This window comes from Leptodactylus fuscus, chromosome 11, assembly GCF_031893055.1.
Source record: "Leptodactylus fuscus isolate aLepFus1 chromosome 11, aLepFus1.hap2, whole genome shotgun sequence".
Lineage (NCBI taxonomy): Eukaryota > Metazoa > Chordata > Amphibia > Anura > Leptodactylidae > Leptodactylus > Leptodactylus fuscus.
The window spans coordinates 73,558,020-73,801,812 of NC_134275.1; the positions used below are offsets into that span (position 1 = coordinate 73,558,020).

Below are 243,793 nucleotides of genomic sequence, written 5' to 3' on the forward strand. Positions count from 1 at the left end.
TGTGAAGACTTTCCACCAATTAAAATACTGTATTGTCAAGCGGTGCGCCAATATTAGTCCACGGTAAAAGGACTTTTACACAAAGAGCATTGTTGTAGGATGAATAACTCATAAATTACTCCCCCTTTTCAACGGTTCCTTGGATATCTGCAGACTCACCCTAAGGTGCCCATACACATAAGAGAAAAGTTGGCCAAATCTTCCGGTTCTGGCAAGACCAACCAAATTTGTTTGTATATGTGTTGGTGTTTGCCAATTGTCTACCCAAAGAAAGAGAAGGATTGGACATGATGCATTTCAGAATGCCAAATTCTTTATTTTAATGAGAGATAAGTAGATGGATTATGAATACCATGGGCCCTGGGTGTATGAAGATCGTGGCCCCACACCAGGCTTAAGGTTTCAAGACATTTTGAATTGGATGATTCTCAGCTGAATGATTCTTCATAGGAATATTCATTATAAATCAATTCTCAGTGTTGGGTTTACACACTGCACATGCAAAGCGTATAACATGCACCAAAGTGTGCAACTGCCAAACCCAAGGATCAGATGAGATTAGCTGAAGGAAATTGTATTTTTAATGGTCACACGTACAGGAGGGTGGACTACACTGCAAAAGTGGAACAGACTCCCTGACTATGGGAGCAGCAATTGTTCATTGGATCATTCACCTCTCATTTTTATGGGCAAATGAACCGATCATCAGTGGTATGTTCGTCAGCTATTTGAGGACATGGACATCAGATCAATGATCACAGGGTGTAGACTCACACCACCGACGCTTTGATACAGCTCCCTCACTTACAAGTGCACATAAAATTACAAGTGGCAAACAGGCCCTGTATGGCTTCTCCAAAAAAGCCTTAGGGGTATCTGGGAATGGTCAATTCCTTTGTCTCCACTGAGAACACATGCAGGCTTCACATTGGAGAATGTGCTTGTCTATTGCAGATGCAAAAGAATTGCTGTTGGCCAAGTGTTCGGAAGTAGGGTTGAGCTGATCTTGAGATTTCAGGATTGATTTTAAAATCCGACTTCCTATCATTTTCCAGCCAATCCCGATTGTGAAATTTGCTCGTTTGCCGATCGGGATCTGATCTTTCCCTATCCCGATCGCTCAACCTTAGTCAATGCTTCTCTATAGGAAAATGTGTAAAATAAAAAAGAAAGGGATAGCACCGCGCTGTATATAGTGTAGTAAGTGAGTGAAGTGAGAATAAAATCCAGTTTAATGGTTATTCTCACCTGGCCGGGTTGTGAAGGATCACAACCACCATATAGGTTTTGGAACCGTTTACTAGGGGGTTCCTCCCTGGGGGTAGTGTGAGCTGCAACGTCCAATCACCAAGGTGTGAGGATATGAAGTCAAGGACCATCAACAAGGACTGCGCTTTACCCGTAGGATTTTTGGAGAACTGTATTTTTATTGAGATTCACACACGATGCGTTTCGGGTCACACGACCCTTTTTCAAGTGTATAGGAAATGCCCCGTAGTCTTGAAATGGTGAACGTCACCCAGGAGTCGCTGATGCAGGGGATGTTAGTCCCGTAGATAACTTGTCCTCAATAGAAAATTGCAAATGGTGTCTCCCAGCACGAGTACAGACTCTGAAGTTGTTCTTAATAAAACTTAGCTTTTATTATTTTTTAGCATACAGCTGGTTAAAATTACATTAGTGGCAGTGGGGTCGGTAGACCAAAGCCTACGCGTTTCAGAGCATTGGCTCCTTATTCATAGCAAATCCGAAACGCATAGGCTTTAGTCTACCGACCCCACCGCCACTAATGTAATTTTAACCAGCTGTATGCTAAAAAATAATAAAAGCTAAGTTTTATTAAGAACAACTTCAGAGTCTGTACTCGTGCTGGGAGACACCATTTGCAATTTTCTATTGAGTACAAGTTATCTACGGGAATAACATCACCTGCATCAGCAACTCCTGGGTGACGTTCACCATTTCAAGACTACGGGGCATTTCCTATACACTTGAAAATGGGTCGTGTGACCCGAAACGCGTCGTGTGTGAATCTCAATAAAAATACAGTTCTCCAAAAATCCTACTGGTAAAGCGCAGTCCTTGTTGATGGTCTTTGACTTCATATCTCTATAGGAAAAGTCACTTTTGGGGTTGAGACGATCTTGAGATTTCAAAATCCAATTTCTGATCATTTTCCAGCTGATCGTGAAATTTGCTCGATTGGGATCTGATCTTTCCCGATCCCGATCGCTCAACCCTATTCGGAACTGTATGGTCACCTCTAATCCTGGAACTAGCCAACACTAAACTTTATAGGAAACTTTATTCCAGAGTTCCCATAGGTTTCCACTGTATCTATTGATTTCGAAAACTTTTCTGACTTTTAGACTTTATCTAGTTTAGGTGGGTGACAAGTGGTGGACGTCTACTTTTTGGCAAATATGTCCTAAAAACAGCAACCCTATAAATGAAGACCACTTCAATAGTGCTTAATGCTCTGTTACATACGGGGACATATAATAAATCTATAGGATAATGACTATTATGTTTATATTCCCTTCCAATTTTAGCTAGATGAATGGTTTTAGGAGTTCCACGGTTAATTTCATTAATAAAGAAGTATATATTTCGCGTCTCGGTTGAAGTGTTAACTGCGGCAGTGACACATCCTCTATCTTGTTTGTGTTCTAATCATACATTCATTTTAATATCAGAGGAGTCATTTTGCTCCGTGCTCATTTTTCACCGAACCCCTGCTATTTTTCTTCTCTGGTAATAGATATCATTTCAACAGCTTGACTAACCGGCCTGATATAGAATAGCCCGTAATATATACTGATGTAATGACCATGATAAAATCATTGTGTGCTGATTTTATAAATTAGGGTGAAAATGCGAATGAGCCTGAAAAATGAAGTGCTACTGCATGAATTCCAGGGTTGCTAATGCTTCATACCTTTCTGCTTCATTAAACCAATTTCACGGGGAGATGACTTAGAGGAGGAAGCTGCACTGCTTAAGAGACCCAACAATGGTTTATTGAAAGAAATGGGGCTAAGATTAAATTAAGTGCTACTTGAGAAATATGGAAATGCTTCAAAATCTGCCTCCTAAATGGCGAATTTATACATTTGATAAGTTCGTTCTTTCACATTCGAAGATTTGTCTCATAATTTTTACATGACTGCTAATTAAGGTCAGAATACTTTCTAATCTCCTATTATAAATTGCAGGAAGAAATCTTAAGTTGTTTCCAAAGACGTATTATGCGATAAGGACTTTGGTTAGGAGGAGTGGAAACACATAGGTTTAATGTAGATTTATAATGAAATGTTCTAGTGACAAAAGTTACTTAGTAATGATACAGCAATATTAGAAGCCGATGATAAGAATAGGTATTGTCACATATCGGAGAAAGTTTAGGAGATACTTTTTTGTAGGCTGCCTTGAACAGATGTCATTTGTATAACATGGATTACAGAATATAGACTAGGAACATTTCCAACAAGGTGAGGGGGGCACGTGCACCCTAAATCTGTGCCCCAGTGAAGGAAAGCCAAAAGGTGGCCCATATAAATCAGATTAATATTGAACAAACCTGATTATTTTTGTGGAACCCCCAAACTACAGGTATATCATGTGTATTTTTTGAGAAAAGTAGATTGGGCTGTGGGATTTCAACAAGCCCAATCATTTTGTTTTTTGGGGTTCACACCTGCCCTCAGGTTTCCATTTTTTTGTGTCCCAAAAAACGGAAACTCAATACACTTAAAAAGAGGTTACCCACAGAAACCTACGAACTCCATAGACTATAATGAGGTCCACCATGTTTCCACCCAAAAATGCGAAGAAAAATGTCCTGCTTGCAGGACTTTTTTTTCCGCTTTTTTCAAGCAGAATGGAATCCCAAAATGGTCACAGAGCACAAGTGTAAAACCAGCCTGACAGAGATGTTCCCTCTTCCCATTAATAGCAGTGAGTAGATTCAATACTAAAATGCACCAGAATCATAAAGCAAATTGCAGAAAAAAAAATGTCCTTGCGACACTTTAGAGACACTTTCTATGACATCTGAAAAGGAGTGTGGCTTATACCGAAAGACCTATGATGCAACTCCATATGCTAAAAAATGCACCAAAATTTTGACAAATTTTTGGATGAAAAGTAAGCCAACAAATAGGTGAGAAACTGAATCTAGACAGTCTAAAAATATTCTAAGATCATTCAGTATTAGACACTTTCCTAAATATGATTTTGACTTTCTAAGACCCTATTCACATGGCAGATTTCTTCTGATTCTGCCTCTCATTACTTCCAATGGGAGGCAGAGATCAAATCAAGACTCTGAAGAAATAAGCATCCTCCACGATCTTGCTGTGGAGTCCATGGCTTGAGACTCCACCACTGATTTGGTGCATTTGGTGCCTAATCAGTGGTTGAAAGCCACAATTAGATGCTGATGTAGAGCATCATGTAGTATCAGAAGGACAAACATTGCTATAGGACCTTCTCAGATAAGACCTGCAACAGTGAATTCAACTATGGGAAAACTGATAAAAACAGTAATTAAATCCTAAAACTGATCATAAACTTGTCATAACAGTCATTTGAAAGATTGTGTGATCAATAGCGATTCCTCTTAACCGTACAATGCAGTCGCATTCTCAGCCAACGTAGTGTGCATGAGTTTTCAATAAGGAGAGGGGGGTAACCTGCTGCCCAACTCCTCTGGACGTGGCTGATCATGAAGGACATGCTTAGTCCTTCTTTACTCTGACATCTGCTCTCGGAGGACTTGGGAGGCTAGCTATACATATTAGGCGGCCTGCTGATCCCTACAAAATTGACAAGTTTGGTCACCAATACACTGGGGTCACTTTAGGTCCTAGAGTGTAGTAATGGGTCTGGTCCTGGGCATCGTATGTGTGTTCCACTTCACTGCCTGATATCATTGGTCACAGGTCACTGCTGAGATCTGTGATTGGGCTTCAGTGGTCATGTGGAGGGCATTCATGTCTCAAAGATTTGGCACTATATTGGTCACGAGCCCATTTTATGGCAAACCATAAATATGATGGTCAACATAGTTGGTAATTCTGTGATACCAAGCCGCGTAGCTATAGGAGGTGCAGAGTCACTACCAGACCCTGGAGCCTCAAGGGCCTCAAGTCCTCTCTAAAACATAAGAAAACAACTGTATTATATAAAGAACATGATAAATATCCTGTTTAATATTTGGCATTGGGGCCCAGAAGATTGAAGTTACACCTGTGGTTACACCTTCGTATACTTGCATCGGTTTCTGCATTGTGTTGATATGCTAAAATTATAGATTTTGTTTCCATTTGTCATCCTGAAGATTACAAAGATATCACTGAAATTTGCCCACCGAGGCCATTTTTAAATTGACTGACAAATGGAACGTGTTAAAAATGTTTGCAATAACGGAGCCCTTGTTGTCTATGGATGGCGGAGTGTGCTAGCACAAAGGGATTCATTCATTAAAAGGAAGCTTATGCGTGCACAAGTTTTTAAATACATTATTTGAAAGAACGATAGAAACAGCGAGGGGGAAACTGCCATTTTTGACTCCTCCGTCACAATGAAGACTCTGTGTTCAAGTGTCTGAGGCACTGGGACTCGATCCAACATGAGCTGATTAGTTCAGGATACATGTATGGACCTAAATTGTCTCAGCAATGTGATAAATGGACTATGTTCACCAGACATCTGTAGGATTACACCTCAGCCATACCTCTAGTAATCAATGTGTACAGTCACTAATGGTCTATTCTCCTCACATGAAGCATTAACAACAAATTACTCTAAAAATGGAGTCTTTAAAAGAATTAGCTTTCTATGAAAAGTTAACAGTACCAACTGTGTTTGAATCGACTGAAGATGGAACCCACCAGGTATTTACCAAATAGGAGAACTCTATGGATCTGATCTCAAATTTTTTAAAAAATTCCAATTTTGGTTCTCAGATTTCGTCTGGACCAACTTTTAAACAAATCTTTCTGGAATTGGTTTCACGACAGTAGCAATAGCTGTGGTCAGGTCCAGTTGATCTTTATCTTTAATAGGGAGAGGCCCGTTTTTGCAACTTTTTTTATTTTGTTCAACCAGTACGAATGAAAGGAACGGACATTGTAAATATGTTCAATGGAAACAAAGCAATGGCAGATTCTTGCTCTTATAAAGTCACTGAAATGGTTAAAAGATAACTACTAGTTTGGTCAGCTGGACAGCAGGGTATCTCCGTAGTGTCAGCAGGTAGATGAGATTTTAGGTTACTAAGCAATGGATTCTCTCATGGAAAAAAATGCAAAAATATATAATGTCTTGAAGAATTGGTGTGTTTCTGTTTTTTTTGAAGGCACTTGGTAGATCCCTTTAAACTGAATCACGTGTTATGGCAGAAATCTTGTACATATTGGAGAGTAATCTATAGGAATTCCAAAAAGGGGCACCCCCACTAAATAGGATAAAACATAACCTTTATTTATAATGTTTTTTAAAAAATTAAAATACCCCAACACAGTATTCGGCCCCTACAATTCTTGCAAAGGGCATTGAATAAGAGTGAATTAAATTCACTCTTATTCAATCTGTAGAGTGGATAGACACACTTACACATATGCCCTTTGCAAGAATTGTAGGGGCCGAATACTGTGTTGGGGTATTTTAATTTTTAAAAAAACTTTATAAATAAAGGTTACGTTTTATCCTATTTAGTGGGGGTGCCCCCTTTTTGGAATTATTGTAAAATTGGTAACCCTTGATGCAGTGTGTTCTAGAGTAATCTATAGGCCCAGAATGAAGAAAGATGACAGTATCTCAAGAAAACTTGACTTCATATTGATAAAAGTTGCGTCAAAAGTTTAACATCCCCCGGCCATAGTTCCCCCAAACGTTTATCTACTTGAAAGACTCAGGGTAACTTTATTTAGGCACCAATGGAAATGAATATTAGCTAGATTTTTTTTTTATTAATCTATATTCTGTTCAAATATAGATCCTTTTTTTAATTTTTTAATTTATACCTGGTATATCAAAGCTGGATAGATCGAAAAGCATCAATAAAAGGGATGTGTAATGGCGGGGGTCTTTAATTGCAATTGTACCACTTCTCCCAGAAAGCATCCTCCTAACTTACACAAAAGAGGGACATAATTTATCTCATTCCCATCCATTTTTCTTTCTATTCCCACACAATATAATGGCGCTACAGTCACCTTATCATGATAAGACCCCACATTATAATATTTCCCTCCAATTTCCCCCACAGTTTGAATTCCCTCTTCTGGTGCACCCCCAATTTACTGTCCCTTCCAGTTGCCCCCAGTTTAATTTCCCCTGAAGTTGCCACCAGTTTAATGTCCCCCTCCAGCTTCCCCCAGTTTAATGTCCCCCTCCAGCTACGCCCACAGGGGGAGACATCATGGAGCTGCATGCATGGTGTGAATGACATCATCACATCGCATCTATAGCTCCTGTAGCACACAGGCGTGGAACGATGAAGCAGGGAGCAGATGGCCCCTGCTTCACCATTGTATCCAACTTGAATACATGCCAGGACATACCTCCCACTAACTGGGAACTGGGACAGGACCCAAAATCTGGGCCTGTCCCGCTGAATCTCGCGGGATGATTGGGAGTTATACCAGCAAACACCATCCTCTGGTTACCTTGAATTCTCACTGAGCAGTCCATGCTTCTCCATCTAGTTGTCCTCCAGGCAGTCCATAGGCTGAGCTTGCCCTCTTTTTCAGAGACTCAAGAGTTTTTAGGTGTATACCTGTGAGCCCTGCCAAGCCAAATTTCAAGTAGCTCATACCTATATAATCCTGAGACACAGAGGACATTTTTTTAATAAGAACAGAATGCTGCTAAATAAAAAATTAAATAAAAGCAATACTACCCTGTCCAATCCTTCACTCTACAACTGACTGGTCTGTGTTCACATCCCTGCAGTAATGGCGTCCTGTATATACATGTGCCCACTGCATCCAATGGCAGCCCTCAGTGGTGATGACAACACGTACGGCACAAAACTACTAAGGCAGCACTTTTCTCTACGCATTTTCCATGTGTAAATTGAGTGTAAATCACACGGACCCTATTATAGTCTATGGAGTCTGGGGGTTTCCTAAGGTAACCACTTTTATATGCGGATTAGGTTTCTATTCGGGGGTCCCCGAGCGGACTCCCTGAACGAAAACCTATGTGTAGATGTGAACTGGGCCTAAGACCAGATGTCACAAGCATGTACTGCATGCCAGTATTGTCGGAAATTTCAATAAAGATTGGATTGGACCATTGGATCAGAAGAGCTGGGGCAGAATAGGACTGTTCAGGTAAGTATTGCTTTTTTATTTCAACAACTTTCCTACTTTTGGCAAACATTTTGTTAATTTCCAAAAACCCCTTTAAGACAATACCCCCCCACTTTGCATTTATGTAAATTAATATCAAACTGCTGCAAAAATGTCCTTGATTTATGTATTAGAGCAAAAAAAAAAAAAAATCATCAAAATAATTCCTAGAGATTTAAAATTGAGTTCTCCTTAAGACAGACACACAATATAAACACATTACGTCACCTAATGTCATCTGACTCGGCTTCACCCCTCTAAGGCTTCTCTGCTGGATAACTGGCCCTGTGCTTGGCGCTAAAAACTGAAAATTGATTATTTTAATACAAAATTCCTGAATGAAAGAGGTTCCTGGCCTTTCCTGCGCTGTTGAATAATGCATGTGGGAGAAAGCAAATAGCAGCAGAGGGTCTCAGCTGCTAGAACAATAGGGAGCGCACAGAGCTGAGGGGGCACATTAGTTTATCATTGCCTTGTCAATCCTCATAGCTTGGGAATCGTGGGATAGCCTGGGCAGCAGCAGCTGTTCAACGTGCGGTACACCGACTGCAGAGCTTTGGAGTTTCAAATAGATTTATACCAGAAAAACAAGTTATTGGGTCGTTCCTGAAGCTTCAGAGAATGAGGTTCTCAACTTTTAATCACAAGGGAAATCTGGATGATACTGACTTGGTAGAGTGGAATTTGTCATCTAACTAGAGCCACATTAGTATTTATGTCCTGAGTCCTATGTAACACCACAGATAGCACATTCATGACATCATGGTGAGTTGGGCCAGTAGACACTTTGCAGCTGGGACACATCTGCAATTACCATATCAATAACGTATCATACATTTTAGGATGGGGTGTTTCTTTTCTATAATGTAGATTAGATAACCATTTCTACATGCATATGGCAAGAAGCTTTGTAGCCCAGGATTTTTGACAATTAGAAAAAGCTAAGGGTTAAAGGGATTCTATCATTAGAATTCCATTTTTAACTAAGTATACGCAGGAATAGCCTTAAAAGAGGCTATTATTCTCTTACCTGTATTATTCTGATCCACGTCACCGTTCCTGAGAAATATCTTCCTTATTCCTTATGGAAATGAGTTTTCAGACAGCACTGGGGGCGTCCCCTGTGCTGTTTCAAAACTCTCCAGCAATGCCTTCATCTTCTTCTCCAGACCGCCTCTTCTCTTCCTCTGTGGTTGAATGGGAGAGGCCACAGGAAAATGCCCGATGGACATGCACGGTTGGTGTTTTTGGATGAAGCTGACATGTGGAGTAGAGGTGATCTGCAGAAGAAGATGGAGGTGTCGCTGGGGAGTTTATGAACAGCACAGAGAACGCCCCCAGTGCTGTGAGAAAACTCATTTACACAAGAAAAAAAGACGATATTTCTAAGGAACGGTAGCACGGATCAGAATATTAAAGGTAAGAGAAGAATAGCCTTTCTTAAAGGGATTCTACTACTAAAACACATTTTTTTCTAGTTAACACATCGGAATAGCCTTTAGAAAGGCTATTCGTCTCCTACCTTTGGAAGTGCTCTCCACCGTGCCATTCGTTCAAAATACCGGTTTGTACCGGTATGCTAATGAGTTCTCTCGCAGCGATGGGGGCGTCCCCCATCGCAGGAGCAGCGATGGGAGTGTCCCCATTGCAGCTCGAAAACCGACGGCAGCGCCGCCTCTATGGTCTTCTGTATCCTCCCCTTCCTTCTTCAGCGTCCTGTCGGAGGCAGTACGCTCTGTTCGGCGAAGATTGCCGAACGTACTGCGCATGCGCGAAATTGCAGTGCCCGCACTATGGCTGGGACCGCAATTTCGTGCATGCGCAGTACGTTCGGCAATCTTCGCCGAACAGAGCGTACTGCGCAGGCCTCCGACAGGATGCTGAAGAAGAAAGGGGAGGATACCAAACACCATAGAGGTGGCGCTGCGGTCGGTTTTCGAGCTGCAATGGGGACGCCCCCATCGCTGCGAGAGAACTCATTAGCATACCGGTACAAACCGGTATTTTGAACGAACGGCGCGGCGGAGAGCACTTCTAAAGGTAGGAGACGAATAGCCTTTCTAAAGGCTATTCCGACGTGTTAACTAGAAAAAAATGTGTTTTAGTGCTAGAATCCCTTTAAGACTATTCATACATGTACTTAGTTAAAAAAGGGTATTCTAATGATAGAATCCCTTTAAAGCTAAGACCCCATGTTGTGGAAATGCAGTGTTTCGGCCTCTACAGCAACACAACATGAAAATGCTATGATTTGTGACATCGCCCACATTACAGATACATTTTAGATCCTGGAAGATGGAGTGTTTCCAAAAACACATCATGCTAATTTTACTTGCAAAAACAACGTATTTTCCCATAGACTGGTTTTTTTGTACAACAATTGTTTTTCCTGTGATTCCCTATGTGGGGCCTTAGTCTACAGCAGTTCTTAGACATTTGTTTTTTTTTTTAACAGACTGTACCTTGTAGTAAATGAGTTCAATTATCAAATCCCAAAAATCTACATAAATCAATAAAATCCACCACATCTAATCAATATATGAGCAACTAAAATGCATTATTGTGACAGCACAAGAATCAGAGAAACCCCCGGGTAGGCTACAGGAAGTGTAACAAAAAAAAATCATAGTGACCCGTCCCCAGAGCTCCACTGTCCGCTGTCAGTGTCTATCCGGTTGCGTGCCTCTTGTCACTGGAAATCCTGCGCTCCATTAAGCCAATCAGTGATCCCATTGGTTAGGACTTCCGACGCTGCAAAGTGCGGAACATTGCAGAACAAAAACTGCAGCTGAAAATCTGCAAATTCGAAAATGCTTGCGTTTTTGAAAATCGCAGTATGTCAATTATACCAAGAGAAATGCTTTTTGGTTGTGGCTCACTACGTGGGGTCTTAGCCTAAGTAGTGACTGGATCAGAAAACTTTATCAAAGGGATGAGAATGCTTAAAGGAGTATTCCACTTTGAGCAAGATACCTCCTATTTAAAGGATAGGGCATAACTTGCTGATCGCTGGGACCCAAATCAATTATGAGAATTAGGATGCCTTACACCACTGTCTTGAATGGAGCAGCAAGATGGACAATGTGCACAGCTCCATTCATTTCAATGGGACTGTCAGAGTACTGAGTGCTCAGCGTTTTTTTATCTGCGTTCCTCAACGTGGGCCTTAGACTTAAATGGTAAATCTATTATATATTATTCAGGAGGAGGGACACACAAGAGGAACACACTGCTGAATTGCTTATATGCTTTTCAGCTAAAAACTGTCGCAGCAAAGACAACCTGAATCACTGCAGAATTAAACAGATCTCATCCACGTTTTGATGAATTTACTATTCAAAGGATTAAAGCAAGTTGTAATTCTTTGAATAGTAAATTCATCAAAACATGTGGATGAGATCTGTTTAATACCGGTGACCCACATTGTGAAAATACAGTGTTTTGGCCAAGATGGAAACGCAACGCCAAAAAAACACAACTTTTACGTTACCTGCAAAATGGATGGGATTCTGGATAATCCCATCCACACATTGCAGAAAAATATCCGCAGTGTAATACACTGGAGTTTTCTGTACAGGTACAATAGAGACAGGAAGTCTGCAGAAGAAAACTGTGACGCATTTCCATTGTGGTCTTTTCCGCAGCTTTTTTTGCAGCAATTTGCTGTGTGGGGTCTTAGCCTTAATGTCGCCCACTATACTACTTCTGTAGGACTGGTGAATTCCTGGAGACTAAATTGTTTCATTACTGCTTGTTTGCCACAACCTTCTCACAAACACTCCAAAAAGCCATAGGAGAGTACCAAGGCAACTTGTGGGATTGTGCTCATTTCTGTACCTTTCCCACAAAGCATATTCAGTGGAAAAATGAATTTGAATTTTTTTCAGCTTGGCCTTTGGTTTTAGAAACTCGCAAAATTATGGAGGCACCGAGTCAGCGCGTTGTTGTAAGTTAATGTTGTTAGGGAATTGCTGAGATGACAATTCCCCCAATAGCTGCTGGAGAACCCTGGAGGAAGGGGCACAAGAGACAGTGAGCCCTAAGCTGAAGCCCCCCCACTGTCCCTTCCTCTTGCCAGGCCCTATCCTATGTAATAGGTGGCAACTTGGAGACGATCACTTCCTATATATGTGACACACAAAATACAGACACGGAAAACAACAACAACAAAGGGAGGTCAGCTAGCCAGGGTTCGGTAACAGTTGAGCAATGCAGCGCCAAATCGAAGTCCAAAAGAATAGTCAATAGGAAAAGCCAAGGTCAGGATTAAGAATACAAGAAATATAACAGCAAGAGAAAGCCAGCAAGCACGAGGCAATAACAGGCACCAGTGTGAATGTGAGCCAAGACCTGACCTGATAGGAAGGCAGGCTGTCAATAACTGGGCAAGACCAAATTTAACCACTTCATGGACAGAGGAAGACAAGGGCAGAAGACGGGTGTGGTGCAAATTCAATTAAAAAACTAGAGCCGTGTTCACACAGTGCAACCAAAAACTCTAAACAAGGAACTAAACTATACACACCTCCTGCACCGCCATATGCGAGCAGAGGGTGGTGTAGTGACCTGAACAGGCAGAGATGTTACAAATGTGTTGTCTTTAGAGATGGTGATGTACTCAGGGCACCTGTTGGGAGTAGAACCATAACCTCTGCAAAACTGTGCAGAGGTTGTTGGCCCCCTTCTTTCTGCGCTCTTGGTCCCCTGCTTCTGGGTCTCGGAAGGCAGACCGGAATCTCTGATGTGACTTGCAGAGGTTGTCAGTCTCCTCCTGAGACAGACCAGGGACTTCCAGTATTATTGGCTTGGCGGCGAGCCGTAGCCTATTTAAAATGAGCTCTTGCTCTGGACCACCGCTGGCTATTTAGTGTGTTGTGTTCCTGATAGTAAGCATTTCTCCTGTTATCTGGTTGCCTCGTTTTCTGACCCCTTGCTTTGACTTCTTACTCTGTTTCTTGCCTCTTGATTTTTGTACAGTGTCTACTCCTGTTGATGACCCCGGCTTGCCTGTAGACCTCTGTTCCCTGAACCAGATTCTATGCTGCTCTTCTCTCCTGTTACCAAGTCAGCCTGTTTGACCTTCCCTCCGGATTACTCTCTGTACTGCACTGCTCTCACGTTGATGACTCGTATTGGACGACTATGCTTTGGTAGTCTGCTGCCACCTGTTGAATACCAGCCACCACTGCCTTTTGGTTCCTTGGATGTGCACCGCTACATTGATCTGCTGGTAAGAGTTCCAAGTTTCTGGTTCTACTGTGATTTGAGGTGCGTTGTGTGTCTGGCATTCCCTGACCAGTACTGCTCTGCCTGGCAGTGCTGCCAAGTCCACCCCTACCATCTGGGGCTTTGGTGAACATCACTGTGGGGTTGGAGTTGGTGTGGCCCAGTTGGTGTTGGACATACAGCGCCATGTTTGCCATTTTGATCAGTGTGTCTAGTGCTGGTTCTCACTTTTGCCTTGGAAATGCTATCCTAACAGTACTCCTACCAAATAATTTTCCAAGAAAGCACTCCTGTTTTGAATTGCTGATGTAGTCGCTTGAGGTCATGAGATACCTGGATGCTCATGCTGCAGCAGTTGCATATTTTGTTGTCATGTCCTTGCTAGACCCCATTGAGCAGGGACTATTGGGGAATCCTGAGAACAGAGTGGGATTCAGAAGAGTATCACTAAGTTTCTTATTGTATAGCATTGTAAATTTTTTGTAAGATATTTCACGGGACTGGTTACATTACATTTATTAGGATTTATAACTATAAGTTGCCTCTTGGGACACCCCGAATGTTGCTGCCAGTACATTATGAGGGAAGCCATTACGAGGTAACAACATTATACAAAGTCAATTATTGAATTTCAAGGTCAAAATTGGCAAAATGAAAATATTTCAATATGGCTTTGTTGGTTTTTTTGTTTATTTTAATTCTTTTTTATATACATTAGGCATAATTCCAATGTCATACAGGTGTGAATATAGGTTTTGTCTTAAGGTCCTTCACAAAGTAAAATCCCTCCGAGTATACAAATAGGATGCCACCGTTTATAGAAAAGCGTTTCATTTCCTCCATACAGTACACTCCTCCGTATTCGGAAATCCATTTACATACAAAGTACATATTTTATAGTAAGAATGACTTTATGTAAATATCTCCCATAGACTGCAAAAATCCTAATTGTTTATCCCATACTTGGATAATAATTCTATTTAATATCCCCACTCTTAACAAAGCCTTTTTTGTTATCATATTTATTTAGTTCTTGTGCTTTTTCGGAAAATAAGATTAATGCATTCAGTCTATTTCACAGGTATATTATAATGATTAGGCCATAGCTCTTACAGTTCGGGCTGCTCGGAAGAATGGCCAGTTGGAGTCTTTCAGATGGTAATTATTGAAGATTAACACTGGGAATTCAATGTTCTACAGCTTTCCGAGAAGAACGTATTTACTGGCACTTGCTTAAAAATGTATCTCACTGATCCTGGTTAAGAAAGGGGGGAAGAAAACCCTCGCATTTACTTTTTGCAATAAATCAGAAGCAAAAATATTCCCATTTCCCGGGCGGTGTGTCATTTGGAATGTCATTCATGTTGCTGTAATTGCAGAATGAAGTAATTTTCAGATTTATGTTGCTGGCCTTTTATTTTATCATATTAACATATTACCTAAGAGTAGAATGAATACTCTCTTTTGGGACATTGACATGAAATTAAATTTTGGAAGTGCATTGTAAGTAGAGACGGGCAAATCAGTTCAGAATGAACTATATTTAGCCAGAATTACTGAAAAGTTTGGGATATGGTTCAGGCAAACAGGTTCTACATGGTGCCAAAGTGTTCAGAGTTGTCCTATGTTTCCCTGAGTCCTAACAAACATTCCTTAGCGTTGCTATACTGTATCTGTATAGTAGCCCTATTGAACATTTGTTGGGGCCACTATACTGTATACACCACCCAGTGTGTCTGGGGATTGGCAGTGAGAAGTATTCACCACTAGAGATGAGTGAGTAGTACTCGATCGAGTAGGTATTCGATCTAATACTACGGTATTCGAAATACTCGTACTCGATCGAGTACCACTCGCTATTTGACTGGAAAAGTTCTATGCAGAACCAGCATTGATTGGCCGAATGCTATACAGTCGGCCAATCAACGCTGGTTCTTCTCCTACCTTTACAAGTCTTCTCCATGCAGCTTCCCTGCAGCGTCTTCCAGCTCTGAATTCACTCTGTCAGGCATCGGGCCTGGGCAGAGCCGGCTGCGTATGCCCGCGCTACAAGAAAATGGGCGCTTTGACTGTAAGCGGCCATTTTCTTGTAGTGCGGGCATGTGCAGTCGTCTTTGCCCAGGCCCGATGCCTAGCAGAGTGAATTCAGAGCCGGAAGATGCCGCGAGGACGCTGCAAGGAGAAGACTTCTCGGAGGATCCAGCCCGACCCTCACTCGTGGACTTGGTAAGTATAATTTGATCGAATGTTGCCTACCCCTGAAACGAGCATTTTCCCTCCATAAACTATAATAGGGTTCGATATTCGATTCGAGTAGTCGAATATTGAGGGGCTACTCGAAACGAATATCGAACCTCGAACATTTTACTGTTCGCTCATCTCTATTCATCACTGATTCACGGAATTCATGAAATCACTGATTCTGTCTAAATGATGGAATTGTAGAATGCTAAAAAAGGGGTTACTCATGGTATTGACTGTGATTAACATATTGAGTTTGAATTCCTCATTGGTAAAATAAGGAGTCCCTGCACTCTCACAAATCTCTATGCACAAAAAGGATTGCTAGTGTTCATTGTCTACAGCCAGCAGTTCATTGTCAGTTTCTCATTCATCTAAAAAAGACAGGGGTTACTAGAGACCATTAGCCAATAAACTGTAGTAACCCCTTTTTGGAGTACAGAACCAAATCATACTGAAGGGATCCCTGCACTCAAGGTGTTATTTACGGTCATGTCAAGACCAAGATTAAATCTTTCTCAACAATCAGCAATTCGATCACAGGTCTCTCCATAATGTTGCTCCTCCCTACATATCTTCCCTATCTATATCTATCACCCAACCCGTGCTCTCCGTTCAGTCAATGATCTAAGACTTACATCCTCTATTATCAGAACCAACCACTCCCGTATCCAAGACTACACCCGAGTTGCATCACTCCTCTGGAATGCTCTACCCCGGACAATCAGATTAACTCCCAATTTCTACTGCTTTAAGCACAAACTAAAGACACATCTTTTCAGACAGGCCTATCACAATTCCTAATGTAAACCCTTCTGCAGTTAGAATTCCTAAAACAAACCCTCCCTTGTTCGCACTCCTACATTATTCCACAGGATATGATGCCTTATAGGACTGTAATCTTATATTTCCAGACATCACCTGTACTTAAAGGAACATGACTGGTGACGGCTCATGCAGCTTTATTTATGTGTAATGAAAATAACCATTAATACAAAAACTGCTGATCCATTGTATAAGTTATGCTACCTCTGATGCCGCCCCTGCTACCTCTTGTGTCACCTCCTCCACCTCAGATTGTAAGCTCTTGTGAGTAGGGCCCCCAGTCCCATTGTGGAAATTGACTTATTATTCTGTAATATCTCATTTTGTCTGTACTTGAACCCCACAATTTGTAAAGTGCTGCAAAATATTTTGGCGCTATATAAATAAAATGATGTTCTCAGTTCTCTCCCATGTGGTGCAAAACAAAAGAAGGAGATAACATAAATGATCCCAAGTTCACAGTGGGTTAAGTGTTCAGTGATACTAGTTGTGATGCTGTGTATCTCTCTGTAGTGGCGTAACTAAAGGGCCCCAGTTCAATCCTTTGTCCGGGGGCCCATATCTCATCCCAACAGCAAATTCTTGATAGTAGTGATGGCTATGGGTGCTAAGGAGTTTAATCCACCTTAGTGTGGTTAGAGGTAATCTGTGGGTCTCCTTGGTTTATGTGCTGGATGGGAACTGCAAACTCAATACTGATGCCAGTGCTTATGGGCCCCCTAAGGCTCCTGGTCCTCGGTGTGACTGCACCCTCTGCACCCCCTCAAGTTACGCCCATGTCTCTCTGTCACAGTGAACTCTAGACCATTGCAGAAAGTGCATAGCAATGAGTTGTGTCCATTACACTGGTTATGTAAATCAAGGTTAAAAGGAGTCCACTCATAAGAATAATAACCAGGTATAAGATTTTTTACCTATAGCTGTACAGTATCTACATCTATGGAGACAAAATTAGTCCCAGATTATATAATGCATACATTCTCACTATTCTTTTCAAGACTACAAACAACTGGTCAACACATCGAGCATCCCAAGGCAATGACCGAGGCCAATAGGTGTTGCAGGATGTGACTGTGTTTGGTTGTAAGCTTTCAGTAGCAGAGAGCACACTAATCCAGGGTACATACACACACTTCTTATCCTCCAGCACTTTTCTTATCTTTGTTGCCTTTAAACATAATCTCCACCCTATCCGAATTTTTCTACCTTTCGAGATAAGAACCCAACTTGTCAACTTCAAGACATACAATATAGGAAGAGTCATGCAAGCTTTCTATTAGGCTGAATTATCTGTTAGATTTGTATAAGGGAAATAACATGGAAAAGCACAGCTAGGTTCTCTCCATAGAATCATATATCGGACCACAGAAATACAAATATTAGCTTACCATCTGCAACAAAAATAGTGCAGTTAGTATGTGATGTCCAAGTGCACCAAATGTTGTAAGGTCTGCCCTTTAGAAAGCCCTTCTATAATACATGGCGGATATAAACCTATCATAGGCTGGCTGGTATTTTTGGCACAGAAAATGTCGCCTATGGCTTATAAATTTGGTATGTGTGTGATATCAGACAATACCCTCAAACCAGTGCCGCACCTCCCATGAGGTGACCTGAAGCGAGCGCTTCAGGCGGCGCTGTGCCAGGGCCTCAGGGAGGGCGGCATTTTTGCTAACCTAAGCCAGTCCAGGACAAGCTGTCCTGGACTGGCTTAGCACGGAGCGGTGGTTTGGGGAGGCCACTGGAGCAGCACTGCTCCAGCAGCCTCCCCGCACGCTCAGGCAGAGCGCAGACAGTCTCCGGGCCTGCTCTCTGCTGGCGAATGGTGCTAAGCCCTGCCCCCTCCGCTAAGCCACACCCCGGATCCGCCCCCTCCCCGGCAAGGGGGGAGGGCGGCTTTCTGCACTTCGCCTCGGGCGGCGAAAGGGGCAGGTTCACCCCTGCCTCAAACTGTAAACTGTCACTGGGACAACATGGTGAGTCACACTAGGTCTACAACAGCATTCATCTCTCCGCTTTTTGGGTCCCCTTGTGGACCCAAATAATGGAAACCTAACCCATTTAAAAAGTGGTTATCCACAGAAATCCAAAGAAATAATCTTAATAATAATGGGATCCACTGGTTTCCGCCCGAAAAATGCAAAGAGAAAAGTCCTGTTTGTAGGACTTTTCTTACTGCATTTTATAAATGGATTTGGGGACAGAAAATTCGAACAAACGGAAGGCGCAGGTGTCTTGCAACATCTGCATGGAGATGTTATGTGCTCCCCTCTTTTGCCTGAATTCCCTCCATGTACTCTGGTTCCTTTTCACATACTGATAGGAGAATTGCCTTCCTATGAAATTGCCTTTATGTGCCTGAGATAGGGAAATTAGATTGTACGTTCCCTTGAGGACAGGGACTAATGTGAGTGATGGCAATCTTTGTACAGCAAAGAAGAATATGTTGTTGTTATATAAGCTATAAATATATGGGGATTGTACTATGTACGGAAATACTAGATTAGTATCTTGCTTTGTTATGAACCCTAATTCTAAGTATACATGTTATTGCCGAGGTGTCCACATTGCATCCAAATTATGCCAGTATCTTTACTTGTATCCCCCTGTGTCGAGTACTGATATACATAGGCTGCCAGTGGTGGAACAAGAACAAACCAGTGAGATGAATTATAAGAAATCCTTATAGGATTTTATTGTCATATACAGTATGCCCAACACACAGTAGCTGTATTTAACTGTTGAGTGTCTCATAGTAAACCGTATACATGTCCACACACAAGCTCACTTTTTGGTAACCATTACTCCTCCAACTAGCTGAAAGTTGATACTTTGATATAAAAGGTATTGAGTACTTATCCTGTAGTTTCAATATCCATCTGACCACACATGTGAGATGTCTCGGTGGTACTTACAGTATGGTCAGATTGACCACTATATCTAAGTCACCTACCAGTACCGATCAATGAAGACTCCTTTTCTATGTCACAAAATAAAACCACATATGGCCAAATGTAATGTCATCATTATCACCTTGGAATCTTAATGTTTTTTTATCAAAATTGATTTTTCTAAATTTTTTTTTTTTTTTTTTTTAGAAACACCACTATTCTAATTTATTATTAATAGGCAAACAAATTAAATTATTAGAAACTATCTCAAATTATCAAATAGTATTTCATATTACGAACAAGTTTATGAAATATGCAAAAATATTACCCATAGAGTAAAGAGATATAAATATGACCCATACAAAGATATTTAATATTACAAATAGAAGTGAGTTGCTCAATTTGTATTGAAGATTTTATGTCGATTTCAATACTGGGACTTGTTTGTAACCTTTTTCATGACCTTTTTGAGTGACTTTAATGATTGTTTTTGGTCTGAACAGCAATCCTTAAATCAAATAAGATAAGGAATCTATACCCTGTGATAGGAAAAGGTATCCATTTTGTTGTCTTATCCCTCGGCGATCTCATCTTCATAGCTTAGGGCAGGTCTTGAGAGTCAGACTGTTTAGAGTTGTCCTCTAAAGTCTTTTTATCCTATATCGGGTGGCCACAGATACAGCTGAAATCTGGCCACCAGGTCCTCTGAAGTGACTGAAGCCCAGGAGGAGGAAGCTTGCTGACCTCATTAGTGAGAGGTAACACAGGTACATTTAGGGTCAGTTCACACGTGAAAACCGCCTAGCTTATTTGTGCGAGGTAAAAAACCTCGAGGAGTTTTTTTGACGCTGTTTTTTGCATTCCACGCGGTTTTTGACGAGGTTTTTGACGCGGTTTTCGCTAGCGGTTTTCGCTAGGGTTTTTTTTCCTATATGTGCTATAGAAACTGCAGGCGAAAACCGCGCGGTTTTTTGCAAAAAACCGTGCGGTTTTGTGTGCAAAAAACCGCGCGGTTTTTTACCGCGCGGTTTTCGCCTCCCATTCACTTCTATGCAATTCTTCAGGCGTTTTCCGCCTGAAGAAAGGTCATGTCGCTTCTTCAGGCGGAAAACGCTAGGAGGAAAAAAAAAGCTAGTGGTCTACATAGACCACCATGTTAAAGGAGAGGTTTTTGAAGCGAATTCCGCTGTCAAAAACCTCCCCTTTGCCCACGTGTGAACTAGCCCTTACAGCTATGCCATAGACTTTCTCACATTACACAACACTTAGTCCTACCTGCTGCCGGTTGTTTCCAAAATGTGTCACATAAAAGAGATCTCTTCAGCAAATACATCTTCTTTGAATGAACAAATCCAATGACAAAACGGAAACAATAGCGAGTCTCTATAAATAAGTCAAGTCTTCTCCTGTTAGCTCTTGTCATGAATTAGAATTTAATTTTAATAAATGTGTTTATCCTCTTCAGCTTGTGTTCTGAGCAAACAAGACTAGAATGGAAAAGTCACTGGAAGACGCTTAATGAAAATTCCACTCACTTTCAGGAGATGTGAGCAAAGTCTATACAAGAAGCCATATTTGTCTGTATGGAACAAGACTCAACCATTACAATGGCATGAAAGGCCATGGAAAATGTAAGCAATCCACAATGACAACATGTCATAGTGACATTAACCCCTTCAGTTTATTACAGTAGTCACTAGGGTTGTAGTATCAGCCCCAAAATAGATGTTTGTTCGTGTTCTAACATTTATAATAAGTTTTAACAAAGCAAATAAAAACAAAATATAATTTTGCAAACTTTATCAATTCAATAAAGGAAACATATAAAAATTGAAAAGATACTAAAATACCATATTGTATGCACATGAGCTAATAAAATATAAATAAAACTCAAATTTAAAATTGCTAATAATAGCGGGATCCTACACATTTGCCATAATTACTATGACAGCTCAATCATTAATTCACCCTAAAAAAAACACTCAAATTAATAATATGGAATCATTCCAACACACGTGTAAAATAAATAACCTATAATGTATCATTAACCCAAGAAAATGATTAATCTCTCTATATTATAAAAATTAGTTTCTGTCTGTCTGTCTGTTCTTTATGCGTGACCAGACGACTGGACCAATCTTCACCAAATTTGACACACAGATATACAGGTGTTCAGGAAGGTTAACCCCTTAAGGACCAGGCCATTTTTTGGTTTCGCATTTTCGTTTTTCCCTCCTCACATTTCAAGAGCCATAACTTTTTCATTTTTCAGTTCACAGAGTCACATGATGGCTTATTGTTTGCGGGACAAATTGTACTTTGTAATGGCACCATTCAATATGCTGTGCAATGTACTGGGAAGCTGGAAAAAAATTCAGAATGAGGCGCAATTGGAGAAAAAATGCACTTGCGCCATTTTCTTATGGGTTTAATTTTTACAGCATTCACTGTTTGGTACAAATGACATGTTACCTGTGTTCTACGTGTCAGTACAAACGCGGTGATACCAAATTTATATAGTATTTGAAATTTTTTGATACTTTTAAAAAAATGATAAACTTTGCAAAATAGAAAAAAAAATTTGTGTCATCATGTTCTAACACCTGTAACTTTTTCATATTTCCATGTATGGAGCTGGTTGTGGTGTCTTTTTATGCGGGACAAGATGACGTTTCTATTGATATCATTTGGGGAAAGATCCGATGGTTTGATCACTTTTTATTCAATTTTTTATAGGAGGCAAAGTGTTGAAAAAAACGCTTTTTGGCTGTTTTTATTTTTTTTGCCGCTACGCCGTTCGCAGTACGGGATAAATGTTTTAATATTCTAATAGTTCAGGCATTTTGGAGCTCAGGGATACCTAATATGTTTATGTTTAATGTTCTTTAATTACTTTTATAGCTGATCTAGGGAAAGGGGGGTGATTTGAACTTTTATATTTTTTTTATTTTTTTAATACTTTTAAAAACTTTTTTTTTTCTTCTGTTACATTTATGATCAGACCCCTTAGGTACCTTGAAACCTAGGGAGTCTGATCGCTCATACTATTCACTGCAATACTACAGTATTGCAGTGAATAGCAGAATCGCAGCACTTCTATTAGAGGCTGCCTCTGGCATCGTCTAATAGATCTAGTGCAGAGACAAGCCTGGAAGCCTTCAATAGGCTTCCGGCTGTCATAGCAACCGATCACCGCCCTCATGTGACGTTCAGGAGGGCGGCGATCGGCAAAACATGGCGGCGCCCATGCCGCCGGCGCCGTTTACACACTGCGGTCACGTTTGACCGCAGTGTGTAAAGGGTTAACAGCAGCGATCGGCTCGGGCACCGACCGCTGCTGTTAGTGGCAGGTCCTGGCTGTATGATACAGCCGGCATCTTCCGTGTATGGAGCGAGCTCAGCGTGTGAGCTCGCTCCATACATCCCCATGCGACCCATGACGTACAGTTACGTCAAGGGTCGCTAAGGGGTTAAAGACCGTTCCGGAGATACAGCTTTCCAAAACAATGACCATCATTAGCTATCACAAACCTGCAGGTCTTTCACTCATATTCCAACTGCCATACACACGGTCACTCCATATGCACAATCCAACACTAATATCCAAACTAAGATACATGCATCAGAGGATTAGATACGTGGCTTAGCACACAGTACCACACGCTGAACGAATAGATACATAGCTTGGCACACAGTACCACGCGCCAGAGGATTATATACGCACCTCTGCACACAGTATCAGATGCCGGAGGATTAGATATGCGCCTATGCACACAGTACAACATGCTGGAGGATAAAATATGCAGCTCTGCACACAAGGTACCACATGCCGGAGGATTAGATATTCACGTCTGCACACAGTTCCACACGCCGGAGGATTAGGTATGTGGCTCAGCACACAGTACCACACTCCGGAGGATTAGATACATGCCTCTTCACATAGTACCACATGCTGGTGGATTAGATACGTGCCTCTGTACACAGTACCACACGCCGGAGGATTAGATACATGCCTCAATACACAATACCACATGCCAGAGGATTAGATACATGGCTCACCACACAGTACCACATGCCAGAGGATTAGATTCGCACCTCACCACACAGTACCACACATCACAGCTTTACTCCAGGTTTCCATAGCAACCCAGACATTTTTCCTTCCATGCTGTATGTCAGCTTTAATTGGGCAGGGCGCTGTGGATAACACTGTTACACAAGGTCACATTCACACAGCTTTACTCCAGGTGTCCATAACAACCAATCGCAGGTTTTTCACTGATATCCAAATAGGGATACACATGATCACATGTTTCTTATGGGTACACACACAAACAACATACAAAATACACCAGTGCAAAACTGGGCAATTCTTATGGGGCCACTACACAAACAAAAAATTAAATATACCCGCGTGAAGCCGAGTCTTCCTGCTAGTCTCTTATATGTATAAAAATTAGTTCCTGTCTGTTCTTTATGCGCGACCAAACAACTGGACCGATCTTCACCACATTTGGCACACAAGTACATCAGATGTCTGGGAAGGTTTTAGACCAGGTCTCAGCTCTCTAGGACTTACCATTCCTGTGATACAGTATTCCCAAAAAATTACCTGCATTAGTCAATAGAATCCTGCAAGTCTTTCACTCATATTCAAACTGCTGTACACACGGTCACATGTCATTTATCAGCCAATAGAAGCTTGCAGGCGCTTTTATTTTTCTTCACCACTGTAGGTCAGCTTTAAAGGCACAGGGCGATGTGGATGACACTGTTACACAAGGTCACATACATACAGTTTTACTCCAGGTTTTTTCACTGATATCCAAACTGAGATACACATGATCACATCACATTTATGGACCAATGTAAACTTGCAGGTTCTTCAGTCTTGACATATACACAGCTTTACACAAGGTTTTAATATACCCCTGCAAAGAAGGGACCTTCTATTATTAATACATAAATAAAGTACTAGTGCAATAAATAAGGAATACATGTCCAAGTTCATTAAAATAAAACCAAATACATAATTGATAATAAGTTATTAAAAATATTGAGTGCTTACCTTGCGGCTTATGCATACAATCTGTATTCCCCCACATGCCTCTTCAATCTTTGGAGGAGAAGTCCTGGAAGTGATGATATTGCCCCCAAAGAACCCTGATTTTAACATCATCCAGTCTGTCTGGGATTACATAAGGAAACAGATGGACTGGAGCAAGCCTATATCCACAGAAGATCTATGGTTAGCCCTCCAAGATGTTTGGAACAACCTCCCTGCCAAATTCCTTCAAAAACTGTCTGTAGAATTGATACTGTTTAGAAGGCGGGGGGGGGGGGGGGGTCACACAAATATTGATGTGATTTAGATTTCACTTTTGTTCATTTACTTCATTTTGTTAGTTGAGTAAAATAAACTATTAACATTTTTATTTTGCAGCATTTTTTTCTATATAAAACTTTTATACAGTACTGTATGTATCAAAGATATAACTTATGTGTTTGACTAGACTTTATTTTAATAGATAAACCGGTATCATTGATCCATTGGTCATAAACTAGAACCCCATAATAATGTCCAATTCTTGATTCTTTAGATATCTTTATTAAATTGGAGAATTTAGTAAAATAAAATATATAGGGATGATAGAAATCAGAAGGATCGCTATTGGATATGCCAATAGATGATCCTAAGACTATTGCCTGCTTATGTGCTACTGTTATCGGTCAACCACATTGTTAGGTCCCTATGGGACCAGCCAGTTGTCAAACAATGACATGTAGTTATGTTGCCAGGGCTAAAGGATCAGGAGCTTTAAGATAAGCCAGCGAATATTTATCTTAAGACACCATCATCTTATAGACATTCTTGAGTCCCAGGTTACTGATCTTGGAGCAGATAATAGTATATGAGACAGAGTTGATGGGTCTAAATATTTGTTTACTTGTTTCTCAACTATGGGCAAAATATTGGGATATGGATCACTATGTAAGAATCCCGCATCCAGTGATAGCTTAATGGTAGGAGAAAACAGGAAAGGTAAGACCAAAAATCTCCCAATGATGTAAAAACGTCCTTTCAAAATGTGTCTGAACCCACAGCAGAAGTATATAAAATCTATGGAATCAACATCAAGGAGTTAATCCAATTTATTTCTTTGCTTATTGACCCATATTGACCAGCAACGGTTCAGTTTATAGTGTGGCATCTGAAGGACCCCAGGGAATTAAACAATCTCCATCCTTCCATTGCTGTAGTTGAGAGATGAGCGAATTAAGCCTTTGGGTCCCAGTTATTGGGAAATTGGAAATCTCTGTTGATAGAAATGGGTAGGTCACTGGTATGTAAATCACATTTCTAGTAATTAAAATCTATAAGTAATGCTGAATGTGTTTTGCATCCTATAGCTTAGGAAGCCAGTGTACATCTAAGCCCACATGCTTCAAAAATTTGATACACATAGATCTATAACAGTTTGGAAGATCACTTTGGGGTATATTTTTAATGCAATGTTATTACAGCAGAATATATCCCGAAAGCACAATATCAATATAGGCTCTTGTGGAAACTCTTGTGGAAATATTATAGGAAACTACTTTAACTATTTTAAGAATTGTTGCATTCATGAATTTAATCAAAAAACAGACTTAAACATGTCAGTAATACCTTAGGAGGTCTTTATGTATTAGATTAATGGTGACCAAACTTGCCATTTTTAGTGGAATTGGACAAGAATCTAATGTGTATGGGAGTCTGAAGACTCTCCGTCAATGGAAGGGGCTGGTAGGAAAAAGGATCAGGATGTTGGACTTCAACATGTCTTTTGCTCTTGGCAATGGTGCAGAGGCTGCAATCACTTCTGGGTTATGGAACCTTATGGGGTCCAAAGCCCTCTCAAAGGGGGGAGGTTCATGCGCTCTGCATGCAATAATGATGTAAGAGGGACCCATTTAGGCAAGGGACAATTTTGATTTAAGGGGCCGAATTAGAAGAGGGACATTTATAGGGAATCTTTTATAAGGGGGCAATAGGAAGCATAGTTGAAGAAGTTAGGTAGGATTAATAAAAAAAAAACTATGCAGGCATCCTCCTCGCCATTCTGTGCTGGGCCAGCCATTTCCTCCATTGCTCTGACTTGCTGCAACAGTAACATTACATCGCCAGGATTGCTAGAGCCAGTCAGCATAGTGAATGTCTGCAGTGGTCCCATCAATGTGACATCACCACTGTATATCATCAATAATGGAACGTCACACAGTAGATTGTGCTTCAAAGTCATTCAGTGTTTTATTAAGTGCTTCGAGTAGAGCTTTTAGGTGAAACGTTTTTTCGGTGCATACAAGCACTTTCATCAGACTCTACATATAAAAAAGGAAATACATACCAGTGAGAAAAAAAATGCACATGATATACAATATATACAACATATGTACAATACAAGGCCCAGATGTAAAGAGGCAGGGAATACAATGGTAGATTTCCACATACTAATACAATAGATCAAGATATATCAAAATATTAAGGAATGAAGACATAATTGAGTGACAGGTAGTGAGGTATATAGTGAACTATAGTAAGCAATAATTGACTTCATAGAAGAAAATGATACTGATGTTGGATTCTTTGATCCTGAGAACTGATTGTCCGATTAAGGTAAAATAAAGATAGTCAAACCTAGAGTAGTAAACAGACGTACACTCACCGGCCACTTTATTAGGTACACCATGCTAGTAACGGTTTGGACCCCCTTTTGCCTTCAGAACTGCCTCAATTCTTCATGGCATAGATTCAACAAGGTGCTGGAAGCATTCCTCAGAGATTTTGGTCCATATTGACATGATGGCATCACACAGTTGCCGCAGATTTGTCGGCTGCACATCCATGATGCGAATCTCCCGTTCCACCACATCCCAAAGATGCTCCTCTATTGGATTGAGATCTGGTGACTGTGGAGGCCATTGGAGTACAGTGAACTCATTGTCATGTTCAAGAAACCAGTCTGAGATGATTCCAGCTTTATGACATGGCATTGCATTATCCTGCTGAAAGTAGCCATCAGATGTTGGGTACATTGTGGTCATAAAGGGATGGACATGGTCAGCAACAATACTCAGGTAGGCTTTGGCGTTGCAACAATGCTCAATTGGTACCAAGGGGCCCAAAGAGTGCCAAGAAAATATTCCCCACACCATGACACCACCAGCACCAGCCTGAACCGTTGATACAAGGCAGGATGGATCCATGCTTTCATGTTGTTGACGCCAAATTCTGACCCTACCATCCGAATGTCGCAGCAGAAATCGAGACTCATCAGACCAGGCAACGTTTTTCCGATCTTCAATTGTCCAATTTCGATGAGCTTGTGCAAATTGTAGCCTCAGTTTCCTGTTCTTAGCTGAAAGGAGTGGCACCCGGTGTGGTCTTCTGCTGCTGTAGCCCATCTGCCTCAAAGTTCGACGTACTGTGCGGCGTTCAGAGATGCTCTTCTGGCTACCTTGGTTGTAACGGGTGGCTATTTGAGTCACTGTTGCCTTTCTATCAGCTCGAACCAGTCTGGCCATTCTCCTCTGACCTCTGGCATCAACAACGCATTTCCGCCCACAGAACTGCCGCTCACTGGATGTTTTTTCTTTTTCGGACCATTCTCTGTAAACCCTAGAGATGGTTGTGCGTGAAAATCCCAGTAGATCAGCAGTTTCTGAAATACTCAGACCAGCCCTTCTGGCACCAACAACCATGCCACGTTCAAAGGCACTCAAATCACCTTTCTTCCCCATACTGATGCTCGGTTTGAACTGCAGGAGATTTTCTTGACCATGTCTACATGCCTAAATGCACTGAGTTGCCGCCATGTGATTGGCTGATTAGAAATAAAGTGTTAACGAGCAGTTGGACAGGTGTACCTAATAAAGTGGCCGGTGAGTGTATAAGCAATACCTTAAACTGAGGGGTAGAGTAACATACACGGTTTTTCAACATATGACCCCTGGGACAACTTGGATTCTGTCAATAAACAAGGTAGCATGTCAAAATTATTGAATCATTGGTGGCAGAGGAGAAGTTATTAACCACATCAGTAGTTCAGGAAAAGAACCTAGAACTTAGTGGTGCGGATATGACAATATATTGCTTAGCATGATGCTCGTTGCCTAGGTGACTTACCTCCGCTTGTTAGCCCGCAGGGTCCGCTGGAAACGATATAATTGGTGGTCAGTAGCAAGAAGATGGACGCGGCACAAGGAAAACAGCTGTAGCGCTGTGGGGAAGGGCGCGTACAGCGGGTGCCGGAGGTCCGGTATAAAATGGCCAGGCGGCCAATCAGATAAATACCACGGCGCACGCTCAGAACATGCGAGCGATGCGGCCGTGTTTACGGAGAGCCGCACATTCCCAGTGCGTCGCAGTATTGACTAGCGATGGCCGGCACTGTGGCGCATGCGCGGAAGGGCAGAGCTCCGTATAGAGTGTCAGGCAGTGATAGTCATTACAAAGGATAAGATGGATAATGTATAGTGAGTGGCCCCTAGTGGCTGGAGGCTAGAATAACAGGTGATGAACCTTGCTACCGAATAGATAACCAACTGTGGAATATATGAGAAGAGAGAAGTAATTATCAAGACAAAGTGAATAAAAATGAAGATTAAAGCAATAGAGTGCAGACAAAATGGAAAGAGTAGAGGGATAGTTTACATAAAAATAAAAATAAGAAAAATAAGAAAAATACTTGAGAAAAATCAAAAAATACGAGATTGAAAAATAGTACTACTATGACCGGGATATGCCAATTAAAACAAAAGGATACTTTTGTGATTGCGGACCCTGGAGGGTGGATTGTTGCGGGGTGTCAACGAGCCTGTGTGAAAGAAACAAGAACAATATAGTGAGACAAGTGAGGATATGCAATAAACGGCCATAAAATTTGAATCAAATGAAAGCATTGAGATCATAGTCGCGGTTAAGCCCCTTAGGTTCCAATGTCTGTAACCTGTGGATCCAGAAGGCTTCCCTTCTTTTAAGTATGGTGATGCGATTACCGCCCCTTCTAGGAGCTTCCACATGCTCCAACACTTGAAAACGTAATTGTGAGATACTATGTTTCATATTCTCAAAATGGGCTGGGATCGGAAGCAACAGGTTTCGGCACCGGATGTTCGACTTATGTTGCTTGATGCGGTCCCGCACACGTTGGGTAGTCTCCCCAACGTATGCGAGACCGCATGGACACTTTATCAAATACACAACAAAATTTGAGTCACAAGTGAAATAATCTTTCACTGGGATTGCTTGTCCGCTATGAGGATGATATACTTTATCTCCCTTCAGTATATTGGAACATTGGTGGCAATGGAGACATGGGAATGTGCCTTTCACCACTGTATACATACAATGAAGCAGTGAAGACAGCTAGCTCAACGTAGGAATGGAGGGAAGGATCCAGGTAAGTATAAGTGCATTTTTTATTTTTTACACCTCCCCTGTTGACTGCATAAATTTTTTTAAATCCCAGACAAACCCTTTAATATATGGGGGCATTAGGGAGGAGTATTTAAGCATGGGAGCATAATGTAAGGAGTATTAGGGTGTATTAACCTATTAATTTAGGGTCACTATTAATTTAAGTGAGCACGCTGCTGGTATTATTATTGAGGGGCTATATTCATATAAGCAGGCACACGGGGGGGAGTATTATTAATTTAAAGATGCACATAAGGGGTATTATTCATTCTCAGAGTGTTTTGTTTCCATATATATATTTTTTAGAATTGGAAGGACAGCAGGATGGGGACTTGGTATAAGGGACAACAATATGGGTGTACGGAAAAGTGAAGAGCCAAAGATGTCTGGAATACCCACTTTACAGAGACAAGTCACAGCTAGAAGAAGTGGTCATGGTGGTCCAGTTGGAAGAGACAGATGTCACCTTTAAGTCACTAAATTTTTCCTGCATAGTTTTCACGTAAATGGACTGCAGAATCCTGTGTAGACCAGGTATCTACTACAATATGGTCACTGTATGATGGTTATATTGGTATGCTTGGGTTGGGGGCCCACTTGGATGTCTTTTCCCCCACAATACATGTACAATTGTTGGGAGAGATAGCTATTAGCTGAATTAGCATTTGTGATGACTTTAGATCTTAGAATGACCCACACAGAAAGGATAACGTTGCGATAGCTATCACATAAATTCTCAATACTATAACCGTACCATTTTCTACCTTCTGTGATCTATAGTGAATTATTGATTTTCAATTAAAACTCACATTTTATGGTCATTGGGCTTTATTGACAGATTGGTTATTTTATTTATACAGCACCAAGTTAATTCTCACATCATGAGATATTTTTCTTGTAGTCACCTCAATCCATATCCTTATGAGTCTTCCCATCGAATCTCCCTATCTTCGGCACACACACTCTACACCCAATTCCAAAGCCAATCAATTGATCCTGTTCATCTATCACCTCTAATTAGAAACTTAAGAATGTGAACATTTGAAGACTCTACTCTATGATGTCCAACCAGTTATGGTGTCAAGGTGGCGCTTTGTAGACTATCTAATAAGTGTAAAGTTGGAGAAAATGTCATCCCAGACTTAACACATCCTCTCCAGTACTGTCAGTCTTGTTTCCTCTTCTTTGATTGACCTTTGAAACCGAACCTGCTTTGCCCCTAGTGTCTCCTTTGTGGATTCCATGTCAGCTAAGCCGCCTTTCAAAGCACAAGTCAAAATATCTGGTAGCCAATGTGGTAGTTATGAAAACTGAGACAAGTCCTGAGGCACAAGTGTTTGCTGTCGAGAAATGCAAACTATGTAAATTAAATGGAACCTTCACGTGTGTATCAGGACATTCACCTAGGCCATACCATTGGGTATCCATCATGTTGAATATGTAAATGAAATTAGAGTTTTTTATTTATTTATTTATTGCAAAATAGCTCCTTTTTTATATAATAAATGAAAATTATTCCAAAATATAATAAGTAAGAAATGATCAACTAATTTAACAAAATTTAGTTGAAAGACTTGATTTCCCACATCAAAAATCAGGGATTACATAAAATATTGGCTCATTATATTCTTTATACTAATTTTTTATATGTATTTTTAAATTTATCACTAAAACCATTACAGTTTTTGCATTTAGACACATATATTCTAATGTCTTACATTACCTCCAATGAAATAACCATTACATGCTACAAATAATTAGCATTTTAAGTAAATTAATTTATTTACTCTTTAAAAAATATTTCAAGAATTACAAAAACTAATTAAGATTTCGACTTTGTCCCTTTCATTGTGGATAAATTAATTAAAACTATAGTCCAGGTATTTTTAGTCCTTAATCCCAAAGGTCATATTTACAGTCCAAAGGGGCATTTCCTTGTGCCAGATAAGATAAGGATACGGGATGTGTTCAGTTCCAGGTGACCGAAAGGCAACCAGTTGACATAGATAAGTCTTTAGTACAAGTGGAAACCTGCTACCTGAACGTTAGCAAAGAAATGACCAATGTGAATTCCTAGGACAAGTTTTTCAGACTTTGAGTTTCTTGGTGTGGGTTTTTTCTTCCCTAATGAAATGAAGAACCATATTTCAAAAGAATTCCTCCAGTTCTCCACATTAAAACACACATCTGTTCTGAAAACCCAGGTTAACGAGTGATTCCTTTCTTTAGTCTCTACATGAACCTAGACCCTTCTTCACAATTAAACGTAATAGCCCTATGGTGATTGGCCCTAAGCCTGTCATTGCTAACTACTAACCCAGCTGAATGAATCTAATCAATAGAGCAAGGATCGTGGGAGTCTCGTTTCCATTTTTCCTCTACCTACTGGGAGCAATTGTTCTACATCCTTTTGTCTGTCTCCCCATGTGATCAAAAATCTGCTATTCTCCAGCTTATAATGCTCTTCCCAGGAAGAATCAAATGTGAGATTTCAACCTGTAGGCACACACAGATCTGAGCTGCTTACGCTTGGGGTTTTCAAGGGGATCTACATTCAAACCAGCACGACGAAAAAAGAAAGTGGATCTTTCCAAAAGAGTGTATGATCCTTAACTAGAAACTAATAATTACAGTTGTACAAACTGAAGAATTGGATTAACACATCCAGCTGTGTCGGAGGGAAACACCGTAATTAGTAGCACAACAATATTTCACATATTCTAATACACGACGATAAATCAGACACTTATTAAAATCATCATCTGTACCTTACTGAAGTCATATTTCTGAATCCTAAACTTAACACCAAATATTGTTTTAAATTGGCAATTGTTTGGAGACTTATTTTCTATTTTTTGTACTTATTTTTTACTTATTTTTGTACTTTTTTTGAGCCTTGGGGAAAATAAATACACACAGATTTCTTTTCAAGTCTATTTGAAACCTGATATAGATGTTTTAAAAACAGTTTGAACTAGTTATATGGCGTTTTGTCAATTCACTTCAAATACAAAAAATACCACCCAAAGCTAAAAAGAATCATGGCGTATAAAACATATGTTTTACATAGAAATTGCTCTTGCAACATTTATTAGAACTTTTATAGTTACAACTTTTATTAAATAATGATTTAAAATAATTTTACTCCATTTTTTGTATGTAATAGTTATAACATTCTCAACAATGTCTGAAAAAGGCAACATTTTTCATAATATAGATATTGATTTTTTACGTAAATTTGAAATTTTTACATTTACCTATTTTAGGCTATGAAAAGTATTATATAATACAATTCTACTGACTTGAACAACATAAGTTACTGTTACTGGGCACCATCAGGTTTGCACTCTGTTTACATCATAGTATGACCTCACTTCCCCCCAAAAAAAATTTACCAAGATTTAGAGATTTTTTATTTTTTGGTGGTAGCTTTACAAAAAATATGCATTTGGACTAGATAACATATAGAAAGTCCTAGTGTCATTTCCCCTCAATATAATTGGGGCATTGACATTCAGGTACAGTACAATTCATTTATGAGTATTTCTAAAGGTGGGAAACAGTGGCTAGTGTGACTCACAATATTTTTGCCATTTTTAACAAGGCCAATGTCCTGAATCTGGCATATTTATATACTGTAGGGGATTGTAGGGTTATAGGTTGGACTTGATGGACTGATGTCTTCATCCAACCTCATCTACTATGTAACTATGTAACTATATACTGCACTGGAGGTGATTAATACATTTCCCCCAATACCATTGAGAATAAAAGCTTAAACATAGTTGTAAGATCCATGTCCTCATTCTAGTTAACCCTTAAGTCCTATCATGGTGTCTATCATACATCACTATCATACACCTATCATTATGATAGACACCATGATAGTACTTAAGGGTTAACCTTCTGAGCTTTGTTAGGGTTTTTTTCTCATTTTTTTGTGTTGTTATTTTACACTATAATTTTGAATACAATTTCACTTTTAATGGATTCTAATTAAATTCTTATTGTTACATTGTATAGAATGTCTCTAATATTTAGATTTTAACAACAGTAACTCTTAGTCATGGCACTTGTTGAACATGAATTGTTTACGATTTCATTAAAGATGTCGTTTAACTATGTAACAATATTATAAATTTAAAAATTAAATTTCATTATAATTTTTTAAAAATAAAATAGTAAAATCAATTGTTTTGTACAAATAAGAATACTATATTTTTATTTTTTGCAATAAATTGAATCTTTAATGCCATTGTTCTATACATTTCCATCATCTTTGATAATGTGGTATTTTGACATATAGGTAATATTTGTTTAAAATTGACATTCTTGGTGTGTGCCTCATTCTGTCTGTGCCACTTGAACATTATTTATAGACCCTGCATATTCCAGTGACAATGGATTAATTAAACCTTCTAATGGTCTATTATAAACACAAAGAGCTGAAAAGTGAAAACCGGAGTACACCCCCATTCATTCTGCAAGTAAGGTAGAGGTTTTGTGTGTTACTACTCCATTCTTTTCTCTAGCATGGTGTACTAAGAGGGAGCCTTTGTTATTTGTAGGAAGAGATTACCAGAGCTCCACAATAGCTTTGTTTGTGTATTGACTTATCTCCCTTTATTTCTTCTTCATTTTCAAATATTTTTAGGAAAATAAGACCTTGGTAGTATAGAAAAATATTTTTAAAAAACCCCGCGAACTTAGAGAAAAAACCTTAATTTTTAAAACATATTATTATTGTCTGTGCTATAAAAGTTAGTTGTAATCTCTTGGTTCACCCAATAATTGAAAGATAAATAGATAGATAGATAGATAGATAGATAGATAGATAGATAGATAGATACTTTAGATAGTAATTCAAGAGAATAGTAGCAAATAGTAGCAAATTCACAGCTTTACAGTAATGAATAAAACCTTTTTGTTTTTACGTAACATGTTTGGGGTCCTTCCTACTCTCTTGGATTATTCCTTGCAGTGGACTGACAGTTGGGGTCCCAGGGTACGCCCCTGTTTTGCCTTATTTGCAATGTACTGCTATATTTTTTAAATCTAAATAGATATATAGATCGTTTACATATGATACCTTGCTATCTCAAAGGCTACAATTTTTATAAATAAGATGAATCATGATTACTGGGTTAAAAATATCATATTGTTTAGTGTACGCAGCTCTTATGCAATCCTATGTGTCTCCAAAGGCCTGTTTTAGATGGCCGTAACAAGACAGCCAAAACTCATGCGAAGGCCAACCCACTGTAACCTCTTTAATCCAAATTTTGAACCTAATATTAATCTAAATTTTGTTCAGTAGAGCTAAAGGGGGTCTCTCTTTCCCTGTAAGGCCACCTTCATATGGGAACATTTTCCATCAGTATTGCAAGCCGAAATCAGGATGGGTCTAGATACAAGTGTAAAGTTTGGTTCATGCATTTTCACCTTTTGTGCCACCTCCATTTTCTCTTACAATAGGTTCCAACTAGCGTTTAGGTTTCTGTTCTTTGATTCAGTTTGGGACCCGAAAAACAGAAACCCTATCCAGGTTTCCAACTGGTTGCAGAGTTATAATGGGGTCCGCCGGGTTTTTGCCCACTTACAGAACTTTTCTCTTTGCCTATTTTAAGCAGAATAGGGGACAGATTCCCCGAATGCTAGTGTGAACCTAGCATTGGATGGTAAGGGGGCCCTTAGACCTATTGCTTGTATTAATCAAGACTCTGTTTCTCTGTAATGTCTGCTTTTGTCTGTATATGTACTCCCTGATTATGATGCCAAATTAAAATATATATATATATATATATATATATATATATATATATATATATATATTTTATTTTTTTTTAATTCATCTTTTTATTGCAAATTATATCTCAGCTTTCTGACGGTGGCTTGTAGGCAGGCCATGTCTCAACCAGGGACATAGGGCTTAAGCCCAATTAATATTTGAGGGTATTTGATTTCCTGCATCTCTCGAGCATTATGATGGCCTGTAAGTGCTTGAATATTTTTATTTTTTAATCTGTTTTTTGATGGTGACTAGAGCTCCGACCACTACAGGCACAATTCTGGCTCTGGTCCTCCACATTCTGCTCACTTCCATCTCAAGATCTTGTATTTTGTGAGTTTCTCTGCTTATTTCAGCACAAGGTCCTGGTCTGGATCTTATTATTAATACTATTATTATTATTATTATTATTATTATTATTATTATTATTGAAGCACAGCTCTACGATTTGCAGATAAAAACAGGGATATTAAAGGGTATTCCCATTTTAGACATTTATGGCATGTATTTAGGAAATACCACAAATGTCAATGCTGGGATATTCATCCAGAGCTAGGATCTCCAGAACATCTATCATGCTTGTGGAGCTAGCCTTGGGTCAGCATATCCAAGTGAACTTGGAATGAAGCGTTGGCTATTAGAGATGAGCGAACAGTGTTCTATCGAACACGTTCGATCGGATATCAGGGTGTTCGCTATGTTCGAATCGAATCGAACACCGCGTGGTAAAGTGCGCCAAAATTCGATTCCCCTCCCACCTTCCCTGGCGCCTTTTTTGCACCAATAACAGCGCAGGGGAGGTGGGACAGGAACTACGACACCGGGGGCATTGAAAAAAATTGGAAAAAGTCATTGGCTGCCGAAATCAGGTGACCTCCATTTTAGACGAATAGTGGATTTCAAATCCGGGTCATATGAGAATGTGAACTTTGTGACTATGAGACAGGGATAGCTGTACAGGCAGGGATAGCTAGGGATAACCTTTATTTAGGGGGGAATGTTATTAAAAATAACTTTTTGGGGCTCTATCGGGTGTGTAATTGTGATTTTTGTGAGATAAACTTTTTCCCATAGGGATGCATTGGCCAGCGCTAGAGATGAGCGAACAGTGTTCTATCGAACACATGTTCGATCGGATATCAGGGTGTTCGCCATGTTCGAATCGAATCGAACACCACGTGGTAAAGTGCGCCAAAATTCGATTCCCCTCCCACCTTCCCTGGCGCCTTTTTTGCACCAATAACAGCGCAGGGGAGGTGGGACAGGAACTACGACACCGGGGGCATTGAAAAAAATTGGAAAAAGTCATTGGCTGCCGAAATCAGGTGACCTCCATTTTAGACGAATAGTGGATTTCAAATCCGGGTCATATGAGAATGTGAACTTTGTGACTATGAGACAGGGATAGCTGTACAGGCAGGGATAGCTAGGGATAACCTTTATTTAGGGGGGAATGTTATTAAAAATAACTTTTTGGGGCTCTATCGGGTGTGTAATTGTGATTTTTGTGAGATAAACTTTTTCCCATAGGGATGCATTGGCCAGCGCTGATTGGCCGAATTCCGTACTCTGGCCAATCAGTGCTGGCCAATGCATTCTATTAGCTTGATGAAGCAGAGTGTGCACAAGGGTTCAAGCGCACCCTCGGCTCTGATGTAGGAGAGCCGAGGGTGCACTTGAACCCTTGTGCACCCTCAGCTCTGCTACATCAGAGCCGAGGGTGCGCTTGAACCCTTGTGCACACTCTGCTTCATCAAGCTAATAGAATGCATTGGCCAGCGCTGATTGGCCAATGTATTCTATTAGCCTGATGAAGTAGAGCTGAATGTGTGTGCTAAGCACACACATTCAGCTCTACTTCATCGGGCTAATAGAATGCATTGGCCAGCGCTGATTGGCCAGAGTACGGAACTCGACCAATCAGCGCTGGCTCTGCTGGAGGAGGCGGAGTCTAAGATCGCTCCACACCAGTCTCCATTCAGGTCCGACCTTAGACTCCGCCTCCTCCGGCAGAGCCAGCGCTGATTGGCCGAAGGCTGGCCAATGCATTCCTATGCGAATGCAGACTTAGCAGTGCTGAGTCAGTTTTGCTCAACTACACATCTGATGCACACTCGGCACTGCTACATCAGATGTAGCAATCTGATGTAGCAGAGCCGAGGGTGCACTAGAACCCCTGTGCAAACTCAGTTCACGCTAATAGAATGCATTGGCCAGCGCTGATTGGCCAATGCATTCTATTAGCCCGATGAAGTAGAGCTGAATGTGTGTGCTAAGCACACACATTCAGCACTGCTTCATCACACCAATACAATGCATTAGCCAGTGCTGATTGGCCAGAGTACGGAATTCAGCCAATCAGCGCTGGCTCTGCTGGAGGAGGCGGAGTCTAAGGTCGGACCTGAATGGAGACTGGTGTGGAGCGATCTTAGACTCCGCCTCCTCCAGCAGAGCCAGCGCTGATTGGTCGAGTTCCGTACTCTGGCCAATCAGCGCTGGCCAATGCATTCTATTAGCCCGATGAAGTAGAGCTGAATGTGTGTGCTTAGCACACACATTCAGCTCTACTTCATCAGGCTAATAGAATACATTGGCCAATCAGCGCTGGCCAATGCATTCTATTAGCTTGATGAAGCAGAGTGTGCACAAGGGTTCAAGCGCACCCTCGGCTCTGATGTAGCAGAGCTGAGGGTGCACAAGGGTTCAAGTGCACCCTCGGCTCTCCTACATCAGAGCCGAGGGTGCGCTTGAACCCTTGTGCAGCCTCAGCTCTGCTACATCAGAGCCGAGGGTGCGCTTGAACCCTTGTGCACACTCTGCTTCATCAAGCTAATAGAATGCATTGGCCAGCGCTGATTGGCCAGAGTACGGAATTCGGCCAATCAGCGCTGGCTCTGCTGGAGGAGGCGGAGTCTAAGATCGCTCCACACCAGTCTCCATTCAGGTCCGACCTTAGACTCCGCCTCCTCCAGCAGAGCCAGCGCTGATTGGCCGAATTCCGTACTCTGGCCAATCAGCACTGGCTAATGCATTGTATTGGCGTGATGAAGCAGTGCTGAATGTGTGTGCTTAGCACACACATTCAGCTCTACTTCATCGGGCTAATAGAATGCATTGGCCAATCAGCGCTGGCCAATGCATTCTATTAGCGTGAACTGAGTTTGCACAGGGGTTCTAGTGCACCCTCGGCTCTGCTACATCAGATTGCTACATCTGATGTAGCAGTGCCGAGTGTGCATCAGATGTGTAGTTGAGCAAAACTGACTCAGCACTGCTAAGTCTGCATTCGCATAGGAATGCATTGGCCAGCCTTCGGCCAATCAGCGCTGGCTCTGCCGGAGGAGGCGGAGTCTAACGTCGGACCTGAATGGAGACTGGTGTGGAGCGATCTTAGACTCCGCCTCCTCCAGCAGAGCCAGCGCTGATTGGCCGAATTCCGTACTCTGGCCAATCAGCACTGGCTAATGCATTGTATTGGCGTGATGAAGCAGTGCTGAATGTGTGTGCTTAGCACACACATTCAGCTCTACTTCATCGGGCTAATAGAATGCATTGGCCAGCGCTGATTGGCCGAATTCCGTACTCTGGCCAATCAGCACTGGCTAATGCATTGTATTGGCGTGATGAAGCAGTGCTGAATGTGTGTGCTTAGCACACACATTCAGCTCTACTTCATCGGGCTAATAGAATGCATTGGCCAGCGCTGATTGGCCAGAGTACGGAATTCGGCCAATCAGCGCTGGCTCTGCTGGAGGAGGCGGAGTCTAAGATCGCTCCACACCAGTCTCCATTCAGGTCCGACCTTAGACTCCGCCTCCTCCAGCAGAGCCAGCGCTGATTGGCCGAATTCCGTACTCTGGCCAATCAGCACTGGCTAATGCATTGTATTGGCGTGATGAAGCAGTGCTGAATGTGTGTGCTTAGCACACACATTCAGCTCTACTTCATCGGGCTAATAGAATGCATTGGCCAGCGCTGATTGGCCGAATTCCGTACTCTGGCCAATCAGCACTGGCTAATGCATTGTATTGGCGTGATGAAGCAGTGCTGAATGAGTGTGCTTAGCACACACATTCAGCTCTACTTCATCGGGCTAATAGAATGCATTGGCCAATCAGCGCTGGCCAATGCATTCTATTAGCGTGAACTGAGTTTGCACAGGGGTTCTAGTGCACCCTCGGCTCTGCTACATCAGATTGCTACATCTGATGTAGCAGTGCCGAGTGTGCATCAGATGTGTAGTTGAGCAAAACTGACTCAGCACTGCTAAGTCTCTGCATTCGCATAGGAATGCATTGGCCAGCCTTCGGCCAATCAGCGCTGGCTCTGCCGGAGGAGGCGGAGTCTAAGGTCGGACCTGAATGGAGACTGGTGTGGAGCGATCTTAGACTCCGCCTCCTCCAGCAGAGCCAGCGCTGATTGGTCGAGTTCCGTACTCTGGCCAATCAGCACTGGCCAATGCATTTCTATGGGGAAAAGTTAGCTTGCGAAAATCGCAAACTGACAGGGATTTCCATGAAATAAAGTGACTTTTATGCCCCCAGACATGCTTCCCCTGCTGTCCCAGTGTCATTCCAGGGTGTTGGTATCATTTCCTGGGGTGTCATAGTGGACTTGGTGACCCTCCAGACACGAATTTGGGTTTCCCCCTTAACGAGTTTATGTTCCCCATAGACTATAATGGGGTTCGAAACCCATTCGAACACTCGAACAGTGAGCGGCTGTTCGAATCGAATTTCGAACCTCGAACATTTTAGTGTTCGCTCATCTCTATTGGCTATGCATGGGATGTGCCGTAAATTTCTAAAGTGAGAATATCCCTATAAAATATGATCCTATTATTTATCCCAGCATTAGGCTCTACAATAAGCTTAAAGCTTTAATCAAGAACATCTGTTAAACCCCTCACATTAGTCGGCCCCTGGGCAATTAATTATGGCTTCAATTTTAATTGAAACTGAGATTATGTAGGTATTTATCGTTTATTAATAATAATAGGGCAGGGGCTTCATTAATAAGAAAAGGTTGGTTTGATCATTTTCTGACAGAAATTGTAAATCTCCTTCTGCTGGTCGCCAGATAAACACTTTTTGTAATTATGTCATAGTGTTAATTAGTTAGATTAATGACTCTAAGAATCATGTTATCCTCGCACTCGATAACTAATTCCTGATTCTTCTAGGAATACCTCATTTTAAGTGTAAACTATATAGATCTGTTTGGTATTTCATACTATCCTTATCTTATACTAAGACAAATGTATATTTGGAATATTTCACTTTGTAGGATAAATTATATTTATTTCAGTTTACATGTGTATCTAAATGCTAAACCTGAAATAAATCCCTTCAAACTTCTGCCGATTCTAGATAGATGAGGGGAAAATCAACCTAAGCATCCCTAGGTTGGTGGTCATGCCAGTTGCAGGATAGAAGAATCCAACTTTTATTCCCACCAATCTCTTCCTGGACAGTGTCTTAGGTCCTCTGCACTGAACATTCCTGATGTCTTCTTCTGTCCATTTTAATATATACTTCCCATGAAATAATTTTGGAGCATTGTTTAGAGTCAATTGTGTTCTCCCACCAATGAAACGATGAATTGACAGTTCACAGAAGTCTTTATTCCAACTATAACTCACCTCTTCAATATATCTCTATTAAGTGGTGTCTTCGCCCAACTATCACACCATCTCACTGCTCCTGTTGGTGTTAAAACGTCTTGAAGAACAAGTCCACCCTGAATTATCCTCCCATCTCTCATCCAACTCACTCTTTGAGAGACTACAATCTGGCACCACTCTACTGAAACCAATCTAATCAAAGTCATGAATGACCAACTCATTGCCAAAGCCAAGTAGCACTACTCTATTTTCCTCTTTCTAAACCTTTCCTCTGCCTTCAACACAGCCGATCACCATTTACCATCTCCAACCATCCTTTCTATGTAGGTGTCCCTCATTATTTTGTCCTGGGCCCTTGGCCTATACCTACTCATAGTACCATGGTTTTCAATACCACTTATACCATTACCTCTCTGCTACCCAAGTTCTAGAATCTAGAAGCCATATTCTCTTTCTCCTACCGCTTTCTCAAACTCCATATGTGGAAAAAAATCTTCCCCTAACCTCATGCAACTATTGGTGGCACACTTTCCTCAGTCCTACAAGCCTGTTGCCTTATCATATCTTTTGATTTTGCACTGTTGTTCAAATCTTACATTCAAACCCTTAACAACTCCTGGTGCTTCCAACTCAAAAACATTAATTGAATCATCTCAAGACCTTTTTCTTCACCCCACCCATATCTGATCTTCATACAACCACCCCCAAGATTTTTCCCATGCATCCACTACACCAGAGGTCAGTAACCACTGGCACTGGTTCCAAGGGTGGCATGCAAGCCATGTTTCTCTGGCGTAGCAGCACTTGTCCCAGGAGGAATGAGGTAGAGCATTAGCAAGCGTTAGTTGCACAGAAAATGTCCTGACTCTAGTGCTGGTGTCAGGTCATGGTATGAGCGATATTTATCAAAGAGCCTCTGCTTGTACCTTGACCTGATACCAACACTCACAGAAAGATGTTCTCAGTGCAATTAACACCTGCTAATTCAAAGCTCCGTCTCTTTCCTCCCAGTTCAAGCTCAGGGAACCAGCGTATACCCGGATTCAGTGGAACAGTCCTGGATTCTGGGTCCTTTCCTGCTGGCTGGTCGGTGGGTGAATGGTAAAGCAGGGAGCCAGTCTCTCCCTGCTTTACCATTCGACCCTCTTCTCTACTCTGGGAGTAGAATGCGCAATGTGATGACATCACTAACATTGTGCCTGCCACTCCTTGAACACTTTGGAAGCAGACACTTCAGTGAAGATGAGCAGGGAATGGGACTAGCTGTGTATTAGGTTTTTATGTTTGTTTATTACCAGGAGGGGAACTTTGAATTTTGGGAGCAGCAGGAAGGGGAAAATTAAACTCGTGTAGATGGAGGGCGGCACTAAACTGTGGGGGCCGATGAGGGGGATATTAAACTGTGGGGAAAGTTGGATGGGGATATTAAAATGGGGGCAGATGAAGGGGGACATTAAACTTGGGACAGATGAAGGGGGACATTAAACTGTAGGTGCAGCTTTATGGGTACATTAAACTGGCAAAAGATGAAGGGGACACTAAACAGTGGAAGATGGAGGGAGACACTAAACTGTGGTAGCAGATGGAGGGGACATTAGACTGTGGTGGATAGAGGGTGTCTTTAAACTGTGGGAGGACCAGGGGGATGACATTATAATGAGGGGATATGGCATATTAGATTGACTGTTGGAGCATTACACTATATGGGGGCACAAAGAGAAATGGATGGGAATGGCTTAAGTCAAAGTAGAAGAGGGTGGAACTAAATTTGCTGATCCCTGGTGTAGTGGGTGCATAGCAGAAATACACACTTTCCATCCTTCTGTCTGCCCTTTGAAAATTGAGAGGTATGCCAGCAGACCTATTAAAGCCAGCATGACATACTAAATGCAGGCTGCAGTCCTATGTAAAATATGCAGGCAGATGCAGAAGTCTTGTGTAAAGTGGGGGCCACACGGTGGCTCAGTGGTTAGCATTGCAGCCTTGCAGCGCTGGAGTCTTGCTGTTCAAATCCCACCAAGGGCAAAAAACCATCTGCAAGGAGTTTGTATGTTCTCCCCGTGTTTGCATGGATTTCCATCCCATATTCCAAAAAAAGACATACTGATAGGGAAAAATGTACATTGTGAGCCCTATGTGGGGCTCACAATCTACAAAAAAAAAAAAAAAAAAGTCTTGTGTAAAGTATGGAGGGGCAGGCAGTAATCCTGTGTAAGGGAAGAAAAGTGTCCTGAATTGGTGGCAGAAATCCTGTGTAAAATATTATACTTTACGCATGACTGCCACAAGGAGTCTAGATCACCTTCATTCTTTACCTGAAAATCTGGAGCTTGCTCCTCTGCATTCCTTGTAATAATAATAATAATAATAATAGTAATAATAATTTGTAATAAATAAAGAGGATGCACTGGTCCAGTGTAAAGTTATGGAGGGATTTTGTTGTGGCATAGTGAACATGACTTTTTATAATACACAAACTCACAGCATGTTGCGCTAGTTTGTTAGGATTTTTTTTTTTTTTTTACCAACAAGGGAAGCTTCTATCAGAGAATATGTGTGAACATTAGGCTGTAATACTGATGTATTTTATGCTCTGTATTACAGCAGAAAGACCTGCTACATGACCTTCATGTAGGAACTAAGAACCATATAATTACTGCATGGCACTCGGAGTGCTTCAGGTGTGATTTTTTTTTATCCGCACACAGTATGAAAAAGGTGGCCTACCCCTGCACTGCACTCTGGAACTCACTAACAAGATGCATAAGACTGTCCCTCACAATCACAACCTTCAAGAGGACCCTGAATACTCACTTCATCAGAAAAGCCTACAACCTTCAATAACCCTGCGGCTATCACACCACCAATTGACCCCTCTCTTATAGATATTAACAGGAAGGGTCCTCTATCCCTCTGTACCAGTTGATCCCAATGTTAGTCCATTTTGTGCTATGTATGTAAACCCTTTTCTAATGTGAAGCACTATGGATCAAAGGCACTCTACACATAAGTATTAATGATGAACAGCTAGTTGTTACCAGTTGGGGGGGGGGGTTCCGTATATGTCCCCGTGTCCCTATACAGTCTGATTCTGTCCGATCAATGCTATGTAGGGACACACCCCTATGACAATAGAAATGGTATCAGCCACTTGTCAATTTATTCATAAATATTCAGGAGGAATTGCACAACATAGAATATATAATGTATCATGATGGGTCTGTGTTGCCATAATGTGCACTAAATGTATCAAAATGTGTCTCAATTATAAATCTAGTACTTGTATCCTGAGCTTTAGGGTCCATTCACACGGAGGAATTTGGTGTGGAATTTCAGTGCTGAAAAAAAAAGCCTCCCATTGACTTCAATGGGTTCCTTTTTCTGCTAGCGATGGGAGGCCCTTTTTTCAGTGCTAAAATTCCACACCAAATTCCTCACCATTTTCCTCCATGTCACTGGACCCTTACTCCACTTTCTATGTAACCCCTTACCGGAGTAACAACCGTTTGTCAATTTATTCATAAATTTCTAGGAATATCTGGGAGTGGCAGAGTTCTAAGAAAACATTTCTAGAATTAATATTTCACAGGAAATACAAGTATTTACTAAAATAGACTTGTCAGGGGAGCTCTTTAACACATTACAGTAAGGCGTAGCACAGCCTTGTGCAGTATTAGAGGAGCCAGGTCAGCTCATCTTCTCGGGATATAGATTATATATTACCATGTTTGAAATCACAGCGCAGACTTCTAATGACAATGTACTTGTAGCTGTCACATGCTATGATACGACAAGTCAAGGCACTTACACTTCTTAATCCCCCAAGTTATTTTCTGTCTGTGAGTAAAAAAATAAATATGTACCAACATTTGTGTCTTTGCATACCAATCATCACGGTATAAATGTCAAAAAGGTAATAGCGTGTTTGAGTCACTGGAGATGTGGGAGGAAAAGGTTAAGACGAACAGTAGCTGTGAGGATCGGCTTTAAATAATTGTAGAATTCTAATGTCCAAAGCCACAAGTAGATTCAATAGGAAGGAGACATATAAAGGAATCACTTATCTGTGGCGTATCAAGACTGTATGTCTGGTTTCAGGGACTATGGAATCAGGGACAGGGTTAGGGGCCGGTTTGGAGTAAAGTTAGGGTCAGAAAAATTACCAACTCCAAGCAGCTTCAAAATAATATAATTAATTAATTTGAATTATCTTATACAATTATTGGTATTTTATCATTAATTACATGTATAGTTTGTTGCATTTTCACTTCCATAGGAATTGAATCACTAGCTTTTTGCATGAAATAGAGGAGTTTTGCAGTTTCTGACTGGCCATGGCCATTTATGAAGGAATCGGAGCAGGAGTCAGAAGTCAGAAGTCAAGGTAGACAGACAAATAGAACTTAAGAGAATGACATCCGAGGAAATGTATAAGGGCTAGTTCACACGTAAAAACCTCCTGGCTTATTTTGGTCCTGAAAAAAACCGCTTCCTAATTAGGAAGCTTTTTTTTTACCTTGCCAAGCTATTTTTGGAGCTTTTTTTTGTAAAAACCGCTTCCAAAAAAAGCCAGGCTGTTTTCCCCTCCCATAAAAGTGAATGGACTAGCTAGCGTTTTTTTCCACGCGGCTTTTTTTGCAAAAAACCGCTAGCGTTTTTTTGCAAAAAAACTGCGTGGAAAAAAAACCACGTGGTTTTTGCCTCCCATTCACTTCTATTGCTTTCTTCAGGTGGAAAACGCCTGAAGAAAGGTCATGTCGCTTCTTTTTTCTGCTAGCTTAAAAAAAGCTAGCAGAAAAAAAAAGCTAGCGGGAAAAAAAAGCTAGCGGAAAAAAAAAGCTAGCGGAAAAAAAAAGCTAGCTGTTCACATAGGGCTCCATTGTAAAGGGGCTGATTTTGAAGCGAAATCCGCTGTCAAAAAACTCCCCTTTGCCCACGTGTGAACTAGCCCTTAGTCGGAATTTGTATCGTGTGAAAAACTAGGTGACATCTCCATTGGGTACTATAATAGTCAACAAGCCCTGACTGCAAAGGATGGCAGAACTGATGTTTGCAGATATTATATTATTTTTGGGTGAAATGTTCGCTTTTCCCCAAAATGATAGATCTAAAATAATAATAAATAATAGATATAATGACTTACTAAATCGGACACATATACCAGTCTAGTAACAGTTCCTATTTGAGAGAAGCAGGTGCCTTCCCAGGTGAGGGGGTCACTCAGGCTTCTGTGGATCACCCAGTAAGTGTCAGGCCATACAATGAGAGCAGAACCCTGGTTTCATTAATTCTGCACAGTAATGAGTTAAGCAGACCGGCCAGTACTAAGCTAATCTGTATAGTCCTTTGGAGACTTCAAACACTAAACATATGAATGGAAACCCAAAACTGTCACTCAGGCCAAGTCCTGAACTGCTCTGAGAGAGGAACGTTCCTAAGCCTCCTAATGAGTTGATTAATACTCACTAAATGTATCAGCGTCTGTCGCTTCCAGCAATGTCTCCTACTTGGAAGAATCATTTTTAGGTTTATTTTGGCACCTAAGTTAAAACAAATAGGAACTAGAACGACTGAACTGACCATGCACTGTGCAATTTTGGATCCCAATATGAAATCATATGCGGAAACCAATTGATCTCCCACCAGATGTGCTGATCAATGGAGTGTTTCTGGGATCCACTCTCCTCATTGTAATGGGGACTTCTTTCAATGATTTTAAAGGGATCCTATCATTAGAATACCTTTTTTCTAACACAAGAAATAGCCTTAAGAAAGGCTATACTTCTCCCACCTTTAGATGTCTTCTCCGCGCCGGCGTTTGGTAGATATTCTGTTTTCCGTCCTTATGCAAATTAGTTCTCTCGCAGCACTGGGGGTGGGCCCCAGCGCTCAAACAGCACTGGGGGTGTCCCCAATACTGCGAGAGAACTCTCCAGAGCCGTCTCCATCTTCTTCAGGAACTGGCCTCTACACATCGTCTTCTGGCCTGGCTTTCAATCTTCTACGCATGCACAGCCGGCTCTGCCAGTGGGCCTCAGGCAGTGATGACTGTGCATGCGTAGAAGATTGAAAGCCCCCCATATTTACCGAACGGCAGCGCGGAGAAGACAGGAGATGAATAGCCTTTCTTAAGGCTATTCCTATGTGTTAGTTAAAAAGAAAGGGATTCTAATGATAGGATCCCTTTAAAGGTGGTTATTTAGCCAAATTAAAAATGAACGGCAAGGAATTTAGTAGAGCACCGGGACCAATTTTTAGGGTGGTTGGCAGGTCCAAATTAAGGTGAATATTTTTCACCAAACACCATTTTATTTTTTTAAATAGGCTAGATAGGGTTTGAAGTGTAACTCTGTCAGAAAACTTATGACAAGCCATAGTGATATGCCTGAAGTTTTGATCAGGCAAATCTCAAATCCTGAGATTCCTACAGAATTCATAAAACGAAGGAGCAGAACTGCTCGGTTGGCTACTTTGCCACTTTGGTGGTGTTCAGCTCTACTAAACTCTGCCTAGAGCAGTATATAGACTAATATACTTTTTAGGAGACCATGCACCACTAAGGTCCGGTTCACATCTGTGCATGGGTTTCCACTGAAACATATGCTGTGCTGTAATTGGTTGCTATGAGTGACTAAGGCAGGTTTAATAAATCTGCTGCAATCTGTATTGTCGGTATGTACAGATATAGTAGTTGCCCCAAGGAGTGGTGGAACACTTGATATAACTGTATCTCGGGTTTTGTACCACCTTTAACAGTGGTTCTGATATCATATGAAAGCTGAGGTTCTTGCTACATATGCAAATTGTATTCCTGACTGTGTTTTTATTTAGTGATATGTCCATTTTTTAAGAGATAGCCTTCTTATTCTGGTAACATATGAAATCTGAGAATCTTAGCTGACATATAACACCAGAACCACTGATCTCTATGATAGAAAACCAGGAAGTTATTAGCTGTGATTTCATTGCAGGGGAGTGTGGAGAAGGGAGGGGTACACAGAAAGTGAGAGCAGGCAGATGAATCCTGGGATATGTAGTTTGTCCACAGATTATCTGTATGTAATAACAGTTATACAAGGAGCAGCAAGTATAATAGAGTCAAGCAAAGGCTGCACAGGGAAACAGTAAGTATCTAGCACTGCTGTGGATGTATGTGTAGATAATTTTCGGGAGCTAGATAACCCCTTTAATGTTCTGGCTCTATATCAGATTATAGGTGATCCCACCACCATAAAAATTGTATTGAAAAATCAATAATAGAATCTTGGACATATATATAATACTTTTAAAAGATGAACATGTACTTTCAGGACCTGCACTATATTGTTTTGGACCTGCACATTATGGCTGTGTAGCTCAAGCTTATGGCTGAATCTTTTCTCCTGTCCTGTCTTCATTTATGGCAGGATGTAGCTATAGAAGTAACAGTTACACCTGGGGGTGGGGGGCAAAAGCCATACAAGAAGGTGCATGGTAGGAGGGAGACCTGATGCAGATATTGCACTTGGGCCCTGGAGCTTTAGAAAGAATTCATTTCTCTGAACTAGTGAGCTGAGTTATGTAACACTACCCTGGGGTGTGGCATTCAGAGTTATACAGAGCGGCAGTGATGATGACATGAAGACGCTGGGGATAGTCGTACAGTACCACCTGCTGTATGTGCTCATGTGTTCAGCTCCTGACGATTTAGGTCATGTTTTGCTTTCTAAAACTTTTACACGCTCCTCTCGAGCAGACAGCTTCCTTTCTACATTCCATTAGCAGGTTGTCTACACACTGTGACATTCCTTACCACCGTCTACTGATGATGAATTTCCTTAGCAAACTATTTGTCAAGACTGATAATATCATGTCGTATTCCAAGTGACAAGTGGGGGTGAATTGAGGCTTTTAGGAAATTCCTTTCTGAGCATGAGTAGTACAATTGAGTTGTACCACCAAGGAGGATGTCCCGTCAGACTGGTTGTTTTTTCTCAATCTTTTATGGCACTGCTACACATGGTCTATATGTTGGATATATTCAGTAAAAATGGTTCTCCTAGCTACCCCATACACTTGCACATAGAGCTTGGGTAAAGTGGCTTCTGCCCAGTATGGTGGCTTAACATAAAATATTCATACTCACCTCTCTGTCTGGAGATCATATGATAAGTCATTATTTTTAAAACACATTTTTGCATTGCTATACAGGGCTTGGCCGGACTTGGGTTCTGAATACGTAGTGGGGAGTAAGTTGTTATCAGACACCTCTCGAAGTGGCTTATTACCTTTGAAGGGATGTCTCAAGATATTGAGGTGAATTCATCATTAAGGTGCACGCTTAAAGAAAGACCTTTTTTGTGGCAAACTTTCACCTGGAGCCCCAAACCAAGCCTCATTTACCACATGCTACGAGATTCCTGGCATGAGATAAAGTGTAAATCTACGCCAGTTGCTTCCTGTTGTAGATTTCAATTCTCCACCAGTCTCAGCCTTTTCATAAATCTCTCAGTCCTTGCACCAGTCAGGCCATTTATTAAGACTAGTCTTAATATGCTATTCTTTAAAAAAAAAATTGCCCCAGTGTTTGGTCATGTGCAGAGGTTTAAAATAAAGTTTATACTCACCTCTCCCTTTAGTCAGTTTCATTTCATGTCCTTGGTCTTTGTTGATTTTATGCCCATGTGAGTGTGTCAGTCAGTCAGTGGCTGAGTGGTGATGCACCATTTGAACATCTCCCTAACCACTAACTGGATGCATTGCTCATTTGCGAACCAAAGACTCTCCACAGGATCCATGGCTGAATGGAGAGGTGAGTATGCATATTTTATTATTTTAAGTTTCTGCAGGGAGAAAATGTATTGGAATACCCCTTTAAGAACAAAAGGATTGGACATGTTGAAATCCAATAGCCTGATCCATATCATCCTTGGCATCTTTCCGGGGAAACTCACAGCACTCCAATATACTCCATGTACTTCAGCCAAAAATGGTGCAAGCACTCAACATTAGTCTAATATGTATGTTCATCATCTGATACAACATGGTCATCAATCGGGAAATGACTGCAGTCATGTCATACAGCATAAAGTTTACGATATATATTATAATCATGTTCCCTTACTAAACTCGGGGGACAGAACGCGTGGTATCGCGATCAATGAATAGCATACATATACTCAAGAATTAATTTGAAAAAAAAAACGGCAATAAAAACCTATTCTTAAAAAAAAAAATTCTGTGTGCTTTTCCATTACATTAACTCTTTCCACAGTTGCTCATAAATGCAGGATATTGAGAAGACATTCTATATTTAGTTGTATTTCTATCTTTCAGTTGTAACTTTTAGTCATAAGTATTATATTTCTGTTCCTCCGACACAGTCCTCTCCGAAGCTTATTTTATGACAGTCTAGTATACAGCCAACACACAGAAGCATTTCACAGCTCATTGAGCCCACCACCCCGAGGTTGTTAAGAACTGTCGTTCAGTCTGATAAAATTTGGTCAATTCAGAAGCCGTCTGTCTGCCTTTTGGTCACACATTGTCACCTTTGCTCATTGATACAAAATCATTAGTATGGAAACATACATTATAATAAAGACAAAGTTCTATAATGCATTTTCTAAATATTCATGGAGGGGTAATAGTCACCAAAACCTGACTAAGCTTTTATGATGAACCAAGTCATTAGAATAAGTACTTCTACTAGGGTTGAGCGATCGGGATCGGAAAAGATTGGATTCCGATCAGCGATTGAGTAAATTTCAGGATCACGATCAGAATTCCGACCCTATCTTTTCCAGTGGGATCGAGATCGAAGATTATCTCAAGACTGGCTCAACCCTAAAAGTGACTCTGCCCATAGAGAAGCATTGACTAGGGTTGAGGATTGGTATTGGAAAAGATCGGATTCCGAGCAAATTTCACGATCGAGATCAGGATTGAGATTGGCTGGAAAATTATCAGAAATCGGATTTTAAAATCGATCTTGAAATCTCAAAATCGGCTCAACCCTAATTTCTACTATTTTTACTATAGATATTATGATAAGAAAATACATAACGTGAAGCACTCCACTGGAATAGGGCTCTGTCCATACTTAATGGCTTGTCCATTTGCTCACGGGTCGCGAGTGGATATCACGACACTTTGAACCATAGCAGTGAGGATTCACAAGTTTGGTGAGGCAACGTGAGTGTAACTGTTATGTTTACCCACCTTTCCTGGGCCTCCACTTATTATACCCTGAGGTCTGAAGAGATCCCAGAGTATATTAGTGTTTTGTGTTTGATGAACGCCAAAAGTTTTGGATTTGGATCAAGCCCAATACTTTTGGAAAATTTGGGTCAAACTTGGTTAAATTATTTGCTTGAAAAACAAGTCTTTTCCACAGGGATTCCCATACTGGTATTCTCTAGGTTATTACTGGTAATACTAGAGTGATGTAATAAATACTTCATGCTTTAATATACAAGAGTTCCAGTTCGACATTCGGACTGACCCACACTGGCTGTAAATGGCTCAGCAGAAGACAACCAATTTGAGGGGCGCTATGACCTATTTCCTGGGTGCTGTTGGAGGCTGGGACCCCAGAATGATTTATCTGGTGGGCCAAGGAACCTCAGTCTAACAATGACTGGATCTACTTTTTTGCTGTATAGGATATTTATGTTATGGGACCTGTCAGAATGTGGAAGAAGGCCAGAAGGGTTACCGAGCTTGGTAGGTCAATGAGACTGTGTAATATGGATAATAAAGTCTAAATATAAATTTATTCAGTTCTGTTCTTGTGCAGCAGTCAAGACTTTTTCCAAATTGTATTAAAAGAGCTTTATATGACCCAAAATGGCACCACTTTGTAATGCACCTGCATTGGTAAAAGTCTACTGATTCACCGTTCCGGCTGCGAGAACCTCTCTACTTCTACAGAGATATCCAAGCTCTCTTGTAGCTAAATGTATGGGGCGCCATTACTGATGTCTCGTATATTTGTCCAGAAATGCTGATACTTTTACAAAACATGTTAGCTCACTGGACTATAGAAAATATAGTCTGTTGATCGTAGGGACCGGAAGTGCCCTATGTAAACAATGGTGTGCCGACAGCTGCCTTGGCCCCACAACGAAAGATCAAAATTGCACAAAATGGTTATGAAAAGCATTACGAACAAGAAATGTATAAAGATTTATGACTAGTGTAAAACAATTTTATGTCCCAGAATAACCCTTTCAAATAGTTCCATCATTTTTATAGTTCACGTTCTCCGTCGCTTCCCCAACAGGATGTTTTGACGTATCAGGACCTCAGTGACATTGTTGTGCATCCTGTCACATACGATATATTAAGTTGTCTTCGAGGAGGAGGCTCTTCTCACGCTGTTCTCAGTAAAATATTACTCATCTCATCCCTCAGAGGGACCACTGACAAATAGCCTCTTGTTGTCTACATCCCCTCTGCTGAGGTTAATGATTAAGGAGTTCAGAAGGTTAATTCTTAGTGATACTGTTGTCTGTGGTCACAGCAGATGTTAGTACGGTTTTAATGCTGCTATCAAACTCCAATGCCTCATTCTTTACACTATACGACCCTGTGTATTGTTATGTGGGACATTCCTGGTCCTTGGGATAGAGATGGGGTATCCTAGTACAGTTATGTTCTTTTATCCGAGTCTAGAGGATACACTGATACAGGACACTGCATCCTAATGCTACATTGTTTTTCATCAAACCTTGGTTTTATCTTTTGGTGTTTGAGATTGTTCATGTTCCTTGGGTTCTGGAGAAGGGTTCTGGACATTCAACTGTATATATTTATAGGTATATATATTTATGTGGAATATACACTACCAACCATATCATAGCCATAGTCTATTATTGTGTAGCTTCCCCATGTGGTGCCAAAAATATCTGACCCATCTAGGCATGAATTCCACAAGACCTCTGAAGGTGTACTATGGTATCTGCAGATACAGTACTTTAAAGCTATTTGGCGAACCTCATAAGATTTATTTTATTGACTCTTCGCAGGTTTGTCTGTCAGTTTGAGAGACCCAGTGGAGGCAGTGGCGCAAATACCGCGGTAGCAGCAGTAGTAGCTGCCACAGGGCCATGTTTATTAGAGGACCTATTTACTTACCGATCCTTGCTCTGGTTCACAGCTGCCAGCGTTTCCCCTTCTGCGGAAGTGTAAGCGGCTGTGATCAGGAGTGGGGATCAGTAAGTAAGGCCGTGGGCCCGCGAACCCCAACAAACGCTGCAGTCATTATATTCGTGGGTCTTTTCAGACCATGAATTATAATGATCGGAGGACCAGGGGAGGTGAGGGAACATTAAAAAAAACTGTTCCTTACCTCTCCTGCATTCTGGCAGACTTTGAGCCTTTTTGGTGACATCACAGATGTCATGCAGACCAGGCCGGTGTCCTTATTTGTTGCGACACAGGCCTGGCTCTCGTGATGTCTTTTCTAACACTGAAGATGGCAGAAATAATTGGGAGTGTGCCACAGCCAGGGAGCGGTAAATAACATTGCTTTTTAAGTCTGTATCCTCCCATGGGTCTCCGATCATTATACTCTAACATGTAAAAAGACCCCCAAATATAATAATTGTTCATGGGTGGTCCACAGTGGGGTATTATACAATGTGCAAAGGCCATTGAGGGGCATAATAGTGTGTTCTAGGACCACTGTGGGGCATAATACTGTGTTCAGGGGCCACTATGGTGCATAATAGTGTGTGCAGGGGCCACTATGGTGCATAATAGTGTGTGTTGGGGCCACTATGGGACATAATACTGTGTGCAGGAGCCACTATGGGGGATAATACTGTGTGCAGGGGTCACTGTGGGGCATAATACTGTGTGCAAGAGCCACTATGGGGCATAATACTGTGTGCAGGGGCCACTAAGGGGCATAATACTGTGTGCAGGGGCCACTAAGGGGCATAATACTGTGTGCAGGGGCCACTATGGGACATAATACTGTGTGCAGGGGCCACTAAGGGGCATAATACTGTGTGCAGGGGCCACTAAGGGGCATAATACTGTGTGCAGGGGCCACTAAGGGGCATAATACTGTGTGCAGGGGCCACTATGGGACATAATACTGTGTGCAGGGGCCACTAAGGGGCATAATACTGTGTGCAGGGGCCACTAAGGGGCATAATACTGTGTGCAGGGGCCACTGGCATAATATTGTGTGCAGGGGCCACTAAGGGGCATAATACTGTGTGCAGAGGCCACTAAGGGGCATAATAGTGTTTGCAGGTATGTGGTTTGTGTTGAGTGGGAGCCATGTCAAATGTTCGAATGGGGGGCCCAGCCATTCCTAGTTGTACCACTGAGTGGAGGTGAGTAAGTATAACAAGCAGTCTTACTCCTTAAATCTAAAAAGCCCTATAAAGCCCCACATAGTTCAGTATCCCTGGCAATCCCATCAAAATGCAGTTAGTTATGTTAATAGTATGCAAGTGACCCTAATATAATTAGGAGCAATGTTTTTAATAACAATTATTGTGAAAAAAACAATTTGCAATACGGTCTTTAAACCTCACATATTATGATATTGATCTACAGTGAATAGAAAGGTCATTTCATGTATAGAATTTGCTTTAAAGGCCCTTTCTAAGTGAACATCCACATGCTGATGGTGTCTTTGTGCCTGTTGCCCGGCACAGTATTTCTTCCCTAAGAACAACGAAATTCCACAATGAAAATGTTCAATTAACTGTTAAACACCCTCATCAATTAGAAGATCATTTTCAAATCTGATGGATGGGCTGAAATCATGCAATTCAATGTGAGCAGCGAGCGGAAGAGCAGCCTGAGAGACGGACAGCAGATGAATGTTGACTCACGCGTCCTCCGATAACAGGGTTCATTTACGAATGAGCCAGTCTTAGAACGTAGGAGGACCTCCGGTGTGGAGCTCATGCCAAAACTGGCCATGGGCATAGTCCATCTGTAATAATAGAAAAAAATCACCAGTAAATGCTTAGAATAGAAATGTCATCCAGTTCTACTCTTTTGGCAGGTTTTGAAATTTCTGTTTTTCCTTCCCTCATTTAATATATATATATATATATATATATATATATATATATATATATATATATATATATATATATATTGCATCCTGTATAGATAAGTACAGTAAATGGCAGACATTATAGCTCCAATGGCAAAAAATGCAAAAATATACAGTCAAACTAAGGGTAGCTAAAGGCGTTAACAATCTCGTGTTGCGATGAGGACCACTTTCTAATTTTGTACGTTCTTCTACATAAATACTCTGCACCGTCATTTGCAGAATTGTGGATCACTACAGATACATGTAGTCAATATATATGTAGAAATTGAGACTTCATTTCATAACAAATTTTAGGGGCGACCATCTATAGATACAACTAAGTCTAAGCCGAACAAAAAATGGCCGCCGGCCGGCATGCGCAGTGGCTCTACTAGTGTCTCACTGGCAGAGCCGACTGCGCAGGCATCGGAGCTGACCCAGACGGAAGCCGACGAGAGAAGGGGAGGATGCAGCTGAAGATGGAGGCGTCGCTGAAGAGAGTTCTCTGGCAGCAGTGGCGACGCCCCCATTGCCGTTTGAGCGCTGGGGCCCGCCCCCATTGCTGCGAGATAACTCATTTGCATACCGGTAAAAAATGGTATTTCTAAGGAACGGCGGCGCAGAGACCACGTCTAATGGTGAGAGACGAATAGCCTTTCTAAAGGCTATTCCGACATCTAAAGCACAAAAAATACATATTTAGTGGTAGAATCCCTTTAACCTATAATACCCAGTGTATAATATTTTGGTTTGTTGGGGGCAATGTTGTGGTAGGTAGTACGGATGTACGGATGTATTATACATACTCCTCTTAGTGAGAAATTTACCTTTCTGCCCACATTTCCCCTTTGCATTGCGTCTCAAGTCAACTATACTGGAAAAAATTTGGAAACAAACTGCTACCTGGTTTCACTATTATTGATTGCCTTGGTTTTTCAAAAATCAAAACCCCTTCAAGCCTGAAACTCTGATTTCTGCAATGGACATGCAGATCTACCCAAAGATCAGCTTCATTGAGGTTCTGTGGATGGCAAAACCTGCAACACAATCTTCTGCATAGATTTTTTTTTTACCAAACTATGGAAATGCAGAATAAAATATCCATTTCAATAGAAAGTGGAATGGTTGCCAGTGTAATCCGCTCTTTGAAGCTATGTCCCTCCATAGAAAAAAAAAAAGTTGCTTAAAAAAAATGTGGTGGAAACCTATCGTGTTTTTTTCTGCAGCATTTTTCTTTGAGATTTTACTTCTGTGGACTTTCTGTCGCTATAATACTTGTACAGAAAATGCTGCAGATTTTTTATTTATTTTTTATACAATGAGCGGATGGGATAACCCAGAATCCCATCCACTTTGTAGGTACTGTAGATCGCAGCATTTTTTGCCAACTAGTAAAAATGCTGACGGACCCGAATGTCGAAGAGCCCAGCGCTGATGTGAACCTAGCCATAGAGGTGACAGTCTTTTGTCTTCATTAACTGTCAATGGATACGACCATAGGTACAAGAACTCTCTATGGTCTAATACTTGTCAGAAACTCAGCCATGATGTCCTTATTGTGGACAGTTCATCGGGCAGGGACATCACATGTATGAGAAGGTAACCTGATCATAATAAGGAAGTCATGGGTTTCTGACAATTACCAGACATTAAAAAAAATCTTACATTTGTGGTCATATCCATTTCCAAACTATCAACAGATAAGATGATCACTAGAGATGAGCAAACACTAAAATGTTCGGGGTTCGAAATCCGATTCGAACAGCCGCACACTGTTTGAACCCCATTATAGTCTATGGGGGGAAATGGTCGTTTCAGGGGTACGCAACATGCGATCAAATTCTACTTACCAAGTCCATGAGTCAGGGTCGGGCTGGATTCTTCTCCCTGCGCAGCGTCCCCGCGTCCTCTTCTGGCTCTTCATTCACTCTGCTAGGCATCGCCCCTGGGTAGAGCTGACTGTGCATGCCTGCACTACAAGCGGACATGCGCAGTCGGCTCTGCCCAGGCCTGATGCCTGGCAGAGTGAATTCAGAGTTGGAAGAGGACGCGGGACGCTGCGCAGGGAGAAGACTTCTAAAGGTAAGAGAAGAACCAGCGTTGATTGGTAATGTATAGCATTCTGCCAATCAATGCTGGTTCTGCATCGAATCTTAACTTTGAACAGCTAGTAGTACTCGATCGAGTACGAGTATTTTCGAATACCGTAGTATTCGATCGAATACCTACTCGATCGAGTACTACTCGCTCATCTCTAACGATCACCACTATGAAGATTACAGAAAATCTTTAAGGATGAGACCCCACTTGACCTGGGCATGACGACGCATAAGGACGCAGGCGTTGGCCCATGTGACATCAGGGACATTGTACGAGGCAGGAGCCTGGAGAGGTAAGTACCACTGTTTTTTATGTTCCCTCACCTCCCATGGGCCTCTGATCATTATACTCATATACTATAATAACAGTGTTTGTGGGGCCCGCGGCCTCACTTACCGATCCAGGCTCCTGCTCGTAGCCTCCGCAGAAGGAGATGCGCTGGTGGCAGGAACCAGGATTGGTAAGTAAATAGGGCCCATTACCAGCTGGAGAAACTGCAGCCGGTAACGGCCTATTAAAAAAAAAAAAAAAAAACACCCGCAGAAGTAGCAGCTGTTACCGCGCCCCCAAATGTTCCGGGTCCTGGGGCAGCCGCTACTGCAGCTACCCCAGTAGTTACACCCCTGGAGTGGCAGAGGATAGGTGAGTTATGACTTTTTTTATTTTATAATATACTAAGACACTTTTCTTTAATTAAACATCTGATGGACCCTTTCAGCTATTATCATTGTGCGTGTCACCACCTATAATATCAGTATAATAGATAAAAGTAATGGCTGGCTTGACTTGCGGCGCACACCTGACTTAGTGCACACCTGTGCTGTTGTCTGACATCCTGCAGCTCGCACATTGAATCACCACAGCTGTTTCAGTTGCTGATTTTCAGAAAGAGTTGCCGTGAAAGTGCAAGTCTCGCAGTCAGTCATAGAACATTCTGTGGACACTACAACCATCTGCAAATTCTTTTTCTGGAATCAGCAAGAGGAGTGAAATGTATGACTCAGTTTTTCGCTTCAGCAGACACATTATGGTGTAGTGTCGCGGATTTCCGAGTACTAGGCAAGCCATCCTGCCCCACCCGGATGAGCAGATACGCCTCCTTACATATAGTATCTTTCACCAAACTATAGCAGCATGTGTGTTGTGCATGAAATAACACTACAGCGCTGGGCCATAAAAATAAGGCTTAACTGTAACAACACAAATAGCACTGTTATGTCTATTCAGTACATGGTATTAGGCTAGGAGTGATGACGAGTTCACGGATGGACGTAGATGGCTGTACACCTGTTTATAAACTATTTGACTTATTTTTGGTTGTAAAAACAGTCGCTTTAGATGATACCAGGTAGCAGTCACAAGCGATCTTTATAATCCACATTAGGTAGTATTATGACCAGATAATGCTTAAGGCCATGAATGAAATATACAGCACATGGTGAACATGTCAGGGACATATATATATATATATATATATATATATATATATATATATATATATATATATAATAAGTGGATGATGATGATGGATCCTTTAGCCCACTAGTGACTGATCAATAGACCTTCTACGTCAAGTCTTATTCCAATACATATGGCTTTCTACACCACATTCTTCAGAATCCTGCAGTGTCTCCCATATTGTGGCCCCATATTGTTGTAAATAGTCAAGAATGGCTAAAAATGGAATGGGAAATATATAGGAAGTTCTTATACTTCTGCTCAATCCACTCCTAGCTTTGGCTTTAAAAAGTAGCACAATCTGCAACAAAAACGATGCATTTCCAGAGCATGGGTGGCATCTTGAGCCAGGCATCTGCTCCTAAACCATAAGAAAATCTACCATCCAGGACAATTAAGGGCCCCTTCACACGGCGTAAGCGCTCGGCTCATTCTGAGCTGTACACGCGAGCGCTTCTAAACACTTCCCATTCACTTCAATGGGAGCGCGCGTGAAGCCAGCTTTACGAGCGCTCCCATTGAAGTGAATGGGAAGTGTTTAGAAGCGCTCGTGTGTATGGCTCGGAATGAGCCGAGCGCTTACGCCGTGTGAAGGGGCCCTAAGGCTGAGTTCACACTGAGATTTTTGGACCAGATTTTGACGCAGAATCGATCTGAGAATCCAGCTCCAAAAAACTCCTCCCACTGACTTCAATGGGAGTCATTCACTTCTTTTTTCCACTAACATTTTTTTGCCACTCTTGGAAAAAAGAAGCAAGCTGCTCTATCTTGACGCATATTCTACGACTGAATCCGCGGCGCGAGACTCCCTCCCGTTTAGGCCCATTCATTCAGACCTAATCCGGAGCGGAATGCCACGACAGGATTCCGGTGCACTACAACAGCATTCCGTTGCGGCTAGCCGTGTGGTATGTTCACATGTGGAATCTAGTTTCCGCCGTGTGATTATACCCTTTCTGGTAAAGCTAACATCCAATATGGCAGATAACAGGTTGATATTTTGAGATGCTTCACCCTCTACTATTCCATTTGTATAGTCAGATATAATGGGGGGATTTTATTAAGACTGCTCTGCTGTATATACTAATGCTGAAACATTCTGCAAGAGCCGAAACTGCCTAAAACAACTAAAACAGAAAACTTACATTTTTCACCACCTCCACAAATATTTGTGTGATTCCTCTTCAGACAAGTTCTTTCTTGCCTTAACTTATTTGTCTGCATCATTTAATATATTTACATATGTCACTCACTTGTTGATCAGTGTAAACTTACTTGTTCAGCTAAAGAGAATTAAGATGGCCATACATCTTCAGTAGTTGACAGCTATTCCTTCCAAACTCACCCCTATACCCATGCACATTCAGTATGGCCAAATGTGGATGTGTTTATTATAGGGAAAGTAGAATAAATATCTGCCAAACACTTTGTTGGTGACTTATTTCCCTGAAGAACAAAAGATCGAGTATATTGAAATTCAACATGCCTATTCCTAAGGACACAAGCAATGCAACTGTAATGTTATTTTCCCGTACGGTGAATGTAATCTCTCAACAACTGAAAAAAGCATCATACACAATAATCAGGTCTAACAGCCTAAAAAGACACCAATGAATTCTGTCGATAGAAAAATAATAAAGTGATGGGTCTTGGAAAGTGGTAACACAAAGATTTATTTATTTTTTATTAGAGAAAGAGGTTTTGTTTGCAAAAGTAGTAAAATTGAAATAAAAAAAAATCATACAAATTTGTTATTGATCTAATCTTATCAACATATAAATTCATCAATACTCTGCACGATAAATGATGACAATTTATAGCGTTAAAACACAATAGCAGAATTGCTGTTTATTCCTATCCCTTCTCCGATAGAGTTAATAAATGTTAATCAATGAGATATATCTTCCCCAAAATAATGCACTAAAATATTGCAATTTGTACGGCAAAAAACAGGCCCTCAGGGGCCACACGGTGGCTCAGTGGTTAGCACTGCAGCCTTGCAGCACTGGAGTCCTGGTGTTCAAATCCCGCCAAGGGCAAAAAACCATCTGAAAGGAGTTTGTATGTTCTTCCCGTGTTTCCATGGATTTCCATCCCATATTCCAAGAAAAGACATACTGATAGGGAAAAATGTACATTGTGAGCTCTATGTGGGGCTCACAATCTACATTATAAAAAAAATGAAAAAAATAAAAAAACAGGCCCTCATACAGTGCTGCTGATAGGAATAAATTGTAACAGTTCATGGTATGTGACGGTGAAAAGTTACACAGTTTTTTATCATCTTTATTTACTTCCAGTTGATAAAAATCAGTCCATGGTCATGTGATATACAGTCTATGGTCATGTGACATACAGTCCATGGTCATGTAATGTAAGTCCTTGATCATGTGATGGGCACAGGTGCATGGCTTGTTACAAGGCAAATTTCTGATTACTATGCTATAATGAGCTGTGCCACCTGTGTGTTCATCACATGACCATGGGCTGTATATCACATGACTGTGGACTGTATATCACATGACCATGGACCATGAGCCTCCGTTTCCAGCAGTGGGAGCTCCGTTCTTTTGTACTGAGATCACCAGTAAAGTCCTGTTTGTGCGAGGGGAGTGTGCAGCCAATCACAGGCCTCAGCAGTGACCTCTTCACAAACAACACATAACTGCTGAGGCCTGTAATTGTTTGAAGTGGTCACCAGGCACAAACAGTGGGGGGACCTGTATACAGATGAACGGACCTCCTGACTGGAGATGGAGGCCTGGGGAGAGGTGAGTACTTGTTTCTTATATTATTTGGCTCACAAGCAGCAGTGTTAAATAATGGAAAAAAAAAATGTTTTGGAGCCGCCTTTTAAGGAATAAAACGTGTAATGGAAAATTGTATAACCGTTCATTCTACAAACAATAACATTTATCTACTGAAATTGGACAACTCCTTTAATATATTAGTAAACTCCATCGGATTCCAGCCTGTGGTGTGGATAGGGTAAGGACCAGGGGTGTAACTACCAGGGTACCTATTTACTTACCGATCCTTGCAGGGGCCGGGATCTGTAAGTGATGACGTGGGCCCCACAAGCACTATTATACTCGGAGGGCTTTTCGGACCCCCAAGTATAACAATTGGAGGCTCAGGAGAGGTAAGGGAACATAAAAAACAGTGTTACTTACTAGAGATGAGCAAGTAGTGAAATATTCGATATTCATTTTGAGTAGCCCCTCAATATTCGACTATTCAACCGAATATCGAATCCCATTATAGTCTATGGGGAAAAAATGCTCGTTTCAGGGGAAACCAATATTTGACTAAGGAGAGTCACCAAGTCCACAATGACACCTCAGGAAATGATGCCAACACCTCTGGAATGCAACTGGGACAGCAGAGGAAGCATGTCTGGGGGCATCTAACACGCCTAAGTGCCAGTATTACCCCACTAGCACAGCCTATCAACTAGACAGTTTTCAAACTCAATAGAACCTCTATGAAAGTGGAAAAATACTTGGAAACCTTGTTTCCTCTACATTAGTATGGACAGAAACACAAATTTTAAGCTAAAGAAACATTAGCATGCACCCCTTTAAATCATGTTGTCCATGACAACCACAGATGGCATAGACAATGGGAAATCCAACATCCCCCACCCTTAACTGTCATTATTTATGTGTGTGTGATGTGGTGAGACCTCCAAAAATTATTTTTCTGGCCCTTCACGTGATCCCTTCCAAATTAAGTTAGAGGCCCTTAAGCTGAGCCATACAAAAAAATACTTTCTCAGGCCCTTGGGGTGAGCCCTCCCAAACTTACCTTTAGGCCCTTGGGTTGAGTTGAGCCTTGTACCAGCACAGTATTAGGCCCTTGAAGTCAGTTGAGCCTTGCACCAGCAGAGTATTAGGCCCTTAAAGTGAGTTGAGCCTTGTACCAGCAGTGTTTTAGTTTTTGGCCCTTGGGGTGAATTGAGCCTTGTATCAGCAAAGGTTTTTGGCCCTTTGGGTGAGTTGAGCCTTTAATCAGCAGTGTTTTAGGCCCTTTGGGTGAACTGAGCCTTTAACCAGTAGAGCTTTAGTTTTGGCCCTTGGGGTGAGCCGTAAAAAAATATTTTTCAGGCCCTTGGGGTGAGCCCTAAAACATTAATTTTCAGGCCCTTGGGGTGAGCCCTAAAACATTATTTGTCAGGCCCTTGGGGTGAGCTGTAAAAAAAATTTTTCAGACCCTTGGGGTGAGCCCTAAAACAATTTTCAGGCCCTTGGGGTGAGCCCTTAAAAAAAAATATTTTTCAGACCCTTGGGGTGAGCCCTAAAACATTATTTCTCAGGTCCTTGGGGTGAGCCCTTAAACACTATTTGTCAGGCCTTTGGGGTGAGCCCTAAAACATTAATTTTCAGGCCCTTGGGGTGAGCCCTAAAAAATATTTTTCAGACCCTTGGGGTGAGCCCTAAAACACTATTTGTCAGGCCTTTGGGGTGAGCCCTAAAACATTATTTGTCAGGCCCTTGGGGTGAGCTGTAAAAAATTTTTTTCAGACCCTTGGGGTGAGCCCTAAAACAATTTTCAGGCCCTTGGGGTGAGCCCTTAAAAAAAATATTTTTCAGACCCTTGGGGTGAGCCCTAAAACATTATTTCTCAGGTCCTTGGGGTGAGCCCTAAAACACTAATTGTCAGTCCTTTGGGGTGAGCCCTAAAACATTAATTTTCAGGCCCTTGGGGTGAGCCCTAAAAAATATTTTTCAGACCCTTGGGGTGAGCCCTAAAACACTATTTGTCAGGCCTTTGGGGTGAGCCCTAAAACATTATTTGTCAGGCCCTTGGGGTGAACCCTAAAATATTAATTTTCAGGCCCTTGGGGTGAGCCCTAAAATATTATTTGCCCTAAAACATTGATGGTTTCTTTAAAATTATTTTTTAACGGTGATGGTGGTGGTGTTGGAGGAGGACGAGGAACTTGTGAGCTGGCACAGACACATGGAACTGTGTCTCGTCAGTACTGTTGACGGGACATGCTGGTTGCGGGTCCACAATATCTGCTATCCACTATAACATCGGTTCCTGGTACTCGGGCCTCGTCAGTGGGGTACCCTGCACCCTGCTTGACATTGTGGCACTGCTGGCTGCCCCTCTCCAGTAGCTAATTGGATCCGCAGTCGAGCTACTGCGGCCTGGATCCCCAGCTGGATTTCCACGTCCCCGTCCTCGTCCCCATTCCTTTATGCTACCCTGACGCATTGTGACAGTGACGCAGGTGACAGTACGAAGCTTTATTCTCACCTCTATGGGACACTTGTAATGAATTTGAGCCCTAAAAAGGGCTTTTGTGAAGCTTTGGCAGGTTGAGTGTATATAGACTGTTCCTGCAGTGTAGCTCTGAAAAGAGCTGTTGATTGAATTTTTCCTGCCTAGCAATAGTTAAACTCTCTCTCACCCTCAGCACAATGTCTCTCCCTATCTCACCAAACCACATCTGACACAAATATGGCTGCCACTATTCTTATAAGTCGGAGGTCACCTGATTTCGCCAGCCAATGACTTTTTCCTATTTTTTTTCGATGCCTACATTTTCCTGCTTCCTGACCCACCTTCCCTGCACAGTTATTGGTGCACAAAAAGTGCCAGGGAAGGTGGGAGGGCATACGAATTTTTACTGAGTTTACCGCGTGCTAGTCGTTCGAAATCGAATATGTCAAATACCGTAATATTCGATCGAATACCTACTCGATCGAATGGTATTCGCTCATCTCTATTACTTACCTCTCCGGGCAGGCTTCGGGCTTACTTCTGTGACGTCCCTGACGTCACATGACTGGGACCCGCGTCCATATGTGGCGTAATGCAGGCTCCCCGGTCACTTGATCTCCCAGACTTCATTGAAGATGGCTGACAGTGGCGAAGAGTGCTCCGGAGCCAGAGATAGGGAAGTCACAGTGTTTTTTATGTTTTTATTCCCCTGGGTCTGAAAAGACCCCAGAGCATAATAATTGTTCATGTGTGTCCACAATGGGGTATAATACTGTGTGCAGGGGTCACTATGGGGCATAATACTGTGTGCAGGGGTCACTATGGGGCATAATACTGTGTGCAGGGGTCACTATGGGGCATAATACTGTGTGCAGGGGTCACTATGGGGCATAATACTGTGTGCAGGGGTCACTATGGGGCATAATACTGTGTGCAGGGGTCACTATGGGGCATAATAGTGTGCATTGAAATGCAGGAGGGGGGTCGGTTGGTTGAGGTCTCTGGTTGGGGGGGCCCATGTCAAAAGTTCGCCATGGAGCTCTGCCATTCCTAGTTACGCCACTGGTAAGGACACAGGATTTGGCCCTTAGTTTAGCTAGTAAGGGGTAGATGAATGTGCCGCATCGAGATAGCGAAATGCTACAACGCCATCCCTTCTTTTCTTCCACATAACAAATTGGGAGGGACAAAAATAGTTCAGGAAGTATGATCCCGGAAAAATAAATAAATTTGGGTATACACACGTGGACAAAATTGTTGGTACCCCTCATTTAACGAAAGAAAAACTCACAATGGTCACAGAAATAACTTGAATCTGACAATCTGGAATTTGCCAAACTACATGTTGACAAGCCACAAAGCTTCTGGGAAAATGTCCTGTGGACAGACAAGACAAAAATTGAACTTTTTGACAAGTCACATCAGCTCTGTGTTCACAGATGGAAAAATGAAGCATATCTTGAAAAGAACACTGTCCCTACTGTGACACATGGAGGAGGGTCTGTTATGTTCTGGGGCTGTTTTGCTGCTTCTGGAACAGGGTGTCTTGAATTTGTGCAGGGTACAATGAAATCTCAAGACTATCAAGGGATTCTAGAGAGAAATGTGCTGCCCAGTGTCAGAAAGCTTGGTCTCAGTCGCAGGTCATGGGTCTTGCAACAGAATAATCACCAAAAACACAGCTAAAAACACCGAAGAATGGCTAAGAGGAAACCAGACTATTCTGAAGTGACCTTCTATGAGCCCTGACCTAAATCCTATTGAGCATCTTTGGAAGGAGCTGATCATGCCGTTTGGGAAAGACACCCTTCAAACCTGAGACAACTGGGGCAGTTTTCTCATGAGGAGTGTCCAAAATAGAGAGGTGCAGAAGTCTCAATGACAGTTACAGGAATCGTCTGATTGCAGCGATTGCCTCAAAAGGTTGTGCAGCAAAATATTACGTTAAGGGAACCATCATTTCTGTCCAGGCCTGTTTCATGAGTTTTCTTTTTCAAAAAATTCTGTTGAAGCAAAAAGCAATGTCTGACTTTCATTTGTTCATTTTCATAGAATTTTTATTTATTATTACTTTTGTCAGATTTAAGTTATTTCTGTGACCATTGGGGGGGGGGTTGTTCATAAACAACAATTTTGTCCACGTTTGTATATAATTTTGTGATACTTTTTGGACAATAACCATCAATTTTTGTATAATCTTCCCCTTTCTCGATTAAACATATCTACCACTTGATACAACCTATGAAAGGAAGTCTCAGCAGACAGAGGTAGACATGCGTCAGTAGATCAAGAATAATTTCACCTTGTTGTATTCTAGCGCCCGTATATACACATTACTTGTTACCTATATATGTTCCATCATGGATTTCTTTACAAGAGTTTCCACCAAAGTTAAATCAATCAACATTAACCTTCTTCGGAGAAAGAACTTCTGCTTTCAGTCTGACTTTCTCCCTATTTAAATTCAGTTGGTGAATAGCCAGTTCTTCTTGGTTCTTAATGTTGATAAAAAAAAAAAAAGGGTTTTCTTCATTCCTTCAATTTGATGTGACAGGACCCTGACATGAATAATGGAACTATTCCTTTCACAGGCAAATCAACTCAATTTGCCATGCTTTTATTCTTCCGATGGCAGGCCCACAATCCTGTAAATTCCATGAGGTCCATTAAGTGAGAGATATCTTTAGAAATGATAGAAAATGTAGAAAATAAACAGATTATTTTTGGCAAAATACTTTAATTTTAATATGGCCGTTCAGCAGACTTATACATTTTCCTAATCAGACGTTCATTTACTCCGAGCCATTGACTCTTATATAAAATGGCTAAATCACCGGGGCCACTCAGTAATAAGTTATACTGTAAATTTTTACATCATTTATGTTGGACAATTGGAGATATAAATAATCCATAAAAGTGTTCTGAAAATTGTATCAGCAATAAATCGGAAGTATTAATATATCTTTGATATTTATTACAAGGGTTATGGTTACTTGGGAAAGTTCTTGAAGGTGAAGTGAAAAATATAGGGTTCTTAAAGGAACATTTCTAGGAATTTTTATAGGTTCAATTGTGTTGTTAATACAAAATTTTAGATAATAGGAAGTGTACAGCACAAGTCAAAGCCCCATATGCATCATGGAAAAGTCAACTGAAACCCCCAATTCTGGTAGACATGTAAAATTTAACATCCCTACAATTTCTGTTTTTGTGGGAAATAAGTTGTACACATATTTGAGGGGTCAGGAGAAAAAAACTCAATAACACGATGACTGTCAACTAAACACTCATTCTGCGGACTGTTATTTGGGGGGCATTTTTGAAGATTAGTGTATTCAATACCACTCTTCATATCCAAGACACTGTCACAATCTTCAGCGCCATTACAATTAGTTCTCCTGCAGAAAAAAACCTAAAAAAGTGAAGCCTGCACTAATGTAAAACATTTCCATAGTCACACTTTTTGCCTGAGACCAGTGCCGGCGTCAGCACTTACCCGGGGCCCACTTGGGGGTATGGGGCCAGCTGGAAATTGCAGTGACATGGGGTACGAGGCCTGCAGCCAGCTGGAAATGGCGTGGGCCCCGAACCCCCACAATAGCGGTCAGGGAAAGCCTGGTTCGCTAGGCACCTTTCCATTAGATGCCAGCCCAGGGGAGGTGATTAAAAATAAAAAAAAATTCTTATACTCACCTGTCCTGTGCTCAGCATCTACTCTAAATCTCTTTCGGTCGGTGACTGAGGTCCTGTTCCCCAAGCCTTACTGCTGGGGCATTTGTTTGGGCCCCAGCAGTCAAATGGAGCGTGTCGGCGTAATGATGTCATTGCGCCTCATGCAATTGCTAAGACCCAATCAAAGGCCTCAGCAGTGACATCTGGGGAGCAGGACCTCAGTAGCAAAGGAAGAAAGGAAGAGTGGAAGGAGCGAGGATTCCCAGGAGAGGTGAGGTAAGGTAAGTATAAGTGTTTGTTATCATTAATCACTTCAACTGGGCCGCTCATTATTATACTCTGGGGTCTAAGTAGACCCGAGTGTATAATAATACCATCAGCTCTAAGGGTTGGGGGGGACTCTTGGGAGCATATAATACTATGTGGGAGCCACTATGGATCATATAATACCATGTGGGGGCCATAGTGAACATATAATACTGTGTGTGGGCCACTGTGGGCACATAATACTGTTTGGGGACCCCTGTAGAGAAGATAATGCTGTATGGGGGCCACTATGGAGGATATAATGCTGTGTGGGGGACACCGTGGAGTGGCACTATTAACAGTATCAAGCCCTGTTCACACATTCTGCCATTCTGCCTCCTATTGAAACAAATTGGGGCAGGAAGCTGGAAAAAAAAAGTGTCCTGCTGGATCTTGCCACAGATTCTGCAGCTGATTCGGTGGCTGCGGCTTGAGACTCCCCACTGGTTAGACTCATTCATTTGTACCTAATCTTTACTTTCCAATGTCTGAGCAGGTTATATCTACTTCCACTGGAGTGGGCTGTGATACAGTCCATTCTTTAAGAACTGCTCAGCAAAAAACACCCAATTTTTTTTTTTTTTTTTGCTGCAGTGTGCATGAGTTACTCTAAAAGGGGCTCACTGGGGGTAGAAATGTGATGTGTTTCCACCGTAGATTTTTCTGCAGAGCTTTTGGGCTGCGGTTCCTTACGTGAGGCCTTAGTCACAAAAAAAATAAAAGCCTTAGTCACAAAAGTTTTAAAAGTGTCATTAAAGGAGTTATGCCAGTATAGACACTTATCCCCTATATAAGGATAGTGTCACATACTAGGGCTCCCAGTGATCAGTAAAGCAGGGGACCGAAACTTCCCTAGAATCCTCCGGTGAATGACGCGTTCGTGTACTTGCTTGACCGATGCTCCATTCACCTATATGGGCCTGCTGGAGATTGCTGTCATTCTGGCAGAATGGAAGGGGAATTGTAGTCTCCTGTTCTCCTGATCGCTGGGGGTCGCAAAGTTAGGACCCACAATTATGTGACACATATCCTATGGAGTGTCTGTAATGGCACAAATCCTAGAAGGCTTTTTTAGGCCTGGTCATTAAGGGATTAAAGGTGATATAGACACACACTTGACACACGCCATGTGCACTTCTGTATATACAGTACTCCACGTGAGTCACACTCATACTCCACACACCTACATACATTTTTGATGCCTCTATATGCTACAAACAACTATATATACTCCACACACACTAGTCCACCCACTTGTATATATATTTCTGACACACCTCTATACACTTAGCACTCACCGGCAAATACTCCATTCACACGTCAGTACATACACAACGCATACTCACAGTATTCTCCTGTATATAGTCCATACACATATTGTACACACTTAGGTTATATTTACGCAGTTAGTACTGTAGAATTTGGGTTCAGTTATGGATGTGTTGAAGGGGTTGGACATCATAGGTTATCAGTATATGATCTGTGGGGACCCGGTACCCCCACACAGACCGCTTGTTCTGGAGCACCTAGGAGCGGGAAGCCAGAGTAGTGGAAGGGGAGCACGTGCAGGCTCTATAGGTAAAATAATAGGAGCAGTATTGCACTTTCCCAGAACCACCACTATGCAAACGTTATATATCAGTATTGTGTGAGTACACCCAAAGACCTGTTTAGTTTTCTGGTGAAAAAAAAAAAAAGATGTATTTCCACTATGGTCTTTTCTTCAGCCCTTTTTGGCTGTGGCTCGTTGCATGGGGTCTTAGCCTTAGGCTGCTTTCACACTAACTCTCCATTTTGTAGACTATAAAAAAAAATGGCATGTTGCGCATCCTCGTGTATTTGAGTTTGTTGTTCTATTTCTAAAAAACATATGAAAAATAAATATAAATGCTCACCGCAGATGGCACAGTTATGTGGGTCATCCACAGCATGGTTTGTTCCTTCATATTGCCTTTTCTATATTGTATCGCTTGGATAAAAATAAGGAATTGAAAAAATATAATAATAAAGAATATTTAAAAAGAAAAATACTGAATTCTAGAACATCATTGCCCACTAAAATTTGTATTATATTTAGTATTATATAGTCACAAAATGTGCATTGGAAATGTGTATGTAGAAAAATATAATAGGTACTGCAGAAATCTCTGTTCAACCTTACTAAAATGTGAAGGTCAGAGGTGTGTTACCCTACCGCAATTCTTTGTTACATTGCATAGCAAAATCAAAAGAATTCAGAAATATATGATAAATAGAGATGAGCGAACACTGTTCGGATCAGCCGTTCCGAACAGCACGCTCCCATAGAAATGAATGGAAACACTTGGCATGGGGACCGGCCGCCAGCAAAGTGTACGTGCCAGGTGCTTCCATTCATTTCTATGGGAGCGTGCTGTTCGGAACGGCTGATCTGAACAGTGTTCGCTCATCTCTAATGATAAAGTATACCTAGATTTTTTTTTTTTTTTTTAAATGTCAAAACATTTCATTGTTTGGAAGCCATTGAAATGAAAACTCAAGACATATTTTACAACATGTCTCCACTGGCCATCTTTATTTTATTCCTACAAAAGTGACCAGCGGAGCATGTGCTGTAGGTTCGGCCCGGACCAGAAGTGGCCAAGCCTACAGCGCATGCGCGGGTTTTTTTGGTCCCATGAAGACAAGGTCGGCTGCTTACACAGTGAAGATGATGACCAGGACAGCTCATCTGTATGAAGGTGCTATGATGCAACGGTCCAAAATGTGGCATTTGGAGTATGACGATGCTGTGCTCAGAGCACAGAGGGAATGCCACCTGTGCTCCTTGAGTTTCACATATATGGGAAAATCGATTTATTTAAAAAACGGAGGCGAACAGGACAGAAACAGAGGTAGGAAAAGAATAGCCTTTCTAAAGACTATCCCTAAGTGACTTTCCCAATGAAACAAAAACAAAACAAAAACAATATGGGTCCACGAAAACATCTATCTTTTGTTTACATTTCTTACAATGTGGGGGCAACACGGTGGCTCAGTGGTTAGCACTGCAGCCTTGCAGCACTGGAGTCCTGGGTTCGAATTCCCCAGGAACAACATCTGCAAGGAGTTTGTATGTTCTCCCCGTGTTTGCATGGATTTCCTCCCATTCTACAAAGACATACTGATAGGAAAAAAAAAAGTACATTGTGATCTCCATATGGGGCTCACAATCCACATTAAAAAAATAAAATAATTCTTACAATGTAACATTACGCCATAAACCCGATTATATCTAAAGTGCACTATCATAAAATCTTCCCTACTAATAAGTTTCAGTACTACTAACTTTTAATGTGTCCATCTTTTGCGACTGCTGCTGTTTCCACTCTTCTCTGTAGACCTTGTTTTCAGTTTTTCAATAGAATCTGCAGGGATACTTTCCCAGGCTTCTTGTATACAATTCTTGAGTTCTCTCCTAGATGTGTTTCTTATGATCTAAGAACATTTAGTGATGTTGAGTCTGGGCTGTGAGGTAGCCGGTCCATTGTTCTGGGGACACCAGCAGCTTCTTTGTCTGATAAATACATCTTGATCTTTACGGGAGTCTGCTTGGTGTCATTATTATTTGATTCCAATTAAATGTTTTCTAGAGGATACAATATATTTATTTTGTTTGTTCCTATCAGTATTTCTGATGCCTTCAGTGAGAAACAAATATAAAATGTTAGAAATTGTTAAACATCCCCAAACTTCCATTGATCCTCTACCAGGCTCTTTACTCATGGATGTAGACCTGAATTCGTCTTTTAATACTTTGTTATCCTACACACTAGCACAGGGAGCGGGAGGCTATGGCCCCATCATAAATATGTCTGCCCTGACCATAGTTGCACAATGCATCAGGCGAGGCATGGATCAGGGCTTGGGGTACAAGTATGGTGAAAAAGAAAAGGACTCGCGCCAAACTTTCATCTCAATATCATCAGTTTTCTGACATTGAAGGAATTATGAATTTTCCCACTTTCTTCTTTTACCTTCAAAAATTTCAAATTTAAAGTCATCACTAGGGTTGAGCCAATCTTGACTTTTTCGAACCCGATCTCGATCCCAATTCCGATCCCAATGCAAGTCAATGGGATTTTTTTTATTAATCGGAGATCGGATTTTAAAAGCAATCCTATTCACTATACAGCATGGAATCTAAGAATTGTTAGAATCCACGCTGTGTAGTTAATCACTAAAGTAGCCAGAGGATTTTTTTTTAATCCTCTGGCTACTTAGTCCCCCCTGGTGTCCACTTACCTCCAGAGATGGCTGGTCCTGTGCCCCGTGCCTTCATTCTTCGCCTCGCTGCCGCTCCACGCTGCTTTTCTTCCTTTGCTGCCCCCTCCCTGCCAGGTTAGGAGAGTGTGGGCGGGTTAGGAGAGTGTGAGCGGGTACTGGGAGGGGAGACGTCACGTCTCCCCGCCCTGTACCCGCCCACACTCTAAGCCACAAGCCCTGCCTACCTAGCACTTTAAACACTAACCTGGGAGGCGGGGCAGCGAGGCAAGAAGAAGGAGGGCACCGGAGCAGCCATCTCTAGAGGTAAGTAGCTGCTAGAGATTTAGTTTAGCCTTCCATTCGAATGAATGGAGGCAGCCGGTGCGCAGGGGGTTAAGGCTGTGTGTCGGCTGCTTCCATTCATTCCTATGGAACTGCAGCGGAGCCTTCACACTGAAAATACAGCGTATACTCAGTGTGAAGGCTAAGCAAAGCATTGTGGGATCACCGATCTCGATCCCACATAAAAAGATCGTATTCAGAATTCCGAACCCTAGTCATCAGTCCTTCAGTTTTTGGTCTTCTAATGTCTTCTATTTTCCTCCTTGTTCTGATTTCCCTTCAGATTTATATGTTAAGGTCCCCATAGCAAGCTTTTTACTGTAACCCACCCCCGGACCCTACATGGTATAATGCCCCTTTATTGGCTTCCATAATGTATATTATCTCCTTCATTGGCCCCCATACTGCCCCTTTTACTGGTCTCCACACAGTAATGCTCGATTTACTGCCCCTCATAAAGTAAGTGCCCCTTTAAAGGCCACCATACAGTAAGTGCCCCCTTCACAGACTCACACACAATATACTGCTTCCCAAAGGAAACCAACTAACAGGTGGAGAAAGTCTAAAGATGCAGATTTATCATCCAGCATCAGTCATTGCGATAAATCTGGAACAGTTTTGGGGAACAGATGCAGATCTGAGCTAATAGTGAGAACCGGTAGTAGATACTCAGATTTAAATGGTTAACATGGTGCCGTGTGTTCAACATCTCCCAGGCCACACAAACTCCAACCCCACAATGGTGTTCACCCAAGCCCCAGATGATGGAGATGAACTTGGCTGCACTGCTGGGCAAAGTGGTACGGGTCAGGAAAAGCCAAAAATACAGTGTACCGCAAATCACGGCAAACCAGACACTGAGATCTCTTACCAGCAGATGTTTTTGGTTGCAGTGAAGGTCCAAGGATCCAGAAGGATAAGGTGGGTGGTTAGAAGGTGGCAGCAGAGAGTAAAGTGAAGTCATATGGTCCAGGGTCGTCAACAAGAGGGAAACGCAGTAGCCAAGTCAGTAACAAGAATGGTCAATCAGTAAAAAATGGTAATTCAGGAAGTGAAGGTCTAGAGGCAAGCCGGGGTCATAAACAGGAGCAGACACAGTACAAAATCAGAAGGCAAAGGCAAGGTCAGAGGTCAAAGTAAGGGGGCCAGAAGAACAGGTAATTAGAACATAGGAAAATACTTACTATCAGTACACTACTTCAACAGGATGGAGCCAGAGTCCACCTTAAATAGGCTCCGGCCCGCTGCTAGGCCGAAAACCGTAAGTCCCCCGTCCGGCTCAGGAGACGGGCAAGTCCAGCACAACTTTGCAGAGGTTCCAGCCTGCCTCCCAAGAACCGAAAATGAAGGACCCAGGAGCGCAGGAGGAAGACGGCCAGCAGCCTCTGCATGGCGCCATGGAGGCTCCACCCTACCCCTGACATCGATAATACTTAGCATCACCACAAACAGTGACCATGCAGCGGTACCGCAACTCAGCCCCCATTCACTTGTTTTTCAGGCTTTGAGAGGTTAAGATATAAATGATACGTCAAACCACCACCAATCTATTCTCAGCTCTGGAAATTTTCAGTGGACAGAGCCAGAAACAAAATACTCTGGACGCTGTGTAGTAACTAAGCTCAGCCCCAATTCACTTAAGTGGGTGATGAGCTGCCATCATCCACCAATGGCATTACACAATGTATGGAGGCTTCTGTTACTGGCTAAATCCCCTGTATAGTTCCAGAAGCTGCTGAGAACTAGGGCTGAGCCAATCTTGAGATTTCAGGATCGTTTTTAAAATCCAATTTTCGATCATTTTCCTGATCGTGATATTTGCTCGATCACCGATTGGAATCCGATCTTTCCCGATCCCGATCGCTCAACCCTACCTGGAATGTTACTGCCCCCTGTCCTTTGTGATCGCCCCCGGGCTGAATGCTTATCCCCTGCCCCTGTGCCGGTTGCAGCTGTACGCCTGCTCCGGGACCTCTAGGAGAAGCGCTGAATGCTGTGTTATTGATTGGCGCCTGCCGATGTCTCCGGGGAGCAGCTGCTATAAAGAGCCGAGAGCCACGTCTGCCATCAGTGTTATTGGTGCGTCTGCCCCCTCCTCTTACTTATTAACCAGGAATTTAACAACATGCCCTCCCCCCGAAGCAATTACACTACAGCCCTGGAATAAATCATGTGCTGCGATAAGATCGGGATCAGAATTCTGATCATGATCGTGAAATTTGCTCGATCACCGATCAGAATTTGATCTTTTCCGATCCCGATCGTTCAACCCTACTGAGAACGGCTGATCCCCACCGATCTGATATTAATGACCTAACCAGGGGATAGGTCATCAATATAAAAAAAATCCAAAACCCCTTTAAAAATGATATGACGATAACGTAATAAGTTCATCTCAGGTTCTCTATTTTCCACTAACACAATAAGCTGCCTTTAATGACATTCTTCACTTTAATTTGCTTTGATGTTTCTCCTCCGTCCTCAATTACGCATCTCGATATTTAATGTCTCTATCAACGATTATACAAATTTCAAGAAGACAAGGAAGTATTATAATATTGTCGAGGCCCCGCTAGTTTTCCGGTTCAAATCCTAGTTCATGCTGTTTGTTAAGTACTTGTTCACAGTGACAGCTTTCACCAAAACAGAATGTACTGAATACTTCTCTCCAAACTGCTCTGTCCTGCTGAGCCTCAAGTGAAACAAACTCTTCAAACTCCATCATGTGAACTTTTTATGCTGAACAATCTCTTTCAAGCCATTTCATTCAGAGATACTACCCGTGAAACTGGAATTCAGGGGGATGATGTGACATCACAGTGTCCTATCCCTAGGATGGGTCATGGCCACCAAAGTTGTACCACATGATTTCCCTTAATTGCGTTCTGTTAATTGTATTGCTCCTATTCAACAACAAAAATACATAAGTACTTTAGACCTGAGGCGGACCTCACATTGAACGGCCAATTGAAATCTTAAATAGACAGTTTAAGTTAAAAATCTTTGAACTGTCACAATGATTTCACAAGGGAAATTCGCTCCCGAAATAAAAGAAATGGTGTCCGTTCTGTTTGTTTGCAGATACTGCATGGTAAACAGTGAGCAAAGAGAACACACTTGTTTTCTGAACATACAATAGGGATCGCACGCTATGGAAAATAAGAGAAAAATTACATACGTTTGTACAATTTGTATTCAGCCCAGTTACACGGGAGTAGGAACTTGTTCAGACACAGACTGGCTGCGTAGAATTTTTAATAAACTGCTGTTGTCCTTACACGGCCGAATATGTTATGTTTTCCCAGATATCTTTTCTATTCTTCTGTAGATTTTGAATCACTTCTATTAATAGCATTGTGAGAGAAAAAAAATTCTAGAAATTTTGTTGATTCTTTAAAATTTGTGCAATTCCAACTCTTACTACTAAGCCTAAAATAGTTTGTGGCTAACTATAATCTGAAGATGGACCGTGTTCCTTAGACACATTCGTCTCGAGCAAACGCTATTGACTTATGAGAGCCCTATGTATGGGACTCCTATATTAGAGAATATTTTAGGCATTGCAGAGGTCATTGTGCCAAGAGGGGAATACATAAGCAGTGAAATCCTCCATTTAGTGTATACATCATAAGTGTACTGATAAGTGAGGTGGCTGCTGCAAAGATATAGTCCAAAGAAAATAATAAGTAGCAGTATATTAATTGGTTTAGTGGCCAGAGTCAAAATTGCAGGCATTTTAAAAAAAATATAGATATAAACATTGAAAATTAATAAGAAGACTCACCAAAAATTCTTTAAAAATATATTTAAAAATAAGAAGAAGCAGCCTATAAATTGGTTTAGTGGCCAGAGTCAGAACTTCAGTCTTTTTTTAAATATAGATAATACATCCTCGTGACAAATTGCCTTTAGGAGCAGAGACATTTTCTAGAATTGCTTCTTTAAATAACTAGTCCGACTTTGGGATTTTTTTTCTTTTGTGCTAACAGGGTCCTATGACTGTAATCTGAGCATTCTTGTTCTTAGACCCCCCCCCCCAATGATTGGCATTTGGGGGAACTATTCAGAACCGAATGTCTCTGGTAAGTAAGGACCCCTCATAGGATAGATAACTATAATGCTAGGAGTCCACTCCCAGTATATCGTTCAGGCTGGAAATTCTGCCCCGCACACACAAACCAGTTTTCATGGGTGAAACAAGGTCATATGAGTCTGGGCTAACTCTTTATACTGGGATTTTTAAAGGGCTTGTGTAATCATAATGACTATATTTATTTAGATGCTGGCTTGGTAATCAGCTGATCAGCGCAGGTCCAGTCTACGAATCTCCAGCAAGCAGATGTTATAGCAGCGGCCTCTGCAGGGGATATGCAGAATTACATTTCATGAATGACTATTTATGTATAATGAATGGGCCGGGTCCATCAGAGCAAAATTCATTGTTAGCCATCTATACAGATCAAATATATTCACTTGTATGAAATGTTTGAGAAGGTTAAGTGGTCGTGACCTCTTAGGGTCACTGGAAAATGAAAAGAAATTGTAGAGGAATCTGAGGTGGAAGTCCGCCTCATTCTCCAGTCCTCCAGCCCCCAATGAATGGGGCTCATCAGCTGACTGTCTTGCCCTGTGGGGTCTCCAGCTGATCAGCATTGCGCCGACCCTCATTTTTTCATTGCTAACAATGGGAGGCAGATTCAGGGCAGGACTTGGTGCTGATTAGAGGTGGAATCTGCCATGTGATATATATAAAAGATATATCCTATAGGATTTTTATTCAAAACAAAGACGTGTCATCCCATTTGATGCGCTAGGAAAGTCCATTTTGCCAATCCTACCATCATGAATGTCTGTGCAGGCCTGCAGTCACATGGGAATGTCTAATATACCATTGGTGGATGAAAAGATTTGCATCTTTCCATTGGACTGTGACATCAAAACTAAAGTTATTTTATCTAATCTGAGGTGTGTTATTGGTTGAGAAGGATCAGACTGGAAGCAAAAGTTACATATAATGCATCTTATCGTTGTCCTAAATTAAAGACTTCTATGCTGCGGCACAATCTATTGAAAAAAACAAAACATGATACAGTCCTATGAAAAAGTTTGGGCACCCCTATTAATCTTAATCATTTTTAGTTCTAAATATTTTGGTGTTTATAACAGCCATTTCAGTTTGCTATATCTAATAACTGATGGACACAGTAATATTTCAGGATTGAAATGAGGTTTATTGTACTAACAGAAAATGTGCAATATGCATTAAACCAAAATTTGACCGGTGCAAAAGTATGGGCACCTCAACAGAAAAGTGACATTAATATTTAGTAGATCCTCCTTTTGCAAAGATAACAGCCTCTAGTCGCTTCCTGTAGCTTTTAATCAGTTCCTGGATCCTGGATAAAGGTATTTTGGACAAACAATTCAAGTTCAGTTAAGTTAGATGGTCGCCGAGCATGGACAGCCCGCTTCAAATCATCCCACAGATGTTCAATGATATTCAGGTCTGGGGACTGGGATGGCCATTCCAGAACATTGTAATTGTTCCTCTGCATGAATGCCTGAGGATTTGGAGCGGTGTTTTGGATCATTGTCTTGCTGAAATATCCATCCCCGGCGTAACTTCAACTTTGTCACTGATTCTTGAACATTATTCTCAAGAATCTGCTGATACTGAGTGGAATCCATGCGACTCTCAACTTTAACAAGATTCCCGATGCCGGCATTGGCCACACAGCCCCAAAGCATGATGGAACCTCCACCAAATTTTACAGTGGGTAGCATGTGTTTTTCTTGGAATGCTGTTTCTTTTTGGACGCCATGCATAACGCCTTTTTTTATAACCAAACAACTCAATTTTTGTTTCCAAAATGAAGCTGCCTTGTCCAAATGTGCTTTTTCATACCTCAGGCAACTCTATTTGTGGCGTACGTGCAGAAACGGCTTCTTTCTCATCACTCTCCCATACAGCTTCTATTTGTGCAAAGTGCGCTGTATAGTTGACCGATGCACAGTGACACCATCTGCAGCAAGATGATGCTGCGGCTCTTTGGAGGTGGTCTGTGGATTGTCCTTGACTGTTCTCACCATTCTTCTTCTCTGCCTTTCTGATATTTTTCTTGGCCTGCCACTTCTGGGCTTAACAAGAACTGTCCCTGTGGTCTTCCATTTCCTTACTATGTTCCTCACAGTGGAAACTGACAGGTTAAATCTCTGAGACAACTTTTTGTATCCTTCCCCTGAACAACTATGTTGAACAATCTTTGTTTTCAGATCATTTAAGAGTTGTTTTGAGTAGCCCATGATGCCACTCTTCAGAGGAGATTCAAATAGGAGATCAACTTGCAATTGGCCACCTTAAATACCTTTTCTTATGATTGGATACACCTGGCTATGAAGTTCAAAGCTCACTGAGGTTACAAAACCAATTTTGTGCTTCAGTAAGTCAGTAAAAAGTAGTTAGGGGAATTCAAATCAATAAAATGATAAGGGTGCCCATACTTTTGCACCGGTCAAATTTTGGTTTAATGCATATTGCACATTTTCTGTTAGTACAATAAACCTCATTTCAATCCTGAAATATTACTGTGTCCATCAGTTATTAGATATATCAAACTGAAATGGCTGTTGCAAACACCAAAATATTTAGAACAAAAAATGATTAAGATTAATAGGGGTGCCCAAACTTTTTCATAGGACTGTATGTTTTATATTGGCACCTCAACGATAGGGAGATATTATTAAACCACAAACCGTCAAGGGAGTGAGGTCGGTAATAAGTCATATGGAAACTGGTATCATGCAATTGTCTAATCCAGAAACATTGTGTTTATTAAACATCCAACAATCCAGAAATTCTGATAATCTGCAACGTGTTTGCAATGCAAAACTTGATAAAGATATAAAGTTTTCCAATAATGGAACAAGAAGATATTTATTAGAGACTCCTTAGGCTTAAAATACAATAGCATATATATTTTTTTTTTAGTTACATATATTTAATACTGAATTTATTTGATATAGACTTACACTATGTCTATGTTACGCATCCCTCATACCAAATGTCAGAAGTTGAAGAGTTAATGTTATGATTATATTGCTTATTATGGCTCTTTATTGTACATTGATCTATTGATCTGGAGCATTTGAGCGTTTCATTTTCATGTGAGTTTTTATAGGGGGGCTCAAAACATCAACAATAGGCAAGTGGACAAGTGAGATTGCGCCTTTTTGGTGTAAACTTCTCAGTTTCATGTTTCATTTAACCTATTTTCTCTGGGTGCAGTCGGACCTGACTCAATACATATGAGACAGAAGCTGAAAAAACATCCTAAAACTCTGCTCCATAGTTCACTGTAGTAAAATAAAATATCTAAAATGTTACTCTACGGGAAGTTTTTTCATTATATTATTCCACAAATGTATCTATTTTATTTTTGCATTATTTTATTGTAGTTCTTTTTTTACTATATAACTAAGAACCTGAAATAATCAAATAATCTTCTCGTCATTACTTTTATTCCTTTGGTCTATGTTCTTTTTTTATAATTATTTTAGTGAGATCAAGTAATAAAAATAAAAACATAAAATAAAAAGAATTTAATAAAAATCCAAGAATATACAAAAAATATATATTATATATATATATATATATATATATATATATATATATATATATATTTATATAAAAAATAGTAATAAAAATATATAAAAAAAATAATAATATATAAAAAAAATAAACAGTAATAAAAATATATATATAAAAAAAATAAAAAATATAAAATAAAAAATCTCGCAATATGTGTTTTATTTATTTAGCGTAACTACATTTTTACACAGGGAGAAGTTTTCCCAAAAAGTCCTGAAAACGTCAGCAAATAATGACATTATTTTTATTACTATTTTATTTCCCCGATATGTTTTTTTATTTTGGTAAAAAATTGAAGTGACATGAAAAAATGAACTAAAAAAAACCCCAAAACTAATAAATCCGTTAACTAAACTTTTTGTTTAACTCTACTCCTTTTTTTTTGGAAGGGGTCAGTTGGTAAGGGGGTACGAGAGGTGAGATTTAATCTCTTGTAATTGATCCATTTATAGAAGTAGATTCATTTTTATCCTGGTAAGTGCTACATAACAGAATGTAGAACAGGAAAGAGTCGGGGACAGTATTCTTTTTTTTTTTTTTTCATCATAAAACAAGATTTAGTAGTTTTCCACTTAATCTTGGTGAAAAGAACCCACTACCTTACATATTGCAGAGATAATGTAATGGCTAGCAGAAAACAAAAAAGGCTTTGTAATATGGCCACCTCCTAAAGTTGTTGCAAAGAAACTTTTCCCCTTCGTATCTCCTAACAAATTCTAATTAATGCCAGGCATTCCTCCACTGGAATCATTTAAGGCGTAACAAGCGGTGGGGGAAAAAAGACGTCCTGAATGCTGGCGATTGCCCTGTTAGAATTATACGACTGAATGCCAGAGCCTCCTAACTTACTGTCTATTAAACCGAAGCTTTCAAAGAGAAATGCATCTACAAAAGCTGTCAATCTTCCTTGCCCCTAAAGCCTGGGTTCACATGGATTCAAGTGACAGGCCCCCCTCCCCCTGTGCACAATACATCAATCTGTCTCTCCCACAAGCACCCACAGCCCATTGTGTAGGCCGCAGGTGCCTATTATGGCACCCATGACTGACTCCCTCAGCTCCTCCCCTGAGAAACAGGAACTTCAGACAATAGCACACTGTGGGAAGATGATGATGGGTGTTTTAGGGTATAGACAGATGGCGAAGGGGTACATGGGTGGCACATCAAGGTGTCTTTACAACAGTCATAACATCTACAACTTTCATTAGTTTGTGCAACATTACACACTGGCTATCACTCAACCTTTTAATATATAAGATAACATATATATATATATATATATATATATATATATATATATATATATATATCATATACACTTGCATGAGAAAAGTCTATTATAGAGAAATTTCGCAACTTATGTTTCAATGAAGAAGATTCACCTTTTTCTATGAATGTTTGTAGTGCCGCAATTTTTCTACAAATTTTTGGAGTGCTGCAAGTTTTCTAAGAATTTTTGGAGTGCTGCAATTTTTCTACGAACTTTTGGAGTACTGCAATTTTTCTACACATTTTTGGAGTGCTGCAATTTTTCTACGAACTTTTGGAGTACTGCAATTTTTCTACAAATTTTTGGAGTGCTGCAATTTTTTTGATGAATTTTTGGAGTGCTGCAATTTTTCTACAAATTTTTGGAGTGTTGCAGTTTTTGATGAATTTTTGGAGTGTTGCAGTTTTTGATGAATTTTTGGAGTGTTGCAGTTTTTGATGAATTTTTGGAGTGCTGCAATTTTTTGATGAATTTTTGGAGCGTTGCAATTATTCTATTTTATTAAATCGACTTTGAATCAAGTGCTTTATTGGCACCATCCTTAATATGAAGAGTGCTGCTTATTTCTCTCTATATATGTACAGATGTAGCAAAGTTTAACTTGACACTACATGTTACCAACACTTTGGAGCATTAACTTGGGTTTCAATGTCTCTTTCGTCTTCTGTAACAAGATATGAAGTTATATACTCTCTCTCTCTTTGTATATATATATATATATATATATATATATATATATATATGTCAGAACTGGGTGGTTTATCTTCCTCTGGATATCCCCTTGGAGCTATGCATTTTTTGTAATGTAATGGAGCATATCTACCAATGGAAAACCACAGATAACACAATTTTCTATGACAATGGTCTGAGCTAAATAGAAAGCGCAGCTCTGCTACATCTGACTGCACACTTTTATTAATTCATTTGTAAACTAAGGCACGTCTGAATGTCCTCCCTATGGGAACCCTTATAATTGATATAGCCATTGAAAACTTGGAAAGATATCAAACTCCACAAGTAGGCTTTTAGTTATCACACATCCAAGATTCTCTTTACATAATAAGTATATCTGAAAAAGTTGCCCTATGTGAAAATGAACAATATAAATTAGATGTTTCATGCCTGTCACATGCATTTATAGCAATACAAGCCTCTTAGCGACAAATAGCCACTCGAAATACAAACAAAAGTGCCCTGTCAAGGAGTATAAATAAGGAGCAAATCAGCAACTTAAGGGATTTCCTATAATAATCTTGCATCACATTGGGTTAGGCTCTTATGGAAGTGGTTACCATGAAGATTTTAATCCTGTTGTGGGAGGGATCGTAATTCTAAGGTGAAAAACACAAACAATATACACATCAAAGAAAAAACTAACACCGAGGAATAGATAGAGTGGAAAGGGACAAGGATCGGTAAACGGGTAGCGAGATGAAAGCTATTGTATAAGATACATATTTATGTAATGATAGATAGATAGATAATAGATAGATAGATAGATAGATAGATAGATAGATAGATAGATAGGAGATAGATATAGATCGATCGATAGATAGATAGATAGATAGATAGATAGATAGATAGATAGATATAGATCGATCGATAGATAGATAGATAGATAGATAGATAGATAGATAGGAGATAGATAGATAGATAGATAGATAGATAGATAGATAGATAGATAGATAATTTTAGGTTAGACACCGGTGGATAACTATGAGATAGATATTTAGATAAAAGGTCCGTTTACTAATACTTTTTCTATTGCAGAAGTTATGCCAGGTTCACACAAGCATCATGTTAGGAACCTGATGCGACAATAGCGGACAGTAAGTCCTGGGCAACCAGAATCCTGAAACACCTAGGCCAAAACAGTCCTGAGTGTACAACGCTCTCCTAACCAGAGTGGAACCAGGCCCCGGAGGTCTTCTCCAAAGCTCCTGATGGTGGAGTTGGACTTGATAAATTCTGGGACCCAGAGAGTGCTGCACACTCAGCGCACCCCAAGTAGCAGAGGACCCAGAAAACCCAGAAACACTAACCTGAGCAGATGAAGAAGCAGAAGAGCTGGTCAGCATGGAGAGAGATAGCAGCAGCACCACAGGAAGGTGGTATAGGCCAAGATGGTACACAGGAGGCCTCGCAGGTTCCAGGGATTGCCAAAACGAAGTCAATCAAGCCGGGTCGATACACAGGAGGTCACGAGGTAGCAGGAGGGAGAAGCAAATGCGTAGTCAAGAGAGCCGGGTCGATACACAGGAGGTCACGAGGTAGCAGGAGGGAGAAGCAAATGCGTAGTCAAGAGAGCCGGGTCATACACAAGAGGTCACGGAGTAGCCAAGCAGAGGTCAAACAGGAGTAGTCAGGAAATAAGCCGAGGTCATCCACAGGAGATCATAAGGTAGCCAAATCAGGAGGTCAAGGAGAGGTAGTCTGGAAGGTAAGCCAAGGTCATACACAGGAACACAGAAGGAATACAGAATAAAAGCACATGAGGGAGCTGTCACCTGGTATACTGAATAACCAGCAATGGGCCGGAGCCAGAATGAGGTCTAAATAGCCTCCAGACCGCCACTGACCTCCCCAGCCCCGGAAGTAAGGTTTCTGGTCCCAGGAGATCGGAATCCCTGCAGACTACTGTAGAGGTTCCATCCCTCTTCCATAGGATCAGAAGCGGTGATACGCACCGACAGCAGAGCGGGCCGGCAACCTCCACGTGATGCAGCGGAGACTACGACCCGAAGTATTAACACATTGTCTCTCTATTGTTCTGGTCTATTGGAGACCATTGAAGGTGGACCACTAAAATAGCAGTAATATAGAGCCCCACCGACCACCACTGACTATAAATGGGGTACGTTGGGTGCAGTTTTCAAACTGAAAAAGGTGGAAGAAAACAGGACTTTCCTCAACCAATTTTCAGATGGACATTGCGACGGAATCTCCAATCAGAACTCTGGTGTAAATGTTATTCATCGCATTATGAAAAGTTACACAATTTCCTGGCACAAATTTATCATGGTTTTCAAGACCTCTGCTTGCAGTCATTCAAGAAATTCTTCATAGTTTGCTTCAAGTGGCCAAAAATGTAAAACACTTGTATTACAAGCTGAAATATGTCTGAAAAATTCTTACAAATAACTGTCCATTACATTCAAAGTGAAATATGTTGCATAGCTCTTAAGGCACATAGTTGTACACAGCTGAATATAAGGAAGGGACATATCTGTTCCTGAAGCTTTCTATGTTTAATCCAAGTTTTTTAAGAATTTTTTTACAAGTGTAAATAAGAAAAAACAAGATTATACAAAACTATAAGAAGACATGAAGTGTGAAGACATGAAGACATTACAGTACCATGATCACTGATGTGTACTCACTAAGGCGACTCCATCGCTCCATAACACTAAGGCCTCGTTCACACGGTGTAACGTGCCGCGTGATGTGGCACGTGTACGCCGCGGGACCCTTTGTGTGCCATACACACTCCCATTGATTTCAATGGGAGCGGGGATCGTATGCGCTGCGCTAGTTTGCGGCCGTGAATAAATGCACGGCCGCAAACTAGCGTGGCGCATACGATCCCCGCTCCCATTGAAATCAATGGGAGCGTGTATGGCAGGCAAAGGGTCCCGCGGCGTACACGTGCCACATCACGCGGCACGTTACACCGTGTGAACGAGGCCTAATAGGCTAAGTCTGAGACTATATCATTGAATAGGATAAACCCATAACAATTATAACAATTTTTTTTTTTTTGAGGAGTGGGAGGGAAGGGAGCACGTGCTGTCTATGTATTTCCTGGATAGCAGATTAACCCATTCATTTCTATGGGCCCGTACACATGACACTGAATTACATGGTCGCATGTGCAAGTCGACAGTCTGGGCCGTAAAGTATATAACAGGTCATTTTCCTGTCCGATTTTGCGTCCCTGCTTCCATGGAAGGGGCTGCAGAATCACGGACAGTACACGGACACGGGTGACATCCACGTGTCCCCTGTCTGCTGCCCGTGCCTTTAATTCATGGCCACAGCACATGGTCGTCTGCAACCGGCCTTACATTGTTAGTTTAAGGACAGTAATAATTTTTCTGTGCACACATGGATCCATTATAATGAATAGAACACACCTATTTTTTGGAATTTTTTTGGGAATTTTTAGGAACTGAGTCATAAAAAAGATCTCTCCTACTCTACTTGCCTTGGCCGTTTAACTATACAGGTTCGAGAAAAAACGGACAACCTTTGGACGTCTGTGCAGTCTGTTTTCCGCAGTCTCATTGCTAGGTGACAGCATCCGTTTTTTGGTGGCTTTTTTGGCAGACAGGAAAAAAAAATGGACGCACATGGACACACAGGTGTACAACGTCCAAATAATAGCTGTTGTGACAGATTTTGTGATATCCTTCTGATTTAACTGTCAGCGAAAAGTAGAGATGAATTTCATTGGTCCTTATTAGAGATGAGCGAGTAGTACTCGATCGAGTAGGTATTCGATCGAATATTACAGTATTCGAAATACTCGTACTCGATCGAGTACCACTCGCTATTCGAATGGAAAAGTTCGATGCAGAACCAGCATTGATTGGCCGAATGCTATACAGTCTGCCGATCAACGCTGGTTCTTCTCCTACCTTTAGAAGTCTTCTCTGTGCAGCGTCCCCGCGGCGTCTTCCGGCTCTTCATTCACTCTGCCAGGCATCGGGCATGTCCGCTTGTAGTGCGGGCATGCGCAGTCGGCTCTGCCCAGGCCCGATGCCTGGCAGAGTGAATTCAGAGCCAGAAGACGCCGCGGGGACGCTGCATGGAGAAGTCTTCTCGGAGGATCCAGCCCGACCCTCACTCGTGGACTTGGTAAGTATAATTTGATCGAACGTTGCCTACCCCTGAAACAAGCATTTTCCCCCCATAGACTATAATAGGGTTCGATATTCGATTCGAGTAGTCGAATATTGAGGGGCTACTCAAAACGAATATCGAATCTCGGACATTTTACTGTTCGCTCATCTCTAGTCCTTATATTTTGACCCAAATCGCTCATTCATTATTAATGGACATAAAAAGGATGTCAATACATTTTACATCCACTAAAAATGGATCCATTGCTTTCTATTGGGTTCAAGTATCCATTAAAATGGTTGAACATAGAGAATGCTATTTTTTTTGAGTAGTCAAAAAAAACCTGGACATTTCAATAGACACATTAAAATCAATGGGTTCTCAAAACGTCGATGTGATGAACACTACAAAAATGGCCATCAGTTGTGTGAATAAGGCCTTAATCATGACAGTGATTAATGTCTGTGATCTCCGATTTTTCTAATGCATGTCACATTAAATTCAATGTCAGTGAATGGGGCCATTCCCATAGCCATTATTTTCCTGGTCTGTCTCTTGGTTGCAAAATGATCATAAAATATGGCTGTTTTTATGGCCATTTTGTACCATAGTTGTGTGAATCTAGACTTAAGCTAGGGCGACATGGTGACATTTGTCCCTAAAAGTCACATCCAATAATTATCTGGGGTGTCATGTTGCCATCTGTGATGTTGAATATATAGATAATACAACGCAGTTGGATTTTGGTCACAAGGTGCGAGTTGCATGGGTCATGGGTATTATTTGCGTTTGATCATTTTTAGTATTTTTGTGTTAAAAGTCATTAAAAAACACAAAAAAATGGATGATGGTTTTTACATACCATGAAAAGACTAACGTGTGAAGGAAGACATCATTCAAAATGAATTGGCCATTTTGGAACTGGTTTCCTTGGTTTTCAATGGACTTGTCTATTGTGTACCAAGCCATAAAATAAGCTTCATAAGTGATTTTATATTTGTGACCTTAAACCATTTTCTCCAATGCAGGGCTTGTTATTGTGAACATAAATTTTCGGCTATAGAGGCTGTCCATGTAACCAGAAGAATGGAAACTACCTAGATGTGCGCCGCCGCTATTCATCGCAGCCTGTTGCTTTTCAGGAAAGCCCCGTTATCTATGACTAATCTTTAGGTGGCTAATCAGCTGTTGAGGCCAATGGTAGCACATGAATATATCATTTATTCTCCCCTTCCTCAGGGTCACACAAGTGGAGACACTCATTATCCTTCTCACACAATAGAGTTGACTCAAAGGCGGCTTGTCAATCATGGATTGTGTAGGAAGTCATTTTTATCAGTACCTTTATATACCACTATAGAAAGCAGCATGCTGACATGCTTCACCATATGGTCCGTCAGTGTATCCACTACCGACAATCATGGTTATGGCAATTATATATTTCATGGCACAGAGTATAAGACTAACAAGTTTCAAGTATATGTAGGGTGACATCAAGAAGGGAAATGCTTTGTGGCAATGCATCCTATTGTTAAGAAATATAGAAGAGTCGCTGAGGACTTCAGAGACCATATGGGTGGGTGTAGATGGCTTTTCCACAGGTCAATGACATGTAAGGTGGCTTTAAGGTCGGGCGCACACAGCGTAGATTTTTAGATTTCCTTAAAGGGGATTTCCCCTGACCATATTTAAATCCATAGACAATTAAAAACTAAACATTTTTGCAATGATAAATAATTAGAAATTGTGCAGAGTTTCAGGCTAAGGCCCCACGGGACGATACGTAGCATTAAAGTTATACGGGAAGAATCATGGCGGGAACACATCGCGGATCTTCCTGCAGCGCTTTGAACAGAAAGTTCACTGAGTTTTCCTCTCCGGACCTTCTGTTACCAATACATCTAGGGGAAAGCCGCCGGTGTTCCGTAGATATAATTGACATGCTATGATTTCCAAAACCATGCCGGTTTTGGAAATCGCAGCGTGACTGTGCTGCAGTTTGAATTGTAAAGTGGGCATGGGATTTGTATGAATCCCATCCACTTTGCCTGTACTGTATAATGCCGTGATTCTTCCTGCGCTGTTTTCACCGCAGGCAAATTGTAGCGTTTCTGACCCATGGAGCCCCGGCCTAAATCTGCAAAAAATGCAGTAAAATCTGCAACAAAAACCATTGAGTTTCTTCAATATAGGCATTATGGAAACGCAGCGTTTTTGTTGCAGATTTTGCTGTGCTTTTTTGAGCCAAATTCAGGAGTGGATTGAAAAGGAATGGAAAATATAAAGGAAGCTCTTAGATCTTTCCCTTCTTTTAAAGAGGACCTTTCATCAGATTGGGCACAGGCAGTTCTATATACAGCTGGAGAGCTGACAGTGCGCTGCTTTCCCGATCTGTGCCATGGGTAAAGCGCTATTTTTCCCGCTACCGTAGCGCTTTACAGTCAGAGGGGCGTTCCTGACACTCTGTCAGGAATGTCCTTCTGCCCAGCAGCGTCTATCACGCTGCACAGTGTGAGCGGGGAGGAACTCCCCCCTCCCCTCCTGATAATATTCGTCTATGGACGAGCACTGTGAGCAGAGGGAGGGGGCGTTCCTCTCCGCTCACACTGTACAGCATGATAGGCACTGCTGGGCAGAAGGACGTTCCTGACAGAGTGTCAGGAACGCCCCTCTGACTGTAAAGCGCTATGGTATCGGGACCGATAGCGCTTTACCCAGGGCACAGATCGGGAAAGCAGTCAGTGCGCTGAATTCAGCGCACTGTCGGCTTTCCAGCAGTATATAGAACTGCATGTGCCCGATCTGATGAAAGGTCCTCTTTAAATCCACTCCTGATTTTGGCTTCAAAAACCACAGAAAAACCATAAAAAAATTTCTCCAACATGCAGCCATTCACATGGTGGTAAATGTGATGAATTTGGTGTGGATTTTCAGTGCTGAAAAAAAAAGCCTCCCATTGACTTCAATGGGTTCCTTTTTCTGCTAGCATTGAACCCATTGAAGTCAATGGGAGGCATTTTTTCAGCGCTGAAATTCCACATCAAATTCCTCATCATTTTCTTCCGTGTGAATGGACCCTTAAAGAATTTCTTTATCTATCTTAGTGGTGACACTCTTTAAATCTTGATAGATTGCCAAACCAGCCATGATTTCCTTTTTGTGGTTCAGTTAACTTCTTGTACATACACTACTTCTGTGTGCTTATCTGTAAGGAATAAGAAAACAATGACTGGGTTTCTGACAAGTTCCAGAAAGTTCCTGCATTGATGGTGTAAGCCGATGGCTGGTCAGGTAATGGAGGGGGTGTATATCTCACCCAGACTACTAAGGTGGGTGAGATAAAAAAACTCCAGAAAGAATGTTTCTCAGCAGATAACTTTTGTCTGCTGAGCATTATTCAAGTTCTCTCTATTGGGTTGGATTTTTAGAAATAGCAGGTAGGTTGGTAGTGGGACCTGTCATTCCAACCCCCTCCAGTCCACACATTGTGGATGTTTTTGCAGCGTGTCAGCTGCTATGAATTGTCCTGATCAGTGAGGTTTAAAAGGTCAGCCCCAGCAGCAACACTTTGGACAGAGCTTGGTTGGAGAGCCAGCAGGAAGGTCAGACTGTTGGAGCTGTCCTGGTTGATGCAACCTACTGTTGAGTCTGCTATTATAGGTGAGGTAACCTATGTTTAGTTAGAGCCTAGCCGGGCAGGTATTTATTTTTGTATTGTTTCCTTTTATTGCTGCACTACCTTTTTTGAGTGAAAATAAAACTCTACTTTTGTTTTGGACTAAAGAAACTGGACTTGTGTGTCTATGCCACCCCACCTAGCAACCCCAGACCCTGACAATGGTCATATCCATTGACAATCTCTTAAGAAAACGACTGTCACCACCAAGATGGTTAGAGACTACTTTTGAAACTCTGCAAATTTTTTAATTATTTAAATTTGCAAAAATGTTTAAGTTTTAATCGCTTTATTGTAAGATCTCATGTTGCAAAATGCAGCAAAAGCAAAACAAAAAAATGCTCCGTTTTACAATAACAGCAAAGTAAATTTAATTCTGGCTAATCCCATTACACCATGCTAATGACGGGGTTAGAATTTGGTGCAAACAGCATAAATCAATGAACCCTTCCTGCCAGGGGTTCAAGCTGGTAATGGTGCGGGGATTGTTTTGTTGGCACTCCCTGGATCCTGTGATACCTGTCGAAGATACCTGTATATACATGATGAGTTGCTGAGTTTCTGAAAGCCAAAGGTCCAAAGTCTTACTAAATAGTGTCTCTAATAAAGTGGCCATTCAGTGCATATCCTGATCTAAGGCTTTGATTTAGAAGTATATTCAGTGTACATATTTAAAAAAAACGTAGATACCATTTCCTTTGCGTTTGAGGAACTTCCACACCTTTGTGACAGACTGGAGCTGGAATGTGGAGTAACAAGTCGCCTCACACCCTTTTCTCAGTATTTCTGTCATATATCTCCATCTTTCCTCCTCTTTCACACCTGGTGATAATTTTTTTTTTTAATTCTGCTATGAAAAATATTAAACATTATTTTTTTATTTTTTTTGTTACCATTTGCAACATTATTAAAGTTTATTAATAATACAGTGAAATAATAAAGAACCTGTAACGCCAGTATTATTGGCAGTACTGTGCTTTTCCTTATCAGTAGAAATGACTATTTGAAGTTACTAGGAGTTTTTTGACCTTTAAAAATGTTCTGCGCCTTAGTTTACCTTTAGAAAAATGTCATCCAAACCACAGCACGACATGGTGAGCGGCGTGATTTGTCTTCGGTCACTTTGGTCACCTTCCTGCACAGTAAAGAACAGATAGACAGAGAACAGCACCGAGCTGCACATAGTGAAGTACCGTACAATAAGGAGGTCAATAAGACAAGAAAGCTTCTCACCTTGGAAGGTTGTGAACACAACCGTTTCTTTCAGTTTATAGACCACTTATGGAGGGGAGGTCTTATGCCCCTAGAGGAGAGCCAGCAGAATCCACGTCACCCTAGGTGTAGGTAATGGCGAAAAATGGACCGGACAAATAGAGGATCCCCGCGCTCAATCCGTCGTCTTTTAAAATTTCACTTTATTTTGGAAAAGTACACACAACGCGTTTCGGGCTAACTGCCCTTTTTCAAGTGTATAAACTCAAGATTGGTAATATCTTCAAATCCTGATGTCTAGACCATGGTATGGATTCCTCCTATCCCCCAGTGGAGGTGATCCTGGATTTTCTTCAGGACGGTCTAGACAAAGGTCTATATTAAAGGTAAGCAGGGAAACACCACCTTGTATAGACCACTTTATTATGGGCCACATCCAATTTTAGCCCACCTTTTTAGGTGACCTGCCACAACCTAAAAAGGTGGGCTAAAATTGGATGTGGCCCATAATAAAGTGGTCTATACAAGGTGGTGTTTCCCTGCTTACCTTTAATATAGACCTTTGTCTAGACCGTCCTGAAGAAAATCCAGGATCACCTCCACTGGGGGATAGGAGGAATCCATACCATGGTCCAGACATCAGGATTTGAAGATATTACCAATCTTGAGTTTATACACTTGAAAAAGGGCAGTTAGCCCGAAACGCGTTGTGTGTACTTTTCCAAAATAAAGTGAAATTTTAAAAGACGACGGATTGAGCGCGGGGATCCTCTATTTGTCCGGTCCATTTTTCGTGCATAGTAAAGAAAGCTCATTATTTATACTGTATTCTGCATGATGGGAAAAAACACAATAATACAATAATAATAGAATTGCTGGTTTTATTCCTATCAACAACTTCAATAATACATAAAAGGCAAGCAATCAATTATATATACCCCAAAATGGTGTCAAAGAAAAAGTAGAAGCCATCCCATAAAAAAAGGTCCCATAGGTCAACAGAAAAACTAATGTTGCGTGTCTCAGAATTTGGAAAAACAAAAGTTATTTTCTCCATAAAGCGGCGAAAGAGTTGATACATAAAACAATTGGCATTGCTGTAAATGTTCCAAAATAAAGAATAAAATTAACAAATCATTTATACCACAGCATGCATACTGTAAAAATAAAACAATGGTGGTATTGCAGCTTTTTTTCCATTCTGCCCTCATAGAAAATTGGAAAAATTTTACATATAGATTATGTGGAAAAATGTTGCCAGTAAAAACTACAACTCCTGCCCCTCACAAAATTAGCTGTCATACAGATTTGTTGAAGAATAATATTAAAAAAATGACTTGGTTGGTCCTGAGTACCCAAGATACGCTGATGGAGCAGCTCTTGGGATGGCCAGGAGAGGTGCTATATAACAGAATGAACTGTTAACACCTGGCAGGATGGGTTCATTAATTCAGGGTGCTGTGCCAAATTCTGACAATGCCATCACCTTGGTGGAGCAGAAATCTGGATTCATGTAAGTTTGCTGAATGATCCAAATTTTGTGCTCTTAGAGTACTGTATGTATACTGACAGACATAAATATGATATGCTACTGTAGTAATACTGTATATACACTGATAGACATGATGATAAAATACTACTACAGTAATACTGTATATACACTGATAGACATGATGATAAAATACTACTACAGTAATACTGTATATACACCAATAGACATGATGATGATATGATGCTACAGTAATACTGTATATATACTGATAGACATGATGATAATATACTACTACGGTAATACTGTATATATACTGACAGACATGATGATGAGATGATGCTATAGTAATACTGTATATACACTGATAGACATGATGATAATATACTACTATGGTAATACTGTATATATACTCACAGACATGATGATGGTATGATGCTACAGTAATGCTGTATATACACCAATAGACATGATGATGAGATGATGCTACAGTAATACTGTATATACACTGACAGACATGATGATGAGATGATTCTACAGTAATACTGTATATACACCAATAGACATGATGATGATATGATGCTACAGTAATACTGTATATACACCGATAGACATGATGATAATATACTACTATGGTAATACTGTATATATACTGACAGACATGATGATGAGATGATGCTACAGTAATACCATATATACACTGACAGACATGATGATGAGATGAAACTACAATAATAATATATATACACTGATAGATGTAATTAAAATATACTACTACAGTAATTTTATATAAGCACTGATAAACATGGTGGTGATAATATGATTCTGGGGTAATATTATATATACACTGACAGGCATGATAAGGAGCTGCTGTTATAGTAGAATTGTACAGTATATACAGTGACAGATGTGATGATGCTGTAGTAATACTGTATATACAGTGACAGATGTGATGATGCTGTAGTAATACTGTATATACAGTGACAAATATGATGATATGATGCTGTAGTAATACTGTATATTATACTGATAGATGTGAGAATAATATGAAACTGTAGTGATTCTATATATATACTCAAACATGATAATGAGATGTTGCTGTAGTAATACTGTATAATACAGTACACTGGCAAACATGATGATAAGATGATGCTGTATCAATATTATATATACACTGATAGACTTGATTATGAGGTGGTGCTGTATTAATATTGTGTATACACTGACAGCCATGATCATAAGATTATACTGTAGTAATACTATATACTTTCTGCTCCTCAGTAAACTACCATTCTCCTCTTACATTTCTGGGTGCAAAGAATCAAATAACATAGGGTCACATCAAGTAGGTAAAGGGAAAAGCAAAGACGGTAAGCTTTAAAGAGCCAGTGGGAAGAATGGATGCAAAAATGCACTCAACAAGCCTTTTTTCTTGTAACAATTTATATCAGTAAATAATAATGTCAGATACAATTTTTGTAGCATACTGACCAACACAGTCTTTTACCATAGCAGCAAAATGTTACATTGTAGTAAACAGATTTTTAAAAGACTCCGTTCACATAATGCAGAAGAATGTGGAACCTATTTCCATCATCCCATATGAACCCATGCTTTCTTTCTAAAAGGACAAAGCTAAGGTCAAGTGAAGCATTGGGGACACAGGCACATGGGCTTCTTTTTGCTGTTAAAAAGAACCATTGTTCTCTATAGATCAGCCGAAGGTTTTCTGTTTTTTTAATTTTTTGTGTTTTACTCTTTAGAAAACAATGCCACCTATTTTCTTGTGGCCACAAATACCCTGAGCTCTCCAGCCCTAAGGGAAGAAACACATGTATGACTTAAAGCTAACAAAATGGGATCCAATTGTTTCCTGTAGAGAAAACACACAAGCTACTTGTAGATGACCAAAAAGAGACAATGCTACCTATTCGTTCTCAATAGCAAGTGTCTAGAGTGGTCGAAAAATGGAAGAACTTTCTCATTTACACACTTCCAGGATAAGACCAGGGGCAAAGTGTTTGTTACATGAGCTGTATCCGAGCCAGTTATGTAATAAACCTTGCCTTTGAAAGACTAATTCTAACAAGAAGATGATGGACGGATCGTTTCATGAACTAATTCCAAAACATAGTCTTCCTATAAGTAAGTCATGTTACTTGTATACAAATGTAGGACAAGATCATGTATCAGGAATGTTCTCAATTAAAAGTGGTGTTCATCTGACTATTCCAATTCTCAATTCTAGCCCATGGGCACTTTCACTCAATCTTCTATAAAGTACATGGGTTGTATGTTATAGTTGGGGCTAGTTCTGCCATCAGCAGAATTCGTGGACTTGCATAGAATTAGTGTTATGGTCAGCAGGGTTCATTAAAAAAAAACTAAACAACTGAAAAACCCTGCGAAGCCCTCTGGGCTACTGACTGCTAAAAACCTGGTGTGAACAGTGTCTGACAGTTGATGTCACTGCCAGCTAAATTAACCCCTTAAGGACCCGGCCATTTTTTGGTTTCGCATTTTCGTTTTTCCCTCCTCACATTTCAAGAGCCATAACTTTTTCATTTTTCAGTTCACAGAGTCACATGATGGCTTATTGTTTGCGGGACAAATTGTACTTTGTAATGGCACCATTCAATATGCTGTGCAATGTACTGGGAAGCTGGAAAAAAATTCAGAATGAGGTGCAATTGGAGAAAAAATGCATTTGCGCCATTTTCTTATGGGTTTAATTTTTACAGCGTTCACTGTTTGGTACAAATGACATGTTACCTGTGTTCTACGTGTCAGTACGAACGCAGTGATACCAAATTTATATAGTATTTGAAATGTTTTGATACTTTTAAAAAAATGATAAACTTTGCAAAATAGAAAAAAAAATTTGTGTCATCATGTTCTAACACCTGTAACTTTTTCATATTTCCATGTATGGAGCTGGTTGTGGTGTCTTTTTATGCGGGACAAGATGACGTTTCTATTGATACCATTTGGGGAAAGATCTGATGGTTTGATCACTTTTTATTCAATTTTTTATAGGAGGCAAAGTGTTGAAAAAAACGCTTTTTGGCGGTTTTTATTTTTTTTGCCGCTACGCCGTTCGCAGTACGGGATAAATGTTTTAATATTCTAATAGTTCGGGCATTTTGGAGCGCGGGGATACCTAATATGTTTATGTTTAATGTTCTTTCATTACTTTTATAGCTAATCTAGGGAAAGGGGGGTGATTTGAACTTTTATATTTTTTTTATTTTTTTAATACTTTTAAAAACTTTTTTTTTTCTTCTGTTACATTTATGATCAGACCCCTTAGGTACCTTGAAACCTAGGGGGTCTGATCGCTCATACTATTCACTGCAATACTACAGTATTGCAGTGAATAGGAAAATCGCAGCACTTCTATTAGACGATGTCTCTGGCATCGTCTAATAGATCTCGGGCAGAGACAAGCCTGGAAGCCTTCAATAGGCTTCCGGCTGTCATAGCAACCGATCACCGCCCTCTTGTGACGTTCAGGAGGGCGGCGATCGGCAAAACATGGCGGCGCCCATGCCGCCGGCGCCATTTACACACTGCGGTCACGTTTGACCGCAGTGTGTAAAGGGTTAACAGCAGCGATCGGCTCGGGCACTGACCGCTGCTGTTATTGGCAGGTCCTGGCTGTATGATACAGCCGGCATCTGCCGTGTATGGAGCGAGCTCAGCGTGTGAGCTCGCTCCATACATCCCCATGCGACCCATGACGTACAGTTACGTCAAGGGTCGCTAAGGGGTTAAACAACCAGGTTTGCTCTGTTAACAATCACAGAGCCCTGTGCAGTCAGAGCAGCTGCACAAATAAACTGGCTAGCCTGAACTCCAGGACAAGCCAGAGACCAAGTAAACCCTGTGTGTAGTTGTTCCATCCAACCACCCAGGCAACTACTGCCAAGCCCACTCCCAGTCACCCTGTCTGAGAAGTATTGCTAGCTGAACCTACTGAGTTCTACCACACACATACAAGGCAGCATGCTGCCTGACTAACAGTGGCATTGCTACCTCAGGGGTAATTTACTAGCTAGGGCAATTAATGTTTACAGGCTGGAACCCATACTTACACACATACACACATTATTTCAGGTTTCAGAATGTGATCATAGAGCGCCGGGTGTCCAGACCAGCCCCTTTTATATAGGCAAGGGGCAGTCACCAGCAGATAGCCCAGCTGCCCAATCCGAGTGTCCATTGGTCGACACCCCAGTCCATCAAAGACTCGACCACACCCGGCTGTTGCAAGGCAGATTAACCCCTGCAACCCTGGACTGTTCAGAGGAACTGACAGCGATGCCCATATCATGGCCGCAGTTACTGCACAATCCTAACAATTAGCTAATGTTCCCCTGATGCTTCATTTCCGGGTACATTTTTCTCTAGTATTCAATGGGGGGAACCAAGTGATTATCAATATTATATCAGTAAAAGACCTACAGGTGATATACAGAATAAACAACTATGGTACCCATACACATAAGAAGAAAGTTGGCCAAGCTCAACAATTTGGATTAGATTTCAAGAATGGCCCATCGTTGAATGCTTTACACTAATATTATACAAAATATATATATCATGTACATTCTGGTTATAAAGATCCCATCAAATGAACATAGATCTTATAGTCCAGATGTATTTCCAATAAAATTAATATATCGTACACAACATAGTAAGGTAAAACAGTGAAAATCTGGGGATACAGGGCTCTAAATTTTGACAACCAGGGCAAAAGCTTCCAAAACAACTGTGGACAGCAATGATTCACCATTTCTCCAACTTCAAGTAAATAGAACTACAGAAACAGTATGACACAGAGAGCTAAGGGCGGCCCATTCTCCGCCAGGTTTTGCTGCGGAGACCAGAAGGCGCACAAGGGCAAATGAATGGGTTTGAAAACTGACTTCTGGTTTCTGTCTCCTGTCCAGTTTCTTGGGTAGAAGATGGAAACCTGAAAGCGGAGAACGGGAGCAGCTGTTTCCATCATTCCTATCTATGGGACTTAGGTCTCATGCACACGACTCTGTGCACTAGCTGTGTTTTTCATGGCTAGCACACTGACCCATTCATTTCCATGGCCCCATACATATGACTGTATTTTCATGGTCCTGTGTACAGAGCTGGGAGTAATACTAAGGACAGGTCCTATTCCTGCCTGATTTGTGGCCCGGGCTCACTGACCTCGATGACTGGGGCCGTGAAGGCATGAGTGTCACAAGGATGTCGTCCATATGCCGTCCGTGCCATTCACTCACACACCCTTGTGCAGGTTGCCTTGTGGAAACAGCCAGTTTTGTCTGTGTCTTATCTTTCCCAATAGTCGCAGCAGTTCTCCTCTTCTCAAACAATTTGTCAAGGCGAATATAAAAAAGTAGGCTATCCTAAAGAAATGTGTACTCTTGGTGCTTCTAATAATCCAATGTGATGTAAAATTAATTTCCCCGGCGTATATGTGACATCGGTAGCCTGTGTTAACCTTAGGGTATTTTCATGCTTGTTTAATGTAAAGACATTGTCAATTTTCCACACAGTAACTGTGAATGAAACAGTAATTTGTAACTCTAGTCCCTTCCTGTTCTTTGGCAGGCAATCACACGCCTCACGCATCATCACTAGTACATTATCCTCTAAATATCTCACAGGATCGCCCCTAGACGGCAAAACCGACCTTTCCTGTGGAACCACTGCAATGGCTGTACAGCTGCCCGCGGTTTCTCCTCTGCAGTTGCTGCTGTTCCTAGCAAATGGTTGACACATTGTAGCTGTGTTATTATATATCAGTGACACGGGTTAACAAGACCAAGACACGGCCAGCCCGATGTAACACCAACATCTCAGCTGTCTTTCTTTTACAGCCTGTCAAAACACAGAGTGGCACAGCCATAACTGACACTGACCCCCAATGTGAGGAAGAGCTATTTGCATAGTCAGATGATGCGTCCTGTAAATCTCCGTTAAATTCGTGGAAAGGGCACAGCTTGTGCAGCTCGCTGTTGTCATGATTTTATGGTATGGAAAGGAACTTCGCTACTGAACACTTACAATTTATCATGATAGTAGTTAAGACATTAATCTGTTTCTTTACAGAAGTTTAAGGTTGGCTCAGTGGTTAGCCTTGCAGCACTGGAGTCCTGGTGTTCAAATCCTGCCAAGGGCAAAAAAACATCTGCAAGAAGTTTGTATGTTCTCCCTGTGTTTGCATAGATTTCCATCCCATATTCCAAACGTACATTGTGATCTCTATGTGGGCTCACAATCTACATAAAAAAAAACACGACTGCAGTTTTTGATGCATTTTTTAGAACGATCAGGACAATTACCCCAAACATACAACCAACGTTCAGTGTAAGGGTGCATTCACACTGAGTAAACGCTAGCTTATTTTGCAGAGTAAAATTACACTTGTAAATTTTGCTATCCCATTGACTTCAATGATATTTTTTTACAAGTGTAAAAATACGCCAGTAAAAAATACGCCAGTAAAAAATACGCCTGTAAAAATACGCCTGTAAAATATCATTGAAGTCAATGGGATAGCAAAATTTACAAGTGTAATTTTACTCTACAAAATAAGCTAGCGTTTACTCAGTGTGAATGCACCCTAAAGAAGAACTGAAAGTCTTAGAAATATGATATGGTCCCCACAGAGCCCTGACCGCAACATCATCCAGTCTGTCTAGGATAACATGAAGAGTGAGAAGGATTTGATCAAGCCTATATCCATTGAAGATCTGGTCCTATTTCCCCAAGATATCTGAAACAACCTCTCTGTTGAATTCCTTCAAAAACGGTCTGCAACCTAGAGTATTGATGGAAGACAAGGCAATCACACCAAATATTTCTACAACGTGGAACCTTAGCTTAAAAGTAAATAATCTCTGTCAATATGAAGGATAAGACACATTTTAACAAGTATTACAGGGTCAACCAAAAAACACAGGCTATAGCATTGAAGAGATACCCCCTGGATTGGACAGTTTAGTTGTTAAAGGGGTTATTCCATAGGATCGAGGATAAACAGCTGATTGTAGGGTCTGGCTGCTGAGACCGCACCGATCCTGAGAACAAGGGTTGTTTTACCCCAATTGTAAATGCAGCCAAGCAGAATGGAAGTGCGCCCCTACTGGACAGCTTGCATCCCTATTCCTATTGAGTGAGAGAACTGGAGATAGCCTAGTGTTGTACTTTGGATCCTTTGGTGCTTCTGCTGTGAATGGGAATGTAAGTGGGTATGTGTCCCGTCCTGCAGGGGCGCACCCACATACTGTGTCCCGTCCTGCAGGGGCGCACCCACATACTGTGTCCCGTCCTGCAGGGGCTCACCCACATACTGTGTCCCGTCCTGCAGGGGCGCACCCACATACTGTGTCCCGTCCTGCAGGGGCGCACCCACATACTGTGTCCCGTCCTGCAGGGGCGCACCCACATACTGTGTCCCGTCCTGCAGGGGCGCACCCACATACTGTGTCCCGTCCTGCAGGGGCGCACCCACATACTGTGTCCCGTCCTGCAGGGGCGCACCCACATACTGTGTCCCGTCCTGCAGGGGCGCACCCACATACTGTGTCCCGTCCTGCAGGGGCGCACCCACATACTGTGTCCCGTCCTGCAGGGGCGCACCCACATACTGTGTCCCGTCCTGCAGGGGCGCACCCACATACTGTGTCCCGTCCTGCAGGGGCGCACCCACATACTGTGTCCCGTCCTGCAGGGGCGCACCCACATACTGTGTCCCGTCCTGCAGGGGCGCACCCACATACTGTGTCCCGTCCTGCAGGGGCGCACCCACATACTGTGTCCCGTCCTGCAGGGGCGCACCCACATACTGTGTCCCGTCCTGCAGGGGCTCACCCACATACTGTGTCCCGTCCTGCAGGGGCGCACCCACATACTGTGTCCCGTCCTGCAGGGGCGCACCCACATACTGTGTCCCGTCCTGCAGGGGCGCACCCACATACTGTGTCCCGTCCTGCAGGGGCGCACCCACATACTGTGTCCCGTCCTGCAGGGGCGCACCCACATACTGTGTCCCGTCCTGCAGGGGCGCACCCACATACTGTGTCCCGTCCTGCAGGGGCGCACCCACATACTGTGTCCCGTCCTGCAGGGGCGCACCCACATACTGTGTCCCGTCCTGCAGGGGCGCACCCACATACTGTGTCCCGTCCTGCAGGGGCGCACCTACATACTGTGTCCCGTCCTGCAGGGGCGCACCTACATACTGTGTCCCGTCCTGCAGGGGCGCACCTACATACTGTGTCCCGTCCTGCAGGGGCGCACCTACATACTGTGTCCCGTCCTGCAGGGGTGCACCTACATACTGTGTCCTGTCCTGCAGGGGTGCACCTACATACTGTGTCCTGTCCTGCAGGGGCGCACCTACATACTGCCTAGCTGCATTCATAAGGGGGTATAATACCCTCTTTCTCAGTATCAGTGGAGGTTTCATGTGTCATATACCCATCAATCAGCTATGCTTTGTGGATAACCCCTTTAATTTTGATGGTGGGAACTACCTTATGAATCATTCCATCACTAACTGGACATGGGTGCCTAAAATCTAATGTGTATGGCCAGCTTTACATAGATGGTCAGCCATCTGACTACATCATAGCAATTTATATCTAACCCCAGCAGAATCATCTGCTGGCACGGGTCTCAAGAGACAAGACCCATGGTGATCAAGGAGTAGTGTTGAGAGACGAGGAAAGCACCTGCAGGAATTTCTTTTCCCCACGACTGTCTGCCATATAAACAAATCAGTTCAATGACAATACAAGAAATGAATATGGATGGCAGCATAATAATAATACTCTGGTCTAACCTGTGGACTAGATGAATCTTATCTCTGGACCTTACAGCACAAGAGGGGAGATAACAGATGAAGCATCATGCAAAACATGGAGTAAGAGAGAAATAACATTCTAATCCAGATCCACATGGCTCACACATGCCGAAGAATTTCACAAATAGAAATGTATCCATCTGTGAGCAAAGTAACTAACATCATATGGCTGGATCCACTGTTCCATTGTAGATTTCAAAGGAGTATGGGACTACGTAACCCACTGCCGATACTGCCCCTGTGGCCCCAGCCTAACTGAAAATATCTTGTGATATTTATTATTTGACATTTGCACGAAACAAGTGAGAAAACCTGAATAACTGCACCAATAATAAAACGTGTCAGATACTGTGATACGCCAACATGTCCTGACCTGCGGAGCCGAGCAGCTTCCTATGACCTTCATGTATTATCTCTGTAAGGTGAGCTGCAGGTAGTCACTCCGGTTCTAGAAGTGACTGACAGCAAAGCGATGCCTTTTATTCATAGTCTCAGATTTTATTAATGTCTATGGAGTATACATATATATATTGGCTACAAAGTATAAAGAAAAAATGTATCGGCTCATAGTTTAGATAACATTAGCAGAAATGGGTAGACAATGATATGGGATACAGGTGGCTGTGGGGTCAAATGCAACACTAAACTGGAGGAAAAATGCCCATAGGTGAACAGGTGAATTATCAGTGGGCCCCTGAGCCAGGTTTGGCCCCCAGTGCCCCATGGCATGGCATGGCACGGAACATTCATTAAACTTGACACAGATACTTATCATACAGCATGTAAACCACTGAGATGACATCCAAGTGCAGAGTACTAGTACCTCTCTGCAGACCCCAGCTTATCAGTACATTGCAGGGGCCCCAGTCCTCAATCATCATGCAGCACATATCCCCACCTTTCAGAGCTAACAGGACTCTAACTCAAGGCAGACAATTAAAAGTTAAACATTTTTGCAAATATAAATACGGGTTTTTTTGCAGACTTTTAAAGATTTCCTTTAACCATCTTAGTGGTGACACCTGTCGTCTTGATTGGATGCCAATGGATATGACATTATTGCAGGAACTCTCTATGGTCTGGTACCTGTCAGAAACCCAGACATGATTTCTTGTACTAACTTTTTTTTTTTACATTTTTGAGCTTAGAAATTGCCCCAAAGTGCCCCCAAGGTGTCTCTTCCCTCTACAGTGCTGTCTACTGCCTGTCAAATGGAGGGATTCTGAGATGAGTTACATAAGGGGTGTGAGGGGGAGGCAGATCTTTGCTTTCATAGACACAAGCATTGCTCTGTTCTTTTGCCCTCCCTCTCATGAATGGTTCACAATTCAGATTCTAAAATATAAAAAACAACAAAAAAAAAAACTTTGCAAGTTTTTTTTTTGTTTGTTTTTTTTTGTTTTTTATATTTTATAACCACTGGCTAACACGGTACCAAAACAAACATTTTCCTTTTACCAATTCAGATTCTGACACTGAATTTGTCAAGCAGAAAATTTCAGCTTCAAGAATTTGAAACAGACTTTTTGTGCTTGACGTGGATTTTGACATGGAATTTGAAGCGGATTTTGGAGATGAATGCTAATGTATTTTGCCTTTCTTGGGCAGGGACAAATTCTGAGAACGTATTTCTCGCTAAATTTGTCAGTCATCGTCAGCACTGCTGCTATATAGGAGAGGACTCTACCAACTCTTTCCTGGATCATGGAAACCTAGTGGCTTAGTGCACTGACTGCAGATAATGTTAGTGGGCAGATAGCCAAATACATTTCCATCATTCACCTCCAGGACACCATGTTCCATTTGGTAAAAGAAAAATATATATATGGGTAATGCTGCAAGAAAAACTGGATGGTCACCATGAATTTTTAAGCTCTTCATAAGCAAGGAAGGTAGTCTAGATGTTTTGCTTTTTGAGTTTCTGGGACTGGAAGCAACAGCCATATTAACTTTAATGGGGTTTTCCAGGGAGACTTCATTCCTGGGGCTTTTAGGTAGTGAAGGAGGATGTTTCCGTCTAGAGATGGGTTAACCTCACAAGATTCATTTTGACCAATATTAAGGTTTGGCTAGAAGTGTGATTGTTATCAGGTGAGGGGTTCAAAATAAAAACTAGTTATACTCATCTTGCCTCACTTTTGCTGCGGATCTTCATGGCGTCCAGTGTTCTGTGGCCTGTGATGTCAGCCTGAGGCCAGATAAGGAAGCTGAGGGACCTCTAGACTCCACCAGACACCTTGAGGATGCCCAGGAGAGGTGAGACAAGGTGAGTATAAGTGTTTGCTATGTTGTTGCACCTCTCCTGAACAGCCACTTATTATACTTTGGGGTGTGAAGCAGACCTCATACTATAATATCATTTTGTGGGTGATGCACCCTAAAAGTTTCAGGTTCAGATTGAGCCCAAAAATTCTGGTTACATTCAGTTTGATCCTAACGGTAGTTCCTCTCAGCTTTGTTTCACAGGCAGTTACTTTTGCTAAAGGGCGGGCAGGACATAGAAAAGCCAATCCCCAAAGCACAGGTAACTTAGAGGCAAAAATGGAAGAGGAGGAAGGAGGCAGAGCAATGTGTAGGCTGGAAGATGGTACAGATCATGTGACCTGGGGTCAGAAGCAGACTGGAATCCAAATCAGCATTTTTTAATCCATTTGGGGAGTCCTCATGGGGTCACCCTGAACGGAATACCAAATGCAATTGCAAGCGCTGTGCAGTAGAAGCACACAGACCCCATAGACTATAATGGGGTCCGTGTTCTTTCCGCACGCTGCCTGCACGAATCATGCAGACAAGAAAGTAAATTGTGAACTACTTTTCTGTCCACATGTTCTGTACGGAGATCTGGCGGCAAGCACACGGACCCCTTTATAGTCTATGGGGTCCGTGTGCTTTTACTGCACAGTGCTTGCAATTGCGTTTGGTATTCCATTTGGGGGGAATACAAATACAGATATGAACGAGGGGTAAGTCCTGGAGTAAATAACTATTCAAATGCTCCCTGGAGAAACCTTTTAATTACGCCAATTTCTTCTGTTCGTTTCATAAATTTCTGTCCTCTCCCAACTCTTCCTGGCAATCAATCACAGTGAGACAAACCTTATATAAGTGGTCATTCCAGGGAGAATAGAAGTAATTTACTTCTCTTCTTAGTTTAGTTTTAATAGAAAAGAGCAAAGTATTCCAGTAAATGTCAGTCATGGTCTAAAGAAAACTTATACAACTTCCCAATGAACTTTCTAAGTCAACTTTTCTGTTTCCAAGATTTCTGGTTATTATCGTTCAATAGAACCTACTGGTCATGTGATAGATGGCAAAGACTAGACTCATCTCCGATAGCGCTGACAGACTCTAGCTGTATTCAGTATTATTAGACTCCTATTATTTTATATTATATTGTACTAGTCTTGAAGGGATTTTCCTGGAAATAGGTAAGCTTACAAAGTGTCTCGCCCTTTATCCTCTAACGTGTCAAGTGAGTTTAAACCCATAAGTGACTGCTCATGTAGCACTATATAGATGCAGGAATGCCTTGTGTCTTGTAGATGGTTCAATTGACCTTGGGTTCTTTATTCTTAACATAAAACATTCAGTACCATATAATTCACTTTCAGACTATTGCAATTATCCATTAGTGGATCAGTAGTAAATGGAAAGCCTATACAGTATGTACGATATTGCCATACTGTGTACTAATTCATCAGGAACAAAATGAAAAACTCTGGAAAAGCACAAAATACCTGATCAGTGTATAATAAGAGGGATATCTGAAAGCTGGGACACAGGTGCCATCTAGTGGATGACTTAGGGTATGCAGGATTCCGATTTTAGAAGAGGTTTATCTTCAACTAGCCTCTGTCCGCGACTTCGACTGTGTGTTGATGGCATCGATGATCCGCCTATATTCAGCAAATTGCAGCTACGGATTATCCGCCTGCTCCGGCTTTTCGACAGCTCTCAAGCTGGCCTGCCGCTGAACTTGTTCCTCGCACCATGGCTGTGATTGTTACAGCATCTCAGCAGCACGCTGGGTTGCCATATAATGAGTGTTGCCATATTGGCTGCTCTAAGAGCCGCTTGACGCCTAGCTTGCTCAGTCCTCCTCAGCTCCGCTTGAGGAGAACTCTGTTAACTTCTTGCTACCTTCATAGCTCTCGTTGTTTTAGAATTTTGCAACCAATTAGATTTTCTTTTTCCCGGCATGTTTAAAATTTGCAAACTTCCAATTTGGATTAAAGGGTTTTTCCCACCTCAGTGTTTCAGCAGTGCCTGGAGCAGATCAGATAATATGCAAATGTTTGTATACAATGGACTCAGTGTTATCTGTGTGTTCATATAGAGAGATAACAGACCAGGCTTTATGAGAAAACTCCAATTAGCTGATTCTTCTGCTGGCAAGAGTGATTTAATAAAGTATGTGAACATAAATTCATAACGGTCGTGAAAGCATGTCATTTACTGAGATAAGAAGTGGCCTATGTGTTAATCCAGGTTACAAACTATCCATGGGCCAAATTTCATCCAAATCCGTTTAGCCGTTTTTGCGTGATTGAGTAACAAACATCCAAATTTTCACACTTACAATATTAGTAGGATTGTAGCATGTACAGTAACAAAAAGTCTTCCTGTAAATTTCACATCCATATCTGGAGCTTAATGGTTTACCAGTGTAGTAATGTATAAATGAAATACTCATCGTAGTATCTTTGCATCGGTGTCTGTTCGGAGAGTCCGCTTGGGGGCCCCCCTGGATGGAAACTTAATCTGTACAAAAAAGCAGTTACCTTAGGAAACTTGTAGACTTGTAGACCCCCCTATACTATAATGGGGTCTGTGAGGTTTCTACAGGAAAAATTAGGAGAGAAAAGTGCTGCTTGCATGGCTTTTCTCTCTGCATTTTTCATTCGGAGAGGTGAATGGAATGACCCCAAAAGCAGACGTGAACTTGGCCTTACAATCTATGAGCCATAAGGAGCCATTCTACATTGAAATCCATAGATTTAATCACGCCTCCTGCGCTGAGACGCAGACGTCTTATTGCTGGGTGCAGAGGAGGCACCGGCAGCAGGAGCAGCAGCGAGGTCGGTAAGTAACATACCTTTTTTTATTTTTATTTTTTATAATAGGCCACTACCTGCAGGAGTATCCCCAGCAAGTAGCGGCCTATTTACCAACCTCCCCGGGCCTGCTGACTGCCGCTCCCACTTCCCCTTCTACTATAGGATGTGAGGGGCGGCTGTGAGCAGGCGCGGGCCCAGGCCGCGATCCCACTACCACTAACAGGCTGTTACTACTAGCATAGGTTTCGGGTATGTATGTTACTACTAGTACAGGCTTTGGGCCTGTATGATAATATGCCAGACCACGTGACATCTGGGACATTACCATACAGGCCCGAAGCCTGCTAGGATTAACATCGGATCCCAGAGAGATGAGTAACAGTGTTTATGATGTTCCATCACGTCCCCTGAGGCTCCGATTATTATACCCGGGGGTCTGAAAAGACCCCCGATTATAATAATAGTTCATGGGTGTGTAACTGTGGGGCATAATAGAGCTTGGAGGGTCCACTGTGGCCCCTGCAACCTCTATTATGCCCCACAGTGGCCCCCTGCAACCTCTATTATTCCCCACAGCAGCCCCCCTTATGCTTACTTATATAGCGCCATTATATTCCACAGCATTTTACAGATATTGTCAATCACTGTCTCATATAGGGCTCACATAATATAGGCTGCAGGGGTGGCTGTGGGACACAAACACACACATATATATATATATATATATATATATATATATATATATATATATATGGTTTGGGTGCAAGGAGAAGTGAGGAGTCAAAGATCTCTGTGTTGCAAACTTTACAGAGTCAAGTCAGAGCTGGTGGTCATGGCGGTCCAAAGGCAAGAGACGGGAAAAGTGGTAAGGCATCTCCTGCACATCTCCTGCAAAAAATATTACTGCATTGTATTCACTGAAATGTTACCAGTAGCACACTCCCTAAAAGATGAACACACACAGACACCCCCCTTGGTAGTCAGTCTTTTGATCGTCCGCCTCAGGCAGCAAAGAGGCTAGACTACTGCTAGCGATCCCACCTATTACTAGCCCCTCCCACCCTCCCCCGTCTCCCTAGCTAACCTATATCGCCCACTACTAGAAGACAGGAAGAGGGGAGGAGCTGTTCCCCCAACACAGGAAGGCTTGGTAAGTATTGATGGGGATAGGGTAGGGGGTAGAGTAATGGTGACGGTCATGTGATGGGTAATTATAGATTTTTTTAACTGAAGTAAATTAAAAAGTAAGTTAGGTGGGAGAGCAAGTGTAGTTTAGGAGTTAATTTTCAGTTTATCCTGGACAAACCCTCTAAAGTATTTACTATTAGGGTCAGCAAACTTCTAGCTATCAACTTGTTGCTTAAAAAAATGGACATATCTTCTCAAGGAGGCTAAACAGTACATCGTGTTATTATCTACACAGGCCACAATAACCTGATTTATCTGGATTTATTCAACATCTGAACCTGCACCAAGCCAGATGGTCAGTCTTCTTTGCTCACCCAGACTAAGTACTTCACTTCCAGCCTGCAGCAGCAGATAAAGGTGGACGCATGTTTTCATTCATTTACTGGGAGATTTATAAAACCAATCAGTGCAACCTATCAGCGCCCTGCTTTCATTTCTTCTCATGTTCTTGAAAAGTGAAAGCTGCACCATACTAGGTTACAATGGACACAAAGACAATCATGCATTTAGACAGTTTCATTTTTCTGCCACCCAAATATTCCAACATTGTCCGTTTCTTGACAAAACCAAATGCTTTGCAGTTTGTCTCAATGAACTAAAATGGCCACTGTGACTTGCAGTGTACAAAGAAAATATAGTAGGTACATATTACGTATGTGTAATGTCTTGGCATCACGTGACATCAACTCACAAAAATCAATGGTAGGTGATGTCACAGACAGTATATAAGATGCTGTGGGCAGGAAGATGAGGCAGTTTAGTGATGGTGAAGCCAGGGGATGGATGTGTTATTCATCCCTATATGATCCAAAGCAATTACCTCATTTTCATCTATAATACACAACAGCAAAACTTAAAGGGGCTCTATCAGCAAAATCATGCTGATAGAGCCCCACATATGCGTGAATAGCCTTTAAAAAGGCTATTCAGGCACCGGTAAAGTTATATTAAACTACCCCCCCCTGTTTTAAAATAATAACCTAAAAAAGAATGTGCTCTACTTACCGAACGTGCATGATGGGCGGGCAGTCATGGTGAGTCTTCATCTTCTTCCCTGACTCTTCTTCCTTCGATGTCCTCGGGTCCCGTCCTCCTCCGGCGCTCGCGAGCGGACACTGATATAAAAAAATGGCCTGGGCGCATGCGCAGTAGCACGCGGCTTCTACTACGGCTACTGCGCATGCACCCAGGCTATTTTTTTTTCACAGTGTCCGCGAGCGAGTGCCGGAGGAGGACGGGACGTGAAGACATCGGAGGAAGAAGAGGCAGGGAAGAAGATGAAGACACACCCTGAATGCCCGCCCAGCGTGCACGATCCGTAAGTAGAGCACATTCTTTTTTAGGTTATTATTTTAAAACGGGGGGGTAGTTTAATATAACTTTACCGGTGCCTGAATAGCCTTTTTAAAGGCTATGCACGCATATGTGGGGCTCTAGCAGCATGATTTTGCTGATAGAGCCCCTTTAAATAGAAGTAGAGAATCACAGGAATGGGAGAAGTATTATGACTAGTGATGAGCGAGCAGTATTCGATCGAGTAGGTATTCCAACAAATACTACGGTATTCGAAATAATTGTACTCGTTCAAATACTTTCGCTATTCGCAATAAAGATTTGATTCAGAACCAGCATAGATTTGCCGAATGCTATACACTATATAGCATTCAGCAAATCAACGCTGGTTCTGCAGCAGGCTCGACTTTGCTAGTCGGGAGAGCTGGAAGCTTGCGTTTACGAAGGAGCTTACTTTTTCTCATAGGAATGCATTGACCAGCGTTGATTGGCCGAATGCTATACAGTGTACAACACTCGTTCTGCGGAGGTTCATCTGTGAGGAGGCGGAGTCTAAGATCGGACCACAGCAGTCTCCATTGTGATCCGATTTTAGACTCCGCCTCCTCACAGACAAGCCTCCGGCAGAACCAGTGTTGATTGGCCGAATGCTGTATACTGGCCAATCAACGCTGGTCAATGCATTCCTATCAGAAAAAGTCAACTCCCACATAAACGCAAGTTGCCAGCTCTCCCGACTAGCAAGGAAGAGCCTGCTGCAGAACCAGCGTTGATTTGCCAAATGCTATACAGTGTATAGCATTCGGCCAATCAATGCTGGTTCTGCAGGATGAGTAAGGGCCGGTTCACATTAGCGCTTGCCTCCCGTCTGGAAGGAGTTTGCAGGAGGACCCCCCGAACAGAATATCAGCGCAACTGAAAGCACTATGCAGTTAAAACGCACGGTCCCCATAGACTATAATGGGGTCCGTGTGCTTTAACTGCACAGCGCTCCTCCTAAACACTCTCCTCCTGCTACTTTTGGACTTGGTGACTCTCCTTTAGTCAAATAGTGGTTTCCCCTGAAATGAGCATTTTTTCCCATAGACTATAATGAGATTTGATATTCGATCGAGTAGTCGAATATTGAGGCTCCACTCGAAACGAATATCGAATCTCGAATATTTCACTACTCGATCATCTCTAATTATAACGTTTTGTCAATTACAGTCAGATAATGAAATAAATCATAGACAAGAGGGAGGGAGAATATCTGCACGGTGCTGTGAGCCTGAATGCTGCAGTATCAGTATAGACATTGCACAGATAACCCTTTTATTGCCAATAATCTAATTTGTTTGTCTGTTTTGAAATAGAGCAGTTTAATCTGTGACTATCCACAGAGTGTCTTACATTGTATTTATTGACAACATCAGTCCTCTTAGTGAAAAATCTTTTGTCAGCATTTTTTCAGGCAAGAGTTTAATATTTTTCATTAAATATATACAAACGACCATTCTTTATTTGGCTACCCAATAAACAGTAATGCAGCCTGATAATCTGAAAGGGTTTTTTTTTGGTTAACCAAAATGTGGGTGGCAACAGCAACCCTACTTCTGGTTTTGGTGGCACTGCCAGTCACTGCAGGATTGTTGTACTTCCTGAGAATGAAGTTTTTGATTACTTAAATTGCTCATCTTAGTCACGGGAGGATATTGCATCTGAGAGTGATGCGACTTTGAGTCGGGCTTCTGTGTTTCTTTTGAAGCAATTTTTCCTGGTCAGAGCAGTCTTCCTATTTTTGATCAGTTGGTATAGAAACTATTTTTTGAAAAGAAAGGGGGCTTAGTGAGGCTTCCGGCAGTCGTGCTAGAGAGTCTCACTTCATGGGCATTGCAGCCGGCTGAATGCTGTGCGCTGTGCTCCATGTGCACAATAAAGTCAGCTGCTGCCTCTGCTGTTGTATACACTGTTCTGGCTGCTGTGGGATAAGCTGGGAGAGTGAACTCCCCGCAGCATGTGTACAGTGGGCATCTCCCAGTTCATCCAACAGGAACCAGAACAGTGAATACAACAGCGGAGGCAGCAGCCGGCATACCTGTGCACATGGAACATCGCACAGTGTTCAGCCGGCTGCAATGATTTTTGGGGATGTCTTATTTTCGGGGAGGGGTGCCTTATATTAGGCAATTCAACCCCCCCATGCCTTACTTTCGGGGGTGACCTATTTTCGGGGAAACACGGTATATATTGAGAAGAAATTAGCAAGTGGTCTGATTTCAGACGCTGCTAATTAGAACAGAGTGCTGTTCAACTGTTAAACATACATGAGAATAGCAACAGGGTAAAATATAAAAAAGACAGGGCACTCAGCCAAGGCGTCTCTAAAAGTCACTAAACTTTATTCATTCTTCAGTAAATCATCGACAGAAAAACACAGCAAGGAGGAGGTATGACTGTTCGGAGCGCAGCGACGATCGTTTTGTGCCCAAAAGGCACTTTTTCAAGCTTGGTGGCTTGAACCTGCAATACAACATATTGCAGTCTATGGGACACTATCTACATTACTATTGAGGCTAATCATAGACCAGCCTCAATAGTAATATCCCTATGACAGTCCTGGAAGCCTTCATTAGGCTGTCAAAGGAACAGGTCGATTCCTGCGATCTTGCCGCACAGGAGCTGGCGTGCAATGTGAAAGGTATGGGGCTGGTGTGGACCGGCCCCGAGTATAGTTGCACTGCTTTGGGGGGGTGGATCTGAAGGGGAGGTCATAGATTGACACACTCAACAATGCCCACGATCAGAGTGGACTCTGATCTCGGGCATTAACTCCAGGTCTATGCTGTACATTACAGCGGAGACATGGTGCTGTAGCCATAGGGGGTTGGGACCAGCCCTGGGGACTGTGGTACTACCTTGGGGTTGGCGGGGGAGAGGGGGAGGTCACAGTAAACAATGCCACGGTGAGAGTCCACTCTGATTGCTGGCATTAACTCTGAGTCTCTGCTGTAATGTACAGCGGAGACCTGGTACAGTAGCTATGGCGGTTGTGCTACTTTGGTGGGAAGGGGAGAGTCACACTCAACAAGGCTCGTGAAGATAGTAGACACTGATCGCGGGCGTTAACTTCGGGTCTCTGTTGTACATTACAACGGAGATCCGGTACGATAGCTATGGTAGCTGCTCTGCTATGGTAGCTGCCATCTTTAAGGACCCGGTATCCACCATAATCGCACAACAGATGTCAAGAAGGGGTTAAATTAGTTAGGGCTTATATTATTTTGGAGTAGGGCTTATTTTTCAAGCCTACTCTAAAAAACCTCAAAAATCTAGCTAGGGCTTATTTTTGAGGTAGAGCTTATTTTTGAAGAAACAGGATATATTATGTCATGTGCTTTTCCAGCATCATTTTCACCCCTTCCTTATTGTTCATCGCTGCAATATTGTGTAGCCTCGCAGTGGATCTTAGACTGAGAATTTGCAGAGGATGTCTGTGAGTGTACTGGACATAACTGGAGATTCATCTCATCATATTCTCCACCCAAACAGTGATACGTCCAGTTAAGGCTCCAGTGCCAGAAATGATTGGTTTCTCTGCATTGCCGCCTTTAGGTATTCAGTTTCTGCAGGAAACTATTGGTTGTTCTGCAATGTGCGGGATCCACCACTAGATGTCCTTTCAGACTAAAGAACATTTACCAATAAGATACTCAATATTCTGCAAACTGATTGACTGAAAGAATGAGTAAATGAATATACAAATTAAAGATTATTTTACTTTTCAGTATCATGGAGCATATTTTTACCCAGATAATGACATGTGCCCATGAATAATATTATTTCATAGGGATTATTATAGAGCCATGTTTTTTAAATTGGACAGTTTGTATTACAGAGCTGCACTTTCCAATATAAGAGGCTGAAAGTTGCATCTTACTTACAATTTTATCTCTCAACTCAACACTTGCTTAGTTGTATACTTAACATAAAAGTGGTATGGTCTGACTCTAAGTGTTTCCCATGCTGAAAGGGAGAACATTTTGATCCCTCTCAGGCACCACTGGGGAGTACTTCCATACATCTACATCCATACAATAGCCAATACATAAATTTACATTTTAAGACAGTGATTTCCAACTTCTCAGCCACAACATTTGGGTGGGAAGATGGACGCACTTCTTCAGGAGAAAGATATAGTTGAATACAATGGTTAAGCAGGGAGCCTTTAGCTTCCTGCTCCACCATTTAAGCTGCTACTAGTGATATCTGCATAGGTGAAGCAATGATGCTGATATCTTTGGAGCATTATAATGTGTAGGGGCCACTGGGGACAATTATAATGTGTGTAGGATCCACTAGGGAGCATTATATTGTATGTAGGGGCCACCAGGGAAGTATACTGTATTGGGAGAAACTAAGGGAGCATGGTGATTGATGGTTAATAGAGATTTGTGAACCACTTTGTCACAAACCAGATTTGATGTGAATGTCTCAAATTGGTCTTTTAACGAAACCGAAAAAATGATGATTCTTCTTGGATGAACTGAAATGACTACCATATGTTTGAGCAAATACATTACCCTCTTACTGTGTTGTCACCCTTTACCAGTCTTGTAATGGAATCATCATTGGATTCAATCACTTTTTTTGTGAATTATTATGGCAATGGGATTCCTCAGAACTACCACCATTAACACAACCCCTTCCACTACATCCACCAACACTCATGCCTTCCACCTCTACATCAAATAATGGTTGTTCTCATCCAACTCATCAAAAAGAGGAGGAACAAGAGGAAGTCTTCAGCTATGAGGAATATCTCTTTCAGCAAATGCCACATGACTATGAGCCCTGGGTCACATCTGTGTTTGGTATTATGCTCGGGGAGTTCCCCGAATGGAATACCGAACACATTAAAAAGTAGTGAACAATGAAACCACACAGACCCCATAGACTATATTGGGGTCCATGTGTTTTCCGCGTCATGTCCATACAAATCATGTGGAGAGAAAAGTGCTGCTTGAAGTTCCAGCACTCTGCCTGTCACCTTCTCACAGTATTTAATGCATTTAAAATTAAAAAGCCCTTTTCGCTTCAGGATTGTTTTGTAACTAAAAAGTATGTTTAAACATATATACAGATGAAACTGCTCTATTGCACAACAGACTTAAACAAACTTTGATTATTGGCAATGACAAGGTTAACTGTCTTTACTGTGTTTCAGTAAATCTGTTTAAAGCAGCAAGAAATGCAGCAGTCTCTAGCTGAAACAGCAGCAGCAGCTATGTTTACACCCCTATTGATTTCTATCACTAATTTGCCTGTGTAATTGCTTGAATTGCCTTTCAGATATGATATGATGCATTGAGATGAGACACAGACCCTACACAATCTCCACCATTTCTGCAACTAGCTTCTAGTTACGATTGAGGCATCTTATATATTGTAAATGACATCAGCACTGTAAGGTGTTCACCTACTACTGTTTATTGGCTGAGAGGCTGTGTGCTGGTGTCAGGTGGTGCTAGGATGTCAGAGTCTCAGTCACATGTGTATCTTCTGGCATCTGCAATACTAAGAATTCCAAACAACGTGCAGCCTGGGGGAGATCTAAGCTCGGGTGGCACTGGCAGACATGTTTCCACTGCTGCTGGTCTTGGCGCCAGCAGCGATGTATAGTCATCTCCCATATGGCAATTTTTTTTGTACATTATCAATAGACAAAACAATATCAGGGTCTAAGAGCTGGAAGTAGATAATTATCCAAGGATGTGCGGGCACATGTGGAGGAACTAGGTCTAACCATACTCACATGAAATGGTGCCACCAGCTCACTTGGCAAAATGGAATTGCCAGTGTCACCAAGTGAGCAAGATCATTCCAATACTTCTTTCTTTGTACGCAGGCCACAAAAACACCAAGCAGATGATCATCATTATCATCTCCATCTGCTTCTCCTCAGTCCTCATCATTATTCGTAAAGAAACGTGTGTCCAGTTAGCAGCAACGTGCACCCAGTCATCCAGCTGGTTTGCAACTTTAACTCCCACCTGGATAGAATTTTCCAGGAAAGTTGTCCCTGCTTGATATCGCCATGTGGGACTCTCCTTGTAAATGTCCACGTAAGGAAAGCTGCATGATTCCATCAATTTATGGAGCAGCACTTATGGGAATGGACAATAAAAAGCTCTCACGGCCCACTGAGTCAATGTTTTGAGCATTAAAGGCCACATTATAGACAAAAATGCAGCATGTCCTTTCTAGTACTACTACTGAAATCACGTCATGGCTGCAGGGCAGGCATAGTTTAAAGAGCAATTTTCAATATCAAAAAAAGAAAAGTCCAATATCGCTCACCCTTTCCTGATGAACAAGGTGCACCATCCGAAACGCCTCCGGGACTGAGGATCCATAGTTTAAAGAGGACTAGAGATGAGCGAACAGTGAAATATTGGAGATTCGATATTCGTTTCGAATAGCTGCTCAATATTCGACCATTCAAACGAATATTGAACCCAATTATAGTCTATGGGGAAAAATGCTTTGTTTCAGGGGAAGCCACACTTTGACTCAGGAGAGTCACCAAGTCCACTATGACACCCCAGGAAATGATGTCAACACCTCTGCAATGCAACTGAGACAGCAGGGGAAGCAAGTCTGGGGGCATCTAACATGCCCAAAGGACCTGTATTACACTACTATCTCGTCGGGATCCCTGTCAGCTTGCGATATGCAGGAGCTGACTTTTTCCCATAGGAATTAATTAACCAGCGTTGATTGGCCAAATGTCATATAGAGTACAGCATTCGGCCAATCAACGCTGGTTCTGCTGGAGGAGGCGGAGTCTAAGATCGGTCCACAGCAGTCTCCATTCTGGCCCGATCTCAGATGTAGCAGTATTGAGTGCACAGCTCTGCTACACTGGAGATGTAGCAAAGCTGGCCGTGCGCTGAGCTCTGTTACACCCGAGATGTAGCAGAAGTGGCTGTGCGCTGAGCTCTGCTACATCCAGAGATGCAGCAGAGCTGAGTGTACGCTGAGCTCTGCTACATTGAGAGATGCCACTCTATTGGTATAAAAAATAAAAAAAAAACACCATTGGTTCTTACAATACCACATAGCCACAAATTTATCTCCTAAGTAACAAGCCTGTATCACTTGCGAGTTATCAAAATGGGCAAATTTTTCTATAAAGGCATTGGTTTTTGCAATATAAGTCTAAAAAAAATATGCGCAATCATCTTTCCCAAATAAGAGTTTTATCTGAAATGTTTTAAATGTTAAAATGCATAAAAGCCAGTATCAGTGCAGGATATGGGTTGAATCCTCTCCTTACCATCTGTTTTCCCATAGACATACAGTGTTGGTCAAAAGTATTGGCACCCCTGCAATTCTGTCAGATAATCCTTATTTTCTTCCAGAAAATGATTGCAAGCACAAATTCTTTGGTATTATTATCTTCATTTAATTTGTCTTTAATGGAAAACCACAAAAAGAATTGTCAAAATACCAAATTGGATATAATTCCACAGCAAACATAAAAAAGGGGATGGACAAAAGTATTGGCACTGTTTGAAAAATCATGTGATGCTTCTCTAATTTGTGTAATTAACAGCACCTGTTACTTACCTGAGGCACCTAACAGGTGGTGGCAATAACTAAATCACACTTGCAGCCAGTTGAAATGGATTAAAGTTGACTCCACCTCTGTCCTGTGTCCTTGTGTGACCACATTGAGCATGGAGAAAAGAAAGAAGACCAAAGAACTGTCTGAGGACTTGAGAAGCAAAATTGTGAGGAAGCATGAGCAATCTCAAGGCTACAAGTCCATCTCCAAAGACCTGAATGTTCCTGTGTCTACCGTGCGCAGTGTCATCAAGAAGTGTAAAGCCCATGGCACTGTGGCTAACCTCCCTAGATGTGGACGCAAAAGAAACATTGACGAGAGATTTCACCGCAAGATTGTGCGGATGGCGGATAAAGAACCTCGACTAACATCCAAACAAGCTCAAGCTGCCCTGCAGTCCGAGGGTACAACAGTGTCACCCCGTACTATCCAGTGTCAGCGTCTGAATGAGAAGGGACTGTATGGTAGGAGACCCAGGAAGACCCCACTTCTTACCCAGAGACAGAAAAAAGCCAGGCTGGAGTTTGCCAAAACTTACCTGAGAAAGCCAAAAACGTTTTGGAAGAATGTTCTCTGGTCAGAGGAGACAAAAGTAGGAAAAGGCATCAACATAGAGTTTACAGGGAAACTCTTTTTAGAGAGCTAGAAAACAGACAGATAGGCTCCTAGGAGTCCCGAGAATGTTCTACACTAGGTTTTAAGCCATTTTAAGCTGTGGTTTGTACCAAATTTGCTTGACCCAAAATGAATCTTGGACTTGAGCCACCCAAACCCAAAATGAATCAAGTTTTAGCTGTAAATTCAAACCATATTAACCCCTTCCCGTCATGCGCCGTAATAGTACGGCGCGTGTCGGGTCTGTAACTATGGCGACCGCAAGCCGGCGATTCCTGCCAAAATGGCGGCGCCGGGAAAATGGCGCCTCCGGCGCCTTTGACAGCAGCGCCGGAGGGGTTAATGCCTCTGATCGGTCCGGGGACCGATCGGAGGCATTAGAGCCGGTTGTCTACTGCAAAAAGATGAAAGATTTTTCCTTATCTGATACTACTGGAGATTTTATTTTTAACCACTGCAGTACCTCAAATGCACACTAGGTGGTGCAGGTGCACCTAAAAAGTCAGTTCTTGAAAATAAGGGAAAAAATAGGAAGTTTGAGCCTGTGTGTGAGATGTGACACTGCTGTCATTGTGAGAGTATGGCAACAATGTATTACACTTTCTCATTATAGTATTTTACATACCCTGCAGAAAATGAAATTCAGCTGACCTTATTATTTTCTAAAATGACACATAAGATACTCGCAGCACTGACTTTTTTTTGTATTGTTATTGCTAATAGTCTATATATCTATAAAACACAGCAACTGACTCCAAATCAGAGGTGAATAGGCTTGTCTTCTGGTGGACCTTTGTGGCCCATTATTGGGTCAGCGCCTTGGGCCACCACAGGATCCTCTATTAGATGTCTATTGGCCAGTGACAAGTCAAGAAATTAAAGGTGGAGACCTATGAGATCCAAATCCCATTGTTGTCACATTGCTCACTTTTGACCACAGAAATCCAGTGATCACATCTTGTTATGGAGTCCTGATGGTGAGAGGACAACACAATGGCCCTTCCATCTGTTAGTTGATGATTGTCGAAGTGTCTTTCTGCATTAATTGGCCCTGGTTAGATTATAACTTAGCACCATTCCCTGCACAGTCTCTGACCTGACAGTGCTGGTATTTGGTGACTCTGTGTTCCTAATTGTGATCCATAAAGTGTCTGGGCAGATCTCTAATCTAGGCACGGTCTCTTTTCCCCTTCATAAAATATAGGAGACGCATAGTAACATGCTGCCCTAACATTCTGCAGTGTAGGTAACATTCACACAAAATGATCTGCACCAAATAGTGGTGTAGACCTAGCACTATAAATCCCACTGAAGGATGAAATTGCTTTCCAAGTTGCTTCTGCTTCTCCTGAAGATATGACATATTTTTTCTCTACATTCAGCACATTATAATGCAGTACAGTGAATGAAATATGTCATAAAGTGCAGCAAAGCCCACGGCCGGGGCTTCATTAACAATTACATTCCAGAAATGTCCTTAGCAAACATATGGTCTTATTAGCTGAGGTGCTTCCTTAAAGGGGTTGTTCAGATATGTACATGTTTATGTAAACTGCTTACAAGAAGTGATAGCTTACTGAGAGGGGCCAGTAAATTTGGTAAACGCATGTGTGAACTGGACCTTGACCAGGTGATGTAACCTTACACTAGGTTCACACTAGCACCCGGAGTCCATTCTCAGCTTTCCGTCTTCTGCATGCTGTCAGACTGGGTCCGGCCATGAGCGCCGGTGAGCGGTTTATGCTCTCCGCCGCAAAACAGGTTTTTTTTCAAACCGGACACAGAGTACTGCATGTCCGACTCAAATGAATGGGTTTGAAAGAGTCCTGCAGGTTTCTGTCTCTTGCTCAGTTTTGTGCAGGAAACGGAAACCTGCATAACGGAGACCGGGCGCAGATGTGAACGAGGCCTTACTCGTCCAAATTTCTACCACCTACTAGATGGCCTTAGTTGCTACAATGTTGTATCCTAACTCACACTCCTTATGGGGGAATGCAAAAAAATTTAATACAATCAAAAACTCTTCAAAAAATATGGTGCAAGGCCCATATTCATGGTTTTTTTTTTTTTTAGCATAAATTCTACTAGAATTTGACTACATGCTGAGTAGTAATTCTCCCCAAAATATGTAAAAATTGGAGAAGTAATTAAAGGGATTCTACCATTAAAACCTGTTTTTTTGTGGATAAGACGTCGGAACAGCCTTTGGAAAGGCTATTCGTCTCTTACCTTTAGATGTGATTTCCGCCGCGCCGTTCCTTAGAAATACCGTTTTTTAACGGTATGCAAAGTAGTTCTCTGGCAGCGATGGGGGCGGGCCCCAGCGCTGAAAATGCGATGGGGGTGTCCCCACTGCTGCTTGAGAACACGATCCTGCGATGCCTCTATCTTCGGCTGCATCCTCCCCTTCTCTGTCGTCTTCCTCCTGTGTCACCTCTGACGCCTGCGCAGTTGGCTCTGCCAGTGAGACACCAGCAGAGCCGAATGTGAATGCCGGCCGGCGGCCATTTTTGGTAGGCCGCTCCTGCATTGAACTTCAAGAGCAAGAGCGGCCTCCCAAAAATGGCCGCCGGCCGGCATGCACAGTCGGCTCTACTAGTGTCTCACTGGCAGAGCCAACTGCCCAGACTGTCAGACTATCCAGGCAATTGATAGAAAAAAGTGAACCCAGCTTTGCTCAGTCATGTAGGGGTGGTCAGCTGCTACATAGCCCCTACCTAATCTATAGGTTATGGACATAATTGGGATAGGTTTACTATTATTATTAACCTCCTATGTCCATGTATGTAATATATAACGCTGTACAATACAGATGGGCCACCAGCACTTCCACACCGCAGCTTTTATAATATATCACCCTGCTGTATCACATTCTATTATGTTTTCTAAACTCTGTGATGGGGACAAATTGGATTTTTCGACAAGGATCATTGGCCCCATGAATAATTGAAGAGGTGATGACCTTTTAGTCGGAGGTGGCTGAGGATACAATACTTTTCGCTCAAATTGATTTGCGAACCACAGGAGAAGATCAATAGATGGCAAATAACAGCTGACGTTTGTATTTGGGAGATATGACCTGACAATATAAGAGATAAAGCTATTAAGAGGATACTGAACCATTAGACTAGGTTTACACTGGTGTCCCACTTGCACCCAATGGATACCATTGAGTTATGGTGCCGTCTGTTGTGGTGCCCATTATTATAATAGAAGATATTGTTCTCCATCCAGCGCTCTTCTTCTTGTTCACAGAATTTGGAGTCGATTTGGAGCATCAAATTCTGCCCATGGTTGACTGTGTAAAAGAACACTTCCATTGTCTGTGGATAGTCAAACTGAACCTAAAGAGGGAGACTGAACCCATAGAGAGACGCGGGCAACTGAAAAAATCCTATTTGATCTCACCATGGGTTCCAGAATGGATTATGCCTGACTTCGGACTTTTCGCTGGTTAGGCCCTAATCGGCAGTAGAATACCAATGGCCATCTCAAATTCTTATACACCAGCAGATCCCATTCGCACGGTGCATAAAAAACCTGACGTGTGCTCTGGGTTTTAAACCTACAACGTGCCAATTATTATAGCTGGTTTTACCCACCAAAGGGTTAATAGTTGTGAATTACAAGTTAGCATTGGATGTGATATAATAGGGTAACATTGCAATCTTAGGGTGAATTCACACTACGTAACGCCGGGCGTGTATGAGAGCCGTACACGCCGGCATTACGGCAGACTGCCGAACACTTCCCATTCACTTCAATGGGAGCGCTCGTAACAGCGGCGTTTACGAGCGCTCCCATTGAAGTGAATGGGAAGTGCTCGGCAGCCCTGCTGTAACGCCGGCGTGTACGGCTCTCATACACGCCCGGTGTTACGTAGTGTGCATGCACCCTTAGAATACATGTCACATGTGTCTACACATGTCACTGTGTAGTCCTAATTCCTCCATAAATATACACACTCGGCTCAGTATAACATGCAGGTTTTTCTCAATAAGGAGAGGGTAATAAGTCGCTTCCAGACACCTCTGACATATGCAGTCAAGGTAGAGTCGGGAGACCACAATAGTCAGTGGCTCTACATACCATAGCTGCTATTCTGAGTCCTAGTCTAGGAGGGGATTACTATTCTCATTAGTCATTCTATCCTTTTTCTATTTGTTACTGGTCTCCCCTGCTCCGGATCATCGCCCCTCCTTCTTGGCCAAGTGGGAGTCGGACTTGAACTTGTTTTTCCCTGACTCGCAAATTACCAGAATTCTTGAGTTCGCCAATAAAAGTTCTATAGTCAGTAAGTACCAGGAGGCGGGCTATAAAATCCTGGCGCGGTGGTATCACGTACCGGCGCAATTGCATAAGATTTTCCCATCCTCCTATCCTCTTTGTTGGTGCTGTGATTCGGAGGAGGGAATCCTTTTGCATATTTTCTAGGAGTGCGCTAGGCTTTGTGAATTCTGGGAGGACGTTCATAGGATGGTTAGCCAGGTGTTTCAAATTTCTCTTCCATATTCACCGGCTCTCTTACTGCTTCACCTTTCAGACCTCCCTCTCCTTACCTACCATAAGTCATCTCTACGTCACGTGGTCAATGCTGCCAGGGCATGCATCCCGGCGCTCTGGAAATCCTCCAATTCCCCTTCCCTCCGCCATTGGCTTCATAAAGTAGAAGAAATCAGCGTCATGGAGGACCTGACGGCGTCACATCGGGATGCACGGGAGGCCTACATGGAGGCTTGGACTCTGTTTTAGGGTACCCAAGCGTACAGGAATACTAGCCAATATCAATGAGACAATGTGCACTCTAGGAGATGCTCCACATGTGCACAAATTGCAGCAGATATTTTCACAGCAAGCCCATACACTGTTGCATCATATTATGCAACAGTGTATGGGCTTGCTGTACCCAAGCGTACAGGGATCTGGCTGTTTGATGTGTCTTTGCACTTGGCGGGTTGGTGGACAGAGCTCGGGGTTGTCCCTTCTCTCACAACCAGCCCCCTCTTTCTTTTTGGTGGTCATAGGTATGTCGTTGGCCTCTGTTTCCCATTGTCCGGTTGCGTCCGCTTGGACATGTTTTTTTTTGTGTGCTTTGGTTCTGCGGGTCCGGTAGCTCCGGCCCTGCCTGGTTATTGTATTGCTTATTTGGAAACTGTCTATAAAGAATTATAAAAAGTCAGTGGCTCTGACAAAAAATGGAGGCTTAGGGAAACATTTAGCTAATGTGTATACAGCTTTAGGGTTTTACAAGTCTCAACCCCAACACAAAACTCTCGAGCCACAGCGATGTCACAAAGAATATTAACTAAAAGAGCGCCAGAGGGAAGACGTCAGCTAAGTATTTGTTTTCCATGACTGAGCATACAACTGAGAAGTATTGTATTTCACAACAGTGAAAAAAAATGTAGAGCGAAGGTCTAGATTTTATTGCCATGTCAAGGAAACAAGACTAGCTTGTCTGGTGACTTAAAGGGACACTGCATTACTCATGAGAATATGTCATTACAGGCTGGGTCAAGCAGACTTGCAGCCATACTACGTGCCTTCCCGCTACACATCAGCATTGTCTGTGCCATGTCCTATTGATTTTCTCTGTCTGAGCCCTCATTGCACTTACTGCATTTCTACATGTATGCTCTGCAATTGTACCAACTTGACTGGGTCCCATCTTCTCCCACTGAAGAAGGCGATAAACCACCGAAACATCTGGAAGACCTCACCAAGTCTATATACCAAAACCAGTAGCAGGTTGAATACACAGAAGAGGTGCAAACCTTTCCATTATACAATATTGATTAGATTAGATGTACTAATACTGTCAAAGCTAAGGGCCCCCTATAGCGAATCGCAGCTAAACAACGCAGCAGAAAAAATGCAGCACAATTTTTTTCTGCAGCGTGTTTCATTGCTTATTTGCTACATTTTTATTCCCTTATCAAGTCTATAGGGAAAACATTCATGTGTCTGCAGGTAAAATTGGCACATTTTTTTAATGCAATATTTGGATGAGATTAGCCAGAATTTTGTTCACTTTGCTGGTATTGTACACAACAGTATTTCTTATACTGCGTTTCAGCAACGTAGGGCTTCAGCCTAAAAGTAAGGCAGTGATAAGAAAAGAGGCGGACATGGTGTACATGAAGGACCTGGGCAAAATAAATAGACTAAAGGACCAAGATTGCCAAAAATGGGCAATCCACATTGATCTCCATGTACCTGTCTTTTATGCAGGTCAATGCAAACTAAGTGGGGGACAAGTGATATCAATAGGTCCGTGTGTATACTTCACCAGTCGCAATGTATATAGTTATACATGCTAATATAACACATCCTTCCTATCCTACTAATATTATAAATGTAAAAGTTTGTATGTTTGTGCTACTTTTTAATCCCGGTAAATGACACGGCTTCACAACTGTTATGAATTTATGTTCATATACCATATTAAATTGTTCTTGCCAGCAGGACCCTCTCAGCTATTTGGAGATTGCTGATAAAGTCTGGTCTGTTATCTCTCTATGTAAACAAAGATCCCCCACTTACATGAAGACAGTAGCCCTTCAGGAGGCACAGAAGGCCACCCCCAGGGACCAGAATCTGACCCCCACACACATATATGACAAGCCCCCAGGAACCTGACTACTAGCACATGGGCATCAGCCTCGCCAGGTCTGGATCAACAACAGCTCACAAATGTCAGCCTTCCAGGTACCAGAGATCCCGGCACACAGGTGCAGGTCCCCAGATCCTAGACCCCAACCATGTAACACTCCTCTCACTCCACCATGCAGCCCCATGTAACACTCTCCATAAAGCCGCACCTCCCTACATTTCTTCCCTCATCTCTGTCTACCGCCCAACCCGTGTTCTCCGCTCACTCAATGATCTAACACTTACATCCTCTATTATCAGAACCTCCCACGCTCGTATACAAGACTTCTCCCGAGCTGCACCACTTCTCTGGAATGCTCTACCCTGGACAATAAGATTAACTCCCAACTTCTACAGTTTCAAACGCAAACTAAAGATGCATCTTTTCAGACAAGCCTATCACAATTCCTAATGCACAAAATTGTCTGAACACTGTATAAGCAATGCCGCCCCTGCTACCTCGTGTGTCACCCCCTCTACCTCATAGATTGTAAGCTCTTTTGAGCAGGGCCCTCAGTCCCATTGTGTGAAATGACGTTCTTTGTTATGTATGTCTGTATCTGAACCCTATAAATTGTACAGTGCTGCGGAATATGTTGGCGCTATATAAATAAAATGTACTCCTCTCACTCCACCATGCAGCCCCATGTAACAATCCTCTCACTCCACCATGCAGCCCCATGTAACAATCCTCTCACTCCACCATGCAGCCCCATGTAACAATCCTCTCACTCCACCATGCAGCCCCATGTTACAATCCTCTCACTCCACCATACAGCCCCATGTAACAATCCTCTCACTCCACCATGCAGCCCCATGTAACATTCCTCTCACTCCACCATGCAGCCCCATGTAACAATCCTCTCACTCCACCATGCAGCCCCATGTAACATTCCTCTCACTCCACCATGCAGCCCCATGTAACAATCCTCACTCCACCATGCAGCCCCATGTAACATTCCTCTCACTCCACCATGCAGCCCCATGTAACAATCCTCTCACTCCACCATGCAGCCCCATGTAACATTCCTCTCACTCCACCATGCAGCCCCATGTAACATTCCTCTCACTCCACCATGCAGCCCCATGTAACACTCCTCTCACTCCACCATGCAGCCCCATGTAACTCTCCTCTCACTCCACCATGCAGCCCCATGTAACAATCCTCTCACTCCACCATGCAGCCCCATGTAACACTCCTCTTACTCCACCATGCAGTCCCATGTAACACTCCTCTCACTCCACCATGCAGCCCCATGTAACACTCCTCTCACTCCACCATGCAGCCCCATGTAACATTCCTCTCACTCCACCATGCAGCCCCATGTAACAATCCTCTCACTCCACCATGCAGCCCCATGTAACACTCCTCTCACTCCACCATGCAGCCCCATGTAACATTCCTCTCACTCCACCATGCAGCCCCATGTAACAATCCTCTCACTCCACCATGCAGCCCCATGTAACACTCCTCTCACTCCACCATGCAGTCCCATGTAACTCTCCTCTCACTCCACCATGCAGCCCCATGTAACACTCCTCTCACTCCACCATGCAGCCCCATGTAACACTCCTCTCACTCCACCATGCAGCCCCATGTAACATTCCTCTCACTCCACCATGCAGCCCCATGTAACACTCCTCTCACTCCACCATGCAGCCCCATGTAACATTCCTCTCACTCCACCATGCAGCCCCATGTAACAATCCTCTCACTCCACCATGCAGCCCCATGTAACACTCCTCTCACTCCACCATGCAGCCCCATGTAACATTCCTCTCACTCCACCATGCAGTCCCATGTAACACTCCTCTCTCTCCACCATGCAGTCCCATGTAACTCTCCTCTCACTCCACCATGCAGCCCCATGTAACACTCCTCTCTCTCCATCATGCAGTCCCATGTAACACTCCTCTCACTCCACCATGCAGCCCCATGTAACACTCCTCTCACTCCACCATGCAGCCCCATGTAACACTCCAACATGCAGTCAGTCCCATGTAACTCTCCTCTCACTCCACCATGCAGTCCCATGTCACACTCCTCTCACTCCACCATGCAGCCCCATGTAACATTCCTCTCACTCCACCATGCAGTCCCATGTAACACTCCTCTCTCTCCACCATGCAGTCCCATGTAACACTCCTCTCTCTCCACCATGCAGTCCCATGTAACACTCCTCTCTCTCCACCATGCAGCCCCATGTAACAATCCTCTCACTCCACCATGCAGCCCCATGTAACACTCCTCTCACTCCACCATGCAGCCCCATGTAACACTCCTCTCACTCCACCATGCAGCCCCATGTAACACTCCTCTCACTCCACCATGCAGCCCCATGTAACATTCCTCTCACTCCACCATGCAGTCAGTCCCATGTAACACTCCTCTCACTCCACCATGCAGCCCCATGTAACACTCCTCTCACTCCACCATGCAGCCCCATGTAACAATCCTCTCACTCCACCATGCAGCCCCATGTAACACTCCTCTCACTCCACCATGCAGTCAGTCCCATGTAACACTCCTCTCACTCCACCATGCAGCCCCATGTAACACTCCACCATGCAGTCAGTCCCATGTAACACTCCTCTCACTCCACCATGCAGTCAGTCCCATGTAACACTCCTCTCACTCCACCATGCAGTCAGTCCCATGTAACACTCCTCAGTCACTGCTTTCAGTTCTGTATACACAAGCTCTCGCCTCCCGCTTCCTCTATACAGCACAAAGCTGTGATGCAAGAGACCCCGCCCCCCTGTGCTCGGCCGCGCCCCTTCCCGTGACGTCATAGCTGCCAGAGCCGCTCCATTGTAGCCAGGACGGTGCGGGCACTCCTCTGTCAGGGGCGGGGAGGAGGAAGCCATGGTGGTAGTGAGGAGGCGGGAGCTGTGTACATGCTGCAGTCTCTACTACTCACCTCATCATTCATTTCCTGGCACCAGAGACTGTAGGGGGCACAGGATGCAGCAGGGGCAGCGCGCCTGTAGGGGGCGCCACTAGTCCTGTGCCTTACACACACTGGAGCTGCTGGATTGGCTTTGCTCTTCTTCCAGTCCAGCCCTGCACCCACACCTGGAGGAGCCATCTGATGCCCAGTGAATGCCCCTCATCCTGGCAGCCAGCTGGTGAGAGTGACATGTGACAGCGCAATGTTCCGACAGGTCTGCAACCGCCTGGTGAGTACTATGTGCCCGGTGGTGCCACTATGTGCCCCTCCATCTCTCCTGTATCATCAGTCTGTGCGCCAGCTACAAGTCGCCTAATACTGACCGCACATGCCTGACATCCTAGTTTGCGCCATGGTATAAATAATACATCCTACATAACCCAGCTGGCAGACATTATACTAGCGCTCTACGTCCCTCCATATACTGATCTTATTATGGTCTATTCCATTGCCTGTAGAATATTTGGCGCCCTGTTATTCCCCCCTGTGTGCCGGTGCCAATATCTATCATGCATTGCAGTGCTGGGTATTCCCTCTGCCCCTGTTTCCTTGGTGAGGGTAAAGCTGGCGCTGTACCAAGTAATATATTCCTCCGATATAATCGATATCTCACCCTGGTTGTGGCAGGACATCTCCCATATCATCAGATACCGTCATGTGCAATTGGCAGATTCCTCTGCTTGGCCATTAATCTCTATGGCTATGTGTAGCGGGCAGCAGATGGTCAGATGTCGCCATACGTGGATCATAACCTCTTATTCTATACAGTATTTCCGGCGTCAGTCCATGACATGTCTCCCCTTCATTAGGGGCTTGCATGTACCTGTAATCGGCAGGGTCCTGGGCTTTGTGTGTATGTGAATGACCCCCCTGCTGGCTGGAGGGCTCCCGCACTAGGACCTTGTCTCCATTACCTTTGATTATTTGCCTATTTACTCTCCGGAGTGGCACATCTTGTGTGGCCGCCCATCAGTCTACACACATGAGCCTTGTATTCTGTTTGCTGCTCTTCCCTATTCTCTGTACACAGTAGGTGTTAGCAGACGCTGCTTCCTCTCTCTGTACGCTATTGTTCCCCTCCAATGCACACATGGCATACTTGTCATTGGCTCTGTGGTCGTGAATATTATGTATTCTATACGTTTTGTTTCGGTGGCTGAACGTATACATAGCAGAGCTGAATGTGTCATTCGGAGCAGCGTTGTTTGTACGTGATGCCACATGATGTGCGCTTGGCAGGTTTAGAAATCACCTTATGATGTGAGACCTCGAGTCATCCGCTTCTGCAAAGTTGTTACATTGCGTGCAGCGATTTCTACGGTCGGCTATATACTTTAGATGTCCAGCAGATTTCTCTCCTGACTCCCCCGTAACATGCATGCTTATTCGTGATCAGACATGTTGCAATTCTGCATGCCCAATCCATCACTCCCCATCTGTCACATACACAGACCTGTGCGGACAGCTTTAGGATCTGTCGTAACAATTTCCAACAAATGAATGCAGACGCTGATGGGCACCGTTGACTGTAATGGAGTCCATTGGGGTTCCAGAATTTTTGGCAGCAAGAACCCGAGTGATTGATAGTATAGCTGGGTGAGAATCCAGTGCTTGCACATTGGAGCTGTCAACATTGCCTTTAAGGGGGTTCTCCTTGACTGACATATTTATGACCTATCCTTAGGATTTGTCATCAACCGTTTATGATGGGTAGGGGTCCTACATCTGGGGTCCCCACGGGTCAGCTGAATGGAGCTGAACTGCAATACCAGGCAAAATGTGCCCTTGGCCACTAGCTGATCTGTGGAGTCCTGGGTGTCAGACCCCGATCACGTAATGATGGACTGTTCCAAGGATAGCTCATCAATGTATATCCTGGAAAACCACTTTAAAGATAAATCCACTAGTTGCGAAACTGTTGCAGATTTTGCTGTGGATTTTTGAGCCAAAGCCAGGAGTGAATTGAGCAGAAGGGAGAAGTATAAGAACTTCCTATATATTTCTCATTCCTTTTGTAGCCTACCGTGACTTTGGTTCAAAAAGCTGCAGCAAAATCTGCAACGAAGGATTTTGTTATGTGACCCCATGATGCAAAAGCCAGTGCCCCGTTACGTGCACTCACTTCGGTAGGAAGATCAGGCAGGATTCTTGTTTTTTCGGCAAGCTGATTTTTGCTCAGCTAGCAGAAAATGTAGCGTTAAAGAAAAAAAAATTCTACGTTCACGCCATTGGTAATAATGTCTGTTATGGTCGTCCATCATCAACTGCTGCAGAGTAACTATCACAGCTGTCCCATTGACTCCAGTGTAAATAACATGATGGACGCCGTCGTCTGTCACCTTAGTTTACTGTTGAAAGCTTCCGCCATGTTTTTTTTTTATAATGGGTTGAATGCCGACAAACACCAGACAGAGGAGGCTCCATCTGCATCTGTCATTTTATGTCCTTTGCTCTCATCCCATGACAGATAAGAGCAACGGACGCTAAATAATGATAACCTGAACATTCCCTAATTTGTGCTGAACATAGAGAAAATATTTTAAAAAAAATACTTGTCCCTTCCAGGTTCTCCATTTATAGTTTCTGAAACGCTGAGCTTCTGTTTACGGGCCCCCCACAGTGACGTCCCGGCTACGTCAGGTGACCCTTGTAGCCAATCACAGGCGGTAAGCACTTCATAAATGGCGCTTGAGTAACTTGGTCTCACCAATGATGTTCCGTTTGTGAAGAGGTCACCGCTGAGGCCTGGAATTGTCTGCAGAGGTCACCAGGCACAAATGCTGAGATCTGCAGGGATTGGGGGGACATGTAGACACAAGTATGGTTCCTCCAATGCTTCAAATAGAGACCCTGGAAGACTCAAGTAAAACTTTTGAAATGTATTTCCCCTATGTAAAGCGCAAATGAATCTTTTAGAAAAGAGATGGCCAATCCCTTTAAATAAAGTTGTAGAGAGCAGAACATACCCGCTACAAGCTTCCAAATGTGACGTCTTATAAGAATCTTGGGGTGATCTTGCACATAACAGCGCTCGCCTGATCCAACCAGTCTGCCACAACTTACTCACCTCTCCCTGTTGATGCTGAGCTTGCATGTGCAGGGAAGATTACAAAGGAATCGCCCTCCTATGGACGTGTGTTAATCTGACAGCTATTGAAGTACTTGGACACCTTTACAGTCCCGGCTTCTCATTTACTATGTGACAAGATCTGCATGGCTTGAAGGCTAGCGGGCGATAATAATAGTAAATCGGTTTCCTCAGATTCCTCGTCTCCTGTGATATAAGTCTTTGGTTTTAGCCGCTTCTCTTTTTGACAGTTTAAACTGCCGGCCATGTACGTGAGAGCTGTCGGCAGCGTCTTATCACCCATGGGAACAAAGGATTGTACATAATGCAGTCCAATGTGCCAGACTCTCTTTCCCCGACATCTGCCCTTCGGGGGACGTTTGGGAAATGACATACACGCATAACCTGGCAGGTTCCACCAGCCCTTTTCTCGTGTGTCCGAGCAGATTTGAAAGGATCTCAGTCTTGTGCGAATAAAACTTAAAAGCGTATTTTATGAAGAACGTGAACCTCCTATCCACAGCATAGGGGATAAGTATCTAATCGCCAGGGTTCTCACCACTGCAGTACAAAAATTTTGGCCACTGAAAATCAGTTCCATCCAAATTTGGCCTTCAAGATAACCTTTTTATTGGAGAAATTTCTGCAATAAAATCTGCCACATATAAATGCACCCTACAGTCACAAAAGCTGTGTTTTTTTTTTTTTTTGTTGCAAAATCCAGCAGTATATTTAACAGAAGTGAGTCCTATAAGTGATTCCTTCATATTTTCTGTTCCTTTTGAAGACACTCTTAGCTTTGGCTTAAAAAAACTCCCAAAATCTGGAAAAAAAAAAACCCGCTGCTTTACCTGTGATGTGTGACCTCAGCCTAAAGTGGCATGACCAGGAACTGGTGTAGGTTTACATTATAACTCACACCACAAAACTGTAGCTAGTGAGGTTCAGAACAAGGGTTTGGGTTTAGACGTTTTGTGCCAGCCACTTTTCTTTAACTTGAAAGAAGTCTGCTAAAGGCAAATATCTATGAACTTATTCAGTCGGCCATGGTGATCTCTTTTGGTGGCATGACCTAAAAGTTTGTTATAACGTGAACAAGAAGCCCTTCTAGTGTGACCACATTTAGTTATGAAGAACCATGAATGAGAAGTTCTTTTAATGTTTGGACAGCTCTAGTTGTCCTGAAGAACCATACAGGAGTAGTCCTTCTCGTGTGTGACCACCTCGTTGTCCTGAAGAGCCATACAGGAGTAGTTCTTCTTGTCTTTGACCAGCTCTAGTTACCCTGAAGAACCATACACGAGAAGAACTACTCGTGTATGGTTCTTCAGGACAACTAGAGCTGGTCAAAGATGAGAAGAACCACTAGTTGTCCTGAAGAGCCATACACGAATAGTCCTTCTCTTGTGTGACCAGCTCTAGTTGTCCTGAAGAACCACAGATGAGTAGTCCTTCTCTTGTGTGACCAGCTCTAGTTGTCCTGAAGAACCATGAATGAGGAATCCTTCTAATATGTGACCATCACTAGTCCTCTTGAAGAACCATGAGCGAGAAGTCCTTTTTGTGTGTAACCAGCTCCCGTTCTCCTGAAGGCACAGACACCCTGCCTTAGGATTGACTGTGAAACTTTTTGACACACATCCAACAGCGTCTCCTTGCAGAACATGTATTGTGCTGACAGCACCTGTATGGAAACAGCAGAGAATGTGATACTCCCCGCAGACATACAGACATAGTCCTTCCTTATCAGAAGACGTCTCCTAGTAATGTGTACATGCAGGAGTTGCTGATAATGCATTATCCTAGTATAATCATTCTCGTAGCTTATGGGAAATCTACATTTGGTTTTTTACCATAGCATTTGTAGCATTGGGTCCATGTATATGTTATGTTTGATATGACCCAGCTCTACGACATTCTCCACAATAGGGACACTTTCATCCTGCCCGTGCACTTTGCCGTCAGACTGTCAGTGACAGCATGATAGAAAGATCTTATCATGGAGACTTATTCATCTTTATGTGAAATATGACTTCTGCACAGACTGAACGCTCTGTAGGCGAGGAATGCGCCAAGATGGAGCCAGCGCCATTGGCAGTGCTTATAGAAATGCCTGGTCGCAGAGATGGATGAGTCTCCTTGGAATTATCTATCTACAGCTTACGCCATTGTGATAAATGACATAGAGAGGCTCAGCATAAACAGTCACGGAGGTAAATCTAAGCCAATGAGAGGAGCCGGCAATGTAAATGTATGCATTGTACGTCTTCGGAAAGAAGCCGACAGGGTGAGACTCTCTCCATATGATCAAAAGGTGGTATCTTCATAAGTCAACCCACTAGACGAAATAAAAATCGCCATCGTTTTCCATGTCATTCATTGCCTTGATCACAATTTCCATGCACGCATTAAGACTCTGTTCAGATGGAAGATTCTTATGTTGGAAAAATCTGCTGCAGAATCCACAAAAGAAATCTGCAGCTAAGGCCGGGTTCACACGGAGTATTCTGGCTCGTCATTTGGTACGTAGACGCCGCGGGAGGATTTGCGGGCCATATATGCTCCCATTGTTTTCAATGGGATCCGGTACCGTACACGCGGCGCTATTTTGCAGCCGTGATTTTGCGGCGGCCACAAAATAGCGCAGCGTGTACGGTACTGGCTCCCATTGAAAACAATGGGAGCGTATACGGCCCGCAAATCCTCCTGCGGCGTCTACGTACCAAATGACGAGTCAGAATACGCCGTGTGAACCCGGCCTTACCCTTGGATTTCTGCTGTGGATTTTCAGTCTGATGTGCTGCGGATCTGCATGCAAAGTGTGTAATGTGGCGGTGTAACGTGTGCCCCACTTACCATGTGCTGTCTATATGCTGGTGTCCACTTATATTGCAGAGAGGGTTTTGGGCCCCCTAGGCTCCAGGGCCCAGTAGCCATACCTCTGCACCCACCATGACTGTACCTCCTTATATAGGGCTAATCTATATGTGGTAACTTGTAGTTTCCATGTAAACTATACGGAGAAATTGACAATTGGTTGTTATCTGTTGCAACGCCAATAGCAGTGTCCCTGTATAGTCAAGGGGTCCATTCACATGGAGGAAAATGAGGAGGAATTTGGTGTGGAATTTCGGCGCTGAAAAAAAAAAAAAAGCCTCCCATTGACTTCAATGGGTTCCTAGCAGAAAGAGGAATCGGAGGTTTTTTTTTTCAGCGCTGAAATTCCACACCAAATTCCTCATCCTTTTCCTCCCTGTGAATGGACCCAAACACTGAATGCACTGCTTGGACGGAGTATAATAAGTGTCACACGCCCTTGACAAGATGGATGGTAAAGCCCAGGTATTAGTCTGTTTCTATATTTCCTGGAGGAATAACAGAGGGATAGCACACTGCAGTACTAAGAAAGCTTTATTTTATAAAACGGACGTGTCCTGAGAGCTGTACAGGAGACTGCATACACGTAACACCAGAAGAAACGTTCTAGTGTATCTGTGAGGGGTTTGATCATTCAGTATATTTAATGCCGGGTGTAACTTGGTTATGACCATGCTCATGGCCAGCAGCAGTACCTGAATGTTGTATCTATGGGGGGATTGATTTATCCACTTCTTAATGTATTACCTATAAGGTGGAACACCAGAGCCCCCTCGGTGTCCTTCCATATTATATCTGTAGATCCATCTGTATTTCATGTATAAAGTGCCTCGATAATACCAGGGTTAAGGGGATATCGTCACTCCTTAGGGAGAGACCACCATGTAGGTGTGTGGAGTCTTATTACGCCATATACGCTCCACTGAGGGATCATGGGAAGAATATGCAAATCTGTCTTCCATGATGTAAATAGGAACACAGTGCCTAAGTCATGCAGCCCACTAGGGGGAGCTCCCTTTAACATCATGCCTGACCTTCCCAGAGGCCTTTGCTGCAATGATATGGGATTTTACCAAGAACAGTCTCTCAGCTGAGGACAGCTGTTTCTATCTATTTGGATCTCTTCAGCCCGGCGTAGAGAAGACTGACTTGGCAGAGGTGCGAGGCTTCTAGACAGGGTTAAGGGGACTCCACACACCTACATGGTGGTCAATATCCCCTTAACCCTGTCTAGAAGCCTCTCACCTCTGCTAAGTCCGAAATAAGTGGCTACCAGATATGGCTAGCGGTGGCTTATCTCCCATGGGGAACAAACAATTGGGTATGTTAAAGTTGAACCTGGCTGCTCTTCCTTTGCTTCCTATGACACCCTGGCAGGGTCGGGATGTCTCGTAGACATTTGATAGTTGGCCAGTCGTCATTAAATTGATGGGTTTGGCCAACATCCCTGTACTGTTTATGGACACTCTGACCCGCAGAGCGAGTGTTATATTAGCAATAGAGAAAGAAACTGTGTGCAACTCTGTGATCCAGCGCCAGGGAGCCATGACATTGTGTGGCTACTGAGATACATTGAGTGGTTTAGGTAGGTGACCCCTCTGGAGAGCCCCTTTTATATGCCTGGTTAGACCAATTGAGTATCTTAGGAGGGGTAGCCCCCTACTATTGGCAAGAACAGAGCGATCTGGTGAAGGAACATCGGCCCTTCTTGCTTTAAGCTGGCGCTCTGCACTCGGGGCGACACTCCCTAGTTGAAGCAGAATAATATTCCAGGAACACTCCCATCTGTCTTATCATCAGAAGGCTCCTTGGCTGCGTCTATGTAATTCCCTTACACAGTAGAAGAGGAGCCGCTCCAGATGTTCTGCCGTCTACTTGGGAAGCGTGTTTTCAGTAGTGATTTGTATAGCTATAATTACTTTTATGTATAATTACTGTGTTGCAGGATTATTCCTTTTAGCGGACGGTATTGCTAAGCCTACTGCAAACGCCGAGCTTTTACCTTTTATGTAATTCGCTGATCCTCCTAAATTATATTGCATCATGGGAGTTCCACCCTTATACAAAACTAGGCTCTCGCAGATGTAAAGGTGGTGTATCCACATGTCACCTAGGAATACCCTTGGGATGGTCTGGTAAAGTGCAACTCTGATATTTCCATGAACATTAAACCCAGTAGTGTTGGAGGGCCGCACCTTCACCTCTACCCCAGTAGTCACAGCCAAACTCTCCTTGCACACACTCCCTCAGTGCGCCCTCTGTTGGCAGGATGGTACATGCAAGCACCATAATGCCACATGAGGTCTCCATCTGAGGGCAAGGATTACACTGCAAACGGCATTATTTGTGCACAAATGTGCAGGGATTGATGTATTACATGACTGCACTCCTCGGGCCTCCTGTGTAAGGAAAATGCAGGAGGGATGCAGCCCTTTATCATAGCAGCCCTTTATCATAGCTGAATCCCCTTTATTTTCAGGATTGGCGAGGGTCCCAGTGGTCAGACCCTCCCCAATTATAAAGTGATTTCCTAGTGGTATGCAGGAACTTTATAACATAAGAATACCCCAGTATTTTTGTACTCTCTGCTCATTCTTGGTCCATATATATGAAGGCTATTACATGTATTGCAGGGCACAGTGTAACAATATATATACATAATGTAGCTATCTGCTTGTGTTGACTTGTAGCTTGCTGCTAAGTATCGGTAGTATGGGAGAAATGTTGCAGGGCAAGTTCTTGTTCTCCTTTACAGATGTCTTTAGGCTACTTCCCTGTTTTCGACAGTGGATCCACCCATCTGACCTGCCCTGATCTATACTGTTGGAGCAGTCGTACACATTGTACAAGAGATTGGTATTCTGTGATTTCACATTTGTAAGGAGGGATGGCATAAAGCCAAAGTACCTAGCGGTCATAAGAAACCTATAGAACCCCTAGAGGTAGTATGGTGATGGAGCCTTGGTTACATCCTCCCCCGTAGTTCAGCTGTTTTGGATTTTATTATTATAAGGATTTGTTAGTATAAAGGTTCTCCGTATTGGGAAGATTGGTTGAATGGGAGCTAGGCTGCAGTAACCCAGATAGGTGCACCCACTGATCTGCTGACCGGAGAGCAGCCAGCAGCATGGGACCTATACAGTGGAAGGAGTCAGAAGCAGATGGCAACATGCACTGTATAGAGGGTGCAGTAAGTCGGCTCGGCTCCCACTCACCCAAATCAAGTCTGTCCACACTGTTTTCTTCCGTCTCTGTCCACTGTATAGTGCTGGTGGATCCCCATATCAGCTGATCGTGTGGGTGCTAGTTGGACCCCCACTAATCAAATATTGATGACTTATCTTAAAGAGGACCTTTCATCACCTGGGGCACATGCGGTTTTATATACCCCTAGAAAGTCGACGGTGTGCTGAATTTGGCGCACTATCGGCTTTCCCGCTCTGTACCCTCGGTGAAGAGCTATTGGTGCCAGGACCGTAGCTCTTCACCGTCAGAAGGGCATTCCTGACAGTCAGTCAGCAACACCCTTCCTCACAGTAATCGTCCATAAATGAGTGCTGGCGGGGGCTCAGCGTCATGACGGTAAGCAACGCCCCCTCTCACAGTACAGCGCAATAGACACTACTGTGAGGAAGGGCGTTCCTGACTGTGTATATAAAACCACATGTGCCGAAAAGTTCTCTTTAAGGAGAGATCATTAATAGAGATGAGCGAGTACTGTTTGGATCAGCCGATCCGAACAGCACGCTCCATAGAAATGAATGGATGCACCTGGTACTTCTGCTTTGACGGCGGCCGGCCGCTTAACCCCCCCGTGTGCCGTCTACGTCCATTCATTTCTATGCGAGCGTGCTGTTCGGATCGGCTGATCTGAACAGTACTCGCTCATCTCTAATCATTAATATCAAAAGCCTGGAGAAACCCTTTAAGCTAAGGCCACACATTGCAGAAACGCAGCTCTTTTTGTTGTTGTTGCAGATTTTGCTGCAGTTTTTTGAGCCAAGCCCAAGAATGGCTTGAGACTTTATATTTCCCCATTTCTTTTGTAGCCATTCTTGGCTTTGGCTCAAAAAACCCCAGCAAAATCTGCAATAAAAAAAGCTGCATTTCTGCAACGTAGGGCCTTAGTCTTAGTCTTTTTACCCATGCCACATGTGAATATGTCTGGAGTTCAGCCAACCATTTGTCAACTGATTGGGCACAAAAATCCCCATTTGTCAGCAGCATGTCCACTCACAAACTATAGGGGGATGAATGATCATTTCAAGGACTGTTCATTTCTGTACAGTAGGATGACGGCCGCATGATGATTGACTTACTATGTTATGAGGCGGTGTTCGCCACGACCATAAGATCTGCTTGTGTAAAAGGACCCCTACAGGCTCCCATTTTCTTAGTTTATTATAAAGTTGATCTTATTCACTGGATAGTAGTCTGATATATATATATATATATATATATATATATATATATATATATTTTTATTTAATGTAGATTGTGAGCCCCAGATAGGGAGCACAATGTGCATTTTTTTTTCCCTATCAGTATGTCTTTGTAGAATGGGAGGAAATCCACGCAAACACGGGGAGAACATACAAACTCCTTGCAGATGGTGTTCCTGGTGGGATCTGAACCCTGGACTCCAGTGCTGCAAGGCTGCAGTGTTAACCACTGAGCCACCGTGTTGCCCCCCATAGTCTAACGTATTTGTGAGTAATGCCAATGTCCCTTGTCTAGGGTAAACTAAAGGACTAAATGCACTGGATTCAAAATATACAAGTGTGTGTAGATATATATATATATATAGACCCAGGAGCTGCTGTTTGTACTTGTTGAACTTGGTTCTATCTTTGCTATTGTTCTTGTACACACTTACATGACGCACGCCCAGATATCTCGTGTGGGATTGGCAGTCGTACACTGAATAGTTTTCTTCTAGCCAGGAAACCTCTATTCGGAGCGCAGTTTCTTCTGAAGGTGGTCGTGTAGCGGCCGGTGTGGGAAAGCTTCATAGATTCCGCATTGTGTGTAGATGTCGGATTGATGTCATTGTGTTATTTTATCCATATTTAGCGTTAAGTTATTCTGTATATTGTTTTACGCTACAAAGACGTTGCAGTCATAACGTTATATTCTCTGTTGTCAATGAGGCTTGTGTAGCGGATCCATGTCCAAGTACCTTACGGGAAGTGAAATATTTGGGGCCTCTGGAAAAAATATAATCGACCTTTGAAAAATGTTGGTATGGTACGCCAACCTAACCTGGCTATGGTCCAAATATAGGAAGATGGTTCCATCACCCCACCAACAGGACAAGGACTTCCAATAAAGTGTATCTATCATTTCAGAATAATCTGTCATGTGTGCAGAAGTGACACCAGTTTTTGGCATTGTATGACTTGCAACCTCCATATTTCACTCGTTGTTTTCATCTCGAGGCTTTATCCTAAATTGTCAGAGTTTCCATGGCTAAGGTGTAGTATATACTAGCGGTTATGTTATCTCCCCTACACTGCACACAGATGGAAGTAGGATCTACCTACTTCTGTTTCCCTATCTATCTGTGGCTCACCCTCACATTCGACAGCGGCATGAAGGACATTATTAAGCAGTACTGAGCAGTATAGCTGTAAAAACAGTACGGACGTGATGCTAAAGACTCTGCTACCGTGTTTCCCCGATAGTAAGACACCCCCAATAGTAAGACGTAGTGGGACTTTTGGGGGGTGGGCTAATGTAAGACGTACCCCGAAAGTAAGACATAGTAAATGTCTAAAAGTAAGACATACCGTAGTAAACATAAGGCGCACCGGACAGCGCTGCGCCTTATAGTTCGGTGCGCCTTATATATGAACCTAGGCAGGACTATAAGGCGCATTAGCCATGAGCGCACCGGACTATAAGGTGCAGCGCTGTCCGGTGCGCCTTATATGTGATTGAAAGCGGCGGCACGCCGACTTTGCCGGCGGCCGCTTAACCCCCCGCGTGCCAGCCGCTTCTATTCATTTCAATGGCACGCTTCCATTCATTTCAATGGAGGAGTTGAAGGGATTCTACCATTAAAAGAAGTTCTTTCCTCTGACCACGTCGGAATAGCCTTAAAAAAGGCTATTCGTCTCCTACCTTTTGCCATAGCCAGCGCCGCCTTCTTCCTGAGCTGCGTCCTCCCCTTCTGTGTTGTCTTCTTTAGGCCTCATGGATGACGCATGCGCAGTCGGCTCTAACAGGCTCTCGCAGCCAGAGCCGACTGCGCATGCGTCATCCATGACGCCCAAAGAAGACAACACAGAAGGGGAGGACGCAGCTCAGGAAGAAGGCGGCGCTGGCTATGGCAAAAGGTAGGAGACGAATAGCCTTTTTTAAGGCTATTCCGACGTGGTCAGAGGAAAGAACTTCTTTTAATGGTAGAATCCCTTTAAGCGGCGGCCGCCGGCAAAGTCTGCATGCCGCTTCCATACATTGCAATGGGAGCGCGCTATTCAAATAGTATTCACGCATCTCTAACTTCAATTGTAAGAAGTTACAATTGAAGTTAGAGATGAACGAATACTATTTGAATAGCGCGCTCCCATTGCAATGTATGGAAGCGGCCGGCGGCTGCCGCTTAACTCCTCGCGTGCTGCCGCTTCAATCCATCAACCCCTGTCATTTTTTTTCCAATATAAGACATACCCCGAAAGTAAGACATAGTGGGACTTTTGGGGGTAAAAAGAATGTAGGACACTGTCTTACTTTGGGGAAACACGATAAGCTGTCTGTGTGAATCTCTGACTAACCATCCTCCATAGGGCTAGTTCACACGGGGCAAAGTGGTCAGGATTTTGACACGGAGTCCGCGTCAAAATCCTGCCGCCTCCCATTGAAATCAATGGGAGCCGGTCACTTTTTTTGTTACCACTCATGAAAAAAAGAAGCGAGCAGCCCTTTCTTCAGGCTGATTCTGCCACGGCGGCCGCCTCGCAACACCGCTCTCCGGACTAGGCCCATTCCTAATCTGGAGCGGAACCCCGTGTGAACTATTCCATAGACTTCTATAGGCAGCATGTAACCTGATCCCTCACTGAGCTGAAAGTCTGTCTCTTCTTCTAATGACAGATTTAGCGGAGAATGATTGATTAGAGTGATTACGGAGGAGGAAAAGTGACTGATAGGAGGATAATTGTATGAAATCAAATATTTAGTGTCTTCTATTTGCCTGTACTGTTGCAGACATTTGCTATCTATAGGAAACCCAGAAAGTTACCTGCCTGTATAAATATTTCTTTAGTAACCTGGTTACTGGGGAATTGTCCAATCCTGATTTTCCTCCCTCATATACACCTGTTAAATGGATAAGGCCGTGTTCACATTGTATGTATAATAGAGCGCAGTCAACACCATAAGATTGTAGATAAGATAGACTTCAGGTTTCCATCTCAGTAACAGCCTTGGAAATGACCAACGATATCATTTTGTATCACTCAATTTACAAGACCGATTTCACTATATGTGTGCAAAGCTCTATGATAACAGGGTGGCGGTACAACTGGTGGGGTCACACATGGAACCACACGTGGTAGTTGTGTCCATAGTTATATTGCAGGAGCCATTACCTCTCCAAAGTCTCCCTTTTATTTGATCACGGAAGCCTCCGTTCTTGTGGACAACTTTGAGCTGTGGCCTGTCAGGATCCAGAAATAGAAGATGATGTTTCTTCGGCTCCTCGCCATGAAGTTCTCCTACGTGTAATGTGAGATAATATTCTTGGAAAGACAGCTAGAGCGGGTTCGGTGATACAAAGTCACATTGTACGTCCTGAGATTGTGCCGGGCCGCCTCTACCTCCGACCAAGTCCTCTCCACCAAGGGCAATGATTTTTATGAAGTGGATTTAAAGCAGGGGTAGGGAACGTACTGCTCTCCAGCTGTTGCAAAACTACAACTCCCAGCATGCATACTGGCTCTGCAGTTCTTGGAACTCCCATGAAAGTGAATGGAGCATGATGGGAGTTGTAGTTTCACAGCAGCTGGAGAGCCGAAGGTTCCCTATCCCTGATTTAAAGGGAATTTCCAGGATCGGGATGTTCGTGTCTTATTGTTCGGAGAGGTGGGATTGAGTCCGACTTTTTGCACCCCAACCAGCTGTTGGTTTTGGAGGGGCTATGTACTGTATTTGTAGAAAATACAGTGGGGCAGATACGCTGTGTAATGGTTAGATTATAGGAACTTAAACCGCCCCAGATTTATCACATTTCCTGATGTTGGTGCGTTTTTAGACCATGTAGTTTAACCGTGCACCACTTCTTTATTGACTTAATTTACGCCACAAAATTTTGCCAGAATTTTGCTACACAAACTTATCCACATCCATTTACGTTTTTTCCAGTTCCCCGTTCCGCAAAGGCCCAGTTCTTATCTGCGTTGGGGCCGTTCCATTCTCCTCGCAGCACTTTTATCTCCGCTTTTTTCATGTGGAAACCACACGGACCCAATTATAGTCTATGGAGTCCGCTTGTTTTCACTTGTTTTATGCAGATTAGGTTTACATTTGGGGGTCCCCAATGAACTCCCCAAATGCAAACCCATGCGCAGCTGTGAACTGGGCCTGAGCTGTTAATGGGCAAGTCGAAAAGGGTGTTGAAAATGGCTGCCAAATGTGGTGCAAGGCATGTATGCCAGTTTTTTTATTTATTTTTTTTTAAGACCAAGTTGAGACCGAATTCTGCTGTGTTTGTTGTAGTACTCCTACCCCAGCATCTACTTCAGTTTCATTACTGAACATTCAGGGTCAGCCTTTCCGCATCACCTATAAATTTACTTGTCTTGACTTCGCAACTCTGACCTCAATATTTGGATTGCCTGCCGGTTCTACATAAACAAGCACATAGGACATGTGTCTTAGTGCTAAATATTTGATGGCTTGGACCCCCATGATCACTAGAATGGAGGGCTTTAGCCTTCCCATGCAATAAGGACGAGTTTGGTTAGGGTGGTGGTCAAACAAAAAGTTGACATTTGTCCAGTTCGGTTTGGATTTTCACCCCTTGTTATTTACCTGTTAGTCAACCAGATACCCCCGAATTGGGAGGCTGGGTTTCCACATTACGGCTCTTAATGCAGTTTGTAAACTCAAAACTAGGTGTGGATCACAAGGGGAGAGGGCCTAAAAAAAAGACCTATTGTAGTTCTATCCCTTTTTTTTATTTTTCAATCCACTCTTTGTGTCCGCTTCAAAAACTGCATAAAGTGAACATTAAACACCTTTTTGGGCTGCCAACATTGTCCTAGGTTAAAGGGGTATTCCCATGTCGCTTGTTCACCAACCTGCAGGCTGTGTGCTCTCTTCACTTCCTGGTTTTCTCGGCACATTGGTGGGCGGGGTTTCACTTGCTCTGCTATCTGCTATGTTTGCAGTCAGTAATGAGAGATTGGTTGTAAATGCGTTACCACAGTATGAAGCTGATGTAGCAGGGCTGGATTTGAGTCAGTTTGCATTACATACAGAGGTAACGGACTCACTATCTCAGCCCTTATCAGCCAAATTCAGTTAAACCGACTGATAAGTGGAAGAGCAGGAGCTAAAACAGCTCAAAAATACCAGAGCACTCACCTCCCCCTCCCCTATCTGAGGAGCTCTGTTTCTTGTATGTGGCAGAGACATACACAGCTCAGAGCTGCTCCCAGCACTCAGCCCCTCCCTCCCCCCCTGACAGCAGGCAGCTATCTCACTTGGGGGACTGAGCAGGTAAGCTCAGCACGGGCCCCTTGGTCATAGAAACGCAGTGTAAACAATGAAGTGAATAAATTAAGATAGAGGCAGTTTTGATAAAGCAATGTATTTAGGAAAAATCTTAAATCCACATAAACTAGCAGATAAGATCCTTGTGATGGGACAACCCCTTTAACTGAAGTGTTACTCATCATCATGGGAAGCCGGTGGCTTACTGCTTACTACACAGTGATAGCCAAGGCTAGGCTCACATCTGTGTTGGAGTCTCCGATAGGCTTTCCATCTTTGGGGTCTCCATGTGTGCCCAAACGACATAGAGCCGAACGCTGGTGTTAATCTAGCGTAAGTTTGTCCCCAGCCACAAATTTTTATTTTGGATCTGTCATGTGGCACTGGCTCGAATTTCTGCAGTTTCTAATTACTGAGTTCTAGATGAATTGTTTCGGGTGTATTTCTCATGGCTTTGACTAATCATGACACCACCAAGGATCTAAAGTGACTTAATAGAGATGTAAAAGATGAAAGCCGCGTGGCCGTGCAGTTACAGTATATCCCATAATCTCTTTTATGTCTATGAAAACATGTTTGTGCCCGTCATCTAGTAAAACCAATCAGACCAGTTGAGCAGATTTCCAAGCAACCACTTCCAATATACTGAAGGTCCTATTACACGGTCCCATTATCAGGCCAGTTATCCGGAATTTCTGTTCTGAGGACGGTAGTTGGTGATTTTAGCCTGTGCAGAGCAAGGCCGGTGTAGTCGGAGGGGGAGGGTTACTCACGCTGGCTTAAAAATAAAATAAATTATTTTTAGTTATATTATACAATTATTTATATTAGATTAGATCTATAGGTTGTTCCATATTCACATTCATTCGCTAGGTTTTGTTGTGAATTAGAGGAACTTGGTTACTTCTCTGCATCTACATCTGCAGCCCTGGTACAGAGGTAAGGAGAGGACACCGGATCATCGGATTGATGCCAATTCATGACTGTGGGACTATTAAAGGATTATCTTATCTTATCCTACTCGGTTGGCCTGTGTTGCAGGACTCTCCAGACCCCTGTCCTGAGTGCAGTACGTCATATCTTGGAACAGCAATTTGCAAACCTATCTCCATTGCACTTGGACATCTGTCTGGATCGATCTGCAGTAGAGATGAGCGAGTACTGTTCGGATCAGCCGATCCGAACAGCACTCTCGCATAGAAATGAATGGACGTAGCCGGCACGCGGGGGGTTAAGCGCGCCGGCTACGTCCAAGCGGAAGTACCAGGTGCATCCATTCATTTCTATGGAGCGTGCTGTTCGGATCGGCTGATCCCAACAGTACTCGCTCATCTCTAATCTGCAGCAAAAAATGAAGAACAGAAAAATATATACCCAACACTTTGCTTTATCCTGAAAGAAAGAAGAATTTAATATAGGGCATTGTATAAAGGGCCTCTCTGAATGCTGGTGACTGTGTCAGGCGAGTGCGTCACTCGCAACTCTGCAGGAAACAGTCATTGTGACTATTCCTATTTGTAGTATGTGAACATTGCCGTGTGACTAAGACTTTGGTCAACTGTAAAATAAACAGCAAGATGAGAAAGTGAATATACCGAGCCAACGCGTGACTCGCTGAATCGTAAATGCTGAGAGCAAACGTTTTCACTTTGTTTTACCTTTGCCCAGCTAAACTGGCCGGTTGGCGTCTTGTGATGCCGCTGGGTAGGATGCCAATATCGTACACACCTTGTGAGTGTGTGCTCTCATCTACTAGAGCTGGTATTAGCATTTGGGACAAAATCTTCAGACGTTATCTGGTGTCACTAATGTGATCGGCCATTTATCACCAGCGATTGAATGTCATGCATATATTCAGCAGCCATAACCATAAAGTCACATGGCTAATGCTATGTATTATTGGGTCTGTAGGTCCGCTCTATGCCTTTGTTGTGTGCGTTCAACTATGCTGCACACTCAGCTCTGCTGCATCTCTGTGTGTGCTGAGCTCTGCCACTTCTCCGAATAGAGATCGGACCACAATGGAAACTGCTGTGGACGGATCTTAGACTCCGCTTCCTCCGGCAGAACCAGTGTTGATTGGCCGAATGCTGTACACTGGCCAATCAACGCTGGGCAATGCATTCCTATGGGAAAAAGTCAGCTCGCGCATATCGCAAGCTGACAGGGATCCCGACATAATACAGTGACTTGGGCTTGTTAGATGCCCCCAGACATGCTTCCCCTGCTGTCCCAGTTGCTTTCCAGGGTGTTGTCATCATTTCCTGGGGTGTCATAGTGGACTTGGTGACTCTCCTGAGTCAAATGGTGGGATCCCCTGAAACGAAGCATTTTTCCCCATAGACTATAATGGGGTTCGATATTCGTTCCAATAGTCGAATATTGAGCGGCTATTCGAAACTAATATCAAATATTTTACTGTTCGCTCATCTCTATTGCACACACTTCAAAGGGGTGAAGTGACCCCAATATGTGCACATCCACACAAATAGCTGCCACTTTGGTAGACGCGGCGCCCATGTACTAGGGTCATCCATGCCTGTGCCCTCCAGCATCACATTGTGAGCCTCTAACACACTGACAGAGCTACATAGATACAGTATGTGCAGCGGGACTAGTCATTACTGGACCGGCCATCTATAATATACCACTATTGTAAATGGCACAAGGTAGATGGAGGCCTCATTACTGATTTTGCATTTGGGGCCCATGAGCTTCCAATTACGCATACTGGCATACCAAAGGTAACAAAGATGAGCAGCCTGTTCCCTCTTTAGCATTGTGGGGGCACCTTAGAGTCTAGAGTCTTGTCTTTTACCCGTACTGTATCCTGGTGCCATCTCTTCACCAGGTAAGTAATGCACAAACCTAGCCATCCACATCATATATAAAAATGTAATTTATCAGACTAAGACAGTTGCTTCAGGGTCCAGTTCTGATGCTCACCTGTCCATCATAGGCACATTTAGTGGTGGAGAGGCAATCTGATTTTTCCGTGACTGGCCAGCATCATTTACAGCAAGCTATGATACCCTTTACGTTCAGATTTCGTTACATCCAACATAGCCAGGATTAACATTGAGCCTTGGACACCCATGATCCTGGTGCCAGTTCAGCAATTGTTCTTCCTTGGACCACTTTTGGTAGATACTATCCTCTGAATACCAGAAGACCTGCCACTTTGGAGAGTTTGGCCCTTGTCATACAGATCCTTACTGTTGGCCATTGTTCCTATGTGCAGCCCAAGAACCTATTATTCGCTGCTTTCTGCAACATCCCACCCTTGCCAGGTGCCATTGTCCCAACCGAAATCCATTTTATTCATTTTGCCAGTGGTTTCAGTGTCATGGCTGATCAGCGTATGTACTCACTTACAGATAGATCCCTGCAGGCTCCACGTATCTACTTTTACCCCCCACGGTGACTATTCCAATATCATTTTAACCTTGTATATCTTTAAACCTTTTCTTGCTAAGGAACATCCCGTATCCAGCCTGTTCTCCCTGCAGACATGTGTTATGTGAAGAAAGAGATGAACATTGAATTATAAATGAAATTCGGCCTTTTTAGAACTTTTCTTTCTTCAAGGCTCGCTACAATACAATCACATTGCTGAGCACTGGAGTTTCCATTTACTATTGACTTAGAGATATCTTTGGCAGGCAGAATTTATCCTATATACATGCTTCGTGTTTATTCTTGGACATAAAACTCCCCAAACCATAAGGCTATATTCACGTATTGGTCTGCTCCGGAACGGAACGCTTTAGTGAAAGTGTCATGGGGGGTTGGGATAGACTTTATTTACGCCAGTTTATGACTCAAACGTAACCTGAAATCTACGTCAGCTACATGCGGTCATGGATTCCAGCATGAAGGTCCACCCCATTAATAAAGAAATAATTTGGACAGGTCTTCCACCGGGTTGCAAAGATTGGCATTCAAATTAAATAAGTTGGTAATCATGTAGACTCATAGATTTGTAAAGTCGATTTATAGAGACAATGATTGCAAAGTTGTTCTTTGTGTTAGGTGTTGTTACAATGTAAAGTGTAGTTGCAAAAGTCTGCATCAACTTCCTTGACAGATTTATTTCTAAGCCAATGAAAATACCCAGTGTATAGTTTCCTAATAGCAATATCAAGATATATAACATGGACGCAGTCGTGGCCCGGCACACTACTTATACTTTTAAAGGTTCAAGAAAGTGGTGGAAATTGGATGAAAGTACATTGTTGTCCCATTATGGACGCTTATCACCTACACACAGAGGATAAGTGTCTCAACTCTGAGGCCCTGGGACACCAAGTGAATATTTTTTGGGGCTGCCAGATCTTGCTACCTTCCCATAGAAGGAAACAGAGTTGATTATTTGGCCGACCAACTCCACACCCCTGGTGGCTACTGCTCTGACTTTTACAACCCAACGCTTTCCTAATTGGTTGACAGCCGTGGTCAATCTGAAGTCATAAAACTACTCTAATTCATTAAAACTGCACCAATTTGCTGGCCTCAGCAGTCAACTATTGAGGCCAGTGATGGACTATGGGCAGTCCTAACCAGAAACGGCAGGGACGCGATACACCGTTTTTCCATATGGTTGAAATTGCTCGTTTTTGCCATCTTTAGTGTAATTTGTATATTGACATCTTTTTTAGCAGCTTCTCCTATGTGTAGTCTGTATAGGGGCAGCTTTAAAAAAGTTCTTCACAAAAGAGATTGGCTGAAAGCAGCTGAGGCAAAGGACCCTCCTTACAATGTTCCTCCCACTTGTCTTAAGATTGCTTCCAGAAACAGTATTCTGCCCCCTGTCCTGTTTCTAGGCGGTCTCCTGCGGCTGTCCTAGTGTTTTCCATTTCCATCATGTCCCCAGTTCTTCTTCCACTATTCTCACTGTCCAGAAGATCAGGTTTCTTCTGAAATATTAGTGTTCTACCCCGCACATTTATCTTTAAGGTTCAATGCTGGAAACCAACAGATAAGTGTTGGGCGGGTCATACTATGAGCTCTGCATGTTAGTACTGGCAGATTGCAAGAAATGGCAATGGATTCCTCGAATATTTTTCTGCTATTTTGTTAGTATCAGCGAAACCTCAAACTTCATTTCAGCTTTGTTGTATCTCTATATGGAATGAAGTTTTACATGGAGTAACCGCACTTTGTTTCATTTTCTAGCACTTACAGATATTACACTTTTTGTGTTGTTTGTGCCTCAGGTTCCGGATCAAAAAATGGGTAGCCGCGACTGAATGCCGGTGCAGTGCACCGGCATCCAGTCGCGCACTCCACTCCGGATTAGGCCCAATGGCCCAATGAATGGGCCTAGTCGGGAGGAGGGAGTGTCTTCAGGCCGAATCGCAAGGCCTGAAGAACGAACATCTCAGTCCTGGAAAAATGAACTGACCAGCTCCCATTGATTTCAATGGGAGCCATCTTTTTGGTCAGGATTTTGTGGCGGATATCCTGACCAAAAATCTCCACGTGAACTTACCCTAACAGTTTTGGGACTGGTCTGTCACACTATCCAGCTTTGTACATTTGGCACTGGGTGGAAGCACCCGGCCCCCAAATGTTGTATGCACAAAACGCAAAACCTGGTCTCCAGGACTGATTGTCATCTGATCATACATGGTGACTTGGCAGGTGGGTTTGGTCCGACTTTGGAGCCATTTCTCATGTATGTACACTTATATTTGTATATACTTGGGTTATCTTTTTTTTCTGTGGTTGCTTTTCCAGTCGGCACAGGTTGTCCTCATTCTTTCCTGTCTATGAAGGTTATGGATCCCGTCTGGAACAAGCACTTCATTTGATTTAGAGCGATTGAAGGTCCTTATGATCTGCATTAACTCGCATTACTGCGCCGCTCACATCCTGAAGTTCTTCAGACTCCTCCGAGCTGTTAGTATACATTTCTCCTCCATTATTAACAGACATGGGATTTGTTAAAAAGACTTTAGAGGCTAAAATATTCTTGGCCAGACTTATCTGATCGGAAGCCTGCTCCTCTCTTGACTCGTGCAGTTGATAGAGGATTTTCTTCGGATTCATAAATGTGCTTAAGAATGAGAATTGCCCATTTGGCTTGGTTTGTGTTAACAAAGTGATTGGCAATTCCAAAAGTGAGTTGTCAAGCAGACTCGTCTCATGAGACGTCTTCTGTCTTCAAGATAACAGCATTGTTTTCTTCTAACCTAGCCGTCATGGGAATATGTAGAACAGTCGCTGCTGTGTCAGGTGTGAATGACCTTCAAGAATGACTGAAGAGCTTGGGAACCTACGAGCGGCCCCTGCTTGTACTGAAGAATAGTCACCAATGATCTTAGCCATTGTATATCCAACGTATACGACTATGGACTCGATTTACTGCGTGTAGAAATTATTTTATGACTTGGTGCAATATAAAGAAAGGCATTTTTAGTATTTCCAAATGATACGCCATAAATGGTTGTATAAATGTAGGAGTCCTCTCTTAGAGACGGGTGATGGAACCTGTGGGAGTTCATTAAAGAGAGAGGTTCTGGTCCCAGCGGTGTGACCGCATCTATCAGATATTTATGGCATATCTCATGGTTATACCATTCTCTTTGAGCCCGGCCATTGAGGACAGTCTGGATTTCACTGTCGGCGAAGTTGCGGTGCGGTAGAGCCGGAGATGGAACCGTGGGGGTGGGGTAGGGGCATTTCAGAGATGGATGCAGGGTCCCAGACACATATATGGAAATATCATAAATATCTTTGGTGACAAAATCCCTTTTAAGGCTAAGGCCCCACGGGTCGTAATCGCAGCGCTAAAGCGCTGCAGAAAGAAGCGCTGCGTGATCGCATTGCGGTTCTTTCCGCGACGCTTTGAAGAGAAAGTTCACAGAGTTTCCGTAGATATAATTGACATGCTGCTATTTGCAAAGCCGCAACGGCAAATCGCAGCGTTTACATCCTGTAGGGCCCCGGCCTAAAGAGGGTTTTCAAGGTCCCCAAAAATGTCCAATGTTTTCAGATCCTATCCTATGTTTGTGTGTTTGGATGTTTGTTCCTCAATCACACAAAAACGGCTGAACGGATTTGAATGAAACTCGGCACATAGATAGACTGTAACCTCGGTTAAAACATAGGCTACTTTTTATCCCGGTAAATGATATGGCTTCACGACTGTTATGAATTTATGTTCAGATACTATATTACACTGCTCTTATCGCTGCTTCTGAGAAAGCCAGGTCTGCTATCTCTCTGTGTAAACACACACTAACCCTCAGTGTACATGCATTTGCATATTATTTGATCTGGTCCAGACACAGATGACAAACTGACATGGGCAAACGCCTTCAATCCAAATTGTCAGTTTGCTTTTTTTTCAACATGGCTGGAAAAAGAAAATCTAATTTGTCGCAAACAACGACAGCTATGAAGGAAGCCAGAAGTCAACAGAGTTTTCCTCAAGCGGAGCTCAGGGGGATCATCAACGCCAACAACACATGCATTATATGGCGTCGCAGTGAGCTGCTGAGATGGCGGAACAATTACAGGCACAGTGCGAAGAACAACTTCAGTGCCAGGCCAACTTGAGAGCTGCCTAAGCCCCGGAGCAGGCAGATCATCAACGCCAACAACACACTCATTATATGGCATTGCAGCGATCTGCTGAGATATCGCAACAATCACGGACACAGTGTGAGGAACGAGTTCAGCAGCAGGCCAGCTTGAGAGTTTTCCGAAAAGCCGGAGCATGCGGATCATCAACACCAACAACACGCTCATTATATGGCGTCCCAGCGAGCTGCTGAGATGCTGGAACAATCACAGGCAGGATGCAAGGAACAAGTTCAGCAGCAGTTCAGCTTGAGAGCTGCCGAAACGCCGGAGCAGACAAACCATCGACGGCAGCAATATGATGAATATAGGCAGATCATCCACTCCAACAACCCGCAGACGAAGTCGCGGGCAGAGGCTAGTGATGCTATAAAGGAAGTGAGTGTAAGGAAATGAGCACCTTAATCAGAATAAAAAAAAACACAAAAACTCCCGTACGATCATTTTGTACCTCATGCAAGTACATATTGACAATCCTCATATAGTGTATGGGGATGAATGATGGTTAATGGTCCCCATACAGTCTACATCTTTTCTGGCAGTACGTTCCCTGTGTAGTCTCCCAAAGAAGGAGCTTGTGATCCGATCCAATACCACGAGAACATTTGCGCCATCCTTGAGCGCACTGTCTTTATATGACATTTCAAGCTAGGACAATCCTTTGTCAACCATAAGGCAAATTGTCTTGGAGGATGAACAATTGTTCCTAAAAACTAGCTCATTTACATGGCCCCAAAACTGTTGCGAGATAAGCAGCGAGTTTCCTATTCTTGGGTATATATGGCCAACCCTAAGGATGGGCTATAAATAAACATTCCTCGATGGCCCCTTTTAAGAAACAGGTAGAACTCCTGCAAAATTGTTCCCAATTTAGCAAAGTAACTTTATATTTGTGTTATCGTGCATTTCCAATACAAATGGCCGCTTGGTTTGTATAGATGGAAATGGCCGTCAGATATTTGGAAGGCTTCATACATCACTCATTGAAAGTGAAATTTGCTATGTGCCAGCAGGCTTTCAAGTAGCATATAGACATCTTCTAAGGGTCCCCCTAAGTGGAGCCTAAGAAGAGAGCGGAGGAGCGGCGTCTCGCCAGCCCGAGCTCTCTGTATATTACATTCATCTAAGTAGCCGCAGTGTAATACTACAAATGCTTGGCAGGCTGCGGCATCCTTGGCAAAATCAGCTCTTTGTCTGAAATCTCAAGAGCTGGACTTGGCTGTCAAATAAAAGGGATGACCTCCTATGAGACCGTCCCTTTAATAATATCAGATGAAATAGTGGCCCCAAAGCCAAGATGTATATCATTGCAGATGCATTGACTCCCATTAAAGGAAATATTTACTGCACAATACAGATTGACAGTTATATACAAATGCACTTTTTACTAAATTCAATGTAAAGTTATACTATCGAAACACACGTGGGGGAATTATCATACATTGTAGTCCAGTTTCTGATATAAAATATTGATAAAAGATACAAATCTTGTCGCAATGGCAGTTTTTGCACCAAAATGTCAGACTTTTGTCACATTGTAACCCTGCACGCTACTTTTATGAAAAAAGTGGCCATATTGGGGATGGGGATAGGGCCTGAGGGGTTGTGGCCTCCTATAGGCCAAATTTACTGTAATTACGGTAACACCAGAAAGTGGTGTAAATTATATATTAAAAGTAGTTCAGCTGCTGCCTGGCCTAGATTTAAGATCCTGGTTACAGAGCGGCGCCATTATACTTCCAGACCCGGCATCCTCTCTAATAGAACGGCGGATGCCGGGGAGGGTTTTAGCCACCGGCACCGATGCCCTGGCCCACAGCATCACCACGCTCCTGCCGCTGCAGGAAACCAACATAATAACTCACAGTGTATGTCCGTATAGTGGATGTGAACTCACATCCCGCAGCTTCATCTGCTTAGATTTCTACGGTTATTGTAGAAATAAATTGATGATAAACTATTGGCCTGTTCTCGTATACAAAGGCCAAGTTTAATGTTGGCAGACCGTTGTGGTGGATCTGCAACAGTGCCCACACACACAAAAAAAACAAACAAAAAAAACACATTTTTTGCTATATTAATATATTTTATTATGCTATATATACACAGTCCAGTCCTATTAATGTGACCACCTGTCAAAATCCAGAATAACCACCTCTGGCAGAGCGGACCGCTGCGAGACGTGCAGGACAAGAGGGGATGTTGTGATGATGTCACTGGGATGTTGAGCCATGCCGACTCCAGTGCCGTGGCCAGCTGCGCTATATTACGCGGTTGAGCATCCATGGCACGAACAACACAATTGAGGTGGTCCCACAGATTCTCGATTGGGTTCAAGTCCGGGGAATTTGTTGGCCAAGGGAGTACAGTAAGCTCATCCTGGTGCTCCTTGAACCACGCACGTGCACTGCGAGCTTTATGACACGTCGCATTGTCCTGCTGGTAGATGCCATCATGGTAGGGGTGAACATGGTCCGCAAGGATAGATACATACTTGTGCTGATCCATCGTGCCTTCCACAATGATGAGTGCACCCAGATGACACGTGCCTTCTGCGACTGGTTATTTAACGTTAACGTCAAAAGTAGGCGCTGGTCACGTTAATATGATTGGATTGTGTACTACTACATTTTTTTTTTTTTTGTGGGCATTGTTGCAGCTCCACCGCCACGCTCTGCCAGCTTTAAACTTTGCCTTTGTATAGGAGAACAGGCCAGGAGTTTATCATTAATTTAGTCATTTTGACAATAACCAGAGAAATCTGCGCAGACAAAGCGGCGGGATGAGAGTTCGCATCAGCTAAAATAGTTGTCTGTACCCGTCCAATAGAGATGAAGGTAAGCCTGACCTGTACTCTCTGCAGCATTTCCTCTCCGTCGTCTTTAAGGTGTCGGAGGATCTCCCCTTCCAGGACCTGTTTGTGTTTCCTTACAAAGATCAGAGCTGTAAATGTCCTTGTCCTCCGTCGTCCTCCTGCCCCTTGACCTTTCTAGTTTTCGGCCTATGCATCTTTCTTTCACCAGCCTCCGTGGAGAATGTGTAGACAGATCTGCTGGGATTTTCACCCCTGTATATTATATCCATATTATATCTTCCTCCCCTATAATTACCGTCTATTTTTACTACTCTGGTTTTTTTAATTGGTATTTTCGGAAACATAAAAGGGAAACATGACAATTATACACAGGCGGTTCTTCCATTCAGAGCTGCGAGTGACATTTTCTTCTTTCTTCCGTATAATAGGCGGTTTATGTTCTCCTAATATATTCCCTTTTACTACCGCCGAGACGCTGCAGCGTGAATCCATTATTGTTATGTACAAGCCGGCCTTCACTCATCATTTTCCTTTCCTTTCATCCCAAAGTGGAAATTAGCCGCTGCAAATAGAATAAAGACGCGGGAGCCATTGTCTTGCAGAGGCGGAGGTGCCCGGGACCATTGCAGAATTTTTGGGCTCTGCTACAAGGATCGTTCATGTCATCATGGCTTGTCATTATGGAACATATAGCATTATGTATTTTTCTCCTTGCGCCCTGTCTGGTGGGGTCAGTACGTACCGATGGAGCCGAGTTAAGCCGAACTTCTGCAATTGGTTAACTCTGCTACATGTGTATGTGTGCACAGGACTCCAGGCTAAAACCAGCACATAATGGAAAACTAGACACGTATTGCACATGTGTAAGTGACGCCTTAAGCCTAGTGCTACGAGGCAAACCTACATTGTGTGCGAATACAGATGACTGCAGGCTTTGCAGCCACATCACAATAGAAGGTAGCCACTATATCTGGCACATTGACCATCTGCTTCCCGGGCCCTTCCTGCCGCTATGGATTTATCTTATTTACGTAAAAATTGCATAAAACTTTCCAGATTGTGCGGGTTTTCTTCAGTAGCGTCACATCTGTACTTCCCCCTGAGCATTCATGTAAGTTCTAAGAAGGTTTTCATATGAGTTATATGTGGTTTGTGGCCTGAATGTGAATACATTAATGTTATATTGATGGCTTTTTTTTGCAGTTGCGATTCATTATGAAGAAATAGTGGCTCTTCTGTTTATTGCTTTTAGGTATTTATGTTTTTATTTCACTTTTCTAATATTGAGCAGTCACTATATTTTGACCATATTCTGTTCACAATCCATTGTAACAGATGTATCACCATGTATTATATCTAAGGCTCGGCTCTTATCATGTTCATGGCCTCCTATTAATGTATATGTTAAGAGACTTGTCCAGGATTTGGTGCAACCCCTGCACAGTCCAAGGTTATTATTATTATTATTATTATTATTATTATTATTATTATTTATATAGCACCATTAATTCCATGGTGCTTTACATTTGGTGGGTGTAAAAGGATTTTAAAAAGCATATCCTCCTGTCCCGGGACTTCATTGTTCTCTCCCATTCCCCTTTCCGTTGCATGCTCAGGCGCACAGTATCAGAATATGTGATAAGATCTTATAACTGAAGAGACCAATGTATGACTGCAGCGGGAGAGGGACAAGTGATGCATGGAAGGCCCGGTTCACATCTACAATCGGGTTTCCGTTCGGGGAGTCTGCTTGAAAGCTATGCGCGTAAAAAAGCGGTTACCTAAAATAACCCACAGGGTCCATGTGGCTTCTGCACAAAACATGCGGAGAGAAAAGTCCTGCAAGCAGCACTTTTCTCTCCGCATGTTTGTGCGGAAACCACATGGAACCCGTTATAGTCTATAAATACACTGAAGCACTTGACTGTCATCAGTTCTAGTCAGTACTTCTCTGTATATGTCCTGACTGTTTCTGGGACTGGGTGAGAGAGGTTATGGCAGCTAGTTTCCACCCACAAGCGCAGAGAGGACCGCAAACTATAGATATAACATATAGAGGGGGAAACTGCCAATTATTGCAACATAGACAATGTATAATGGCCAGAAATAGCGTTAATATATATTTTTGAGACTTGACTTCCGTGCAGATCTCCCTGTCCTGCTCCGTTCTGTTCCGACGCGGTCACGTCTCACTGTTTGTATGCTGTTCTCTTTTTGTTGGCATTGTGTTAATGTTAACTCTGTACAAATTCTTCTGGCGACCTTTGTCCACTCTGCATTTTAGAAGGCTCACCCCCGGCTCCTGAATTACTGTACAGCTTTGCTGGGGCCTTAAGCCGAGGACACGGGGTCTGATTGTAATGTATGCATTAAGTACCGAGGAATCTGGCTTCACACTCTGGGCGCGATGGGTAAGGTGGCATTTCTTCTGGTTTTACTGGGCTTGTAAAATCATCTTTGGGGTTCAAAGTTCTGGTCGGTTTTGACTGTTATTGTCCGGGTTTGCAGCGTATGTACCTTTTATATACCAGGGAAGATCCCAGTGGATATATTGAATATATCCTCATTTATTTGTCAGAGGTTAAGAGTGTTTATTGTCCTACGTTGATCAGGACGATCAACCTCGCAGATGACTTTTGGATAGTTGTACAGGACACTCTGCTCACATTTCCCAGTTCTTCCTGCTTATTCGGTGTCTGTACACAGAAGGCATTTGTGATTTTCAGTTTGGGATATGTACGAGATGTTGTCACCCTGATGAAGGACAAGATGGTACCTTTATAGTCACCCAAGTGGTTATGCTGCCAACAAGGCCTGGTTGAATCACGTCTAAAACGTTCACACACAAAATCACCTGTTTTACATTCCGAAAAAAATAGAGATTTGTCACCCATGTCTGTATGTAAATGGTGGAGATGGACTATGGATACTGTGCAAGGCAAGTGTCCAAAATGGACTAAAGTAGTGCATAACACTGGGCTAAACGGTGGCGGGCCGTACACCTAAGTGGGACCATCTGACATCTGCCCTAACTGATGTTGGGGTAAAAGAGTATGCTGAGATGCCCCATCCTCTGTACTCGCAGGAGAATAGCCACCACCCAATGGTTGATGGCGACATATTCCAATCTTTCAATTGAGAACACAAGCACGCTAAGCCCAGTGTGCATGTATATGATGACGTTACCAGGAATAGGGGCTGTTGCTCCAAAGAGGTAAGCGGCAACTCCCTCATTGCTCCAAAAGGCCTCCCAAAACTGTAACATTTCAGCAATGGAGGCACTAACTAATGACTCCGGTGACCCTAACCTAACTATTTGCAGGGCTGGGTGCATATTATGGGTTCTGGTGACCGACTCCCTTTAAGGCCTATCCTCAGCCTTGTTGACTGTTCTGTACGACAGCTGACAGAATTGTAAATACAGCTCTGGGGTAAAATACAGCCTCTATTTTCGGATTAGTGCTGTCAGGTCGTGCGATGTATTAGTTACTTCACTTTTTCTATCTCTTCTATCTATATATAATCTCTGTATATAAACTGTTTTACCTCTGGGTCCAGAAGTCTTTGAAACCTTTCTTTCCTGTTGTGGGTTTCTGTGATCTCTGTGTTATTTCCCCTTTTATACTCTTTCTATTTCGACGCGGCTTAAATTAGATAGACGCCATTAGAAATAAACCAAATAGCAGCTCGTCTGCTTTATATTCCCAACATCCTGCACTCGTCATGTGAACAGAGCCATTGTATTTCAGTACTCGGTGGTGTCCAGTTTCCAGAAATGAGCACCTTGTAATATTAATATTGGCGTGCTGAAGAATCCTTGACATGTCTATGGGTAAGACTGTGTACATTTCCACGTCGCCAGAAAAACTTTCATCTGCCATGTGACAAACGCCGCTTTTGTCAGGAGTGGATTAGTGGAAGAGTTTCCTTTCCTCCATGCTCTTTCTCTTTGTATTGCTCCATGACATGGAACTTTCCATAACAGACTTAGCACCATGGAAGCAATAGAGAGAAGCTTTCAGATCCTGACCAATTTCCATCCGTCACTGGTAGCCGCTGCCGTATATAAGTAATGAACTGTGGCAAATCTTCCGTTCTAGTCTGGCCGATCCAAAAACTAGACTGGTTTTATTAGTACCCTTTAAGAGATTTAAAGGGCGGTTCCCGCTAACCGTATACAGCGTAGGTGTCCAATTGCCAAAACCCCCATTGTAGTTTGCAGGCCTGGCGGGTGTAGACTAGCTACTTTACACTGTACACAGTAAGAAGAGGAGAATCTGCTCCTTAAAGGTGTACCCCCTTACTAAGAAATGGACCCAGAATAATGTAATACAGATATACAATACCGACCTTTACTCATGTGAGTGCAGGACTTTAGTTGTGCTAGAAATCTTCTATTCATCTACAGCATCAGTCCTCTTCTCCTGCTCACTCCTCTCTCCCTGTAGATTTCTCTACATAGTCTAATCTGAGCCATGTGACCTGCACGTAGCAGAATTATCAGAGTTGAAGTCAGTTTAGCAGGGAAATTGCCTGATAAGACTAGAAAGAGCATTTTTTTTCTGTTCACATATATAAAAAAGTTTGTTGAGCATGACTTCCTTAGCAAGGGGTGCAGTCCACCGAAACGTCACCGGTTGCGGATGTGTGGCACTCTGCTCCACTTCTGTTCATTGCTCACGTACCCAGTATGTGAACACTCTTGAGAAGGGTCAACTCAGGACATAATGATAAAACGGACACTAGTTTATGGTGAATGACGTGGGTGTCTTACAATGTAGTTAAAGGATTGATAGGCTTTTATTAAAAAATTTGGTCATAAAGTGTAGTGCTATATTTCCGCAATGATGCATATTATATGAGATCCTTATTGTCAGCGATTTATCTATTTATCATTTAACTACTAGTGTTCTGGACCTAACAGACCCTAAAGACCTTTCTCATCTCCGAACATGTCTGGTTTTTATATATGCTTGTATTCCACAAAAACTAAAAATTCTGCAACTTTTTCCTATTTTAAGAACTTTTTTTGTTGGCCTTCCGTTACTCCTCTAGGAAATGTATGAATAACTTGTGTTAACGTTCTCCCTATGAATGGGGCTTGTCCCTAAAAACTTTAATATTGGCCTCTCAGTGCTGACCCCGTTGTAAGTAGAATGGAAACTTCCACTTGTCAATTTAATGGAAAAAAAATTCGGGGGGCATAACAGAGGAACAGCACAATGCAAAGTTTTCGGCAAAGATGAAGCAATCTGCTCTATCAGAGGTTATGATAAGCTCTCCATGATTCTGAAGTGAAGTTCTGCATGTGCCTTGTGCTCATTGGTTTAACCCTTTTTTGGGTTAAACATTGGTTTAACTTTTTTCTTTTTTTTTTTTTTTTTTTTTTGAGATAATGTTATAGCCGTGATGGTGAACCTATCGCACGGGTTCCAGAGGTAGTACTCAGAGCCCTCTCTTTGAGCACCCATCCGTGGAATAGATTATACTGTTTGGGGACCACTGTGGAGCAAATTGTACTGTGTGGGGGTCACTGTGAAGCAGATTGGACTGTGTCAGGGTCATAGTGGAGCAGAAAGCTCTATAAAGCCTCATTTGTATGACCATATTTTTCAGATCTGTAATTGTCTGCAATTGTGGGTCCGCACATTATTAAGGTTAAATTGCCTTGTTGGCACTTTGTGATAAATTAGTGGGTTTTGGGTTGCAGTTTGGCCACTCTGTTTCTAAAAGGTTTGCCATCACTGTACTATAGGTACCTAAGTGTAATCCAGGGTAAAAATAGTACAGAGCCAAATCATCCCACCTTTTTCCCACTAAGCAATTGAAAAAAAAAAAAAGTTTCCTTTTTCTGTTCCTGACAAAATACAATTTGCTGTCTGTGCTGAACCAGAGGGATGGGATAAACATGTTGCAAAAAAAACTGTAATTTCCTAAATGGACGGACTCCAATAATTCCCGTCCACTGCACCTTGCAGTTCAGGATAAAGCCTTGCCTAGGATCGTATGTGGCAGTGCCTGTGTCTCCTCTGTCCCGTAGAAGATACAATGAATGTAATATTACCGCTGTTCTATGAAGAAGGTTTGCATGGGTTTGACTACAGAGCCGCACACTTACATTATCTTTCTTCTTACGTTTGCCAGTGTCCCGGAGAAGAAAATCGTGTGGGAACCCGTACTGTGTATGTTGGGCATCGGCCAGCTTCAGTAACAGATGCTTATATTGCGCCAAAATTCTGTGATAACAGGATTGTCTCATCAAAGGTTGGAACAGTGTCTTATATTACATAAGCTGCATGATTTACTTTGTTTCCTTTTTTGTCTTTTTCTTTTTTCATAGCAAAATAATGTTATTGGAGATTACTGTTCAGTTCATCATTCTGCAGTATTGTCTGTAGTGTATGTCACGGTTTTTATGATCTAGAATATTTAAAGGCTATGGGCGCCTTTTTCTATATTTATAGTTTCAGACTAAAAGCATTTTTTGTAGTCGGTTTTTTATAAAAAAAATGTTTTCATTATTTGACTTTTGCTGCTTTTGTTTTACACTATTTTGCAATGTACAGAATGCAGTTCACAGTAAAATCCCTCTGGCTCCCCTTCCTGATGGCTCCTTCTAGCCCCTCTCCAACCTCTTTCGAATGTTCTTATGATCCGATTTATGGTCAGAACAAAGTTGAACTATGAGATTCTTCAGGTGAGTTGAGAGAGGGGTTGTAGATAGTTATCAGACAGCCAGTTTGATGGATTTCACTGTGAACCGTTTTCTGCAGATTGCAATGTAGTGTAAAACAGTAAAAGTGCAGAAGCCAAATATAACAAAATTTGTAATAAAAACCTATTATAAAAACATTTTTAGTCCAAAATCTATGTAAATCAATAATAAATTATATATATATATATATATATATATATATATATATATATATATATATATATATATATATATATTATAGTGAGCCGATGGCTGGTATGGTGCTGGATGGGGTGTACATCTCACCCAGATTGCTTAGAGGGGTGAGATGATGAAATCCAGAAAGTTTGTTTCTCAACAAAACAGCTAGGCTTTGCTGATCATTGTTTAAGTGCCGTGCATCGGGCTGGATTTTTAGGAAACGGCAGGACGGTTGGTAGTGGGACTTGTCGCTCCCATCTCCTCCAGTCCACACCTTGTGGACGCTTCTGCAGGAGCCCAGTGGTGTTAGGTTAAAAAAAACAAGAAAAAGAGAGCAGCACCGATCCGCATCTAGTGTAGTAATTTCGGTGAGAGACAGCACAATGAAAGTACATTAAAACTCTCACCTGGACGGGTTGTGAAACATTCGCAACTACTTATAGCGCTTAGGAACCTTTCATAGGGGGTTCCCACATTGGGTGGATTGTAGCAGCAGATATCTTGTCACCGGTGGTGAGGACAAACAATGCAAGGACCAAAGAACAATCTGCGCTTCACCCGTTGAACAAATTCAATCTTTTATTAGTTCGGACACACAACGCGTTTCGGTCACGTGATGCCGGAAGCACGTGCTGACCACGGGAAGGGACAGAGAGAGAAAGAGACAGTGTTAATGAAGGCAAAGGATGAGACGACTTCTGACGCTTTCCTAATCCTGAAGACACTGGAGGAAATCCAGAAGAAGGAGCGCGCCCCTCTGACTCCAGGAGCATCACAGAGCAGGTCCGATTGTTTTTTGAAAAATCTCATGCTTCACAGGGAAAAGCTGCCTATTGTTGTAGGTTGGTAAACATCTTGCCATCCACAGCAGAGACTTCAGTTCATTGCACTTGAGAAAGGGCAAATCCGTGCCCCGAAACGCGTTGTGTGTCCGAACTAATAAAAGATTAAATTTGTTCAACGGGTGAAGCGCAGATTGTTCTTTAGTCCTAGCGGTGTTAGGTTGTCCTTGTTAGCGAGGCATAAGAAGTCTGCTCTCCTAGAAGACTGGGTCAGAGCTTGGCTGGAAAGCCACCTAGGAGGTCGTTGCTCCCTGAGAGTTATCAGACTACGTGAACTGGTTTCTATTATAGATGAGGCAACCAACTTATGTTTCGTTAGAGCTCAGACGGGCAGATGTTTATTTTGTATTTGTAGATTTGGGAAGCCTAGAATTTCTCCTTATTTTGCACGCTCTTATGCCTAGACCCGTCCTGGCACTGTATGCCTCCACCTACTCACTTTCTACTGCCAGCTTGTATATGTCACCGCTTTCTGATCACACTAGCAATACTGGCCAATCTGCTCATCTACTCATATGCAAAGACAGAACATAGGAAGCTGTAAATGTTTCATTTATGAACTAAATCATTATAGTAAAATAAGATGGGTGTAGCTCCAAAACAACCCCATTCTGCTCCGTCTAGCAGCGCCTAGAGCCTAGGTACCTGTATCTATAGCTGCTGCATGTGGAAGACCTTTGTCCACCAAAGGACTGTCCAATTAACTAGAGTGTGATGTGGCCCAATGTGCACAAGGTCTATCCTTCCCAGAAATGAGAAGAGGTCTGCTGTCAGGAAGTCCCGTGCACATTAGATATTTCCCTGCAAACATCATTTAGGGGGAATCCTTCTCAGTTAGGAGACAGTATATAACTGATGGCTCTTATTTTATAGTCTACTCAGGTTATTCTGTACACAGTACTAGGTGAGAGGTATTGTCTCCAAACAATCATAAAGTCTCTTAATACAATGCTGTTCCCAAACTACACCAGTCCTGAACTCTCACTCCCCTTTCCCCACACAAAAACCTTCTGATTGTTGTCCTTAGAATACCCGAGGTCACATCCTGTTCTTTCAGATAAGCTTTGAACAATATGCACATGTCTCTCCGACTTCTTTTTCTCTCTTTTCTTTCTGCCTCTCCTTTCTCTATCTTTATTTCTCTTTTGCACTCTCTTTCTCTCTACCTGCCCTCTCTTGCGCTCTGTCTCCTCTGCCTCTACCTGCCCTCTCTTGCGCTCTCTGCCTCTACCTGCCCTCTCTTGCGCTCTCTGCCTCTACCTGCCCTCTCTTGCGCTCTCTGCCTCTACCTGCCCTCTCTTGCACTCTCTGCCTCTACCTGCCCTCTCTTGTGCTCTCTGCCTCTACCTGCCCTCCCTTGCGCTCTCTGCCTCTACCTGCCCTCTCTTGTGCTCTCTGCCTCTACCTGCCCTCTCTTGCGCTCTCTGCCTCTACCTGCCCTCTCTTGTGCTCTCTGCCTCTACCTGCCCTCCCTTGTGCTCTCTGCCTCTACCTGCCCTCTCTTGCGCTCTCTGCCTCTACCTGCCCTCTCTTGCGCTCTCTGCCTCTACCTGCCCTCTCTTGCGCTCTCTGCCTCTACCTGCCCTCTCTTGCGCTCTCTGCCTCTACCTGCCCTCTCTTGCGCTCTCTGCCTCTACCTGCCCTCTCTTGCGCTCTGCCTCTACCTGCCCTCTCTTGCGCTCTCTGCCTCTACCTGCCCTCTTTTGCGCTCTCTGCCTCTACCTGCCCTCTCTTGCGCTCTCTGCCTCTACCTGCCCTCTCTTGCGCTCTCTGCCTCTACCAGCCTTCTCTTTCACTCTTTCCTTCTACCAGCACTCTCTGCCTCTACCAGCCCTCTCTTGTGCTCTCTGCCTCTACCTGCCCTCTCTTGCGCTCTCTGCCTCTACCTGCCCTCTCTTGTGCTCTCTGCCTCTACCTGCCCTCTCTTGCGCTCTCTGCCTCTACCTGCCCTCTCTTGCGCTATCTGCCTCTACCTGCCCTCTCTTGCGCTCTCTGCCTCTACCTGCCCTCCCTTGCACTCTTTAGCTGCCCTCCTTTGCGCTCTCTGTCTCTACCTACCCTCTCTTGCGCGCTCTGCCTCTACCAGCCTTCTCTTTCACTCTTTCCTTGTACCTGCACTCTCTGCCTCTACCAGTGCTCTCTGCCTCTACCTGCTCCCCCCCTTGCGCTCTCTGTCTCTACCTGCCCTCCCTTGCACTCTCTACCTGCCCTCCCTTGCACTCTCTACCTGCCCTCTCTTGCACTCTGCCTCTACCAGTGCTCTCTGCCTCTACCTGCCCTCTCTTGCGCTCTCTGCCTCTACCTGCCCTCTCTTGCACTCTCTGCCTCTACCAGCCCTCTCTTGTGCTCTCTGCCTCTACCTGCCCTCCCTTGCACTCTTTAGCTGCCCTCCTTTGCGCTCTCTGTCTCTACCTGCCCTCTCTTGCGCGCTCTGCCTCTACCAGCCTTCTCTTTCACTCTTTCCTTCTACCTGCACTCTCTGCCTCTACCAGTGCTCTCTGCCTCTACCTGCTCCCCCCCTTGCGCTCTCTGTCTCTACCTGCCCTCCCTTGCACTCTCTACCTGCCCTCTCTTGTGCTCTCTGCCTCTACCAGTGCTCTCTGCCTCTACCTGCCCTCTCTTGCACTCTCTGCCTCTACCAGCCCTCTCTTGCGCGCTCTGCCTCTACCAGCCCTCTCTTGTGCTCTCTGCCTCTACCTGCCCTCCCTTGCACTCTCTACCTGCCCTCTCTTGCGCTCTCTGCCTCTACCTGCCCTCCCTTGCACTCTCTACCTGCCCTCTCTTGTGCTCTCTGTCTCTACCTGCCCTCCCTTGCACTCTCTACCTGCCCTCTCTTGCACTCTCTGCCTCTACCTGCTCCCCCCCTTGCGCTCTCTGTCTCTACCTGCCCTCCCTTGCACTCTCTACCTGCCCTCTCTTGTGCTCTCTGCCTCTACCTGCCCTCCCTTGCACTCTCTACCTGCCCACCTTTGCGCTTTCTGCCTCTACCTGCCCTCTCTCCCCTTTCTTTCTACCTTGCAGCCAGAGGAGCAGAGGGAGTAAAGATGGGGGTTCTCCTGATCGGTGGGGGTCTAAGCAGTCCACTCCCCACTTGCTTTCATGGCAAAACCCTTTTAAGCCACTTTTCCACCAAACAGAAACTCTGCCCAGACCATGTAAAGCGGTTGTCTCATAAGAATCAGAGCGGGGGTTTTATTAGTTATGCTGTATCTTTTCCCAAAAAGCTATATATCAGGCTGCTCAGCTCCTCGTGCTTACAGGTTCCCTTTCACCTGTCTCTGTTGGTTTACGGACATCTTGTCCATGGTATACATATTTAATCATAAGTGTATGTAGACCCGATTCCGAGCCCCAGCCCCTGAGATGAGGCCTACAGATTGTATATACTGGATATTAGGATGGCTTCTATTCCCGGAGAAGCAATATTCCGGATACTCTCCTATTCAGGATAGCAGGTTGCTGAGATGTAGAGCTGCGGCCTGAACTCCACATTACACAGATTGATTTATCAGTAACTGGGTTTGTATTGAGCTATGCGCTTTACCGGAAGGTTCTTTTATAGCCTGTACTAGACCAAATAATTTATATATACTACATACAGAGATGAGGTGCAGACAGGACTCTCTGGAGGTAGTCGCATACTTACATGGCGTTACATAAACAGACCTATGAAAGCCTGGAGCCAGAAGTGATGCTTTACAAGCTGAGCGTCACGTGGGGCCATGATCTCCGCAGATCAGCTAAAGACTGTCTGACGTAATACCCTGATCTGATCTCGGCTTCTGTGTATTTTCGTGTCTTGACCTCAGACCGGTCACAGCACGTTGTAGGAGATGTTAGTCAGGACACCATAGACAAGTAGATGAACATTTTCGATAAAAAAAACCCCTAAAAAACATTTTCCCTATAAAATGAGGCTCAAGTGCAGCCAAGGTTTTTGACTTGTGTTGACCAGGGCGGGTCTTGAGTAGGCCTCAATCCCAGGTGTGGGACTTGGGCTCTGTTCTGTGCAGAGCCTGCACTTCTGGGCAGATCCTGGAAGCGAGAAGAGGCGCCTGGGTCTGTGCTGAGATACTGAGAGTCTGGTGAGACCGTACTGTGCTATTTAGTTTGTTCGTGTGGCTGGTAGTAAGCCATTTGTATAGTTAGATTCATACTGTTTAAGTTAGTGCTCGGATGAGCAGGGTTTTTGTTTCATGTCTTGTCTGAAGTTAGGCTGTATTTTATTTTGGTTAGGGCTCGTTCACTTCTGCGCCCGGGATCTCCGTTATGCAGGTTTCCATTTCTTGCATGAAGCTGGGCAGGAAACCTGCAGGCATTTTTCAAACCCATTCATTTGAATGGGTTTGAAAAGTGTCCGGCCATGAGCGCTGGTGAGCATCTTATACTCTCCACAGCCAAACTTTTTTTTTTTTTTTTAACTGGACACAAAGTCGAACATGCAGGACTTTGTGTCCAGTCAAAAAAAAAACAAAACGATTTCGCTGCAGAGAGCACAAAACGCTCACCGGCGCTCACGGCACGGACACGGTCTGACAGGTTTCCGTCTTCTGTCTGCAAAAGACGGAATCCTGAGAACGGAGACCAAAGTGCAGGTGTGAACCCAGCGTTATTTTGTACCTGAGGGTTCCTTTTCGATGTCATGGATCAGGATATGACCTGCTTCATAATCATTGGAACAGATGAGCGCATCGGACACCCCATTGAAATATCCCCAGTGATGTGTATGAGGCCTGAATGTCTCCCCCATGGCGGTGCTTTATAAAGTAGAGATCTAAAGCGGAGAGATCCTGTGCTATTCCCCAGCGTGCGGCCTGCACTGATCCATTGCCAGGTTTAACCTGATGGTGTAATATAAAGTTTATTTTTCTAAAACTGTTTTTATCTTTGCTTTTACTAAATGTAGATTTTCCAGGATATACAATTTCTGTTCCAATAAACAGAGTCCATTTAGTATACAGGTACAGGAAATGTTTATAGAGGACCTGTCCGCTCGCCTCTGTGTAGGAAATACTCAACTACATCTGTTTTTATAACTTTGTGTCGTTCCTCTGTTATTCCTCCGGGAAAAAAATGAGTGCGTCTTATAGTTCCTCTTGTCAAAAAGGGGTGTGTCCCTCCACAGCCTGGCACTGATTGGACAGCATCTGACGGTCTAAGAACACGCCCTCACATTTATCACCCAAACGTTGATTTATTCCCAAATTTCTAATAGGAATAACTGAGGAACAGCCGAACAGAAAGTTATAAGAGTAGAAGCTCCCGAATTGTCATTGTAATCCTGCACACTAAGTCTTATTAGTATAAGGCCGCAGGTTCTTTTCCTGAAGTTTAGGACGTTACATTAGTTCTGCTCCGGTTATTACATTTATTAGGGGAGATGTTACATCAGGCGGTATAATAGACTTGGGCTGGTATTGGAAGACTGCGAATAGGATTTATACATAATTCACCATGTGTCTGGCAGACATGATTGATCACTTGCGCTGCCTCCTATTACCAGATGAGACAATTACAAGGCACAATAGGCGGGCGGCAGACGCTTGTCTCTATACCTTTTACTGTATTGTGTCCTCAATGAGGTTGGCAACAATACAGGGCTTTACGGTGGTTTATGATCAGAAACCATTGTGGCTGGCGTGTTTTGCTTTCATTGGTGAAAACAATCATTTTTACTCATATAATTATTGGTCATCATGTTAAATTCCCTGCAAAGTTTTATATTGGATGTTTTACCATCATGTCCTTATTGTCCAAATTCTCCTATGGAGACAGAAGTATTCTTGTAGACCAAATAATTGTAGCAATCCTATACGGTGGCCGTACACTTACTTCTCTCCACTAACTGCTGACATTGGGGAGACTTGGGACATCTGTGTACCTACTAGATCCATGTACATACATTGAGCAATGTTCATATGTATGGACATCGTAAATGCAGACGGGTCAGGAGAGCTGTCAAATGCTCTTTAAAGGGACAGGTTGTATGATATTTTAGGATCCCACACCGCTCATGTGATAGAGTCCTGTTTGAATGAAGCAGTGGTTGCACATACTACTTACTGTGTAAGGCCTCCTTAGATTGGGGCCCTCATAAGGATAATCTAATGGGCCATACCATTCTGATGAATATAGAGCAGGTCCATTCCTGGCCTGTGGAATTGCCCGTAGAGGTAAGTACATCACAGAAGACACTTGGATGTCATTTTGAGTGTCAATCTAGTGCACTCTGTAGAAAAATTGCCTCTCCCCCAGATGGTGAGGCACGGGGCCTAAGGGAATGCCAAGTGCTGTACTTTGCTGTCGCCATCAGTTCTATAGACTTTGACTCTGACAGCAATCCTCTTGTCCCACCATGAGGAACTGTGTTAGAGACAATGCTCTAGTCATTGTGCCAGTTCCTTGGGGACCTGCTCTAGTCATTTCCAGTCCATTTCCATTTCTAGTCCATTTCCAGTTCCAAATGTAAAGCACCATGGAATTAATGGTGCTATATAAATAAACAATAATAATAATAGTCATTGTACCAGTTCCTTGAGGACCTGCTCTAGTCATTGAGCCAGTTCCTTGAGGACCTGCCCTAGTTATTGCGCTAGTTCCTTGGAGACCTGCTCTAGTCATTGGGCTAGTTCCTTGGAGACCTGCTCTAGTCATTGGGCCAGTTCCTTGGGGACCTGCTCTAGTCATTGGACCAGTTCCTTGAGGACCTGCTCTAGACATTGGGCCAGTTCCTTGGAGACCAGCTCTAGTCATTGGGCCAGTTCCTTGGAGACCTGCTCTAGTCATTGGGCCAGTTCCTTGGAGACCTGCTCTAGTCATTGGGCTAGTTCCTTGGGGACCTGCTCTAGTCATTGGACCAGTTCCTTGAGGACCTGCTCTAGACATTGGGCCAGTTCCTTGGAGACCAGCTCTAGTCATTGGGCCAGTTCCTTGGGGACCTGCTCTAGTCATTGGGCCAGTTCCTTGGGGACCTGCTCTAGTCATTGGGCCAGTTCCTTGGGGACCTGCTCTAGTCATTGGGCCAGTTCCTTGGGGACCTGCTCTAGTGATTGGGCTAGTTCCTTGGGGACTTGCTCTATTCATTTGGCTAGTTCCTTGAGGACCTGCTCTAGTCATTGGGCCAGTTCCTTGAGTACCTGCTCTAGTCATTGGGCCAGTTCCTTGGGGACCTGCTCTAGTCATTGGGCCAGTTCCTTGGGGACCTGCTCTAGTCATTGGGCCAGTTCCTTGGGGACCTGCTCTAGTCATTGGGCCAGTTCCTTGGGGACCTGCTCTAGTCATTGGGCCAGTTCCTTGGGGACCTGCTCTAGTGATTGGGCTAGTTCCTTGGGGACTTGCTCTATTCATTTGGCTAGTTCCTTGGGGACCTGCTCTAGTCATTGGGCCAGTTCCTTGAGTACCTGCTCTAGTCATTGGGCCAGTTCCTTGAGGACCTGCTCTAGTCATTGGGCCAGTTCCTTGAGGACCTGCTCTAGTCATTGGGCCAGTTCCTTGAGTACCTGCTCTAGTCATTGGGCTAGTTCCTTGGAGACCTGCTCTAGTCATTGGGCCAGTTCCTTGGGGACCTGCTCTAGTCATTGGGCCAGTTCCTTGAGGACCTGCTCTAGACATTGGGCCAGTTCCTTGGAGACCAGCTCTAGTCATTGGGCCAGTTCCTTGGAGACCTGCTCTAGTCATTGGGCCAGTTCCTTGGAGACCTGCTCTAGTCATTGGGCTAGTTCCTTGGGGACCTGCTCTAGTCATTGGACCAGTTCCTTGAGGACCTGCTCTAGACATTGGGCCAGTTCCTTGGAGACCAGCTCTAGTCATTGGGCCAGTTCCTTGGGGACCTGCTCTAGTCATTGGGCCAGTTCCTTGGGGACCTGCTCTAGTGATTGGGCTAGTTCCTTGGGGACTTGCTCTATTCATTTGGCTAGTTCCTTGGGGACCTGCTCTAGTCATTGGGCCAGTTCCTTAGGGACCTGCTCTAGTCATTGGACTAGTTTCTTGAGGACCTGCTCTAGTCATTGGGCCAGTTCCTTGGAGACCTGCTCTAGTCATTGGGCCAGTTCCTTGAGGACCTGCTCTAGTCATTGGGCCAGTTCCTTGGGGACCTGCTCTAGTCATTGGGCCAGTTCCTTGAGTACCTGCTCTAGTCATTGGGCCAGTTCCTTGAGGACCTGCTCTAGTCATTGGGCCAGTTCCTTGGGGACCTGCTCTAGTCATTGGGCTAGTTCCTTGGAGACCTGCTCTAGTCATTGGGCCAGTTCCTTGAGGACCTGCTCTAGTCATTGGGCCAGTTCCTTGAGGACCTGCTCTAGTCATCGGGCCAGTTCCTTGGGGACCTGCTCTAGTCATTGGGCCAGTTCCTTAGGGACCTGCTCTAGTCATTGGACTAGTTTCTTGAGGACCTGCTCTAGTCATTGGGCCAGTTCCTTGGAGACCTGCTCTAGTCATTGGGCCAGTTCCTTGGGGACCTGCTCTAGTCATTGGGCCAGTTCCTTGGGGACCTGCTCTAGTCATTGGGCCAGTTCCTTGGGGACCTGCTCTAGTCATTGGGCTAGTTCCTTGAGGACCTGCTCTAGTCATTGGGCCAGTTCCTTGAGGACCTGCTGTAGTCATTGGGCCAGTTCCTTGAGGACCTGCTCTAGTCATTGGTCCAGTTCCTTGAGGACCTGCTCTAGTCATTGGTCCAGTTCCTTGAGGACCTGCTCTAGTCATTGGGCCAGTTTCTTGGGGACCTGCTCTAGTCATTCTGAGGCCACAGTGATCAGCTATTTACCCCTTATATTCTGGATTGGGTATACACATTATTTGTATTTCATTGTCTATGAAAGTATCCTGTTCTTCTGTGTGCAGAGACCTTTGCAGTCTATTACATTTTTAAGAATTTCAAAGATTTTTTTTATTTTTATTTTTTTTTCCATATTTGCTATATTTTACTTTTTTCATAAATATAACACTGCTGATTTATTCCCCTTAAATATGGAAAGGCATGGGCATGAAAAAAAACCAATTCTTTACAATGATGTATAAGATAAAGTAAGTCCTGTTCTGATGACACATTGCCTTTATGCCTGTGCCTATTCTTTCCAGCATCGTGTGGTTCCTGTGTCGAGTCTTTCATCACGGAGTATCCATGCATGGAATGGATGGAGGAAATAGAGCATCATGCCACTGCTTTGTCTTTTGAGGAATATTCATCAAAAGCAAAGTGCATTAAATGGCGATGTAACTGTAGCCTACATCTCTATTATCTGTAAGGATCTGCGTGCAGCGTATACCCGCCTGACGTGCTAGATGTGGAATGAGTAAGATCAGGGCCTATACTGAGTGCTTGCGACATGATTCATTACATGGGAGCGCTGCTCTGAAGGCTGAAGCCGATTTAAAAGACCATCAAATATGTATTCTAATCAATGATGAACCGTCAGAGAACATAAAAGCTGGAAAGCAAATGTATTATGTAGTCTGTTGTGGGGGGTATAGTAACTGAGGTTGGCAGCTAGTCTTAACATTTGGAAAGGTTGCCTTAAAAATCCAAGCTGTGCCATGCTGCGTTCTGGCGTGTCTGGTGCAATCTGGCCATAGACATGGAATGATTCTCAACATGTCTGTTCAGTACATTGTAAATTGATATTTGGCTCTAGGTTTTGTAACTTTTAAATATTCTGATGTTTCCTCCTTTTTCTTTGCAGTACACAGTGTGGAATTTTATCCCCAAAAACCTCTTCGAGCAGTTTAGAAGAATTGCAAATTTTTATTTTCTCATCATTTTTTTGGTTCAGGTACGTTATGAGTTTACAGTTTTATTCTTTTTATTGTTATAGGGGTCCATAGGGTAGGGGATCACATGCAGATCAGTGGAGTTCAACCGTTCAGGCCCCTGATGTCCAGAACGGGGGATGAAGTAGATCGATGGGAGTGTTGGAGATAACCAAGCGCTGTACTTCAGCTTTCTCCTGTACCCCCTTTGAAATGAATGGAACGTACTGTGTGTTTCTCCGTCCGAAATGGGGGACGTTTACGTTCCCTGATTAGTGAAGGTCTGAGTATAAACCCACACTCCCCCCCCGTAGACCAGTGATGGCAAACCTTTTTGAGACCAAGTGCCCAAACTGCAAACCAAAACCCAATAAATTATCGCAGAGTGGCAACACAGCAATTTAACCATAAAACTCTGTGGATCCACAATTGCGGACAATTATGGAGCCACAAATGACAGTCGTGTGACTGGGACTGTACAGAGATTGTACTGAAAGATAAAGGTCTCTGCATTTTTTTTCTTTTGATCAATTAATGTTCACTATTTACATTACATAGGATCTGTTTTATAGTGACCGCGCAATGTTATTACGGCATGTACTAATATCATGTCTGCTATAAAACAGATACTGTGTGATGTAAGTAGTGAGGGGACCCCACACAGTACAATCTGCCCCACTGTGGCCTCCACACACAGTACGATCTGCCCCGCAGTGGCCCACACACACAGTACCATCAGCCCCATAGTGGCACCCACACATAGTACAATCTGCCCCGAAGTGGCCCCCAAACACAGTACATTCTGCCCTGCAGTGGCCCCCACACACGGTACAATCTACCCCACAGTGGCCCCCACACAGGATTATACTCCACAGTAGATCCCCTCCCCAGACAGCATAAATGGTCCACAGTAGCCCCCTCCCCAGACAGTACACAAAAATAAATATACTTACCTGAAGAGCTGCCGGGCATCCTCTCTTCTGTTCACTGCGCGCGCTGATGACTTACGTCATAACATCCGCGCCGGTGCAGAGGTCACAGTCTGTAGCCAGTGTAGGCCGCGTGGTACGATGTGCATTTGCGCAACCAGCTGAAGGCAGCGATCACTCCTGTACCGGATTCCCCATTAGTGAGCGATCAGGGCGACCGCACGCGTGCCATTGGTTCGCCATCACTGCCTTAGACTAAGACCACTTGTCCTGAGATTAAATTTTGGCAGATTCTCCACTTGTAGAATAAATCTGAGGCGTTAGATCTGAGCTCTAGCTGGATGAGGGCTAGGCTCTTAATCCTGGTTCACATCTGCGCTCGTGTTTACGTTCGGGGAGTCCGCTTTGGGGCCCCCGCCCAAACGGAAACCTATCCGTAGAAAAAAAGAAAGCGGTTACCTAAGGAAACCCATGGACCCCATAGACTATAATGGAGTCCATGTGCTTTCCACTCGGTTTCTGCTTTTCTCTCAACATATTTTATACGGATAGAGGAACGGAATGGCTCGGACGCAGATGTGAACCAGGCCTTAGTAATGTATATGCGGACTTCTCATATCTTACACCTGTCTTAGGCACTGTAATGGCGTAAATCCTGGTGCGTACATTTTCACTGACCTGCTAATCCTAAATAATTTACTGTAATTCTCAGGTGTGAAAAATCATCACACAAGCCTCCTGTTCTTGGGTTTATTAGGGAATGCGGCAACTGATTGAAATGTATGGAAAATGTCCTGTACTACTGAATCCTGTATATATTCTGTATAATTGCTTGCTCTGTAGATCATCGGGGTACCAGATGCGAACCCCCCACTGACCTCATTATAACTGGTCTTATTGGCACGTCGTATAAGACAATGATGGGAGAAGTCCTGAAGTGTATCGCGTCTTCTCTATGTGAATTAATGTAGTGTTCGTTGCAAGCCACTTATTAATCTTCGCGCTTGCACTAGAACACTGACAACTCATTTCTGGATTTGGCAGACGCTGACTTCACACTTTACTTTATGGCCTACATAAAACATTGCTAATTTAGCCAATATTTTCGTACTAGGTGTTTTCTTTAAGCTTCTGTGGTACATGGACTAAGTAAATATTAGACATTCGCAGACTTTGTTGCAGAATTTATGGTTAATAATAACATTCGTTATTTGTATCGCCAACGTATTCCAAAGCAAGGTCGGTTGGACTTTTATTAGAGGGTTGTCCGGCTGCAAAAATTTGTTTTTCATACAGATGACGGACTACTGAATTAACCATCTGATTGCTGGAGCCACCGGCAACTTGAGAACTTGCTCTGTCAGTCCCACAGAAGTTAATAGAGAGGGGTCTCATGCACTCTATTAGCTCAGAGGATACAGGGGCCCTGTTTCTGTAGTCGCGGAGTGTCAAAGTGGTCGGCCATCTGTAATCGGACACTTATTTCCAACTCTATGGACAGGGGATAAATGGTAGCAGATCAGTCCTTACAGCTAACAGCACTTTGGGGTACTTGTAGCCTGGGCAGTGATAGTTTCCATGTACTGATCTATGTACGGGTCATATTCGTGAAAAGCCAGCAGAACACACGTAAGAAACACTATTGTCCAGGTACAGAAAAGGTCACCGGTTCCTGTTTGTCTCGCTTTACATCTTGTTGTGCCTGCAAGAGTCTCTAATCTAGATGGGTGTACAATGGTGAATTGCTGACATTTTTGGTATACAATTTACCTGACTTCTGGGTCAGACAGATTTACGACAGGCAGGGGCAAGATTTAATCTTCAGTACCTGTCAGCCAAACACTTCTTCATCAGACAGCTATTCCCCCGGATTACCCATACACATGCACACTTGGGTTTGGTAGGCTGAGCATGCAAGTGATTGAGGAGGGGTATAAGCCAATGTTAAACACCTCGGGTGGATTATCTCCCAGTCATGTCAAAATTTAGCGTACCCAGTCTAATACGTTGACTAGGAGGCAAGCATATACGTGCGTATTTGAAGCCATATAATGGATGTCCATTGAGTAAATTTTTGCCGTTTCAGATCATTCTTTGTTATACATTATCCTATGTGTAATATCATACCACGCCAAAGAAAAGTGTTCCGTCTAAAAATTATGGGACAGATTTCCATTTGTAGCAGTTAATGGAGTTCCAAAGACTTTAATTAAAGGGGTTTTCCATCTTATAAAGACTTCTGGCTCGGGAGATTAAATTTCTACATCTTTGGTTTAGCCGCACTTTTCCTTCACTTTTGACTTTTGCCTCAATTCCTCTTCCATTTTACGCTAGCCTCCTATGCTGGAAAACCAAAATGGCTTTTCTCCGCAGCAACAGGAGGTAGAATTTGGCGCCAATTTAAGGTAGAATCCACCTCCATAGTCAACGCTAACACTTAGCTACTCCTTTCCTCGACAGTGAAGGAAACAGCAGCATAAACTCTTTCATGTATCTTAGTGATACGACACTACATTATAATATGGAAATAATCCTTTTAGGCTAAGGCCACACCTAGTGAATCGCTGGAATTAATGTCAGCGGTTTTGAAACTGCAGCTTTTCCGCCGCAGATTTTTTTCTGCAATGTGTATGGGATTAGTCAGTATCCCATCCACTTTGCAGACTCTGTGTTTCTACCGTTTTCCCAACAAGGGCCCTTGCCTAAGACTTGGTGTAAGAGTTTTGTAAATGTCTATTACAGCCCTCTCTGTCTAGTTTTTTTGGCAGTGGCCTGTGAATGTGGTAATGTTTTTGTTTGCTCTTTGTCTCTCTGCTTGTGTAATCCTCTAGAATAATGACATTGTTGTCCTCTTCTCCATAGGCGATTGTTGATACACCAACAAGCCCGGTGACAAGTGGCCTTCCTCTTTTCTTTGTCATCACAGTTACCGCCATCAAACAGGTAAGGAGCTGGAAAAAAGTCAGTAAGCCGCAAGCAATGGTCACTGTACATTGTGGAGGCTATATGGGAATTACCGTATATACTCGAGTATAAACCGTTTTTGTGCTGAAAAAGTGCGCCTCGGCTTATACTTGGGTCAATACGGTAATTGAAAATGTCGCATGACTGGTCCGCAGTGAAAGACGTCTGGGGCATTATCATACAGGCCCAAAGCCTTATGGTAGCAGTAGCAGCCTCTTGCCATACAGGCCCAAAGCCTGTGCTAGCAGTAACAGGCTATTACTGCTACCACAGGCTTTGGGCCTATATGGTAATATCCCTGACCACGTGACATCTGAGATAATACCATATAGGCCTGAAGCCGGCTAGGATTAACATGAGCACAAACAGAATGTCATGCATTTTCCCCCCTCGGCTTATACTCAAGTCTATAAGTTTTCCCCATTTTTTGTGGTAAAATTAGGGTCGGCTTATATTCGGGTCGACTTATACTCGAGTATATACGGTAACTCCGAAACAGTCATTAAATAGTTAATTGCTACATCAAAACCAGGGCCCTCAGGTACGCTGATACATTTCATTTTTAGGATACCTGCCCACAGGCAGATTTTTTTTTTTTTTCTTTTGCTTTATTTGTGTGATCAGATTTTGCAGCTTATTCATTGCAGATTTGAAGCAAAATCTTTATACATGGAGTTTCACTGTGATTTCAACCCCCATATGTTAAACGGATTGGGGGTCTATGAAATTAGTTGGTGCTCCATATAGTAAAATCTCTGGCGTATTTATTCTGTTTCCCCTTGAAAAATGGTTACTTTGCTGGCAGGGGTATAAGTAAAGACACGCAGGACCTGGTGCACAACTTTTTGCAACGATCAGCCAAATGTCTACGCTTCCCTTTGCTTCTCTATCCGGGTCTGACCGCCATGAAGAGTTGTTCACAACATGTCTATACACACAAGCTTCCAATTATTCCCATCCTCTGTCTGTGCCCTCACATTTCGTTCCACAACCTCCTGCACACAATCCCTCCTTGACTACATGTTGCTCGCCAATTGCAGTTTTACACTGAAAGGTGTTTTTTCCCCCCCTTTCTGACAGTTGCAGGCTGTGTATCATAAATCTCATCCCTCCAGCTCATCAGAGGGAAGGGGTAAAAGATTCGTGATACACAGATGATGCTTTCCAGCAATGTCTCTGATATTGGGTCGAGTCCTAGAATCTGTGTCCTTCTATAAGACCTATTCATTGTATTTTTTGCATTAGGGCTATGAGGACTGGCTTCGACATCGAGCAGACAATGAAGTCAATAAGAGCACAGTGTACATTATTGAAAATTCTAAGCGTGTCAAGAAGGAGAGCGAGAAGATTAAGGTATTTATTACTGTAGTGCAGTAGTCTAGTCCAGATGCAGATATCAGAATCCTAATATGGACCTACTTGTGTCTGCAGTCAGTATATGATGCTATAAAATCGTTTTAGTCTCGCATCAGGAGAACCTGACGGGTGTGCAAAGCTTTCTACATCTTGAATTATTCGAAGGAAGATGTAAAAGTACCCACATGTAAAGCGAAATTTCCACATAGTTCCGAATTGGCCTTCAGTATCAGATCAGAGGGTGTCTCACTCTTGTTGGGACCCACACCGAACAGCTCTTTGAAGAGGACAGATGAATGCCACAGCTTTTTCACTGTTTCCAAGCACACTGCCATAAACATGTATAGCGTTTGTGCATGAACTGTATACAGGTCAGGTGATCAATGAGCATGACCTTCCTGGCCACTTTGAACAGCTGATCAGTGGGGGTGCCAGTGCTAAATCCTGCTGATCTGATTATGATCTGTTTTACCAAGTACAGAGCAATTCACATTTACATTTATGGCTTAAAATATATGGGATGCGAGGATTGTGAGCCAGAAGAGGATCCAGCAGGAAGGAGAAGGAGAAGTCCTTCCCTTTATATACTCTCCATTCCTTTTGAATACTCTTCTGGCTTCACCCAAAACTGATACAATAATTGCAGATGTGATTACAGCCTAAGAGAATAATAAAAGCGATAGTCATAAGAGCAGGGATTTTTGTGACAGTAATCCCATTAATGAACTTTATAGAGCCAGCTCCCCTGTAGCCTTAAATGGGGGTATGATTTAGGGATCAGAACTCAAGGCGAAGTGATCAAACTACACAGTCATATAGGTCAGCTGTATTCAGCCTCAAACGAAGAAGGGAGAGTAGGAGGTTGCTGTAGCTAGTTTATTGATTTATTGCCTCATTCTATGTACTGGTAGCCTCTTATCTACAACCCAGCATTGCTAAAAGAATACAGAGTAGCAGGGTGTAGCAGCAACAATTATGTGAGTGTCTTTACTAGTAGCCCTGTTCCTATTCCTCCTCTCTTCATGGAATAATATGGAGAAAGTCTGAAGAGTGAAGAAGAAAACCTATTTCTTAAATAAGATATATTACAAAGTTTCTTGTACCGGTGCACGTCTTTTAGAACTTGTGGTAGACTTTAAAAAGAACCGTAAAAAATTGTCTCTGGTTATCTTTGCAACCCGCCAGGTTCTCTGGGATCTGTAAGCAGTTGCTAGTTTAACCCTTCCCCGACCGATCACCGATGCTCCTGCTTATTCCTTGTCATTTTCAAGGCAGAGACTCTTTAAGTTTAAAATGAAACTGAAAAATCTCTAAGTTACAGAACAATATTGAACATCATTGTAAGGATGTATTTTTTTTTTTCTCGGTTTGCCCTTTGTTTAATAATGTATTTCATGTTCATGTATTATTCAGCATTGAATCAGAATTCCTATGCTTGGAGCATAACTGGCTATAAAATTCTGAACAGGCAATTTTCTGCTGTCAGATTCCTAATGTCAGTTTTGCTTTGGGGATACGAGTCTTCAAGAAACTTCGATTAACTTCGCTCCCCCCCCATGACACATTAAAGTGTGACACTACTGTATAAAATAGGCTTAGCTGCAGTAAAGCCGCTTTACGTTCGCTAGACAATACTTGGTCATTTCAAAGGCTTAAAAGTGAACTACTTAAAATCTGTCTTTGCTGATGGACCCTTGAAGAGATGTCCTCATATAATCCACTAGTCGCCTATAAATATAGCCTTAGGCTAGCTTAAATGAACACTAAAATCTACAAATAAAAAATTCAAGAAAGCTAGAATATTTACCCCCGCTGTTTCAGTCTGCAGGATCGCCTATGTGTTCTTGAGATTGTCTTGTAGAAATACATTCGAGAACACTGAAGATTATCTTGAGCTGAAATACTCCATCTTGGCTGGATTCTGCTTAAAGGGAGTCTGTCCCCTGAACACAGTATATCCACCCAGCCCTGCAAATATATAGATTAGTGTCACCTGACACAAGTGGGGGTTACCCCTGTGAATAGGTCACTCCATTGACGAGTATCTTTGGTTTTGTCAATATGCAAATTATCTCTTTGGAGCAATGAGGGGGTTGTCAATGACCTCTTTGGGAAATGGCAACACTTTCTTTGCTCCAAGCTTCTAATTTGCATTTTTTAAATGTCGGTCAGTGCTATTAATGGGTTGATAAATACACCCATATACCTTTTAGCCGTGTTTTGAGTGTTTTCTGGGTGTCTATAGGAGCTCCTGGTGTCTTCTGCATTTGTTTATTTAATTAATCTTCCTCCTTCCCTCCGTCCTTCCTTCTTCTCTCTCTCTCTCCCTCCCTCCTTCCTTATTCTCACTCTCCATCCCTACTTCCTTCTTCTCTCCCTCCCTATGTCTCTTGCTATCTCGCCCTTTGCTACCTACTCAGCTCAATTATGTTTTCATTCCATTACAGGTTGGCGACATAGTAGAAGTGAGAGACAACGAGACCTTCCCATGTGACCTTATCCTGCTGTCCTCCAGCTTTGAAGATGGTACCTGCACTGTTACTACAGCAAGTCTTGATGGGGAGTCTAACTTCAAGGTACTGATGCTACATTGCAGCAACAGAACTTGACATATAGGGATTTTCCGTGCAAAAATGGTTTGATTGAAAAAAAAAAAAATTGTGTTAGTGCTAATAATGGGTTAATAAATGCACCCATATACCTTTAGCTTTGTTTTGAGTGATGTCTGGGTGTCTCTGGGAGCTCCTGGTATCTTCTGCATTTGTTTATTTGGTTTACTTTCCTGCTATGCAACTTCCACAGTAACTCCCTCTCACCTTATACTAGAGTCATTACGGTAATTTTCTGCTAGCAGGCCAGGAACGCAGACCCCGCCCCCCCCCCCCCCCCCCCCCCCCACTGCTCCATCACACGCCGGGTGACGTGGCCACGTAAGCTCAGGCCCACACCCGGCGTGTGTCTGCTGCCTGGCGTGCTAGCAGAAGTACCGTAAGTACTTCTGCAGACTGAACTGTACTGCATCGCCATGCTCCTGGCAGTAGCGTGGCAATGCTGCGTCCCCGGCACCCACCCCGGTGTCTGTATGCCGGGTCCGGATGCCGGGTCTGTAAGGGCCTGTTCACACATGCTGATGTGTTCCATCCGTAAGGAGTCCGCATGAGGACCCTCCCGGACAAATGCAAGTGCAAGCGCTTTGCAGTTCAAGCACACGGGCCCCATAGATTATAATTGGTTCCGTGGGCTTGCCGCGCACTGCCCGCAAACATTCCGGCCGTTTTAATTTTTGAAATTTTCCAGTAGCTGCTGTATTTCCCCCTTTGGCTTATACTCGAGTCAATAAGTTTTCCCAGTTTTTTGTGGTAAAATTAGGGGTCTCGGCTTATATTCGGGTCGGCTTATAGTCGAGTATATATAGTAGTTTTTGGGGTCAATGTCTGGGTTGCATTGCAAATGGAGAATAAGTACTGTTTTTAAAGAAGACCTTTGATGTCCTCAGGGACACACGGTTTTATATGCCGCTAGAAAGCCAATGGAGTACTGAATTCAGTGCACTGTTGGCTTTCCCGTTACGTGCCCCGGGGACTGGAGATATTGGTACCGTTATAACGGCACTGATATCTGCCCACTGTACTGTGACAGTCTAGCCCTGTACTGTCAGAGGGGGGGTGTTCCTTATTGCCCAGTGATGACGCTAAGCTGAGGAACGTAGTCCTGAGACTAGACTAGTACTGAGGGTCACCAATATCTCGAACCCCTGGGCACATAACTAGAAAGCGCACTGAATTCGGCGCACTGTCAGCTTTCTAGCGGTATGTGAAAACGCATGTTCCTGAGCACGTGAAATCTCCTCTTTACCAAAATTTTAGGGACGGTTCAAAATTTCTTCTTTGGGAATTTGAAGCTAATTTTGAAAATCTGCTCCAAAATCTGCCTACTATTCATTATAATGGGAACTTCGGACCGAACCCCCGTGAAGAACAAGCAGTTACTTTATGCTGTTACTTTTCGCTAACATCAAAAAAAATGTGCCTGTGCTTCCCATTGAAAGGTTTCAAGATTTACAGTGGAATTTGGAGCCGATTTTGAGTCAGAATGTGCTCCAAATTCCCATGTAAATGTACCAATACCTGCAATTGTTTAACACCCAATTGTTCTGATGCGGCTTTAACCACACTGTCTGATCACGTCCTAATGCTTTCTCTTATTCTATGATGCATAAATCTGCAAAAACCTGCACAAAACTGGATTGAGACCTGCGCTATAGAAAGCATCCTTAAGCTACATAATCATCTGAGAGCACATAGCAATTTCTGTTTTCTTGCCAAGGGCTCTTAGCTCCAGCAACTAAAAGGTCAGCGAGTTACCAAGCAACTCACTTGTGTCCAGTTCATGAGTCCTGCAGCTCGCTTGTGTCTGCAGAACGGTACATTGCAGCCCTCCATGGCAGTAACCTGACTAGCGATGGCACATTTGGAAAAAAAAAAAAAAAAAAAACTTGGCAACCGTAATAATTTGGATCTGCAGACGGCTCTATAAATAGCATAGAAGCTTCGTGTTTGATTCTAGCAGCGTTTCCATCGATAATGTGGACGCGGTCATTCTAAATTTAGGCCGTAAAATTCCAAGGTTCGCGGGTATTACGGACATATTGGATTTTTTACATGCTCTTACTGATATTTTTTTTTGCAGACCTATTTTGCAGTACGGGAAACATGTGGTTTGCGCAGTGTTGAAGCAATGGACAGTCTCTCAGCCACTATTGAATGTGAACAGCCCCAGCCTGACCTTTACAAGTAAGTTTTTGTTACGAGGATGTCTGATACACAAGTCTGATCCCCGCTCATCTGATATTGATGAAATATCCTAAGGATAGGTCATCAATATTTAAAGGGACTCCTGTCCGCCAGCAGCTTGCAGACTACCGGAATAGATCATCTGTGTGGGGTCCGGGTGTTGGACACCACCAGATCACATGCTGAAGACCTATCCTGTGGATAGGTAGGTCACCAGTATGAAAATTTGATTTGGGGCCAGAAAAACCCTCTAAGATAGGTCATCAATTTTACATCAGTGGAGGTCCAACTGGGAAGACATGCAGATCAGCTGCACTGCTCAATCTCTGTACTTTTAGTAGCAGTTATGGGTACTTCAATGATGCCACATTAAATGTATGGGGCACCTCTGCAGTACTCGCCTCTACAGTACTCGCCTCTACAGTACTCGCCTCTACAGTACTCGCCTCTACAGTACTCACCTCTACAGTACTCGCCTCTACAGTACTCACCTCTACAGTACTCACCTCTACAGTACTCACCTCTACAGTACTCGCCTCTACAGTACTCGCCTCTACAGTACTCGCCTCTACCGTACTCACCTCTACAGTACTCACCTCTACAGTACTCTTAACTGCAACTACTAAAAGTATGTTGAGCAGCACAGTGCCCAGCGTGCATGTAAACAATTTTGAGACCTGTACGCTTCAGGAAACAGCTGATCTGTCAGGGCTAGATCACACTGAGTTTTTTGGCAGTGGATTTTGACGCGGAATCTGACTCAAAATCCGCCTGCCAAAATGGCTCCTATTGACTTCAGTGGAAGTTGCTTGCTTCTTTTTTCCGCTAGCTAGTAGCGGAAAAAAGAAACAAGACAATCTATCTTGCCGTGACTCCCTCCCAATAAGGCCCATTCCCTCGGGCCTAATCCAGAGCGGAATACCGTGACGGGATACAAGTGCACTGCATCGACATCCCGTCGCGGCTAGCCGCACGTTATGTTCACACGTGGAATCTATTTTCCGTCTTGTGAACATACCCTTAGTGTTCCAAGAGTTGGAACCCGCTGATCTAAATTGATGGCCTTTCTGATTGGGAGCCAGAGGAAAAATTCCAGCAATGCTAGACACTATGCAGCGGCATCTATTAGAGGATGCAAAGAACTGGAGGTGGCGAGAGGTCCGCTTTATTACGCACATATTCCCAAATTAATCCTACTTTTTCAAAGAATCTTTACACTGTGAATTCAATGAATAGAGCATTGGTTACTCACAGCGGGGGTGCGGATCGATTTTTAGTCTCCCCTTCTCCTGATCACTGGCCCTCAGCGAAATGACGCTTATGTGTGCAAAGGGGCTGTGTCTGAAATGGGACGGCTTATTAATATCAGATTGGTGATCTCTAATTCTAGCCGTGGCCTATCAGATGCACAGTGTACAGAGCCAGAAGGACCCGAATATCAGCTGATCAGTGGGGGTACCCTGTGTCTAACCTTCACCCATTGGATGCTAAAAGGATCGATCATCAGTATCTAAATCCCAGAATACCACTTTTAATACAACATTTATTTCCCCATATTTTTGTTGGTGCTGGCTTCTATTTTAATGCTGAATCATTAGTCATGAAGATTTTTTTTGCCAGACTGTAGCCTCCAGCAGTTAATTAAGGATCCTGTCTTAATTAAAATAACTCCAGCATTCAATTAAAGTGTTTCGGGGATTTTTAATTACACAATCTTCTGATTTTCTGACAGTTTCAAGTGCAGGGTTTCCAGGCTTTGCTGCCGCTTCAGACACGTGATGAATTGTTTCTACAAGGTCACACACTTTACTGCAAGTAGCAAAATAATCCTCATTGTGTGTAATCCCACAGCCCCGGGTAAACGGATCGTCACGTGTTGTCCCCAAATTGTGCCTATCCCCACACTGTAAAACTCTGTTTACACTGCCAATAATGTTATATAGTTCAGTATAATACACGTTTGCACAAATTATTTGCTTGAAGGGGTTAACCGGTGCTGTGAAGTGAAGTGTAATATTAGATCTGACTCTCAAACGCCACTGCATCTTCAAACAGCTGATCAGCAGGGGTGCTGAGAGCCAGAGCCACATTGATCTAGTATAGATGGCCTATGTAAAGGTCAGACAGTGCCTCTAAAGCTCCATATGACAAATATGAAAATGTAGAATTGCATCAAGAACTTTTACATTTAAAAGGGTTTTCTGGAATTTTGGGGAATGTTTACACTGAGGAATTTGGCACTGAATTCGAGGCGGATTCCGCCTCAAAATCAGCACCAAATTCCGCCTAAAACCAGCCTCTATTCATGGCAATGGGAGTCAAATGCTGATTTTCTGGGGGGGGGGAGGGGAAAAATAAGCATCATGCATGATCTTCAGGCAGAAATGAATGGGGGAAGGGGGGTAGAAAATAACACCTGGTAGACGAGGATTTTGACGCGGAATTTGTACAAACCCTTTAATGAGAAGTGATATCAGGCCAGCATAGCCGAGGCATTCACAGTGAATTGCACATAGCATAATACACTGGATGTTAAGCTAGTACACAGCAGTATTATAGACACAACTACCAGACAGGGCCCAGTACAACAAATAAATCACTATGTGGACCTGAAACCTCGCCCATGAGAACTATACCGCAACGTGTGCGCCTTACAGCTCCCGTGACATATAGAGCTACAGTCAGGGAGGGGTAAAGTGACAAAATGCAGTTCTCTTGTATTGCAGCAGGTCGGTATGTGGGATCCGTAATGATTCAGATTTCAGACTATAAAGACCCATGTTTTAATAGTGGATGTCATGAGATAATTCCATGTTTTGTTTTTTCCTTACTCTTTCTCCAGGTTTGTTGGACGGATGAATATATACACTAATCAGGAAGTCAAAGCAAGGTATAGGCCTTCGTGTAGCCAGGCTGAGTCTATAGTGACCATGATATTATAATATATATATATATATATTTATTTATTTTTTTATTATTATAACAATTATTGCAAAATAATAAATTACATTATCAATTACTATGAAGGATAAGTAACACTTTGATTTGTTTCCTTCAGCAATGTGTTGGGCAGTTGTGAATGTCATAGTCTACATACCTCCCCCTCAGCAGTCACAGCCACACATTGTAATTCTAGCTATTAATGACACTGCTGACACTGACAGCGCTGACACATGACTTTGGTGCTCTTACAGGGCTTTCTCACTAACTACCTGTTCACTGATTTGCGCCAGATGATATGAAAACCTTCATTCCATAAGATCACACATAGAATATAAAAAATCTCTAATGTGGTCTCTAATTGTTAGCTTATGTACGGTTAGAGATAGGGGGTTGATCCACTAGCAACTTTTTTTTTTTTTTTTAAATAGATTATGAGCCCCATATAGGGATCACAATGTACATTTTTTTCCTATCAGTATGTTTTTGTAGAATGGGAGTAAATCCACGCAAACACGGGGAGAACATACAAACTCCTTGCAGATGTTGTTCCTGGCAGGATTTGAACCCAGGACTGCAAGGCTGCAGTGCTAACCACTGAGCCACCGTGTTGCCCCTTCCACTAGCAACATTTATCCAATGTCCACAGTATAGGGATCTGTCCGCTGGGACCCTCAGGGATTACTAATATCGTAGTCCTCAAAGTAAATGAATCTGTAGCATGATCATCCATTCACTTCTGTGAGTTTGATGGAGGTAGGTACTTCTCGATCAATCCCACAAAAGTGAATGGAGTGGTGTGTTCGAGTGTGTAATACCCCTCTGGTCACACTCAAGACTTTGGGATCCCTGTTCTTGTGATCGCAGGGGTTCTCATATGCCAGATCCCCATGGATCAGACATTGGTTCACTCTCTGGTAGATATGTGATAATGATGTCAGTAGAAAATCCCCTCCAAGTTGCCCAAAGATGAGGGACCCCCCCTATCCCCCCCCCCCGCACCCAACATTTGTGTCACCATTTCTTATTCCGTGTTTTTTTTTTGTTGTTGTTGTTTTTTTTATACAAAGTCTTGCAGTACATGAGCACAGTGTATTTTCTGTATCACTGAGCCCTTGTCATTTACCTTCATTTAGATCTTTGGGTCCTGAAAATTTGCTGCTGAAAGGAGCGACGTTAAAAAACACAAAGGAAATCTATGGTGAATATAAGAATTTTTCTCCATTGTATATTCTGCTAATTTAACGACAAGTTATTTTGTTAGTTCATTTCTTATGCTTATGATCATGTTTCCATGAATTGTTCCAATGAACTGTTTGCTCGAAAGCAACAGATGGGGACAAAGGAGAAGATTCGACTCCAGTCTTCATATTCCCTGGGCTGGCGGAGTGTGTGCCTCATGTATGGTGATGTGTAAATGATGCTCACCCACATGTCTTTTCTGTAGTTTGTGAGCCCCATATAGAGCTCACAATGTACATTTTTCCCCATCGGTGAGTCTTTGGAGTATGGGAGGAAATCCACGCAAACATGGGGGGAGAACATAAAAACTCCTTGCAGATGTTGTCCTTGGCTGGATTCGAACCCAGGACTCCAGCGCTGCAAGGCTGCAGTGTTAACCACTGGACCTCTGTGTTGCCCCATCTTTTCTCCATTGTGAACCCTACTCCTTGATTTTGATTGAAGGTTCCCGCACAGACTGACATCACAGTCTCTACTACGGAATGTGAATGTAGTGTCCCCAACAAAGGGACAACCCTGCACCGCCTGGCCATGCATGGTGCATGTGTGAGACTTTGTTGCAGGAAAGCATGACATCAGCCTGTGCTGGAGCCGTCATTTAAGACAAGTGGGGGGCAGGGGGCAGGGGTTGTTGACTACGAGAAACTTATGACCTCATCTTCTTTCATCCCGCACCAGATGAAATCTGCATGCAAGTATAAAATACAGGACAGCCACATAGAACATGCATTTCCAATATGGGGTTTGTGTCTTTTGAGTGGAGTTCCTTATAACCATAACTGACTCATGTAGCCCAATGGCTGTAAGGAACCATGAAATCTAAAGAAATGTACAGAGAATAAAAAGTATCCCTCCAAAGTCCTGATGTAGTTGTGTCATCTGTATACTCCTGTATATTGTTTATATCAGTTATACAAGCACCTGCCAATATATGCCCTCTTATCTGCTGTGTGCAGCGCCTTGGCCTCTGTTCAGTACTTTGCCTTTTATGTTCTGCAGGTGTTGCGGTATATACTGGCATGGAGACCAAAATGGCTTTGAACTACCAAGGAAAGTCTCAGAAACGCTCGGCGGTGGAGAAGTGAGTCTTAGTATAAACAACACGTTGCTTGAGTTTATAGAAGGTGTTCCCATGTCCGCTGCTGACGTTGTTCTCGCTCGGACAGATAAGCTGTCCTGTGCGTTTCCTGTGAGCACTGACAAGGACAAGGTTATTTCTGCCTCCAAACCTTTCAATACGATCATTAGGGAGACGTCTAAATAAAGGATTTCCCTGCGTCTTATTATGAGCCCAAGGACAAGCAATAAGAATAAGCCATGTGCTCCGTAGGCAGGTTGCTGTGCTTAGGGGGCTCAGGGGCTTTATAGTAATAGTATAATAATGATATAGGATTCATTTAAAGGGGATTTCTACAAGTGGGCTCACTCTGGATTTCCTGTTAAAGATTATGCGTTTCTATTTTGTGGCTCATTGGGGGTCTCTGCAGTCAGAACTAGCAGTGAGTGTACGGATATGGCGTATAGTCCTGAGAAATTAGTGGGAACAGAAAAAGGGGTGATTGGATAAAATTAACCCATGCATTCCAGTATACCACCCCCAAAATGATACAGTTGGCAGGTGTTCCTGAGCAGGAAAGTGGCATTCATGGGCAGGGAGAGGCTAAAATGTCCCAAGAGTTTATTTACTTTGGGAAGATCCTTTTAAGAAGAATATCATGATGGAGGACCGTCACGAGGCTGTGCAAGAACAACCTGGGCCTAGGGTTGAGTGATCGTGTTCGGAAAAGATCGGATTCCGATTGGCGATCGAGAAAATTTCACGATCGCCATCGGAATGCCGAACACGATCTTTTTATGTGGGATCGAGATCGGTGATTTTTACCACAATGCATTGCTTAGCCTTCACACTGAGTATACAATGTATATTCAGTGTGAAGGCTCTGCTGCAGTTCCATAGGAATGAATGGAAGCAGCCGGCACACAGCCTTAACCCCCTGCATGCCGGCTGCCTCCATTCATTCGAATGGAAGGCTAAACTAAATCTCTAGCAGCTACTTACTACTTGCCCTCCTTCTTCTTGCCTCGCTGCCCCGCCTCCCAGGTTAGTGTTTAAAGCGCTAGGTAGGCGGGGCTTGTGGCTTAGGAGAGTGTGTGCGGGTACGTGACGTCTCCCCTCCCAGTACCTGCCCACACTCTCCTAACCTGGCAGGGAGGGGGCAGCGAAGGAAGAAAAGCAGCGTGGAGCGGCAGCGAGGTGAAGAATGAAGGCACAGGGCACAGGACCAGCCATCTCTGGAGGTAAGTGGACACCAGGGGGTAGGATTGCTTTTAAATCCGATCTCTGATTAATAAAAAAATCCCATTGACTTGCATTGGGATCGGAATTGGGATCGAGATCGGGTTCGAATGAAAAATGATCGGAAATCGGATTTTAAAATCGATCCTGAAAAGTCAAGATCGGCTCAACCCTACGTGAGCCTCATTGTGAAGAGAGGAGACGTCACTCTGGGGCCACCTGTAGGTAGCTACCCTGTATTGGAATTCAGCCCCATTAAAGAGCCTTAAAGGGGTTTTCCAGGACTTGCATACTGATAACCTATCCATAGGATAGGTCACCAATATGTAATTGGTGCGTTTGACACTTGGGACGCTCCTGAAGGGTCCATACCTTGAATTCCACTGGATTGCTGCTGTACCATGTGACCGATGATTGTGACCCTCATCACACAGAAAAGGCAACAGAACTTGTAAGTGCCATGACCTCTTTAAACAATGAGGATTCCAGCTATTTGACCCCCATTGATCGAATGTTGATGACCTATCCTAAAGTAAAATGATCAGTGAGCCCCGAGAACCCCTTTATAACAAGACCAGGGAATCGGATGATTTGTTCCACATCAGTATGGAGGAGGATACTGGTTGGCTGAGTAAGGGGTGTCTGTGACGTAGATAGGGAGTCTTACAGGCCGTGCCCTCTCCGGACATATAAGCAGATTAGATCTCCACCAGAAAGCAGAGAATCTTATCTCTAGTGCTACTTGTAGGTAACTTGGTCATGTCTGACTCAGTAAAGAGCCTTGAAACATAAGGGATATGGATACAGGCCAAATCAGAGAAACCCCGCTGAGGACAGCGCTATACGGAAGATTTTGCTTCTTATGAGCTAAAAGAAGCACCAGATGACATTTATTATAAATATATACATATTTATATACAGATTTTCTTTCTGTACAAGTTATGGGAATTGGATTCCTGAAGATGGGGCATGGATCCAGAGATTTAGTATGATTCCCATATTCGGTTAGGAAGCATATTTTATATTAGGAGTCGAGAAGTATTTCTTCCCCTAATATGGGAGAAACAATCCTTCTCCTTATCAGCTATATAACTACTATTTTCCCAGGCAGCATTACCTGCAAGATTCCCTACACAAGCTGTATCTCTGTATGGAGAACTAGAACCTTCCAAGATGACCGTAATCCATGATGGTTCTAGTTCAATGGCTGCAAGAAAAGATCTTGAGACATAAAGATGGATGGATGGATGGGTAGATGGATGGATGGATGGATGGATGGATGGGTAGATGGATGGATGTGTGGGTAGATGGATGGATGGATGGGTGGGTAGATGGATGGGTGGGTGGATGAATGGATGGATGGGTGGATGGATGGATGGGTAGATAGATGGATGGATGGGTAGATGGATGGATGGATAGATGGATGGGTAGATAGATAGATAGATAGATAGATGGATGGGTAGATTACGAGTATTCCGTTCATTTCAAGTGACCCCTCATCCGCAGAATAGGGTATAACTATCTAGACCCAACAGGCGGACTTCCAAAGTTCAGGAGAACATGCTGCATCTAGTCCAATCTAGATTAAAGTTGCTGCATGAATGTTGGTCCTGCCACTCCATTCATGGGGGCTAAATCGGACCCCCATTCTTCCCCTAGGTGGGGTCCCAGCAGTTGAACCACTCTGATCAGACAGGATAATATATGCAGGAGAACTAGAAATTACAGGATTACCGCATTACAATTCTGACTAAAGTACAGTAGTTTCTTATACTGTAGTTATCTCTATAACCTTTATTCAGCAAGTCACTGGTTCCCACAGTGAACTTTTCTCTCACCCTGAGTCCTGATAGTCCCGATAACAGTGAGGTTACAGCTGTCTACATGTCTGCTGCTTACTTACTTCACAAAGACGTTACCCACAAAACCACAAAGTTCTGAATGAGGATCTCTGTATTTCCTTGTCTGCCTCATACATGAAACATTTCAGCCGTTTCTTTCTTTTTATCATTCAGGTCAATCAATGCCTTTTTAATAGTGTATCTGTCAATCCTGCTCTCCAAAGCCTCCATCTGTACCACACTGAAATACATATGGCAGAGTAATCCTGCCAACGATGAGCCATGGTACAACGAGAAAACTCGCAAGGAGAAGGAGTCCTTCAAGGTATGGCTTATGGGATCCTCGTGCTACAAGTAGCATTTATATATTGTATCAAATAAGCAAAAGAAATTACAACTCACGGCAGTGTCACAAATATAGATATCCGTATATTCTGATGCCAGGGACATAGAGAGCCCTCGGACTCCAAGGATATAGTATGTGGACCGAAAGTGAAGGGTCCAGCACCAAGAAATAAACTTTAACTTTATTCTCGTATTACTGAGAGGACATGCAACAAGGCAACAAGATACAACATGTGTTGTATCTTGTTGCCGTACAAATTCCACCATAAAAACTGATGTCGACTTAGCGAAGCATCATCTAAAATCACATAATAAAAGTACTCGATAAATGTACTCTTTACATTCACCAGAGGTGCGATTGGGGAAAAACTGATCAAACCTTCTATTTTTACCTCTAGATTACCTACAAAAAATAATATTAACACTTTGATCGGTTTACCTCCAATGGCACAATACTGTTAAAGTCTGAAGGCATAATGTGAATACATTCTAATCCAAGAAACTTTTTTTTTTTCTTTTTTTTTTTTTTTTTTTAAGGGGTTGTCCCATCTCAAGGATCTTATCTATACTGGTCGCTTATGTAAATTGAAGACTTTTCCTAAATATATTGCTTTAGAAATGCTGCTTTGTTTCCCTGCTATGTGAACTTATCCTATTAATATTATAAATGTGAAAGTTTGTGAGTTTGGATGTTTGTGTGTTTGGATGTTTGTTCCTCAATCACGCAAAACCCGCTCGACCGATTTGGCTGAAATTTTCCACAAACATAGTCACTACACTCGATTGCGCAATAGGCTACTTTTCGTCACAACAGCGCACATACGTTTGTGCCAGGACCCCCACAAAACCCAAACTCACACCACCATCTCTGCAATCTCACACACTTTGGACCATAGCAAGCCACAAAATTCATATTGCCCTCTGCAGCCTAGCCCCTAACCCCACACAATCTCATATACATATACTTTACCACTTTGCCCCTCCCCTTAACGGTACTCCAGGAGGCTCTCTTTAACGCTCCGGAGCAGCCATGTTTGCCGACCCCCACTGCTCTGACAATCCGCGACACCGCCCACCCATGTCAATACCTCTAGGAAGTCTAATAAATGCAAAAAAAAAAGTTTAAAAAAAAGTAAAAAAATATAAAAACAAATAAAAAGGATTAAAAATTCAAATCACCCCCCCTTTCCCTAGAACACATAAAAGTAGTTAAAAACTGTGAAACATATACATGTTAGGTATCCCCGTGTCCGAAATCGCCCGCTCTACAAAGCTATACAAATATTTTACCTGATCGGTAAACGCCGTAGCGGGAAAAATGGTCAGAATGCCAAACCGCCGTTTTTTCACTCTTTTGATTCTGATAAAAATTTGAATAAAAAGTGATCAAAGCAATAACATTTCCCGAAAATGGTAGAACTAAAAAGTACACCCGACCCCGCAAAAAAAGACGCCCTATACATTCCCGTACACGGACGTATAAAAAAGTTACGGCTGTCGGAATATGACGACTTTAAAAAAAATAAAAAAAAAAAAGTTTTAACACAGTTTTGGATTTTTTTAAGGGGTCAAAATGTAAATAAAACCATATAAATTTGGTATCCCCGGAATCGTAACGAAACACAGAATACAGGGGACATGTCATTTTGGTTGCACAGTGAACGCCGTAAAACCAAAGCCCCTAAGAAAGTCGCAGAAATGCATTTTTTTGTCAAATCCACCCCATTCAGAATTTTTTTTCCCTGCTTCCCAGTACATTATATAGAATAATTAATGGCGGCATCATGAAGAAAAATTTGTCCCAAGAAAAATTAAGACCTCATATGACTCTGGGAGCGGAGAAATAATAAAGTTATGGGGTTTAGAAGGAGGGAAGTCAAAAATGAAAAACCAAAATCAAAAAATGCCATTGACGGGAAGGGGTTAACTTCAAATACCTCTGTCCCAAAGTCACTATGTAAAGTTTCTCACAACACCGTATATATAGCAGCTCAAATACAAAGTAACTTCAACACAAAAGTCTCACGTATTCTCTGAATTACAGAAAAAACAAGATACAAAATTAGATTTCATATCCCATCCCTTATACACAGTACGAAAACCTTACCCGCGCCTGTATATACCCACTGCTACAATCACTGCAGACGAAGTCGCGGGTACCAGCTAGTTACTCCTATTGTTTACACAGCATTTCCATAATGCCAGACCTGTGACATTGGACAGGTGTCATCACTCACTGTTCTGCCTGCAGGACAATCAGTTCAGCTAATTGCAGTTTGCTGATAAAGCTGAGTCTGTTATCTCTATATATAAACACACAGATAACACTGAGTCCATTTTCTACTTAATTTTTGTAATACTACATACTGTCCCATTCAGCAAGCTGGGGGAAAGGGGGAGAAAAATACTGGAAGTGAGAAGAAGAGACAGCAGGCAGACTGCTGAAACAGGGAGATGGGAAACCCCTTTAATGTTCCTAATGTTACGTATGTTTGAAGAGTCACATGTTAGCAGTGTATATGTGCATCAGTTAGGAAAACAGCAGTCGCAGATACACATATACCCAAGTGCTTATCTTTGCAGATTGATTCATGATTTCAGAAGGAAGGACCACTGAACTGTATGAAAGTCTTGTCAAGTTATGCAATATCTTCACAGGACATGACACTAATGTTTTTTTTTTTTCTATCCCCTTTCTTCTAGATCTTGAAGATTTTTACCGACTTCCTTTCCTTCATGGTTCTTTTTAACTTCATCATCCCTGTATCCATGTACGTCACTGTGGAAATGCAAAAGTTCTTAGGATCGTTCTTCATTTCCTGGGATAAGGAGATGTATGACGAGGAAATAAAGGAGGGCGCGTTGGTGAACACCTCTGACCTTAATGAAGAGCTTGGGCAGGTAGGTAGACATTTTGGTTATTGATGAGCGAGTAGTATTCGATCGAGTAGGTATTTGATCGAATACTACGGTGTTCTAAATACTCGTACTTGGTCGAATACCATGCGATAAAGGTAAAAGGTGTTTACTGCGTGGTATTCGACTGAGTACACATATTTCGAATATCATAGTATTCAATCGAATACCGTAGTATTTGATCAAATACCTACTCGATCGAATACTACTCGCTCATCTCTAGTTATTGGATATTTAAATACAGATTTTCATATTGTTTTTCTCTTTATATGCAATAGAGGTTGTCCAGTTTAGAAAACCTACTGTCATAGACCCTATTAGTGGATTAATTATGAGTGGATCGAACAATGTTGGGAGAAACATTGCATTCTGCTAGACCTATTGTACCCTGTATTACACAGGCAAACCTTGGATTTGAATGAGTACTATCGTGTTTCCCTGAAAATAAGTCATCCCCCGAAAGTAAGGCATGGAGGAGGTTTTGTTGAATTGGCTAATATAAGACACCCACTGAAAGTAAGACATCCCCTAAAAAACAATGCACCCGGCTGAACGCTGTGCGCGATATTCCGTGTGCACTGAAAAGCTGGCTGCTGTCTCTGCTGTGATACCGTATGTTGTATCCACTGTTCCTGCTGCTGTAGGATGAGCTGGGAGATGCCCGCTGCGCATACACTACGGTAAGCATCGTATGCGGCGGGGGGTCCACTCTCCCAGCTCATCCCACAGCAGCAGGAACAGTGGATACAACATATGGTATCAGTAGCCGGTTTTCCTGTGCACACGTAGCACTGCACACAGCGTTCAGCCGGCTGTAGTGCCCGCGATGTGAGGCTCTCCGGTGCAACCACTGGAATCCTCGCTAAGCCACGCCCACCACTTCCGCCGCCACGACCAACAGCAGCATCAGTGCTGCTACGAAAATTGGGAAAGTAAGTAGCAACTCCCCCCCCTCCTCACTTAACCTCCCGAACTACCTACAACCAACAGTCATGTTGGCGCTCCGCTAAGGAGACGTTGTCCCCCCTCCAGCCGCTCCTGCGCACAGCAAGCATATAAGACATCCCCCAAAAATAAGACATGTCATATATTTAGGACCAGAATTTAATATAAGACACTGTCTTATTTTCAGGGAAACCCGGTATGTAAAGGGGATTGCCGCGTTCTGGTGTAAACATTAAAATGGCTTAACGTATAGCCATTGTTTGTTTTATATAACCTGAGAATGAGGTGTCATATAAAAGCAAAAAATTAAAAAAAAAGTTAAATGCACACTTGGGAATGTGACTTTTATATCTAGCATATACTGCATTTGTCCTGAATGTGTCTTCAGCTAGTGATGCCTCTTTTTTTATACCTAAACTGTGATCTTGGTAACATATGAAAACTGAGAATTTCAGCTTTGGTACGACAGCAGAACTACTGTACTAGTAGGTGACATGAGAGCTGGTGCCTAGTAGGGGCCTGGAAGTGGAAGTGTAGCCGCCATTACTATCTGACTGCTGGGCCCTGCTAACTTTTATTATACAGACAAATGATCTTGGTTCCTGGGGAAAGATGTGCTTGAGTAAATGAGCGATAGAGAAAGACTAGTGTGCGTTCTCCAGATCTGTGAGAATTGCAATGGTTATGTCATATCTAATTTATGTGCAACTGAGGGAACCCAGTCTATGACACACAAACCGCAAGTGACACATTGAAAGGGGTTGTGTTGCGGAGACAACCCTTTTACCATACATTTGATAACTTACAAGACAACGCCCCGCTTTGTTTCCATAGGTGGAGTATGTGTTCACTGATAAGACTGGCACGCTCACAGAAAACTCCATGGAGTTCATTGAATGCTGCATAGATGGCTACAAATACAAGGAGACTGGAGATGGACTTACTGTGACCGATGGTCCTACTGGCTTCTATGGAAAAGCTTCTAGGGTAATGTTCTTCTATACACTGAGACTGTTGTGTTTCTTTGTTAACGGGCACAAATCGCTTAATACTGTCCCTCTCTAGCACAGGTGTAGGGCTTGTTACAGTGTATCAGAGCCTCCTAAGCAGGATTTCAGCTGCTAGTTGTAAATAGAAATGAGCGGATACTATTCGGTAACGGCAGTTTGGAATAGCACGCACCCATAGCAATGAATGGAGCTGGTCGGCAGGGGGTTAAACGGCAGGACGCCGGCCCCATCTGCGTGCTGGCCGGCTCCATTCATTGCTATGGGTGCGTGCTATTCCAAACTGCCGTTTCGAATAGTACCCGCTCATCTCTAGTTGTAAACAGTAATGTCTCCAGTCACTGATAACAAGAGGAACATTCCTTCATTGACTACCAGATACTGCTAGATATTTCATCAGTAACTGTGCCTGTTATTGCAGCTCAGTCCTGTCTATTGGAATTGTAATACCAGCCTCATCCACTACTAAAAGTAGGGCGCTAGTAAATGAGACCTGCCACTGTCACTGATGCACCATAGTCCCTTCCTATAGCTGATCCACAGAGAGTCACACCAACACTGATCTCATGTTTTTGATCTCTTCTAGGATAGGGAGGAACTGTTCCTACGAGCGCTATGTCTGTGCCATACCGTGCAGATGAAAGAAGAGTGTCAGACTGACGGACCCGCTGCCGAATCAGAGAACCATTGTTCTTACATCTCCTCTTCTCCTGATGAAATTGCTTTGGTGAATGGAGCCAAAAAGTGAGCACAAACATTTATTCTATAAACCATTGTCCTCATATTATGGTTTTCCGGGATTGAAAACTAAGATGGTGTCAGGAGGCGAGGACTTGCGACCACTGACCTGCCATCTCCCACTTTGTTCTTGTACTAGACCACACGTTGGCTTCGCTGCTCTGTTTGTATACCAAGCAAATTTTTGTGACGGAATCTGCCTCGCAAATGCCAGCTCTCCCATTCATTTTAATAGGGGTCAGGCAGATTTATTCTCCTCCAGCTGGTTGCTTTCAGTGAGAGGGGAAAAAAGTGCCATGACCTATTCCCATTCAATGGAAGGCGGAAAAAAACATGATGCAGTTTTTGCAAAAATAAAGGCAAAAAAAATGAATTGCGTTTTTCCATCTTCCATTTGTTTCCATGGGCTTTGCAAGGCAGTATTTGCCTAAATTATGATTAGAGATGAGCGAACAGTGAAATATTAGAGATTCGATATTCGTTTTGAGTAGATCCTCAATATTCGACTACTCGATCAAATATCAAATCTCATTATAGTCTATGGGAAAAAATTCGACTAATGGAGAGTCACCAAGTCCATGAGTAGCAGGGGGAGAGTGTTTAGGAGGAGCGCTGTGCAGTTAAAGCGCACGGACCCAATTATAGTCTATGGGGTCCGTGCGCTTTAACTGCACAGTGCTTGCAGTTGTGCTGATAAAAAGTAAGCTCCCTCGTAACCGCAAGCTGCCAGCTCTCCCGACTAGCAAGGACGAGCCTGCGGCAAATCAACGCTGGTTCTGCAGCAGGCTCGTCCTTGCTATTCGGGAGAGCTGGCAGCTTGCTGTTATGAGGGAGCCGACTCCTTTTCCCATAGGAATGAATTGACCAGTGTTGATTGGCCAGTGTACAGCATTCGGCCATTCAACGCTGGTCCTGCTGGATTCTCGTCTGTGAGGAGGTGGAGTCTAAAATTGGACCACAATGGAGACTGCTGTGGTCTGAACTTAGACTCCGCCTCCTCACAGACGAGCCGCCGACAGAACCAGCGTTGATTGGCCGAATGCTGTACACTGGCCAATCAACGCTGGGCTATTCATTCCTATGAGAAAAAGTAAGCTCCCTCATAACAGCAAGCTGCCAGCTCTCCCGACTAGCAAGGACGAGCCTACTGCAGAACCAGCGTTGCTTTGACGAATGCTCTACACTATATAGCACACTGTATAGCATTCGGCCAATCAACGCTGGCTCTGAATCGAATATTTACTGCGAATAGTTAGTAGTATTCGATTGAGTACGAATATTTTGAATACCGTAGTATTCGATCGAATACCTACTCAATCGAATACTACTCACTCATCTCTAATTATGATGCTTTTTTTTTCTTCTGAGATATCGCAGTACCGGGCCATGGATCACTCAGTAAAGGGCCACAACAATAGCCACTTCCAAGGAGGACGAGAAGTAGTGAGGGCGTCTCGCTCACAATGACCACTTCCGTGCCTCTTTTTCGCACCTTTTTTTCTTTTTATCTGTGTGCGCCTTTCAGGGTCCTAATGACCGATAAGCCACTTCCTTCCTCAGAAACTTCTTAACATCCCTCCAACCAATCAACGTGGGAAGATATTCTTGCATGAAACTGGTCCCCGTGCAAAAAAAAGATTGGGGACCACCGACCTAGAGATACAATCTGCTACTGGACTCCAGTGAAAGAAATGGGAGAGTACATGAGGTCCATGTGAACTTACCCTAAGACCACTCTGCTACGTCATCCTTTGCCCACTGTGTACAGTAGATGCTATACTGCTAAACAATACTCCTTTCTATATCATAGCAGTGAAGCCTTGTTGCTGGATTCCCTCATAAGTGAGAGCTGAATTCAGACGGGCCCATTGTGATCTGCTTATAGTCGGGGGAACAAGTAATTGTCAGCTGGTTGTAGGATCCCAGTTCCTACACTGCACAGTCTACATATAGAGGATACAATACAGAATCCGCACCCCATGACAGTAATGGCCCGAAGCCCCTTGCATACAGTAGTACTTACTGATACAGAGTAGAGGATCTGTATTAGGATTAACAGATTGGGATCTGTATCCATTACAGCACAGCCAGTCCCCAGAATATCTTCACCGTACGTGTTTATAGCGGACGGCTCTCTCCCATCCATCTTGTGTATTTCCAGGTGCCGTTTATTGCCTCTCCAATAAATTTTGCAGGTATAATGGGATTATGTCACATGCATTTGCAGCACTTTATCAGCGCTTCCGTAAGGTGTTAGGAGCACATGCTTCCGCTTAGTGGGATCATTCGCTCTGTCAGCAGTCCGCACAAGTGTTGTTTCTGGAACAGCTGTCTGCTTTCACAATCCGGCACACAGTCGCTCTGCTCCCACCTCTGGTTACTACAGTTCATATGAGGAGACCTCATTCTGCCGACACATATCCGTCCTCTGTTTTATAGCTCCCTCTGCTGGTAGCTTGGGAGAAGGTCACCATTCATGTAACGGTCCGTTTTATAATAACAATACATTTTACTCATATAGCGCCAACATATTCTGCAGCGCTTTACAAATCCTAGGGTTACAGTACAGACAAAAGGAGACATTACAGAGCAATAAGTCAATTCTCACTATGGGAATGAGGCCTTGATTGCGCCCGGTCTCCGTATGAGCATTTTTCGCCCTATTTATGCAAAAACTGAATGGAAACCACGCGGACCCCATTATAATCTATGGGGTGTGCGGGTTTCCTAAGGTAGTCACTTTTTATAAGAGTTAGGTTTCTGTTCAAGGAGTTCCCCAAGTGGCCCCCCAAACGGAAACCTGTACGCAGATGTGAACCAAGCATAACCTTATTAAAAAAACCGCCGCCGCACTGGCTTGTACAACTCCATCTTGCACATCTATGGCTTCTTACACTGCATTTTGTCTTTATTTCAGGTATGGATTTACATACATGGGATCAGAAAATGACTTCATGAAGGTGAAAAACCAAAAGAATGAGATGGAAATGTAAGTATATTGAGCCACGGGTACATGACATTCTCTGACGTTATCCCATAACCTTTATGAGGCAGATGTATGGAGACAAATGTGGAAGTGGAAGACGAGAAGGCAGAGATGATAAAGATGAAGTAATAATGCTAACTCTCCTCCTTTATACAAAAAAAAAACGCTTGTGTAATCTCTAGTCTGTTTGCCTGTATGGTCAGTCATTGACTAGCCAAAGGCACGTACAGCATCTTATTGCTGCTGCCACTTCATTCTGGTGACGGATGTGGAGACATTAGTCAGACCCCATATGCCTATACAGTATCATAGATGTCTTAAAGGAATTTCACAATTCAGGGATGAGGCTGGGATAGATGACGCATACTCCTACTTACCTGTCCGGGGCTCTGGTGTCTGCTGCTATTGTCCATTCCAGCGAACGCCATGAGATCTTGTACTGCAAGTGTCCGCTAAGGCCTGAGTGGTCACAGGATGGGAGTCGGTGACATATGTGAGTTGTCACATATTGGCCTCAGTGATCATACATAGGTGCACAGGAGTGTGTGTATATAGTACAAAGATTTACTATTACTACTTTACTATTGTTTCGCTTTGTTGCGCTGTTGATACTGATGCTCTTGATTTTCTTACCAGCTACCAGCTTCTTCATGTGCTGAACTTTGACCCCGTGCGGCGACGGATGAGCGTGCTTGTCAGAACACACACAGGTATCTATGGGGAATAGATAACGTCATAGTGTAGAGGGAAGTACATTACATGTGTGTTAGTAAATAGGTGTATCCCAATGATAGAACAGACCAGGAGCGTCTTCTCTCATCACTCTGCGTTGTGCTGTTCCTATGTTAAACCTATGTGTAAATAAAATGACAACTGGGCGTTACCATTCTCCATGTAAAAGGGTTAGGGGAATAGTCAGCACTGATAGGGCAGAGTCAGATTGTGCGGGGACAACACTAACCGGTAACACCACATTGCCAGGAGGAATACATATAAAATAATGGAACAATGGAATAATGAGAAATGATTCTCCAGAACTGCAATCTCATAGTAAGATCTCTGCTTGTTGTCAGTGACTGGACACAGCCTTGTTTACACCCAGTGGCAGACATGATCATGATTACGGAGTGTGAATGGTGCGATTAACCCTATAAAGCTGCCCATCCATCTTCCCGTAGCTGTCAGCCATTTACTCATTTGGCAGATCCCCGCTTCTCCTGCCTCCCCATACTGCACATTGGGTTCAGCCAGACTTCATGCGTTGTGAATGGGGAGAAGGCTGCTGTCAGATACATGTGGCGGGGGATCTCCTGCCCGGTGTCGACATTTAGACCTTCTCTTGGTCCCTCTGAAATTGGCAGATTCATCTAATGTGTATGGGATTTCAGGGTATTAGACTATTGTGGGTATTCATATGAAATACTATTCAGAATTTTGTTTTCTATGGAGACTTTGTGATAAATGTGCTTACACCAGGGCGCAGTTTCACCTTCCAGGTTACCGTCACATTGGTGATCTCTACACATTTTATTTTTTTTTTTGTTTCAGGCAAAATATTCCTTTTCTGCAAAGGAGCCGACTCTTCGGTGTTTCATAGAGTGGCCCGGGATGAGATCCAGCGCACCAAGGTTCACGTTGAGCAGAACGCCCTGGTATGTTTGACACTCTTTTCTGTGCTTGCCTGGACTGGAACATGTATAGCTATAATAGGTGTAGTAGACACATTCATACAGATCATCTGAGCTGTCACCACCAGCCGTCAATCTAGAATGTTATTTGACTTCTTTACTAATGGTAGTAAATAAAAGTCTATGAAGACAAGTTGTGACACTCTGCGCTGCAGACTACACGTTATATCATGACTTTTTGTAGTCAGTAATTCACAAGCAGATGTCCAGTGTCGTCATACACTTTTAGGAGGAATAACAGAGGGACAGCAACGTTCACGATTCTTAGAAAAGATGTTGCAGAATTATGTGGAATACAAGTATTTACTGAAACATAATGGGGATGACTCCTCTATAAGCAGCCCTGTTTGTTAACGTCACATCTTTTCTGCAGCAATGTCGCTCAGCACACGCAGGCTTTTAGAACAGTCTGTCACCTTTAGATGTAGCAGGCACTGAAGTCATATCAGTATTGGTTCCTCCTGGGACTTTCACGCCTGCATCTTCATCATTGATTTGCCACTAAGGGCTTTGATCTGCTGTGAATAGGAGGAGGCTGAAGGTGCGGGGCATGAAATAGTCATAGCTTTATGGAACATAGAACAGCGATTCTAGTGACATGTGAAAGCTAAAGGTCTCTACAAGTATCACTGTGAAAAAGCCCAAGAAATGAATATACAAACTCCTTGCAGATGGTTTTATGCCCTTGGCGGGATTTGAACACCAGGACTCCAGCGCTGCAAGGCTGCAGTGCTAACCACTGAGCCACCGTGTGGCCCCCTTTTTGAAGCGACTTTCTCCACAGCCTCAGCCATATTCTGTGTCCTGAATACCAGGGATCACTGTGCCATGGTGCTAGTGGGATCTTAAAGTGTACTTGCAATTCTAAAACTATTTTTCAGAAATGTATAGTAATGGTGAATATAAAAAACAAACATTTTAATATATCTTATTTAAAAAAAAAAAAAAACTATCTGCATCATTCCACAGTTACAAGGCTTCTTTCCTCCTCCTTATAAAGGGGCTCTATCATTGGGAAAAGTCATTTTCAACTAATCCCATCCTTGCATAGCGTTTAGAAAGTCTATTTCACACCTACCTTTAATATGTAGATTGCCTCAGTTGTTTCTGAATAAGTCTGTTTTTATTCATATGCTAATGAGCTTCCAGCCAGCACAGGAAGTTCCCAGCAGCACTCGTCTCTGCTATTATATCCTATGTGTGTGCAAACAGGAAGCTGAGTCAACATCAGCAGCAGCCTGTGCATAGGAAACAATAGCAAAGGGGGTGCACAATGCATCATGCACAAGTCTAATTAGCATATGAATAAAACGGCCTTATTCAGAAACCACTGAGGCAATCTACATACTAAAGGTAGGTGTGGAATAGACTTTCTAAAGGCTATGCATGGATGTGATTAGTTAAAAATGACCTTTCCCAATGATGCAGTCCCATTAATACTCAGACTGTTATCTCCAAGAGACCCTTATACTCCTTTTGCTAAACCTAATATATTGACTATGACTAAGAACGCTTAGTTCGAAACGCGTCAGTCTGTAACCATCACGTTTCATGTCTGAACTTTTTTCCTTGGTGCACACTCGTATTTTAATTATGGTTATTCAATAAAGAAATAAAATTTTATCTGGAAAAACAGTCTGCTGAATCGTCCTTCATTTTTTCGTTGGATATTCTCTCTAATATATTGAAGTCTATGGAGATGGAGGAGGGGGGGGGGTTAATATTATTTAATTGCCTCATTCTGTGCCGTGGTAGATTCTTATCCTGATGATACAGCAGTGTCAGATGGGTTTTCACACATACAATGTAGCAGAGTAGCCATCAGTCCCCTTTTTCCCCTCTCCTCTTCATAGACGTCTATGTAAATAGTAATTCAGCCTGATAATTAGAGAAGGAAAACTATTTATAGATATAATACAAAGTTTCTTATATTCACATGTACTATTCATGTATGATACATTTTAGGGAATGCCTCATCTGTAGATTCCATTGGCAGACTGAAGCCAACTGTAAGTAGCAGTCTGTATCCTGCTGACAGGTCTGCACATTGCTAAAAGAACTATTCTTTATAACAGTGAGATACATTGCATGCAAACCGTTCTTCACACTGTCTAATTTCTGTTTTTAGGATGGATACCGGACTCTCTGTGTGGCGTATAAAGAACTCAGCCCAGAGGAGTATGACAAAATGAACAAACAGCTGGATGAGGCAAAAATGGCTCTACAAGACCGAGAAGAGAAGTTGGCTCGAGTATTTGATGACATAGAAGATGACATGCACTTACTGGGGTCTACTGCTGTAGAAGACAGGTGAGTGGTGTGTGGTTATATTGTGCAGCCATGATGTAACGTGTTCCTACCAGCACTGCAGTCCCTTTACTTACCTGAATAGCGGGGGTCCTGAGTGATCCTGAACATCAGTAAAAAATAAGTTGTCTCACCCCTTTAAAGGGGCTCTATCAGCAAAATCATGCTGATAGAGCCCCACATATGCGTGCATAGCCTTTAAAAAGGCTATTCAGGCACTGTAAAAGTTAAATTAAACTATCCCCCCGTTTTAAAATAATAACTTAAAAAAGAATGTTCTCTACTTAAGGAACGTGCACCCTGGGCGGGCATTCAGGGTGCGCCGTCTTCTTCTTCCCCGCCTCTTCTTCCTCTGACGTCTTCGGGTCCCGTCCTCCTCAGGCGCTTGCTCGCGGACACTGATAAAAAAAAAAAAATAGCCCGCGCGTATGCGCAGTAGCACGCGGCTTCTACTACGGCTACTGCGCATGCGCCCGGGCTATTTTTTTTTTATCAGTGCCCGCGAGCAAGCGCCGGAGGAGGACGGGACCCGAAGACATCAGAGGAAGAAGAGGCGGGGAAGAAGATGAAGACACACCCAGATGCCCGCAAAGGGTGCACGTTCCGTAAGTAGAGAACATTCTTTTTTAAGTTATTATTTTAAAACGGGGGGGGGGGGGGGTAGTTTAATTTAACTTTTACAGTGCCTGAATAGCCTTTTTAAAGGCTATGCACGCATATGTGAGGCTCTATCAGCATGATTTTGCTGATAGAGCCCCTTTAAGGGTGTGCATACACATTCTTTATATTTCCTTTTAATGATTTTACAGGCAGAAAATCTATAACTTATTACTGTAGCTGGAAAATGGATGAGATTTTTTAACATGTTGGCAAAAAATATACATGAAAAATGACCAGTTGTGTGGATTTTAGATCCATTGCATATCCATATTTTTTCAGCTCAATTATCTCTGAGTGTGAATGTAGCTTTAAAGGGATCCTATCATTAAAATGTTTTTTTTTTTTTTTTCTGACTAACACGTAGGATAGCCTTAAGAAAGGCTATTCTTCTCCTACCTTTAGATGTCTTCCTTGCGCCGCCGTTCGGTAGAAAATCCCGGTTTTCTTTGGTATGCAAACGAGTTCTCTCGCAGCACTGGGGGCGGGCCCCAGCGCTCAGACAGCACTGGGGACCAATGCTACGGGAGAACTCTCCAGCAACACCTCTATCTTTTCTGGAACAGCCTCTCTCCGCGTCTTCTTCCAGCACTGGGGTCAAATTTCTACGCATGTGCAGTTGGTTCTGCCATCGGGCCTCGGGCAGAGCAGACTGCACATGTGTGTGGCCATTTTCTTGTGGCTGCTTGCTTCAGCTTACTGTGTAAGCGGCCACAAGAAAATGGCCGCGTACACCAGGCGGGCATGCGCAGTCGGCTCTGCCGAGGCCTGACGGCAGAGCCTAGAAGTTTGAAGCCAGCACTGGAAGATGATGTAGGGAGAGACCGTTGCAGAATAAGATAGAGGCGGCGCTAGAGATTTCTCTCGCAGTATTGGGAACGCCCCCAGTGCTGTGAGAGAGCTCATTTGCATACTGAAGAAAACCCGGATTTCTACCAAACAGAGGCTCAGAGAAGACATCTAAAGGTAGGAGAAGAATAGCCTTTCTTAAGGCTATTCCTACGTGTTATTGAGAAAAAATGTCATTTTGATGTTAGGATCCCTTTAAAGTGTTGCAGAATAAAATCTGATACATAGTTGCATCTAGAAATCAATACATACAATTCCTATGTAGAGAACTAGGTGTCATGGGGGGCATATGTATGTCATAGCTGCGTGTACTACAGGCTGGTGAATCAGTGTTAGGCTCTGAGTATGGGCTGGGCGCTGTAATAACCGGCTTGCACACTGTATATTTATACGGGTCAAATATTTACTTGTTCCCTTCGCTACTTAACTTGATTTATTTCTAAATAAAGTGTCGTCCTCTTCCCATAAACGCTCCCAGCTGTGCTGTACTTAAAGCTTGTTGAAAACTGGTAGATGGCACCGCCGTTATATTTAGCATCAGCCTTTCCTGCCGCACTCATTGACAACACTCAGCTTAGCTATATTGGATCACAATGCAGATCTGGTTCACAATAAATTAAGAATAGGTAATTAAATTACCTCACTCGAGGCCCCACCCTTTTGTCTCTTATCCCTGCTTTTGTATAGACCAGCCAAGAGCAGGGGGGATGTCTCTGACTACCTAAGTACAGTGTGCATGGCGTAGTCTAGGAATCTGATGTACACTTTAAAGCAGGGGTAGGGAATGTACGGCTCTCCAGCTGTTGCAAAACTACAACTCCCAGCATGCATACTGGCTCTTCTGTTCTGGGAACTCCCATGGAAGTGAATGGAGCATGATGGGAGTTGTAGTTTCACAGCAGCTGGAGAGCCGTACGTTCCCTACCCCTGCTTTAAAGTAATGGAAGCAAGAACTAAGATCTGGAGAGAGCGCACTATAGATTGTAAAGAAGGGCACCAGGTATTGTAACTATGTGTTCTGAATTTATATTACTAAATACAGTCCACCTGTAAAAATCTACATCATCCTTATAATAACAGTATATTTCCCTGCACAGCATACCCTGCAGATGCTTGGCTGGTAGACTCCTGAAACTTCTGACATCTGGAGCGGCGCAGGGTTACACCCCATGATGTCACTCCATTACAGAGCTGCTCCTGGCTGTTATAGGGATGACTAATGCACACAGTCAGGGTATATTTTTTATAGGTGCATTATGCGTTTTTGAGTAATGAGATCTGAACAAAAATAGTTGACCTGCTTTGTGTGGTTCTTAATCTTCTCCCTGACTTCAGACATTGGCTATTGGAATAAATGCTGTGCCGCAGGAGACGCTGCATTGCAAATGAGGCTTAGGAATAATGCTGAGCCCTTGGATTCACTGACTACTTAGGCACTGAGCATACAATGTATTGAATGGGTGCTGATAGTGTGCTATTCTCAAATATCATCTACATATGTATACAGTACAGACCAAAAGTTTGGACACACCTCATTCAAAGAGTTTTCTGTATTTTAATGACTATGAAAATTGTAGATTCACACTGAAGGCATCAAAACTATGAATTAACACATGTGGAATTATATACTTAGCAAAAAAGTGCGAAACAACTGAAAGTACCGTATTTTTCGGACTATAAGACGCACCCAGGTTTTAGAGGAGAAAAATAGGGAAAAAAAATTTTCAGGCAAAAAATGGTAAAATATTTAATGTATGGGAGTTGTAGTTTTGGAACAGCTGCAAGACCACATTGACAGGTGACCCTGCAGCTGTACGGGGATGTATTGGGCCTTTTTTTTTTTTTTTTGTGGGGCCAGGTGTACTTTTTAGATATACCATTTTGGGAAATGTTTATTGCTTAGATCACCTTTTATTTAATTCAGAGGCAAAACAGAGAGAAAAACCCAGCGGTTTAGCACTTTTGATTTTGACGTTCACTGTACATAAAAATATTAGTAGACAGGGCATTTTCAGACACAGGGATACCTAATGTATATGTTTCACAGTAATGTTATACTTTTATATGTATTCTAGGGAAAGGAGGTGAACTTTTATTTATTTTATTTTTTATTATATTTTTTTTAAGTGTTTATTTTTTTTTAAGTGTTTTTTTTTTTACTATTTTATTATCCCCCGCCTAGGGGGCTTGAACCTGCAATCATTTGATTGCAAGTCCCATAGACGGCAATACAAGTGTATTGCCGTCTATGGGAGATTCTATACATTACTATCGCGGAGGGTCATAGACCAGCCGCGATAGTAATATATATCTATGACAAGCCTCGGAGCCTTCATTAGCTCCCGGCTGTCATTGGAACAGGTCGGCTCCTGCGGCCTCGCTGTGCAGGAGCCGGCCTGCATCACTAAAGGTATGGGGCCGGTGGGAGGGGGCTAACTGACTGCCGGGACCTGTGGAGGAGGAGCGGATTTGCAGCATGGCCGCGCTACTGCCACCGCTGGTTTTCTTCAGCGGCAGTAGCGCGGCAATCTGCAGGCCCCGGCAGCTAAGACAGTCCCCGGCATCTGCTGTAATAGACCGGCGGATGCCGGGGAGTGTCTTAGCTGCCGGGGCCTGCAGATTGTCACACTCCTGCCGCTGAAGAAAACCAGCGGTGGCAGTAGCGCGGCCATGCTGCAAATCCGCTTCTCCCCCCCACATTCAGACTATAAGACGCACCCTCATTTTCCTCCGAAATTTTGGGGAAAAAAAGTGCGTCTTATAGTCCGAAAAATACGGTATGTCTTATATTCTAGGTTCTTCAAAGTAGCCACCTTTTGCTTTGATTCTCTCTTTGCACACTCTTAGCATTCTCTTGATGAGCTTCAAGAGAATTCCCATGTACATAATTATTTTAAAATTTGTAGATAATTAAAAGTATTAAACATTTTTGCAAATATAAGTAATGAAACATTTTGCGGAGTTCTAAAGATTTTCTCTAAATATCTTGTGATCACAGTCTGTTGCCAGTGGATATGACCATGGATGCAGGACCTTTCTAAGGTCATAAAATCTGCCATGATTTCCTTATTGTGGCCAGGATATCTTCTCACATATGTAATGTGCCTGCCTGATAACTCAGCTACAATAAGAAAATCATAGTTTCTGCATTAATTGTCATAACTAGAGATGGGCGAGTGCTATTCGAAACGGCAGATTCAAATAGTACGCTCCCATAGGAATGAATGGACCGGCCACTTTGCCCCCTGCATGCCAGCTGCTCCCATTCATTCCTATGGGAGCGTGCTATTCGAATCTGCCGTTTCGAATAGTACTCGCCCATCTCTAGTCGCAACCATTGACAACCGAACAAGATAACAGACAGAAAGTTAGAGAAAATCTTTAAAACTCTGCCGAATTTTTAATGACTTATATTTGCAAAAATGTTTAACTTTTATTTATCTACTAGAGATGAGTGAACACTGTTCAGATCAGCCGTTCCGAACAGCACGCTCCCATAGAAATACGCTGCCGGCAAAGTGTACGTGCCAGGTGCTTCCATTCATTTCTATGGGAGCGTGCTGTTCGGAACGGCTGATCTGAACGGTGTTCGCTCATCTCTATTATCTACAAATCTAGATATGATTATGTACATGGGAATACCCCTTTAAGGTAACTTATCAAGTCATGCTTTACAAAATTTTGACATCAAATAGGGATTTGCAACTTGTTGAATCTTTTTGCGCACAAACTTTTTACTATGCAGTTAATTTTGCTTTAAGAAGTTGAAGTGAAACTGAGCCTGGTTAGTCTGTTGAACTGATATGTCACATTTACCAAATGCGACTTTTGGAAAATTGCAAATATTGTTATAATCTCACTTTAGAGTGACGTAACAGCTCTGGACAGACGTCATAGACTTAAAGATCAACCAGATTTATCAACCAGTGTGTCATGTTTGATTTCACTCATATTCTTACAATGCAGACTTCAGCAAAACTGTCTTTAAAAATCCCCTTACGATAAATCTCCCCCATAACTAAGCTTTTGGAAAAGAATATAGTATAGATATTTGAGGGAATTTATGAAGCCTGGTGTTCAGTATGCCAGTCTTAGTGAAGTCCTCCAGTGGTCCTAACAGCAGCTGAATTAATAAGAGGAGGTTTTGACGCTTGGGTCAGAATGGAAATCTACACTGGGAACTGACGTAGATTTCTTATACAAGGCAGCTTTCACACGGAGTAACGCTCCGCTCATTCTGACACGTAAACATGTGTCAGAGTGACCGCTGTGGAACAGAATCCCAATGACTTCAATGGGTGCCGTCTTACGCGCGCTACACATTGAAATCAATGGGAGGCTTTTTAACCCAGTGATTTCAATGTGTAACGCGCGTACGTTGGCATCCATTGAAGTCAATGGGATTCTGTTTTACAGCGCTCACTCTGACACGTGTTTAAGTGTCAGAATGAGCGGAGTTTTCTGGCGTGTATTGTAATAAATATATCAGGCCAAAGCATCTCTTTCCTGCCTCAACAACTTTCGTAAAAAGTGGCAAGTGGGGCACAGAATGTGGGAAGTGGCAAATTATTGGTGCCAAAACAGCTGTACGCCAGTGATGCGGCACAACTATTCCCATCTATGCCAGTTTTCTGATGTTGAGGGAATAGTAAATTCCCCCAATTATGTGCCGTGACATGTCTGAGTAAAGCTGTGATGAAACCTCCAATTGTATAGTTCCAACATATAGAATATATATAATACAAAATAAGTTTGTGCCTCTGAACACAGCCTAATAAGACACAAGTACAGCAGTGGTGGCCTCTGGTGAAGTCTCGGGGGCATCTGCAGACTAGGAGCCGTATATAGTCCCCTCCAGGGTAGTGACGTGATGCTCTGCAGCTGCGTCATTCCCTCCTGAGATCCCACACAATTGCAATCCCCTACATTACCTAGAAATAGGAAACAGGCGGCCCATGTCAGCGAGCTCAGTAACTTAATACATGACAGGTTTTTTCTAAAGGGATTTTAATGACTTCAGTTTATTAGGATAAACACACTCACAACTTCAGTATATTTTCATTACAACATCTGTAAATTCCTGCCATATCTTTATTATATTTCTGCTGGCCATGGAGAGCGTTGTTTATTACGTGGTGCAACTAACAAATGGGATCTTTTCCATAAGTCAAGGGAAACCATCGTTCTCAGATGGATCCCAAATGTCTATGGCTGCTGTCCGTACACCAAGTAACATTGCAGACTGCTGACAGTCTGTAGTCAGCGGGCAATGGGCAGCCAGGGGAATTTCAGTGTCCTGTAGCTGCCAGGTTAGTACACCTGGAAATAAGCATATGTACGGTACGGTAAGATTGCAAAAAGACGTTTCTGTTTCCTCACAGTAAGCAGAAAGAGCCTTGTTTTTCATTACCACAATTCTATAAATTAAAGTGTTTTTTTTCTGTTCTTTCTTCCTTGGAACACTCTTTCTAGGCTACAAGAACAAGCTGCAGAAACCATCGAGGCGCTCCATGCGGCAGGCATGAAAGTGTGGGTGCTAACTGGAGACAAAATGGAGACCGCAAAGTCCACGTGTTACGCCTGTAGGTTGTTCCAGAACACCACGGAACTGCTGGAACTGACAACCAAAAATGTGGAGGAAAGTGAAAGGAAGGAGGATCGTCTACAAGAGCTTCTCCTGGAGTATCACCGAAAGCTGGTGCAAGAGGCACCGAAAATAAAAGGGAGCGTCAAAAGGCAACTATTTCTGCTAGAGATGATTTCTTACTTTCTCCTGCTAAGGGCGGGTTCACGCCTGCGCCCAGTCTCCGCTTTGGGGTTTCCATCTTCTGCCGGCAGTCAATGTCCGCCCGTGAGCGTTTTGTGGTTTCCACAGCGAAACCGTTTTTCTTTTGTTTTGTTTTTTTAACCAGACACAAAGTCTTGCATGACCGACTTTGTGTGCGGTTAAAAATACAGTTTCGCCGCGGAGGAGAGAAGACTCTCACGGGCAGACACTTTGCAAACCCATTCACATGAATGAGTTTGAAAACTGCAGGTTTCTGTCTCCTGTCCAGTTTCTCGTGCAGAAGACGGAAATCTGCAAAGCAGAGTCCGGGCGCAAGTGTGGACCATCCTGATAAAATCTCTTCACTTGGCGGTGTTAACCAGTATGGCTGCCATTAAAACTCTAGCAAGTTTTACTACCCAGCTTTCTCAGACATTTGGAAAGCCTCTACAATATAGACACACTGAATGCATTCTTATCCTATTAATATTATAAAGCTGAAAGTATGTGTGTTTGGATGTTTGTGTGTTTGGATGTTTGTTCCTCAATCACACCTACGCGGGTGAATGGATTTGTCTGAAAATGCGCACATACATACCTTGGGTCCCGGATTGAACGATAGGCTACATGGAATTCCCGTACACCACCGCAATTCACTCCCGTGCCCGATGCTTCTCACAGTTCAATTCGCTGCAGGACCTGGCATGCTGTAGGACCTTGGATGACGTCATACCAGCCCTTTCAGCAGCTCACCTGATGGGGGAAGGGGGGCATGAGGTAGGAGGAAGGAGTGACCACATGGGGAAGCGGGTAGGGACAAAGGGGGGTGGCGGGCGCCAGGAGGGAGACCAGGTAAAGCGTTCCAGCGGGCCGCAGGGTGGGGGGGGGGACGGGGTAGGTAAGACGGGGGAAGAGGGCATGGGGTAGGGGGAAAAAGGGGGCACGGAGTAGGTAACACGGGAGAAGGGGGCATGGGTTTAGGGGGGGAAGGGGGCACGTTCCTGGGGGGCAAAGGGGCACGTGGTAGGAGGAAGGAGTGACCACATGGGGTAGCGGGTAGGGAGAAAGGGGGATGGCGGGTGCCAGGAGGGAGAGGAGGTAAACAGTTTCAGCAAAGGAACAAGCCTGCGCACCGCTCCAGGTGGGTCCCGCAGGGGGTTGGGGTTCCACGGACGAAGTCGCGGGTAAAAGCTAGTATAGAATATGTGCCATTCTGGAAGCTCGGTGTCAGCTTTAAAGGTGCTCTAATAGATATCCAGTAATTATATGTCAAGTGTTTTCATTACATATCCGCGCTCAGCCAAGTGTGCATGTGTTTTCAGTGGGGAGGTTGGAAAATTGAGAAGGCAGTGCCACTGTCACAGCTCCGCCCTAGTGGAGACAAGATGAACAGTAACCAAGGAGCAAAATGCATAGCACAGGGACACATTTTGTAGGTACTGGCTTAGGCCTCGTGCCCACTACCATTTCTGTTGTCGGTGCGCTGGGCGTGTTTTTCACAACTAGCGTACTGCCCATTTATTTCTATCAACCTATACACTCGTCCATGTATTTTCACAGGCCCGTACGTAGGGTTGTAAGCCTGGGGGAAAAACTCAATGCCGATCTTGACTGTTTTTGTGGCCTAGGCTCACCAGGAGTAAATTAATGGAGGCCCGGCCGACAAATGGATATCATCCATGGACCGTTCTAACACAGGCCTGGCTCATGTACACGGTCATACATGAGGCCTAACGTGTAATTTTGTAAACTTGCAGCTCTTCGAGCCCCCTATAAAGATATATAAGATATGGATCCGTACAGAACTTCAAATGAAAGAAAACCAAAGGATGTTCACGTTCTACTTTATGTGGATATATGGAGTGAAGGTGACCGAACTGTGTCACTTTAGTGGTAAAATACGCACGCGTTGCATACCTGGGTCACACAAGTAACCTGACATATCTCTGTTTCAGGAGCTGGACAGGAAGTCAGGATTACGGGCTGATCATTGACGGTTCCACATTGTCGCTCATATTAAACTCCAACTGCAGTTCCAGTCACTACAAAAACATCTTTCTGCAGATTTGTCAGAAATGTACAGCGGTGTTATGTTGTCGTATGGCGCCGCTGCAGAAAGCACAGGTATGTATCATAGCTTGGTGTGACACGTGCCATTGTGTGTAGCAAATACATTGCTTTGTGTTAACAGACCGGCCTGACTTTTCTAAAGCCGCCTTCATCAGTGAATGTGGAGTAAAGTGTGTAACAAGGTATAACGGGTTTCGTCTCATTACTGACACAAGAATAATTGTGACTTTCTCTGCAGATTGTTAAAATGGTAAAAAATAGTAAAGGAAACCCAATTACTTTATCTGTGGGAGATGGAGCGAACGATGTCAGCATGATATTGGAAGCACACGTCGGGATAGGTACGCTCTGCCTTCTTCATACAGCTCGATTCTTAACTTAAACGAACCCGAATTTTCTCATATGCATCCTTTTTGTGATGACCTCTGCTGACAGGTCCACTTTAGTAAGTACTTCTATTCATCATGATATAACTAATCTGTCATTTACTTCCAGGTATTAAAGGAAAAGAAGGCCGACAAGCAGCCAGAAATAGCGACTATGCCGTGCCAAAATTTAAGCACTTAAAAAAACTCCTCCTAGCTCACGGCCATTTGTACTATGTCAGGATAGCGCACCTTGTACAGTATTTCTTTTATAAGGTAAGGACTTCAGGGCGCTATCTTACTGCGTTCACCAGTCTACAGGTCGTCTTCAGTACAGGAGTGTTTTCTCAGGAATAAATCAATTTTAATCAAGGCCATTTCATTAGACCGGCTTTGATAATGAGCAAAGTAACTTTTCACTGAAGCTACTGGAGTTTGCTAGATCTGCATTTAAAGGGGTTATTCGGGATGTACAGTTTGCTTCAAGGAGGCTGGGAAAGGTGGAAAAAAAATAAATCCCATACTTGCCTGTCCCCAAAGCATCGGTGTCTCCCACTGCAATGCAGTCCTGCAGCTCCCGGAGTCTTGTTCCCGCAGATGTCCTTGCCACACGTGACCACCGAGGCCAATCAGCGGCCTAAGGAAAGGACGTGGGGCATCACAGGTGACGTATGCGAGTGATGTTCGGGCTCCATTTCCTGACCTCCTTGCGAAAATCTGTTTATCCTGGACAACCCCTTTAATGGCATAATCACTGTATATGTGATCTCTCATTGATGCCTGCACCATGTATGAGCTCTTCCCAGTAAACCCTATTGCAGGGTTTAGATATAAGTAGATGCATATGAAGATAATTTGAATTATCAGGATTCTTGCATTTTTTTCTATTAGAGTCCAGGGGTAGGGAACCTTCGGCTCTCCAGCTGCTGTGAAACTACAACTCCCAGCATGCTCCATTCACTTCCATGGGAGTTCCCAGAACAGCAGAGCCAGTATGCATGCTGGGAGTTGTAGTTTTGCAACAGCTGGAGAGCCGTACGTTCCCTACCCCTGTATTAGACCTTCCATGGTGTAGCTTCATATTTTTCGGGTTGGACATACATATTAGATGATGTTTGGCCAAGATCTCCAAATTTTATCTAACAACTGAAGTATTTACCAGGCTAAAAATATTGATGATCTATCCTAAGTATAGGCTGTCAATATCCGACCGGTGGGGGATGTTTTTAGCAGCTGATGCACAGAGAATGGAGCAAGGAGCAGGCAGTTCTGTTTTCTATGTAGTGATCAGACCAGTGTGATACAGTCCACTTTAATAAGCGCTCAGATCAGGCACTACATAAAGAACAGAGCTGTCTGCTTCCTGCTCCATTCTCTGTGGCTCAGCTGCTGATCATGAGAGGTGCTGGGCTTTGGACCCTCACCGATAAGATATTGATGACCTATACTTGAAATCGATCATCACTGTAAGGTAGTCACATTGGGTCTTGCCATTGTCTTCAGCTGTTGTCGTAGACCTGCACCAGTACTATAGACCTGATTTCTATTTTTAATTTTCTTTCCAGAACCTGTGTTTCATCCTGCCACAGTTTTTATACCAGTTCTTTTGTGGGTTTTCACAACAGGTATGTATTCAGTCCAGCTGGTAATATATCTGGAAGAGTAAGGTTTAGTGAATGATATGACTGTGTACACAGAGGCCAAGTGTGGCCGCAGGGTGCGGTCGTGGCTGCGGTCAGACAGGGAGCGCTCTGCAGGATTTGTATTGGTGCGGATTAAGTTTGAGTTGAACACTTTCTACAACACTTAAGAAGTCATCTGGAGATTATAAGATGTCACCATACATTTTCCAGGTTTGAGGCAAGGAAGGCTAAATATGAAACTGATGTTACAGTTCTCAGTCTTCAGAGAAATTCAGTCACAGGAGAATAAATTCCTTATGTATAGGAATCTCTTCTTCTATGACACTGATGTTTATAGACTTCAGACTCCTTACTACTAGTCCTCTAATAGATGTGAGGGTCCGGCTGCCAGGTTCCTCTGTAATCAGGTGGATGGGTCCAAAAATCCTCCTTCAGAATGGTGTCACTGGCACTCCATTGCCTGCAATGGTGCTACCGGCCTGCAGCCTCATAGAGGTGAATGGAGCACCAGTCATGCAAGCGCTCTGGCGCTCTATTTACAAGTGTGGCTGCTTACTTGAGCATGCGCATTATGCTCCTGTAGTTCTATAGAGTACAGATCGTTCTGCGCATCCTCGCGTGAGCAGCCACAAGAAAATGGCCGCCGGCCCGATGGCAGAGCCGACTGCGCGGGCATACAAGTGTGACCCCAGCGCTGGAATAAGACGCATGAAGAGGACGTTCCAAAAGAAGATGGAGGCAGAGCTGGAGAGAGTTCTCTGACAGCATTGGGGACGCCCCCAGTGCTGTTTGAGCGCTGAGGTCCACCCCCAGTGCTGCAAGAGAACTCATTTGCATACCGACGTAAAACAGATTTTTAACCGAACGGCGGGGCGAGGAAGGCATCTAAAGGTAAGAGAAGAATAGCCTTTCTTAAGGCTAGTCCTGTGTGTCAACTAGGAAACAAAAAAGTTTTTAATGGTACAATCCCTGTAATTGATGCTGGTCCTGACTATGGGATCCTACCTGCTTTAAATACCCCATAAATTTGCAGGCCAGTCTATACCAAGCATGCACGTTTTTCTCACTGAGGAAAGAATAATACGTTGCTGCAGTTTCCCCAGGGACTCTTACCCTTCCTCCACACAGATAAGATTGGCAGTCAAAATCTGCGGGATTAGATGACTTGAAACTAAAATGTACAAAAATCTAAATCCCACTGCTTTAGCTTTTCTTGTAAAACGTAAGGACAGAGATCTGCTGAACTTCTCCGTCTCTGCAAAAGCTGTCAGAGAAATAAGACGGCTGGTAATACTTGTACAATAGTGAAGGGTTTGGGTATGGAACCGTCAATGGACATGTGAAATCTAATCCATCTCTTTCTATTTCCTCTTTGTTGTAGCCGCTTTATGATGCTGCATACTTGACCATGTACAACATCTGCTTTACCTCGCTGCCCATCCTGGCTTACAGTCTGTTGGAGCAACACATCAGCATTGAAACACTTATAGCAAATCCTAAGTTATATATGTAAGTATAGGTGACCACATTTATGACCAGGGCTATGGGCCATTTAAAAGGCTTCACCCAAACTGGTGTAGGGCTGACCATAGGGCGTCCTCTTATTAGTATCACCACCGAGCAGGTTTTTTTGGCAGACAACAATATGTTGAGCACACCAGTTATTCTGCAGGATAAATATTGTTACTGAGGAATATATATATATATCTATATTATAAAAATGAATTCTTGTCTGTCTGTCTGTCTGTCCGTCTGTCTGTCTGTCTGTGCTCTAATGCGAACCAAACGACTGGACCGATCTTCACCAAATTTGGTACAGAGATACTTCAGATATCAGGGAAGGTTTAAGATGAGACTCCAACTCGCTCGGAAGTACCGTTGCTGAGATACAGCATTCCAAACACAGTGCCCCCCCCCCCCCCCCCCCCTTAGCCAATACAAACCTGCAAGACTTTCACTCATATTCCAACTGCAATACACACAGTCACTCCACATGCACAATGCAACACTGATATCCAAACTGAGATACACGCATCAGAGGATTAGATACACAGATCAGCACACAGTATTACACACCAGAGGATTAGATACACGGGTCTGCACACAGTCCCACACACCAGAGGATTAAATACGCACTTCTGCACACAGTTTCACACACTAAAGGATTTGATATGTGCATCTGCACACGGTTCCACATGCTGAAGAATTAGATACAGGCGTCTACACACATTTCCACACTCCAGAGGATTAGATACGCACGTCTGCACACATTTGTACACGCCATAGGATTAGATACACGCGTCTGCACAGAGTACCACATACCGTAGGTTTAGATACACGCGTCTACACACAGTTCCACACTCCAGAGGATTAGATACGCGCGTCTGCACACAGTACCACATGCAGTAGGATTGAATACGCGCGTCTACACATAGTTCCACATGCCGAAGGATTAGATACGCGTCTCTTCACACAATACCACACAGGGGAGGATTAGATACGTGTGTGCACACAGTACCACACTTTGGAGGATTAGATACATGCCTCTGCACACAGTACCACAAGCCAGAGAATTAGATACGCGTCTCAGCACACAGTATCACACGGGGGAGGATTAGATATGCGCGTCTGCACACAGTACCACACGGGGGAGGATTAGATATGCGCGTCTACACAGTACCACATGCCATAGGATTAGATACACGCTTCTGCACGCAGTACCACATGCCGGGGGATTGGATACGCGCGTCTACACAAAGTTCCACACGCCGTAGGATTAGATATGTGCCTCTTCACACAATACCACACAGGGGAGGATTAGATACACGTGTCTTCACACAGTTGTACACACCATAGGATTAGATACACGCGTCTGCACACAGTACCACATGCCGTAGGATTAGATACTCGCATCTACACACAGTACCACATGCCGTAGGATTAGATACGCGTGTCTGCACACAGTACCACACTCCAGAGGATTAGATACGCGCGTCTGCACACATTTGTACACGCCATAGGATTAGATACACACATCTGCACAGAGTACTACATGCCGTAGGATTAGATACACGCATCTAAACACAGTTCCACACTCCAGAGGATTAGATACATGCATCTACACACAGTTCCACACCTCAGAGGATTAGATATGCGCGTCTGCACACAGTTCCACACGGGGAGGATTAGATACGCGCCTCTTCACACAACACCACACAGGGGAGGATTAGATACGCGTGTCTGCACACAGTACCACACGGGGGAGGATTAGATACGCGCGTCTACACACAGTACCACATGCCATAGGATTAGATACATGCATCTGCACACAGTACCACACAGGGGAGGATTAGATACACGTGTCTTCACACTGTTGTACACGCCATAGGATTAGATACACGCATCTGCACACAGTACCACATGCCGTAGGATTAGATACGTGTGTCTGCACACAGTGCCACATACCGTAGGATTAGATACGTGCATCTACACACAGTTCCACACGCCGTAGAATTAGATACGCGCCTCTTCACACAATACCACACAGGGGAGGATTAGATACACGTCTTCACACAGTTGTACATGCCGTAGGATTAGATACACGCGTCTACACACAGTACCACATGCCGTAGGATTAGATACGTGCGTCTACACACAGTTCCACACTCCGTAGGATTAGATACGTGCCTCTTCACACAATACCACACAGGGGAGGATTAAATACGCGCGTCTGCACACAGTAACACACGCCAGAGGATTAGATAAGCAGGTCTGCACACAGTACCACATGCCGTAGGATTAGATACGTGCATCTGCTTACAGATCCACACGCCAGAGGAATAAATACATGCATCTTCACACAGTTGTACACGCCATAGGATTAGATACACACATCTGCATACAGTACCACATGCTGTAGGATTAGATACGCGCGTCTACACACAGTTCCACACGCCATAGGATTAGATACGCGCCTCTTCACACAATACCACACAGGGGAGGATTAGATACATGCATCTGAACACAGTACCACGCTTTGGAGGATTAAATACAGGCCTCTGCACACAGTACCACATGCCAGAGAATTAGATACGCGTCTCAGCACACAGTTCCACATGGGGGAGGATTAGATACGCGCATCTGCACACAGTACCACACACCAGAGTATTAGATACGCGCATCTGCACACAGTACCACACACCAGAGTATTAGATACGCGCATCTGCACACAGTACCACACACCAGAGTATTAGATACGCGCATCTGCACACAGTACCACATGCCAGAGTCATTAGATACGCGCGTCTGCACACAGTTTCACTTACTGGAGGATTAGATATGCGCCTCTTCACACAATACCACACGGGGGAGGATTAGATACACACACCTGCACACAGTACCACACGCCGGAGGATTAGATATGTGCATCTGCACACAGTACCACACCAACAAGGATTGGATACTTGCATCTAAACACAGTACTACACGGGGAAGGGTTAGATACAGCTTTACTCCAGGTATCCATAACAACTGATCACAGGTTTTTCACTGACATCCAAAATGAGATACACACAATCACATGACGCTTATGGGCATACACACAAACCACATACAAAATACATCAGTGCAAAACTGGACAATTCTTATGGGGCCACTACACAAACATAAAATGTAATATACCCGTGCGAAGCCGGGTCCTCCCTCTAGTATATATATATGTCCATATATATTCAGATACAGCAGAGCCGCCTTGCACAAGTTTTTTTCTCTTATGTCCAGTAAGAACAAAAACCCCTTAAAGGGGAACCTTTCAGCACCTCCTCCTCCTCCTCCTCCTCCTTCGAGATATTGTTCCACTGATTCCTGCACAGTTGGAACTTCATCTGTAGCCCCCATCAGTGCATTTAGTGTCAGCACCTTGATATGTTAATCATGCTGTAAAGTCAGGGACCGCCCATCTGACAGTACAAAGCTAATTAGCATACTGGGTGATGGCTCTAACTGCACTACAGATGAAATATCCCCTGTGCTGGAGTCGCACCTATTGGAAAATGCAAAGAGCTGGAGATGGTGAAAGGTCATTTTTAATAAAAATCTACTAGAATTTAATTTTTATTTACTAAAAGGTCAAAAACTTGAAGGCCTGTCCCCAGTGCCCCACCGGCCTTATTTATATAAGATTGCAAAGTCCCCTTTCTCCAAATCTATAAAAGTGACATACATAAGAGTGGTCTAGTGTTTATCACTGTAGTGTGCTATGTAACATGGTGGTGGCGGCAGGGGAATGGACTTGGGTGAGTAAGAATCCTCTCTAGTGCGCTATAGCAGATCTGTCACTTCTGTATGCAGCTCTATATATATAATGACGGGTACAAGTGCGACTAGACCCAATAGCACAAAACATATCCTGCCATTGAAGTAATAGCTCAGTAGAACCAACACATAGCACATTATATATAATGGGTTGTCAGTATATACTAGTCATAGGTGTGCTTGTAGTGATCTAATAATAGCACCACATACCCAATCTGCAATTTTCACTATTTCCTGTAAGTATTCAGAATTCTGAACCAACAGCAGAATGATAGGTAAGATCTTGTACTATGTCCTAAACCCAGTGGTGTAGCTAAAGTCTTGTGGGCCAAGGTGCAAACTTTAGCTGGACCCCTTACCCCAGGGGTAGGGAACGTACGGCTCTCCAGCTGTTGCAAAACTACAACTCCCAGCATGCACACTGGCTCTGCTGTTCTGGGAACTCCCATGGAAGTGAATGGAGCATGCTGGGAGTTGTAGTTTCACAGCAGCTGGAGAGCCAAAGGTTCCCTACCCCTGCCTTACCCCGTCCCTCTGGTGTATTCTTGATGGCAGCAGTTATGGGTGCTGCAGTCGTGCCCCATAGACAGGGACACAGCTATAGTACCACAACTGCTGTTATGAAGAATATAGCAAGAAAGCAGTACAGCGCTCGGCTGGGAGCTGCATCCTCTCAGAAACAGCTGATCAGCAGGGGTCCAGAGAGTCAGACCTCTGTCAATCTGTATGATCAGGGGATTGTCAAGATGAATAGTTGTTATGTCAATGTCTGCCCGTGATAAGCTGACAGCTATTTCATGTATGGCCTGCATTAGTGAACCTTTCTTTACCACTTTTTGTACTCTTTTTGACTTTTTATGGGTAAGACGGATTGTTTAACCATTGCAGGAGAATATCTGACAATGCAATGCTGCAGTGGTTGCCTTTTCTATACTGGACTGCATTGGGAGCTTTTGAAGGACTAGTATTCTTCTTCGGAGTTTATTTCCTGTTCCAGAATCCCTCATTGGAAGGCAATGGTCAGGTACAGTATATTTAAGTCATTTATATACCCTGTGTGTAGTGTAATGTCTGTGAGGTTATGTGCTTCCCTCTGGTGCCCTGACCTCCCTTCTGATGAACACAGATAGTGTACAAGTCTATTGGAGATTGTACTAACTAAGCCATAGGTGTAGTCTGTCATCTATAGATATGTTGTTTTTTTTTCTGTATAGCACTTGGAATAAAAAACATTACATACCCAATTGTCTTTGTGGTATATACAGTATATATATATATATATATATATATATATATATATATATATATATAATTTTTTTTTTTTTTTTTTTAATGTAGATTGTGAGCCCCACATAGAGCCCACAATGTACGTTTTCTTTACCTATCAGTATGTCTTTGGAATATGGGATGGAAATCCATGCAAACACGGGGGGAACATACAAACTCCTTGCAGATGGTTTTTTGCCCTTGGCGGGATTTGAACACCAGGACTCTGGCGCTGCAAGGCTGCAGTGCTAACCACTGAGCCACTGTGTGGCCCCTGTCTTTGTGGTATATTTTTGACTTGATGTGAGATATAAAGGGGAGCAGATTACCTTTTAAATCATCAAATTTGTTGAGGATTTTTTATTTTTTGCTTAATTTTGGTATTTTTGTTACGGGGACCTTTTACATTTCACTTCCTATTTTAATGTTGGCATCCAGATCATGAGCGCGTTTGGTAAGCGTCTTTCTTTGACTTAGAGTTAGACTAGAACTAACTTATTGCATTATAGTCATTGGTATTTTACATCAGATCTGCTGGCCACAAAGCATTACAAGCTATTGGCGTGTACAAAGTATACAAAACTAAGGCTGGGCCAAAATTGGATATTCTCAGTGGCAACCAATTAAAAAACTGAATTTTTTTTTTTGTTTAAGGCTCTGTTCACATTAGCAGGTTTGATTGAGGAGTCCAGTTTATTTACCAGGGCAAGTAAAGTACATTCTACTGCACAATTCTAAGACTAGTCCCCAGGCAGACCCCATTAGTCAGATCTTATTAATCAGGAATATCAGAAAACCGCTTTCTTGCCCATAACAGCCAATCACAGGTCAGCTTTAATTTTTCTAATGAGCTTTGATTGGTTGATGAGGACAACAAGGACCTTTTTTCTACACCTAGATTGTTTTCATAATCCGATTTCAGATCATTTTCCAGCCGATCGTGCGATCGTGAAATTTTACTCGATCGCCGATTGGGATCAGATCTTTCCCGATCCCGATCGCTCAACCCTAGTCAATGCTTCTCTATGGGAAAAGTCACTTTTAGGGTTGAGCTGATCTTGAGATTTCAAAATCCGATCATTTTCCAGCCGATCGCGAAATTTGCTCGATCGACGATTGGGATCCGATCTTTCCCGATCACTCAACCCTATTCTCCAGATATCAGATATGGATTTTCACTGTTGAGTGATACACGAGAGAGCGGTGACGCTATTGTTAACAGAGGCTTCCGCTTATGTATGGTGGTAATAAATAGTGTTAAATACAAATGACTATGCGGTTCTGCTTTATGCATCTACACGTCTGTCAGAATGACCTGGACTATTTTTAAAGGGATTGTCCTACAAAGAACATCTATAGCGTACCCACAGGATCGGGGATAAATGTCTGGCCGTTGGAGGTCTCATTGCTAGTCCAACCACTGGTTGTTAGAACATTAGTTTAAATTCAGCCCGTTGTACTGATCCATCATAGGATCAGTACAACAAACTGATGGAGGAAAGCCTCTGTTGTTTTATTTACTTTACAATCAATGATGAAGGTTGCAGGCATAATGTGTTCTATCTGCATCTGTCATTATATTAGTTTTTCAGTCCTTTGTTCTGATCCTTTGTATGGATCTGTGAACAACATACTTGGCTGTGTGATGAAAGCCAAGCCAAGTATGATCAAACCTTCTGAGATGTCCATATGAAAACCTTTTATGAAACAATACCCTTTAAAGGGGTTATCCAGTTTTTACTATTGGCCACCAAGTGACCACTATAAAGTCTATAGGACAATGCTACAGTACCTGGATAACCCCTTTAAGCTCACAATAGTAACATGCCTTTTTTTTGTCAGGTACGAACCGTGGGTATCCTCCTATGGATCTCACACACAATACTGAAAATTAATGGGGTTGTGTTGGACTGTAAAGCATCACTGCTTTCTTCTTCTCAAGAACTGACCTCATGTCCAGTTGGTCACATGGCAATGCCACATCTCCTTCCCAAATGAATGGGACTGAGCTGCGGCATGGTCATGTGACCAATGAACATGACGTCTATTCCTGAGAAGAAGAAGAAGAAATCGGCCATTTTTATGAAGTCTTGCACTGCCTCTTTAATGCCGATGTCATGTGGTTTCATTGATGACGTGGACTAGAAATGTGGCTGGAAAGTGATGGATGATTGGCTGCGATTTGCACAGCTAGCAGAGGTCTGAAATCTAGGCTGCGGTGGCCGAATAAAAGAGTCATTGTGGAAAAAATTTTAACTTCATTATTATTTTTTTCAATTTTTTTTTTATAGACCTAGTTAGACCTCGTTTCACACCCGCAAAAATCTTGGTTATCTGTAGTCCTGAGATTCAGACATATTAGGGGACCTTCCTACCGGCTTCCTTTCCTTGAGGCTCTGCCCATGCAGATGAGCTCCACTATTTAGGGGCATAGCTATAGGGGGGTGCAGAGGTAGCAGTCAATATCGGAGCCTGAGGAAACCCAAAGGCCTCTATAAAACACAAGAAGACACCAATGTTATGAATGGCTTATGGTTGGCCGCGGCCCTTTTACAAATTTTGCCTTGGGGCCCAGGAGCTTCAAGTTCCACCTCTGTCTCTATTCATTATATATTGGCAAGGATCCAGTTAATGTTATATCTTGATTTTACGCTTTTTTGTCCAGTGTTCTGCCTTTTTACACCTAAATCTACAATGTCCCAGTCTAATTTTGACAAGTGCCCCGATATTAGTAAGGTCCTCCATCACTAGGGGGCAGGTAATGACTGGACCTACAGATTTCCAGCTCTGCTGGAGACCAAATCGGCAGAGGTGATAGCAGAAAGGAGAACACACTTGTTTTGGGAGGTGACGTTCACAGATCAGAGCGTTTGGTATTGGGACTGTAGTAGAGATTTGTTATGAATGCTTTTCACATCGGGTTCAGTGTTATTTTACAGACTTCCAAAGCAGATGGTTTGTGTTTCTATAGCCTAATTTTTTAAAATGAAATAATAATTTGTGATATTGTGATTTTTCAGGTATTTGGAAACTGGTCTTTTGGGACAATTGTGTTCACTACATTAGTGTTTACAGTCACATTAAAGGTAAGGTCATGGTTTTCTATATGGGGATTTTCTTTTGTAAACATTTTAGAAAGCAGGCATGTCTTGGTATAGAGGTGCTATCTTATCTTACTTGTCTTACTATCTTATCTCACTGACTAAACATTTACTTTAAGTGTCATTAAGTGAGTAAAATCAGCAGTAGACATGCATATGGCGCTGGGTTCACACTCATTGGAGGACCAGAACCGCGGATAGCTTTACCACTGCAACCGCAGTCGCGTACAAAGCCTGACGGACCCAGTTAACTATGATGGGATCCATTGGGTGTCTGTTCCGAAACCGCTGGACTGAAAAGTCAGACTTGCAGCACTTTTTCGGCCAGCGATTTTCAACACACACTGAGGGTAAGTTCACATGGGGTTTATTGGACCGGAACCTGAGGACAGAGGCCGCCTCTGGTTTCGGTCCAAATTCGGGTAGCTGCGACTGGATGCTGGTGCACCAGCATCCAGTCGCACACTCCGCTCCGGATTAGGCCCAAAAGAATGGGCCTAGTCTGGGATTGATTTCAATGGGAGCCGTCTTTTTGAGGAGGATTTGGCCTCAAAATCCTGACCAAAAAAACCCCGTGTGAACTTACCCTAAGACAGAGTCTCCAAACAAAGGCTCTAACACAGATGTGAACATCGCCGAACTCTTTTAACTGGGATTAGAAGTATTTGTAACAATTTAATACAGCGATGTATATGTTTTACAGCTTGCATTAGATACTCGATACTGGACATGGATGAATCATTTGGTCATATGGGGCTCCTTGGCCTTTTACGTTATCTTCTCAATATTTTGGGGAGGAATCATTTGGTAAGTATAGAAAATACATTTATTGAAAAGTGGAGTACTGATGGAAATTATAGTATAACTGCTGTAAAAAAGAATGTAAAGAACAACTTGTATCAGATGCTATAGAGGAGTGTGCGCTAATAAATATCATGGATGTGCTAGGATCGGCAGGCTCCCGCTAGGTTCACACTAGCGTTTGGCTTTCCATTTGTCAGGTCTCCTTGGGGACCCAAAAAATGCAAATCTGCACTAGCTGGAGGTTGGCATCAATTCTAGCTTTAACGCACACCAACCCATAAGTTTGCACACCCAAATTAATATGTTGTAGTCTAACTTGCCCAATCCTTCTTCCCAATATCTGGAAGCCCATCAGGAAGTCTCCATGTACAAGAGGTCATGAACTGATAGCTCAGAAATCACTTTTATCACAATTGTATGACAAATATTGTAGCCAAATGTATTGTGACCTTATCAAATAATGTGACTTCTCTTGTGATTTTCTATGTCTGCTCTTGTATTTATCTCCACTGTCCGGATGTCTTCTAGGCCGTTCCTCAGACAGCAACGAATGTACTTTGTGTTTTCTCACATGCTCACGTCGGTGTCCATTTGGCTTGCCATCATTCTGCTGATTTTTATAAGCCTCTATCCAGAAATATTGCTGATCGTTCTAAGAAACCTTAAGAATGCAGGCCAAAAGGTAAGTCAATCTGAATCTGACCTAATCCGGTTTAATATTCATGTATTGTACATAGATATTGATAAACAGGTTATTTTAAAAGGGCAATATCAAAGGGGTTATCCAGCTTCCATCTGCAAATACATCCACAGCAGTGCTAAATACTCACTGTTCCCTTGTGCACCCTTTGCTTGGCTTTATTTTACTTGCTGCTCCTTGTATCACTATTACTTGCATGCAGTGAATCTGTGGACAAACTACATTTCCCATGATTCATCTGCCTGCTCTCACTCTCTGTTTACCCCTCCCTTCTCCACTCTTCCCGCAATGAAATCATTGCAGGTACTGAATCACTTCCATATCTGAGGTGACATGCTACTGTGATGTTTCCCCATGAGCAGCAAAGTGAGTGTAGGCAGATGAATCATGGGAAATGTAGTTTGTCCACAGATTCGCTGCATGTTAACAACAGTGATACAAGGAGCAGCAAGTAAAATAAAGGATGAACAGTGAGGATTTAGCACTGCCGTGGATGTATTGTCAGATAATTTTTGGAAGCTGGATTACCCCTTTAATATGATTATTTTAATGAATGGTCGTGAATGTAGTGTCATAGGCTAAGTTGTCTTCTTTTAAGAAACTTGAACAGTTCAATATACGCTTTTCTTAGCGGGGTTATCCACCTTCACAAAGGAATGGAGTATCCCTGAGAAATGGTCAGCAATTGTAGATCAGCAGATGTCTGACTGTATAGATGCCGCCATATCCGCTATTTTTATGTGACCGCTATCAGTCTTGTTTACATAACGAATAAAATATTGCTCTATAGTGAGTGATTGTAAATGACTTGTGTTGCATTTGAGATGGTAGATGCCACATACTTACTAAACGCGGAGTACATTGAGCTGCCTATTGCGACATGTACAGCCAGCCGGACTAACACTGGGGTTGAATATTTGTGTCCTCCCGCTATACACCAGTATGTGTCTAGTGAAGCTGTACTCTCTTCATGTGCTTTCCTTGCCTGTCCCTTCTATGGTTGCATTACTCACTGTTACCTCTCACTATCTCGTCTTCCTTTTACTGATCCTGCTTCTCTCCCTGTCCCCTGTCTTGGCTTCGGAGCAGGTAACAAAACACTTGCCTTCCTCAGGAACATCCACTATCTTCATGCTTTCTCAAACCTCCAGTACTCACAGCTTCCCCTGGAGTGACTAAGGTGAATTTGCTTTGCTTACTACTTTCCTTTTCTTAATTATTTCTCACGCTTTTCTGTAAAGAGACGAATGCAACATTTCCGTAACTCATTTACTTTTATAGAAATAGTTAGATATATTGCACATGAAGTAATTGCATTTTATGTCATGATGTTTTTGTATTATTATTGTGGTCATGTCTATTTCTAACCTTGCAGGGGATCTTTCACTACCTGCATTACTTTCTTTGCATCCTTTAGTACGTGCCGCTCTACTGATTCTGGTCCACCATTCCTGAGCCACTCAGGCATTTATCTCCCACCATTCCTGAGCCACTCAGGCATTCATCTCCCACCATTCCTGAGCAATCTTTGCTGCTAGTTACAGCTCCTAATATGCTATTTAGGCTTTCTACAATCAGACTATCTGCTTCAGCCCGGGGCTGCCCAACTGACAGTAGAGAACCTAATTAGCATATTGGAGCTGAAACTAACAGCACTGATTGCTCAGGAAGTGTCAGGTCTAGAGATACAATTCGAACTGCACCAGAATCAGTGGAGGGCCTTCTGCTGATGGAAGCAAAATGATTGGAGTTGGTGGGGCAGGTGAAAGGTGTTCTCTATGAAGTGGACCTTTCACCACCCTCAGCAAGTCCAGCTTTTTCATTATTTACAGTATCCAACTGTACCGATTCTGGTACAGTAGGATTTTTTTCTCTAGCCCCCACCATTCCAGAGCAGTCAGTGCGGTTAGTTTTGGTGCCTGATATACTATTTAGTCTCTGTACTGTCAGGAAAGCGGTGTCAGGCAGGGGCACGTAAGGGGTATGGTTCTGGTTGCCTCTGATTGGAGCTCTGAGTCACGCCCTGCCTGACACCGCCCTTCTGATAGTACAGCGCTTAAAGGGATCCTATCATTTAAACACATTTTTTTCTCCCTACCACGTCATAATAGCCTTAAGAAAGGCTATTTGCTTCCTACTTTTAGAAGTCTTCTCCGGGCCACTGTTCGCTTGAAATACCAGTTTTCGCCGGTATGCAAATGAGTTCTCTCGCAGCACTGGGGGTGGGCCCCAGTGCTCAAACAGCACTGGGGGCGTCCCTAATGCTGCCAGAGAACTCTCCAGCGCCGCCTCCATCTTCGTCAGGAACGCTATCTTCCTGTGTCTTCTTCCGGTGCAGGCTTTGAAACTTGTAGAGCCGTCTGCACGTGCCCGCGGCCACGAGAAAAATGGCCGCTTACACAGTAAGTAACCGGCCATTTTCTTGTGGCCTCTGGGCATAAAGGTAGGAGTCGAATAGCCTTTCTTTAGGCTAGTCCGACATGGTAGGGCGAAAAAAAATGTGTTTAAAAGATAGGATCCCTTTAAATAGCACATCAGGCACCAAAACTAACTGCGTTTGTTGCTCAGGAATGGTGGGGGCTAGAGAGAAAATTCCAACTGTGCTGAAAGAACTAAAGCAATGTCTATTAACAGAACTAGAATTGTTGGTGAAAGTCTGTTTTCTTACCTAAGACTGTGGCATAGTAGGAATATCTTCTAACTATTCATGCATTCGGCTGGTTCCATATTTGTCACTGACTTTCCTGTAGAGATAAGAAGCATGCTCCTCATGGTCTCTGTAGTGCTAGGGGTCCGGTTGGTTAGAAGCCCATTATATCAGTTCTGCGCAAGCCAGTGCCTTACCTGTCTCTTTTCTGTAGTAACTTTTGACTTCATCTTGTACTATGCGAATACGGCTTTCTGCAAGCGCTTTCATCTGCAGCTCCTTAAGCCTCCTACCCAGAGTTGGAGGCAGAATTCACACCATCCTATTCGTTTTTTTCTTTTCCCCATTAAATTACAGAACAATTTTTTCACTGTAACTAAAATGGAGTCTGTCATTACGCAGATCACTTTAAATATGGACACTTAAAGGGCTTGTCCAGTTTTGAAAATCCATTTTTATGTGCTGTTAGGAAAGTGTTTGGATTTTCTGAGTTTTTTTGAGTTTGCCAACTACTAGGAATTGTGAGAATATAACAAAAGAAGCAAATCTCCCCAGCTCGTCCTCAGCAGGTCATGTTTACTTGGCTGCAGCAATGGCCTGCCAGTGTAGCTCCTTCACCACTGCAGCCAGGACTAGTCTCATTGGTGTACAGCGGGAGCGGTCGTGCGGGTCACACAGGCAGGTCAGCGCTGCAGCCAGGTAAGCATGGAAGGTGAGTATAGCAGGTGAGTATAGCCTCTTGTGTTATATTATCACACTTGCTAGCAGTGGGCACATTTTATTTTTTTCATATAATTCGGAATGTCCCGTTAATATACGGGGTCCTCTTTTAAGGGTCATCATCTCCTGGCCACAGTTATCGATTGTCTCTTGCTCTCAAGGACCTGTATTGCTGTACACAGACAACCCACCGCTTTCATTGGGTAATGCGTAATGGTTAACGGGGTTAAGCCTTTCTATGGACTCGTGTCCCATCTTCTGGGAATAGGGGATACGTGTCTGATCGCTGGGTGCCCGAAAGTCAGGTCTTCCAGTGATCAGGAGGCCAAGGGGTCGAATGTCCCCCTAGAGACTCTTTGTGACTCGACACTCCGTTCACTTCTTTGGGGCTGCCGGGACTATAATCTACAGCAGCACCAACAGTCCCATAGGGGTGAACGGAGTGCCAGGTCTCTCCACACATTCTAGCTGATCTCTATGGGACACAGCTTGAGCAATTGATTAGGAGACCCTTCTAAGAAGCAATACTTGCCCCCCAGTCCTTGGTTTGGGCTTCGCGCTGGTGCTTGTACTGTCGGACCAAAGAGAGAAGAGGGTCAGGTGACTGCTGAGGTGGATCACTAGGTATGTGTTAGGTACGTGACATCACTGTACAATAGTCCACTGGGGCTAGTGAGCCTTTGCATTTCTGACCTGGGCAGTGCATGCATCAAAGTGCATGAGAGATTGGCTTTGAGGGCTGGGGGCTGAGGGTAGATGAGATTTGCTTCTTTTGATATTCTGCATCCTTTAAAGGATTATAAAAAGTGCGCCACCAAACTGCACTTCCAGGTACTGCACTCTTGTTCCTACTCATGGGCAGAGTGGTACCGGGGAATCCTCCACTAGTAAATGGGTTTTCCAGGGAGCAGAAGTCACTAGCATCACCCCTGGGTTCTGCAGGTACCCGACTCTGGGCTTCATGACTGACTCCCTCCCTCCTCCATGTCGCCTTGTATATTGTGTGCTATGGAAGCTGGCAGACTCACTCATTGCAATCACAAGGTCAGCCCCCTCCCACAGGATGGGGAAAGGAAGGAGTTGGGGGACACATGATCCTGCAGAACCTGGGACACTTTCAGTCTATAGATAGCCCCTTTAAATTCTTCTGACATGTCACGATCGCGGTTCACAATCACAGGTCAACAAGATCTTCTCACCCATGACATAGGAGATGGATTTGACTGGATATCCTCTTTATTTACTCTGTTGTATCTCTTATTTATAGTGTATCTGTCTAATGAAACCTCCCTGACAGCCATAAAACCATTTCTTTATAAATGATACAGGTCACGGCATGTTCATTCTTCATTTATGTGTTGTTTGTATCACTATTTTAGCGGAAAATGTGCACCAAAACAGGTGGTTCAGAGTCTACCCGATCGACTGTAAGGCCTCTACTTTTACGAACCTTCTCAGATGAGTCTAATGTACTATAAGAGGTACAGCATCATAAACCAAATTATATGATGAAACCGATCCGCTCTAATCTGCTGCAGACTTTCTGATTGATGCTTAATCTTGGGATTGTGGTACGGCCACCGAATCACCGCGCTCATGTAGAGGGGTCAGGTTTTGGTTTGTTCACCTCATTGGAACGAAGGCTGCACTTTAATGCAGAATAAAGACGCCTTGCCCAAAATGTATTATATATATCCATTCCCTTTGCACGGGCATTTACAGCAGCTCATGGCGTCCTTTCCACCTGCACCCGATAGAATCGGCAGTATATAGGGGGTTTATCTAATTCCATTTGTGTGAGTAAACCTAAACCTGACTACTTCTATTGTAGAAAATCCTAAAGGAAAGCGATAATTTCATCTTTCAGCATTTGCTGGCATATGGCTTATGTGTGATTTTATTGCTAAGCATAGATGTAATTCCGCTTCCTGTTAATCGTGGCATCTGCTCGCTATAAATCACGTCCTATTTACTTCTATCTTCCACTATCTTTTATTACGCTTTATATGTAGATGATCTGTGCATTATAAGTAGTTGTTCCCTTTATACAGTATACGGTAAGTGAGTGCAGTGCTGCCATATTGAATTCAGATATCCAATGATTACTTTTCCTATGTCCCTTTCAAACTATCGGTATAAGGGTCACTAAACATTAAAACTAATGTCCATGAAGCCCCAAGTGTCTAGAATTACGCCAAACTGTTGAACTATTTAGGTCCATTGATGGGTGCAAAAGTGCACATGGCATTTAGATAGTTAAATGACCAATTCGTCTGTGCTGTATCTGTTTGTATAGAAAGCGGGACGTTGTGCTTAATAGTTTTATGTGGAATGATTTTGCATGGATGTCACCTTTCTCCCAAGCTTTCAACGAAGCATATGGAGCGTTCTCCAGGCTGTGTGCATGCAGCACAATCCTGACAGGTTGGGCTTGACAATGCAGTTTATAGTCCTCATTGCTCTGTAAAATGAAGACGAAGACATATGTTTTATGCGGAGATCTCCCTAAACCACAGAGCAGCTTTGGCAAGGTCTCCTGTCCATTGTCCAAACACTGACTAGTAGGGTTGAGCGATCGGGATCGGAAAAGATCGGATTCCCATCGGCGATCGAGTAAATTTCACGATCGAGATCGGCTCAACCCTAAAAGTGACTTTTCCCATAGAAAAGCATTGACTAGGGTTGAAGATCGGGATTGGAAAAGATCGGATTCCGATCGGCGATCGTGCAAATTTCACGATCGAGATCGGCTGGAAAATGATCGGAAATCGATCTTGAAATCTCAAGATCGGCTCAACCCTACTGACTAGATAGACTGAGATTGTCTCCGAAAGGACTAATACAGAGGCACAGACTTTTTGTTTGATGCTTTGCATGCTGGTGATTTATTGGTCAGCTTCTTATAAAGGACCTGTCAACGGGTCTCAAAAGCCCAATGGCATACTGAATCTGAACATTTCGTTTGTTTGCTGATAGCTTTTCCTATCAGTGACCTCTCCTTCCTTCCAATCCAGCAGTGGATTGGATTGCTCTTGTTGCCACTCCCGGGTTTGGCAGCAAAATCTGCAACGAACAAGCAGCTTTTCCGCAACATTGGGGCCTTCGCCTCAGGCCGAACAAGCAGCTTTTCCGCAACATTGGGGCCTTCGCCTCAGGCTAAGTACCAGGTTACAGCAAGTGCTGTGGGGAAAAATTTGTTTTTTCCTGCAGTGCTTTTCACAGAAAGTCGGTAGAATTTTCCTCCGTGGACTTTCTGCTTCATTTATACCTGTAGGGAAACCACTGGGGTTTCCATAGGTATAATTGAAAAGCTGTGATTTCCAAAAATGCAATGGTTTTGGAAAACGCAGCATTTCTGCAATTTGTCGATGGGATTCGCTAGAATCCCAACCACTTTTCAAGGACTCGCTGCATTTTTTTTTTGACACCACATGGGGCCCAGACTGAAAGCGGTTTTTCATAAAGCAAAGTTTGTCAGCCTAGTCCCTCTAAGTGAATGGGATTGACCCAGACTACTAGACGCAGACCTAGATGACTGTATAGATAAGCCGCTGTACCTGTGTATACAGTGAAGCTCCAGCGAGCGTTAGGGTCCTTGATTCTACTGATCTGTAGGGGTCCTGGTGATCACCACCGATCAATTGACTCCTGGATAACCCAACAACTGGAGAGTCACAGGTCATTGGCCACTGCTGTATAAGCTAGAAGTAAAGAGCATTCTCTAAACTAGTCCTCATCCCCATTTCCACCTAAATACGTATAAACCATGAACCATTCCCAAAATCCTAATTATTACTATTTTGTTTTCCAGAATTTACAGTTCCAGCTGCCTATGCTGATATCCTACAAAAATGTGGAGAACGGGTGTCTCTCTCGAATAGGATTAGAGGAGTACAAACTGAATCCTTTGCTGTCTTCTTTTGACGTATATCAATGATATACGCGAATACACTGTGCGAGGCCGACCATACCACTAAAAACTAGAGCGTTACTCCTCGGCAATCTTACTACGTTACACCTAAGATCAAACCCTGTATTCCCTTTCAGCCAAGGCCACGAGAAGACACGAGAGGACTCCGACTTCTGATTCTTACGTATCCCCCCCTTGCTGCAAAGACTTGTGGGTGTTCAGACGACGCGTCTGGATGAATCTTTTGCCTAAATTTCTCGGTGCATGTGCTGTATACGATAACGTCGCCTTTATGCAAAGCATTGCACATCCCTTGACGTTGAAGACATGTATCCTGCATTTTTCTATTCGTGAGAACATACATTTCTAACAGCCGACTAACCGCGTCTTATTGCACAGGAAGACTTATCAGTTTGAGTTGTCTTTTTTTATGGTTTATTTCTTCATTTATCACCTTTATGTAGAGCGTCAAATTGAGTTGTTTTTATGGAAGAAGGTTATGTATTCGCATTGCTCTTTGGGTATAAACCTGGATTGTATAGCATTACTTGTTGCTGCATGAGTGACCCCGGTCTAGGATCTCTCCATTACATGTACATCCATCTATTCCCATATAGGAGCATACATTAATATATAGACCTGTATTACTGCTCTCTAGGTAAGAATGAATGTACCTGTATAGGACTTTCCTTAGGACAAGCAGGTAGTTTACATTAAGCCATGCGGACAAAGGGTGAGCTGCCCCCTTAAGACTTCGTTCACACGGGCACAGAGGGGGCGGAATATGGCGCGTAATCCACGTCATAATCCGCCTCCTCACAATGGTGGTCTATGTAGACAGTCGTGGCAGGCAGATTTTGACCCCCCACGTCACTCGGTGCCAAAATCCGCCCCTCAGTGTGAACTTGGCCTAAAGAGGTTGTACCGAGTTTTAAACCTATTCCCTATCCACAGAATAGGGAACATGTATGTTATTGTTGGGAACCCCAGCATTTGTGAGAAGGAGAGTTCACCGATATGAATGGGGCAGTGGGCATTCATCTGTATGGGACTGCCAAAAAGAAGCGGGGTACAAAGCTTCAGCAGTCTTATAGTGATAAATGGATGAGCGCGCGTTTGACCTGTTATATTTGTATTCCTGTCTTGTGTTTTCAATGGAAGTTCCATAGGTCTGATCCATACTGATCAGCATCCCATCCTGTGGAAAGTTCCAAAATTTAAAGAGGACCTTTCACCACCTCCATAACTTCAATACATTGCATCCTGATTCTGGCACAATTGGAATTTTCTCTCTAGCCCCCATGGTTCCTGAGCAATCAGTTCTGTTATTTTCAGCACAGTTATGCTGTCCAGTGGGCGTTCCCTGTCTTTCTGTTCCACCCAGGTCTGCCTATCTGACAGCATAGAAACTAATTGTGCTAAAGCTAAGTGCACGAATTGCTCAGGAATGGTGGGGACTAGAGAAAAAAATTCCAACTGCGCTGGAATCAGTGGAGCTGCACTTATGGAACGATGCAGTTTGGTGGAGGTGATGGGAGGTCCTCTTTAAATATCGGTACAGCCCATTTAAAACTTTAAAGGGGTTGTTCTGTAATGCAACCTTACCCACAGGGAATGATCAGGTCTCCATGCAAGTGCAGAACTAGCACTCCGATCCCTGTGTAGATATATATATATATATGTGTATATATATATATATGTATATATATATATAGTAACATGTGGGCAGAAATGTGCTGTGCATTTTTCTACAACACTTTTCATTTTTCTATCTGATATTACAATGTATCTATATTGTTTTACGCTTTTTCAGTTTCTTCCATAATGTTTTTTTTCTTTTTTTCCCGAATTCGTTCTAAGTTTCCATCTTTTTACGTCCTCGCAGTAACCAAAAGCAGCGGTCTGATAAGTTTCTTCGCAATGCACTGAGGTTTGCTGCAGTTTATACCGGAGTTAAGAGACGTGGTTTGTTACAGACTGTTTTGAAGAAGAAAAAAAATATAAACTATTTATTAAAAAGGTATATTTTTATACGAGGTGTCACACTAGAGCAGTACTAAAAGTAGTATTTATTTGACGCAATTGGCTGTAAACCGAAATTAGATGCAGTCGCCTATTACGCCACGTGTTTTCACTATCCCCGCACAATACTTGTGTTTACAGAGGATCTGTATAGCTTTACACTTATTTGAGTGTAATATTTTACCCATCTAAACCATTCCAGATATTACTACTACGTGTAATATACATGCAGGAAAATATTGTTTTTTGGGTTTTTTTTTTTAATTATTAAATGTAGTTTTTACATTTTTGCACACGTTTGTTTCCCTTTTATACAATAGACTTTCCCAGGTCAGTGCCATTGTTCTGTTCAGACGTGTAAGGAAATGTATTAAGGGGGCACAAAGCGATGTATTGCCCAAAGTGGACGAATCTCCAAACCGATTGATATCACCTATTGTCATGATTTAAGAGATTGCAAATTTCTTGTAGCAAAGCAGTATTAATCCCTCATTGTGTTGTTAGTTATATGTCAGGGCTAACATGGGTTAAAGCAATGTGTGTGGTGAAGGCTCTATGAGCGGGATAGACATGTGCGGAGTCCTTGACTTTCAGACATCAGAAGTGCAGCTGATAAGAGGAAACTTTGTCATTTATTAACGAAAATTCTTCTTTCTCATGTTATTTTCTTCCATCTTCCAGTACACAGATGAAATCCATACTTGTGGATTTGGGAGGAGGAGAGCGGAGACATAACACATCACCGTAGCTTTACGCTAAGGCGCCACGTTGCGGAAACACAGCTTTTTTTGTTGTTGTTGTTGTTGTTGCAGATTTTGCTGCGTTTTTTGATCCAAAGTCTGGAGTGGATTGAAAAGGAATAGAAGATATAAAGGAAGCTCTTAGATGTTTCCCTTCTGTTAAATCCACTCCGGACTTTGGCTCTAAAAACCGCAGTAAAATCTGCAACAAAAAAAGCTGCGTTTCCGCAACATGGGGCCTCAGCCTTAAAGTCAGGGTTTAGTCTTCCTGCAGAGCTGGGTAGTAGTTTATTGTTTAACCCAGCTCTATGAAGAGACCCTGACTTTCAAGCTGCATTACTCTGTGTACTCTCCTCCTCCCTTCTCCATAGACTTCAATGTGCTGCCGATTTCATGAGTGCAGGAAAAGAGAAATAACAGGAAAAATAAGTATGCTTCTTTCATATGTTACTATTATTACCTGCACTTCTAAAATATGAATTAAAAAAAAACTGATTTAAGAATGTAGGTATGCTGGAAGGCCATGTCCACACCAGATGTAGTTACCATGGGTTAGACATTGTATACCCAGAGACTGCTATTATGGGGTACACTAGCTGCATACAGATCATACACATACTGCAAAATAAATGCTACAGCATGTCTGCTGCAATTACAGAGGGAATATCCCCAAAACAGCCGCCCCATTTTTGGAGGGTTTTTGTTGTTGTTTTTTGCTTAGCCATTTGGAAAGTTTTCTATGCACCCTTCAGCTCCTGAGTAGACCCTTCTATATGGTGACACTGTACATGGGGTTACATGTGATTGTACAGATGTAGCAAAACGTAAACTCAGATAACTTGCTGCAGAATACAACCAAAGCTATTGAGTTAATGTTCTGTGCCGCCATGTAGTTAACACACTTTGTTTCAATGTATCTGTTAAATGGAAAGAAAAATAGAAGCCTGGACAAACACTTAAATGTGCAGCTCTATTTCTAAAAGGTTTTTTAGGGTTGGGGTACAGACGTATCATGTCTCACATTAGAACAGGCTCCCAGTCCCCTCTTCATGTTTGTAAAATAGCCACAAGCTTTGCAGGTCTTTCTGTGGCCTGAGACCCCCCCTATGCTCTTGGCTGTCTCAGACTACCAGACCACAGTGGGCATAGGGTGTCCTGAGAAGCGGATGGCCATCTTACAAAAATAAAGCGGGGAGTGTAAGTTAAAGGAATGACTACAAAACAATTTTGCTCTGGTGACAAGTTCCCTTTATCCATAAATGGGTCTACAAAAGTCTTACCCTTGGTTCACATCTGTGTTTGGGAAGTCTGCATGGGGACACTCCGAACAGACTACCCAATGCATTTGCATGCAGTGATAGCACATGGACCCCATAGACTATAATGGGGTCCGTGTGCTTGCCGCAAGATCAGAAAAGTAGATTGTGAAGTACTTTCCTGCGTAGATCTCGCGGCAAGCACACGGACCCCATTATAGTCTATGAGGACCATGTGCTATCACACAATGCATTTGGTAATCCATTCGGGGAGGGGTTCCCCTGAACGGATTACCGACACAGATGTGAAGCAGGCCTTACTATGAGTCCCTAGAGGGGTGTGCACTGTACAAGTGCTGACCCCTCCTCACACACCCTTGGTCAGCTACTAATAATTTAGTACTTTGATGGTACCTTACGTGTAGGTTGTATCGGTTATAATCCAAGCACTGTGGTGTTGTTAATTTATTATAGCGTTCCCTAGATACACCTTGTGCACTGCGCTATTAATAGGTTAGGAAATCAAAAGGGTCTGTTCAGTAAATGACAATCCATGTTTAATGGGCTTGGAGGCCGAGACACAGTCTGGAGTCTTCACAGACCAGGACGTTTCCAGTTATTTGGATCCACCCTGTAAGCTGGTAATTGAAAGTTCTGTGATGACAAAGCTGATTACAGTCCACTTAGACTGTGTTCACACCTGCACTGACAGCATCATATGCAGATTATTGCATTTTAGCGCTGTTTGAGAGCTGATCTGCAATAGCATGGCAGTATAGCATGAAGTCATCTGTTTACAGTTCTATATACTGTGCTGAAAAGAGTCCAACGTCCTGCACCCTCACCAGTATGGTAATGATGGCCAATCCTAAGGATAAGCCATCAATATTAAGATTTTAGGACCCTTTTAATTCAGTTTTTCTACCCCAATGCATGAACAGAACAATGCGGATGTTAATTCAGCCTTACTGAAAGGGCATCTCCACTTGTATATAAGAAGGCAATATCTCCATTAACTAACCTGCTGGAGCGGTATTATATACTGCTAGAGAACCAATAGTGCGCTGAATGTAGTCTCAGTATGAGCCCCAGTGTCGGAGATATCGGTGCCGGTAATTTCAACACCAATATCTCCCCACTGTCAGAAGGGCGGGCCTTACTGCCTAACATCATCACACTATTCATTTATAAAAAGTTATCTTATCTGGCGGTATGCTGTGAAATAACGCAGTAATAGATTATTAATACGTGGAATCACTGGCTCCATTTCCCTGGCACAGAGTCCGTCTAAAATCTTGGACAAGAAGGTCTTGTGAGTCTCTTCTTTGTCCAACGAAGTCGCAGAAAACCGATTTTCCGACATAATCCATTACAGTAAATCTTGTCCCTTGGGATCTGCTGACAGATCTGTTTCTTTATTATTTAATCCGTTCTTCTGATTCCAGGATGGGAATTAAGAAGGGATTAAACAGCACAGATGTGAACCAAGGCCAAGGAGAAGTTTAAACATATCTTAGAAGATCCACCAAAAAAAATTTGATGTTTTTTCTGTTTCTTCTAGGAAAGACGTAGACCGAGGTTGATAGTAAGACGACCTCTAGTATATCATTGTATATCTTAAGACAAATCCACCAGCAGGGTCTTTATCAAGTCCTGAAGTTGGTGTGGTTCTTCTGGAATTGCACCTTGTACATGAAGGACTCCAATAGGTTTGAGCGATCGGGATCGGAAAAGATCAGATTTCGATCGGTGATCGAGTAAATTTCGTGATCGGAATTCCGACCCGATCTTTTCCAGCGGGATCGAGATCGGAGGTTATCTCAAGATCGGCTCAATCCTAAAAGTGAATTTTCCCATAGAGAAGCATTGACTAGGGTTGAGGATCGGGTTCGGAAAGGATCGGATTCCGATCGGCAATCGGGCAAATTTCACGATCTCGATCAGGATCGAGATCAGCTGGAAAATGATCGGAAATAGGATTTTAAAATCGATCTTGAAATCTCAAGATCGGCTCAACCCTAGACTCCAATCCTCCTAAAGTGTCAAATCATGGCTGGGAAGAAGTAAACATTCATGCCATGTCCGCTTTCAGCAAAGAGGGGTCACATGGGCTCACTTCCCTTGCAACTTATGAACCTAAGAAATTGAAACAAGAACATTGTATATCACCTCTGATAGGGGGCGCTATTCATGGGGTTTTGTTCTTTTGACAGGTCCATATTAAAAGTCAAATCTTCAAAAATAGTTGGCCCCCATTGCCCGTCTGCAGCATATTCTGCTTGAATCTGACCCAGTCTTATAGAAATCCTGCAGGAAACCGAGACCTTAATCTTTGTGATCTGCTCAATGTTAGCCAAGGGGTGGAGTTTAATTCATCTTTTATTCTACTGCAGATAGGGGGGAAGCTCCTGCTGCAGCTAGATGTCTTACAACCCCATACAGGTTAGTGAAGAGAAGGAGATGACATTGCCGAGTTCCTGGGAATTTTTCTTTACATGTTTTAAGTTGTCAAATTCTATTAAATAAAATAGAATCAAAGGGAAGAATGAGATTGATTAATAAGAAGTGCTGAATGTTTTGTTGCATTTTTTTACACTTGGTGTTCATTTCAAGAGTTTAGGCCATGGAAAAGATTTATCCTAGATCCATGGGATAGAGGATACATTGAGGTGCTGATCGGTGGAGGTCCAACCACTGAGATCCTAACCGATCCTGGGGACGGGGCTGTTTTACTCCCACTGATACCAGGGATATATTCTCAATGGAAGTAAAATACCCCCTGTTTTCAGAATTTTAAGGGTTTCCGTGGTTGAACCTCCACTGATCAGCAACATATCTTCTATTTATAGAAGAATATTTTATATCTGTGGTTGAACCTCCACTGATCAGCAACATATCTTCTATTTATAGAAGAATATTTTATATCTTCTTTTATAGATGGTGGATAAATCCTTTTGTGGCTTAGCCCCTTTAAGAATGATCTCAGTCTCTTCACTTATGAAAACTACTATGTAATAAGGTGTCAATCTCTTATTATTTCTATGTACCTTATCTATTGCTGTAAATTCTATCACTAATGCCAGATATATATATAGAAGGCAGGTGAAATATCCATTACCAATGAGAATGTCATCAGAAGATCGCAAAGGCTTTCTGGTGTCAACTAACATTAAACATCCCCAAAAATCATTTAAAAAATCCTTTATTTTCTTGTTTTGTCAATGCTGCTTCTGTCTTATCCGTGGAAATAACCACCTAAAATTGTAAATAATTTGCGGTCATTGGATGCATGATGGTGACTGTGTGTCTATGTTTGCATGTCGTCATGTGTCGTATGTATGTTTCTGTTCTTTCTACAAGAAGCATCTGACGTATTTGCTTTGTTCTCCTCCGTGAATGACTCTTATTAAAGCCAAGTATTAAATCCAAATTTTGATTCCATTTCTTTTTCTGTCCAGTCGTATAGCAGTATTATACGGGCTCTATGACAAGCATGTAGACTCTCCAATAATTGGGATTGTCCTCTGACCAGATCATTTTGCATGGGTATGTGGATATCTACTATATGCTTTTACCTTGGTCAGATTAGATAACCAGGCAATATGTCTTAACTCAAAGCTAAAGTATCTTCTATTGAAATGTATGTACATGCCTTTACTGCCATAATATGTGTCTAATTTGTAGAGTGTTACCCGAATAACACTGGATTATTGTAGAGTATGACATGACGTATGTATCTACACAAAATCTCAAAAGTCAGTCCTTTGTAACAAAACTAATAATAAGTTAATAGTATATGAAATGAAACAATGTTTCTAGGCTGCATGGCCAAGCGTACATGTGTTCTGAATGGGGAGAGTGGAGAAAGCAATCTCCCCAGTAACGCAAACAATTGCGCATGTTGACATTCATTAGCCTGATGGTTTTTTTCACCCAGGGGCAAATTGGGTTACACATTGGCTGGTGACCGGGTTCAACCAACGTTATTTAAATGTCTATGGCCAACTTGAGGCCCGTGGCAGATCTTACCACATATCACCTGTATCCACCATCCCGAAACCCACCTTTGCAGAACTGAATTGACATGTTGACTTCAATTACATTGAGTGGTGAAAGCGGCCTTTGTAATAAGCTCTAACGTATTTCGTATTGTGGTGGTGACAACAGACTGTCCCTAAACTAGGGCCACACAAAACTACATAGGTGTATATTCCACAATAGCAGATGAATGTGCTCGCCATTTTGACTTGATTAAGATAACTTGCTGCAGTGATCGCACAACAAAAGTCATTGTGTACAGCATGCATATTCCAAGGTCTTCGACAGCTCTATACAGACGTTTAGTAGCCACCTTGAAGGGGACCATTCACCACCTCCTCCAACTCTTTGCACCCTCAATAAACACTGCTCCACTGATTCCGGTGCAACTAGAATTTATTCTCTAGCCTGCAATCATTTGTTGTCAGTTTTTATACAACTATGTTCCGTACAGTCAAGTGGGTGGTTCCTCTATTTCTCTTCCAGCCTAGGACCGCCCACCTGATGGTAGAAAGCTAACAGAAGTTATTGCTTGGGAACAATGGGGGCTAGAGAAAAAAATTACAACTGGGTTGGAATCCATGGAGGGGTGCCCATTGAAGAATGCGATGTGTTGGAGTTGGTAGAGGTGGAGATAAGTCCCGAGTAATCTAAGAGATGTAACACTGCTATAGTTCTATCACCCTAGAACAGTGATGGCGAACCTTTTTGAGACCGAGTGCCCAAACTGTAACCCAAAACCCAATAAATTATCGCGGAGTGCCAACACGGCAATTTAACCTTAAAACTCTTTGGATCCACAATTGCGGACCCACAAATTACAGTCGTGTGAATGGAGCTTTACAGAGCTTGTACTGAAAGGTCTGTACACAGTACAATCTGCCCCCAGTGGCCCCACACACACAGTACAATCTGCCCTGCAGTGGCCCCCCCACACACAGTACAATCTGCCCTGCAGTGGCCCCCCCGGACACAGTACAATCTGCCCTGCAGTGCCCCCCCACACACAGTACAATCTGTCCCGCAGTGGCCCCCACACACAGTACAATCTGCCAGGGGGCCACACGGTGGCTCAGTGGTTAGCACTGCAGCTTTGCAGCGCTGGAATCCTGGTGTTCGAATCCCAAGGGCATAAAACCATCTGCAAGGAGTTTATATGTTCTCCCCATGTTTGCATGGATTTCCATCCCATATTCCAAAGACATACTGATAGGGAAAAATGTACATTGTGAGCTCTATGTGGGGCTCACAATCTACATAAAAAAAAAAAGACAGTACAATCTGCCCTGCAGTGGCCCCCACAGACACAGGACAATCTGCCCCGCAGTGGCCCCCACACACACTACAATCTGCCCTGCAGTGGCCCCCACAGACAGTACAATCTGCCCCGCGATGGCCCCCCCATGGGATTATACCTCCACAGTATACTCCACAGTAGCCCCCTCCCCACACAGCATGAAATGGTCCACAGTAGCCCCCTCCCCACACAGCATGAAGTGGTCCACAGTAGCCCCCTCCCCACACAGCATGAAGTGGTCCACAGTAGCCCCCTCCCCACACAGCATGAAGTGGTCCACAGTAGCCCCCTCCCCACACAGCATGAAATGGTCCACAGTAGCCCCCTCCCCACACAGCATGAGATGGTCCTCAGTAGCCCCCTGCCCAGACAGCATGAAATATTCCACAGTAGCCCCCTCCCCACACAGCATGAGATGGTTCACAGTAGCCCCTTCCCCACACAGCATAAAATATTCCACAGTAGTTCCCCCTCCCTAACAACACAAAATGGTCCAGAGCAGCCCCCTCCCCAGACAATACACATATACACTAACCTGAAGGGCCGCCGGGCGTCCTCTCTTTCTCCTATACACTATGGGCGCTAATGACTTACGTCATCATGTCCGCGCCGGTGCAGAGGTCACACTCTGTATAGTCAATGTAGGCCGTGCGTACCGCGCGGCCTACACTGAAAGCTTTCAGCTGGATGTGCATTTGCACATCCAGCTGAAAGCAGCGATCGCTCGCTAACGGGGAATCCTGTACCGGATTCCCCGTTACTGAGCGATCCGGGCGACCGCAACCGTGCCAGCATAGAGGGCTCTGCGTGCCCTCTCTGGCACGCGTGCCATAGGTTCGCCATCACTGCCCTAGAATAATGCCAAGAGTTCAAGGCTTTCTTGTTAAATCTAGAACACATAAGTGACGGGAATGGGTATGAGCCACACCAAAGAGTGCCATAGCCCACATTTGACAAGCCAAGAAATGTCCACCCAACTATGTATCCGGGAGCTAAATTTTTCATTGGTTACTGAGCAGTTTGTTTTTCCCAGATCTATAACTCTGGCATAGTTTATAGCATTGCTTGGGAAATCGGACAAGTCTAGCTCTAGGTGCTCGTGGGTATGTAATCTGAGTTCTTAGCAAGCAGCCATGGTGGGATGAGTAAGGCTCTCCTAAACAATGATCCTATTGCCTGGACCAAATATATAGTCAGTAAGGATATAACGAGCACTAGATATACATTACAGTGAAATGGAAGGTGCTGAGATATGTTTCTTCAATTCTAAGGGAATCTATCAGCAATTTTATGTAACATGAAGTAGTGACAGACAGTGGTATGTCCATTATGTTTGTCTAAGTATCAGGAATACTGCATTGTACAGTTTTGCAGGTGTAGCACAATCTAGCTCAATGCATGGCTGCCGCTGATTGACAGTTTACTCCCTATGCACAGAAATGGGGAGAAGGCTGTCAATAAACATCTTATGACTATTGCTGCCTTGCAAAAACTGGTAAATTGTTGCAGAAAACCTATGTGCATACCTGACACACGTCTGGAGTTGGCATGTCTGTCAGGGCACATGGGGCCCGCTCTGAGCCCAACATAAATCAACTGAGCAAGGAAAGGGCATAACCGGTTGAGGACGTCTCACCAACACTTTTCCATAAAGTGAACCATTTTCTAGTTTTCGGACTTGATCTTGTCTTAAGAAAACACTTAAGGCTCATAGGTTTACCAAGCATTTTCCCTTATGTGGCTTTCAGCTGGATTTATTTCAGAATTACCCATCATGCTTTGTAATCTTAAATTTACCTTGTGTCTGATCTCTAACCCCAGCTTATAATATGGAAGGTTTGGGGACCATGACAGGTTTTCTTCTCATCCCATCAGTGGAGCTCCAGCTGGTAGCGCTGTGTCCCCTCCAAAGTAGTGCCATGTACAAGTGCATATGGCCACGCTGCAGCTCCATGTGGTGGCCTTGGGAAATTTTGAAGGGGGAAGGAGCGGCTCCTTTATTGTCAGGATAAGTGGAACGGAGTAGCGTATATCATCATGTGACTAAGCCCTCTGAACCCAAGATTAACTGTTTACTGACATACTACTATGCATACGCCTCTGAAAGAGTGACCTTACCGAGGACCATCAATGTATTTAAGGTACAGTCTGACTTTCACCGTCAGGATCCTCGTATCAGAATTCACACAATGAAATGTTCTCACTTAAAGATCTAGTATTAGGTCTTGTCCACACTTCTTTTATAGGTGTGAGGGCAGGTAGTGCTGGAAAACTGTTCTTTTCTGCACGTGACCATAAATTTCATACATTTTATACCTTGTTCATTTTTACATGAACTGCATGAATGTTATTATGTGAACGTGCCCTACAATGCCCATACAATGACAGATCATATCTTTTATACGGCTCGTGAAGATCTAATCCTATGACTTGCCTGTTTTTATATTATTATATGCTGCAACCATTGGATGTAAATTTACAATTTTGTATTGCTTGGATCTAAACTTGTCATCTTCTTGCAAGCTGTTTTATATTGATGTTAATTGCAATAAAAATACAAATTTCATATTTTGCTGCTTGTTTTTTTTTTTTTCCTTTTATTTCTCACCTCTTCTCCTTCCAATTTA

The 243,793-nt window shown here is 43.0% G+C and overlaps 1 protein-coding gene across 2 annotated transcripts; it reads left to right on the plus strand.

Annotated features, from left to right (window-relative positions):
- Window positions 1-127,076: 127,076 nt before the first annotated feature.
- On the plus strand, window positions 127,077-231,940 carry ATP11C (ATPase phospholipid transporting 11C (ATP11C blood group)). 2 transcript variants are annotated; one of them, XM_075260237.1, is made up of 30 exons: window positions 127,077-127,393; window positions 159,372-159,491; window positions 170,642-170,731; window positions 174,500-174,580; window positions 175,847-175,954; window positions 178,405-178,533; window positions 180,647-180,750; window positions 183,593-183,640; window positions 184,827-184,891; window positions 185,932-186,013; window positions 189,244-189,394; window positions 192,118-192,315; window positions 194,110-194,262; window positions 194,869-195,026; window positions 197,938-198,009; window positions 198,643-198,716; window positions 199,555-199,658; window positions 201,823-202,004; window positions 208,980-209,243; window positions 211,230-211,398; window positions 211,583-211,685; window positions 211,840-211,985; window positions 213,275-213,334; window positions 214,734-214,861; window positions 219,554-219,689; window positions 222,952-223,017; window positions 223,736-223,839; window positions 224,365-224,518; window positions 229,283-229,384; window positions 231,715-231,845. In XM_075260237.1, the coding sequence occupies exons 1-29, from the start codon at window positions 127,367-127,369 to the stop codon at window positions 229,379-229,381; spliced, it is 3,375 nt and encodes a 1,124-aa protein (XP_075116338.1). In that variant the 5' UTR covers window positions 127,077-127,366; the 3' UTR covers window positions 229,382-229,384; window positions 231,715-231,845. The 2 variants fall into 2 exon arrangements, with proteins under 2 accessions (XP_075116338.1, XP_075116337.1); XM_075260236.1 differs by lacking the exon at window positions 229,283-229,384 and having other exon boundaries at window positions 231,715-231,940.
- Window positions 231,941-243,793: the final 11,853 nt, after the last annotated feature.

Excerpts from the sequence above, each read along its gene's own strand:
- ATP11C (XM_075260236.1), top strand. The coding sequence starts at position 127,367 with ATGTTCCGACAGGTCTGCAACCGCCTG. Across the intron at positions 178,534-180,646 it reads ATGGGGAGTCTAACTTCAAG|ACCTATTTTGCAGTACGGGA; the intron begins GTACTGATGCTA and ends TTTTTTTTGCAG. Across the intron at positions 189,395-192,117 it reads AGGAGAAGGAGTCCTTCAAG|ATCTTGAAGATTTTTACCGA; the intron begins GTATGGCTTATG and ends CCTTTCTTCTAG.